The following is a 253,078-nucleotide window of genomic DNA, read 5'->3' on the forward strand; positions in this document are numbered from 1 at the left end:
TCGACTTTACCAAGACTCTGGTTCCTTTGGATTTTACTTTCTTTCTACGGCTGTATATTATGTTAACTCTATGATCAAGACATGTAATTCTGGAAAGCAGTGCACTGTGCTCTGTACCAACAGGGTATTTATGGCATTCCTCTTGTGAACTGTGGCCAAATATCCAAAACATGGAAAATAAGGATACATGAAGCTACAGCGACTCTCATCACAACCCAATGAGTCTATTTCCAAGACAGGATACAAAATAACATTTAACCTACTGTGGATTTCCTAGGTGATCAGCTGGTGTTAGAGGACACACTAACACATACTTTTAGATACTTTACAGCAGTAAGACAAAGAAGCCAAGAAAGGGGCCAACTTTACCATAGCAGGTAAAGCCGCCGCCTACAGTGCCAGCATCCCAATTGGGTGCCAGTTCAAGTCCCAGCCGCTCCACTTCCAATCCATCTCTCTGCTATGGCCTGGGAAAGCAGTGGAAGATGGCCCAAGTGCTTGGGCCCTGCACCCATGTGGGAGACCTGGAAGAAGCTCCTGGCTTCAGATGGGCCCAGCTCCAGCTGTTGTGGCCAACTGAGGAATGAACCAATAGAACTGGAAGACTTCTATCTCTGCCTCTGCCTCTCTGTAACTCTGCCTTTCAAATAAATGAATAAACAAAATTTTTTTTAAAAGAATCCAATAAAAAAGATTAGGCAAAAAGTAAGTATAAAGAAAAATGAATAAAATGACCCATAACATGAAAACATGTTCAATGAGACAAACACAAGCAGTCATTTTTTCACAAATCAGATTAACAAAACTAAGTTTGGTTGGAAGATTATGAGGATAAAGCACTCATACATTTATTATTCATAACATATATCCTGGGAGTATAAATTCCTACCATATTTTTTGGACAACAACCCTATTAAAAGGGACTCAGCATACATTCTTATATTCACTGCAAAGAATTTACACTCTGAATATACCTGAGAAAGTATGTATGGTTTGCATTTATTAATTTTCACAGTAGTAATTTTTAATATATCAAAATATGAGAAATAATAAACATTAGGAGCACACTCATAGCATAGAATATTACTGAAGCACTTCGACAACATGTTATGTAAATATTCCCAATGATATGGTACAACACCTCTGCATAAACTGATACAGATGCAATTTAATATATATTGAATACATGTGGACCAAGGTGTGTATGTATGTGGTCAGTACCTGCAGGAAGAACATACATAAACCAACCGTGGTTACCTTTAGAGGAAAGGGGCAAAGTAAGTCTTTGCATTTTATCCCATTCCGCTCCATCTGTTTCTAACTGGGGAACATTCTGCTTGCCCCAGCTTGAAGAATGTGGCCAGACTGAGATCCTGAGTTTGTTTCATGAACCACTGGAATTCAACATTTGTAAGATATTCTTCAGCAGAACATACAGGCTGATGGCTCTCAGCTGTGACAATACACTGGCATTAACCCGGGATGCCTTACAAAAAGAAAACACTGGTCTCTAGGTCCAATCCCCAAAGACTCTGACTTAATTATATGGGGTGCAGACTCACTTGGGAATTGTAAAAGCTCTCCAGGTGATACTAACACACAGCCAGTGCTGAGAACCACCAGAACAGATCACTTAAATGATTCTCGAATGACAAATATGACCCAAGTAAAGAGGGCTGTGTGCCAAGCAAGAATCCAGCATTTGAGATCCCAGGCAGTGTCACCAATGACCCCTGCCCCACTGGAAAATTGAGGCCCACAGGAAGGACAAAGAGATCCGTCACACTGCTCTGCTGTGTGACTCTGTGGCCTTGGGACTACAGTAGGTCCCGACCACAGACTCGGAGATCTGTCTGTGTATTTCCTCATGCTCTGCTTTAAAAGAATAAATGCTCAACAACGCCCTCCCTGACTAGCCTTCACAAACTTAGCTGGGACGGCTACTGCCACAGAGTGCAGATGAAAAAACCCATAGTGTTGTTCTGGAAAATTTCTTACTTGCTGTATTCTCAATGTCTCATTTCTTGGCAATATTGTTCTTTTGTGTTTGTTTGTTTGCTCTGTTTTGTTTTTTGACAGGCAGAGTGGACAGTGAGAGAGAGAAACAGAGAGAAAGGTCTTCCTTTGCTGTTGGTTCACCCTCCAGTGGCCGCTGCGGCTGGTGCGCTGCGGCCGGCGCATCGCGCTGATCCGAAGCCAGGAGCCAGGTGCTTCTCCTGGTCTCCCATGGGGTGCAGGGCCCAAGCACTTGGGCCATCCTCCACTGCACACCCTGGCCATAGCAGAGAGCTGGACTGGAAGAGCAGCAACTGGGACAGAATCCGGCACCCCGACCGGGACTAGAACCCGGTGTGCCGGTGCCGCAGGTGGAGGATTAGCCTATTGAGCCCCAGCGCTGGCCGGCAATATTGTTCTAGAGGGTGAAAAATATGTAAGTACTTTTGAAGAATCAATTTAGCAAGTAAGTTTCTCTTAGAATTCCTATGACTGAGTTTCCCAGTAAGCCAGATAACAGCCTCATAAAATACAGTTTTACAATACAGAAGCTGACCAAAACGAAGGTAAAAATGGCCAACTACCCCTCCAAAAAAGCTATAAAACTTAAATATTCACAAAACTTATAAAAGCTTTACAAAATAGCTGCTCTTATCTAGGCAGAGTGTCTGTGGATTAAATGATCTGTACTAAGTAAAGACTTGTTCTTGAGCACAGAACATACACACACACCCCTATCTGTCCGTCTCTCTCAGGAAGAGCCCAGCATTAACGTACTCGGGGCAGCTGTCAGTTTTCAAAAGGTACCATGTAATTAATATAGTAAAATGAGCTCACCTTGAGGGTTTAGTTGATAAGTTTTCAGTTATTATTAAATTCTTTAAAAGTATTATTGAAGAGTTAGCCACCATATATTTTTATTTTATTACAAGATATTTTAAAATCTGGGCAGTTATAATTGCGACAGAAAACCAGCTTCATACCAAAAATACAATTTCAATTACTTTATCAAGCAAATAAAAAGAATCTTCATTTATTTGCTATTTCCAGAAGCTAATGTACAGTAGAAATTTAACTTTGTGGATGACAGAGATGTAATTAAGCATTCATACAAATGATATGTATTGAATGTTTAGAAACAAAAGTAAAAATAAATAGCAACGATAAAACTTTGGAAAAAATAATGTACATTTTAGTTGTGGAAAATATGTTTCTTAATTATATACACATAGTCATACTTAATAAAATTGCACAAAACATGGGACCAATAAAGCATAACATTTTATAGCATGTAATACTATAATCCTAGGCAGTTGTTCCTTAACTCCAGGATATAAAACACATAAGTCCGTAATATAATAAAAGGTATGTAGTACTGTTTGAGAAAGACTGTCTTCCTCAACACACATTAACCTGTAGTAATCCTACAAAAGGCTGTACAGGAAATTTCACAAAAAGAAATATTAAATAATTCTCATGCCCACTTCATGCTGACTAAACAGCCAAAAATGGGCTTCAAAGTAAACCTGGTGGTCATTTAATATTTTCAATTCTTTTTATATACTAAAGATCATTTTTTTGTTCTATAAAAACACTTTGTGTTTAATCATGATTAGCAATTTCAGCACAAGAAAAATCCTGGCAAAATGGAGTCAGTTCACACTTATTGTATTTTCCCGAATAAAATACTTCCGGAGGTAAGAATTTATAGAAAAGAAACACTTAATGCTCAATTTGCTTGTAACCAGAGTCTTATCAGGAGTGCTATTACATTATTTAAAAACCCCAGTTAAACTCCGTTATAAGAAAATCAAAGGTAGCATTTCCATTTGTACTATGGCACAGCCCTCGGTTCAGAGAAAAATACACTCTGGGGAACCAGAAAAAATTGCACAAAGCGTAGAGGCAACCTGAAAAGCTCTTGGTGAAAAACAATTAAGTACTCTAGGGCAATAAAAAAATATGTGCTGACTTAATTACAAATATTTACATTCAAAACAGAATCATGAGTTTAGCTATTCAGCCACTCAATACCAACATTTCATAGTATTTCAGAAAGTAGGATGTGTCCACAGCATATGTGACCACTTTAAATGCATAGAATACAGTCTGTTATCTATCATATCTATAAAACAAAGCTGTTTAAATGTTCAAAGCTGTACAACCAAAAGAATTGAGCAAATATGTTTATTATCTCACATAAATTATACTTTTAAGTACTACTGATCTCACTCATTTGTTCAACCACTTGTCCTAAAATCTCATCGACCACATCAACATCGTAATTCACTTGCTGAAGATCAAGGTCAGGCACAATCATAGCCAGCAGCTGTCCTACATTAACGCGAAGAGATCGAAGTTTGAGGCTGCAAATACAAAGATTAAACTTATTAGGTAAGCATTACAATACAACCTATAGTCATGAAGAGCTTACAAATTAAAAGTGAAAACATTAAAATCAAATCTCTGTAGAATCCTAAGATTCAATGAAATGAAAAGCAAAAGTTCCCCCTAGAGAACTGGGGCTAACAACAATTCATTATATCCATTGGATGCTAGCCTAAACCCAAGTATAATGTTTCATAAAACCATTGGCTGTTTGGTTCCTATCAGACTTTCAATTTGTAGACTGATGAGAACATGGACCAACAAAATACATCAAATAGAAGACATTATTTACAATTTAAAATATTGTTATACCTGAAAAACATTAATGATGTGCTATTGAGAACACTGATCTAAAAACAAGGCAGCTGTTTGAATTTCAGCTTCCCTTTGAGAAAAACAAATTAAAACATACCCTGAAACATGTTCTATGAGGTAATTCATAGTCTTAGGAAGAAAAAAGATTCCATGCCCAAAAAAGCTTATGGTTTCCATTTTCAGAAACACTGGTCAAGGGGCTGGTTCTGGCATAGTGGGTAAAGCTGCACTGGCATCCCATATGGGCTCGGACTTGTGTCCTGACTGCTCCACTTCCAACCCAGCTCCCTGTTTAAGCTCCTAGGAAAGCAGTGGAAAACGGCCCAAGTCCTTGGGCCCCTGCACCCACATGGGAGACCCAGATGAAGCTCTTGGCTTTGGCCTGGCTCAGGCCCAACTGTTGCAGGCATTTGGGGGAGTGAACCAGCGGTCGAAGATCTCTCTCTCTCTCCCTATCTAACTCTGACTTTCAAATAAAAAATAATAAATCTTTTAAAAAAAAATAAGCAACACTTGACAAGACTTCTTTGGATTCCTTGGTATCAAAGCTTACAAGCACTGCTTTATTTCCAAGAACAGTTTTTTTTTTTTTTTTTGACAGACAGAGTGGACAGTGAGAGAGAGACAGAGAGAAAGGTCTTCCTTTTGCCGTTGGTTCACCCTCCAATGGCCGCCGCGGGTGGCGCGCTGCGGCCAGCGCACCACGCTGATCTGATGGCAGGAGCCAGGTACTTATCCTGGTCTCCCATGGGGTGCAGGGCCCAAGGACTTGGGCCATCCTCCACTGCACTCCCTGGCCCAAGAACAGTTTTAATGAAATCCTATTAATACTTAAGCTGGGGGGGGGGGGTGGCGGCACTGTGGTGTAGGGGATTAAGCTGCCATCTGCAAGGCCCATATGAGCACCAGATCGAGTTCCCCACTGCTCCACTTCAATCCATCTCTCTGCTAACGCCCCTAGGAAAGGAGTGGAAGATGATCCCAAGTGATTGGGCCCCTGTCCAATGTGAGAGATCTGGATAGAGCTCCTGGCTACTGACTTCAGTCTGACCCAGCCCCAGCCATTGTGGTCATTTAGAGAGTGAACCAGCTGACTGAAGCTCTCTCTATGTCTCTTCTTTCTCTTTCTCTCTCACTCTCACTCTTTCAAGTAAATAAAGCTTTAAAAATAAGGGGAAAAAATTTACACTAAAAGGCTAATAGTTAATGTCAACTGAGGATGGCAGATGGCATTTCTAAACAGTAGTATCTTATAGATCTCAAAGTAACATCATTTAGCAGGTCAGAGCTGCACAACTTAATGACGATTTCTAAATGACAAACCAACACCATCACCAACACTGCCATCCTCTGCCTGTCCCACCATTTAGGGACGAGCTTTATGACAGCAGCTGAGATGTTTGCTTCCCCTCCTGGAGTGCCTAAATCCGAGCCCCAGACCCGCTCATTACAAGTCCCTGCTAATCTGCACCCCGAGGCAGCAGGCGGTTCCTTGCTGCCCACCTGTCGAGACCAGGGCTGAGTTCGAGGCTCCTGACTTCAGCCTGCCGGAGCCCCAGATGCTATAGGCGTTTGGAAAGTAAATCAATAGGTGTCTCTGTCTCTCTGCTTTTCAAGTAAGTAAAAAATAAAGAAACCAAAAGTAAAAACAAAATCAAACTAAAACTAGCCTCAAACCTGTTATCCCATCTTACTGAAATAGTAATCATTCACACTCCTGCACTATGGCAATTTGTAGTAATTTTGATGTAAGGAGGGTATACAGCAAAATAAGAACAGAAACCATAAAGATATCCAGCCCAGTACAAAAGAAAAGGAAAAACCCACCCACCTGGAGAAGTGTGTTTCAAGTTCCTTTCTTCTACTTAAGACCAAATTCACCCCATTCTTTAAGATCTACCTCAAACTTTCTAGACCTCGTTGATAAAAAGCTTTGTTTCTTCTAAATCCCTGTGTTGTCAGGACTTGAAATACATGCACAGTTTTTCATAATATCCATGTTCTATTAATTTTTTAAAGCCCTCTCATATCTCTCTTGTGGAATGTTGGAGTCACAGTAGACAAGATTTTTTCCATAGAATAGTCTTTATCTGGGGCCAGGGCTGTGGCATAGCAGTTAAAGCTGCCACCTGCAGTGCGGCCGGCGCTGTGGCACAGCAGCTTAAAGCCCTGGCCTGAAGTGCCGGCAACACATACGGACGCTGGCTGGAGTCCCGGCTGCTCTTCTTCCGATCCAGCTCTCTGCTATGGCCTGGGAAAGCAGTAGAAGATGGCCCAAGTGTTTGGGCTCATGCACCCACCCAGAAGAAACTCCTGGCTCTTGGCTTTAGATCAGCCCAGCTCTGGCCATTGCGGCCATCTGAGGAGTGAACCAGTGGATGGAAGCCCCCCCTACCCCCCAAAGTAACTCTGCCTTTCAAATAAATAAATAAATCTTTTTTTTTTTTAATAGTCTTTATCTGATGTGTGCTAATAGATATAGCTCACCATAATAACAAGCCTAGCAAAAAGCCTCAGGTAGTATTACCTTTCCCCATCCGTGTAATTTACAGACTGGTCAATGTTACTTGAAGTTGAAACATCTGTTCCCATTGGTTGATTAGTAGATTTTAGCTGATCGATTTCAGTTTTGAGTTCTTCACACTGTGAACGAATTTGTGACTTTTCCATTTCCAGTAATTCAACCTGTCAAAAATTTATAAATTTTAAAACAAATATTGTAAAATACTACCAAAGTACAAACTTAAGCTAAGAAATGGAGGGAGGGGCCAGCACTGTGAAGCACTGGGTTAATCCTCTGCCTGCAGCGCCAGCATCCTGGTTCTAGTCTCGGTTGCTCCTCTTCCAGTCCAACTCTGCTGTGGCCTGAGAAAGCAGTGGAGGATGGCCCAAGTGCCTGGGCCCCTGCACCCGCATGGGAGACCAGGAAGAGGCACCTGGCTCCTGGCTTCAGATTGGCGGAGCTCTGGCCGTTGCGGCCATCTGGGGAGTGAACCAACAGAAGGAAGACCTTTCTGTCTCTCTCTCACACTGTCTATAACTCTACCTGTCAAATAAAATCTTTAAAAAAAAGAAATGGAGGGAACCTGCTTGACAAAAATTACTGACTACTACATTAAATACACACACACACACACACACTTCAGACTTCTACAAAAAAAAACTTCATGTTTGGTTTTACTTCTATCTCTTTTTATATTGAGAGAATCCAAAATATTAATTATCATTAGACCAGAAATAACTGAAATCTACATTCTGAAAAAATACTAATGCCTAAACCATGTTGACGTCACCGTGGTATTCATTTCTCACACAATATTAAGCTAGCACCGTGAGCTTATACTGATTTTTATGTACCTAAGCCAACCCATTAAAATGAGTGTGAATGAGTATTATGTCAACAGTATCTCTACCTTAATGTGGTTTCCAAATCCTTTTCCGTATGGAAGCTCTTTCAAACATCACATTAAAAACAATACCTAAAGTAGATTAAAAAGACACTACCTGATTTTGAAGTGAGGGCATATATAGAAGCCACTGCTGATCTCCTATGCCTCTCTCCTTTCTCAGCGAAAGAACAGACTACATTTCCCAGGAGGCTAAATTCTGACAGTAACTTCCAGGAACCTAACCCCATTTTTTTTCCTGTAGCTTGGAATAGGGGCATGACGAGCTATCTGAGATCACACGGCAGGTAGAAATGCAAAACCACAATGCAAGAGCCGGTGTCTCTGATGACAATGGAGTTGCTCCTTTATCTGGGGGTATTATGAGATGAGCATCCAAAGCTAATCCTAACACAGGGCACATCTATAAAATGCAGATACCACCATTTACCTGAGAGCATTATTGTAAAGTGTTTTCACAATGGAAGCAAAGTCTTACTGGGGAAGACACTGGCTTTTGAAGAAATTGTTTATTGTACAGCAATGTCTTGTGCACTACAGGACGGTCACCATAACTGTTCCAGCAATACACATCCCCCCAAAGACTCTAAGATCCAAAAATGCCTGCCCCCAGGAGAGGACCAGTGGAACAACAGATGCTTGATAAACACACTGGAAGTAATGTCATCTAGTGTTTGGTAATTCTTTAAAGGTGAAACGGTCCTGGACCCTGACACATCGGACGGCATAACTTACCTCGCTTTTAAACCGGTCTCTCTCAATACTGCACTTGTCCAGCTGTCTAAATACATCATCAAGTTGCACAGCCATCTCGTCCATTTCACTTTTATTCTCACTACTCGAACAGTGACTGCATTCAGCCTTGACATGTTGCAGAACACTACACTGCTTTTTCAGCCTTTCGATTTCTTCCAAGGCTTGCTGATAGTGAGACATCACATGGTCTGGGCTTTCGGACTTGCCATTAATACTTTCAAGTAAAAACACAGCATCTGTCTCAGTAGACTGATGGCAAGTCTCCTTCTTCACATATTTGTCACTCATTTCTAGGATCTTCTCTTGCAGCGCTTTGATCTGGTCAGTGAACATCTGGCACTGTCTTTTGTAAGTTTCCCTCTCTTGGGTGACTAGAAGCAGCTCGTTTCTCAGTTCATGCAGCTGGCAGCCAGCATCCTCTGCCGATGGAGCCAAAGCTTCCTGGGTCTCTTGTGCCTTAGCTTCAGCTTCTACACAGGAGGGGGCTACTGTCGTGTCGTTTCTGACCCCTATCTCGTGTTCAACACTCTCCTCCTTCTTAACAACTAAACTCGGAACTTCGGTCTGGGTGGCTGCAGTGGTTCCCTGGTCGCATCTGGATGATGAGCTGCTCGTTGAACTGGTCGGCCCACAAAGTTCAGCACCACACACGAGCTCAATGTCCATGAGACTCTGTTCAGTGTGGCTCTGTTCTGCCTTCACTTCGACATCATGGTCTACGGCGGGTTTGGGAGTGCTGTTTTCTTCCAAGATGATGACATCTTCATCATCATCATCAGCCTTAGGAGCTGAATTCTCAAATGCTTGATTACTCAATCTTCGATTCTTAACATTCAAAATTGAGGAGCGAATAGGAAGTCTCCGTTTCAAGCTGGAAAAAAATTGCAGTTGAAATATAAGCATATAAAAATATGGACAAAACAGATGGCCTTGAAGTAATCAATCAAAATAAATGCATGATCATGGCAGTTTTACAACTATCTTGACTTTCTAAGAAACATCCAAGCCTTTTTATTTTAAGAGTACATTGTGGGGCCAGCGCTGTGGCACAGCACGTAAAGCTCCTGCCTGCAGTGCCAGCATCCAACATGGGCACCGGTTTGAGTCCCAGCTGCTCCACTTCTGATCCAGCTCTGTGCTATGGCCAGGGAAAGCAGGGGAAAGCAGCAGAAGATGGCCAAAGATCTTGGAGCCCTGTACCCACGTGGGAGACCCAGAAAAAGCTCCTGGCTCTTGGCTTCAGATAGGCTCAGCTCCAGCTGTTGCAGCCACCTGGGGAGTGAACCAGCAGATTCTAGATCTTTCTCTCTGCCTCTCTGTAACTCTGCTTTTCAAATAAATAAATAAATTTTTTTAAAAAAAAGTACATTGGTACAATACAGACCACTAATTTAATTTTGAAAGTCAGAGTTGTAGACAGACATGGGGATAGAGACAGAGATCTTCTGGGGCCGGCGCTGTGACTCAGCGGGTTAACGTCCTGGCCCGAAGCACCAGCATCCCATACGGGCGCCGGTTTGAGACCCAGCTGCTGCACTTCCGATCTAGCTCTCTGCTATGGCCTGGGAAAGCAGTGGAAGATGGCCCAAGTGCTTGGGCCCCTGCAACTACGTGGGAGACCCGAAAGAAGCTCCTAGCTCCTGGCTTCGGATCAGCACAGCTCCAGCCATTGCAGCCAATGGGAGAGTGAACCATCGAATGGAAGACCTCCTCCCCACCCCCACACTCTCTGCCTCCCCTCTCTCTGTGTAACTCTGACTTTCAAATAAATAAATAAATCTAGGGGGGAAAAAAAGAGAGACAGAGATCTTCCATCCCCTGGTTTACTCCCCAGGTGGCCAAAATGGCCAGTGTTGGGCCAGGAAGAAGCCAGGAGCCTCATCTTGGTCTCCCACATGCATGGCAGGGGCCCAAACACTTGGGCCACCTTCCACTGCTTTTCCCAGACTATTAGCAGGGAGTGGATCTGAAGTGGAGCAGCTGGGACATGAAACAGCACCCATATGGGATAGGCCAGCATTGAAGGAAGTGGCATTACCCCATCTGCCACAAGACTGGCCCCTACTGTCTTTTACAGTGAGGAAACACTCAACTACTGGATGTCTGTGAATGATAGACCTGCGTACTGGGTCCTGCCAATCATCACTTCATCTGCTATCCTCCCAGCATTTCCACGTACGCGTGCCCTAAACAGAAGCCTCTTCTTCACACTCCTGAGCGCAAGGAACGGCACTGCGCTCTTCCTCTGCCTATCCTGATTTGGATCAACGCTGAGTGAGCAAGAGGAGGCCATAAAGCAAACGAGCACCCCCATCCTTTCACACGAAACAATGTTCTCTGAATTTAAAAAATCACCTCACTTCCTCATCCATGTGGTTTCCTGTAACATGTTCACCAATGGATTTGGAGAGACATTTGATGTTTGTTATTTGGGGCGTATTATGTTAGAGTTGGCAGAGCTCTGGAAGACTTCCCTCTTCTTGGGCTTACCATCATATATGGACCAGACACAGGGGACACAACAAATATAAACATCATTCCATGTGTACCTTCTGATTCCTAGACTTTTGCAGGCAATCTGGTCTTTCTCTCTGAAAAAAGAGAATTGTTTCCCCTTGTGTTCCATCATTATGATGTGCCTGGAAGTGGATCTTTGCCAAGATAGTATGTTCTGTATTTAGTAGAAATGAAGTTTTTCTTGTGTTCTAGCCCCCCGCCCCCCACTGCCCCGTCTGAGTTCCCATTCTCCAACTCCCTTACTGTTGGTCTCCTGTTCAGATACTGTCTCTTCTCCTTTCTCCAACTGTCTGTCCTTTTGTTCTAAGAGACTTACTTATTGTACACCTGCCATACCACATTTCCAATAAATTTCACACTTGTTTCTTTTACTTCCTTTGTTGTGACACGACATTTTGCAAAGGCTCTTCCCTTGGGATCCCAGTGAGAGAGGGAAGAAGCAGAGGGTGGATTTCTCACCACTGAGTTATTCAAACAGTCTCGAGTTCTTTCTGATTTCAAAACGACAGCTCCTATCTACCTTCAGCAGCAAAAACAGCGTTCCAGGAAGTGAATTTACCCTCTTCTGACAGAGAAAGAGAAGCGCCAGGTGGCAGGGTCTGCAGGTCTCAGGAAAACACCTAGGGGAACTACTGCTCTTCCTTAAGCTTCCTGCTCACACTCTGCCCTTGCACCCTCAGCAGGACCCAATGCAGCCAAGTGAAGACTCTCAAGATCTGGGGAGTTCATCAGTTTGCGTCTCCTCAGGTTTCCACCCTCCTCCAGCAGGCTTAGGTTTCAGCTCCCCTGGGCTGCTGGATCAGCACCTCTTGTTAATCTTCTCTGTCCTATTAAATTGGTCATTGCCCTATCACCTCTCTTACCAGGCTACTTTCAATTTATTGTACGACTTTTACCATAGATTTAGGCTGACAGAAATTCTCTTCTTCTATTTTGATGTCAGGTAATTTTTTAAAAGATTTGTTTTTTTTGTTTTGTTTTTGACAGGCAGAGTGGATAGTGAGAGAGAGAGAGAGAGACAGAGAGAAAGGTCTTCCTTTTTTTTGCCGTTGGTTCACCCTCCAATGGCCACTGCGGCCGGCGCATCTCGCTGATCCGAAGCCAGGAGCCAGGTGCTTCTCCTGGTCTCCCATGAGGGTGCAGGGCCCAAGCACTTGGGCCATCCTCCACTGCCTTCCTGGGCCATAGCAGAGAGCTGACCTGGAAGAGGGGCAACTGGGACAGAATCCGGTGCCCAACCGGGACTAGAACCCGGTGTGCCGGCGCCGCAAGGCGGAGGATTAGCCTGTTAAGCCACGGCGCCGGCCTAAAAGATTTATTTGTTTATTTGAAAGGCAAAGTGAAAGAGAAAGCAAGACATCTTCCATCTACTGGTTCACTCTCCAAATGCCCACAACAGCCAAGGCTGGCTAGGCTGAAGCCAGGAGCCAGAAACTCCATTTAGGTCTCCCACACGGATGGTAGGAACCCAGGTACTTGGGCTATCATCTGGTGGCTCCCAGGCAAATTAGCAGGAAGCTAGATAGGAAGCATGGAGCAGCTGAGATTCAAACCAGGCACTCTGACACGGGATGCAGGCATCTCAAGTAACTCTCACTACACCACAACATTCACCCTCAATTTTTCAAGTCTAAATCTTCTGTCAGTAAATTACATAACTATCTTTATAAAGAAAAGTCATAATATTAACTAAAAAAAAAGTCATGTAAATTCTAAGTTAAGTAGCAATCCACGTCCCTAGAACAGGCTATTTTAGAAACAATTTGATTTCATCTATATATGCATTAAGGGAGTTGGTTATTTCTATTCTTCCATGAGGTCAAAAGTCTCTCTGATAACTTAGTGAGGGCAATAAAACCTCTGAGAAATTCTATCTCAGGGATCTTTCAATGTTTTCTTTTCGGTAACAAACCACTAGGTGTAGTTAGCCTGGTGTGCTGGTTCCCAGAGAGCTTCCCAATTTTGTTCTCTTTCACTTGTGTCCATTCTACTAACTTTGTATGGGCCACCCAGGCCAGATCCAACTTCCAGAACTTCAAGAACCAAACTACAGACCACTCATCTGGGGCCAGTGTTGCAGCATAGCAGGTTAAGCTGCCACCTGTGACACTGGCATCCTATATGGGTACCATTTGGGGAATGAAACAGCAAATGGAAGCTTTCTCTCTAACTCAACTTTCAAATCAAATATATCAATAAACAAAAAGACCACTCCTCCAGAAGCTACTCTTGACCATTCTAGTCAAGATGGCTATCTGTTCAATTAATGTACCACTTGGAACTTCTTTTCTCCCTTCCTGCTCCATGTACTCATCCAAATGTAACAAATACCTCCAGCATGCCTGACTCAGTCACACTAAGAACTCCTAGGTCACATCTGACATTACAGTGTTGTGTAATTAAATGTTTTATATCTTCCTTTACTTAGATATGATCATCTTAAAATCAAAAATTTTCAAACTGCATCTAAGTTCAAAGAGATGAAAATTTGATCAAACTTCACAATGAATATAATTTTTCCTTAATTTAAATAGATGACAGAAATGTGGTGGGAAAAGTTAAGACAATAAAAGCAAACTAATTTCCTATGAAGACTTCTTAGTTATGTCAGTTACAGTTTCTGAGAACTTTCTTATGGCCATGGAAGTGTCAAGGAAAGGTGGTATTTCAAATTGCCCATATGGGAAAAATTGGAAGCATTCCCACTAAGATCTAGACCAGACAAGGATGCCTACCTTCACCATTGCTGTTCAATATAGTCCTGGAAGTTTTAGCCAAGGCCATTAGGCAAGAAAAAGAAATCAAAGGGATACAAATTGGAAAAGAGAAAGTCAAACTATTCCTATCTGCAGATGACATGATTCTATATATAGGGGAAGCAAAAGACTCTACTAAGAGACTGTTGGATCTCATAAAAGAGTTTGATAAAGTGGCAGGATATAAAAGTAACACACAAAAATCAATAACCTTTGTACACAGACAATATCACGACTGAGAAAAAACTCCTAAGATCAATCCCATTCACAACAGCTACAAAAAATACTTAAGAATAAATTTAACCAAGGAAGTCATAGATCTCTACAGTGAAAATTACAAACATCAAAGAAAGAAATAGAAGAAGACATAAAAAATGGAAAAATCTTCCATGTTCGTGAACTGGAATAATTAATATCAACAAAATTTCCATACTACCAAAAGCAGATTCAATGTGATCCTAATCAAAATAATGACATTCTTTTCAGATCTTAAAAAAAAAAAAAATGATGCTAAAATTCATATGGAAACACAAGAGATCCCAAACATGTAAAGCAATCTTATACAACAAATACAAAGCTGGAGGCATCACAATACCTGATTTCAAGACATACTAAAAGGCAGTTATCATGAAAACAGCCTAGTATTGGCAAAATAATAGACATATAGACCAATGGAACAGAACAGAAACTCCAGAAATCAACCCTTGCATCTACAACCAACTAATCTTTGACAAGGGAGCTAAAATCAATCCCCGAAGCAAGGACAAATGGTGCTGGGAATCCTGGATCTCCACATGCAGAAGTATGAAGCAAGACTCCTATCTTACACCTTACACAAAAATCTACTCAAAATGGATCAAGGACCTAAAGTTATGACCTAATACTACCAAATTACTGGAGAACATTGGGGAAACTGCAAGACATCGGCATAGGCAAAGACTTTTTGGAAAAGACCCCAGAAGCACAGGCAATCAAAGTCAAAATTGACAAACGGGATCACATCAAGCTGAGAAGCTTCTGAGCTACAAAAGTTAAACACTCAGCAAAATGAAGGGGCAACTGACAGAATGGAAGAAATTATTTACAAACTATGCAACTGATAAAGGATTAATATCCAGAATCTATAGGGGCCGGCGCCGTGGCTCACTTGGTTGATCCTCCGCCTGCAGCACCCGCATCACATATGGGCACCGGGTTCAAGTCCCGGTTGCTCCTCTTCTAGTCCAGCTCTCTGCCGTGGCCCAGGAGGGCAGTGGAGGATGGCCCAAGTGCTTGGGGCCCTGCACCCACATGGGAGACCAGGAGGAGGAAGCACCTGGCTCCTAGCTTCAGATCAGTGTAGCGCCGGCCATAGCAGCCATTTGGGGAATGAGCCAACGGAAGGAAGACCTTTCTCTCTGTCTCTCTCGCTATAACTCTACCTGTCAAATGAAAAAAAAAAAAAAAAAAAAAAATCCAGAATTTATAAAGAGCTCAAGAAACTCTGCAATAACAAAACAAATAATCCAGTTAAGAAATGGGCAATGGACTAGAACAGCCTTTTTTTTTTTTTTTTTTTTTTAAAGGGAAAGGGTTTATTGGGGGAAACCCAACAGACCAGAGAGAAGGGGTGAAGAAGGAAAAAGAGAGAAAGAAGGAGAGCATAAAAGAGAGATCAAGAGACAAAAAGAAAGAGACAGAGAGATCAGGAGACAGAGATAAAGAGAGAGCCACGAATTCAGGAACAGGTCCTTTTTTAAAACTTTGCCAGGGTGGCGAGGGGAGCAGGGAAGTAGGAGCAGCAATTCCCATTAAGATGGGGGTGGGGCTGATACCAGTGGTTGGGCCATGTGGCCAGCTAGCTTCCAGCAATGGCGGTGGGGGCTAGAGCCTAGGACAGCATCAGGGTGTAGATCGTGCCATAGATAAGTGTGCCATTTTACTAACATTCCTCCCTTTTGTTTTTTATAAAGCAGGAGTTGTATGGGATTACATTAGTCCCAAAAAGTCCAGGAGGGGTAGAGGGACGATGATCTGTCTTTAGAGCTACTTCCTGCTGACATGGGGTGACAAGGTACTCTGATGGCACGGGTAGATGTCTCAAGCCGCTGTCTCCTGGGCGGGGAACTGAGTATATGCCTGTAGCAACATTTGATTAACCATCTGGTTGCTGAAGGCCTTGGTTTAGAACACTCATTTTTCAAAGAGGATTCAAATGACCAACAGACACATGAAAAAATGTTCAGGATCACTAGCCATCAGGGAAATGCGTACCAAAACCACAATGAGGTTTCACTTCACCCAAATCGAAATGGTTCTCACAGAGAAATCATCAAACAATAAATGCTGGCAAGGATGTAGGGAAAAGGGTCCCCCAATCCACTGTTGGTGGGAATGTAAACTGGTGCAGCCATTGTGGAAGACAGTATGGAGATACCGCAGAAATCTAAATATGGACCTACCATATGACCCAGCAATCCCACTCCTGGGAATTTGCCAAAACAAAATGAAATCAGCGTATGAAAGAATGATCTATAATCCCATGCTTCCTGCCACTCAGTTCACAATAGCCAAGATAGGGAATCAATCCAGATGTCCATGAACTGATGACTGGATAAAGAATTTACGTTTATATACACTATGGATATTGCTCAGAGGGAGGGAGGGAGGGAGGGAGGGAGGGAGGGAGGGAGGGAGGGAGGGAGGGAAGGAGGGAAGGAGGGAAGGAGGGAAGGAGGGAAGGAAGGAAGGAAGGAAGGAAGGAAGGAAGGAAGGAAGGAAGGAAGGAAGGAACCTTGTCTTTTGCAACAAAATGGCTGCAACTGGAAATCATTATACTTAATGAAATGAGCCAGTCCCAAGAAGACAATTACCGCATGTTCTCTCTGATCTGTGGTAACTAATAGAGTACTTAAAGGTAATGGATAAGAGTGAATTTGACATTTTGAGATGCAATGATTTGACAGCCCTTGTCTCAACTGTCCAGGAACAGCGCTTTTTCTCTTCATACATCTGTTGAACTCTACTTAGTGTAAGGTTAATCTTATGGGTATAAAGTAAACTGAAAATCGATCTTTGTAAAAACAGGAGTGGAAATAGGAGAGGGAGAGGAAAGAAGGGTGGGAGCAAGGGTGGTAGGGAAGGTAGGGTAGGAAGTGTCGCTATGGTAGGAAGTATCACTATGTTTCTGAATCTGTATAAATGAAATACATGAAATGTGTATACTTTAAATAAAATAAAAAATAAAAGAAATAAAATTGCCCATATGGAAAAATGTATCTTAGCCACTGACCTGTTGCTCTCAGGTTCAGACAGGGGTGAAACACGATGATTATTTATAAGCCTTGTTGTGTAAGAATTTGTCGCTTCTGAAAGATGCCCCCTTGGAACACTTTCCTTTGCAGGAGAAAAGCTTCGACTTGAAATTGGCGTTGTCCGAAACAACAGTTCAGTATTGATCTGCTGTGAGTGGGGATGGGAGGAAGAAAACATTTTAAAGGAATTATTTTATTGTGACATGCCCAAAAGCACAAGGTATAATCTCCCCTCTCCCCCTTTTCCCAGAGGCATCAAGAACTCTACTAAACATGTCAATTCTTTGTGTTATACCAGGGATTCAAAGAGGGCAAGAGCCAAATCCAGCCTGCAAGTGAGCCAGATTAGTTTTACATTTTAAACAGCATGAACAAAATAAAAGTAAAGAATATGCAGGGGCGGGTGCTGTGCTGTGGCAAGTTAAACTGCTGCTTGTGGTACTGGCATCCCATACAGGAGCCGGTTCGAGTTCCAGGTGCTCCACTTCTGGATCAGAAGCGGGGCAGCTGGGACTTCAACTGGTGCCCATATGGGATGCCGGCACTGCAGGCATTGGCTTAACCCACTAAGCCAGCGCTGTGGCATTGCAGGTAAAGCCACCACCTGCAGTGCCAGCATCCCGTATGGGTGCTGGTTTGAGACCCAGCTGCCCACTTCTATTCCAGCTCACTGCTATGGCCCCTGCAACCGTGTGGGAGACCTGTAAGAAGCTCTTGGCTCTTGGCTTCAGATCAGTACAGCTCTGGCCTTTGCGGCCATCTGGGGGAGTGATTCAGCAGATGGAGGACCCCCCCCCCCCCTTATCTCTCTCTCTCTCTGAGATGCCAGCGCCACAGGCAGAGGATTAACCTACTGCGCCACAGTGCCAGCCCCAGCCAAAGCTCTTGACCACCACTGGGTACTAAGAAATGGGAAAGTGAGGCGAGGAGTCCAAGGGAAAGAAAAACACGGTGGCTGGCATCCACGTTATTCCATAAACATGGCACCAACATGTTCTGACTGCTTCCTTAACTGCCTAACTAATAGACTCTTAAAAGACCTTGTGCCTCTCCTCAGAAGCTGTCCAACGAAACGGCACAACTGAACAGTCGGAACGCGGCTGCTGGATTCAGGATATTGGGACTGGAAAGAGGAGAACGTGAGCTGCAGTACGTAAGTCCTAGCTCTACAACTCAGCTTTGTCTAAAATGAGAACCACCGAATGGAAAACACATCTACAAACTGTAAGGCTTCATTACCCGAGAGATCACTTCCGGTTGTCTGATTCTGAATTTTTCCTTGTTGCTTTAAAAGAAAGATAAAACACAAACATATTTACAACTTATCTCATTATTTCTCCAACCCATTTCCCAATGACATCCCTGCCATCTCACTACCACATTACTTAGACATACTTACTGAAGTATGCTTAAATGTCATTATAATTGGTGGCCAGCTCCTATACAGGGGAATAGTTAGCCACCTTTTATTTCAGTTGACACCCTCAGACTGACCTAAAGCTTTCCATCCCCAAAGCCATGGGTCACAGACATCTGAACTGGAATGTCACATGGGTTTCTGTACTTCTAATACTGCTGCTGGACTTAATCGAGGAACAGTGAGTGCCCTGCCAATAAAGCCACAGAAATGTCCTTGATGAGCATGGCCTTCCCATGCCATGTCAGCGCATTCTCCCAGCTGACTACCATTACCCAGCCCATCTTCCCAACGTTCCCACTCTTCCCATTCACATATTCGGTTCAGTGAAGCGGACAGAAGGCACTGTTTTCTGCACACGCTTATCCTGCTTATCCCTCTGGGGCTGTGACAGAAGGAGCATCTTCATGAAGCTTCCTGGTCCGTTGCCCTGGTCAGAAGCACTCTCTCCCTAGGAGCCTCCTGACGTTACTTGATGTATCTTCTATGTGTTCATCTACATCGAACTGTTAGCACACTCATCACGTCTTCTCTGCAAAGACCATCAGCTTGCAAGGGGAACATTCACTTAGGATTCACCCCCCTGGGCATGGCATGGCTCAACAGAAAACTGCTCTGACGGGGACAGAGTACCTCACAGAGAGGACAGCAGTAAACAGCAGCTGTCCACAGCACAAACGCAATACTCTGCACTCCACAGTGTCATCTTTTTCAGTCACTCTAGCTTTGTCTTGGGAGAGACATTAACTAGGGCTGCAGACTCGTCACTTTTCAGGACTTGGGCATTCTTCACCACCACACATGAACATGATACTCACTTCTTTTTGTAGGTTTTTTCGTAAGTGGGATGTACCAAATCCTCATCTTCAGGTTCTTCTGGAACGTCACAATTTCTGGTCAGAAAAATCACATGGCAATAACACGTCACCAGCGCCTATTCAAATGTCTTAAATAGCACATTCTGCCTTTCCAAAAAGGGTACTACCAACTATATGGTACCTGAACTGTGGGTCAGGGTTATTGGAGCAATACCATTTTTCTGGAAGCTGATCAATCCCATCTGGTAATTTTCGCCACTTTAGACAGGAATCACATTGAACCCATGTCTGATCAGGACTTTTCCTATTAAAAAAAAAAAAATTAAGCATGAAAATTTGGATTCCTAAGTATTTCATTAAATTTTCCATATTGTTTCTACCAAAAAATGCCTGATATTTAACTGATTTCATGAAAATTCTATGACATAACTATGTTTGTTGTATAGCAATTCATAATTTTAAAAATAACTATTTTGGGAACCAGCACTGTGGCACTGTGGGTAAAGCCACCGCCTGAAGTGCCAGCATCCCATTTGGGCACTGGTTCAAGTTCTGGCTTCTCCACTTCCCATCCAGCTCTCTGCTATGGCCTGGGAAAGTAGTGAAGGACGGCCCAAGACCTGGGGCCCCTGAACCAGCGTGGGAGACTCAGAGGAAGCTCCTGGCTCCTGACTATACAGATGGGCACAGCTCTGGACATTGAGGCCACCTGCGTAGTAAACCAGCAGATGGAAGACCTCTCTTTCTCTTTGTCTCTGCCTCTCCATAACTTTGCCTTTCAAATAAATAAAAATAAATCTTAAAAAAAATACTTTGGATATCTTCTAGAGATTAAAGTTTGTAGGCCAATTTGAACAAAGTGATTTAAATATCTCACTTAACAGCATACTGTTAAATTTTATTTAATATAATGAAAAGTTAAAAATGTTTCCAAATGCATTGACTTGAAATTTATATTAAGTCACCAACTGCAATGTCAAATGTGCAATACACTTTATTATAGCACAACAAAACCCCTCAGAACAAGTTGAAAACTATTACACTATTACTCCTCTAGTATGCTTTAACAAAAACTAGGAGGAAAAGAAAGCTGGGCATCAGAAATGGAAAGATAGGTGGCAGCCTATTAATGGCTGTTCTGTACAGTGATCTGCCCTTAAGGAGACCCAACAGGCCAGTCCACTACAGTGGCTATCAATGTGGTAAGCCTGGGCTTCAGCAGAAGTCAGCTTGTGAAGAGCCCTGGCAGCTCTGCCAGCCAAGAGTTGGATCACTGGTAATAGACCTGCCCTGGAGTCGAAGGATGCCCAGGTCAGAGCCACAGATCTTACTGGCTCTAAGCCAAAAAGCCCTTCACTCAGCCCAACTTCCAAAGTGACCACTGCAGCTGAGGGGACGGCCAAGTAGGGTCAGCAACATTGCAGACAGAACTGTAAATTTCCTGCTCTCCTCCCAGGCCAGCTAGGTAATGGAAGTCAACAGGGTGCCTTCCCCAAGGAGGTTCACACCTCCCTTAGGATGTACCCTATGTGAAGAGATAGGTCTGGGCCTCTTAACTTATAAGGCCTAAAGCCCACCAGATTATTATCAAGCCCCTTCTGTCAGGTTCTATTTGCCTCTCAATCAGAAAACTTAGTTGTAGCTTAGATAGCAGCTTTCTTAGGTCCTCTAATAATGAGTCTGTCCTTTGTTCTAGACCCTGTCTAGCCCACTTGGGTCTCATTCCTTTGTAATCATAGCCTCTACTCTAACATCAGTGGCTCTGCTACCAACCTGTGTGTACTGATGGTCCCCCCCCCACTTAATTTGCATGATTATTCAAAATTTCTCTACAGACAAACCCCTCTACCTGCAAAAGTTGAGTGGCCTTTCTCTCAGTCTTGGCTAGGATCAGATTTAAACCACATCCATCAAACAATTCTCACAAGGGTCCAGAGACCCCCCTCATTTCCTGTCCTCTATGAAATCCTTTCATTACCTGGTTAATCCACTCTTAGGATCATCCGTTGCTATTCTCACCCTGACTTGTATACCACAGTGTCTGTTTAAGTGTTTACAGCAGGTGATAATGGAATGAACCAAGGCCTTCAGCAACCAGGCAGTCAACCAGATGCCTCTCCATCCATACATGCCTGTCTCTGCGGAGCCCCAAGATACCCCCAGCAGGCCCCCGTAGACGACATCCCCAGTCAGCAGGAAGTAGCCAGAGAGACTCATCATCGCCCCCTTTCCTATCATCAAAAGGTCGGGATGGCAGTTTTGGGATCCGCGAGGAGGGAAGGCCTACACTTCCGGGGAAGAAAGTCCAGGTCCCTGCGGGTGCCTAAAGGTCAACCAATGAGGATCAGACCCGCCTCAACCTTTAACCCCCATGCCTTGAATCTATAAAAGGAGCCCTCCCAATCTCTGATGTGTGACTTCCCCAGCCTCCGCTCTGTTGGGACCGGGGAACCTCGCCTGGGAGCGGAACCCCAATAAAAGCCTGTGAATTTAAAAAAAAAAAAAAAAAAATTTAACAAAAAATAAATTAAAAATTTTAAAAAGAATTTAAGTATATTAGTTTTATATTTGATTATTTTGCCTTCTTCTCGTTCTGTATAAATGTATTTTTACTTATTTGAAAGAAACAGAAACAAAAATCTTTCATCCACTGCTTCATTCCCCTAATTCCTCCAACAGTCAGGGCTAGGCCTGGCCAGGCCAAGAATCTGTGACGTCACACCTGGTGTCCGACATGGGTTGCAAGGACTCAAGTACTTGAGCCATCACCCACTACTTCCTAAGGTACGTATTAGCCGGAATGGAAAAGCTGGAATGGAAGCTGGAATGCACAGCTGAGCCAGAACTCGAATTCGGGTACTCCAATATGGGACGTGGATGTCAAAGAAGCAGCTTACTAAACACCTACCGCAATACCTTTTAAATCTGGTTATAAAAAATTAAAAAATCTGGTTTTACACACTTACATTTATGTAAAACTTCAAAACAATCCTGAAATTGATAAAGTTAACCCCTTATTTCAGATTATGACAACTAATTTTTTAAATCCTAGCAGAAATTTACAGCTTTATATAGGGATACTTGTAGAAATACAAACACACAGTAAGAAGTGGGCAGTATAGTCACTGCTTGGGACTCGACATACCATATTAAGAGTGCAAAAGATCGGGTCCTGCTGGGTCTCTCCCCAAATGGACGCAATGGTCAGAGCTGGGCCAACCTCCACTGCTTTCCCACCATCTCCCCTTCTTTTTTTTTTTAAAGATTTATTTATTTATTTACTTGAAAGTCAGAGTTACACAGAGAGAGGAGAGGCAGAGAGAGAGAGAGAGGTCTTCCATTCACTGGTTCACTCCCCAATTGGCCGCAACAGCCAGAGCTGTGCAGATCCCAAGCCAGGAGCCAAGGTCTTCTTCCAGGTCTCCCACATGGGTGCAGGGCCCAAGGACTTGGGCCATCTTCTACTGCTTTCCTAGGCCATAGCAGAGAGCTGAATCAGTAGAGGAGCAGCCGGGACTCGAATTGGTATCCATATGGGATGCCGACTCTGCAGGTGGCGGCTTTACCCACTATGCCACAGCGCCGGCCCCCATCTCCACTTCTAATCTAGCTTCCTTCTAATGCACACCCCAGGATGCATCAAGTGTTTGAGCCTCTGCTACCCACATGGGAGCCTAGAAGGAGTTCTTGGCTCCTGGTTACATCCTAGTGCAGTCCCGGCTACTGTGAACCAGTGGATGGAAGATATCTCTCTCTGTCACCCTATGTTAAAAATAAACTAGCTTAGGGCCAGCGCCGTGGCTTAACAGGCTAATCCTCCTGCCATCGGATCAGCACGGTGCGCCGGCTGCGGCGGCCATTGGAGGGTGAACCAACGGCAAAAAGGAAGACCTTTCTCTCTGTTTCTCACTGTCCACTCTGCCTGTCAAAAAAAAAAAAAAAAAAAAAAAACTTTTTTAAAAAATACAGTGAGAAATTTATGCACTGAACTTCATTCTTTCTTGTTTTTCATTATCTGTCTTGGATACCTTTCTGTATAAGTACACATGGATTTGCTCACTCATTCATTTACAGGAAGTCAGTGTACTACATGTGTCACTAAGTATTTGCCCAGCATCAGGTTGCTTAATTCTCACAAGCCTAGGAGTTAAGTGTCTCTAATACTCCAACTTTATCATGAGAAAATGGAAGCTTACAGGAAGCCAAGTGGAAGGCTCAATGTCATAGCTACTTAATCAGCAGAGAGAGAATTCAAACTCAAGTTTGGCTTTAGACTGTGATTCTAATAATTACACTCAGTGTTTTTCAAATTGTGAGACGTAATCCATTAGTGGACTATAATATTAACGTTATGGGTCAAGATTAGCGTTTTTCAAATGAAAGGGTACCAACCTGTATCAGACAAATGGGTAAATACTGTTCCACGAACGTGTACAGGCACTCATGTGTATTTCATCTATCTTGTGCTGTGCTAATGTTGCAGAATGTCTTACTGTGAGAAGTTAGAATTGTAAGTTTGTTCAAAATTGTACAAATGCCACATCTTGGTATCAGTGAGTTGGTTTTTTTTAAATATACTTACTGTATATCCTCAACTGGCAAGTTTAGAGGGTACTCTGCATTCTTCTTCACTTTCATCTCATTCCAGTAATCATTCAGTTTTTCTCCCAGCGCTGCTATTGTAAGTCTTAAAGAAGCAAATTATAAAATCAATTCAAGTATGATACAAAGTAAAATCTATTCAAACAAAAGGAAAAACATAAACAATCTAGAAATAACCATGTGGACACTGTAAGGAAAAGAATCATCAGCTTGTGAATGGAATGCCAATTATCTACAAGGACCGCTCTGTGTTGGGTGGTGTTGAGAAACCATGTAATAGAGCAACCACAGGGAGAACCAGCAGCCTTTTACATTTCAACACCAAAACCAATAAGCTTACAACCTTCAATTCAAATTACAGCTCAAACTTCTGCGGTATAGAAGTAAACAAAGTATCAACAACAGGTATGCTTCAAACAGATACTGTCCCACAATTAAGACATCTTTTTCTTTTCTTTTCTTTTCTTTTTTTGGACAGGCAGAGTGACGGAAATTTTCTATCTGCTGGATCACTCCCTAAATGGTCGAAAAAGCCAGGACTGGGTCAGGCCAAAGTCAAAGGCCCAGAGCTCCATGTTTGTCTCTCATGTGGGTGCTGGGGTCCAAGCAGCTAGGCCATCGTCTGCTGCCATCCCAAGGTACCAGAGAAGGAAGCTAGATCAGAAGCGGAGCAGCAGAGACTCAAACCAGCACTCACATGTGATGCCAGTGTAGCTAACCCATGCACCACAATGCCAGCCCCAAGACTTCCACTTTCTGGGGTGAGCATTTGGTTCAGTGGTTAGGATGTCGCTTGGGGCCATGGCATCCCATATTGGAATGCCTAGGTTCAAGCCCTGGCTCTGCTTCCAGTCTGGCTTCCTGCTAATGCACAAGTACTGGAGCCCCTGGCACCACATGGAAGACCCAGACTGCATTCTGGGCTACTGGCTCTGGCCTGGACCAGCCGGCATGTATGTACCTGGGGAGTGAACCAGCGGATGGAAGCTCTCTGTCTTTCAAGTAAAGTAAAAATGAAACCATGTGCATAGAATACAAGATACAGGCAGTATAACCTCTGCATTTAAAACAAAGCTTTCAAAAAGCAAGATTGTCACATTTTATACTCTGGCAGATTACTACTAGACATGACTATTAACTTGTAATTTATCTCTACTTTTCCTCCTGTTTACTTTTTATCTTTAAATTGTTATTTGGGAGGTATAAAGACACAGAGCAACAGCCACAATGGGGGAGGGAACACATTGATTAACTGATTGAGCCAACAGCCAGGGCTAGACTGAGGTCAAAGCCAGGAGCTGGGAACTCAAGCCAATTCACTGGAGCCATCACCACTGCCACCCAGGGTCTGCATTGCATTTGCAAGAAACTGGAGCTAGAAGCCAGAACAGTATCAAACCAAGTACTCTGATATGTGACACAGGCACCTTAGCCAGGGCCTTCACCTTGAGGTCAACCTCCTGCCCTCCTCCTGTAGTTACTGTAGTTTTTCTTCCCCAGGAATGCCCACCGTCCTATCATATGTAAATGCCCAAACAAGAACAATCTTCCCTCCCAAACTTTCTTTCCCTTCGTATCACCTTTTGATTCACTGCATCTCTTTTCTCAAACCTCAATTCCTTAATCTAGGGGAACATACACACTGCTCTTGAGACCACGCCCGCAAGAGGGAACTGCAAGGTCACAGGGTATGCACTGACGTTCAGCCTTACTCAACAATCTAATATAGTTCCCAAAAATGTTCAATTTCTCCACCAACCAGCGATGTGCAAGCGTGCCAACCACTTTATCTTGCCAACATTTGCCATGCCCTTTCCATGTGGATGTTTCCATTTTCGTCCATCATGATCAAAATTTTTATAGCCTGCCTTAAAAACTCACTTAGTAAAGGTCATGGAAATAGTTTTATTTTCCTTTTCAGTTTTCATTTAGGATGAAAAGACATCTCAGGTTGATTTTTACCCCACAGGCAGGAGTTTAGGTCCATTTTGCTCACATATACTCAACTGATTTAGCATTTTTGAAAGGATGATCATTTTCATACTACACTGCACTATAGCCTTTGAGATAATCAGGTAACTTTATGTATAAAAAATTAATGATACGGGGGCCAACGCTGTGGCAAAGGGGTTAAGCCGTTGCTTGTGATGCCACCATCCCATGAAGGCATCAGTTAATATCCTGGCTGCTCCACCTCTGATCTAGCTCCCTGCTAATGTGCTTTGGACAGCAACAGAAGATGGCCCCAATACTTGGGCTCCCACAAGAAACGTGGGAGACCTGGAAGAAATGCAGGCTTTGGTTTGGCCCAGCCTTGGTGGGTTGCAGCCATCTGGGGATCGAACCAGCAGACAGAAAGAACTGTATTTTGCTCTTTCTATAATCTGCCTTTCAAATAAATAAAATAAATCTTTTATTTATTATTTATTATTTTTTTTTTTTTATTTTTGACAGGCAGAGTGGACAGTGAGAGAGAGACAGAGAGAAAGGTCTTCCTTTTGCCGTTGGTTCACCCTCCAATGGCCGCCGCGGTAGGCACGCTGTGGCCGGCGCACCACGCTGATTCGATGGCAGGAGCCAGGTGCTTCTCCTGGTCTCCCATGGGGTGCAGGGCCCAAGGACTTGGGCCATCCTCCACTGCACTCCCTAGCCACAGCAGAGAGCTGGCCTGGAAGAGGGGCAACCGGGACAGGATCGGTGCCCCGACCGGGACTAGAACCCGGTGTGCCGGCGCCGAAAGGCGGAGGATTAGCCTAGTGAGCCACGGCGCTGGCCCAAATAAAATAAATCTTAAAAAAAAAATCGTATATATTGGCCGGCGCCATGGCTCACTAGGCTAATCCTCTGCCTTGCGGCGCCGGCACACCAGGTTCTAGTCCCGGTCAGGGCGCCAGATTCTGTCCTGGTTGCCCCTCTTCCAGGCCAGCTCTCTGCTGTGGCCCGGGAGTGCAGTGGAGGATGGCCCAGTGGAGGGGCCCGCAGCGGCCATTGGAGAGTGAACCAACGGCAAAACGAAGACCTTTCTCTCTGTCTCTCTCTCACACTGTCCATTCTGCCTGTCAAAAAAAAAATAAATAAAATCATATATATTAAAATCATATATATATTATATATAATATATATATATTAAAATCATATATATTAAAAGCATATGGTTCAGTAGATTAAGCAGCAGCTTCCAATACACCAGCAACCCATATTGGAGTGTGATTCAAGCCCCAGCTGTTCCAGTATCTGATCCAGCTTGCTGCTAACGTGCCTGGAAAAGTAGCAGAGGATGGGCCATCGTTGGGCCTCAGCCACCCATGAAGTAGACTCAGATGAAATTCCTAGCTCCTGACTTCTGTCTGCCCAGTCCCAGCTAGTGTGGCCATTTGTAGAGTGAACCAGAGGTTCTTTTTCTGTCCTTTCCCACCACCTAATCACTCTGCCTTTCAAATAAAATTTTTTAAAAGATTTATCTGAAACTCAGAGCAATGGAGAGGGATGGAGAGACAGAGAGAGATCATCCATCCACTGGCTTGCTCCCCAAAAGACTGCAACAGCTGGAACTAAGCCAGCCTGAAGCCAAGAACCAGGAGCTTATTCCACGTCTCCCACGTGGGTGCAGGAGCCAAAGCACTTGTACAATCCCCGCTGCTTCCCTAGGCCATAGCAGAGAGCTGGATCGGAAGTGGGGCAGCTGGGATTTGAACGGGCGCCCATATGGGATGCCAGTACTCCGGGCATTGGCTTATTAACCCACTATAGCAGTGCTGTGGCATTACAGGTAAAGCCGTCACCTGCAGTGCCAGCGTGCCATATGGGTGCCTGTTTGAGTCCCAGCTGCTCCACTTCCAATCCAGCTCACTGCTATGGCCTGGGAAAGCAGTAGAAAATGGCCGAAGTCCCTTGGCCCCTGCACCTGCATGGGAGACCCAGAAGAAGCTCCAGGCTCTCAGCTTCAGATTGGCCCAGTTCCGGCCATTTGTGGCCACTTGGGGAGTTAATTCGCAGATGGGAGATCGCTCTCTCTGTCCCTCTCTTTTCAACTGAAAAATAAATAAATAAATAAATCTTAACCACAAAAATGATGCTTGCTAACTTCTTGTAAACACTGTTTCAAGATTTTCGTCTTTCTTTAGATCACAAATGGGTATGGAAATTGATCAAGTGTTTTTCTGTATCAATGAAGAAAACCAGAATTTTGTGTTTATTAACGTCAATGTGATGAATCACACTGATTTTTGAACACTAAAAACGCTTACATTATCTTGAACTACAGCCTACTTGGCTCTAACGCTAGTTTCCTTTTTATGTGTCACTGGATATTTCTATTATTTTAATTAAGATTTTTATGAAAAATTGACAATTTTTTTTTCTTGTAATATACTTACTATTTTCAAGGTTATGTGGCCTCATAAGACCTTTAAAAGAGTTTGTGGGGCCAGCGCTGTGATATAGCGGGTAAAGCTGGCGTTGCCCAAATGGGCACAGGTTTGTATCCAGGCTGCTCCACTTCCCATCATGCTCCCTGCTAATGACCTGGGAAAAGGAGAAGATGGCCCAAGCATTTGGGCCCCTGCTACCCACAGAGACCCAGATGAAGCTCCTGGCTCCTGGCTCCGGCCTGGTCCAGCCCTGGCAGTTTAGGCCATCTGGGGAATGAACCAGCAAACTGAATATCTCTGTCTCTCCCTCTCTAAAACTCTGACATTTAAATAAATCTTAAAAAAAAAAAAAAAAAAAGATGTAAAATACTGGCTCTTCCACTTCCAATCCGGCTTCCTGCGAATGCATCCTGAGAGAGACAGCAAACGACGGCTTAAGTGCTTGGGCCCCTATCAACTGTGTGGGAGACCTAAATGGAGGTTTGGACTCCTGGCTTTGGCCTGGCCCAGCCGTGGCTGTTATGGGCATCCAGGGAATAAATCAGCAAATCTGTTTATTGCTCTAACTTTCAAACAGATGAAAATAAACATTAAAAAATAAAAATTAATTCAATTGCAAAGGGCTGTGTCCAATATCATCCAAAGTGATGAAACATTGTTCAAGCTATCCCTCTTATGTTTCTGTGTCTGTAGGATCTGTAGTAATGATCTCCATTTCACTTATGTTATAGATAATTTGTCCTCCTTTTTTCCTTAATCAGCCCTGCAAGATGCTTATAGATTTTACTAATCTTATTAAAAAATAAACTTTCAAATTTTTGTTTGCTTCAATTTCCAATTTATTGTCTCTTGGGTTGAAATCCAGCCCAGTACTCTATTGCGATTGTTCGGAAGCGGCCCATGGCCTCCCTGGGAGATCCAGCTGTGCCATCACTCCACAGTCTGCACACCAGCACCCTGCCTCCAGCTCCACTGGCCCACAGCCTCCAACAGAGCACTTCCCACAGATCAGCTCCAGCCACTAAACCCTCTGGCAATGGCAGGCAGCATATTCAGGGCAGCACTGGCCACACCTTCTAATTACCTGCATAGATGACTGACTTTTTTTGAATGCTTACTTTGGAAATGAAACTCTTTCTAAGCTAAAGTTCTTGAGATCTTGTGGATAATTTTATACTTAACTGAAAAATTATCACTACACTGCAGAACTTTAAGAAAATGAGTGCATGACGGGTTTACACAGGAAACACTTTTAACCATCCTTTCCTCTTCCCAGAAGTGAGTCTAGTTCATCAGAAGTAGTATATTTTACCATTTTTACTGACCAGGTTCTTCTGAGATTCGCAGAAAATGAAGCAAATTCCTGCTTTTTTTGGCTTTGCTAATCCATTTCCTACAAGTCTCAATCAATACCTGTACTCTCTGGTACATACCTGTACTCATTGGTGTAATCAAAATCTTGTTTATTGTGAGTTGGCTTAAGGAAATTACACTCTATAATTCCAACTACTCCAACACCCATGTTGTTTGCCTGAAATTAAAAAATAAATAAATAAATCAGCATTTGAACATAAGACATGACACTCAAGGAAATGATTTTTTTTTTTTTTTTTTTTGACAGGTAGAGTTATAGACAGTGTGAGAGAGAGAGACAGAGAGAAAGGTCTTCCTTCCATTGGTTCACTCCCCAAATGGCTGCTACGGCCGGAACTGCATTGAACCGAAGCCAGGAGCCAGGTGCTTCCTCCCAGTTTCCCATGCGGGTGCAGGGGCCCAAGCACTTGGGCCATCTTCCACTGCCTTCCGGGGCCACAGCAGAGAGCTGGACAGGAAGAGGAGCAACTGGGACTAGAACCCGGCACCCATATGGGATGTCGGTGATGCAGGCAGAGGATTAACGAAGTGAGCCTTGGCGCCGGCACCCGGGAAATGACTCTTTTTTTTTTTTTTGACAGGCAGAGTGGATAGTGAGAGACAGAGACAGAGAGGAAGGTCTTCCTTTTTGCCATTGGTTCACCCTCCAATGGCCACTGCGGCCAGCGCATCTCACTGATCCAAAGGCAGGAGCCAGGTGCTTCTCCTGGTCTCCCATGTGGGTGCAGGGCCCAAGGACTTGGGCCATCCTCCACTGCACTCCCAGGCCATAGCAGAGAGCTGGCCTGGAAGAGGAGCAACCAGGATAGAATCCGGCGCCCCAACCGGGACTAGAACCCGGTGTGCCGGTGCCGCAAGGCAGAGGATTAGCCTGTTAAGCCACGGCACCGGCCGGAAATGACTCTTAGAGATTATAATTTGTATAATTTATTTTCCTGTATGTTTATTTCATTTCACAAAATTTAGACTGAAAACAACACTTTCTGGTAGGTGATTTATTTTTCTGGGAGTTAATCTCTAAATATACTAGTGCCTCATCCAAAATCACTTTCCCTTGACAAGGATGCATTTAGACAAGGGGAAAAAGACCTACAGTAGGAAACAATTTCTTCAAGAGCAGCCATCATGAAGAATTTATTTCAGCATCGGCAGCCCCTACTACAGGCTGAGACGTAAGAGTCCATAAGTTACCAGACAAGAGCTGAGACCGTTCACCCAGGCTCCAGTCCAGCTGTCCGGGCAGAGAAAACACTGAACTAGAAGCACGAGTCATATTCTGACTACCTACACATGATTAGCAAGTGTGATTCTGCTCAGGACTGCACAGCTCTAACTGCAGGCTGAAAAAGCACATCTAATCTGCATCCTGCCCACCTGTGGTTCCTCTTCTCACAACCTGAAAACCACAGCAGAACCAAGACCTCCTCAGTCTGTTCATCGGGCCACACTTTCAGCCTCATCTCCCATTCTGCTCCCTGCCCTCTGCTCTCCATTAACAACATGGGCTGGCCACAGCAAACTGACTTCCTTTATGTGTGCAGATGTCCGCACTGCCTGGAAAGCCCTGGACACAGTTTCTAACAAAGCGAGGTTAACGGAGACATCTCAACCACCACTTTCTACAAGAAGCCCCTTCAGCCACTCCAAGGATACTCCATAGTCCCCTCACCAAACTGAGCTCTGAATGCTACCATCTTCGTGTGCTGAACATAGAGTAGGGTGAATCATACTGCCTGGTATTTACTTAATACAATGATTACTGAATCCACAGAACGCTATTCCATCATCAATGCTTGTAAAGACAAACACTGTCAGCTTTAACAGCCTTTTACAAGGTCAAGACTAAAACACGTATTTAACTGGGTTGGAAAAATGGTCTACGTGTCTCAGCTACATCAGATTCGTAAATAATAAAAGGGAAAAAGTCATTTATGTTACGTAGCAGAAACACTGTTTTGTTTCTTCTGTCTCTAAAAGCTCTAGAGAAATAAGGCCCATTACCAAACATGCATTTCAAATTATCGATGAAATTTATGAATTTTAACAGCACATTATAGATATCCTGGCAGAAATTAGTATTTTAACTATAAAAGAATATTAATATTTTGAATAAATGCCACTGGTATCATATAGCATGCTGATAGATTTAATTTAATTTCTGATTGAAATTAGTGGTTTCAATGAGGAGGCTAGCAAAGTTCATTTACTTGCACAAAAATGCTATACTCTGGGCTTATGCCATGTAACAGATGTGAAGCAGTTACAACATCTGTTGGATGGTATTCACAATAAATCCAGTCTGTAGAGACCACATCATTCTAAAAAGAATTTAAAATGAAACACAATGAATGGAAAATAGAAATAGAAAACCAAAGAACTAAAATATAAAAATAGACCTAGCCTTAAAACCTTTTAACAAAGCTGACTTTCATAATTCTGAATTTCTTAAAAAAATGTAAAATCACTCTCTGAAAAGGCCTCTTTCTGCAAAGTAGAGGACGGGGACAGATTGCCATGGTAGGCCATGTTCATCATCCTAAAGTGAATTCCACCACAGTGGAAATTATGTAGGTCAGTTCTGACACACACAGGAACGAACTCCAGAAAAGCATGCCACCTCTACCAGATACTGTCTTCAGATCGCTCAAGTCAGCACTAATGAAATCCCATTTCATGTCAGTGTGAAACGACCACAGGATCCATATCCAAAGGCAGTCAAAGAGCCCGTGCTTCATTTCCATGCTCACTGTCACAGGCTGCTTAACCTCTCTCCTTCCTTATATAAAATGGGGACTAAAATAAAAATATCCTGCTCCCCTCATAAGATCAGTCAAGATCAAATGAGAAAAATTAGTACAAAAGTTCAAATGCCACACTAACGTTAATTTGAAAGACTGACATTTTAAAGTTATAGACAGAAAACATAGTAAAATTATTTTCCATGACCCAGTAACATTCTAACTTTTGTAAAAAAAAATATGAATTTTCTCAAATATAAAGCTTACCCTCAACTGACATCCAACTTTTTCATAAGCTTTGATGAGTCTATTTCTGTGATACATCATTATTCCATAATGATCTTTATTTCTGCAGTTGAATCCAAAAGTAATTCTCACTGTTTTAGTCTCAAAATGTTAAGGAAAAGTATGAACACAATATCTCACTCCTTTCAAATCAACCTTTCTATGTCAATAAATCCAAAAGTCCATAAAGAAGGGCAAAGCTGAGAGGGGGAAGACTCTGTATCAGGAGAAAAGGGGACAGGGCCAAGTGGAACATGCCTGACTGACATAGACCTACACACGGCACCGCACAGAGAAAAAAGGATACTAAAAATTTGGGCCGGTAAACATCACGTTCGATGTAGGCAAGACTCTTCGAAACGAGCTGCGTCTTCACTTTCTGTCCACGTAAGATGATCTGCATTCTTGGCTTTAGATACAAGATACTGCAGTAAGCCTGCAGAAAAAACAGAACAACATCTGTCCTTTCTAATTAATTATCTACAGATTTGCTCAACACCACCCAGATGTGGACCTAAACAGAAGATTATCATCATGCCTTAATAAAAGAACTTTAACTTTTCAGTGATTCTGATTTATTTTTTATCAAAAATCAACTTAATATACTATCATCAGTAAAAATGATTTGCAGAAACAATCTACTGATCTATAGAAATGCAGACATTATCACTGAGAGAAAAAAGTGATGAAAACCGCATGTATGAGGGCCAGTGCTAGTCCCAGCTGCTCCTCTTCCAATCCAGCCCTCTGCTTGGCCTGGGAGAGCAGAGGAAGAAGGCATAAGCACTTAGGCCCCTCCACCCACGTGGGAGAAGCTCCTGGCTCCTAGCCTTGGAACAGCCCATCTCCAACCACTGCAGACGTTAGGGGAGTGAACCAGCAGATGGAAGACCTTTTTGTCTGTCTCTCTTTCTCACTACCTATAATTCTACCTCTCAAATAAATAAATAAAACCTTAAAAAAAAAAATGCATGTATCGAGGGTGGTTGTGGCTATGTGCAATAGCAGCATCCCACATGGGTTCCGGTTCAAGTCCCGGCTATGCCACTTCCAATCCAGCTCCCTGCTAATGTGCCTGGGAAAGCAGGGGAAGATGGCCCAAGTGCTTGGGCCCTTGCACCCACATGAGAGACCCAGACATAGCTCCAGGTTCCTGGCTCTGGCCTAGCCAATCCCCAGCCATTGTAGCCATTTGGAGAATAAACCAGCAGATGGAATATCTGTCTGTCTCCCTCCCTCGCTCTGTAACTTTGCCTTTTAAATAAATAAATTTTTTTAAAAAGTATGGTATGATCTCATTTTAATTTAAAAAAAAATGTGTGTATACACACATATACAGACAAAGGGACTATTTCTGATTTTTCTATCAAGTACATATGTTGCTATCAGAATTTATTTATTTATTATCTTTACTTGAAAGGCAGATTTACAGAGAGAGAGAGGAAGAAACACAGAGACAGGAGGAAGTGAGGTGGGAAGGCCTGGGCCAGGCTGAAGCCAGGAGCCTGGAAATCCTTCCTGGTCTCCCACACAGGTGCAGTGGCCCAAGCACTCGAGCCATCTTCCATTGCTTTCCCATGTGTATTAGCATGGAGCTGGTTGGAAGTAGAGCAGCCAGGACTTGAACCGGCACTCATATGGAATGCCAGCGTTGTAGGTGGTGGCTCAACCTGCTGTACCACAAAGCTAGCCTCCTTTCTATCACGATTCAAAAAGCAAAATTAATGGTTTTTAGCAAAAAATCATGAGCAAGGGACTGGTGCTATGGCATAGTAGGCTAAGCCTTTGCCTGCAATGCTGGTATCCCATATGGGCACCGGTTCTGTCCTAGCTACTCCCCTTTCAATCCAGCTCTCTGATACGGCCTGGGAAAGCAGTAGAAGACAGTCTAAGATCTTAGGCCCCTGCAACCAAGTGGAAGGCCTGGAAGAAGCTCTTGTCTCCTGGCTTCGGATAGGCCCAACTCTGGCCATTGCGGCCATTTGGGGAATGAACCAGCAGATGGAAGACCTTTCTCTCTGTCTCTCCCTCTATAGCTCTACCATTCAAATAAATAATAAAATATTTTTTAAAATAATAATCAGCAAGATTTAATAAAATTAGTGAGTAATATATACACTTGAATAGGGAAAAAGAATTCTACATAAGGGGGCCAGCGCTGTGGCACAGCAGGTAAAGCACCGCCTGTAATGCCAGCATCCCATAAGGGTGCTGGTTCGAGTCCTGGCTGCTCCTCTTCTGATCTAGCTCTCTGCTATGTCCTGGGAAAGCAGAAGATGGCCCAAGTGCTTGGTTCCCTGCACCCATGTAGGAGACCAGGAAGAAGCTCCTGACTTCAGATCAGCCCAGCTCTGGCTATTGTGGCCATTTGGGGAGTAAACCAGTAGACAGAAGACCTCTCTCTCTGCCTCTGCCTCTCTCTCTGTAACTCTGCCTTTCAAAGAAAATCAATAACTTTTTAAAAAGTAAATAGAAAAGAATTCCACATAATGCACCAATATCAAAGCCCAGGAGACAAACATAATGTATTTTTCAAAACTGCGCTGTAACAATCAGTGCTCATCAAGATACTTCTATGTCTTTAATTCTTAATGTATGAACGTTGAACTACTTTAGAAATTTTACTGAACTCTGTATTTTAAAATATTTTTTAAAGATTTATTTATTTATTTGAAAGTCAGAGTTACACAGAGAGGGGAGGCAGAGAGAGGCAAGAGAGAGAGAGAGAGAGACAGAGAGAGAGAGGTCTTCCATCTGATGGTTCACTCCCCAACTGGCCGCAACGGCCGGAGCTGCGCCACCCTGAAGCCAGGAGCCAGGTGCTTCTCCTGGTCTCCCATGTGGGTGCAGGGCCCAAGGACTTGGGCCATCCTCCACTGCACTCCTGGGCCATAGCAGAGAGCTGGCCTGGAAGAGGGGCAACCGGGATAGAATCCGGCGCCCCAACCGGGACTAGAACCCGGTATGCCGGCGCCGCAAGGCGGAGGATTAGCCTGTTAAGCCACGGCGCCGGCCAATTTCTTTAATCTTAAACACATATACCTATGTCTAAGGTTAATTCTTAGAGATAATTACCACAAAGTTGAATTAATGAACATTATAATCTATAATTTATTGCTTTAGAAAAACAATTAATATACATTAGGCATGTACTGATGGATCATAAACATTTTTTAAAGATTCTGAATTTGGTGTTTTCTGAATGAATTGATAACTATGGCCAACATACGGATACACTGATTCCAACATTACCAATTCAAATAATCTAAGCACATACTAGGAATACAAGCACTGACAGACCTAATGACCTTGCAATTAACAAAAAGAATTTTCTAAGGAAATATAACAAGTGAGCTAATGAAAAGTTTAGTATTTTGGCTTCTGTCTCAGATGTTTTCATTCAGAGATCACTGGCAGCCTTCATAACGTAAGCAGATACCACAAACTCTAACAGTTCCGGTGTTCGGTTTCCTCACTTGCACAGAGCGGAGCACCTACCCTCAGGGAGTAGTCACTTTCGGGGGCGATCTGGTCCATCCTTTCTTGCTTCTTGTACCCCTTCCTCCCAGTTGTCTCATCTAAGTCCTCAGGAATTCGGATGTCATATTTGTCTTTGTCAAAATCAAACTCTGTTGCATTTTTGTAGCTATAAAAACAATTTTCAGATAGAACCAAAATTTTACTTTGCAGCAATATAAGCAAATACTCCAGGTTGCTTACAAACAAAACAAAATACATGAACATGGCAGATGTCATGAGGGGGAAGGAGCAAAAGAGGAGGGAAAAAAGAGAATTCAAGAAGATGCCAAGAAACTGTTATCATTCATATCTTCCCGGGGGTGGGGGATATAAATGGTACAGCCACGCTGGGCAACAGTCTGGCAGTTCATTACAGTAAAACTGCCAACTACCCTAACAGAGCAATTACACTTCCGTCCATTTACCTTAGAAAAATGAAGGCTGTATTCGTACCAACACTTGCACATGACTGTTTACACCTTTTTTTTTTTTGGAATGAGGGCCCATGCATACAAAGCAATGCTACTCAGCAAATAACAACCACTGATACACACAAGAACCCAGATGAATCCTCAGAGAAGTATGAGTGAAAAAAGCCAATCCCCAAAGGTTTCGTACTGTATTCCACTTACATAACATTCTTAAAATGATAAATTTAGGAGCTGGCTCTGTGGCGCAGCGGGTTAATGCCCTGGCCTGAAGTGCCAGCATCCCATATGGGCACTGGTTCTAGTCCCGGCTGCTCTTCTTCTGATCTAACTCTCTGCTATGGCATAGGATAGCAGAAGAAGATGGCCCAAGTCCTTGGGCCCCTGCACCTGCGTGGGAGACCCGCAGGAAGCTCCTGGCTTCAGATCAGTGCAGCTCCGGCCGTTGCAGTCATCTGGGGAGTGAACCAGCAGATGGAAGACCTCTCTCTCTCTCTCTCTCTCTCTCTCTCTCTCTCTGTCTTTACCTCTCTCTGTAACTCTGCCTTTCAAATAAATAAAATAAATCTTTAAAAAAAAATGACAAATGTATAGATTTGGAGAACAGATTAGAAATTGCCAGGGATTAAGAAGGTAGAAGGTAGATGTGGCTACAGAAGGGCAACATCAGGGGAATTCTCTTAGTGACGAAAAGTGCCCTGTATCTTGACGGTATCAACGTCAAGAACTTGTCAATATCAATAAACTATTTTATAGCTCTTATAAGATATTATCATCAGGAAAGGCCGGGTAAAAGGTGCATGACATCTCAGGATTACTTGTTACAATTCCAGGCAAGTCTATAATTATCTTAAAAACTTTTATCTAAAAATTATAAAAAACCCTACAGAAGGATGGACCAAAAGAAAATAAAAGGGTAGGTGTTTGGTGCAGTAGTTAAGTCACCACCACACACATTCTCTACTGGAGTGCCTGGCTCAAGTCCAGCTACTCCACTTGCAAACCATCTTCTTGCTAATGCACACACTGGGAGGCAGCAGGTGATGGGTCAAGAACTTGGGTCGCTGCCACCCATGGGGGAGACTTGGATTGAGTTTTGGGCTCCTAGTTTTAGCCTGACCCATGCCCAGCTTTTGCAGGCATTTGAGGAGGGAACCAAATTTCTATCTCTGCCTTTCAAATAAAAATGAAAACAAACTTTTCTAAAATAAAGAAAACAGCAATCTTAGGCTAACCACTACTTGTTGCTTTATTCTTCAGTCTATCTTAGATCTCTCAATATTACACATTAACCCTAAATTTTAAAACTTTTATTTGCAATGGATTTTATACTCACAAGGATAATGAACTATAAATTTTTAGAAACAAAAATTTTACCTATATTACTTTTCTTAATAGGTACTAAATCCTCCTTTACAAAGGGAAAATGGACAAGGATTACTCTTTAACTTTCACTAGCTGGACTTTTTTTTTTTTTTTTTTTAAAGATTTTTATTTATTTGAGAGGTAGAGTTACAGAGAAGGGGAGAGAGAAAGAGAAAGGTCTTCCATCCTGTGGTGCACTCCCCAAATGGCCGCAACAGCCAGAGCTGGGCTGATCCGAAGCCAGGAGCTACTTTCAGGTCTCCCGTGTTGGTACAGGGGCCCAAGCACTTGGACCATCTTCTACTGCTTTTCCAGCACACAGCAGAGAGCTGGATCGGAATAGGAACAGCCAGACACGAATGGTGCCTCAAGCAGAAGCTTAGCCTACCACGCCATAGCGCTGGACCCTTTCTTTCATTTTTTTGAGAAGAAGGTAGGATAATAGAATAGAAAGCTAATGGAGACTGATTGGCAGAGACAGGGAATTTACTGCAGCAATATCAAAATATCTCAAAACGAAGTCAGAGTGGATTCTGTGAAATATCCCCTGGAAAAGTCAAATCATGAACTACGTCCAAAAAAGAGTACCTTTCCAGGTATCTACTCTGTATGAGAGACATTTATAAGGAAACCATTTCCCAAATGGCCAACAACCAGTTGAAGTGGACAAGTGTACATTTACCTTCTAAGATTCCAAATGATGATCCTCGTCCCCTTCTTACCCATAATAGCATCAAGTTCTGCCAGTAACTTCTGTTCCGTAGAAAATAGAGAATGTTCCAGAATTGCAGCAAGGCTTGCTTTTGATTCTGCTAAATTAATCATCTGTCGTATATCCTAAGTTAAGACTGAGATCAGCAATGTATTTTTAAATTACAGTATGGAAATCACTTTAATAAACAAGTAACAAAAAAGCCATTTCCTAAATTATTTTATAAGCTTTAAAATGGCACTTTGATCTTATAAATGAACACCAAGCAGGATTAAAAAATAAGTAAGTTTACTATTATTCCAAACTAATTTAATGTCTTCTAATACTTCAATCTGTTTATAAGGAAGGCATTTTCTTACAGCTACCTGGTTTTTCTTTTCTTTTTTTTTTTTTAACAGGCAGAGTGGACAGTGAGAGAGAGAGCGAGAGGTCTTCCTTTTTGCTGTTGGTTCACCCTCCAATGGCCACCGCGGCTGGCGCGCTGCGGCTGGCGCACCGCGCTGATCCGATGGCAGGAGCCAGGTGCTTTATCCTGGTCTCCCATGGGGTGCAGGGCCCAAGGACTTGGGCCATCCTCCACTGCACTCCCTGGCCACAGCAGAGAGCTGGCCTGGAAGAGGGGCAACCGGGACAGAATCCGGTGCCCCGACCGGGACTAGAACCCGGTATGCTGGCGCCGCTAGGTAGAGGATTAGCCTAGTGAGCCGCGGCGCCGGCTTAAGCTACCTGGTTTTTCAAGGTCATTAGTTAGCAATATTTTCAAGCCAAACTACCCATGTCTTACTGGTCCACAGTGAGTCTGAAATAAAGAGGACAGTCTTAGGAAGCCTAACAAAATGCAACCACTTCATGCTGAGGATTTCCATGGCACAATTCTGACAGAGAAGAGAAAGGGACAAACCCTTACTTGGCCGCTGGTGTAATGTAAAGGCAGTAGACAGACACGAGCTGAACAGCTATGATTAAAACCCACAAGTCTGGAGGAAGGCAAAAGGACAGAGTGAGAATATTTCATCGGTTTCTCCACAGCTTCTGTTTCAAAAACAAAAGGATATGGTGCTTGTTGAATGCCACTATCGGGACAACAACATGTTCTGCTTTTATGACTTCCAAGTAGGTCTGAGACAAGAAGCCCACGCTCATGCTTTCTCCATTTTTGGTAAAAACGATTGCATCTTTACCCAAACGCATAGAACCTGACTTGAAGCCATTCCCATACAATCCAACTGGGACATGACCATTCATGGTGACTTTGTCACTGAAGCCAAAGCTAAAAAGAACAGAAAGATTTAAAACATAAACAACGATCTTCCTCAATGTTTTTATAAAAAACACAAATATAATAGCAAGTACATGCAACCACTGTAATGCTATATACTCTCAGGCAAATTACTTTAATCTGTTTGGATGTGATCCCTCCTCTCTGAAATGAAGAAAACCAAATCTACCATCCAAGGTGTAAAGATTATAGGTATTACCACAGGAGCTCATCACCTGGCACTCTCTGATTAAACAGGCAATTATAATCTGAGCCCCTGGGCCCGGAGATCGCACCCATGAATCTCTTCCTCTCGGTATGAATCATGCTCTTGTTAGCAAGCCTACCATGGTATGATTAATGAAGGGCTCAATGTGATTCGCTGGCAGCACAAGGCGTATTTAAGGGACAGAGAGTTGTCCGATTCTCACTTCTCCCTCTACCCTGCACCTGTACTCTGTATGTTGGGCACATCTGGACTCCTACTGATGCCATGTTCTCTGAAACAAGGCTTTACTCTTTTACGCTGCGTCCTCACTCCCTCAAAATGCCAGGTTTTATGAGAAATACTGGTTCAAACCAATGTGTATTACGTGTAAGTAACGGATACCGATGTGCTACAACTTGACCGCAATGGCAGAACTCTAGGAGCAGGTACTGAGAACGTGGAGACTGCCTAAAGCTATGACGGCAGAACAAGATGGAAGACTCTTAAAGAATAGATCAGATAGCGGTCACGGCATTTGATGTTTAAGACTAAAAACAAAGGACGGTATGTATGACACGTGAAACCATTCAAGCAAAGACTTCAAGAAGCACACCACATTTTTACATACCTCAGCATTTTATGTAATTTATCTGAAGTCATACCATTCCCATTATCAGTGAATGTCAAGCATATACGCTCATTTATCACTGTTTTGTCAATCCATATCTGTTTGGCATTCACATCAGGATCGTAAGCATTATCTGGGAAACAAAAGTTGTGAGAAATTCTCATTTCACATTTTAAGTAAGATCAATTAGTTCAGAACAATCCTGTAAGAAGGAACTGAATACCACATTTTAAGATAACTTTGAAAGCAGCAACTCTGGAACTCCTAAGAAAACATGAAATTACGCTGGATCCTGCATCTGAATTACTCATTGGCTAGTACAGAATTAATCCTTCCCAAAGCCCTTTATGTTAAGTAGAGAGCAAAAGCTGGTACCTACTACACTGAAGAGTGTAAAGGAAGAAAACTCAAGGCACTTACAGAGATGACTCAGAGGGATTAGCCTGGCTGTCACGACGGAACCTGGGATTCTCTACTAGCACCAGTTGACATGAAGGTACACACAACTGTCATTCAATAAAGGGAAGGTACCATCATTTTCTACTAAGCAATATGCACAGACAGAAGATAAGACTGCTAAACAAATTTCAAATGGTGGCCCTTGAGTTTCACTGAAGTTTCTTGAGAGCTTTACAATTCTGTGTCTGTAAACTCATCCCTTTAACATCCCGTCTACCGTACTGGCTAGAGTAGCAATAGAATAGGCAAGTATGAAGGATACATTTAAAAACATAAAATAAGGGCAGGTGTCATGTCATAGCAGACTGGGCCACTGCTCAGGACAACACATCCCATACTGGAGTGCCTATTCCAGTCCTGGCTCTTCTACTTCCAGTCCAGCTCTCTGCAAATGCGCACTCTCAAAGGGGCAGATGATGGTTCAAGTACTCGAGTCCCTGCTTCCCAAGTGGGAGGCCTAGATGGAGTTCTTGGCTCCTGGCTTCAGCCTGGCCCAACCTGACTATTACAGGCATTTGGGGAGTGAGCCAGGGGATGGAAGATTCTCTCTCTCTCTCCCACTCTGTCACTCAACCTTGAGTCTGGCCCAGCCCTGGCTGTTGCAGGCATTTGAGAGTGAATCAGCAGGCAGGAGCTCTCTCAAATAAATTTAAAGAACAATATTCAATATAACACGACCTTGATCATCCCATTGGCTGGAGAAATAACTTACTATAAGTAAAATACAAAATTAACACTTCTAACACCAGAAAAATTAATCCATTCTGTATGTTACTCAAACTTTTTCACTAAATGTAATTCTTATTTTTTACTTTTATAACCAGAATAAAAATACTTTCAATATCATTTATGATCATAGCAAATTAAATCCTAAATATTATGAAATACTTGGATAACTTATGGGAGAAGGTTGAGAATTTAATAATATAAGCCTTAATAGCTTTTATGGCAGGTCACCTTTACCACTAGTATTACCTTTTTTTTTTTTTTTTTTGACAGGCAGAGTGGACAGTGAGAGAGACAGAGACAGAGAGAAAGGTCTTCCTTTGCCGTTGGTTCACCCCCCAGTGGCCGCTGCGGCCGGCGCATCTCGCTGATCCAAAGCCAGGAGCCAGGTGCTTATCCTGGTCTCCCATGCGGGTGCAGGGCCCAAAGACTTGGGCCATCCTCCACTGCACTCCCGGGCCACAGTAGAGAGCTGGACTGGAAGAGGGGCAACTGGGACAGAATCCGGCACCCCAACTGGGACTAGAACCCAGTGTGCCGGCGCCGCAGGTGGAGGATTAGTCTATTGAGCGGTGGTGCCGGCCATAGTATTATCATTAAAGATACATTTTTAAAGTGCATTTGTATATTATTTTTCAATAAATAGCTTTAAAACTATAATCACAAACCACAGATCATGAAATGTCAGTTTACATACCTATTAATTCAGCAACTGCACTGAATGGCCAAGTGTGACTAGTAGAGTTTGTATGTAAAAACTTCGGACAAAGCTAAAACAAAATAAAGATTCAAATAAGTTAATTTGAGGCTTACTTTTGAGAACAGAAACTAATATAATCTTTTGTTCCCATGAAAAACAACACTGAAACCAAACAAAAATGACTTAGCTAGTGGTTGCAAGGTATATCTGGAAGATAAAACCTAAATGATTTCTGGAAAATATGGCTGAGAACCAACTAGATAGCTCATACATTAAGACTCTTTTCAAAAACCATCTTAAAATGATCCTGCCAAGGCCCTAGAATCCCAGAAACAGCATTTTCTAATCTGCGCACTTTGAGCCACAATCTTGTCTAGGGGGCGTTTTCTCCTTAGTGTATTAGGTCTAATCAGTTTAACTTTGCTTGGTCAGCAGGCTTTTCTGGTGTCTCTTCGAGAGTCAGTATTTGACGTCTCAACTTGATTACAGCACTTACTCAAAGCTCGCTACAGTTGAACATGCAGGGCAGTGTCATGGTATGCACCTGAAGACTCTGAACAGCAACAAGTAATAGTTTCCATGTAACAAACCATCTTGCTAGAGTCTTATCTCCGATTTTTCTCACAACAGTCTAAAAGAATATGCCAATCAATCATATCATAGGGAACACTCCAAATTCCTGATGACTGCAGACATCAAATGTATAGTATATACATGGTTTTAAAAGGATGAGGCTTGAGGGGCCGGCTCTGTGGCGTAGCAGGTTAAAGCCCTGGCCTGAAGCACTGGCATCCTATATGGGCACCGGTTCTAGTCCTGGCTGCTCCTCTTCCAATCCAGCTCTTTGCTATGGCCTGGGAAAGCAGGGAAGATGGCTCAAAGTCCTTGGGCCCCTGGCACCCACATAGGAGACCCGGAGGAAGCTCCTGGCTCCATATCAGCACAGCTCCAGCCGTTTTGGCCATCTGGGGAGTGAAGGAGCAGATGGAAGACCTCTCTGTCTCTACCTCTCTCTGTAACTCTTTCAAATAAATAAAATAAATCTTAAAAAAAAAAAGGGGGGGGGGATGAGACTTGAAACAGATTAGATTATCAATGAAGGCAACTGCATTTATAAAGCTCAGCTGCTGCCAACAGGGGCCAGGACAGGTCTTCTTTTCCTCTGCTTCCCCACATGTGCTGTTTAGTCCTCAACTCTGTTTATCACCAGGTTCACGTATTACACATGTGATAAACGGTGTCTTACAGAAGGCTGTCCTTCAATTTAAAGTACATGGGATTCTCACTTTCTATGCCATGCATTGGATAATACAGCGTAACACATTCACAAAATAAGGATACGTAACTCAGTCATCCTAAAGCATACATCAGTTTTAAATGAAAAATCAATTTCTAGATCTTCATCCTGCACAATAAGCTTTTTCTCAAATGTAGCATCTACCTGATAAAATGCCAGCAGTCCCAATCAGAAAGATCTCCCTGCCCCACTGCCGCCCCTTGCACGATCTCTGTTTATAAAATGGCACATTCCTTGCGCATTCTACGTCTTACTATAGAGCAAGCCATGGAGTGTAAAACCTCTGGCTACCAGAAGAGAAGATGACTTGTCACCACCACAAATCCTACAGCTCTGTCTCTGCTGCATTTTATGTATTTGTTAGGGGTGAAGTCTGGAGCTAGAAATGGGGTGTTTTGGTCCACGCTGTGACAGCCATAATTTAGATGTAAGGTACAATGTGGTGATGCAAACGCCCACTACTCACTGAATGACTTCAGCCCCTACGCTGATGCCAAACCGACAAGGCACACAATCTCGGTGTAACATTTCCCTGAGAGCAAATTGAAAAGGGCATCAGTAAGAAACAACAACAAATGCTAAAGGGTGGCTTTTTGGTTATTTAAACATAAGCAATTATCTTTAACCATCCTTAACCTCACTCTTTAGAACATGACCTTAGCCAGAAAGAGAAACTACTCTTGAACAGACGAGGCACCCGCTAGAGCAGAGCACGGAGCAGGTGAACTGATGTGTGAGCCTGGCCAAGGGCCTACCCTCTGTGCCTGCCTCAGGTTTTGCCATCTCTAACTGAGGATGACTGACAGCATCCGCTCAATAGGTTGCTAAGAAAATTACAAGACAATATTTTTAAGTGTTCACAAGCATGCCTGGAACAAGTAAGCATTGTAAGTATGAGTTCATATAAAGACAAGGAAATATGTGAGGGCCTCAGGTAAAGGAACTAAAACCAAAATACAATTTGAAAATGAGAATTTAGAGTAGGGTTTAGAGTAGGGGTACTTAACTGGATATACAAAGATCTTGGTTTTAATGTGACTCAGGGAGAGAAGATTCAGCAGAAGAGAAGCAGGTATTTGACTGGAAGTAACAAGTCCTCCACTCCAATACAAGAGTAGACTACACTTTGGCTAGGGAAAATCTGCCTAACAGGAATCATATCTGTTTCAGTTTGGATTCTAGGTTCCCATCCTGTCCTCCCAAATCCCAAAGAAACTATAACATGAAAAAGTGTAAAAAGAATCAGACAGCCTCAACCAGACAGCACAGGATTCCCTTAAGTAATTATTTGGGAAATATTTGAGTATACAATCCAAAATAATCAAACATTTAAAGAAATAATCCACCAAGAGAAAATATTAGCAGACCATATGTAGTAGTTTTAGAGACTACTCCTGGAGAACATCGACCACCACCCTGTAAAACACACTTAAAGTAACATTTTAAAATAATTTACAGAGGCGGTGCTAAGGTGCAACGGGTTAAGCTGCTGTCTAGAGCACCAGCATCCCCTATGGGCACCAGTTGGAGTCTCGGCTGCTCCACTTCCCATCCAGCTCCACGCTAATGTGCCTGGGAAGGCAGAAGATGACCCAAATCCTGTACCCACATGGGAGACCCGGAAGAAGCTTTGGGCTCCTGGCTTCAGCCTGGCCTACTGTGGCCATCTGGGGAGTGAGCCAGGGATGGAAGATCTCAATCTCTCCCTCCCTCTCTCTCTCTCTGCAATTCTGACTTTCAAATAGAAATAGATGTTTTCTAAAAATAACAATTTAACAAACACAAATGAATGCAAGACTATAGAGTTGAAATAGATTCTTAAAGAATCAACAGAACTTTTAGAATCAGCAATGAGTCACAAAACTTTTAAATTTACATATAAAACTTTTAAAACATGGAAGCTTAAATGTTTGGACTGTTTACTTCTGGTCTCGCCTAAAACTCTCCAAAATGAAAATTAAAAAGTCATAAACCAGGGCCAGCGCTGTGGTGTAGCAGGTAAAGCTTCTGTCTGCAGTGCCGGCATCCCATATGGGCGCCAGTTCGAGTGCCGGCTGCTCCACTTCCAATCGAGCTCTCTGCTATGGCCTGGGAAAGCAGTAGAAGATGGCTCAAGTCCTTGGGCCCCTGCACCGACATGGACGACCTGGAAGAAGCTCTTGGCTCCTGATTGGTGCAGCTTTGGCTGTTGCGGCCAATTGGGGAATGAACCAGTGGATGGAAAACCTCTCTCTCTCTGCCTCTCCTTCTCTATGTAACTCTAACTTTCAAATAAATAAATTAATTAATTTTTTAAAAAAGTCATAAACCAGAGCCGGCACCGTGTACAGTAGGCTAAGCCTCTGCCTGTGGCACCAGCATCCCATATGGGCACCGGTTTGAGTCCCAGTTGCTCCTCTTCTGATCCAGTTCTCTGCCTATGTTCTGGAAAAGCAGTGGAAGATGTTCCAAGTCCCTGGGCCCCTGCACCCACATGTGAGACCTGGAAGAAGCTCCTGGCTCCTGGCTTCAGATTGGCCCAGCTCTAGCTGTTGTGGCCATTTGGGGAGTGAACCAGCTGATTGAAGACCTTTCTCTCTCTTTTCCTCTCTCTGTCTATAACTCTACCCCCCAAATAAATAAATAAAATCATTAGTGATACCTGACGTAATAGCCTGGAAGGAATTAATTAAATCCAGTCTTTTTTTTTTTGACAGGCAGAGTGGACAGTGAGAGAGACAGAGACAGAGAGAAAGGTCGTCCTTTTTTCCATTGGTTCACTCTCCAATGGCCACTGCGGCTGGCGCGCTGCGGCCAGTGCACCGCGCTGATCCGAAGCCAGGAGCCAGGTGCTTCTCCTGGTCTCCCATGCGGGTGCAGGGCCCAAGCACTTGGGCCATCGTCCTCTGCACTCCCGGGCCACAGCAGAGAGCTGGACTGGAAGAGCAGCAACCGGAACAGAATCCGGCGTCCTGACCGGGACTAGAACCGGTGTGCTGGCGCCACAGGCGGAGGATTAGCCTATTGAGCCACAGCGCCGGCCTAAATCCAGTCTTAAGGTGACTGGAAAAAAAAAAAGGTGATGGAAAGCCAAACAAGAACCAAGCCGGGATCCTTGACAGAACTCGGATTTAAATAAGATAGGTTCAAAGTCTTCAAAAGAACACAGAATAGATTCCCCAGACCCTCCTTTCATGCCAAGCAGCCTTGAAATTGAGCAATCCCATAAAGTCTGGAGACCTGTCCTCTGAGGAAACTGATGATCGCAGGCCGTGGACTCCAGGGACAACTGGAGACAGAGGGGTTAAAAGCAAGTCAGTAGGCAGAGGCTATGCATAACTCTTGCGTGCACGGTAAAGTGATTTTTCACAAGAGTGCCAAGATCACTGAATGTGGGGAGGGCGTGTTTTTAACAAGCAGCCATCTGCAAAAGGGCCAAACTGGACCTCCACCTTAAGAAACAAACAAGAACTAACTCAAAATTGATCAAGCATGTAAACGTAGAGCTAAAGCTGGGAAGAAACCTGAGCCATTCTTGAGCCCCAGCTGACTGACGCTTCCTCTGAAGTACCTGGCATGGCCCCACTTTTCAGTTCCTGGTCACCTTTAAGGGGACTAAAGGAGGGTTTCGGCTCAGGTAGCCACCATCACGGCGGTGGGCCTGGTTATCCCCAGGGTAGCCACTGTACACATTCACAAGTTCATTAATGGGTGCAAGAAAAAAAAGCTGCCCATTTTCATTAACAGTGGCATTTGATGGAAAGAGCTATGTGTGTCCCTGGAGTTAATCATCATCGTGTGGGGTAGCACTGCCGCGCAATGGGTTAAAGCCCTGGCCTGAAGCACTGGCATCCCACATGGGCTCCGGTTCTAAGTCCCAGCTGCTCCTCTTTGATCCAGCTCTCTGCTATGGCCTGAGAAAGCAAGTCCTTGGGCCCCTGCACCCAGGTGGGAGACCCAGAAGAAGTTCCTGGCTACTGGCTTCGGACTGGCGCAGCTCCAGCCATTGCAGCCATCTGGGGAGTGAACCATCGGATAGAAGACCTCTCTGTCTCTACCTCTCTCTCTGTAACTCTTTCAAATAAATAAAATAAATTTTTAAAAAATATTTTTAAAAATCATCATTGTGTGACAAAGTGTTTAGAGAACACTGATTAAGGAAACATTTTCCTGATTGATGAAAAAAAAACTCAGTTATGGTTATGGTCATCTACCGCTGCTAGAAGGTGCAATGTATTACGCAATATACAGAATGTTACACAGTATTTAGTAAAAATTAAACTGGAAAAAAAAACTGTAAAACAGAGGAAAATGAGAAAAGCTTCATGCCATCAGATCAGAAGATGATATTTTGGATACAATAAAAGTGAATATAAAGTAGACCATGTCAGTTTAAAACTCTATCATGGGGGCCGGCACTGTAGCATAGTGGGTAAAGCTGCCACCTGCGGTGCTGGCATGCTATATGGGTGCTGGTTTAAGTCCTGGCTGCTCCACTTCCAATCCAGCGCTCTGCTGGCCTGGGAAAACAGTAGAAGATGGCCCAAGTCCTTGGGACCCTACACCCACATGGGAGACCCATAAGAAGCTTCTGTCTCCTGGCTTCAGATTGGTGCAGCTCCGGCTGTTGCGGCCATTTGGGGAGTGACCCATCGGATGGAGGACCTCTGTCTCTCTCTGTCTCTCTCTCTCTGCCTCTCCTTCTCTCTGTGTATAACTCTTTCAAATAAATAATAAATCTTTAAAAAAGAAAAACTCCATCAGTACAGCAGGTTAAGCTGCTGGCAGTGTTGCCAGTATCCCATGAGCACCAGTTCAAAGTCCTGGCTGCTCCACTTCTGATCCAGCTCCCTGCCAATGCACCTGGGAAAGCAATGGAAGGTGGACCAAGTGCTTGGTCCCTTGCAACCACGTGGGAGACCTGAATGGTGTTCTAAGTTCCTGGCTTTTGCCATGCCCAGCCCCAGCCATAGAGGGCATTTGAGGAATGAACCAGCAGATGGAAGATCTCTCCCTGTTGCTCCCTCTCTCTTTATGACTCTGCCTTTCAAGTAAAAATAAGTAAATCTTAAAAAAAGAATAACAACAATGAAAATCTGTACCATGATCATGGACAAGTAACTGGCATTGTGGTTATTAAGCCACTGCTTGGGATACCCGCCTCATACTAGGAGTGGCGGCATTTGAACCCGGCTCCACTCTCAATTTTAGCCTTCTTGTAATGTTCACCTAGGAGACAGCAGGTGATGGCTCACATGCTTGAGTCCCTACCACCCACATGGAGACCTGGATTAAGTTCCTGGCCCCAGTCCCAGCCCCCAGCTATTGCAGGGACTTAGAGAATGAACCAGCAGATCTGTTTCACTGCCTTTCAAATAAGCAAAATAAATAAATAAATAAAAATTAAAAGCCCACATCACAGGACACAATCAGCAAAATGAAAAGGGAACCTAGAGAATGGGAGAAAATATTTGCAAATTGAGTATCTGCTGGGGTGGGCTCTGAGGCAGAGAAGGGTACTACCACTTACACTCCCATATCTTACATTCGAATGCTGCTGCTTCCAATCCAGCAGGTGATGGGTGAAATCTTTGGGTTCTGGCTACCTATGTGGGAGATCTGGATGGAGTTCCTGGCTCCTGGCTTAGATCTGGCACAGCCCTGGCTGTTGCAGGTATTTGGGGAGCAAATCATTGGATGGAAGAGCTCTCACTTTGCCCTTCAAAGAAATAAAATTAACCTTTAAAAAATCTGATATGTGGCTAACATCTAGAATATATAAAGAATTTCTTCAACAACTAAAAACAAAACAACCATATTAAAAAGAAGACCAGGGGACTGGCGCTGTGGCATAGCGGGTAAAGCTGCTGCCTGCAGTGCCAGCATCCCCTGTGGGCACTGGTTTGAGTCCCGGCTGCTCCACTTCCAATCCAGCTCTCAGCTATGACCCGGGAAAGCAGCAGAAGATGGCCCAGGTCCTAGGGCCCCTGCACCCTGCACCCAGAGGAGGCTCCTGTCTCCTGACTTCTGATCGGCCCAGCTCCAGCCATTGCAGCCATTTGGGGAGTGAACCAGTGGATGGAAGACTTCTCTCTCTCTGTCTCTGCCTCTCTGTAACTCTGACTTTCAAGTAAAATAAATCTTAAAAAAAAAGGGGGGGCAAAGGTCTTAAGTAGGCATTTTTCGAAGAAACTATACAAATAGCCACAAGCACATGAAAAGATGTCCGACACCACTTATCATCAGGAAAATACAAATCAAACCATGAGGAGATAACAACTGACTCATTGACTACTGTCAAAAACAAAACCGCCGCCTATGACACAGGCATTGGATTGTACATGGGCGCCAGTTCACGACAGGATTGCTCCACTTCCCATTCAGCTCCCTGCTAATGTGCATGGGAAAACCGCAGAAGATGGCCCAAGTGCTTGGGCCTCTGCACCCACATGCAGATAGAAGATCTCTACTTCCCTCCCTCCATCTCATAAGTCTACCTTTCAAGTAAATAAATAAATCTTTAAAAAATAATAAAACACAAAATAACAAGCATTGGCAAGGATGTAGAAAAACTGGAACTCTTGGGCTTTGTGGGGTGAAAGCTGTCAGTATCAAAAAGGGAATCATCTGTGATGAAATGGAACCAGGGAAAGCCATGAGTGGAAGGGCCTCACTATCACAGAAGACTGCCAGAACTACAGCCTTTGACAAGGGCCACCACAATTTTGCACACAAAAAAGTATTCCATGAGGACATCTGCCCAGGAACTGCCTGACCTTGGGTTGCTATCACCCACAATTTACGTAATCCTCCTTGTTTTACTCCTTTAATTTTTTTTTTTTTTTTTTTAATTTGAGAGGCAGATAGCCAGAGACAGAGAGAAAGGGACAGCTCTCATCCACTGGTCCACTCCCCAAACACCTGTAATAGCCAGGACTGGGCCAGGATGAATCTGGGAGCCAGAAACTCAATCCAGATCTCCCATATGATTGGTGGGAACCTAACTATTTGAGCCATCACAGCTGCCTTCCAAGGACTGGATTAGCAATAAACTGGAGTCAGGAGTTGGAGCCAAGTACCAAATTCATGAGGGACGCAGACATCTGAACTGCTAGGCCAAATGCCAACTACCCCTTATTCTGCCTTTACAGCCCTGGTCTGGCTCTGCCTCCTCGAACTTGTCCGTGTGCACTATGGCACATGATTTCCTATGGCAGTGCGCTGCTATTCCTGATTAACCATTTCAGAGAGCCAATCTGTTGTTATCTAAGTTGACAAGTTGGAAGGAATGTAAAATAGTGAAGCTGCTATGGAAAACTGTGCAGCAGCGCCTCAAAAAATTAAACAGGAAGTGTAGCAGCAGGGGATCAAACCAGCGCCTATATGGGAAACTAGCATCACGGGTCGCTGCTTCACCTGCTACGCTGTAACGCTGGTCCCAGAATTATTGTTTCTGTACCAACAACCAATTCTCTTTGGATGCCAGCAAGTATCCAATGATTCAATTCCATTTTAACAGTCCCTGGAATTAGTTCAGACTCCTAAGCCAAGGTCTCAGTCCCATAAGAATACCCCAATTCTGGGAACAGCAGTTGTGATACAGCAAGCTTTAGCCCCCATCTGCAATGCGGGGTCGGGGTACTCTCCTTCCCATCCGGCTCCCTGCTACTCCCTGCTAATGTATCTGGGAAAGCACCAGAAGATGGCTCAAGTAATTGGGCCCCTGCCATCCACATGGGAGACCCAAATGGAGATCCTGGCTCCTGGCTTTGGCCTGTTCCAGTCCCAGCTGCTGCAGACATTTGGGGAGTATCCTAGCAAATAGAAGATATTCATTCTCTTTCTCTCTCCCCCCTCCCCATCATTCTCCTGTTTGAATAAATACATAAATCTCTGAAAAATAAAAAAGAATGCCCCCACTTCTGATGCCAATTTCAAGTCCAGGCCTCCAGTACCCCTGACAAACCAACTACAAACTGGAGGTTCACACAATTCCCTCCTCACGTTTTGTAATTCACTACAACGGCTCACTAAACTCAAGGAAACATTTGTTTAGGTGTTTAGGTCTGCTGGCCTACTCTTCAGGATATCACAAAGGATACTGATAAACAGCTAGATGCAGAGGTTCAACAGGGCAAGTTGTGGGGAAGGGGCCTGGAGCTTCCACGCTCTCTACGGCTACACCACCCTCCTAGCACCCTCATGAATTCTCCAATCCCAAATCTCTTGTGAACCCCATCATTCAGGATTTGTATAGAGGCTCCACTATGAAGGCCTGGTTGATTAATCATTGGCTGATGGTGACTGGGCTCAATCTTCAGTCTTCCTCACCTTCCTGGAGGTGAGAGGAAGAGGTTAAAGCCGAAATTTCCAACCTGCTAGATTATATAATTGGTGTCTCTGGCAACCAACCTCCATCATGAAGCTGTACAAGAAGCTACCATGATCTGCCTGGGACACCCACATCCCAAGTCCAAGTGCCTGGGTTTGAGTCCCAATTCTACTCCTGCTCCAGCTTCCTGCTCGTGCACACCCTGGGAGGCAGGAGGCAGCAGGCATCGATGGCTCAGGAGGCTGGGTACCTGTTACCCAAAAGGGGCATTCAGACTGAGTTCCCAGTCCCTGGCTTCAGCCTGGCCCAGCCCCTGGCTGTTGCAGGCATTTGGGGAGTGCATCAGCAGGTGGGGCAGTGCTCTCAGCCTTTCAAATTAAAAAGCAAAGGTCAGGTTGAAAATGGGCTCTTGATAAACAACAAAAGATGCTCCTCTCCCCCTTATCACGCAGGAAATTCTAAGGGTTTCAGGACCAAGAACAAATACACATTTCTTACTATATCATAGCTTTAGACATAGAATGGATTATTCAACCTTCAACAAGGAAAGAAATTCTAAAACATGCCACAATAGGATGAATTCTGAATACATTTAGGTAACTGAAATAAGCCAGTCACAAAAAGGCAGAGACTGTACCAGAATGCTTCAAAAGGTTCATAGATGGGGCCAGCGCTCTAGCGCAGTGGGTTAAAGCCTTGGCTTGAAGCGCCAGTTCACAGAAGAAAAAAAGATTATTTCGATAAAAAAAAATTTGAGATCCATGCATGCATAAGTCTTTTCATAGTATTCATTTTCCATGAATTTTTTGTAGACCCCTTTTACCATTCCATCGCTAGGAGGAACCCACAGCCGTCAAATCGACAGAAAGTAGAAGAGCATTCGCCAGGGGCTGAGAGAGGGAGGACAGAGGAGTTTTGGTTTTGCAGGTGGAAGAGCTCGAGACTGGTTGCACAACACAGTGTGAATGAACTCAACAGTACTGAGCACTTGAAAATAGTTAAGATGGCCAATGTCTTGTTGTGCATTTTACCACACAAATAACCAAACCAAGCAAACCAACAAGTCAGCAGACTGCACAATGTGACGCAATGACATAGCTCCTTCCTCACTGATTATCCATCAGCAAAGCCCTCAGGGCTCTCAAACAGCTGCCAGACACTGGTGGAGTCTGTAAGCAGAAGGCTAGCCATCTCTACACAGCTGAGGACGTCTCAAATCAGAAACCAAACACAGACAACACTGTGAGGAAAACACAACTTCAAAAAATATTATGGTAATATACTTAACCAATGTAAGACCCAACATTTTGTCCAAGGAGATTTTAAAAAGTTAGAGAATGAGACCATGCATACAAATAAAAATCTAAGAAAAAGTGGAGGAAATCTAAGAAAGGAAGAAAGAAGAAAACAGGAAACAAAAGAGAACAGAGAAACGGAAGGAAATTTGTAAAAAAAAAAATTTCCATATCTGAAGGACTTAAATGTCTATGTTAAGTGCCCAGTACAATGCATTGACTTTTTTTTTTTTTTGGACAGGCAGAGTGGATAGGAGAGAGACAGAGAGAAAGGTCTTCCTTTTTGCCATTGGTTCACCCTCCAATGGCCACTGCGGCCGGCGCATCGCACTGATCCGAAGCCAGGAGCCAGGTGCTTCTCCTGGTCTCCCATGTGGGTGCAGGACCCAAGGACTTGGGCCATCCTCCACTGCACTCCCGGGCCACAGCAGAGAGCTGGCCTGGAAGAGGGGCAACCGGGACAGAATCCGGCGCTCCAACCGGGACTAGAACCCGGTGTGCCAGCGCCGCAAGGCGGAGGATTAGCCTGCTAAGCCACGGCGCCGGCCATGCATTGACTTTATTAAACAATAAAGAACATCTTTAAAATTCTTAAGAAAAATTAATTTCTAATTTGGAAGTCAAATTCTAAGGGGGCCAGTGCTACTTCAGCTCCATCTCCAGGCCCAGCTGCTCCACTTCTGATCCGGTGCCCTGCTAAGGAGCTTGGGGCAGCAGAAGATGGCCCCTGCCACCCATGTGCAAGAGCGAGATGGAGTTCTCAGCTCCTGGCTCCACTGGGGCACCCTCACCTCTGGCCACTTGAGGACGGAAGATGTGTCACTCTGCCTTTCAAATTAATAAATAAATAAAATTCTGGTGGGTGAGGAGTGGGGAGAGGAAATGACAACAGTAGAAAAACACCATTTTCAAGAAGTAACATAAAAACATCTTCCTCTCCTGCATCCAGTACTCAGGAAGCTCCATCTGCTTTCGGCAGGGTGGACGTGCTCCACCACTGACAGCAACAGAAACAGCAAACACCACTGGGGGCCTGAACAGGCCCTCCCTGGGTATTTGCTCATTGAATTTTTCAAACAATCCTCTGAGGTGCCTAAGATTATCTGCATCACTCAGCCTCAAAACTCAGGCATAACGAGGCTAAGTGACTTGTCCACGGTCACACATCCAGTTTTTAGTCAGGATTTGAACCCAGGAGGGAGGGGACCAGAGCCCTACCGTCAAGTTACTAAGCTAATGTGCCTACCAAGGGAGTCCAAACGAGCAAAATGTGGGACGGGGATATGATCAGGTAGGAAGACATAAATGAGCCCATGTGTGTGAAAGGGGCCTAAGGAAAACAAACCTGCAGAAAGCAACGTGGCCACTTCCCAGACAGCCCAGCGTTCACACTACAAAATCCTCCCCACACAGCAAGAACCTCGTATTTATAGGTGATACCAGCCTTCCTCCAAGGAAAATGCCCAAGGAGAATCCTCTCTGGCCAGCAGCAAGCAGGTTACCGAGTCTAACAGCACTGAGTAATAAAACTGTCGTAGGAATTTTCATCTATCTCACACCCCGGAAGCCCTGTGTCCAGAAGAGGGTGAAGGAAGGAGAAAGGGCAGGGAGAACTAGAGCCCGTTCCCTCTGATCTAGACCACGCTCAGCGCTCCCCTGTGCTCGCCTGGCCTGGCAGGTGTATTCTCGCTGAGCCCAGTCCGAATGTTCTGAAGGATGCACTAAGCCTTGCTACCTTGTTTACCACTACTTTGTCTCATGTCCCAAATTCCTTTCTTCCAGGAAGACAAGAACCGACAGCTATTTCCACTCAGAGGGACACACAAAAGGGGGGAGAAATTTCCACAGAAATAGGATAGGGAAGCCACCAAATCACAAGCAACCCAATGGCTCCCGACTAACTCCCTATTGCCAAGATACTGGGTGTGTCTAAACCCATCTGTGCCAAGATACTGGGTGTGTCTAAACCCATCTGGAAAAGATCTTCCAGTTCTCTGACAGCCTGGATGAACCAGTGACCAGTACTGAGGAAAAGTAAGCAAACAAAACATAAACCAATTATTAACCTCAGGGAAAACAGAACACTGTATAGGCAAGACAACGAAATCCTGGTACAGCGGGTGCCTCATTCATGACTCAAGGTACGGGTAACAACAAGCCACATGCTAACTGAACCCAAAACAGTGACAGAACTACGGGAAGGACAAGATGGAGTGGAAATCTGGATTTCTGGAAGAAAAAAATCCACAATAAAAAATGGTATAAGCATTTTACTGAGAAATACGGGGGTGGGAGGAGCAAACATTTGGAAAAGCTGTTGTCACTCTGCATTTCATCTGGGATCTCTCAACCTCCTAGAACACACTTTAAAACCTGAATACATTAAGGTTCACCTTTTGTGCCTTAAGTTCTATGGCTTTTGATAAATGCATAAGATTATAAATTTTAGGCCTCTTCCTAATACAAGCATTTCCGAGCTATGAATTGTCCATGGCTATGTTCCAATAAAACTTTCTGGAGACTGAAGTTTGTATTCATATAATTTTCATGTCATGAAAGATTCTTTGACTTCTTCCCAACCATTTATGAATGCATAAATAAATCATTTTTAGCTCACAGGCCATACAAAAACAGGTGCTAGGCTGGATTAGGCCCACGAGCTGTAGTGTGCCAACTTTTGCCTCCAGCAGAAGCAAACAGGCAGTGGAGCATTGTCCAGAAGCTGCAGATGGCAGACTTCTGTCCGTGAGGCTCCAAATGGCCCACATTACCTACAAAGGAAAGATCTAGCACGCGCTCAGCTGCTACACCCAGACAGGTGGCTAACAATAATGGGCCCTCAACACTGTGCTGACCTCCACCTCTGCTCTTTCTCCTCTCAATCTTTTTACTAAAGGATTTACTTATTGGAGCCAGCGCTGTGGCAGTGGGTAAAGCCACTGCCTGCGGTGCAGACATCCCATATGGGCACTGGTTCCAGTCCCAGCTGCTCCACTTTTTTTTTTAAAGATGTATTTATGTATTTGAAAGAGTTACACAGAGAGAGAAGGGGAGGCAGAGAGAGAGAGAGGTCTTCTATCTGCTGGTTCACTTCCCAGTTGGCCTCAATGGGTGGAGCTGTGCCAATCCAAAGCCAGGAGCCAGGAGCTTCTTCAGGGTCTCCCACGCAGGTGCAGGGGCCCAAGGACCTGGGCCATCTTCTACTGCTTTCCCAGGCCATAGCAGAAAGCCAGATCGAAAGTGGAACAGCCAGGACTCGAACCAGTGCCCACATGGGATGCCGGCACTGTAGGTTGAGGCTTTACCCGCTAAGCCACATGGCTGGTCCCTGCTCCACTTCTGATCCAGCTCTCTGCTATGGCCTGGGAAAGAAGCAGACGATGGCCCAAGTCTTTGGGCCCCTGCACCCGTGCGGGAGACCCAGAAGCTGCAGGCTCCCAGTTTTGGATCTGCCCAGCTGTAGCCATTGCAGCTACTGGAGAAGTGAAGCAGCGGATGGAAGACCTCACTTTCTCTCTCTGTCCCTGCCTCTCTGAGATTCTGCCTTTAAAATAAATAAATCTTAAAAAATATATATTTATGTATTTATTTGAAAGTCAGAGTGACAGAGACAGAGAAATTTCCCAAGCTCTGCTTTACTCCCCAAATGGCCATGATGGCGAGGACTGGCTCAGGCTGGCCCAGGCTGAAACCAGGAGCCTGGAACTCCATCTGGGTCTCACACATGGGTGGCAAGGATCTAGGTACTGTGGGATCCTCCACTGCTTTCCCACGTGCATTAGTAGGGGCTCATAAAGGATGCCAGCATCACAGACCACAGGTCAACACAGCCCCCTAATCTCAATCTTGGAAGAACAGACCTTCCAGCGTGGGAGGGGCCAGGGAAGGAAGAAGAGCATCGGAGAGCAGAAACAGTTAAGAAACCAAGTCGCCCCTTTTCCCCATTAGAGGTTTCTGGACCAGAACTTGACCCAAGCGGGGAGGAAGGAGGGGCTAGGGTTTAAAGGGAATAGATTTAAACTAAATGAGGCCAGACTGTCTAATACCTGAGGCTAACTGTAAAGTATCAGCACCAGTCCTGATTCACACAGGGGAGTGAATAATGGACAAATAATGTTTAAAGCCAATGGCAAGGAAAAGCAGCTCTCCATATTCAAACTACTGAAGACTATTATACCAGTGAATAAACCAGTTATGTAACCAAAGGACCTCTATCCAGAACATGTAAAGAGCTCCTAAGTCAACAGATTCCCCCTCCCGAGGAAAAGGAAATAGAAAAACAGACAAAGGATCTGAGCAGGCCATTCCAGGAAATAAAACATACATGGGAGGAGAGCAGGAGTTGTGGCACAGAGCTAAGCCGGGGCTTGCCACATCCGAATCCCGCACTGTAGCGCCTGGCTCCAATCCCGGCTACTCCGCGCAGGTCCAGCTCCCTGCTAATGCATCCTGGGAGGCACAGGTGATGGCTCAAGTTCTTGGGACCCTGACACCCCCGTGAGAGGCCTGGATTGAGTTCCTGGCCCCTGCCTGTTGTGGGCATTTGCAGAGTGAAATAGGAATGCAAGACATCTCTCTCTCTCTCTGTCCCCTGCTTTGCATAGCAAGTAGAAACCCCTCCCCCCAAAAAATGTAAACTAAATAAGAATAACAGAGGCTGAAAGTGCTCAGCTGAGCAGTAGGGAACGCAGGTGACACCAGGTATCACTGCTCGCGCGTCGGACTGCAAGCGGCCACAATGCCAGGCGTTGCTAAGAGCTGGGCTGAATGAATGAAGTCACAGAACAATGCACCATTTCAGAACGGGCAGCGTTTACCACTCGGACGTTCAACTGAACGACCCAGGGGTGGCCACTCTCTGGGCCGAAGCCAAGACCTCCGGCGAGAAGGTCCATCTTTGCATATGAACACCCACCGCGCCCACAGCGCAGAAAACTTTCTCCGGACAATCAGGTGGGGAAGCCACGCCCCCAGCCCGAGGACCGGAGACTCCGAGTCGCACCGGGTGACCGTTCCCCTCGACTTAGGACGCAGGGCTCCAGACGGCCCGGACCGGAGGCGAAGCCGGGCACGGAGCGCGCGGCGGCCGGGCGGCGCCGGCTGCAGGAGGCGCCCTGGCAAGGCCCGGCCCGGCCCGTGGGCAGCCCGGGCCCCCGGGTCCCCGGGCCGCCGCCAGCTCGCAGTGCCGCTCCCGGCCCGGCCGGCGGGCAGAGCAGGGTCAGGGGCACCAGGCGCGCGCGGCCGAGGCGGCGCCCTCGGACGACAGCTGCGAGGCGGCCGCCGGAGGAGGGGCCGGGGCCCCGGCCCGCCTCCGAAGCCGCGGGAGCAAAACAGAAACCCCACACGGAGGGCGACGGAACGCAGCCCGGCCGCGCCGCCCCGGCCCTGCCCGGCCCGCCGACGGCAGCGAGATGGCCGCCCCCTCCCCGGCTCCGGCCGCCGCGCGGGGCCCGCGAGTCGCCACCGCCCACTGCCGGCCCCCCCTCGCTTGCCCGCCTGCCCGCCCTCCTGGGACACGGCCCGCTCCACCCCTTGCGGCTGCTCACCGCGCTGAGGCGGATCCCGCTGGGTGGCTGCGCCGCCATCTTGAGCGAGCTACAAAGCCAGGACCGGCCTCCGCCGCAACCCGACTGGGAGGCGGCGGGGCAACTGCGGGGGTCGCTTTTTGCGGCCACGCCCACTTCCGGGGGCGGAGCTCTGGGGCCCCGCCCCCTCACTTCCGCCTCCAGTCGCGAGGAGCCGGGTTAGAGCGCAGCTCTGCGGGAGCCTGACTGGGAGCTCGGGACCCTGCAGGGCTAGGGCGCATGCGTGGGGCGCGGGGGGCGCGAGCTGGGCACGGCGCGTGGGTGGGCTTCCAGACTGCAGGCCTCGAGGGCTGGGGCCTTGCTCCGGGCGCTGTGTGGCTTCGACGCGCTTGACCTCGCAGGCTGCAGCAAAGCCGTCGGCGGCCCTCGGTCTGGTTAGGAGTCGCGGCCTCGGTAGCGAAATGCAGGCGGGGATGAGGTGGGTTTGCCCCGACAATGAGCGATCTTCCTGCGGGTGGTCCCGGGCACAGAGTAAGTGAGGCGGCGACCGGCAGATGCTGCAGGCGGAGGAAGCAGCCAGAGGGTCTCAAAAATCCCTTAGAAAACAGAATTCGCCCCAGGCCCCTGCACCGGGAGGACTTTGTGCACACACCAGGCAGTGTTTCCGATATGCGACTAGTAAGTGCCCAGATGCTTCTGGGTTAATAGATGAGCGAGGGGTGTTGTTGGAAAGCACTGCGTGCTCTTGTCACGTTTGCACTGACCTCGGTAAATAACGGAAACCACCAGAGTGCCAGTTCGAACCGTTCCTGAGGCTCTCGGCTAGGAAACCCCCAGGTTTCCCCCGGCTCTTTCTTTGTTTAATTGAAAGGCTGGGGGACCGACAACCGGAATAACTACAACGGCCCCCCTGGGCCAGGCACAAGCCGGGAGCTGGCGACTCAGTCCAAGTCTCTCGGGTGGGCGGCAGTGACCCAAGCACTGGAGCATCGCCTGCTCCTCCAGGGTGTGCGTTAGCCGGAAGCTGGGGCCTGCCTGTTAAGCCCTGTGCCGACACCCACCCCTTCTCCAGCTTGTAAGATTGCATTGTTATGTGCGGGGCTCTCAGGGCAGCTGTGTATGGAGAGCCCACCCCTGGCCAGCTAAGAGTGCAGTGGTTAGCACACCCCACCCTTGTCAGGCCGTGGTGACGGCGCACTGGTGAGGTAGATGAATCATGTGAGTCTGAACTTTGTGCAAAAGGAGAACTTCAATTTAATATAGTTGCAGGGTCCAACTTCCCCATTTGTTAGCCGTGGGGCACCAGCAAGTCCCTTTATCTCTCCCAAGTGCCTGTATTGTCTGTAGGGAGGGAGGCAGCAATGCCATTATTGTTAGTAAAATGGGCAGTCTTATCTGTGGTGCGATCCACACCCTGACAGCATCCTAGGCTCTAGCCCCCAACACCATTACTGGAGGCCAGGTGGCTTCGTGGCCCAACCCCTGGTGTCACGCTCCACCCCCATCCTAATGGGATTCGCTGTTCCTGCTTCCCTGCCTCCCCCCCCACCCCGGGGAATTTTAAAAGGACCCTCCATCTCCTGACCTCTGTCTCTTACGCTCACCTTCTCCCTCTTTTCCTTCTTCACCCCCTCCCTCCAGTCTGTCAGCTTTCCCCCAATAAACTCTTTCCCTTACTCTGGTGTTTGATATGTTTTGTAGCGGCCTTACAATTATCCTATATCTGACCAGCACCATGGCTCACTAGGCTAATCCTCCACCTGCGGCGCCGGCACACCCAGTTCTAGTCCTGGCCGGGGCGCCGGATTCTGTCCCGGTTGCCCCTCTTCCAGGCCAGCTTTCTGCTGTGGCCCGGGAGTGCAGTGGAGGATGGCCCAAGTCCTTGGGCCCTGCACCCGCGTGGGAGACCAGGAGAAGCACCTGGCTCCTGGCTTTGGATCAGCATGATGCGCCGGCCGCAGCGGCCATTAGAGGGTGAACCAACGGCAAAAAGGAAGACCTTTCTCTCTGTCTCTCTCTCTCACTGTCCACTCTGCCTGTCAAAAAAAAAAAAACATCCTATATCTGGGGCTGGCACTGTGCTGTAGCGGGTAAAGCTGCCACCTGCAGTCCGGCATCCCATATGGGCACAGCTTCGAGTCACAGCTGCTCCACTAACGATTCAGCTCTCTGCTATGGCCTGGGAAAGCAGAAGATGACCCAAGTCCTTGAGCCCCTACACCTGCCTGGGAGACCCGAAAGAAGCTCCTGGCTTCAGATCGGCACAGCTCCAGCCATTTTGCCCATCTGGGTAGTGAACCAGCGGATGGAAGACCTCTCTCTGTCTCTCTCTGTCTCTCTGCCTCCCTTCTCTCTCTGTGTAACTCTTTCAAGTAAACAAATAAAATCTTGAAAGAAAAAAAAAAAAAGTATCCCATATCTGGTTCCAGTCCCGCTGTTTGGATCCAGCTCCCTGCTAGTGTGCCTGCAAGGCAGCAGAAGATGACCCCAAGTACTGGGGGAAGGTTTATCTAAAGAAATAAATTTTAAACCAGCATAGAGGGAAATCTCCAAAGAACGCAGGGAAGCATTCCAGGGAAAAGCAACTGCAGTGACCTAAACGTTTGGGAAGGAAGTAGGCAGAAAACGGAGGGGTCGTTGATGGGTCGATGCATCTGTTTCACAACCTATTGTCTAGCACGGTATATCTTCAGATTTTCCTGAGGTTGAGAGGATTCTGGAAAGATAATGTGGTGGTGTAGTTTCGCAGTCTTCCAGATACGCGGTTTCATGAATCTCTCTGCAGAAACCACATGGGTAAGGAGATAGGGATCAGAAAAGAACTGGAGCCCTGCTGATGTGCCTGGGGAAGCAGCCAGGGATGGTCCAAGTCTGTGGGCCACTGCACCGTGTGGGAGAACCGGATCAAGCCACTGGCTCCTGGCTTAGGCCTGGGCCAGCTCTGACCACTGTGGCCATTAGGGAGTGAACCACTGGATGGAGGATCCCTCTCTCTCTGTCTCCCTGTAACCCTGCCTTCCAAGTAAATCAATCAATCTTTTTTTTAAAGATTGATTCATTTATTTATTTATTATTTATTTACTTGAAAGTCAGAGTTACACAGAGAGAGAAGGAAAGCCAGAGAGAGAGAGAGAGAGAGAGAGAGAATCTTCCATCTGCTGGTTCACTCCCCAATGGGCCACAATGGCCAGAGATGTCAGCACAAAGCCAGGAGCTTCTTTCGGGTCTCCCACGCAGGTACAGGGGCCCAAGGACTTGAGCCATCTTCTAATGGTTTCCCAGGCCACAGCAGAGAGCTGGATCAGAAGTGAAGCATCCGGGACTTGAACTGGCGCCCATATGGGGTGCAGGCACTGCAAGCAGCAGCTTTACCCACTATGCCACAGCACTGGCCCCAAATAAATAAATCTTAAAGACAAAAACAGATGGAAGATCTGGCCTGGCCCATTCCTGCCTTTGCTGCCATTTGGGAAGTGAGCCAGTGACTGGAAGCTCTGTCTTCTCTCTTAATCTCTGTCAATATGCCTTTCAAGAAAATGAAAATAAGTAAACATTTAAAAAAATATATCCAGGGAAATACATCATCACACCCTCCCCCAGGGTTCCCTCTAAAACTCCCCTCGTGGCTGCAACCCAACATTGCTATTATGGCAAAAAAAAAATCTCATGTGGCTACTGACTGGGAACCCTCCCCACCTGACCTATAGCCTGTTATAGTATCAGTATAGCATATGAAAGAGTTATCTGTACTCCCATGTCTATTGCAGCTCAATTCATGATAGCTAAGATATGGAATCAACCCAGATGGCCGTCAACTGATTACTCAATAAAGAAATTGGGGTATTTATGGTATGGAATACTACTCAGCCATAAAAAAGAATGAAATCCTGTCTTTTGCAACAAAATGGATGCAACTGGAAAACATCACACTTAGTGAAATAAGCCAGTCCCAGAAAGACAGATACCCTATGTTTTCCTTGATGTGTGGTAACTAACAGAGTACCTAAAGTGTAATGTATAGGAGTGAAATTGACATTGTGAGATTTGGTGATTGTTTACAGCCCTGTGTCTTCAGTTGAGGAGTGGTGTTTTTTTTCTTCTTACTATCTGTTGAACTCTTTACTTAGTATAGGGTTAATCTTGTGAGTACAAAGTAAACTGAAAGTGGATCATTGTAAAAATTAAGAGAGGGAATAAGAGAGGAAGGAAGAGAAAGTGATTATGCGTGGGAGGGTAGGGTGGGAAAATATCACTGTGTTCCTAAATCTGTATATATGAAATACATGAAATTTGTTTACCTTAAAAAATCTTAAATAGGCCGGCGCCGTGGCTCAACAGGCTAATCCTCCGCCTTGCGGCGCCGGCACACCGGGTTCTAGTCCCGGTCGGGGCACCGATCCTGTCCCGGTTGCCCCTCTTCCAGGCCAGCTCTCTGCTGTGGCCAGGGAGTGCAGTGGAGGATGGCCCAAGTGTTTGGGCTCTGCACCCCATGGGAGACCAGGAGAAGCACCTGGCTCCTGCCATCGGAACAGCGCGGTGCGCCGGCCGCAGCGCGCTACCGCGGCGGCCATTGGAGGGTGAACCAACGGCAAAGGAAGACCTTTCTCTCTGTCTCTCTCTCTCTCACTGTCCACTCTGCCTGTCTAAAAAAAAAAAAAAATTAAAAAAAAAAAATCTTAAATAAATGAATTTTAAAAATTTATATCATGGGGGCCAGCACTGTGGCGCAGTGGGTTATCGCCCTGGCCTGAAGTGCTGGCATCCCATATGGACACCGATTCGAGACCCTGCTGCTCCACTTCCTGTCCAGCTCTCTGCTATGGCCTGGGAAAGCAATAGAAGATGGCCCAACTACTTGGGCCCCTGCACCCACGTGGGATACAGGGAAGAAGCTCCTGGCTCCTGGCTTTGAACCAGCACAGCTCCAGCCATTGCGGCCATCTAGGGAGTGAACCATCGGATGGAAGACCTCTCTCTCTCTCTCTCTCTCTCTCTCTGCCTCTCCTCTCTCTGTGTAACTCTGACTTTCAATAAATAAATAAATCTTTAATAAAATATATATATATATATATATATATATATATATATATATATATTTCCTTGGGCCAGTGCTGTGGCACAGTAGGTTAATCCTCTGCCTGTGGTGCTGAAATCCCATATGGGTGCTGGTTCTAGCCCTGGCTGCTCCTCTTCCCATCCAGCTCTCTGCTATGGCCTGGGAAAGCAGTAGAAGATGGCCCAAGTCCTTGGATCCCTGCACCTGCATGGGAGACTGGAAGAGGCTCCTGGCTTCTGGTTTTGGTTCGGTGTAGCTCTGGCTGTTGTGGCCATTTGGGGAGTGAACCAGCGGATGGAAGACCTTTCTCTCTGTCTCTCCCTCTCATTGTCTGTAACGCTACCTCTCAAATAAATAAATAAAAATTTTAAATATATATATATCATGATAATAAAATTACCTTGGGGGGCACTCCCACTCCTATCATGCATCTGATGCCATGGCATGTCTGATATTTCCTAAGAAGGCCAGAAAATAGACAGTCACCAAATTTCCGGAAATCTCTGCCTTTTCCTGGAAAACTCCACCCCAAGCACTGCCCCCAGATCACAGGAAGGGATGACCTCTGTTCTTTGGGAGTGCTTCTCTCCCTCAAGTGTGCCTGTATTCCATGTTGAGTGTGTACGTTTGCTTTGCTAATAAATCTTATTCCTTTACATTTATGTCTTGGCCTCATCCTCAAATTTTGTCTTGCATGAAGACAAAAAACCTATGGGATGCCCCCATCCCATAGCAGAAACACATGGAGCAATTAGAACAGCAAAAGCCAGTTTCATGGATATCTAAACAAACCATCATCACCAACCCAAAGTAGGATCAGGTGGAACAAGACGTGGACAACAGCAAGACCTGGAAGGCTTGGGCATCTATGTGGGTGGAAGGGAGCGAATGGGTCCGATGGATGTGAGAACTCAGCATGACACTCAAGAATGTCTGCTGAAGAACAGCAGCTGAGACAGCGCCTTCCACGACAAAGGAGAACAAGCCTGTCGCCGAGTGAGGGGCCTGGAGCAAGCTGCCCACTGGGATTCTCAAAAGTAAGCCACCCAGAGTGCCTTTCCAGTACAAAGCTGTTGCCCAGAACACCAGCAGTCCACATTGCTGGAGTGCGATTCGAGTCTCCCAGATCTACTTCAGCTCCTTGCTAATGCACTTGGGAAGCTCAAGAGCTTTGGGCCCTTGCACCCATTTGGGAGACCCGATAGAAGCTCCTGGCTCTTGGCTTCAGTCTGGCCTGGCCCAGAAAGTAGACCAGCTGATGAAAGATCTCTCTCTCTCTCTCTCTCTCTGTAACTCTGCCACTCAAAAAAATAAAATAAATTAAAAAACAAACAAACAAACAAAGACTGGAGCCAACACTGTGGCATAGCGAGTAAAGCTGGTGTCTGCAGTGCCTGCACCAGTTCCCATGTGAGCGCTGGTTCAAGTTCCAGCTGCTCCACTTCTGATCCAGCTCTCTGCTACGACCTTGGAAAACAGTGGAAGATGGCCCATGTCCTTGGGTCCCTGAACCCAGGTGAAATTTCGACTTGGAAGAAGCTCTGGGCTCAAAGCTTTGGATTAGCCCAGCTCAGGCTGTGGCAGCCATTTGAGGAGTGAACCAGCAGATGGAAGACTTCCCTCTCTCTCTCTCTCTGCCTCTACCTCTCTGTAATTCTGCCTTTCAAATCAATAAATGAACCTTTAAAAAAAAATAAGACTAGGGGCTGGCAATGTGGTGCAGAGGGTTAATGCCCTGGCCTGAAGTGCCAACATCCCATATGGGCACCAGTTTGAGTCCCGGCAGCTCCACTTCCACCCAGCTCTCTGCTATGGCCTGGGAAAGCTGTAGCAGATGGCCCAAGTCCCTGGGCCCCTGCACCCATGTGAGAGACCCGGAAGAAGCTCCTGGCTCCTGGCTTTGGATCGGTACAGCTCTGGCCATTGCGGCCAATTGGGGAGTGAACCATCAGATGGAAGACCTCTCTCTCTCTTTCTCTCTCTCTATCTATCTATCTCTCTCTGCCTCTCCTCTCTCTGTGTAACTCTTTCAAATAAATAAATAAATCTTTAAAAAAAAAAAGACTAAATAGGGACACTCAAAAATTGTGCAATAAGGGGCCAGTGGTGTGGCCTAGCAGATTAATCTGCCACCTGCAGCACTGGCACCCGAAATGGGTACCAGTTTGAATCCTGGTTGCTCCAGATCCAATGCAGCTCCCTGGGAAAATACACCTGGGAAAGCAGCGGAAGACTGCCCAAGTGCTTGGGCTCCTGCACACACGAGGGAGATCTGCTTGAAACTCTTGACTCCTGGTTTTGGCTTGGCCCAGCCCTGGCCTTTGCAGCCATTTGGGTATGAACCAGTGGATGGAAGATTTTTCTGTCTCTCTAACTCTGCCTCTTCTCTGTAACTTCACTTTTCAAATAAATGTTTCCTTTTTTTAAAAGATTTATTTATTATTTATTTGAAAGTCAGAGTTACACAGAGAGAAGGAAAGGCAGGGAGAGAGAGAGAGAGAGAGAGAGAGAGAGAGAGAGAGAGAAAGAGGTCTTCCATCCGTTGGTTGACTCCCCAGTTGGCCACAACTGGCCAGAGCTGAAGCCAAAAGCCAGGAGCTTCTTCCAGGTTTCTCACGGGGGTGCAGGAGCCCAAGTACTTGGGCTATGTTCTACTGCTTTCCCAGGCCATAGCAGAGAGCATGATTGGAAGTGGAGCAACCAGTACTTCAGCGCCCATATGGGATGCCAGCACTGCAGGTGGCAGCTTTTCCCACTACACCACAGTGCTAGCCCCATAAGTAAATGTTTCAAAAAAATTAGGTAATAGAACTCAAGAAAATGTTAGAAATAGAAAAATCATACCAGTATTGGAAACCAAACTAGAGGGAACTCAAGAGCCAATCAACACAACAGATAGAGCCTTAAGAAATATGGAAGATGAAAAAGAAATTTAAAATAAAACTATGGTGGCCGGCGCCGTGGCTCAATAGGCTAATCCTCTGCCTGTGGCGCCGGCACACCGGGTGCTAGTCCTGGTTGCTCCTCTTCCAATCCGGCTCTCTGCTGTGGCCCGGGAGTGCAGTGGAGGATGGCCCAAGTGCTTGGGCCCTACACCCACATGGGAGACCAGGAGGAGCACCTGGCTCCTGGCTTCGGATCAGCGTGGTGCACCGGCCGCAGTGCACCGGCCACGGTGGTCACTGGAGGGTGAACCAACGGAAAAGGAAGACCTTTCTCTCTGTTTCTCTCTCTCACTGTCCACTCTGCCTGTCAAAAAAAAAATAAATAAATAAAAAATAAAACTATGGCAATAGATGAAAGAATTCTGAGAGAAAGTGACAAATATAGGAAAAAGACAAATAGGAAAAAGGAAAAATATATATACATATATATAATAGGAGTCCTTGTGTTAAGGATGAAATGGCGGTGGAGAAAAGATTACCTTGGTTCCTTGTCTCACATGAAAGAAGAATTTCCACGTGGACAAGGCAGAGAGGAATGGGAGATTTGTTTAAGTCAGAACCTCCTGGTGCAGTGGCCAGGAAGGGGGCTCCAAGAGCGACAAAACTGGAGGAGGCTGGTGTGGGGGAGGGGCGAGGGGAGCTTTTAAGCACGATTTTGGGGAAAAAACTGCCAATCAGCTAACACTCAGTTACTAGGCGGGGACAAAACCCATCAAAAGACCTGATTTGTAATCTTATTTGCCGTTTGGCTAGCTCACGATAAAAGAAAAGAGCCATTGGAAGGGTGGGGTAGGCTATTTGGGGAGTGAGCCAGCAGATGGAATACCTATCTCTCTCTCCCTTCCTCTTTCTGTAACTCTGCCTCTCAAATAAATAATTTTTTCAAAAAGCTTACATGGAAAAATAAGGAACAGTAGCCAAAAATATTCTGAAAAAGAAGGGTAATAAGTAGAACTAATGTGAGCATGTATAAAGTATCTCTAAATAGTGAAAATAAATCATTGGTACCAGTGCCGGAATGGACAGAAGAGCAACGGAACAAGACAAAAAGGCCAGCAGTGGACACAAATGCACGGAAAAAGAGCTGTGTGACAAAGAGGCACACTTCAAATCAACAAGTGCAAAGAGAACTGTTTATTCCATAAATGGTGCGGGGTGATTGGGTAACAACTGGAAAAACAAGTCTCAGACCTCAGATTGTAACCATGACAAATGCGACTTCCCTTCCCTACTCTTCACATTTTAACTAACAAATGCTTCAATTAACTAACAAAAGCTAACAATCGGTCTTATCCAGTGACTGCTCTTGGGACTTACCCTGTTTGCCTAAGAATTTCAGGGCCTAGGGTCTTCTCTTCCTGCTGCTCCCCCACCAGGCTCCCCAACCACTTTCTTTTCCCCTTTCAAGTTCATCCTGCAAATTGGAGTAAAGAGCTTTTTTGAGCCCGTGGAGTCCTCCTTCCTCCGTGCACCCACTCTAATAAACAAACCTCTCCCTGAATGGACTCCCCTCTCCGCTGTATCGCCTGCCCAGCCTTCCTTCAGCAGCTGGGGCCTGATTTTGGTACAGTGACAATCTCTCTCAGCAAACTAATTTCCGAGCAGATCAAAGGTAAGAAGTGAGGGGCCTGCGTTGTGGCACAACACGTTTACCCCTGCTGCCATAAGGATGCTGGCCGAGTCCTGGCTGCTCCACTTACTTCCAGCTCCCTGCTACTGCAGCAGAAGCCTGCACCCACCTGGGAGACCCAGGCTTTGGTCTGGCCTCGTCCCGGCCATTGTGGACATTTGGGGAATAGACCAGTGGATGAAAACTCTCTCTCTCTCTCCCTCTCCCTCTCTCTGTAACTCTGCCTTTCAAATAAATAAGTAAATAAATCTTAAAAAAAAAAAAAAAAAATAGGGGCCAGCAGGTTAAGCTGCTGCCTGACACCAGAATCCCACATAGGAGCCAGGTTGTGTCTTGGCCGTTCAACTTCAGATCTAGGCAGAAGCTTACCCTACTATGCCACAGCGCTGGCCCTGGGGACTCTTTATTTGTATCTTTTGTCCATTTTCCAATTTGTGTGGGAGTTCCTTGCATACTGGAGAAATTAGCCTGTGATGCCGGCATCCATATGGGTGTCGGTTGGTGTCCCAGCTGCCCGATCCAGCTCTCTGCTGTGCCCTGGGAAAGCAGTGGAGGATGCCCCAAGTACTTGTGAAGCGCGCCAACGTGACCGAGAGAAAGACAGCGTGTCGGACTTGGCGAGGAACCCCCTGGATTTCGGCAAGAGGGCCCCTCGGTGTTTTGTGTGCTGTTCGGTTCTGTGAGGGTGAGCACAGAACCCCCTCCTACGCCCCTTTCCTTGTCCTTGTCCTCGGTCTAAGTGACCCCAGGTTAGGCACACACCGCCCAGAAGCGTACATCGCTTCTCGGCTCCTCCTTTTACTTTCGGTTTGCCTGGCTAGCTCAGTCGGTAGAGCATGAGACTCTTAATCTCAGGGTCCTGGGTTCGAGCCCCACCTTGGGCGCCAGATGTTGCAGTTGATTTCTCAACAATGTTGCAGTGGATTACTTTCTGAGAGGAGCAGCGTGGTGGGGGCAGGAGATGCGGCGTCAACACACAGACCCCGGGAGTCCGGTGAAAGCGGGCTTGAGGCGAGCAGCCCGCAGACCCGTTTATTGCAGTTGGAACCACATCTTATATAGCCAATACCAGCCAATCTGGTCAAGAGGCGGTCTATGCCCCAACCTGTTGCCAGGCAGTTTCAAATCCATCCAATCACAGCCTGTTGCCAGGCAGTTTCCAAAGCCATCCAATCACAGCCTGTTGCCAGGCAGGCTCCGTTGCCAGGTGGGTTTCAAAGCCATTCCTGAGTAACTGACACTCGCTTGCCAGTGGCCACCTTGGCATGGCCTTCTCATTCCACCACAGACAGGCATACAGGTTAAAACTGATTAGGTTTGTGAGCTGGAAGACCACGCCTTCACCACACCACTGTATGACCTCATGCCCCTACCTGGCCACATGTGGGTGCCCACCAGCCAATCAGGTTAATTAACCACTCCCCTTTGAGAATGGGTGTGTCCGGTCCTCCCTTCTTTCCTTCCTCCCTGGCCCTGGCTTCTTGCCAGGAGGGGGCTGGCTGCAGCCCTGTGCCTCCAGGGCACGTGGACTTTGGGCCACCCACCCTAGGCTTCCTGGCCTAGATGCTCTTCCACATAGCTGGTTCCTGGTGCTCAGTATGAACCCAGATTTACCCCTCTCTCTTAGATAAAGCTCTCACTCTCCTATGCATCTTTCGCACTAAATAAAAGCCTAAAATGTACCCTGCTGCCTCGTTCAGTTTTGCTGGTATTTAGAATTCTTCTCTATTAGGCAAGAACCCACTTGGGCTTATTATTATTGGGGATTTATTAATAAGCATATGGTGATATCGTATGGCACCCCAAATTCCAGTAACATGTGGCACCCCAGATGGGACTTCTGGGGAACTCTAAGGGGCCACATTTTGATGTAATTTTAAGGTTTCAATTCTGATATCACCTGGGCCCTTGCACCTGCCTGGGAGACCTGGAAGAAGCTCCTGGCTCCTGGTTTTGAATTAGCACAGCTCCAGCCATTGTGGCCATCCAGGGAGTGAACCAGCAGACTCTCTCTCTGTCTCTGTCTCTTCTCTCTCTCTCTGCCTCTTTGTAACTCTGCCTTTCAAACAAATAAATAAATCTTTAAAAAAAGACAAATAGAGGCCGGCGCTGCGGCTCACTAGGCTAATCCTCCGCCTTGCGGCACCGGCACACCGGGTTCTAGTCCCGGTCGGGGCACCGATCTGTCCCGGTTGCCCCGCTTCCAGGCCAGCTCTCTGCTGTGGCCAGGGAGTGCAGTGGAGGATGGCCCAAGTGCTTGGGCCCTGCACCCCATGGGAGACCAGGAGAAGCCCCTGGCTCCTGCCATCGGATCAGCGCGGTGCGCCGGCCGCAGCGCGCTACTGTGGCGGCCATTGGAGGGTGAACCAACGGCAAAAGGAAGACCTTTCTCTCTGTCTCTCTCTCACTGTCCACTCTGCCTGTCAAAAAAAAAAAAAAAAAGACAAATAGAAAAATTAGGAATAATAGTTTCTTTGGATCTTAGCTTACAGTGTTATAGCTTAGCTCCATCCAAGACTCTAGGAAAAGCAGTTGATCCCCAGGTGCTGTGTAAGCATTCAGGGGGTCGGCACTCATTTTACCCGAATCATCCAGGGGTTTCATCCTTCTGGTTTACCCTCCAATGCCAATCGTTGAACTGACTGGTGTAGGTCAGAGCACCCAGGGTCATACATCCTGAGAGTAATTTTGAAATTGTTTTGCAAATTCTAGTGGGTCTTGGATTGGATCAGGAATTTTTGAGACAATGCTTCCAATTCTGTGTTTTGAGATTTATTTAATTTCCTTTTAAAGGCAGAGTTACAGAGAGAGGGAAAGGCAGAGAGATATCTTCCACCTGCTGGTTTGCTCTCCAAATGGCCACAATGACCAGAGCTGGGCAAGGCTGAAGCGAGGAGCACTAGGACCATCTTCCACTGCTTTCCCAGGCCATAGCAGAGAGCTGGATCAGAAGTGGAGCATCTGGGTCTCGAACCGGCACCCATATGGGATGCTGGCACTGCAGGCGGCGGCTTTACCCACTACGCCACAGCGCCGGCCCCTATATTTGTCTTGAAAAGACCTTTAAACTACACTTTAAACTTTAAAATCCTCCACAACACTTTGAAAATCATAAAAGTGATACTCTTCTAAATCCTGGCTTCATAAAAGGGCTTGATGAAAAACTAACTACCCTCAAAAAAAGGCATTAAGGTACCCGGGTGTCTCTTCCCACAGGCAGTCTAGCGACTGGTGCTGCCCCAGACTATAACTAATAAGGAAGAAAATCCAAAGTCATTAGCTTGCAATCAAAACAGCTAAGTTCCAGTGAGATCCCAGGAGATGAACACATCAAACATCAAGGTCTGAACCCTGGAGATTGGGTCCATTTGAAAAGACATCAGTTGAAGGACTCCCTACAGTCTCCACGGAAAGTCTATCAAACACTTCTTACTGTAGTAGGCAGGACGAGCTGAAGGAACCAGCCCCTCCCGCAGGCTCCCCTGCACTGCCGCCCTGCCTGCGTTCCCCAGCACCCCCCCTTCTGTGCAGTGGAAAACTGAAGCTTCGTGGTTTTGCAGCTTAGAACTGGCATCGGCTAAAAGATCCCAAGGTGCTGCCAGTTGGGTCAGGGCAATGACCTTTAGCTCATCATAAAGTCATAATAAGAATTACTATGCCAACACTCCCACTCCTAACGTGCACCTGGCACTGTGACATGTCCAAGATTTCCAAAAATGGGCAAAGAACTTTGAATGTTCAATTAAGCCCTGCCTAGACACCACCTCCTAATGCCTCCAGTGTGCACCTGACTTGACCCTTGAACCTTTTTTTTTTTAAGATTTATTTTACTTATTTGAAAGGCAGAGTTAGATTGAGAGAGAGAGGGAGAGAGACATAGAGATTTTCCATCTGCTGATTCACTCCCCAAATGGCCAAAATGGCAAAGGCTGAGCTAGACCAGTGCCAGGAGCCAGGAGCTTCATCTGGGTCTCCCACATGGGTGCAGGGCTCAGTCACTTGAGCCATCTTCTGTTGCTTTCCCAGGCACCTTAGCGGGGAGCTAGATCAGAAGTGGAGCAACTGGGACTTGAAGCAGCGCCCCTATGGGATGCTGATGTCGCAAGTGGCTGCTTTACCTGCTATTCCATAACGCCGCTGTGGACTTCTGAAGCCATGACTAATATTTGTCTTTTGCAACAGATGGCCCAAAGAGATTAACTCTGATTATTGCAAAAGTTGCTTAGCTTTTGACCTATATATAGTTACATTATATCTCCACTGACCCTTACCTTACCTACTACGTGTTCTTACTTGGTTATCGAATTAGAATTGTGTTTAAACTTTCCCATACCATCATGCTTAGGATATCTCCCTGTCTGGCAGAGACACAACCTTTATTCCTCCCCGTGATGTGATCCCAATGGAAATGACCGCTAATGAGGTCTACTATGAAGTCTGACCATAGGTCAAGAAGGCAAACACATATTGTCTGTTGTCTGTTCCTACTGCTGCCATAACAGATGACCACAAGTTCAGTGGCTTAAAACGACAGCTGTAGATTCTATACCAGTTCTGGAGGGCAGGAGTCTGGAAGGAGAGTCCCTGGTCTGAAACCAAGTTGTCTGCAGGCTTTGAGAGCTTTAGGATGGAGCTTCTGTGCCCTTCAGACCTCTAGGACTGCATTCCTTGCATTCCGTGGCGCGGTGCGTGGCCCCACCTCCACTTGCCCAGCCAGCCACTGTTTGCTCAAAGGGTTTAATAGCTTTCTGTGACTACACCGCCCTGTGACTGTCTTATAAGGATACTTGTGATCACACCTGGGGCTGGCTTATCTGGATGAGGGTAATCGCCTCATCTCAGAATCCTGTAATTAGGGGCTGGCACGGTGGTACAGCAGGTTAAACTTCTGTCTGCAGTGCTGGCATCCCACATGCACGCTGCTCCACTTCTGATCCGGCTCCCTGCTAACGCGCCTGAGAAAGCAGTGGAGGATGGCCCACGTGCTTGGTCCCCTGCCACCCATGTGGGAGACCCGAATGAAGCTCCTGACTCCTGGTTCTGGCCTGGCTCAGACCTGGTCATTGTGGCCACTTGGGGAGTGAACCAGCAGATAGAAGATCTCTCTCTCTCTGTCTCTCCCTCTTTCACTGTAACTCTTTCAAATAAATTAATCTTTAAAAAACGAAAAAATTCCTATAATTAGTCATACCTACGAAGTCCCTTTGTCCTACTTAAAGAAACATTCATTTCCCAAATTCCAGGGATTAGCTTTGGGGACACTACTCAGCCTATTAAGTGGAAAGCATGGGAGGCCACTGGTGTGCACCAGGCTCTTGCGCTTGGTGAAATGGAGTCACTCGTGCTAGAGTTTCATGTCCCCAAGCCAAAACTAAGTTGTCCGACCTGCTGAGAAGTCTGGAGAGAGATGACAGCCAGGTGCCCCCAGAAGGCCAGTGTTAGCTGGCATGGTCAGGAAGTCCTTAGCAGAATAACCGAACCGATGCTAATCTGCTTTCTGTATTTTCTGTTTCCTCCTTTTTCTAAAGTTACTTCACTAAAACCCACTGCTCTGCCACACCCAGGGGCGTGCCTCTGTATTTTTAGATGAGACACTGCCTTAGTCATAGATCACAAATCCAAGTCAACTAGAGCATTAAAGTCAATTTATTAACATTTTGTCTTTTGACAAGACTACCAAACTCTTGGCTCAAACTGCTGTCCGCTGAAACCCAGCAGTGCACCCTCTCTCTCACTCTGGTGTGAAATCAGCCATCCCGGAGGTCTGGGGCTTCCTGCTGGGCAGTGGCGTGTTGTGTCCACGGTCCTCCCTGCTGCCAGTCCTTGGTCCTTGTCTCTAGCTCTTTTCAAACAGCAGAGATTTTTTTTTTTTTTTTTTTTTTTGACAGGCAGAGTGGACAGTGAGAGAGAGACAGAGAGAAAGGTCTTCCTTTTGCCGTTGGTTCACCCTCCAATGGCCGCCACGGTAGCGCGCTGCGGCCGGCGCACTGCACTGATCCAATGGCAGGAGCCAGGTGCTTCTCCTGGTCTCCCATGGGGTGCAGGGCCCAAGGACTTGGGCCATCCTCCACTGCACTCCTGGGCCACAGCAGAGAGCTGGCCTGGAAGAGGAGCAACTGGGACAGAACCGGCGCCCCGACCGGGACTAGAACCCGGTGTGCCGGCGCTGCAAGGTGGAGGATTAGCCTAGTGAGCTGCAGCGCCGGCCGAGATTTTTTTAAAATGCATATTTTTCATAGAGAAAATACCCCATGAATTTAGTGTTATCCCTTTTTTGAGGGGTGAGGGACCCCCAAATTGGGTCTTTTGTCAGCTTAGCATCACAGAGTGACTGATGACACAGAATCTGGGCAGCAGCTGCTCCAGTGTTGTTGAGCAGGAGCTGGGTTCCCCGATCAACTCTTCAACCCTCTGAGGGCTGCGGCCCCACAGGCAGGGGACAACTGCTAGGAAGGGGGGCAATACGCTCCAAAGTGGGAGGAACACCCATGGATTTTCTGGAAAAGGGGTTGCATAATGCTCGGAGTCCGGAAGCCACCGTCTTTTTGTTCCTCGATGTTCCCCTCTGCGGGTTGTCATGGTGATTGTCAACCCTCACTGTGCAGGTGGGAGTGACTTTAGCAAGGACATCAGATGCTAATGAGCTTGAGGTCGGCTTGAGGTCGCTTGGCGGCCATCTTGGATCTTAACAATCCAAACCAGTTGGCTGAGGAGGAACTTTTGCTCAAAGTTATCCTGTTCTCGAAGGGAAATAGTGTTGGGGTCGGTGTAGAAACCTAAGGAAGCTGTGTTATTGCTTTACATAACAATAGTGATACTACCAGTTCCCAGCAAACTCAATATGGACTTTGCCCCCACTGAGTCTCATAAGTACACTCAAGCTTGTCTGACTTGAGCATCACGGGTGAGTGGAGCAGTTGAAACAGAAAGCCCTGTCCGTCTCCAGCTCACGTTCACGATCGCTCAGTATTTACTTGACCTGCGATGTACTGTTTCCCACACTGAGAACTGTGGCTCTGGAGGATGCTAGGGATGATAGAGTAGCACATAATTATTCACTAGTTTAGTCCACTTTCTATCCAAAACATTCTTTAAAAAAAGGTTTATTGGCAGGCGCCGCAGCTCACTAGGCTAATCCTCTGCCTGCGGCGCTGGCACCCCAGGTTCTAATCCCGGTTGGGGCGCCAGATTCTGTCCCGGTTGCTCCTCTTCCAGACCAGCTCTCTGCTGTGGCCCAGGAGGGCAGTGGAGGATGGCCCAGGTCCTTGGGCCCTGTACCCGCATGGGAGACCAGGAGGAAGCACCTGGCTCCTGGCTTCGGATCGGCACAGCGTGTCGGCTGCAATGCGCCAGCCGTAGCGGACATTGGGGGGTGAACCAACAGAAAAAGGAAGACCTTTCTCTCTGTCTCTCTCACTGTCTAACTCTGCCTGTCAACAAAATAATAAATAAATAAATAAAATTTTAAAAAGATTTATTTATTTATTTAGAAGAGTTACAATGAGAGGGAGAGAGAGAGAGAGAGCGCGCGAGAGTGAGCTTCCATCCGCTGGCTCACTCCCCACATGGCTGCAATGACCAGCACCGGGCCAGGCCAAAGCCAGGAGCCAGGAATCTAGCATTTGAGTAGGGAGCAGGATTGGAAGTGGAGTAGCCAGGACAGGAACCGGTGCCCAAATGGGATGCCGGCGCCGCAGATGGCGACTTACCCTACTACACCGCAGGGCTGACCTCATAAAACATTCTTAAAATAGCAACACCAACATAACCAATAAGATTACTGAACTTTTTTGCACATGCTTTTTCTTTTTTTTTTTTTTTTAAAGATTTATTTATTTTACTTGAAAGTCAGAGTTACATAGAGAGAGAAGGAGAGGCAGAGAGAAAGGTCTTCCATCTGCTGGTTCTCTCCCCAGATGGCTGCAACGGCCAAAGCTGTGCCAATCTGAATCCAGGAGCCAGGAACGTTTTCCAGGTCGCCCATATGGGTGCAAGGGCCCAAGGGCCTGGGCCATCTTCTACTGCTTTCCCAGGCCCTAGCAGAGAGCTGGATCGGAAGCGGAGCAGCCGGGTCTTGAACCAGTGCCCATATGGGATGGCAGCACTGCAGGCGGTGGCTTCACCAGCTATTTCAGAGCACCAGCCCCTGCACATGCTTTTTCTCCACTTCTCCACACCCTCAACCCTTCCCACGCTCCACTCCGCCTTTTTTTTTTTTTTTTTGAATAGTGGTATGTGTTACTGCTCCAAATTAGTTCTGGACTGCTCTCTGCTCCAAACCAATACAAGTTGATGCAGGGAAACAGAATTACTAGGGGAAGGCAAATTTCTTTATCCCAACTATGTTCTTCCCGAATTGCAATCTAGTAAGAGGACTTTTTTTTATTTTTGTTTTCCTTTGTTTTTGTAACAGGACTTTTTTTTTTTTTTTAAAGATTCATTTATTTCAAAGACAGAGTTACAGAGTTACAGAGAGAGGTAGAGACAGAGAGAGAGGTCTTCCATCTGCTGGTTCACTCCCCAGATGGCCATAACGGCCAGAGCTGAGCTGATCCAAAGCCAGGAGCCAGGAGCTTCCTCTGGGTCTCCCACGTGGGTGCAGGGGCCCAAGTAGTTGGGCCATCTTCTATTGCTTTCCCAGGCCATAACAGAGAGCTGGATCAGAAGAGGAGCAGCCGAGACTAGAACCTGCGCCCATATGGGATGCCAGCTCTTCACACCAGGGCTGTAACCCACTGCACCACAGTGCTGGCCTCGTAACAGGACTTTTAAAAGGAGCAGGCCTCAGGCCAGGCCATAATGATTGGCACTTAGGTAAGATCCCTGTTGGAATCAGAAAAGGGGAAGTCCCTTTAAGAGTAGACAAGTGGGTTCAGTGCTGTGGTATAGCGGGTAAAGCTGCCGCCTGCAGCGCTGGCATCCCATATGGGTACCGGTTCAAGTCCCGGCTGCTCCACTTCCGATCCATCTCTCTGTTGTGGCCTGGGAAAGCAGTAGAAGATGGCCCAAGTGCTTGGGCCCCTACACCCATGTGGGAGACCCAGAAGAAGCTCCTGGCTCCTGGCTTCCGATCGTCTGGCTTTTGTGGTCATCTGGGGAGTAAACCATTGGATGGAAGACTTCTCTCTCTCTCTCTCTTTTTTTTTTTTTTTGACAGGCACAGTGGACAGTGAGAGAGAGAGAGACAGAGAGAAAGGTCTACCTTTTTTGCCGTTGGTTCACCCTCCAATGGCCGCCACTGCTGGTGCGCTGCGGCTGGCACACCGCGCTGATCCGAAGGCAGGAGCCAGGTGCTTCTCCTGGGGTGCAGGGCCCAAGCACTTGGGCCATCGTCCTCTGCACTCCCGGGCCACAGCAGAGACCTGGCCTGGAAGAGGGGCAACCGGGACAGAATCCGGCGCCCCGACCGGGACTAGAACCCGGTGTGCCGGCGCCGCAAGGTGGAGGATTAGCTTAGTGAGCCGCGGCACCGGCCCGGAAGACCTCTCTCTTTCTCTCTGCCTCTACCTCTCTGTAACTCTGCCTTTCAAATAAATAAATCTCAAAAAAAAAAAAAAAAAAAAAAAGTCAATGTGATTTGCAGATACAACTCCAAGAACATAATTACATTCCCTTCCTCCCTGCCTCCCCCAAATAGGAAAATCTTAGAAAAAAAAGGAAAAGTGGGGCTGGCACTGTGGCGAGAGGGTAAAGCTGCCGCCTGCAGTGCAGGCATCCCACTGCAAATAAATAAATAAACCTGAAAAGAAGGGAAAGGAAGACGTAGTGGGTGTGGTTACACACCTAGTGCTGCTTCCACACTGCAGGGCACGCAGCCATGCATCCTTTACACCACTCATTTTGGCTTCTTTCCGCACGTACAATATTTCATGATATGTGCCTGTGCACTTTCATTTTTATCCAGGGCCTTGTCCCCACAGAGGTACTATTGTAGTACCGTGTATAGATGAGAACAGGGTTCACTCACATGTGAGTGTGGGCTGCCCCACACGGGGAAATACCAGCCACGCGTGGGCCAGTGTCAGCCACGAGAGAGAGAAAAAAAGAAAGAAGGACCTCAAGTGTGGTCCCTGGCAAAGAGACATTCTCAGCCTCTTTTATGAGGTAGGGGTGGTGCCTCAATTGGATAAACAAACAGGGTAGGGTCTTAGTATTTGAACAGTACTCTGGGATTTTTTTTTAACTTTTAAAAAAACCTTAGCTTCTTCTTTTTTTCTTTCTTCTTTTTTTTTTTTTTTTAAGATTTATTTAAGGCAGAGTTACAGGCAGAGGCACAGGCAGAGACACACACACAGAGAGAGAGAGAGAGAGAGAGAGAGAGAGAAGTTTGAGACACACACACGCAGAGAGAGAGAGAGAGAGAGAGAGAGAGAGAGAGAAAGTTTTCTATTCGCTGGTTCACTCCCCAAAAGGCTGAAACAGCCGGAGCAGAGCTGTGCTGATCCAAAGTCAGGAGCCAGGAGCCTCCTCCAAGTCTCCCACACGGCCACAGGGACCCAAGCACTTGGGCTGTCTTCCACTGCTTTCCCAAGTCACAAGCAGAGAGCTGGATCAGAAAAGGAGCAGCCAGGACATGAACCAGTGCCTACATGGGACAATGGCACTGCAGGTGGAGGCCAGCCTACTGTGCCACAGCCCGGCCCTCCATGTGAGTTTTTGAATGAGTTTATTTGGTTCAAAAACTCACTGCACCACAACACCCTCCCCAGTTCCAGCTCTTTCTATTCCTAATCTTACCTGTGCATATTACACAAATCCTGGAGACTAGTAAAAATCACTTGGCCATTCTTTGGAAGAGAACTGGCCCCCTCTCTGTGTGGCCTCCTGGGTGCCGTGGCTTTGGGAGGAACTGGTTTTTGCCCAAGTCCTAACTGGGTGGGGCAGCCTGGGAAACCCTCTCCACCAGGGCTGCAGAGTGGTTTCACTTTCTGAGAACAGAAACTGAAGGGCAGTTTCACTTTCCCAGTCCTGCAGTTGGCAGCGTGGAGCTCTACAGGGAGACAAGCCCCAGGGCCCCTGGCACCCTCGGATGGGATAACAGAAACTGATGCACACAGAGTGGGGTGCTGTGCCAGGCCCCCGCGCTCAGGACCAGCTCACCCACACCCATGCACACAGGCTGCACTCCCCGTGCTCCGTGGGTCCCTAACTCTCAGCCCATGGGTACTGTGGCCGCCCGTGGTGAGTGCCACCTCTCCCAACACACTGCCTGCCCTCAGGGTGGTGGTCCCTAGGTCCGTGGGTGACACATGGCACTGCTCCCCTGGAGGGAGAGTCACAGACATCGGGTGCAGCTCATCCTGGGGGTGCCTGGAGGAAACAGCAGTGCCGATTTTTTTCATATTTTTACTTTTTTTTTTTTTTTTTTCAGATTCCACTTCCTGTTAAAATACACAATTCACATTGGGTCCAGGCAAATGGATGTAACACCCGGGCTTAGAGAGACACACTAAACTTTACTGACGACGCACGGTCAAAACGGTCACAGAGCCGCGTGGTGCTCGCTGGTTGCTGTCACTGTCAGAGGCACTTCCCACCCGCATTCCCACCTGAGAGGTGAGAAGACCGAGGCATGGCGATGTCCCCAGGCTGGTATGCGCGGAGGCTGAGTCCAACCCAGCAAGTCACCTTCAGCTCAAAGAGCAGGACAAGTCCCTGGGCCAGAGGACACTTTTAGGTGCAAAGCCAGGGGACAGTCAGTAGGCGGTGAGATGTTAGAACTGACATGGCTGAGTAGTTTTCAAATCTGTGTCACCAGGGTGATGAAAGGCCTCAAATCTTCTATAACCAAGTTGCTCATTTTTGTTCTAAAGGTGTTTTTTTTTTTTTTTTTTTGACAGGCAGAGTGGATAGTGAGAGAGAGAGAGAGAGAAAGGTCTTCCTTTTGCCGTTGGTTCACCCTCCAATGGCTGCTGCGGCCGGTGCATTGTGCTGATCCAAAGCCAGGAGCCAGGTGCTTTTCCTGGTCTCCCATGTTTGGGTGCAGGGCCCAAGGACTTGGGCCATCCTCCACTGCCTTCCCCAGCCATAGCAGAGAGCTGGCCCGGAAGAGGGGCAACCGGGATAGAATCCGGCGCCCCAACCGGGACTAGAACCCGGAGTGCCAGCACCGCAAGGCGGAGGATTAGCCTGTTAAGCCACGGCGCTGGCCAGATCATATGGTCTTTTAAGCTTCAAAAGTCAAAATTCATTTGCTATGAAAACTAATAGGTATTCCCTATATAATATAATAGTATAATCCTTGAAAAAATTTTAAAGTGATAAGTATGGTCCAATTCCCCATAAAACTTAAGTTAGCTTTCTTACTGGAGTTTTGTTTTCTTTCTTCTATAAGTCATAAAAAGTAGAGGTTTTTATCTAATGCATTTTAGTAACCTGGAAGAACTAGCTGCAAGGATGCTTTGGCTTATAATGATGGTCTCTTGCTCTCTTGGGTTTGGAGGATGTAATTATAATATTTACCTATTTGTATTTTTCTTTGTTCAGAGTATTGGCTATTTTCATACAATTGTTTGGAAATTTATCTTTCAATAATTGGAAAGAAGATAATTTTTTGCACATTAAATTTGTTACTTGAAAAAAAAAAAAAAAGCCAGGGGACAGTCAGTAGTCGGTGAGAGGCGTGGCTAGAAGGGGGTGGGGGGTGGGGGGTAGGGGAGTGGGCGGAGCTGGCCTCAGGGAGCAAGCTTCATGCATCCCTGGTACCCAGGCTGAGTGGGAGGTGGAAGGGGCGTGGATCCAGGCGAGCCCATCGGAGCCTGTGCTGACCTAGCCAAGGACTTTTTGGGGATGGGGTCTAAGCCATCTGCCAGGGAGGGCTCGAGCAGGCATCCTAGCAGCTTTGTGGTGTTTCTACAGGAAGTTATCCTGCATTAAAAAAATTATTTATTTATTTGAAAGTCAGAGTTAGCGAGAGAGAGAGAGAGAAAATCTTCCATCTGCTGGTTCACTCCCCAGATGGCTGCAAGGGCCAGGGCTGGGCCAGGCTGAAGCCAGGAGCTTCTTCTGGGTCTCCCACATGGTGGCAGGGTCCCAAGCACTTGGGCCATCCTCTGCTGCTTTCCTAGGCCATTAGCAGGGAGCTGGACCAAAAGTGGAGCTGCTGGGATTCAAACTGGCGCCCATATGGGATGCCAGCATTGCAGGTGGCAGCTTTACCTGTTAGGCCACAATGCCAGGCCCCTTATCCTGCATTTTACAGCTCCTTAAAGAAAACAGCAAGTAGTTAGGAGATTATTCCAGGTCACAAAGAGGGACAGTTCACAGCTCTCATGTTGAAGTGAAAAAGCCAAGTGATTATTCCAAGTACCAAAATGAAGAGAAGCCTTGTGTGTTTGTGTTTGAGCCCAGGACTGAACTCTGCCTTACAGCTTTCCATTTGGAGAACACCAGAGGGCCTGGCCTCCCTCATCATCCTGGCTACACGGCTTCCCATCCAGCTCCCTACTAATGCACCTGGGAAAGCAGCAGAAGATGGCCCAAGTGCTTGGGCCCCTGCACCCACATGGGAGACTCGGATGGAACCCTGGCTCCTGGCTATTGCAGCCATTTGGGGGAGTGAACCAGTGGATAGATCTCTTTCTTTGTTTCTAGAATCAGCTATGGTTGTGTCTGCAGGGATACAAAGGTAAGTGATCCAGACGTTACTGCGCGTGGAGGTTTACCCAACACTGTGCATGTGTGGGAGTTTTAGGCGAATATAAGCCTTGCCCAGGGTACCCAGGGAGACACAAAGGAACTCTCATCTGGGAGTGTCTGCTACTGGTGAGCTTCACTTTTTTTTTTTTTTTTTTTTGGTAAGATTTATTTGTTTGAAAGGCAAAGTTAGAAATCTGCTATCCTGGTTCAGTCTCCAAATGGCTGGAGCTGGGGCTGAACCAGGCAGAAGCCAGGAGCCAGACTCCATGTGGGTCTCCCACGTGGGTAGCAGAGGCCTAGGCACTTGGGCCTTCTGCCACTGCCTTTCCCGGGCCATTGGTAGGAAGCTGGATTGGCAGTGGAGCAGCTGGGACTCGAACCAGCACTCATATGGGATGCCGGCATTGCAGGCAGCAGCTTGACCCATCGCACCACAACACCAAACCCAGAATATGAGGCCTTTAAATAAATGGGCACATGTGGCCAGCAGTGTGGTGAAGCACATAAAGCCGCTGCTGGCCGGCGCCATGGCTCACTAGGCTAATCCTCTGCCTGTGGCGCCGGCACACCGGGTTCTAGTCCCATTCGGGGTGCCGGATTCTGTCCTGGTTGCCCCTCTTCTGGTCCAGCTCTCTGCTGTGGCCCAGAAGTGCAGTGGAGGATGGCCCAAGTGCTTGGGCCCTGCACCCCATGGGAGACCAGGAGAAGCACCTGGCTCCTGGCTTTGGATCAGCGCGGTGCGCCGGCCGCAGCAGCCATTGGGGGGTGAACCAATGGAAAAAGAAGACCTTTCTCTCTGTCTCTCTCTCTCACTGTCCACTCTGTCAAAAAAAAAAAAAAAAAAAAAAAAAAAAAAAAAAAAGCCGCAGCCTGCGACCCTGGCATCCCATACGAGCGCAGGTTCATGTCCTGCCTGCTCCACTTCCAATCCAGCTCCCTGCTAATGGCCTGGGAAAGCAGTGGAAGGTGGCCCAAGGGTTTAATGCCCCTGCTACCCAGGTGAGAGACCCGAATGAAGTTCCTGGCTTCGGCCTGGCTCAGCACCGGCTGTTGTAGCCATCTGGGGAGTAAACCAGCAGATGGAGTATCAGTCTCTGTCGTTCCCTCTAACTCTTCCAAAATAAATAAATCTAAAAAAAAAAAAAAAAAAGGTAATGAAAGGGCACAGAGCCTATCAGAGCTTTGACAGCATTCACAGTTTCTGTCTGGATTCCAAGCAGGAGCCACACTGGCTCTGGGCTAACCTGTATCTGTGTTTTCTCAACCAGGAACTAGTTCACATTCTAAGACTTCAAAATAATAAAGAAGCCACTGGGTGCTAAGGCCTGGATCTGTTGTATTCCACACATTCAGACCATCTGCAATGAACAGCACATGACCATCTGTACATGAGACCCCTTATCAAATGTGGTGTTTGCCAGTTTCAGCAACAGTTTACTTAAAAATCCTTTTTTTAAAATCTTTTTTTAAAAATTTATTTATTTGAAAGGCAGAGTGGTGGGGGGAGAGAAACGAGAGAGAGAGAGAGAGAGAGAAAGGAATATTTTCAATATACTGGCTTACTTCTCAGATGGCTGCAATGGCCAGGGCTGGGCCAAGCCAAAGCCAGGAGCCAGGAGCTTTATTATCTGGGTCTCCCACAAGGCAGGCCATGAGCAGGGACTTAGACGTGGAGCAGCCAGGACACGAACCCATGGCCATATGGGTTGCTGGTGCTGCAGGTGGTGGCTTTACCCACTATACCACAATGCCAGCCCCCAAATCCTGTGATTCTTTTCTGATGCATGTTTGTAGCTATGTTACCAACAGAGGCAAAATTTGGCTTGGCTTGAAAAATCAGTTTCTAGCTCTGGGGGACAGAGAGACAGGGCGATGGAGAGGAGGTAACATCTGTCTCTGTGCCTCCCTCTACCTCTGCCTTTCAAACAAATATGCACATTAGCAGGGAGCTGAATGGGAAGTGGAGCCATCCTGTCGTGAACTGGCGCCCGTGTACAATCCAATGCCTGTGTCATAGGCGGCGGTTTTGTTTTTGACAGCAGTCAGTGAGTCAGTTGTTATCTCCTCGTGGTTTGATTTGTGTTTTCCTGATGATAAGTGGTGTCGGACATCTTTTCATGTGCTTGTGGCTATTTGTATACTTTCTTCGAAAAATGTCTACTTAACACCTTTGCCCTTTTTTTTTTTTTTTTAGAAAAAAGATTTATTTATTTTACTTGAAAGTCAGAGTTACAGAGAGGCAGAGACAGAGAGAGAGAGAAGTCTTCCATCCACTGGTTCACTCCCCAAATGGCTGCAACGGTCGGTGCTGGGCCGATCTGAAATCAGGAGACAGCAGCCTCCTGCAGGTGCAGGGTGCAGGGGCCCTAGGACCTGGGCCATCTTCTACTGCTTTCCCAGGCCCTAGCAGAGAGCCGGATCGGAAGTGGTGCAGCTGGGACTTGAACCGGTGCCCATTTAGGATGCCGGCACTGCGGGTGGCGGCTTTACCCGCTATGCCACAGCGCCTGCCCCCAATGTAGTTTTTATATTTATTTTAAGACTTATTGGGTGGGCTGGGCTAAGCCCAAACGAGGAGCCAGGAGCTCCATCCCTGTCTCTCACATTTCCTGTGGCCATCCTCCTTGATGTTCGCTATCACAGCTTGAATGACAGGGATCTCAGAGCATAAGCAATGACCAAGAACTTACAATTCTATGCTTTGATATTTTAAATTTTAGTGACCAAAACTTGCACACCAAAGGGACATCACTTCAGCAAGTACCTGTACTACAATCCACAGAATCTAGTGGTGTTTTACGCCCTTATGTAAGCCACTGAGTGGTCCTGCAGCCCCGGAATGCTACCCACACAACTGCACAACTTGTAAGTATCAAGGTGCTTCAAGAAACTTTGCATCGGTCACCTTCCAGCAACCCTGTGCACAGTGGGGGTGGGCCTGGGAGAGCGCATCAGGGCAGACTGCATCCTCTCTGGCCGGGGATGGATGGGAAACACCCAGGAGATGGGAGCAGGGCAGGCTTGGGAGGCGAATGGGGCTCACGCACGCAGGGTGGCAAAGGCCCGCCTGGGAGCAGTGGCTGCAGCCAGGCTGCTAAATGGGGTAGCTGGCAGAAGGCAACAGGGCGCGCAGCATGGGCAGGGAGGCTGCCACGCCCAAGAATCCCGCTCCTGGGAGGGTTAGGGGAACACACGGCCAGGCCTGCCATGTGGCAAGGAGCGGACAGCGGCAGAGGGGAGTGCGGAGGGGCGGCCCTGGCTGCTGTGTTTCCCGACACTGGGATCCCCACGACGTGGCTGATGGCTCTGTACTCAACAGAGCGCGCTCAGGAGGTGGCTGGTGTACCGCTCACGTCACAGCAGCCGAACGCTATTGATGCTGCGCTTCTGCGTGGTTCCACAGTGCGGACGCTGACCTCCACGGACAAGAGTGGGGCACGGGCAATTCTTCTCAGAACATAAAATGCTTTGGTTTGAAGATGCAGAACCAAAATAAAATGCTTGAAAAGACGTTTGTGCGAAAGGTGAAAAATAATTATCTTTAATAAGCTTACACTGTGCGAGAAATCTCCTGAGAAAGGTCCCATCTCTGCTTCAGCAAAGGGAGTGGCTCCTGTGTCTCGTGCTCTGCCTCACGTCACAGCTTTTGTGCCACTGCTGGGTGATATATTAATTTTATTTCCATTACATACATTGAGGAGGACACACAGAATCAGACCCAAATATATTACAAGGCATTCCGGGGTGTGCGTGTTTTGTGGCTGAACAGAAAGGGACTGGAAGGAACTTGCAGCCGTGGAGTGGACTTGATGGAAAGTCTTTTCTCCTTTAGGACGTGTCCTGGTTGGCGCCCTTCTAATGTCAACATTCCGGATATTCCAAGAAATCGCACTCCACACATTCTTCCAGCTGCTGTAGGAGCCTCGGGCTGTCCGTGACTGGGAACTCCAAGGCCGGGGCCCCTGGGGCATCGGCAGGCAGCTGACTTTGGGTCTTAAAGGCCGAGCTGAGCGTGGTGAAGAAGGGCGTCAGCTCCCTGATGCTGGAGACCGAGTGCTGGCGCAGCAGGGGGAGCTCGCCCTTGGCCATGGCCTCGGCACCGCCCGTTTCCTGCAAACCCAAGGGAAGCACACCAGTGAGAGGGGTGTGATGACGCCCAGGCCTGCAGCCAAGCCCACGGGGCCGTTCCCTTCACCAGTGACTGGCAGGTGCCCCAGCGCCTGGCCGCCGCCACCACGGAGTCCACCCTGAGCCCAACCCAGCCCGGCCGCCGCTGCCCATGGGTGTCCACCCTGAGCTCAGCCCAGCCGCCGCCGCCCACGGAGTCCACCCTGAGCCCAGCCCAGCCTGGCTGCCGCCGCCCACGGTGTCCACCCTGAGCCCAGCCCGGCCGCCGCCGCCCACGGAGTCCACCCTGAGCCCAGCCCAGCCTGGCTGCCGCCGCCCACGGTGTCCACCCTGAGCCCAGCCCCCACTGCTTCTGTTTAGACTCTAAGTCGCTGCAGCCCTGGGGTGAAGGGCCGCAGGGCGGCTGTGTCAGCCAGGCAGCTTTGCCTCTTGGCACCGCGATGAGAAAGTCTGTGTGACACAGACATGAGCGGACACAGCAGTGTTTATAACCACCGTGGGCTCTGAAACCAAGGATGACTCCCGAAAATGCTTCGTGGTCAGTGAAATCAGGCGACGAACAAAGCTCGTTACTCACCGCCCAGCCCTTCTCTCCCTCTGCCGTGGACATGGCCTTGATTTACTGTTATGTATGTATGTATGTATGTATGTTAAAGATCTATCTTATTTATTTGAAAGGGAGAATTACAGTGAGGGAGAAACATATAGAGAATGAATACAATCTTTATTTTATTATTATTATTTTTTATTTGAGAGGTAGAGTTGTAGACAGTGAGAGAGAGAGAGACAGAGAGAAAGGTCTTCCTTCCGTTGGTTCACACCCCAAATGGCCGCTACGGCCAGCGCTGCGCCGATCTGAAGCCAGGAGCCAGGTGCTTCTCCTGGTCTCCCATGTGGGTGCAGGGCCCAAGCACTTGGGTCATCCTCCACTGCACTCCCGGGCCATAGCAGAGAGCTGGACTGGAAGAGGAACCACCGGGACAGAATCCGGCGCCCATATGGGATGCTGGCGCCGCAGGAGGAGGATTAACTAAGTGAGCCACGGTGCTGGCCCTTTATTATTTTTTTTTAGATTTTTTATTTATTTGAAAGTCAGAGTTACGGAGAGGCAGAGGCAGAGAGAGAGGTTTTTCTGTCTACTGGTTCACTCCCCACATGGCTGCAATGGTTGGAGCTGAGCCAGGAGCTCGGAGCCACTTCCGGGTCTGCCATGTGCGTGGCAGGGGCCCAAGCACTTGGGGCATTCTCTGTGGCTTTTCCCAGGCCCTTGGCAGGGAGCTGGATTGGAAAGTAGAGCAGCCAGGACACGGAGTGGTGCCCATAGGGGTGCTGGTGTCACAGGCAGCGGCTTTGCCCGCTACGCCACAGCGCTGGCCCCTGAACACAATTTCTAAAAAGGAGAACACTTACCCCATATTTCAATCTGAGAAGTTCTAGAATCCGGACAGTGTGCGGTTTGCACTCCTGCTGACTCTCTTCCAGTTCTGACAGGAAGGCGGAGCTCTCTGTGTCCACTTCTGGGACAAATGCCCACCTGTAACTGGAGAGAAGAAAGCCAAGGTCAGGTGTGCCGGCCCAGGGACCACCTACGGGTGTTTCCAACGGTTCCATGAAGACCCCATGATACCCACAGCGCGTGTGTAACACCACGGCTGCTCCTCCACGCAGTGTGTGGATTCCTACTACTGACTGCTGGATATTTTACCCCAAGGAGCCCTGCTCCCTGCGGCCGCCCCTCCCCCTCTGCCCCTGGGATCTGGGCCACCGGGCACTCCTTTCTGTGCTCCATGGAATTCCTTCTTCAGGACGTGCGGCGTGAACGGGACCCTGCCCATGTTCCTCTGGGACCAGCTTCCTTCTCCCGTGTCGCACTTGCAGGCTTCGTCCATGTGTAGCAGGCACCGACACGTCAGTTCTTTCTTTCCTTTTCAGGATTTACTTATTTGAAAGGCAGAGTGATGGAGAAAGACAGATTGAGAGCTTCCATTTGCTGCTTCACTCCCCAAATGCTCACGGCAGCTGGGGCTGGGCCAGCCTGAAGCCAGGAGCCAGGAACTCCATCCGGGTCTCCCAAGAGAGGGCAGGGATTCCAGCACTGGAGCCGCCTCTGCTGCCCGCCCAGACACATTAGCATGGAGCGGAACTGGAACAGATGCTTCCACATGGGATGCTGGGATGCAAACAGCGGCTCAACCTGCGGCGCCACAACGCCGGTCCCAATGCTGCATTTCTGTTCATGGCTGAGCGAGATTTCATTGCATGGCTATGGCACACGCTACTTGTGAGTTCATCAGGTGGCCACGGGGTTGCCGTCACCCCTTGCCTATCACAGATAACGCTGCTGTGTCATTTGTGTCCGTAAGAGCCTGCTTTAGGAACAGATGTCCTTTTGTGGAGCAGTTTTGGTCACAGCACAACTCAGCTCCCACAGACGCCAGCCCCACACGTACACCGCCGGCCCCGCTGCACTGACACGCCACCCCCCCCCCCAGGGTCCACAGATGTCACGAGGGCTCGCTCGGGGTGGTCGAGCGTGCGGTGACCACAGTGTCTTACACAGCGGTGTCACTGCCCTCACGATCCCGTGTTGCAGCCACAGCTTTTCTAGAATGTCAGAGAACGGGAGCGATACGCAGTGTGGCCTCTTTTGATTGGCTTCTTTCACGCAGTTATGTGCACTTGGGAACCCAATGACTTCCTTCCGGGCGGAGTGGAGGGACATGAAATGTGGACACTCTGTGTTGGGGCCACAGGAAACGCATGCCTGAATCAGAGGCCACATGCTCCAAACACAGGCATCCACATTCAACTAAAAACAGACCAAAAAAAAAACAAAACCAAAAACCGCACACACAGGCAGTGAGGCGCAGCTGTGGGAGACCCGGACTGTATACGCATTGAAGCTGCAAAGCCAGCTAAGCGCACGCGCCCGCTTCCCACGACAGGCACATCCGTGGATGCCGCTGTGAGGCCAGGGCACGGAGCCACGGACCTCGCGGGTCACTGGAGACGGGCTCGTGGGGCCCGTGGCTCCTCGTGTACCTCCCGTGGACGAGCACGCGAATGCGCTCATTAGCAAAGAGAAGCCACCGCAGACTTACATTTGAAATAACGGCATCTTGTCGGGCGGGAAGGAAAGCGCGGTGTCCAGGAACTTGCAGGCTGATAAATACAAGAGCAGTTCACTCGGGGGCACCTCCCCCGCGGCCGGCCCGTTGCCATCGGTGGCTGACGCTTTTACTCTGTTTACTTTGTTGCTGTTTCTATAAATTTACAAAGAAATCCCTGTTAGAAATCCATCCGCATCTGCTATGGCCCATTTGCCTAGGAAGCAGCATGAGAAGGATTTTTTTTTTAAGAAGTTTCTGGGACAGCTGGTGCCACGGCCAGGAAGCTGCCGTCAGCACTAGGCAGCCGCCCACTGTGAAGCCAAGTCCGCTAGTCGTGGCTGGCCTGGGACTCGGGCACGGGCTCTGGGCTAACTCACCGTGAGGACTCATCCTCCTTCAGGTTGTCTTCGAGCTGTATGAATGTCTGAATCTTAAAAAGAAAATGTGCGTTCCAGTTACTATTTGAGACACCGGAAATGTCCCCAAAAGTGTACAGCCACGCAACACTAGCAAACACTAGCAAACGCTATGGATTAGCTGGAGTAAGTGACAGGCAAGAGGTCAAGTTGATCTAAGAGGAAACATTCTTTATGTAGGTTGGTCTTGTGACACAGCAGGTTAAGCTGATGCTAATGACGCTGGCATCACATACAGGAGTTCTGGTTTGAGTCTGGGCTGCTCTGCTTCTGATCCAGCTCCCTGCTAATGCACCTGGGAAAGCAGTCGAGGATGGACCGAGCACATGGATCCCTGCCACCCCGAGTTCCTGGGTGGATGGATGTTCCTGGCCGCTGGCTTCAGCCTGGCCCTGGCCCAGCCCTGGCTGTTGCAGCCACTGGGAAATGGACCACTAGATGCAAGATCGATCACCATCTCTGCCTTTCAAATAAATCAATCAATCCTAGGGCTGGCACTGTGGCATAGTGGGCTAAACCCCGGTGCAGGCATCCCATATCGGTGATGGTTCAAGTCTTGGCTGCTCCACTTCTGATCCAGCCCCCTGCTAATGTGCCTGGGAAAGCAGTAGAGGATGGCCCAAGTGCTTGGCCCCTGCACCCGCGTGGGAGACCTGGAAGAAGCTCCTGGCTTTGGATCAGCTCAGCTCCAGCCATTGTGGCCATCTGAGTAGTGAACCAGTGAATGGAAGACCTCTTTCTGTCTGTCTTTACCTTTCTCTGTAACTCTTTCAATTAAAGAAATCTTTCCAAATAAATAAATAAATAAATAAATCTTATTGTTTATTTAACCAGGAGCTGGCTATGTGCTAGCAACTTGATTGAAAACAGCTTCTAGATAAAGCAGACTCATAGCGGACATCATGTCGTGTGTTAATGAAAATGCATTTTAAAAAGCTCCAAGAGGGGCCAGTACAGTGGTATGATGGCCTAAACTTCCACTGCGGCACTGGCATCCCAAACGGGCACCTGATCTAGTCCCAGCTGCTCCACTTCCTATCCAGCTCTCTGCTGTGGCCTGGGAAAGCAGTAGAAGATGGTCCAAGTCCTTGGGCTTCTGCACCCACGTGGGAGACCTGGAAGAAGCTCCTGGCTTCTGGCTTCAGATTGGCCTAGCTCTAGCCATTGCAGCCATTTGGGGAGTGAACCAGAGGATGGAAGACCTCTCTCTCTGTCTGTCCCTCTGTCTGCAACTCTACCTCTCAAATAAATAAGTAAAAATCTTTTTTTTTAAAAAATTATCAGTCTGTAGCTTTCTTATGTTTTTTTTTAAGTTTTATTTATTTATTTGAAAGTCAGAGTTACACAGAGAGAGGAGAGACAGAGACAGAGAGAGAGAGAGAGAGAGAGAGAGAAAGAGAGAGAGACAGACAGAAAGGTCTTCCATCCAATGGTTAACTCCCCAGCAGGCCGCAACGGCCAGAGCTGCACTGATCCAAAGCCAGGAGCCAGGAGCTTCTTCCAGGTCTCCCCTGTGGGTGCAGGGGCAGAAAGACTTGGGCCATCTTCCACTGCTTTCCCAGGCCACAACAGAGAGCTGGATCGGAAGTGGAGCAGCCGGGACTAGAACTGGCGCCCATATGGGATGCCAGCGCTTCAGGCCAGGGCTTTAACCCGCTGTGCCACAGCGCTGCCCCCCCCCTTTTTAAAGAAGAAAGCTCCAAGAGGAAAGCCCTTGCACTCACCAGCTCAGAGACCATGATTGGCCACAGTGAAGTCAAATGCTGAGGAGATATTCTTAGCAGCAAAACTCTGAAAAAAAGAAACATCTGAGCAGCAGCTGTGGACGTCTGTCCCACTCTGAGATTGTCTGTCAGGCGTTCTAAGGAAAGAAGATTTTAAACAAGTCACACAGATATGCAGGGTTGGGGGGGCTCATTAACCAGAGAAGAAAAATAAAACTGCAACAGCTTTGACGTGTGTGCGCGCGTGTGTGTGTGCATGTGTGTACTTTCTTCCTGCTCTGACATTTTGAAGACAGCTCAGCATTAAGGGCGAGCGTTGGGAGAACGCTGTCCCCACACAGGCGGGCAGCCGCAGCTCTGTGCTATGGATGACAGCAGTTGGTGGCCACGGCTCAAGGGACAGCGCTCAGCACAGCTGGGAGGAATGGCAGGGAGCCCTGACCCCGCTCATTCCCCTTCTAAGGACGTGAACTATCGGACCCCAAGGCCGCGGACAGTCCCTGGGGAGGGCCGGGCTCCGCAGCTCCTGCAGCTCGGCTGGCAGACAGCTCCATGGCCGGGAGGGGGAGCAGAAAATACAACAGATTTACTCAGTCAGGCTGAGATTTCATGGCCGGCACAGAACCTTTAATTCCTGCAGCTGGACAAAGCCGCAGGCCAAACTCTCTGGCGCCTGACACCCTCTTTCTCCACTGAAGTAACTGTAGAACGTGACTTTGTCTTTTCCTCACAGCTTCCAGTCTCCTAGGAATGCAGCAAATGCTACAGCAAACAGCTGAGCGGTGGCTCAGGTTTGCTGCACACCTAGAGATGGACCCCTCCATCTCAGCGAGCCTCCTAGAGACGGACCCCTCTATCTCGGCGAGCCTCCTAGAGACGGACCCCTCCATCTCAGCGAGCCTCCTAGAGACGGACCCCTCCATCTCGGCGAGCCTCCTAGAGACGGACCCCTCCATCTCGGCGAGCCTCCTAGAGACGGACCCCTCCATCTCGGCGAGCCTCCTAGAGACGGACCCCTCCATCTCGGCGAGCCTCGGTGGGCTTTTACCACTCGCCTGTGGAAGGGACTCTGCGAAGTCAAGGCTCATGCACTGCTGAGACACCTGTAACCCAAGCGGTTTGTACCCTGGTTCCGGGCAAGATAGGGTCAGCGTATTATATCCTAGTCCTTTCTTCTTCTTCTTAAAGATTTATTTATTTATTTTTTATTTGAGTTACAGAGAGAAAAGGAGAGAACGCGCTTCCGTCTGCTGGTTCACTCCCCAAATGGCCGCAACAGCCAGGGCTGGGTAGGACTGAGCCAGGCTGAAGCCAGGGGCCAGGAGCCTGGAGCCCGGAGCCCATGCCCAATAGCAGGGATCTGGATGTGGAACGGAGCGGCCGGCTCTTGAACTGGCGTCCACATGGGATGCTGGCCACAACGCCGGCACCAGATGACATTTTTGGCTCCTGGTTTTGGCTGTTGCTGGCATTTTGGGTGTAAACCAGAGGATGCAAGATCTCTGTTTGCCTTTCAAAAATAAATGATCCCTTTTAAAAAAACCCAACAAAGTAGAGGGTACATAATACATATACAGAAATTCCTCTTTCCCTACGAGCTCCCAAAATAATCTATTCGTGTCAGCATTATGCTGCCTTTATTATATATGAATAAACTTGTCATTATAGCATAATCATACAAATATTAGCATTTATGTAATCACACAATTATTAGTATTGCTAATAATTATGATGTCAATGATAATAATATCAACACACAGCAATCAGCGGGTCAGCTGTGGTGCTGTTGGTTAAGCCACTGGTTGGGAGGCCCACATCTTGTATCAGTATGTCTGGTTCAAGTCCTGGCTATTCAGGATCCAGCTCCTGCTAATGAGTCTGCGAGGGACCACAGGATGGCTCCAGTTCTCTGGTTCCTGCCACCCACAGGGGAGACCCACTGGAGTTTCTGGCTCCCGGCTCCTGGCTCCAGCCTGGCCCAGCCATGGCTGCTGCGAGCATTTGGGGAGTAAATCAGTGGCTGGAAAGGCTCTACCTTTCTGCTTTTCGAAAAAAGACTTCACAGACCCGTTTAACCCAAACAGTGGCCTTTACTGCGTACGATGACACCTTGATGAACCTCCCTATCCCCAAAGGATTTAGAGCATGACCCCAGTATTTGCAAAATGTTTCATTACATCAGCCTTAAATAACAAAATTCTTCAAGAACTATCAATTTTATTTGATTCCACTTTGGCTATGAATCTTAAGAAACATCTATTTCTTTTTGGGCGCCGGTTCAAACCCCGGCTGCTCCACTTCCAGTCCAGCTCTCTGCTAGGGCCTGGGAAGGCAGTGGAGGATGGCCCTAGTCCTTGGGTCCCTGCATTTGGGTGAGAGACCAGAAGAAGCTCCAGGCTCTGGCTTCAGATCTGCCCAGCTCTGGCTGTTGTAGCCATTTGGAGAGTGAACCAGCAGATGGAAGCTCGCTCTCTCTCTCTCTCTCTCTCTCCCTCTTTCTGCTTCTGTCTCTCTGTAATTCTGCCTTTCAAATAAAATAAATAAATCTTACAGAAAAAAGGGACTTAAAAAAAAAGAAATCACGTTCAATATCTACGGTAGTTCATTTTCAGTGCAAAAAATACAATGGATACATAAAAGAGAAAAAACAACACGAGCAAAAAATTAGGCCTTTTCCAACATCTACACCGTTCACTGGCCTCTGCTGAGAGCGTGGACTGAGGCAGTGTTGGTTACAGATCTAAGCAGCATGGATGCAGCAAGAACCAGCAGGAGCCCCAGTGAAGGGATCAGTATCCTCACTGCACCACACTATCAGACTTTATCATTTTCAAATTTTTATTTTATTTATTCATTTTTAAAGTTATTTTATTTATTTGAAAGGCAGAGTTACAGACAGAGAGAGGAGAGGTCTTCCATCTGCTGGTTCGCTCCCCAAAATGGCCATAATGGCCAGGGCTGGGCCAGGCTGAGCTAGGAGCCAGGAGCTTCTTCCTGGTCTCCCATGTGGCTGAAGGGGCCCAAGCACTTGGGCCATCTTCCACTGCTTTCCCAGGCTGTAGCAGAGAGCTGGATCAGAAGTGGAACCAAGGACCATGGATGCCGGTACTGTAGGTGGCGGCTTAACCTGCTACACCATAGCACCGGCACCTACATTTTTAATTTTTAAATTATTTATTTTCATCTATTTGAAAGGCAGAACAAGAGCAAGGCGCGCGAGAGAATCTTCCATCTCATTGTTCAGTCCCCAGATGATTGCAACAGCCAGGGCTGGGCCAGGCTAAGGCCGGGAGCCTGATGCTGTATCCAGGTCTCCCGGGGGGGGGGTGGGGTGGGGGGAAGACCCAAACACTTGTGCCAGGGTCAGGGTGCGTTGGCAGGAAGTTGGACTGGAAGCAGAGCAGCCGGAACTCAAGCCAGGCAGTCAAGGATATGGCCTGTGGCGTCCCAGGGGTCTGCTTAACCTGTGGAGCACCAGTGCCTGCCCTACTGCAAGACTTCTACAATCTACCTAATAAGAATTAATAGCATAGTAACTGACTCATAAAATAAAGCTTCAGATTCAGCGACTGAGCTGGGAAGTTGCTGTGTGTAACAGGCCCCTGCACAGCACGCGCTGCAGTACCTGACCACTGTGTGCTGCGGCCCCTCTGCTCACTGCCCACTGAGCCGCGTGGGGGAGGGGTGGAGTGGGGTGTGCCTGGGGAGGGACCGTCACTGTGGTTGGAATGCTTTCCCCTTAGTTTGCAATTTAATGGCCAGATGATGCTGGGAGGTGGGGCTTTGATGAGGTGATTAGGAAGTTCTGCCCCCTTGGTGCGTTGGTGCTGCTCCACCAGGGCAAGTTCAGCCTCTGCCCTCCCCCGTGGGAATACAGGCAGACGGCTCTCCCCAGACGCCAGCCTGCACCAGCCCGTCAGCGGAGGGTTCCCCTGCACCAGCCCGTCAGCGGAGGGTTCCCCTGCACCAGCCCGTCAGCGGAGGGTTCCCCTGCGCCAGCCCGTCAGCGGTGGGTTCCCCGCCTCCAGAGCTGTGAGCTGATCACTCTCAGTTGGTGTGGAGCCGCCCGGGCGCAGGCACCTGCAGGCCCAGTGGGCAGCCGACGCAGGCGGCCGTCTCACCTTGGATCAGGGGCAGGTAAAGGTGGTACTGGTCCAGCTCTCCACTGAAGACAGCAAACGCCTGGCGCTTGAGCAGCATGGCCTTCTGCTCCAGACTCGAGAACAGTTTCAGAGAACTGCTCTGCATGTCTAGGACAAACACAGCGGAGAGGCCCCACTCAGAGAGGCCACAGCCAGAGCCAGGGACAGGACACTCAGATGGTGGTACGCGTGCCCTCCCTGCCCAGGAACCATGAGCTCAGTGCAGGGAGCGGGGTGTCATCAGTGCTCCTGGTTCTTTCACCATGGGGTTAGGAAAGCGCTCCGGAAAACCCACCAGCTCACGGCGTCTACACCGTGGTGCGGGACAATGGGTTGTGGAGGCACTCAGGCTCATGGGCGCCCCCATGTGGTCTCCAGCAGTAAAGCGCAAGCAGTACTGTGCGCAGCTTAAGAGAGCCGCACAGGCTTCCCCAGTGTGACTGCGTGGGAGCAACACAGAACTTACTCATTAAATCCTTAAACACTGTTTTCTCATGAGTCAGGAGATGGTCAATAATGGACTTCCAACTGGTTATTAAAAAAAATCAAAGTTAGTTACACGTGCAACAGACAAGTCTAGCAGCACCAAGGAAAGGACACACCCCTCTACGCGCTCCTAGAAACTGCCTGCGGAGACTTCAGCGACACAGAAATTCCTTGTTGTGTAAGGAAGAGGCAAGGCCAAGCAGGGAGGACCCTCCCCCAGGAAGAGGCTGCGTTGATGGACAGAGGCGGGGGCAGAGCAGCCCAAGCCCAGCGCTGAGCTGTCTCTTCCCCATCGACAGTTCGGGCCAACGTGGAGAAGCTGCAGGTGGCAGGACACATGTTCAGGCCACGGGAAGAGCCTCCCCGGGTTTCCGCCTTTCCCCTGAAGCGACGGGTCACAGGCGAGCCCAGGACAGGCGAGCCCAGGACAGGCGAGCCTAGTATTTGGGTCAATGTTACGTAAACCCAAACCCTGCTCCGCTTGGGGCCTGAGGGTGCATTCTACAGGACAGCGTTTCTTACTGAATGCAAGACGTATCCATCTGAAAGAAAGCGGGGTCCAAGAACAGGTCCAGGACCTCCTTCTTCCACGCTCGCTTCGTGTAGGCGTAGCCGCTCAGGGAGCTCAGCAGCTGCGCGCTGGCCCGGAAGCTGGGGGCGTTGTAGGTGCTAAACGGGGCGAAGCAAAGGGTCATGGTCAAAGACTGGCCACGAGAACCTGCTCTCCTGCACCGCATGGGCCGACGGGCAAGGCGGTACCTGTGGTTGCGCAAGTAAGGGAACACGTAGTACAGCAGGCGGGAGATGAGCGGCACGGCCTTCTCCTTCTCGTCACTCCTGTAAACCATGTCCAGGAGAGAGGCCAGAACCTGGGACGGAGATGGGAAGAAAGCAGAGAGCTTCGCAAGACAGGGGCACCCTGGAAACCCTTGGCTCCCGCGCTCCCATGGTGGGGGTGGGGGTGCAGCCCCTGGGCACCTGCACGAGAGTGCATGTTTCTGAGAGGGGCTCCGAGCCGGAGCCGGGGGCGGGGGCACTCACCTCTGCCAGGAGGGACAGGGCCTGCACGCTGTACACCGACGGGGCGGACGCAGACACCATGGCGGAGGCTGCAGCGGCACCTGCTGACAGGAGAGGCATCCACGTCTCACCGTGATGGGTGGCCGCTGTTCACTGCCTGCCCCCGCTTCTGTTCCCGTGACCACCCCTGCAGCTCAGACACCCCCATGGATGACACCCGGGCCTGGGCCCCTTGACCTCTGCTCACTCGCTCTTTCTTTTTTAAAAGATTTATTTATTTGGAAGTCAGAGTTACACAGAGAGAAGGAGAGGCAGAGAGAGAGAGAGAGAGGTCTTCCATTCACTGGTTCACTCCCTAGATGGCCACAACGGCTACAGCCAGGCTGATCCAAACCAGGAGCCAGGAGCTTCCTCCAAGGATTTGGGCCATCTTCTACTGTGTTCCCAGGCCACAGCTGAGAGCTGGATTGGAAGTGGACCAGCTGGGACTTGAACCGGCACCCATATGAGATGCCAGCACTGCAGGTGGTGGCTTTACCTGCTACACCACAGTGCTAGTGCTCTCTGCTTTTTCAAAATCCTCTGCTCCAACCTGGTACCAACTGCCACCATCACCCCTGATCTCACCAGCCTGCAAATCCCCCACAGCCCAAACCTCCATTCCCAGCTCTGACTGCCACTTGTCCCTTTTCCTGACTCCTCAGGGTGGCCTTCCATCCCTCGTGCCTGCCACCTGCACCACCAGCCCCTCGGCAGGCCTTGGCATCTCTGCCTCCCTCCCGTGGCCTGCTCTCTACCTGGCAAAATCCCCTGGCTCCTCTCAAGCAACCCCCCCAGGGAAACCCAACACCAGCTAACCCAGCCACCTGCTTGTGCACTTCTGCGCAGCTCCGTGTTCTGGAGCAGACCACACAACGATGCGACTGCTTTCCCTCATGACCAGGAATCCTGCAAGAGGCCCAGTGCTACCAGACAACCCCAGCAGGTGCTTCTGAGTGGCATGCTGCCTTTTTCTTTTTTTAAAGATTTATTTATTTACTTGAGAGGCATAATTATAGACACAGAGAGGGAGAGACAGAGAGAAAGGTCTCCCATCTGCTGGTTCACTCCCCAAATGGCCGCAACAGCTGGAGCCGGGCCCATCTGAAGCCAGGAGCCAGGAGCTTCTTCCATGTCTCCCACGCAGGTGCAGGAGTCCAAGGACTTGGGCCATCTTCTACTGCCTTCCCAGGCCATAGCAGAGAGCTAGATTGGAAGTGGAGCAGCCAAGACTCGAACTGGCACCCAACTGGGAAGCCGGTGTCACAGGTGGATGCTCAACCTACCATGCCACAGGGCTAGCCCCCAGCATGCTGCCTCTTCCTCCCCAGCTGGGAGTCTTTCAGGCCCTCCTGCGCTACACATCAGTACCTCAGCGTATCACACGCCTCATTCAGTGAGATCTGGGCCCCCATTCTGCCACTGGGAGCTCGGGGTTAATAGCTCTCTGCACCGTCTCCTGTATTATCAGTCGTGTCCCTGGCTCCTCTCCAAGAGCAGTGACCGCATTTCTGCTGTCAGCCCTGGACCTAAGGCCATCGAAGACTTGGCTTCCTAATTATCCGTTCTCTCTTGTATTGATTTTTCCTTCTGCTCTGTGGTTCCATCACCATGCGAACAGCCTGGACATGGAATCATCTCTGTGAATCTTGGGGGATGGGCTCCAGGCCTGCTGCGAACACCACCACTCACAAGGGCTCACGGCCCTTACAGAAAATGGTGTAGTTTATTATTATTATTTTTTAAAGATTTATTTATTTACTTGAAATGCATAGTTACAGAGAGGCAGAGGCAGAGAGAGAGAGAAAGAGAGAGAGAGTGAGTTTTCCATCTGCTGGTTTACTCCCCAGATAGCCACAATGGCCAGAGCTATACTGATCCAAAGCCAGGAGCCAAGAGCTTCTTCCGGGTCTCCTATGCGGGTACAGGGGCCCAGGGACTTGGGTCATCTTCCATTGCTTTCCCAGGCCACAGCAGACAGCTGGATCACAAGTGGAGCATGAGGCCAGTGCTGTGGTGCAGCAGGTTAAAGTCCTGGCCTGTAGCACCAGCATCCTATATGGCTGCCAGATTGAGTCCCGGCTGCTCCACTTCTGATCCAGCTCTCTGCTATGGCCTGGGGAAGCAGTGGAAGATGGTCCAAGTCCTTGGGCCCCTGCACCCACATGGGAGACCCAGGAAGATACTCCTGGCTCCTGGCTTCGGATCAGCTCGCTCCGGCCATTGAGGCCATTTGGGGACTGAACCAGCAGATGGAAGACCTCTCTCTCTCTGTGTCTACCTCTCTCTGTACTTCCATCTTTCAAATAAACAAAATAAATCTTTAAAAAAAAAAAAAAAAAGGAAGTGGAGCAGCTGGGACTCAAACCGGTGCCCATATGGGATGCCAGCACTGCAGGCAGCAGCTTTACCCACTATGCCACAGTTCCAGCCTCAGTGGTATAGTTTTTGTATAGAACCCAAACGCAGTCTCCAGTATACTTTATCTCTAGATCACTTAAAATACCTAATACCATGTAAATGCTGTGGGTTGTACAGGTAGAAGGACTACAAGGAAAGAGTCTGCACATGTTTAGGGCAGGTGCAGTATTTTTAAAACATATTTTAGGGTCCAGCGCTTTGGCGCAGTGGGTTAAAGCCCTGGCCTGGAGCTCCAGCATCCCATATGGGTGCCAGTTCGAGTCCTGGCTGCCCCTCTTCCAATCCAGCTCTCTGCTACGGCCTGGGAAAGCAGTAGAAGATGGCCCAAGTTGTTGGGCCCTGCACCTACGTGGGAGACCTGGAAGAAGCTCCTGGCTCCTGGCTTCAGATCAGTGCAGCTCCGGCCATCACAGCCATCTGGGGAGTGAACCAGCGGATGGAATCCTCTCTCTCTTTGCCTCTCCTCTCTGTGTAACTTTGACTTTCAAATAAATAAATAAATCTCTAAAAAAAAAAAAAAAAAAAAAAAAGCTGAAGGGCTCACTCAGCCCACTAACCGCGGGCACATCGAGTCAGCTCTCCCCTCCCCTCCCCCTGCAGGCCACGCCCATCGCCCAGAGCTACTCTGTCCCTAGGTTTGCACAATGCCACCCACTTCCCCACAGAGCAGCTCCCCAGCTCTGCCCGCCGCAGATCTGTCCTCAGACCTGCCTTTCGGGTACACATGCCCCTGGGGACAGTCTCCGCTCCTACGTTCCACTGCCACTCGGCAAGTGGATGGCTCGTTGCTTCTTCCCTGAGAGCCTCCTGACCACTTTGCTCCACAGCCCTGACCAACAGTAAGGCTGGGCTGTGCTTGAAGCCCCCTCCTTTATAAAATGCTCTCACCCTCTTGCCTGGGGTCTAAAGTGAGCAACAGAGCCTAAGGACTGACCATAACTTGAAGATTTACTGTTTGCTTTTGGCAAGGCTGGCGGAGGCCTGGACTCCTTCTAAATCTCCCACATGGGTGGCAGGGACCCAAGCACTTGGCCAGCATCGGCTGCCTCCCAGGTGCGCAGTCACAGGAAGCTGGATCAGAGGTTCTCCCCGATGAGATGCAGGTGCCCCCAGGGGCATTTTAAACCACTGTGCCAAATGCCTGCCCCGGATTGACTAAGTTTTCTTTCCACACAAACACAAATAAACCTTCAGAACATGGGAGGGCTGCAAAAGTTTGGAAAAATGCAATCAAAAGGTAAGTTAATTTTGGTGCAGAAAAATTCTGAAAACCACACCTAGTTTTTTCAGGATATACATCTCCATGAGCCACTATAGGTGGTGGCTTTATCTGCTAAGCCACCATGCTGGCCCCTACTCTGACTGTCAAATAGATAAATAAATAAAATATAAACAAAAAATTCCACTTAATTTCCATGTTTTGAGGGTCCTGTGTGCATTTCCACTGTCTCTATCCACTCAGGCTTCTATCGCTGAGTCCCTGGCCATGACCCTGGGAGCTGACCTGCGGGACCCCTGCTGTGCCCAGTAAAGGTTTAAGATGCTGGGGTGTCCCCGGGACATCATCAGTGAAGTCCTTTGTTTATCATGCAAACAACTTAGGTTGTAAGAAGTAAGCGCAGGTCATTTAGCTACAGCTGGATGTTATACAAAGAAAGTTACGTGGACAAGTGTTGTGGTACTGCTACAGGTGAAATGGCAGCCGGAGAAAAGATTACCTCGGTTCTTTGTCTCACGTGGAAGAAGAATTTCCAAGTGGACAAGGCAGAGGGAAGGCATTTAAAAGTATTTGAAAGCGAGGTTTACTGGAGTCAGAGACCTCCAGCCAGAGAGGCGCGGAGGGGGCTCCAAGAGAGGCAAAACCGAAGGGGCTGGTGGGAGTCAGGTTTTTAGGAGCCACTTTGGAGGAAAAAAAAACTTGACAAGGAGGTTGACATTCATTTACAAAGCCGGGACAAAACCATCAAAAGACCTGATTTGCAATTTTTCGCCCTGTCTGGCTAGCCATCAGGAGGGCGGGGTAGGTACTTAGTTTGACAGTGAACAGGGAGCTGGGAGCTCAGGGTAAGACTGGAGATTGCTAAGGAGGGAGGGCAAGCACCTTTGATCTGGCTCAAGTTCTGGGGGAGAAAGCATTTTGCATCCTCAGTTTCCACCCGGACCACCCGACAGCCTGGTAACCTGCCGGCTCCTCACTGTAGCGCAGTTCAGCTGCTCCTTGGGACCCCTGTGACCCACATGCGTGGGAGTGCTGCTTTGAGTCCTGGCTACTCTGCTCCTCCTGCAGCTTTCTGCTGGCGGGCACCCCGGGAGGCAGCAGGTGACGGCCCAGACGCTGGGGCCCGGAGCTCACAGCATCGCTTGGGAGACTGAGAGGAGGCTGGAGTGCAGGGCTTCCGCCCGAGCTGCAGCAGGGCAGTGAGCCTCTCTCTCTTGCTCTTTCACACACATAAAAATAAAGAAATAAAACTTAAAGAAAAATATGCCTTGAAGAATTTGGCTAAATATAAAAATAAAAATAAAAATAAAAATAAAAATAAAAAAGTGTTATACAAAGAAATTTGCGGGCCGGTGCCGTGGCTCACTAGGCTAATCCTTCACCTGCAGTGCTGGCACTCCAGGTTCTAGTCCTGGTCGGAGCGCTGGATTCTGTCCTGGTTGCCCCTCTTCCAGTCCGGCTCTCTGCTGTGGCCCCAGGAAGGCAGTGGAGGATGGCCCAGGTCCTTGGGCCCTGCACCCGCATAGGAGACCAGGAGGAAGCACCTGGCTCATGGCCTTGGATCGGCACAGCGCGCTGGCCGTAGCAACCATTTAGGGAGTGAACCAATGGAAGGAAGACCTTTCTCTCTGTCTCTCTCTCCCACTGTCTAACTCCGCCTGTCTGCTGTAAAAAAAAAAAAAAGAAATTTGCCGGTGAATTAACACAGACCTAAGAAAGCAGTTGGCTTGTTCCTGTGCTTAAACTGCATTATTGTTGTTTATTTTTACTTTCCAACACCTCCCCTCTCCCAGCTTTACTGAGGCATCACTGACAATTTAAAGTGGTACTGAAGGGGCCGGCGCAGCATCATAGTGGGCTAGAGCCTCTGCCTGCAGCGCCAGCATCCCATATGGACGCTGGTTCGAGTCCTGGCTGCTCCTCTTCCAATCCAGCTCTCTGCTGTGGCCTGGGAAAGCAGTGGAGGATGGCCCAAGCACTCGGGCCCCTGCACCCTCGTGGGAGACCTGGAAGAAGCTCCTGGCTCCTGACTTCAGATCAGCTCAGCTCAGCCCGTTGCAACCACTTGGGGAGTGAATCAGCGGATGGAAGACCTCTCTCTCTGTCTCTCCCTCTCATGGTCTATAATTCCAGGTCTCAAATAAATAAATAAAAATATTTAAATAAAAGGTAGTGAAATAACCATACAATCAAGCATGTCCATCACCTCAAATGGCTGCCACTTTCTTGCTCCCTTTTTTGGGGGAGCAGTGCGGTGGGAACACGTAGATCCTCAGGAAAAGCCAGCAGGCCTGGCAGGCCAGCTGTGGCTGGGGCCCCTGCACCCACCGTACAGATCTTCCTCCGTGTCAGACTCCTCCAGCGCCACCTGAGGCTGGGCCTTGACCTCCAGGCTCCTGCTCAGCCAGCTGGTTTGCTCCAAGGAAGAGCCCGCGATGGTCCCCACGGCCTCTAGGACTTTCTGGGTGATCTCCTGAGAGCCGCCAGACAAAGAGGAAGGGAGGTCAGTTAAGGGAAAGCAGCGTCAGCGCCTCAAACAGCACCGCCCGATGGGGCAGAACACGGGCCCCAGACAGCACCATGATGGAACAGAACGCGGGCCCAGACAGCACATGATGGGACAGACCACGGGCCCCAGACAGCACCACCCGACGGGACAGACCGCGGGCCCCAGACAGCACTGCCCGATGGGACAGAACGCGGGCCCCAGACAGCACCACGACAGGACAGACATGGGCCCCAGACAGCACCACCCGATGGGACAGAACGCGGGCCCCAGACAGCACCACCCGACGGGACAGAACGCGGGCCCCAGACAGTACCGCCCGACGGGACAAAAAACGGGCCCCAGACAGTACTGCCTGACTGGACAGAACGTGGGCCCCAGACAGCACCGCCCGACGGAACAGGACGCAGGCCCCAGACAGCACTTGATGGGACAGAACACGGGCCCCAGACAGCACCACCCGACGGGACAGAACACGGGCCCCAGACAGCACCGCCTGACGGGACAGAACGCGGGCCCCAGACAGCACCACGACAGGACAGAACACGGGCCCCAGACAGCACCGCCCAACGGGACAGACCACGGGCCCCAGACAGCACCACGACGGGACAGAACACGGGCCCCAGACAGCACCACCCGACGGGACAGAACGCGGGCCCCAGACAGCACCACGACTGGACAGAACACGGGCCCCAGACAGCACCGCCTGACGGGACAGAACGCGGGCCCCAGACAGCACCATCCGATGGGACAGACCACGGGCCCCAGACAGCACCACGACGGGACAGAACGCGGGCCCCAGACAGCACCACCTGACAGGACAGAACGCGGGCCAGAGAGATACAGAGAAAGAGTGAGAGAGAGCTTCCACCTGCTGTTTCACTCTCCAAACACCTGCAAAGGCCAGGGCTAGGCTGGTGCTGGTGCTGGTGCTGGTGCTGGGAGCTGGGAACCCGGAACCCAATTGCTTGGGCCATCAGCAGCCTCCCAGGGTCTGCACTAGCAGCAAGCAGGGGGCAGGTACAGATGCCATGCGTTTAATAGCATCTCACTGTCAGGGCAAACACTCTGCCCCCAAGCGCGGGACGTCTTTTAGCAGAGATCTGAGAGGTGCTCTGGTGTGTGGCAGCCCAAGTCCTTGATGGAACAAGGTCTGTCATTGTCATCTGTTGGCTGCAGCCAACGGATCAGCTTGGAGATCAGCTGGGACCCCCTTGAAACTTCCCCAGCCCCAAGGCCACTCCATAAATCCACCCTGCCCCATGACTGGGGGTACAGATGTAGGCCTTACTCCAGCGCCCCTTGCTTTGGCCACACAAATAAAGCCTGTCTTCATGCAATGGATTGTTGGGGCAGGCATTTGGCCTAGTGGTTGCGTGGCTGGTTAAAATACCTGCATCCCATACTGAGTGCCTGGGCTTAAGTCCTGGCTGTGCCGTCTTCTCTGTGGTGCCATCTGTGCCTTGGACACCATCTTAGGCCCTGGCCCCTGTCTCCACGTTGCACAGTGAGCTTCGGTCCTAAGCCCCATGGCCCAACCACCAGTGTCAGCTCCACCCCTATCCTAATGGCATTTGCTACTCCTATTTCCCTGCCCATCCTGCGGCAAAGGTTTAACAGGACCCAAACACGTGGTCTCTCTTGATCTTGCTCTCTTAGGCTCTCTTACCCTCTCGTCCTCTCCCCTAGACCTGCTGGGCTTCTGCCACTCGACAATAAACCTTCCTCTAGCTCTGGCGTTTGGTGTTCTGTGGCGGCCTTCCACAGGCTCTGGATCCCAAGCACTGCTTCTTGCTAATGCACATGATTGCAAGCAGCAGTAATGGCTCAAGTGGTTGTGTTCCTGCCGCCCACACAGGAGGCCTGGGTTGTGTTCCTGGCTCAGGCTCTGGCTCTGGCCCAACCCCGGCAGTTGTGGGCATCTGGGGAGTGAACCAGCAGATGGGAGCTGTCTCTCATTAATCAATCAATCAAAACGGGTGCTCTGTGTGCATCCAGTGACAGACCTACCTTGTTAAGTCAGTCCCTGGCTGCCTCCCTGACAGTGGCTATCACAAAGACACCACCAGAACCTCAGCCTCACAGGGACCACCATGGCCGTATCTGAAAAGTGCTTCTGCTAAGACATCTGCCCAAGAAGTGTCTGCTCGACCTGTGCCCCAGGTGTTAATCATTGTGGCCAAAAGTTACGGTTTCAAAAATATCTCATGTAATCTTCCTCGTTTGTGTGTGTGTTTAAGTTGCATTTTATTTATTTGGAAGGAAGAGTTACAGAAAGAAGGAGAGACAGAGAGACCGAGGTCTTCCATCCATTGGTTCACTCTGCAAATGGCTCCAAGGACCAGGGCTGGGTCAAATTGAAGCCAGGAGCCAGGAGTCTTTTCCTGGTCTTCCACATGGGTGCAGGGGCCCACGCACTTGGGCTGTCCTCTCAGGCCTTTAGCAAGGAGCTAGATCAGAAGTGGAGCAGATGCCGGCACTGAGGTGTGTCGGGCTCTATGGGTGCCAGTTTGGGACCTGGCTGCTCCACTTCTGATCCAGCTCTCTGCTGTGGCCTGGGAAATCTGTGGAAGACAGCCCACTTCTTGGGACCCTGCACCCTCGTGGGAAGACCTGGAGGAGGCTCCTGGTTCCTGGCTTCGGATCGGCACAGCTCTGGCAGCTGCGGCCAACTGGGGAGTGAACCAGTAGATGGAAGACCTCTCTCTCTCTCCTTGCCTCTCTTTCTTTCTGTGTATAACTCTGCTTTTCAAACAAATAAATAAATAAATACACCTTTAAAAAAAAAAGTGGAATAGAAGGTGGTGGCTTAATTGCTATGCTGCAACATGGCCCCAACCTGTTTTTTTTTTTTTTTTTAAAGATTTATTTATTTATTTGAATGGCAGAGTTACAGACATAGAGGTAGAGACACAAAGATCTTCCATTTGCGGGTCACTCCCCAAATGGCCACCCCAATGGACACCCATGTGTCTCCCATATGGGTGCAGGGGCCCAAGGACTTGAGCCATCTTCTGCTGCTTTCCCAGGCACATCAGCAGGGAGCTGGATCAGAAGTGGAGCAGCACCTACAACTAGGGTGCAATGCAGGTGGCGACTTAGTCCCCTGGACCACAATGCTGGCCTGTCTTTGCCTTTAGAGACTTCTCCTGGGTGGGCATTTGGCCTCCAGTCCAGACGTGAGTGAAGACTCCCTCGTTCCACACCAGCGTGCCCAGGCTGGACTCCCCGCTCTGGCCCGACTCCAGCTCCCTGCTAATGTGCACTTTGGGAGGCAGTGGCAATGTCTCAGGTGACTGGGTTCCTGCCACCCTCGTGGGAGACCCGGATAGAATTCCAGACTCTTGGCTTTGGCCTGGCCCAGCCCTGGTGTTTGCAGGCACCTGGGGAGTGAACTAGCAGATGGGAGCTCTGTGTCTGAGTGTACATGTCCAATAAAAAAAAAAAAAAAAAGAGGAAGAGAGACATTTAAACAAGACAAGAGCACCTCCCCTTGCCTCACCCTCTTTCAAAAGCTCAGAGGTTACCACGGCAAGTGCATCCCCGCTGCGGTGCTCTGCTAACGTCAATAAACACCATTCTTCTTCAGAGACTGACAGCAGGTAAAACACTCCCAACCAGGGCAGCACGCTGATAGTAAAGCTGCACACTGCATTCAGCAGGCGCACACTGCATTCAGCAGGCACACACTGTATTCAGCAGGTACAGACTGTATTCAGCAGGTACACACTGTATTCAGCAGGCGCACACTGTATTCAGTAGGTATACACTGTATTCAGCAGGTGCACACTGTATTCAGCAGGTGCACACTGTATTCAGCAGGCGCACACTGTATTCAGCAGGTGCACACTGTATTTAGCAGGTGCACACTGTATTCAGCAGGCGCACACTGTATTTAGCAGGTGCACACTGTATTCAGCAGTGCACTGTATTCAGCAGGCGCACACTGTATTCAGCAGGCGCACACTGCATTCAGCAGGCGCACACTGTATTCAGCAGGCGCACACTGTATTCAGCAGGTATACACTGTATTCAGCAGGTACACACTGTATTCAGCAGGTGCACACTGTATTCAGTAGGTGCACACTGTATTCAGCAGGCGCACACTGTATTCAGTAGGTATACACTGTATTCAGCAGGTGCACACTGTATTCAGTAGGTATACACTGTATTCAGCAGGTGCACACTGTATTCAGCAGGTGCACACTGTATTCAGTAGGTATACACTGTATTCAGCAGGTGCACACTGTATTCAGCAGGTGCACACTGTATTCAGTAGGTATACACTGTATTCAGCAGGTGCACACTGTATTCAGCAGGCGCACACTGTATTCAGCAGGCGCACACTGCATTCAGCAGGCGCACACTGTATTCAGCAGGCGCACACTGTATTAGCAGCTTGAGTTTCTGGTTTTTCTAGGACCATGGGTCCCAGCTGATGTTAAATAAAAACCACAGAAGACCCCTGTTTTGGACTGAGCTCTAACAGGGCCCCGGCAGGCCAGGCTGACAACCACAGTGGGGTCACTCGCGCTCTGGTTTCCATGTCCCCACGCTGAAACTAAGGTGCTGAGCACATGGGGGTGGAGTGAGCCATACACTATCATAGCATCCTCAGCAAAGCGTCTGGGCATCGTGGGATGAAGGTGGCACCTGGGAGCCTGCTTCCCAGGCTGCATTACCGAGTACCCCAGCTAGGAGGAGCTGTAACCCTGGCCTGACTGCAAGGCAAGGCTCACAGCTTGGCAGATGGGTCTAGAAGCCAGCAAGAGCCCTGCACCGTGGGAAGTAGGTGTGTCTGGGCTGGGCCATGGGGACCCAGGCAGGGTGCCACGTGCCAGACGGAGGAACCACCAGGAAAAGGGGCACTGAGGGCATCGGGGGTGTGGGTGGGACGCCGGGAAACAGCTCTTGGGTCTCCCTCCCCTTTGCCGGCACACAGCCCCTGCAGTCCCCAGAGGCTCCTCGTGGCAGGGAGGCCTTAGAATGCAAGGCCAAGGCAGGACAGAGTTGGGTCTTTCTGTCCGGCCGCCAGCTCAGGAGGGAGGGGCCCGAGGGTGAAGGGGCTCCCCAGTACTGAGCTTCCACAAACCCCTGACGGCCAGAGAACACGTGGAGGTTCCCAGAGGGTGCGCTGTGGGGAGAGCAGGCAGGCTCCTGTCCCGCCCCGTCCCAGCCCCTACATCTCTGCTTCTGTGTCCCTGTGATGCCCTTGACAATGAAGCGGCAAATGCATTTCCCTGAGTTCTGCGAGTTGCTCCAGCAAGTGACCTGAACCCTGATTTGTGAGAGGGGACCATGGGAACCCGACCTGACAGTGGGGTCAGAGGCTCAGGTCACAGGGGCCTATCTCCAGAAAGTCACACTGTGGCTGGGGCTTGCGATGCGGTGAGGCTGTGATGGCTGTGTCCACATCAAACACATACAGACTCATTTTCCTTGTCCTTAAGCTCTCAGCAGTACAGTGGAACAACTGCTGATGCCGTGTCAGGTGTTGTAAGCAATGCAGACAAGATTCACCATGTACAGGACAATGGGTACCGGTTCTGCACAAACACTGCTATTGCACAGAAGGGATTTGACTATCTGGATTTTGTTACCTGTGAGGGTCCTGGACTTAGAACCAAGGGCTTTGCTGGTTTTTTTTTTGGACAGGCAGAGTTAGATAGTGAGAGAGAGAGAGCGAGAGAGAGAGAAAGGTCTTCCTTCCATTGGTTCACCCCCTAATGGTCGTTATGACCAGCGCTCTGCGCTGATCTGAAGCCAGGAGCCAGGTGCTTCCTCCTGGTCTCCCATGCAGGTGCGGGGCCCAAAGACTTGGGCCATCCTCCACTGCCTTCCCGGGCCACAGCAGAGAGCTGGCCTGGAAGAGAAGCAACCGGGACAGATTCTGGTGCCCCACTGGAACTAGAACCCGGGGTGCTGGCGCCGCAGGCGGAGGATTAGCCTAGTGAGCTGCAGCACCGGCCTAGGGCTTTGCTGTTTAAATGGAAGCCTGGCGGGGGGCAACACTGGCACGGTGAGCTAACCACCACCTGCAATGCCAGCATCCTGTATCTGGGCACTGGTTCAGGTGCCGCTGCTGCACGTCTAATCCAGCTCCCTGCTAATGCACCTGGGAAGGCAACAGAAGATGGCCCAAGTGCCTGGGCCCCTGTCCCCATGTGAGAGAACCAGATGGAGTTCTGGGTTCCAGGCTTTGGCCTGGACCAGCCCTGGGTGTTATGGCCATTTGTGGAGCAAACCAGTGGATAAAGACCTCTCTCGATCCCTCTGCCTTAATAAAACTTAAAAAAAAAAAAAAAAAAAAAAGCCTCTGACAAAAAGTCACTGACTCAACCAGTGTTTACCATGGCGCAAAATCGTGGTTTCCTGACTCCCTCCTGGCCCCTGTATCTGGCAGTCGGCCTTCCGCTCTGAGGCTGTGCTCGGATCCCGCCCAAGGTTTGCTCTCTACAGCGATGGCCCCGCCCCCTCCCGGGGATGGAGCGGCTCCCAGAACGGCGACGCTGTGCTGGACGTGTCGTCCTACAGACCTGCAGGTCCTTTTGGTCCTTCTTGCTGTCCAGGTTGGGGGTCCTGGTGACGAAGTCGTTCAGCATGCTGTAGAGAGACAATCAGCTCTACATCAGAACCGTGGCCAGAGCAAACTGCCCCGGGAGAGGACACGTCAGGGCGGACGTGGTACCTGAGGAGCAGAAAGCATCCGGGTGGCGCCAGATTCAGCTGCACCGACTCCTTCAGCACGGCCAGCAGCGAGCCGAAGCTCTCCTGCAGGGCTGGTGTGGGCAGCCTGTGAACAACAGACAGAACACACCCAGGCATGAACGAACAGGCCCGGACAGAGGGGAAAACAGCTCATCTGACCGACCTGCTGCTTCCAAGACAACACACATGAGCTCAGCGGCTGGGGCCCTGGAACCTGCAATCCTGCTGGGGGCAGGTGACACGGTCCTGGCTTCCTTGGGCCTGAAACTACACGGCCGGCTTCGAGATCCTGGGATCCCCTGGTGCTAACGTTCTACCTCCCCAATGTCGCAGGGCCAGCCTTCTCTGAGAAGGTCGCAAGGCGCTGGGTTGGGGGACACGGACCAGGAGACTGATCTGCCCCCCAGCAGCCCCCAGGAGAGGACTCCCCGGGTGAGGATGCTAAGGTCCTGCTACAAAGCCAGGTGGCCCCACACAGGCTGCTGATGCTCAGAGGCAGCTGGGGGCCCCCGGCTCCCCAGGTCCTGGTCCCCAACTCACTGTGTCTACTGCTAAAGGCAGCCGGCCAGAAGCTAACCTGCGGCTGCACAGAGAGCAGACTCCGCCTGAGCCACCGTAACGCCTTTGCAGGTGTCACCGTTCACCTCTGTCTGCCGTGGAGGGAGGTGAGAGCCGCAGTGATGCTTGTGGGTGGAGGGTGACAGCGGGACCGAACTTAACCCCTGGCCCAGGGGCCCCCGGGTTAGGACCCTTCATTCAGCTCTTGGCAACTTCAGCTGAGCTGAATGTGAGCAACTAGAGTGTTACAGTGTGAGCCAAGGACATCCCAGAGTTGTTCACCGTGCAACTCCTGGTGGCGACGTGGGGTAGAGGCTCCCCTGAGAAGTGGCCTACAGCCCCCTCACCCCCATGTACTGCAGCAGAGCAAAGGCCTGAGAGCTGTGGCTGGGTCACTGCCGGGCCCTAGGGCCCGGCGGACGCCTAGTGACGCTTCCTCTGTGTCCCTGGAAGAACATCCGGGGAGTCCCCTCCCCAGAGCCTCCTTTTATCAGGGCTGCTCATCGGGGACTGGGTTTGGGAGGGCTAAGCAGAAGCCACCCAGTGGGAGAACACGGCCCAGCCATCACTTCTCCAGCACCTTCCTATCTGAGGGCGTTGTGTCTTCCTTTGTTGTTTTGTTTTTGTTTTTCTTACCAACTGAATGTGGACCTGAGTCTTTTAAAGTTGCACTGTGGCAGAGCAGGCTGCCTGCAGTGCCTATATCCCATGAGAGTCCCGGATGCTCCACTTCTGATCCAGCTCCCTGCCAGTGGCCTGGGAAAGCAGTAGAAGATGGCCCAAGTGCTTGGGCCCCTGCACCTGCGTGGGAGACCTGGATGGAATTTCTGATTCCTGGCTTGGGATCAGCCCAGCTCCGGCCATTGTGGCCATCTGGGAAGTGAACCAGCAGATGGAAGACCTCTCTTTCTTTCTGCTTTTCTGTAATGCTGCCTTTCAAATAAATCAATTTAAAAAATTTAAAAAAAAAGAAAGAAAAAGTTGCAGAGGCCTTGCCTAAGGCTTTGCTGACTTCAAGGAGTCCCCTGGACTCAGCATGTGGATCTCAAAATGTTAAACGAGATCCTTGGGGGAGGAAGAGTAAAGACGCTCGGGCCAGGCCGCCCCAGGCCTTGGGAGGACGTGAAGACACCGTGAGCTCTGTTCTGCCCTCGGGCTCACCAGGCGGCCGGACAGGAAGCCAGGGCCTCTGCGCCTGGGCCACGTTTCCCAGGGCGCTGCGTTACCTTTGGATGAGAGCGTAGCAGAACTGCAACACGGCGATGTCCGCCAGCGCTGACTTCTGGAAACGAAAGCACAGCCGATTACTCCAGGGTGGCCGCAAGCACAGCCACAGAGAATTCACACCAAAATGCACCAGAACCAGCCTGACACAGCCAAGCTTTGCTTCCCAAAAAAGTTACCTGTTTATTTGAATAGGTAGGTTTGTTTATTTAGAAGATTTATGTATTTGAATAGTTACAGAGGAGGATAGGACGGGAGGGAGAGGAAGGGAGGGAGGGATTTATTTGTTTGACAGGCAGAGCGACAGAGAGAGAAGGACAGAGAGGTCTCTAGTTCACTCCCAAATGGCCACAACAGCCAGGGCTGGGCCAGGCCAAGGTCAGACTGTTCCCAACGTGGCCACGGCAAGAGGGCCAGGCATCAGGCACGGACCTCTGGTGGGAGCTCAAGTTCGACCTGAGACAGGCTCAGAGTCATGAGCTCAAACTGGCCAAGGACCTGATTGCTCCCCCAGTGCGGTACGTCCCAGCTCCACCCTCTGGGCCGAGCCACTTCAGTGTTTCTGTAGCGGTGAAAGGCAACAGGACAACAACGGCCTCGGGAGAGCCTGGGCCGGCCCTCCAACGGGGGCTGCGGCATCGCCCTGTCCTTGCCTCTGCTTCCTAATCCCGAGTCTCTAATCTGTGCAGCTGTGTGTGCATATATATATATAATATATATATATATATTTAAAGATTTATTATTTATATGGAAGGCAAAATTACAGAGAGGCAGAGAGAGAGAGGGAGAGCGAGAAAGAGATCTTCCATCTGCTGGTTCACTCCCCAGATGGCTACAATGGCCGGAGCTGTGCCAATCCGAAGCCAGAAGCCTCTTCAGAGTCTCCCATGTGGGTGTAGGGCCCAAGGACTTGGGCCATCTTCTACTGCTTTCCCAGGCCATAGCAGAGCAGCTGGGTCTTGAACCGGCACCCATATGGGATGCCGGCATTGTAGTCCACGGCTTTAACCCACTGCACCACATCACCGGTCCCATATATATATACTTAAAAAAGCTTTATTTATTTGAAAGGGTGTGTGTATGGCGGGGGAGAGAGCTGTCTTCCATCTGCTAGTTCACTCCTCAAATGTCTGGAAGGCCAAGGCTATGCCAGGATGAAGCCAGGAGCCTGGAACTCCATCCAGGCCTCCCACGTGGGTAGCAGGGGCCCAAGCACCCAGGCCATCTTCTGCTGTTTTCCCAGGCTCATGTAGAAAAATGTGGATTTTTGTGGCCACTTGGGGAGTGAAATGGCAAACGGAAGATGTCTCCCCCCTCTCTCTGTAATTCTGCCTTTCAAATAAAATACAATAAAATTTTTTTGGATCTCTCTCCATTTCAAGACTGAGTATGTATCTCATTTTGTTTATCTGTTCATCTGCTGGATGTCCTGGGATACTTCTAAGTTATATTAAATAAATAATATAAATAAATAATTATAAATAAATTATAAAATAAATTATAAATAATGCAGCTAACAGCACTGGTGTACAAATATCTCTTCAAGACCCTGCTTTCAATTTGTGCTGGAAAGAATGTTAGAAGGCAACTATTTCAAGGCCGAAATAAATCCCTGCTTCCAGCAAATTAAGAGCAAGACAGCTCCTTGCACTTTTCTACAAAAAGGTTTGCTTTGGTAAAAACAAAAAGCTCCAAGGGAAAAAATATTAAACCCCAAAGTGCGTGCTGTTTTGAATCCACTGTGCAGAGCTGAGAAAGATCTGTACAGGACCCAAGCCCTCGCCTGCACCATAGAAACCGAGCAGAACCAGGCGGGGTGTTGGGGCTCAGCACCATCACCCCGAAGCGTCCCGAAGCGTCACAGGAGCCGGAGCCAATGCCTTCCCTCTCAGTGAGCCGCCTGAGCTGTGTCCTCTCGCTCTGCTTTGTTAAGTCGTCCTGGTCAGGCTCCCCTGAGCCCTCTGCAACCAGGCCTTGGCCTTGGGCTTAAGAACGGCGGCTCTCGGTATGATGACTCGGTGAGCCTGGCACAGACACGAGCACGCGTTCCAGTGCCACGGAGTCGGATCGCAGCAAGGACAGAGCCTGCCGGGAAAGCACGGGGCCGCCCTTGTTCCCGCAAACACCTGTGGACAGGGCCTTGACCTCTGCTTTCTTTTTCTAGGGGTATCACTTTTTGTTTTTTTTAAGATTTAATTTACTTGAAAGTCAGAGTTACGGAGAGAGAGGGAGAGACAGAAGAGAGAGAGAGAAAGAGAGAGGTCTTCCATCCACTGGTTCACTCCCCAGATGGCCACAACTGCTGGGCTGGGCTAGGTCAAAGCCAGGAGTTTCACCAGGGTCTCCCCTGTGGGTGCAGGGCCCAGGCACTTGGGCCATCTCCACTGCTTTCTCAGGCACATTAGCAGGGAGCCGGATCAGAAACGGAGCAGTCGGGACACGAACTGGCACCCGCATGGGATGGCAGTGTTGTGGGCGGTGGGCTTAACCAGCTGCGCCACAATGCTGACCCCAAGACACTTCTTTTTAAAAAGCTTATAAATGGTGAATTTTTGGCCTGCGGTTGAGACATCTGTGTCCCACACCTGAGAGCCTGGGTTCAATGCCCAGATCTGCTCCTGCCTCTGGGTCCCTGCTACAGACATGGGAGACTTGGATTGGGTCACTGGCTCTAGGCTTTGCCCTCCCTCCCCCCCCCCCCCCCAGGCTGGTATGGGCATTTGGGGGAGTGAACCAGCAGATGGGAGCTCCATCAAATAATAAGACAAAAACAAAAACAAGAAAAAGCTCACAGTTAGAAATACGCCCATCTGTGTGACCTTGTGACTCAGGAATGTCTCTCTCAAGAACCCCGGAGCAGCCCTTGCAATAGGCAGCTCCCTGTGTCCCAGCCCCTGCGGGAGCCAACCTTGAGCAGAAGCACCTGGCAAATCCACACAGCCTGGCAGCGGCGATCGGCCGGCCCCTGACCCGCTTCTTGGGGTCATTTCCCGCCTCCTGCTTTGGCTCGGCCCCTGTTTTTCCTGCCAACTTCTTTGTTCTCCTGAGCTCCCTGCCTTGCCCACTGCCAGTTCCCAGGCGCTGTCTGCACCTGGGCTGGAGGCTGGCTCCATACTCTGTGGCTGCGAGGAGAGGAGACAGCCTCCGACAGTGGGCAGGAAAGGGGCAGTGGCCAGCTGAGAGCAGACGGCTGGCCGGGGCACAGGCCGCGGACGGAGTGGTACACCTGCTCGCCCTCACTGCCCAGGCCTTCCTCCCAGCCCCGGCGTGCAGGAAGAGGGGTGGCAGGGCTGCCACCTCCCCAGGCCCTCACCTCGTCCCCTTTGCTCTGCGGCGGCCTCTTCACCACCTCCTTCACCAGGTGCAGCAGCGTGTCCGTCTGCAGAGTGCTGAGTGCGCGGATCAGGTCCACGAGCGTCAGCTGCGAGGCACTGGCCACCGGGATGATCTGCCAAGGGGTGGGGGGACACTGACCGCTCACAGAGAGAAGGCAGAACAAGGCCGACCCACAGAAGTGTTCTATGATAGCTGCTCTTGGAGAAAGAACTTTGTTTTCATTAAAGAAAAATGTGGGAGGGAGGGAGGGTATGGTAGGAAGCTCTTCAAACTACACGTGAAATACATGGAATTTGTTCCCTTTTTATAAATAAATTAAAAAAACTGGCTCATTGCCTGAAGGAAGCAATGGACAATCTGACTGTAAAGAATTCTCAGTGGTGCACAAATGTATCGATTTAACTTTTTAGGTTCCTCTTGAGAGTGATGTCCAGAATATGTTCCAGTCCTAGGAGAGGCTGACTCTTACCAGACACGACAGGAAGCCGAGGCTGCCTGGCTCAGAGACGGCAGGCTCTGCAGTTGGCAAAGGTGAACCCTGAGCCGAATCAGCAAAGCTGTTCCGGTGCTCTGCTCCCTTCCCTACTGCCCAGCTCGCGGGCACGCCACGCCAGCAGGAGGCATGGGGTAACAACCCACTTCAGGAGAGTACTTTCTCAGCTGTTTTAAGGATGCAGACCACATGCCACTCCGAGTGGCAATGTTCCTGGACTTAGGTCCTCGCTCTGCCACCTGTCCATCCCGTGACCTTGCATGGGTCACTTGCCCTCTCTGAGTCTTGGGTACTTCAACTGGAAAATGAGATTTTAAAATCTACCACTTGGTGCGGTTGAATCTGTAGAATCCTGAGTACAGGACATGGGAATAAATATCTAACTGATGTTTTCATTAAAAAATTTTTTTGAGACACAGAGAGATGGTGGGGGGAGGTGGGAGGGAGTGTGAGAGTGAGCAAGTGGGGGAGCCACTGGGTCAATCCCCCGAATGTCTGGGACAGCCACAGGGGCCAACACCGGGAGCCAGGGATCCCTTTCAGGCCTCCTGCTGCTCGAGGTGCCCGGTCTGCGTTGCAGGAAGCTGGAGTCAGGCGCAGAGGCAGGACACGGGAGTCTTCAGTGCTGGGCCCAAGGCCTGCCCCCATCTCAACCTTTGAAACAAATTCTTCCTAGTGGACGGTGGGAGGGACCCCAGGGACGGGAACAGAGCGAGCTGGCCCTTAGCTACAGAATCGCGTTCAGTGTCCAGCACACATCAGGAACGGAAGGTGCTGTGGACCATGCGGCAGTAACACTGGCGTCCTGGGACTTACGGAAGCACCTTTGGGAGAGATGTGCTCCGTCTGAAGGAGACAGGGAGAAGGAGACAGAGACCAGGTACACGCAAGCTGGCCGTGGCAGGGAGGCCCGGGCCCGGGAGGCCGCAGAACGCCGTTGTTGTGCACACACACACACAGGCACAGGCCTGACGGCTCCCATTTTCTCCCGTCACGGCCAAGTGCAACCCGCAGACACGAAGGCGGAACCCCACCAGGAAGCGGCCCACCATGGCTTTCCAAGGAGGACCACGAACGGCCTCTCGGGCCAGGGGGTGCGCTCCTGGCTGGTTTCCTCTCTTCAAATGCACGTGTTCCCAGCACTCTCAAGGCCACGGTAAGCACAAGTATTACATGTTAGGACACGGGAGGGAGAGGTGGGCTCCCCTGGCCGTAATCCTTGTTGTTCTGAGACACGGCTTGGAGTTTCGGTGAAACTGATTCAACCATTTCCCCGTGGGCCTCTGAGGTCACCTCTGCTGCCCACGCCCCTTGGGCGTGTCTCTAATGGCTCCTCCCACTCGACCTTTGCCCTCACCTTACTGTGTCGCGGGGCTTTCTTTCTGCTCCACACTGTGGCAACCGCAGCCATCAGCTGCACCCCGAGGTGGGCCGTCAGGGGGTTTAAGAAGTCCAGAATTTTTTGTCTTATGGTCTAGAAAACAGAAAAACAAAGTTACTGCAGAGTGACATGAGGGCTCTCACGTCCCGCCTGGGTACACGTGGCCACCATGTGGTGCAGGCCGAGAGCGGACACCTGTCCTGTTGGTACCTAGCGCTTCCTGGCTGGAGGACCCTGGGGCGCAGGAGGAACCGGAGCCCCGCCTTGGAGGAGCTGGGTGTGTGCGATGGGCACGTGGTGCCACGTCAAGGTGCAGCTGCTCAGGAAGATCTGGGGAAGGGCTGGCCGGAAGCCCCGCAATGCTTGGAGACCGAGTCAGGGCCATTTCTGCGGGGAGACCACTCAGCCTCGGCTGCCCACAAGCACCAGCGAACCAAGTCTTTGCTCACAAGAAACCTAGAACACGGCTTGGACCTCATTCCCCATGCTCCTTTTCGCTGCTCGTGGATTTTTTTTTTTTTTTTTTTTTGACAGGCAGAGTGGACAGTGAGAGAGAGAGAGAGAGAAAGGTCTTCCTTTTTGCCGTTGGTTCACCCTCCAATGGCCGCTGCGGCCAGCGCATCGCGCTGATCCGAAGCCAGGAGCCAGGTGCTTCTTTTGGTTTCCCATGCGGGTGCAGGGCCCAAGGACTTGGGCCATCCTCCACTGCCTTCCCGGGCCATAGCAGAGAGCTGGCCTGGAAGAGGGGCAACCGGGATAGAATCCGGCACCCCAACCAGGACTAGAACCCGGTGTGCTGGCGCCGCAAGGTGGAGGATTAGCCTGTTAAGCCACGGCACCGGTCATGCTCGTGGATTTTTTTCAGTTCCTGAGACCTGCCCACGGTGCTCCTTGTGCAAATCTGGCGCCCGTCCCCACCTGAAACACCTGCCCAGTTAAATCCTCCCCACCTGGGGTCCAGCTCAGCCCGCTGCCGACTCCCGGCAACAGTCAGGTTCCCTGGTGGGCCGCACATGGCCAGAGCAGCCTGCACTGTCAGCCTGCACATGCAAACAGGGCCCAGTGCACTGCGGCACACAGCGGCTGAGTGAACGGATCGCTGAGTGCCTGCTATGTCCCCCTGGCCGTGCTGATCTCCCATCAGAGCCTGGCACTGGGCAATGGGGTGGGGGAAAGGGGCCCATCCCCCTGTGCCAGTGCCGTGTGCTGGGACCTGCAGGCTAACTAAGCCTCTTTCTTTAATAAGGTTCGCCTTCCTCAGGTACTTCATTGTGTAACAGAAGCCTGATGAATTCGTTCTCCATCAGCCCATGGAGTAGGGCGACCACAGAGCCTGTATACAGGGAGGAAACTGAGCATGAGAGGCTGTGAGTTTCTGAATTTTTGTTTTTAAAGATTTATTTGAAAGGCAGAGTGACAGAGGAAGCAGAAAAGAGACGGAGAGGGAGAGACATCTTTCCTTCAGTGGTTAACTCTCCAAATGGCCACAATGGTCGGGGCTGGGCCTGGCCAAAGCCAGGATCCAGGAACTCCATCCTGATCTCCAACATGGGTGGCAGGGGCCCAAGCACTTGGGCCATCTTTCTCTGCCTTCCCAGGTGCATTGGCAGGAAGCTGGATCGAAGTGGAGCAGCCACGACTTGCTCTGGGATGCTGGTGCTGCAAGCCGAGGCTTACCCGCCGTGCCGCGACACTGGCCCCTGGACCTTTTCCTAAAGCAGGTTCCTGTAGCAGCTTCAAACTCAGGATTCCCTCCCAGGGCACCGTGGGGACCAGCGGTAGGTTCTGGAGGCCATCTGTGCTTCACAGCGCAGGACAACAGGGCCACCAGGAGCTGTGGGTGAGCCCTGAGGCCACGCCTGGCACCAAGGACCCTCCACGGATGCAGCAGTTTTGGGCTGATGGTTCAGCACAAAACCCCAGAGCCGCTCTGATGTGCCGCCCTGAACACAAGACAAGCTGGTTAGGCAGAAATGCCATAGAGCAGGAGAGGGAGCACGTTATCTGCAGAGGGCCATTTGGTTCTATCATCTGCGGGCCATATAGAGCCATAACTTAAAAATCAGCCTGTTGTAGACTTGGATTTTGTTTCCTGCCTGAGATTGCCTTGCCAGGGGTCTGACCAAATGATGTCACGGCCTCACACGGCCTGTGGGCCAGACCTTCCCCACCCTGTGGAGACTCAGGTGAGGACTCTACCTGTCCCTACCTCCAAGGCTACAAAAAAGAAAGGAAGAAAAAAGTAAGAAAAGAGCCCAGACCCACTCACATCCTTATGTTCAATGTACAGGGAGCTCAATCCTCAGAAACAAACTGGAGGGGCAGGCGCTGTGGCGCAGCGGGTGAAGCCACGGCCTGCAGTGCTGGCATCCCATGTGGGTGCTGGTCCGAGTCCCGGCTGCTCCACTTCCGATCCAGCTCTCTGCTATGGCCTGGGATGGCAGTAGGAAATGGCCCAAGTCCTTGGACCCTGTGCCCGTGTGGAAGACCCAGAAGAAGCTCCTGGCTTGTGGCTTCAGATCAGAATAGCTCTGGCTGTTGAGACCATCTGGGGAGTGAACCAGGAGATGGAAGACCTCTCTCTCTCTGTCTCTCTCTCTGCCTCTGCCTCTCTGTAACTCTGCCTTCCAAATAAATAAATCTTAAAAACAAACAAACAAACAAACAAAAAAACCAAACCGGAGACTTGTGTTTCTGACTTCCACCTTGGGTTTCCTGGAGTGCACCCGATTGTGGATGCACACATTCCCATGCAGGGACAACGGAAGACAGAGTAAGGAGAAAGGCCACTCACTTTGGTGGTTTTAAAGTAGACGGAGGAGGAGCCCTTCGCGCCCCCCAGGATGTCGACAGGTCTCTTCTGAGCCTCCTCTTTCCTGAGAACGGTCCAGAGCAGGGCCATGGTGTTAACCACCCGGGGTAGCTCTTCCAAGATGGCGTTCCTGGCATTTCTCAAGTTGGTGGGGTCACCGATAGCCATGGCCTAAAGATGAAAACGAACACGTGAGCCTCGGCTACAGCTGGTGGGGTTGTGTCTGAGCTGCGGGATTCTCTCCCTGGAGAGCCACACATGAGGCTACGGGAAGCACTGTGCTTCCCTGTGCATTTCAACCCTGGCCTGCTTGCAGGGAGAGGCAGCCGGAGTCTGGGGCTCCGCGCTGCACATGCTTTCTGTCATTCGACAAAGAACTGGATGTACTCTAAGCTTAATCATAGATGGCGTGGAGCAACTAGCCGCTATGATGGCTTCCGTCTCCAATTTCATGAACACCAGGACAAGTGAAAACACGTTGCAGAGATGAACACGGGCAGCTTCACACGCCATCCCACACAGTTACATGGGGCAAGGCAGAAGTGCCCGAGGAGCTCAAGCAAGAACAAAACCACATTTGTGTTATTTGCATGCATTTACATACACATTTGCATAACACACCCATCCGCACCACACACTCGCTCCGCACATTCTCGATGCCTGCATATATTTACAATCTGCATATGCATTATCATCATTTGCATACACACATTACTCACAAATGTTACATGCATACTTTACTTATTTGAAGCAGTCATAACCCAATGAAGGCAAACAAAAAATACGAAAATTGTTTCGAATTCACAAAAGAATGTACCTTTTTGTTTTGGTTGGGTTGTTCCAGAAGACAAAAGTGGCTAATGGTTGTCAGGCCTTCCAGAAGAGTGAGTGGATAATCTGGAGAAATGTTCTCCCTCTTGGAGGTTGTGCTGTGGTGAGGACATGAGAAACCGGCTGAGGAAGTTTTGAAAATCAGGCCACAAAGTTTTAATCTTCCCTATAAACATGGCATCAGTCAGATGTCACCATCTTAAATAAACGCACGCTCTCATCATGAAATACTGTTATGACAATGACAGATGGAGCAGGCGCAGCTGGCCAAGGGGCTGAGATGTCCACGTCCCATATTGGAGTGCCTGGGTGTGAGTCCCAGCTCCGCTCCTGACTCCAAGCTTCCTGCCAAAGCAGATCCTAGGAGGCAGCAGTGACGGTTCCAGTCACTGGGTTCCTGCCGCCTACGTAGGAGACTTGGATGGCATTCCCTGCTCCTGGCTTTGGTCCTGGCCTAGGCCCAGCTGCTGTGCACAGTTGGGGCGTGAACCAGCAGATGGCGCTCGCTCATTCTGTCTTGTCTCCCTGACTCTGAAATGAGTTTTTAAATAAACAACAGGCACCTCTTGTGCTATTTTACTTTCGTAATGTCACCTTGGAAAAACGGTTTCGGGTGTTGTAGAATGTCTATGAAGGTGACTCACATTTTTAAGCAGAATTAACAGAGTAGCGGATTTTCCCTGCAATACTGAGAAAGCCTGGGTAGCTGCACGGTGCTAAAAATAAAGCAACCGAACTGGAAGTCCCCTGATGCTAGAGAGGCTGCCGACCAGACTGAAGTCACCTCCCATCAGCACCCGAGGCAAAACGGGTCAACGTACCTGACGGACAGCTTCACAGACTCGCTCTCGTACTGCTTGACCAGCTCGTCCAAGTTTTTGCAAATCTGGACAACAAAGGGAGTCACCGTCCAGCCCAGGGACTTTCCAAAGTACGGCAAGGAGTGCGTGACCAAGCTCACCCAGGCCGGGTGCATGCCGTAGCCGTAGGCGGGCTGCAGGCCCCTCACTACCGCAGACACCAGCAGGCCCTGCGAGGTGAGGGGGTGCGGCTGCACGTACTGCACGGCGCTGATGGCCTGCTGGAAGTTGAGGGTCCTCTGCCACTCCCGGGCCAGCGCCGGCTGGTTTTCGGCCTCCTCTTGCACCTGACCCAAGTGGTGTTCCAAGACGATCAGCACCTGTAGGAGCTTCAGCAGCTCGATCTGCAGAGGGTGCTCGCTCCAGATCTGGTCCTGACCCAGGTTGATGAGGCTCTCCTCGAAGACGCTGTCCTCCAGCAGGGCCCTGCCCCGGTCGGCGGTGGCCAGGCCGTAGCGCTTCTGGCTTGTGTACATGGACGCCGACAGCGAGAGCAGCACAAACTCCTGGACCTTGCACCTCTGCAGCAGGCTGTGGATGAACTCCACGTTCTTCCCCTCCGCGGACTTGGCCACGGAGACCAGCTGGGTCATGATGCGGATCAGCACCTCCACGCTCTTGACCTGCACGTCTCGGTTGCCCAGGATGTCCCGGTGGGAGACCTTCAAGTAGCACGGGTAGTAGGCGCGCAGGAAGCTCAGGCAGAGGTAGGTGAGGAGCTCAATGAGCAGGGAGTGGGGGCACACGTTGGGGGGCTGGCTCTGGAGCTTTCCATAGAAGCTCTGGCCGATGAGGGCCTCCTGGTGGCGAGCCAGGAGGTTGGAGATGAGATTGAGGTGCGCAGTGGAGCTGGTGTCCATGCTGGTGCTGGACACGGCCTCGGTGAACTCCTTCGGGTTGGTTTTGAGCACGGCCTCCAGCACGGAGAAGGCGTACAGGACCCGGCGCGAGTCGTAGGGCTGCAGGTAGAGCAGGATGTGCTTGAACAAGGCCTCCAGCCGCTCCTGCCTCTCCCGCTGCTGCTTCAGCAGCCGGGACGTGGTGAGGGCCTGCAGCTCCACGTCGGCCTCCTCGTCGCTCGACAGCGACTCCGAAGCCTGGGTCTTGTCCGAGTCCGCCCGGGTCAGGCTCAGCCCGGCGCCGGCCTTGAAGCTTTCTGAGTGGAAGGCCGCCAGCAAGGACGGGCGCTTGGGGTACACCCTGCCTGCCATGGGGAGGGCCACACAGCAGTTCTCGTCCGGGCTCAGCTCCTGCGGCTCGTGGGAGGGGGAGGAGAAGGAGGATGTGTTCTCGCTGTCCGTGTGGCCGGAGCTGGTGTCCGCGGACTCGGTGTGCTCGCTGCTGTCCCCAGCACCGTGGGCTGTCTCGTCAGGGAGGTCCACGTAGTAGGGCAGGTCCTCCTCGCTCACTTCACTCCGTGGCGGGCCCTGCTCTGGTTCCTTCTCCACTTCGGCCCAGATGGCCTCGCGGTCGACCGTGGTGAACTGGCTCAGGGGCAGGTGTTCCTCCGAGCTGCCTTCCGGAAGCTCAGGAGCGCCACACGCCTGCTTGCAGGGGGGTTTCTTCCTGTTGAACCAGCGATGCAAGTCCTCTGGAAATGACAGAAGCACAAACGGCTTTAGCACCCAAGGGTGGCTGTGGCGAACAGCTCTGGGACAGTCAAGTCAGACAGCACAGACAGGAAGTTCAATGCGAACAAAATTCCCACACGAAGCCACAGCCCCGGAGTCCGGATCACATTACGGGCAGAAGGCTGACAACGGAAGGGGCGAATCTAGCTACTCCGTCATAGGAAATTTACGTATTACAGCTTTCGGGGGAGAGCAGGTAAAAACCAGGGATCTAAGATGTTGTCCCCGGAAGTGATCGGGCGCCAACGTCCTGTGCCGGGGCAAACTGGGAAGCAGAGCGCAGAGTGCAGACAGGAGACGCGACGCATCAGGGACGTGCCTGCAGCAGGCTGCTGATGGGAGTGAGCTGCAGGGGCCATCGGGCTGAAGGGGAGACGGGGCTGCAGAGTGGTGGGCACGGGACGAGCCCGAGTCGGGGCAGTGTCTGCAGCACAGAGCCAGGAGACAGCCGGCCAGGGCGCCTGCCCAGCCAATCCCCACCCGCTCCCACCCCCAGGCCGTTCAGCCTGCAGTAGGGGGACTTCCTCATGCTTGGACTTCCTCCTTCCAGTTTTTAAGATAAATGTGCTAGTAATCCTGTAAGCAGCCAACATTTGAAGTATTTAAATCTCTTCTGCAAGGTTTGTTTATTTGAAAGGCAGAGTGACAGGGAGGGGAAGAGACAGGGAGTGAGCGATCTTGCATCAGTTGGTTCACTCCCCAGGTGGCCCCAACAGCCAGGGCTACGCCAGGCTGAGGTTAGAAGCCTAGAATTCCATCTGCAGAGGCCCAAGCACTTGGGCCAGCATCTGCTGCTTTCCCAGGCGCATTAACGGGGAGATGAATCAGACGCAGAGCAGCCGGGACTTGGATCGGCTCTCTGATGAGGGATGCTGGGTTTGCAAGTGGTGGTTTAGTCCACTGAGCCACAATGCTGGCCTTTGAGTCTCAAAAAAAAAAAAAAGGATCCCAACACAAAAAAATGATAAACGTTTAAGGAGACGGAAACACTAACTCGCCTGATGTGGTCACTGCACATCGTATCCATGGACTGAATTCTCACACTGTACCCCATAAATAGTACAATTGCTATATGTCAGTTAAACATTTTTACAAATCAGTGAAAGACAAAGGTCTTTGGTGTTGCCAAACATTTCAGTTCTGCAGGTTTCAACCAATCTACGCCCTGAGCATTGCACAGGACCAGGACAGAACATCGGAAATGTAGAAGCTCCACGGAGCGCACCGCCAAGTCCTGAACCTAGGTTTCTAGACGATGGCAGAGGCGGGGGGAGGTGAGCGCTCACGTCCAGCTTCCTCCAGGGACAGATGGTGGGAGCGAAGCCTTCTCTCCCACCTGGAGGTCGGCAGAAGGTACCCAGGAGGGAAGCAGCAAGGAGGTGCTGGGAGACTTTGAAAGCCCAAGCAAAGGAATGCTAAGAGACCTAGCTGCCTTGAATGGCTGTCAACCTTTTAAGAAGGTGCTGAGTTTATACTTCCGTAAGTCTTGCTTTCCTGCAACATGGACTAACAAGTGCCTGCTCTCGGAGAAGGCAGCCAGCTTCCCCTCCCAAAGGGAAGGAGAGCTCACAGGGTCAGCAAGGAAGCGCACACAGAGGCGGGGCTGTTTCATATACCTGCTTTCCTAAACGCTGGGCTTTTTAAAAAACAATTAAATATTTATTTATTTATTTGAGAGGTGTGGGGGGGAGAGAGATATTGATTTCCATCTGCTGGTTCACATCCCAAATGCCTCCAACAACCAGGGCCGGGCCAGGCCAGGCCAGGCTGAAGCCAAGAGCCAGGAACTCCATCTAGGTCTCCCCTGTGGGTGGCAGGAACCCAACCACTTGAGCTGCCCCCTGCTGCCTCAGCAGAAGTTGGAATGAGGGGCACTGAACCCAGGCACGCTGATACGGGATGCAGGTGTCTTAACTGCGGGTTCGAACACCTGCCCCTGGGCTACTTCTCTAGGTAAGAGAAGACTGAGACAGCACAGAGTAACCCACCTAAACAAACTAACTCAAAGTTTAAACCCCACCTAGAAAACTGTTCTCAAGCTATGCTGGGTTAGTGCACCTGGCACAAGCTATGCTGGGTTAGTGCACCTGGCACGTTTACGTAGTTTTCCTTTTCCTTCCCTGTGATCCCCTACATTCTCTTGTGCTACAGATGCCTTCTGGAAATTCTCTGAATAGAAGGTTTCCTTCTTTTGCATTTCTGCTACTGTGAGGAACAGGACTTTGTAGCTGGAATGAACCTCAGAGCAGCAGAAGAGAAACCATTAAGCTCGCAGCTGAACCTTCACAAATGCAGGGGTCTTCAACGAGTCTGTGGAACTGGGTATTGCGGAAAAAATGTATTTCTGCACCAAAATAAACTTACCTTATCTGTTTAAAACTATTTATTGATTGATTTGAAAGGCAGAGTTACAGAGACACAAGGAGAGACTGAGAGAGAGAAATTTCCCATCAGCTGGTTCACTCCCCAGATGGCCACAACAGCCAGGTCTGGGCCAGGCTGAAGTCGGGAGTCTGGAACTCCATCCTGGTCTCTCACCTGGGTGGCAGGGGCACAGGCACAGCGGCCACCGTCCACTGCCTTCCTGGGTGCACGCGCAGGGAGCTGGATCAGCACAGCAGCTGGGACTTGTCTCAGCACCCTGATACGGCAGACCCAGGCAAGGCAAGCAGCAGCGAACCCCGCTGCACCACAGCGCCGGCCCTGGCTTAGCGTTTTATTGCACAGTACTATTCCAAAAATTTGTTTTTCAATAACAAAATGATCTAGTTTTCTGGTGACAGCAGCAAACTCACCACCTGGTATTTCTAGGTGCTAGTTCACCGGGTCCTTACATTTCCAAAGTCCCTTCAGGTTCCCAAAGTCCTTTCTCGCTGTTTGTGTCTACTCAGTACGGAAGCCCAAGTCCCTCCACGCAGCTGCGTCCAGCCACTGTTTTCCCCCTCCCGCACCCAGGGCCCCGTGCGGGCTGCTCACCAGCCGAGTTCTCCTGCTTGAGGCACTGGATGGACGTTCGCTGCGTTTTGGGCTGGAGCAGGAGCAGGAGCACGGGTTCGAGGATGCGCGCCACGTCCCCGAGGGAAAGGGCGCGCACCAGCCAGCCCTGGGCTGCCGCGCTGATGGCACCGTCCGTGCAGGCCAGGCTGTCCAGCACCACGAACAAGGACCTGCGGGCGGGAACGCTGCACTGAGCCCGTGGTGTCATCACACAGACGCCCCGGGGCAGCTGCACCCAAGCTCTGACGACAGATCCCAGCAGGCAAGGACCAGGGCTTCGCAACCTTGGTTTCAGGTCGGAAACACCAGGGGGCGCTTTAAAACCCCAATGCTCAGATCTCTACCAAAATGTGTTCACCTGGGGGTGGGCTCCTTGCTGCACGCCTGTCCTCCCACCTAGCGCTTCAGAGACCCAAACAGCACGGAGGACAGTGTTCCTGCGTACAGTCTACACCTGAGGCAAGCGGTCGGCCACGTGACACGTGTGCACACCCAGGGCAGCTGCCAGACCTGGCCAGGGGAGGCCCCTGCATCTCCTGCCCACGGCCCGAGTCGGGGGCAGGGTCTGAAGCAAGCTGGCTTGCTCACTCCCCGAGCAAGTGAAGAAAACTCCTGCCACGTATCCACACGTGTCCAGCCACAGACGTCACGTGCAGGGGTCACCTCCCCCCACCCCAGCTCCACACGCTGAGCAAGAACCCTGCCGAACTTCCTTCGCGGGAGGGGAACTCTAACGACGACAGCGGCGGCCTCACCTATCGAAGGAGCGATTGTGAGACGTCACTCGGCTGCCCTGGATCTCGCGTGTCAGGTGCCAGATGACGGAAAATCTAAACAGGGCTTCCAGGCGCGTCCCCTGAGCCGGAAAGAGACGAGAGCACAGAGCGTAAGAACAGAGGCAGCGACGGCGACAGCAGCGAGGATGCCACGGTTACTGGTCTGACGTCAGCAGCGGGAAAGGGACAACCCGCACCCGCTCCCTTTTCTCTACCACTTTATCACAGATGCACGGGGAGTAAAGTGTGCGTTCAGGACCTGGCATCGGGGCCGGGCTCGTGGCACGGTGGCAACGCTGGCATCCCAGTTCAGAGCGCCGGTTCGAGTCCCCGATGCTTTGCCTGTGAGCTGGCTCCTGGATGACCCATCAAGAAGGCAGCAGATGATGGCTCAATTGCTTGGGCTGCTGCCACCCATGTGGGAGATGCTGCGGGAGCTCCGGCCCCTGGCTTCGATGTGGCCCAGTCCCGGCCACTGTGGCCATGCATTTGGGGAGTGCAGCAGCAGATGGAAGCAGTGGAGCAGCCAGGACTCGAACCAGCGCCCATATGGGATGCGGGCACTGCAGGCGGTGGCTCTACCCGCTAGACCACAGCTCCGGCCCCTGCTGCACTTCTGATTCAGCTCTCTGCTATGGCCTGGGAAAGCAGTGGAAGATGGTCCAAGTCCTTGGGCCCCTGCACCCATGTGGGAGACTCGCAAGGAGCTCCTGGCTCCTGGCCTCAGATGGACGCAGCTCCGGCCGTTGCGGCTATCTAAGGAGTGAACCATCTGATGGAAGGACCGCCCCCCGCCCCGTAACTCTGCCTTCAAATAAATAAATAAATATTTAAAAAAATTACTTACACAGACTTTGGGCAGATTTCCCTTGCAAACCTTGACCTTGGGACTGCACAGCAGCCTCCAGCCCCGACACTCTGGAGCACCCCCGCTCACCAATCAGGATGCCCAGAGCCCCAGACTTCAGCAGGTGCTTCATAAAGCTTACAGAAAACTACCACGAAGAACCTCTGTGCAGGCTGCAATTTTTGGGGGTCCCAAATCCACTTAGCTTTCCATGCCATTTTTCATCCAAGTGTGTCTCGCGCAGGTACGGCAGTGGGCTGCTCCGGCAGCGAAGGCCGGCTGGGGGCTGCGTCACGGCCGGAAGCACTCACCTTGTCGGGGTCCAGGAGGGCGTGGCAGATGATGTCCTCGCAGATGTTGGCGGTGGGGGCCAGGCAGTGCAGCCGGTAGAACAGCTCCACACAGGTGATGTGGTGCTCCTGGGTCTCCTTGTTCAGCTGATTCCAGAGCACGCGAGCCACCCTCTGGGATGAGAACAAGGAAGCGGAGTCCCCGCGTCAACACAGCAGCACGCACACACGTGCCCTCGCGTCAGTCCAGTTCCAACCCGGATGAGCTGGCTCTGACTTCCATCGCTGTGAGAGCATCCTAGGTTCCCAGACACCCATCGGCATCATATATGACACACAGAATGGAGCAGAACCCAGCCGAGGCCCCCAGCACCGCAGCGCCCAGGCTGTCCATGAAGGCTTCCCACCAGCTGAGGGCACCATGGCCCTGACCCCCAACTTCACCTTCAGGGAGGCAGTCAGCAGGAGACTGCATCCGAGGGAGGGAGGGGAGCAGCCTCAGCCTCCGCCGGCCCTGGGGACCCACCGTGAGCATGGGGGTCTGCGGTGGCCGCTGGGCCAGCGTTGTGGCATAGCGGGTTAAGCCGCTGCCTGCAGTTACACTGGCATTCCATATGAGCACTGGTTTGAATCCCTGCTTCTCCACTTCTGATCCAGCTTCCTGCTAATGTGTGTGAGAAAGCTGCAGAAGATGGCTTGAGTGCTTGGGCCCCTGCCACCTGCGTGGAAGACTCGGATGGAGTTCCATGCTCCTGGCTTCTGCCTGGCCCAGCCCTGGCTGTTGTGGCCATCTGGGGAGTGAACAGCTGAGGATGGAAGACCTCTGTCTCTCCTTCTCTTCCTGTAATTCTGCCTTTGTTTTTTTTTGGTTACACAATTTTTTAAAATAGTAACTCTGCCTTTCAATTAAAGAAATTCTTTTAAAAAAGTACATGTAAGAAAACTGATGCACATACAGAAAGAGGCAGACAACAGAAGCTGTGAGGGCAACCAGATGTCAGATTTAGCAGGCAAACAAATCAGAGCAGCCACTACAAGCATGTTCAAGTATCTAAGAAATCATGGTTAAAGAAGTAAAGAAGGGGATAGTGACAGTCTTGTCAAAAGGTACCAGTGCGTAGGCCAGATGTTTTTTAAAAGAACCAAATGGAAATGCTAGAGTTGACAGAAGAATAACTTATCAAAAAACTTCACTGGAGCAGGCTCAACAGTGTATTTCAATTAGCAAAAGGATCAGAAAAGAAACTTGATCAATAGAAATTAAGAAATCTGTTTGAAGGGTTGGCGTTGTGGCTTAGCAGGTACAGCTGCCTTCTGCGACACCAGCATCCCATATGGGCGCTGGTTTGATTCCCGGCTGCTCCACTTCTGATCCAGCTCCTTGCTGATGGCCTGAAAAGCAGCAGAAGATGGCCCAAGTGCTTGTGTCCTTGTATCCATGTGAGAGACCTGGAAGAAACTCCTGGCTCCTGGCTTCGGCCTGGCCCAGCCCTGGCTGTTGCAGCCATCTGGGGAGTGAACTAGTGGATGGAAGACCTCTCTCTCTATATATATAGATATCTATATCTTCCTCTCTCTCTGACTCTCAAAATAAATAAATAAGTCCCCCCCAAAAATCTACTTGAATAGAGAGAAAAAAGAAATAAAATGAACAGAGCCTTAGAGAAACACGGGACACCATTGCTTCGCCAGCACACAGCTAACAGGAGAGCCAGGAGAGACGAGGAAGGGGCAGAAACAATATAAGAAAGAATCTGAAAAATCCCCAAATTTGTGAAAAACATTAATGTACACATCTAAGAAGCTCAATAAACTCCAAGTGGGATAAAAATAAAGAAATACAGAGCCAGTTATACCCTATTAGAATATGAAAAAAAAAATAGAATAAAAAAAATCTTGAAAGTAGCACAAGAAAAACAAGTCCTCTTTTACAGGGGAACCCCCAAATGATTAACAGTGGCTCCTGAGCCAAGACAGTGGGGGCCGAGGCATCGGGTGACACACTCCAGTGTACGTTCACCCATTGACCTGTGAGTTTGTTACGGGGTGTCCAACGAGTGCTCATTTACTATTCTTATATATAAGAATTACAGTTATGATTAGATTGCACACACTGGTTCTCCTATTCAGAGTGCTGAAGGAAAACAACGATCAGCCGGAAATCCCATGTCTAGCAAAACTACCTTTCAAAAATGAAGGTGACATAAAGACATCCCCAGATAAACAAAAATGCAGAATTTGTTGCTACAGAACCCATCTAAGAGGAGGTTCTTTCAGGTGCATATAAGAAAGAAACAGCCTCAGTGAAAATAATTATGTCACGACAGGAGTGCGGATTTCCTCTCCTTTCTTTAACACTTGTGTAAAGCGACAGGGACCCTATGTCTTGCTGGGCCTACAACACACAGAAACCAACTTGACAGTCACAGCACATCCAAAATGTACTGGAGCACAGAAAAGACGCCAGCCGGTGACGCCGACAGAGAGGGCCGGGGACGCCCCAACAGGCGAACAGAGCAGACTCTGCCTACTTGGTATCCTTTCTTCTCCCAGCTCCTCTAAAAGACAAAGCCATACCTATTGGTAATTACGGCAGTGCATATGGCTGGGTCTGTAATACACACCAGTGTCACCCGTGTAACAAGAAGAGCACAGAAAGTACGGGAACACAGCACGGCAGGAGCCCTGTTTCTGTCTCCCTGGACCAAGTCTGCATAAAACTGAAGATTCCCTGAGACGCACAGGAAACTCTAGAGCAGCCATCAAGAAAATAACTCAAAAATATACTGATTTTGAATGTTTTTGTTGTTGTTGTTAAGATTTTATTTATTTATTTGAGAGGTAGAGTTACAGACAGTGAGAGGGAGAGGCAGAGAGAGAGGTCTCCCATCTGCTGGTTCACTCCACAAATGGCCACAATGGCCATTTTATTTATTTAAGATTTATTTTATTTATTTGAAAGAGAGAGTTACAGAGAGAGGTGGAGACAGAGAGAGAGAGAGAGAGGTCCTCCATCCCATGGTTCACTCCCCAGATGGCCACAACAGCCAGAGCTGCGCCGATCCAAAGCCAGGAGACAGAAGCTTCTTCTGGGTCTCCCACGTGGGTGCAGGAGCCCAAGGGCTTGGGCCATCTTCTACTGCTTTTCCAGGCTACAGCAGAGAGGTGGGTGGGAAAAGGAGCAACCGGGACCAGAACCGGTGCCCATATGAGATGCCGGCACTTCAGCCAGGGCGTTAACCCGCTGTGCCACAGAGCCTGTCCCCATTTTATTTATTTGAAAGAAAGTTACAGAGAGAGAGGTAGAGCCAGAAAGAGAGGTCTTGCATCCAGTGGTTCACTCCCCCAAATGACCACAATCATCAGAGCTAAGCTGACCCGAAGCTAGGAGCCAGGAGCTTCTTCCAGGTCTTCCACACAGGTGTAGGAGCCCAAGGTCTTGGGCCATTTTCTACTGCTTTCCCAGGCCACAGTAGAGAGCTGGATTGGAAGTGGAGCAGCTGGGACTCAAATTGGTGCCTACATGGGATTCCAGCACTGTGGGTGGTGGCTTTAACCCACTGTGCCACAGTGCCAGCCCTAAAATGCATACATATTAAAAGGTGAATCATAGGGTGTGAATCATAACTCTATAAAGCTGTTATTAAAAAGAGAGTTCATCTCAGTTAAATGCCGTTTTTGAGATGCGTTCATTCAGATATGAGTAGGGAAAAAGCCAGCCGGCTTGAAAGTCTTACAGAGGGGCCAGTGCTGTGGCACAGTGGGTAAAGATGCCACTCGCAGTGCCGGCATTCCACATGGGCGCCAGTTTAAATCCCAGCTGCTTCACTTCCAATCCAGCTCTCTGCTATGGCCTGGGAAAGCAGCAGAGGATGGCCCAAGTCCTTGGGTCCCTGCACCTGCATAGGAGACTGGGAAGAAGCTCCTGGTTCCTAGCTTTGGATCTGTTCAGCTCCAGCTGTTGTTGCCATTTGGGGAGTGAACCAGTGGATAGAGGATTCTGTCTCTCTCTCTCTGCCCCTCTCTCTCTCTCTTTTTTTTTTTAAAGGTCTTTTTATTTATTTGAAAGTCAAAGTTACACAGAGAGAGGAGAGGCAGAGAGAGAGAGAGGTCTTCCATCTGATGGTTCACTCCCCAGATGGCTGTAACAGCCAGAGCTGTGCTGAACCGAAGCCAGGAGCCAGGAGCTTCTTACGGGTCTCCCACATGGGTGCAGGGGCCCAAGGACTTGGACCTTCTTCTACAGCTTTCCCAGGCCATAGCAGAGAGCTGGGTCGGAAGAGGAGCAGCTGGGACTAGAACCGGCGCCCATATGGGAGGCCAGCGCTTCAGGCCAGGGCGTTAACTCACTGCACCACAGCGCCGGCCCCTCTGCCTTTCAAATAAGTAAATAAATCTTTTTTTTTTTTTTAAGTCTTACAGAGAGCTGCTGCAAGCTCTACAACACTTTGGAATTCAATGACTCCTTCACACACACAGTTCTACAACGTCTAATAAACCCCTTAGGGTCTCACTTTTCAGGGTATGTGCCGCCCCCTCCACTTGCTGGCAGGGCACGTTCCATCCACAGGTCCTGGGGGGTAAGCAAATCCCTGTCTGCAGCAAACGGCCTCTCCTCCCCTTCACCCATCTCTGCCACGGGCTGGACCAGCAGACGGTATCCAACCCAAGGGGGCCTCACCAGCAGACTGTTTTACAACCTTGACCTTTAGTAGAGAATTATAAGAGCTCCAGGTGCCACTAGCTCTGGGAACCAAACTTGAGGGTCATGAGGCAGATGGAAGGTCAAGGGCCACGGAAAGCTGGCTGGTTGGCAGGGAGATGTGCGGAGCGAGTTCCTGGCGCGGGGAGCAGCTTCCCGTCTGTCTGGGGAGGCCCCAGCTTTACTCCACGCCTGCCGCGCCCTTCCTCTTTATCGAAAGCTTCACAGTGGCTTCCAGTCTCTTGCAGTGAAATGGGCTCTACGATGTATTTCTTTAAACGATTTTCTTATTTTGTCCCCAAGAAAGATGGACAGCATTTGCTTGCCGTCTTCAGCAATAATCTTTCTTAAGTCTGACAAGTCCTAAGAGTCCCTGGAGGCTAAGCCCTCCTACCTCTACCACATCCTTTAATCTGACAAACTGGAGCATGGGTTCTTTCTCCTAACACTCAGGTGAATACAGGGCCGTTACACGTGAAGTCGAATCAGCCCAGATCTAGGTACGAACATTCACTGAGTACCTGCTGCCGCGTCAGAGGTTGTGCATGGGGCTGGTGTTGTGGTGCAGCGGGTGTAGCCACTGCCCGCGACACCGGCATCCCATGTGAGCACCAGTCCCAAGTCCCAGCTGCTCCACTTCTAACCCAGCTCCCTGCTAATGCTCCTGGGAAAGGACCAGAAGATGGCCCAAGTGCTTGGACCCTGCACCCACGTGGGAGGCCCGGATGGGTATTCAGGCTCGCGGCTTCAGCCTGGCCCAGACCTGGTCACTGTGGCCATTTGGGGAGTACACCAGCAGACAGAAGACCTCTGTCTTTCACTCCCTCTCTCTGTTACTTTGATTTTCAAATAAATAAATTAACCTCTACAAAAAGAAAAGAAAAAATGGGCCAGAATTTGCGGCATCCCAAATTAAGCCACTGCCTGGGATGCCAGCATCCCATATGGGTGCCGGTTCGAGTCCTGGCTGCTCCATTTCCGATTCAGCTCTCTGTGAATGCTCCTGGGAGAGGGGCAGAAGATGGCCCAAGTGCTTGGGCCCCTGCACCCATGCAGGAGACCTGGATGGAGATTCAGGGTCTTGGTTTCAGCCTGGCCCAGCCCTAGCCATTGCAGCCATTTGGGGAGTGAATCAGCAGAAGGAAACTCTCTATGTCCCTCTTAAACGAATAAACAAACAAACAAACTAAAAAACCAACCCAAGAAGCTGTGCAGCAGCCTGGGACACGAGGCGGTCTCCGTCTCAGGCAAGCTGTGGGTGCCACCAGGACAGCCCTATTCATGGCCAGTGGCCACCCCTGGGGAACACCTCTCTTGAGAGCAGGGAGTACCTGATAGAAGTCCGTTTTTTCTGCAATAACTTTCAGTATCCCTGGCGCGATGGGAGGCACGGTCACCATCTGCAGCTTGCCAAAAAATGGGTTGTGTCCGGAGCTCCGGGAGCGCTTCATCTTGTCTTCAATGACGAGCGCGAGGGACTGCGAGTGGTTGATCACTTCCAGCAGCGTGGAGATGGCCACGTTCTGGAGGCAGCAGTCGTTCACACAGCAGGCAATCGTCATGAGGGACTTGAGCCAGGCTGGGAAACTGGGGTCGCCGGCTCCTGCAGCCAGGGACAAGCGAGAGCGCGTGAGTGGCAGTGGGTCTGCCGAGGCACCACGGGAGGAGGGCAGCATGCTGACCTTCGGGGGGGAGGTGCTTCTGTGGAAATGAGGTCTGCACGGATGTTGTCCAGTTAGGATGAGCTCTAATCCACTGTGACTGGCGTCCTTGCAAGAGGAAAATGCCATGGCAAGACGGAGACACCCGGGGAGACTCTGCCCTGTGAGGACGCGGGCAGAGTCTGGAGGGAAGCAGCTGCCAGCCACGGGAGGCCACGGGCTGCCGGCCACCAGCAGGAGCTGGGAGAGGCAAGGAGGGCTCTGCCCAGAGCCACAGAGGGAGCGGGGCCGGGCAGCCCTTGGGACTCGGGCCTCCGGAACTGTGAGGGAAGACATTTCTGAAGTCTTCAACCTCCCTGTTTGTGGGGGCGTTGCTATGGCAGCCCAGCAAACCAACCAATAAACCTGCAACAACTGGTGCCATGAAACAGCCTAAGAACCACCTACATTAACACCTCTGATGAGGGCGCTTCAACAAGTGCATGCAAAAATGCAATTAAAAGACAGGCTTATTTTGGTGCAAAAAAAGTTTGAAATCTACACATGCTAGGCATTCTCCATGAGCTTTTGGAAGGTTTCTTGGATGTGCTGGGTTTCTGAGGGGCTGCGCTAGCTCCCCAAGGTACCCTTGGGGCTGGCAGGTTGCGGTGCTGAGGCACTGACATCCATACCGGAGTGCTGTCTCAAGTCCTGGTTTCTCTGCTTCTGATCCACCTCCCTGCTCAATGTACCTGGGAAGGCAGTGCCCATGTGGAAGATCAGGGTGGAGTTCCTGGCTCCTGGCTTTGGCCTGGCCCAGACCTGGCTGTTGTGGCCATTTAAGGAGTGAGCCAGAGTACAGAAGATCTCTCTCTCTCTGTCTCTGTCTCTCCCTCTGCACTCTGCCTTTTAAATAAATAAATAAATCTTTCAAAAAGATACAGACCCAGAGAGCAAAAGTAAATGAATAAAACAAAAACACAATCCTGGTCCTTACCAACTTGCTACAGAGTGAGACAGAAGTCAAAAATGTTTACAACTCATTGACAAACAGGGATGGAAGCCGACGTGGCAGGCATAGGCTGAGCACCTTTATCAGAACGCTGGGCGTCTGGGAGCTTCCCAAGGCAGGGGTGTTTGCACAGGCTTCACAGGCTGGGCAACCTCACCCCGGAAATCCTCACCCCGAAATGCTCTGAAGTCTGAGCTTGCGGGCACAGCTCCAGATCCTCTGTGGCCTCAGCAAGCGGATGGCCAGAGGGGGACCGGCTCCAGGGGAAGGGCCACCCGCTCACCTGGGAGCTGGAAGAGCGTCTCGTAGAGCTGCTCCATCTCCTCCTGGGACAGGTAGACAGGGAAGGTGGCACAGTCGAGCAGCAGGTGGCAGGCAGCCGCAAAGGCCTCCCTGCACTCCTCCCTGGAGCCGCCCAGCTCAATCACCGCCTGCTCCACGTCCCAGTCTCCCTCCTTCTTCCTGCTCGGGCTGCTGGGCAGAGTTGGGGGCGACTCGGAACTCCTCGTCTTGAACGGAGACCCCCGCACTGTGAACAGGTCCGAGAGCATCTGCTTGAACTGGGGCACGGTGATGGGCTTGGCCTCCCAGGAGTTCTTCCTGCCGGGGTTGCCGGCCGCCGGGCGCGGGGTCCCACCCTTCTCCCGCTTCCCCGCTGGCTCCTCGGGCCGGCTTTCCTCCCCGGACGCTGTCAGCTGCACTCCAAAGATGTTCTTGCTGGCAAAGTTGGCGATCAGCTCCTGGATGCAGAGAATCGTCTTCTGCATGCTCCCGCCCTTCTTCCAGACGTCGTCTCGGTCGGGAGACACCTGAGGGACCCTCAGGTGCTCGGACAGCTCCGGCGACGAGGCGCTGAGCCCGATCCCGCTGTCCTCAGATTTCAGTGGGGGGAACGACGCATCTTCATCCCTGGCAATCACTGCCTTTGTTTCTAAAATTACTTCGTTTTCGCCTTTTACTGGACTCTGAAAAAAAGAAAAAGGAAAAGGAAACCACTATTAACATTGTGCTGAGCATCGAATTCTTTAGGAATTCGAGGACCTGCTGAAAGTCAGGAATGCACTTCAAAGCCATTTTTCAGAACTGTAGCCCTTTACAGCAAGAGAATCCATGGAAAGATATCACAACAGTAAGGAGGCAGGCAAAGAAGGGGAGTGGGGCCCCAAGAACAGGCGGAGGGGCCGCACGCCCTGGGGCAAGGCTGGGTTTGACATTCCAGGTTCAAAGGTTGTCTGGGGTGAGCGTTTAGCCTAGCAGTTAAGACGCAAGTGTTCCACGTTGGAGTTGCTGGGTTTGATACCTGGCTCTGGCCCTGGACTCCAGCTTCCTGCCAAGGGAGATCTCGGGAGACAGTGAGGATGGCTCAAGTGACTGGGTTCCTACTACCCATGTGGGAGACCTGGACTGAGTTCCTGGCCTCCGCTTCAGACTGCGCAGCCCTGGCTATTGTGGGCATTTGCAGGGTCGGAGGGGGACATCAGTCAGCGGGATGGGAGCCCACTCTCTCTCTGTGTTGCTCTCTGCATCTCTCAAATAAAAAAAAAAAATCAAAAGCAAAGTAGGTTGCTTATAACTTGTTTCCAACTAACTAAAAGACATGAATGAGCATCTGGCACTGTGGTGTAGCAGTTAAAGCCTCCACCTGCAGAGCTGGCATCCCATATGGGCACCGGTTCAAGTCCTGGCTGCTCCACTTCCCATCCAGCTCCCTGCTATGGCCTGGGAAAGCAGCGAAGATGGGCCAAGCGCTTAGGTCCCTGCCCCCTTGTAGGAGACCTGAAAGAAGATCCTGGCTCCTGATTGGCTCAACCTCTGCCATTGTGGCTATTTGGGGGTGTGAACCAGCAGATGGAAGACTTCTCTCTCTGTCTGTCTCTCTCTCTAACTCTGTCTCTCAAATAAATATATAAATCTTTAGGCCGGCGCTGCGGCTCACTAGGCTAATCCTCCGTCTGTGGCGCCGGGTAGTACCCCGGGTTCTAATCCTGGTCAGGGCGCCGGTTCTGTCCCGGTTGCTCCTCTTCCAGTCCAGCTCTCTGCTGTGGCCTGGGAAGGCAGTGGAGGATGGCCCAAGTGCTTGGGCCCTGCACCTGCATGGAGACCAGGAGAAGCACCTGGCTCCTGGCTTCCGATCGGCGCAGCACACCGGCCGTGGAGGCCATTTGGGGGGTGAGCCAACGGAAGGAAGACCTTTCTCTCTGTCTCTCTACTCTGCCTGTCAAAAAAAAAAATCTTTAAAAAAAACCCCATGAATGAGGAAACTGAGCTAATGGTCAAATAAAGGCATGAAACCCTAAGATGAAGCTGAAAAAAGTATCTGTTCAGCAATATATATTAACATATATAGACACACATATACACATAAATACATATATATGCAGACACATGTTCACTCACATGTATATATGCAGACACGTGTTCACTCACATGCATATATATGCAGACATGTGTTCACACACATATATGCACACGTGTTCACTCACATGTATATACATGCAGACACATGTTCACTCACACACATATATGCAGACACGTGTTCACTCACATGTATATACATGCAGACACACGTTCACTCACACACATATATATGCAGACGCGTGTTCACTCACATGTATATACATGCAGACACATGTTCACTCACATGTATATAGACACGTGTTCACTCACATGTATATATGCACACATGTTCACTCACATGTATATATATACATGCAGACACGTGTTCACTCACATATATATATATGCAGACACGTGTTCACTCACATGTATACCTACACCTGTCCACACACATGCAGGCGTGCACACAGTAGCTTTTCCAGCGTGGTGCCACTTCAACCTTCAATGGACTGATTCACCGCTTGTCTCTGTCTAAACTAAACACCAGCTGAGCTTCCCTAACCTGGAACTGAGGCTTTCCGAGCACTGCCGGGATCATCCCGCACATGTGCTAAACCACTGTATCTTTGGCCTACGCGTGTAAGAGACAGTGATCTTTGTTAAGATGTGGATCCTGTCCTTGAGACACCGCATGTGTATGCAAACATTCCAAAACCTGAAAAACAAACTAACAAACAAAAAGCCCGAAACCTGAAGCGCTTCCGGTCTCAGGCACCTCAGAGAAGGCAGGGGTGCTCGGCCCAGGCTCCTCTGAATGTGAACCCTCGGCAGCTGCCCAGGTGCTCCTGGGGAGGGAGGTGGCTGGGTGTCTGTGCTCGTGTGTGTGGACCACGTATGCTAGCGCTGTGCCCTACGTTGTTTTCAGGACATTTTCTTCCACTAGCTAGAGCAGCTACAGAAGACAGAGATGAGCCCAAGCTCATAACTGCGGTCGCCATCCGCAAGTGGTCTGTGTGCTGAGCCCCAATTCCCATCCAGTCAACCTGCCCGCCACTGCCCTGACCTGATTTCAAGGGCAAAATTTCCAAATCCCTAAATAAAGTAGAAAACAGAACCAATCCGAAGATAATGGGCATCAAACTGTGAGATGATTACTGTCTTTGTGGAAGGCAATCTGGCAACATCGCTGACCAGTTTTTAGAAAAAGATTTTAAAAATTTATTTTAAAGTCAGCGATGGAGAGAAAGTGGGGTGTGGAGGGAGACAGAGACCTTCCATCCTCTGGCTCACTCCCCAGGTTCCTGCAACAGCCAGGCTGGGCTAGGCTGAAGCCGGGGGCCAGGAGCTCCATCTGGGTCTCTCACATGGGCCATGCTCCACTGCTCTCCCAGGCGCATCAGCAGGGAGCTGGACAGGGACGTGAACCAGCACTGTGATGCCAGTGTTGCAAGCAGGGGCTTCCCTGGATGCGCCACAACGCTGGCCCCGGCCATAGGCTGCTCCAGTCCAGCAGAGCTCTTCCCGCCCTCAGGGCACATACCGAGCTGCCGCTGGTGAACTCCGCGTCCAGGTAGGAAGGCGGCATCTGCACCTTGCTGAGCACCTTGAAGCACGTCTTCAAGGCGTGCGTGAGTTCAGGTAAGCTCAAGGCCCCCGTCTCCTCGGCGAGAGGCCGCACCAGGCAGCCAAGCACCTGCGGGAGGTACTGGGTTTGCACCTCAGAGTAAAGTTCCTGTGAAACAAGCACAGGTTTAATTTAACTCCCACGCTGTCCACTTACAGTCTGGGCAAATTCAGGAAATTTAGGAAATTCAGTTTTTTAGAGCTTAGGTTTCATATTAAATCCCAAATCAGAAAACAAATAATATTTTCTTTTTATCTAGATCAAGCAGGCCACTCTTCCACTCCTTTCTTTCTAATGGAGAAAGAAATAATAAAACTGCCGCACACATTTCAAACTGCAGAAATTGGCTTCCTTTGTGACAATTAGCCACCTGTGCGATTTTAGTTAGGAAATATATTTACAGTCACCCCTAAATAAATAGCTGGAGAACAGGATGATGGCCAGTTCAACAGCTGGTGTACTTGACGTCAGCTCGGCCCACGTACATGGGGCTCAAAAACTGTAAGCTCTTCTAAACAAGACGTTGAAAACAGCAGGAGGGCGGTGTCTGGCCCCGCAGTCAAGCTGCCAGCCGGGATGCCTGGGTCTCAATCTGAGTGCTTGGGATGGAGTCCCAGCTCCGCTCCCAGTCCCAGCCTCCTGCGGATGTGCAGGTGAGGGCTCCAGGGGTTAGATCCCTGCCACCCACGTAGGAGACCTGAGTTAAGCTCTCGGCTCCCAGCTTCGGCCTAGCCTCGCCCTGGCTATTGGGCAATGAGCTGGCAGATAGCAGTTCCATCTGTTTGTCTGTCTTCCTGCCTCTCATAGTAAAAAGAAAATTATGTGGGCCGGCGCTACGGCTCATTTAGCTAATCCTCCACCTGCGGCGCCGGCACCCAGGGTTCTAGTCCTGGTCGGGGTGCCAGATTCTGTCCCGGTTGCCCCTCTTCCAGGCCAGCTCTCTGCTGTGGCCCGGGAAGGCAGTGGAGGATGGCCCAAGTGCTTGGGCCCTGCACCCGCATGGGAGACCAGGAGAAGCACCTGGCTCCTGGCTTCAAGCGGCCATTTGGGGGGTTGAACCAACAGAAGGAAGACCTCTGTCTCTCTCTCTCTCACTAACTCTGCCTGTCAAAAAAAATTTATGCGAATAAGAGGCTACATCTAAATACAGTTTACAAGCTGAAACAAACATGCGGGTTTCTCAGTAAATCTGGGCTTTCCGGGCAGGCCGATGACAGTGCACAGGCGTCATCCCATCTCAGCAGAGCACCTACCAAGGGAATCACGTCCAACAGGAACACGAGGAGGCTGCAGAGCTCGGAGACCGTGGGGGGCGGGCCGGCGCTCCTCCAGGCAGGGTCCCTCTGCTTCTCTGGCCTGCAGCCATCACAGGAGAAAACAAGTGAGTCCTTGCTCCTGACGCACCTGTCAGCGCTTCCTGTGCTTCCAGTGGTCACTCCACTTCCAAGAGAGTCAAAGATGGCTTCTGCCGCTCTAAGAGCTGAGTGTCGGCAGCTACAGCCACAGAGCACAGAGCAGGGGCGACACTCGCAGGTGTCTGTGACCTGCCTGTCTCCAGCGTGGGCTCTGTCAGTTCAGACGTGTGCAGTCCCGTGCCCGTGCAGGACGTCATGCCCAGCAGACCTGCAGCACAGGTACAGTCCTGGTCCCCAGCCCCAAGCCCAAGGCAAAAGTCCCAGGGCAGGAGCAGGGGCTTGAGAACACCACAGGCCAAGTGGCACCTGGCTGGGGGCACCTGACACACACAGGCCCTCCTGGGACTCCCAGGGGCTCAGCAGGACCTGGGCTGATTACAGTTCGCTGGCTTCTACAGCGCAGCCTAACTTACATATGAAGCCCAGTGCTAGCAGCTTATCCCTTACTGACGTCTGACACTCCCCTCAACGAGCAGGTGCCTGGAGAAGTGGGTGCCGTGGCCTTCGGGACCCATCGTGTGTTCTGCACCCAGAGTCACCCAGCCACAGATCAGGCGGAACTGCCTGTAGTGGACACCTTCAGGCCTTTGCTCCGGACACGACACCCTAAGTAACACGGTGTCAGCAGGATCTGCGCAGCACGCCTGTGCTTTAGGCACTGCAGCTTAAAGCTCGCAGGGGAATGTGGGTAGGCTCTGCGGTGTCCCAGGGGTGTCCTGGAAGCCACTCCCCACGGCTGCCGAGGGGTGGCTGCATGTACTGACTTTCAGAGCGGAGTAACTGAGGATCCACCTCGCTGCTATCGGCTAGCCCATGCCGAGGTCTTTCTCTGCCCTGTAAGTCAGCGCTGATGATCACAGTTTATCTTGGAGAATTCCTTCGAAGAACCGCACCCTAGCGGTGTTAGCTATCTCGGGGTGTCTACTCAAAACACCCTGTGTACAGAGGACAGATGACAACATTGCCACTGTACTGCAGGCAACAAGGACAATACTGAAACCTGTTTATTCACTCGGGAGACCACAGCACTCAGTGGACGGTCGGTGCCCCCAGACAGCTCACTGCAAAACGTTACTGCTGCAGGACTCGGACAGAGCGGGCCCTGTCACTTGGGGAGGCACATCTGTTATGGACGCACGTAACGGCATGGCAGGGACACCCAGGACAGTGATGGCCTCTGGGGGGAAAGCAGCACCAAGGGCTGGGGGGGGGGGTGGGGAGGAGCTGGCTGCACCCAGGTAGCAGCATTTTACTAAGAAAATAACCAGGGGCCAGCACTGTGGTGTAGTGGGTGAAGCCCCTGCTTGCAGGGCTAGCATCCCACATGGGCACTGGTTTGAGTCCCGGCTGCTCCACTTCTGATCCAGCTCTCTGCTGTGGCCTGGGGAAGCAGTAAAAGATGGCCCAAGTGCTTGAGCCCCTGCACCCATGTGGGAGACCCAGAGGAAACTCCTGGCTCCTGGCTTCAGATTGGCACAGCTCCAGTCATTGCGGCCATCTTGGGAGGGAACCAGCAGATGGAAGACCTCTCTCTCTGCCTTTGCCTCTCTGTAACTCTGCCTTTCAAATAAATACATAAATATTATTTTAAGAAAGAAAATAACCAGGGTGGGTGCTTGGCCTAGTAGTGGAGACACCGGTTAGGATGCCCTCATGACTCCTGGACAATTCCCAGCTCTGCTCCTGACTCCAGCTCCCTGCTAACGCACACCCTGGGAGGCAGCAGTGACGGCTCAGCTAACTGGGTCCCTGCCACCCACCTGGGAGACCTGGGTTGACCCCCAGCTCCTGGCTTTGGTCTGGCCCAGCCCACACTGGCCGTTGTGGACATTTAGATAACAAACCAGCAGATGGAAAATTCCATCCCACTCCCCCAAATTAAAAAAAAAAAAAGGGCTTCTTAAAAAAAGTGTCAGTAAAGCTCATTATGGTATCTTAAAGCATCAATGGACTACACTAATTCCAACAGGAAGGTAAGAAGATAGAGGATTTCCAGAACATTCTCCAGGCAGAGCCACAACACTAAGCTGCTTTATACAGATCAGGCCGGGAGAACGGTGCCAAGAAAGAGGATTTGATGAACATGACTGGGAAATGCAGAGGATTTTCTCAAGTTAGACTTCAATAAATAAGGTGGCTTTGGAATTGCGTGGCAAAGAGGATGGGACCCTTCCTGTTGGAGGCGTTTCCTGGCCCATCAGGATCTCAGGGGAGTTCCTCCCAATGCCGTTTCGGTTGAACTTTGCAGCACAGGCAGGAGCGCCCAGCCCCAGCTCCTGGTACGCGGCCTGACCTCGCTGGGCAGCGCTGGAACTGTGACCCCCTCTCGCCCTTCCTTCCAGACTCCTCGGGCCCAAAGGGCACGCGCACCTGAAGCAGTCCTCGAAGCACCGGGTCATGTAATCCCAGAGAAAGTCTGTGCTTAGGGAGGTGATCAGCAGATTCACCGTCTTCACAATCTCAGACGCGTTTTTGTTTTCCTTGATTGTGCTGTCAAAGGAGGAGAGAGAAATACATTTATGGGAAGTCCCGCATTGTGAGAACTGTGTCTGAGAAACTTCACTAAGGGGCCCGCGTCGTGGAGCACCAGCCAATGCTGCCTGGGATGCCGGCACCCCATCCCGAAGCGCCAGTTCGAGTCCCGGCTGCCCCGCTTCCAATCGAGCTCCCTGATAACGCACCTGGGAAGGCAGCCAATGAGGGTCCAAGTTCTTGGGCCCCTGCTACCCACACTGGTGACCTGGATGGAGTTCCTGGCTCCTGGTTTTGGTTTGGCTCAGACCCAGCTATTGCGGTCACGTGGGCAGTGAACCAGCAAATGAAAGATCTCTTTCTTTCTGTCTCTCTGTAACTCTACCTTTCAGATAAATAAGTCTTTTTTTGTTTGTTTTTGTTTTTGACAGGCAGAGTGGACAGTGAGAGAGAGAGAGAGAGAGAGAGAGAGAGACAGAGAGAAAGGTCTTCCTTTTGCCGTTGGTTCACCTTCCAATGGCTGCCACGGCCAGCGCGCTGTGGCTGGCACACTGCGCTGATCCGAAGGCAGGAGCCAGGTGCTTCTCCTGGTCTCCCATGTGGGTGCAGGGCCCAAGCACTTGGGCCATCCTCCACTGCACTCCCTGGCCACAGCAGAGAGCTGGCCTGGAAGAGGGGCAACCGGGACAGAATCCGGCACCCTGACTGGGACTAGAACCCAGCGTGCCGGTGCCGCAAGGCGGAGGATTAGCCTGTTGAGCCATGGCGCCGGCCAATAAGTCTTTTTTTAAAAAGGAAAAAAATTGTGACTCATTTTCCCACTTACAACTCAGTTCTAGGTAGGCTAACTGATAAAGATATTATGTTTATATAGTTCGCTTATTATCATAAGCAATTTTTTGTTAAAGATTTATTTATTTATTTGAAAGGCAGAGTTACAAAGGGGCAGAGACAGAGAGAGAGGTTTTCCTCCCGCTGGTTCACTCTCCAGATGGCCACAATGGCTGGAGCTGCACCTATCCGAAGCCAGGAGCCAGGAGCTTCTTCCAGTTCTCCCACTTGGGTGCAGGGGCCCAAGGACTTTCCCAGGCCATAACAGAGAGCTGGATCAGAAGAGGAGCAACCAGGACTCGAACCAGTGCCCATTTGGGATGCTGACACTGCAGGAGGCAGCTTTACCTGCTATGCCGTAGTGCTGACCCCATAAACAATATTTATTGACTGATACATCGCTTATGAGCTGTTATAGGGGCCAGCACTATGGTGTAGTGGGTTAAGCCACTGCCTGTGGCTCTGGCATCCCATATGGGTGTTGGTTCAAGTCTTGGCTTCTCCACTTCCAATCCAGTTCCCTCTGCTGTGCCTGGGAAAGTAGTGGAAGACAGCCCAAGTACTTGGGCCCCTGACACCTACGTGGGAGACATGGATAGCTCCTGGCTCTTGGCTTTGGTCTGGCCCAGCCCTGGCCGCTGCAGTCATTTGGGGAGTGAACCAGCAGATGGAAGACCTCTCTGTCTGCCTCTGCCTGTCCCTCTCTGTGATGATAAATAAATAAATAAATCTTAAAAAGAGTTGCTATAAAAAGAATCTGAAACAGAAAACGGATTTTGCTCCAATCGTAGGTAACTAGATACTCTATTGATGGAATAACATGGTGCAACCGTTCATCAGGGGAAGTTTTAACGATACACGTGTTTTCCACGGCTCAGGAAGTTCATTCTCGGAATGTATCCTACAGAAATCCTCGTATGGGGACATGGAGACGGACGCACTGCTGCAAGGCCATTAAAAAACCCGAAGACATGGAGACAGCCCCAAGCTGATCAGTGCGAGTAGGTCAGGGTATGAATGATAAATTCTGAACGCGGAATGCAAGTGTGGCAACCGCAGTACTGGCTAGGAGGAAGGCGCAGAGCCGCGCACGGCGCGGAGGGCAGCAGGCAACCACGCCGTCTGCGTATTCCTGCGCTCCGTGAGAGCCTGGGAAGAGGCGCCAGTGTTTTATGTTTTCCTCTGAAGGGGGCAGGACTGAGCGTGGTATCCTTTTTCTCGACACCTTTGAGTCCAAGTAAACGGGTGTGCGTACTTTCATACTCAGGAAAGCAATAAACCACTCATTGCGGGAGACAAATGCAAGCTCTGAGGACTCTCTAGATACCTGCAATGAATAAATCAGAAAATTCTTAGAACCGATTGCAGCATACCCAGCGCAACTTCAGGCAGAGTAAAGCAAAAAGGAGAGGCTGTATTACCTTAGCACAAATCAAACAAGCCACAGAGTTTATAGTAACTGCACATTTTTTTTTGACAGGCAGAGTTAGACAGTGAGAGAGAGTGAGAGAGAAAGGTCTTCCTTCCGTTGGTTCACCCCCCAAATGGCTGTTAAAACCAGCACGCCGCACCGATCCGAAGCCAGGAGCCAGGTGCTTCCTCCTGGTCTCCCATGGGGTGCAGGGCCCAAGCACTTGGGCCATCCTCCACTGCCTTCCCGGGCCATAGCAGAGAGCTGGCCTGGAAGAGGAACAACCGGGACAGAACCGGCGCCCTGACCGGGACTAGGACCCGGGGTGCCGGCGCTGCAGGTGGAGGATTAGCCTAGTGAGCTGCGGCACCAGCAGTAACTGCATGTTTAAGCCAAGGAACCTACTGCTCCCAAACACCACTCATGTCTCCAGGGCCCTGGGCAGGCATCTTGTCTTGGTGCCCCCCTCCCGCCCCATCTCCTGCAGACTCCCACGCCTGGCTCCATGTCCTGAACTCGTTCCTCTCCCACCATCCCTCTTCTCTCCTCCTCTAACTCACCACTGGGTGCACGAGGTCAAGCTGCCTTAGCTGAGGGAATTTCACACTCACACATCCCAGGCTGGGGGAAGACACTGGATCCAGCTCCTTTTAAGCTCCGCCTGGTCCGCAGCGGGGAACAGTCGATTCATGTTGATTGACTCAAGAGCACAGGCTAGGGTAGCTCCCTGTACCTACCTAATTTGTGGGGACCACGTGCCCCATACCCAGCCTAGTGGATGCCCGAGACTCTGGATGGACCGAGCCCCACGGATGCTGTTTTTTCTTACGCACACATCCTTAGGATAAAGTGTGATTTATGAACTAGGCACAGTAACAGATCAGCAGTAACTGACAATAAAATAGAACAAATGTAAGAATTCACTGTAAAAACTGTGGGCTGGGCTGGCGCCGTGGCTCACTTGGTTAATCCTCCACCTGTGGCGCTGGTATCCCATATAGGCATCGGGTTCTAGTCCCGGTTGCTCCTCTTCCACTCCAGCTCTCTGCTGTAGCCCGGGAAGGCAGTGGAGGATGGCCCAAGTGATTGGGCCTTGCACCCGCATGGGAGACCAGGAGGAAGCACCTGGCTCCTGGCTTTGGATTGGCACAGCACTGGCCGTAGCGGCCATTTGGGGGGTGAACCAACAGAAGGAAGACCTTTCTCTCTATCTGTCTCTCTCACTGTCTAACTCTACCTGTCAAATAAGTAAAAAACAAAACCAAAAAACTGTGGGCTGCCTGTTTCTAGAATTTTCTATCTAATATCTGTGGCTTGTACCTGAAACTACAGAAAGTGAAGCCACAGATAAGGCGGGGAGACTCCTGGCTGCTAATGGGTGGCTCTACCTGCTGCTTTGTCTAGGACAGCACAAGTGACAGCAAACAGAGGGGAAAAGACGGAGGGCACTCGGGGCGAGGAGAATGTGAGGCTGGGGTCAGAGCCTTACCTGATCAGCGAATTTCCACTCTGAGTGTAGCTGAGCTGGAGGTCGGAGCCCAGGGCGTCTCTGCAGTACGAGTAAAAAGCCCTGATGACTTCGAGAAACAAGCTCTCAACCACCTGAGGCCCTGAAGTTAAACAGGGAACAGTCAGGGAAAGACGTGGCCCTTCAAAGAGTTCGTGGAAAAACCGGAACCAAGAGGTAAATTCTTTAACTCTGAAATCAAGCATAGCCTTTCCACAACACATATTTCCCATGAATTTTTGGAAGATCCCTTGTATCCGTGGATTCCTTTTTTTTTTTTTTTTGCACCAAAATAAACTTCTCTTTTAATTGCATTTTCCTTGAGGTTTTTGAAGTAGGCTTGTTTAATAGAAACACATACGGAGTAATGGTATCTACAGGCATGGTACACGGTTCACAGCCTGGAGAAACTTAACCTTAGTGGTGACAAGGACGCCCTCAGCTGGGGGAGCAACACGAAGACAGCCAACGTGTCCGTACGTGCTGGACACGGTTCTACACCGTTCACACCTATGCAACCCCTCATTCCTCACCACAGCTGTGGGCACAGGTGGCACCGCTGTCCCCAGATCACACAAAGGGGACGGAGGCACAGAGTCTGCCACCCGCCCGAGCACCCAGGAACCGGGCTGGCATGATGGTAGAGGACCCTCGCTGCTCACTGGGCAGTGGACTTCCCACACAGGGCGCGGGAAACACGATCCAGGCTGAGCAAGGGAAGCTGGGTCAAGGACTCTGCGTGGAAAGCACAAGAGCTTCCCTTTCACCAAATCCAGGGGCGGGGTGTGGACAGTCACCTGCGTGGTGAGCCCACGTGTGCTTCACCTGCCACATCACAACGTCAAGTGCTCCTTACAAATCGCAGGCGGCTCAGCCGCCTTGGTTCCAGGAGAAATGAGCTGTGATTGAAGCCAGGAGCAGACAGAGCGGGGCCACCTGCGCCCTTGTGCTGCGCGGTCCTCTCCTCTGCCTCTTCCACGCGTGAGGATGTTCACCCTGTGCAGCGAACGCCCCCTAGAGCCCGAGCTGGCGGCAGCATCTGTGCGGCTGGCTATGGTGCAGGGCTCCGGCATGAAGCCCCATCTCGGAGGTGCTGTGAACACTGCCTTCTTTGGATGCTTCCCCATGGTGCACAGTGTGCTCCCAACACACGTACACAGCTCGATTCACTTTTTAGACAGAATCACGGCTGCTCGGCACTGCAGTTAAGCCATGAGAGAAAACAGAAAAATCTCTGTGTCATCGCCCCTGGAGGCAGGCAGGCGGGGGAGGGGCGCAGAGTCTGACCCGGGCACAGACACCTGCAGGCAGCCGTGCTCAGGGGAACACAGGATTCCTACTTGGACTTCGGGTACTGCTGCACACAGCTTGGCATGCAAGTTCCTCTTTGCTAAATGAGGAAGCGGGAAGGATCTTCCACGTGGCTTGTCTGACAGCGCTCAGATCAGCAGCAGCTGGGTCCCCATAAGGACAGTTTAGGCTCCTGGTGGCCTTGGGCCCTGCATCGGTGACATGGGTATTGTGTGTGCAGACATACATCACGTGATATGTGCCGAACACTCAGCACACGGTAACCGCTCAGCCGCTGTGATTGCTTTAAAGCAGTGAAAACACTCAGGGACCTCCCATCCAACCTGACTGGAGGGAAGCCCATTACCCCCTGCTGCACCCCAGGGCCTCGCTGCTCCCTGCCACACAGCAGGTGCTCCAGAGTGGTGCAGAATGAGTAAGTGCAGGGCCTCTGTGCTGAGGCCAGGAGGAGGCAAGCACTTCACCCGTATCCCAGCCCCTTGTTCCCTGTTCCCTGCGGGAGGTGAGCAGCCTTGAGCGCTGGAGCCGTGTGCCCCAGCCTGCAATGCAACAGAGAGGGGACCTTCTCCCTGTGATGGGCTCAGGAGACCGTAAGATCGCTGACTGAGCTCACAGGCAATGCGGATCAAGAAATTGCTTCTCAATGATTATGTATTTGGGGCTGGTGCTGTGGTGCAGCAAGTTGAGCCAAGGCCTACAGTGCTGGCATCCCATATGGGTGCTGGCTTGAGTCCCGGCTGCTCCACTTCCGAACCAGCTCCCTGCTGATGGCCTGGGAAAGCAGGAGAAGATGGCCCAGGCCCCTGGGCCCTGGCACTCACATGGGAGACCTGGAGGAAGCTCCTGGCTCCTGGCTTTGGCCTGGCTCAGCCCTGGCCACTGCAGCCATTTTGGGAATAGAACAGAGGATGGAAGCTCGCTCTCTCTCTCTCTCTCTCTCTCTCTCTCTCTGTCTCTCCTTCTCTCTAGAACCCTTTCAAGTAAATAAATAAATCTTTTCTAAAAAAGCCAACAACTACCTCTAGATCTCCCATGTTGCTGGCAGGGCTCAAGCACTCCGGCCATCCTCTGCTGCTTTCTCAGGTGCATTATCAAGGAGATGAATCAGAAGTGGAGCAGCCGGGACTTGAACTGGTGCCCATAGGATAGGACAGCACTGCAGGCAGCGGCTTAACCCGCTACGCCATGAGGCTAACCCTAGAAAATGCTGTTGAAAAGCATGGGAGAGATGCTCACTTTTCTTCTTTTTGAAAGATTTGAAAGGCAGAGTTGGGGGCTTGGGGGAGAGAGAGAGAGAGAGAGAGAGAGAGAGATCTTCCATCCACTGGTTCTCTCTCCAAATGCCCACAACAGCCAGGGCTGGGCTAGGTCAAAGTCAGGAGCCAGGAGCTTCTTCTGGATCTCCCTGTGGATGCAGGGGCCCAAGCACTTAGGCCATCTTCCATTGCTTTCCCAGGCCATAGCAGAGAGCTGTATCGGAAGTGGAGCAGCCAGGACTTGAACCAGCATCCATGTGTGATGCTGGCATTGCGGGAGGCAGCTTTACTGGCTACACCACGCCAGCCCCCAGGAAGCTCGCTTTTCTCAACTGATGCTCATAGGACCAGAGTGTAACCAGAGTCTAGCTCAAGCCCCTTTCGTCTTACAGAGGAAACATTTTCACTGTATGTAGTGACAAGAAGGGGCTCGCGTGGGGTCGCGGGGTAAGAGACAGGGGTGCGTAAGAATCCAACGGGGGCTCACCTGCAGTGTGCCCCTGGAGGAGGGGACATACGCAGATGGGCACGGCAGGAGCTTGGCGGGATTCTCCCCCAGAGCCTGAACCGTGGCGCCCAGAGAGAACTGACTCCACGGGCCGAGTCAGGCTCAGCGCAGTCGTGTCCCCCTCGCTTTCATGCCCAGACGGTGGCCCCGGGAGCGGGGCTGCCCCTCACCTATCTCTGGCTTGTCCAGCAGGCTGAGCAGGATGCGGAAGGGCTGCAGGCAGGCGTGGTGGCGCTCCTCGACGCTGGCGTCCACCAGCTTCTGGTGCAGCGTCTCGGCCAGACTCTGTTTTTAAAGACAGCCACACGGCAGGAGGTCGCATGCAGCACAGGGTGACCCTTTGGGTTGGTCTAACTGCTCAGTGCTCTGGGACAGCAGGAACACCCGTCACCAGCACCTCAGCTTGTGGCGACTCACCAAACCCGGCAGCGGGGCCACACCGATGCCTCCTGTGAGGCCTCACAGAGAAACCCCCTGCAGGCCGGGCTCAGGAACGCCCTCCCCGGGGTCAGCCTCCCAGCCACGCCCTTTACCTCGACCAACAGGTCCTTGGAGTATTTTTCAAAAAAATAAGAGGACTGGTCTTCATAGGAGTCCGAGATTTCAGATTCTGGCACGATGGTTTTTCCTTTGATGTCTGAACCTACAAAGCAACGAACACCACGAGCTGCACAGATCCACACTTTCAGAGAACATCATATTGTGCAAGAGTCTCGTGCTACAGTACTTAACCAATACAGCTCCTTGGGGCCGGCGCTGTGGTATAGCGGGTTAAGCTGCCGCCCATGACACCAGCATCCTATACGGGTGCCAGTTTGAGTCCCGGCTGCCCCACCTCTGATCCAGCTTCTTGCTCATGTGCCTGGGAAGGCAGCAGAAGATGGCCCAAGTGCTGGGGCTCCTTCTACCCATGTGGGAAACCCAGTTAAAACTCCTGGCTTGAGGCCGGGGCTGTGGTGTAGCGGGTAAAGCCGTAGCCTGCAGTGCTGGCATCCCCTAAGGGCACCGGTTCGAGACCCGGCTGCTCTACTTCCGATCCAGCTCTCTTCTATGGCCTGAGAAAGCAGTAGGAGATGGCCCAAGGCCTTGGGTCTTTGCACCGTGTGGGAGACCTGGAAGAAGCTCCTGGCTCCTGGCTTTGGTAGGTGCAGCTCCGGCCACTGTGGCCAATTGGGGAGTGAACCAGCGGATGGAAGAGCCTCTCTCTCTTTCTCTGCCTCTCCTTCTCTTTGTGTGTAACTCTGACTTTCAAATAAATAAATAAATCTTAAAAACAAACAAGCAAAAAAAAAAAAAAAACAAACAAAAAAAAAAACAACAACACACAACTCCTGGCTCCTGGCTTTGGCCTGGTCCAGACCTGACCATCACAGCCATTTGGGGAGTGAACCAGTGGATGAAAAATCTCTCTTTGTCTATCTCTCTCCTCTCTAAATCTGACATTCAAATAAATAAATTATTTTTTTAAAAAATTTATTTGACAGAGTTAGACAGTGAGAGAGACAGATAGAGAGAAAGGTCTTCCTTCCATTGGTTCAACCCCCAAATGGCTGCTATGGCCAGAGCTATGCCGATCCGAAGCCAGGAGCCAGGTGCCTCCTCCTAGTCTCCTATGTGGGTGCAGGGCCCAATCACTTGGGCCATCCTCCACTGCCTTCCCGGGCCACAGCAGAGAGCTGGGCTGGAAGAGGAGCAACCGGGACTAGAACCCGGCACCCATATAGGATGCTGGCACCACAGGTGGAGGATTAACCAAGTGAGCCACAGCGCCGGCCTCAGTAAATTATTTTTTAAATGCAGCTCCTTAGATCGAGGAAGACTGAACCCCATTTTCTTCTGTCTTCTGTCTAGGCAGAATTCCACTCAATGCACATCCATTGAATTTGTCCCAAGAATGCAACCAAATTGTCTTTTACAAGGATAATTATGAGTAGGTAACAGAATGGGGACTGTTTTTTTTTTTTTTTGACAGGCAGAGTGGACAGTGAGAGAGAGACAGAGAGAAAGGTCTTCCTTTTCCATTGGTTCACCCTCCAATGGCCGCCGCGGTAGGTGCGCTGCGGCCGGCGCACCGCGCTGATCCGATGGCAGGAGCCAGGTGCTTCTCCTAGTCTCCCATGGGGTGCAGGGCCCAAGCACTTGGGCCATCCTCCACTGTACTCCTTGGCCACAGCAGAGAGCTGGCCTGGAAGAGGGGCAACCGGGACAGGATCGGTGCCCCAACCGGGACTAGAACCCGGTGTGCCGGCGCCGCAAGGCGGAGGATTAGCCTAGTGAGCCGCGGCGCCGGCCCAGAATGGGGACTGTTTTTAAAAACCATCTATTGTGTGCGTGTGTGTGTGTGTGCACGTGCACCCTCACTGGGAGCCTGGGTAAGTTTGTGAGGTTGTTCGAGGCAGAGTGTGTGGGGCTTTGGGACACGGTGAGGTGAGGGCCAGGCTCCTCTGTCTACACAGCATGCAAGTCCCATTCGGAACAGAGCTGCACATCTGACACCATCAGCCTCTGGATAAAACCCCGGAACCTCCTCAATATGCGTAGCAAGCCATCACGCGACGGCTGTTGAGAGTTTTGTAACAGGAAGGCCGAGGGGGGCGCCCGGAGGCTGGCGTGGCCAGATCTGCACCCTGAGGGTTAAGAACAGCTATGGTGTCCTTTCTCCAACCTGTCTCGGGCACACAAATGTGAGAATTCATAAAAAATTCCTCCAAAACTCTGCCCTCTCTGCTCTGTGATTTTTCGGATTCTGTCCCTTCTGGGGACAAGAGCTCTGCCTGTGAGTGTGCAGGCTGACCACAGAAACACACAACACAGGGTCCTCCCGCCCTCCTCACGCCCCCCAACACTCCCGTCCTACAGAGCCCTCCCCTCACCCGCTCATGTCCCATTCGCTCTCATCCCAGGAAGCTTCTCCACAGCCAGGCTTCCACCTGAGTAAGGTTTAGCTACAATGTCTAGGTGGCATTTCATGCTCTTTTAAAAAGAAGTTTAGGGCCGGTGCCGCGGCTCACTAGGCTAATCCTCCGCCTTGCGGCGCCGGCACACCGGGTTCTAGTCCCGGTTGGGACACCGATCCTGTCCCGGTTGCCCCTCTTCCAGGCCAGCTCTCTGCTGTGGCCAGGGAGTACAGTGGAGGATGGCCCAAGTGCTTGGGCCCTGCACCCCATGGGAGACCAGGATAGGCACCTGGCTCCTGCCATCGGATCAGCGCGGTGCGCCGGCCGCAGCGCGCTACTGCGGCGGCCATTGGAGGGTGAACCAACGGCAAAAGGAGACCTTTCTCTCTGTCTCTCTCTCTCACTGTCCACTCTGCCTGTCAAAAATAAAAAAAATAAAAAAAAAAAGGAAGTTTAGTTATGTGAAAGGCAGAACTTCTATCTGCTCGTTCACTTCCCAAAGGATGGCCACAGCCATGGCTGGGCCAGGTGAAAGCCAGGAGCTCCAGCCAGGTCTCCGCTGTGGGCGGCCTGAGCCATCACCTGCTGTCCCCCAGGTGCATCAGCAGGAAGCTGGATCAGAAGCCCAGGCAGGCTTCGATCCTGGGCACTCCGGTATGGGACGCGGCGTCCCAAGGGTGGCTTAACCCGCCATGTCACTCTCGTGCTCTTAAAACGGAACTAAAAAAAAAAAATCCCACTTCCCATTTCCCTTTAAAAACAAGCCACGCGCCATGGGAGTGGGAGGCCTCAGCTGACCGCTGCTGCGCTACTCGTGTGGTTTCTTTCTGCATTTCACCAATCAGAAACACAGCCCCCAGGTGGGAACCGGGGACGGGCGCCCGCGACGCGGTACCGAGGAGCCAGGCGTAGAGCCTCCTGTTGAGAGACATGTCCCTCCTCAGCAGGGTCTGGGTGGCGGCCGAGAGCATGCGGACCACGTCGGACCGCAGCAGGGGGACGGCTCTCTCGCTGGGATCCTGTGCGGGAGACAGAGAAAGCTTACTGCAAGGCGCAACGCCCTCAGCCGCCCACAAAGCCTCATCCCAAGACACAGTTCTCCGCACGGCAGCTGTGGACAGAAGCTACTGGGTATCTGCGTGGAAACGGCGTCCTCAGGAAAACCAACAAGACGCTGTCAGGGGCTGAAAGTGCGGGACAATCCACACACAGCTGAACTCTGCGTGGGACAGAGATCCACGCCCCACCCCCAGCCCCCCACTCTGCAGACAACAGCAGTGACACCCCACACCCCACTCTGTAGACAACAGCTGTGACACCCCACCCCCCACTCTGCATACAACAGCAGTGACACCCCACACCCCACTCTGTAGACAACAGCTGTGACACCCACCCCAAGCCCCCCACTCTGCAGACAACAGCCTTGACACCCCACCCCCCACTCTGCAGACAACAGCAGTGACACCCCACCCCCAGCCCCCCACTCTGCAGACAACAGCTGTGACACCCCACCCCCAGCCCCCCACTCTGCAGACAACAGCGGTGACACCCCACCCCCAGCCCCCCACTCTGCAGACAACAGCGGTGACACCCCACCCCCAGCCCCCGACTCTGCAGACCACAGCTGTGACACCCCAGCCCCCGACTCTGCAGACAACAGCTGTGACATCCCACCCCCCACTCTGCAGACAACAGCTGTGACACCCCACCCCCCACTCTGTAGACAACAGCTGTGACACCCCACCCCCCACTCTGCAGACAACAGCAGTGACACCCCACCTCCAGCCCCCCCCTGCAGACAACAGCGGTGACACCCCACGCCCCACTCTGCAGACAACAGCTGTGACACCCCACACCCCACTCTGCAGACAACAGCTGTGACACCCCACACCCCACTCTGCAGACAACAGCTGTGACACCCCACCCCCCACTCTGCAGACAACAGCTGTGACACCCCACACCCCACTCTGTAGACAACAGCGGTGACACCCCACCCCCCACTCTGCAGACCACAGCAGTGACACCCCACCCCCAGCCCCCCACTCTGCAGACAACAGCAGTGACACCCCACCCCCAGCCCCCCACTCTGCAGACAACAGCAGTGACACCCCAGCCCCAGGAGGGGGCCACGACTTACCAGACAGGTATAGAATGGGAAGAAAAACAGGACGATCTCCAGATTGTTTCTCTGCACGAGAACATTTGAGTCCAGCAGCGATGCACATAAAGACTTCACCTGCATACGACACATGGCAGAAACGGTTCATTTCACAGACGTGTGACGTCATTACAGGCTACTGTCTAAGGCTTAAATACACACACACTGAGAGAGAGAGAATGCATATGAATCTTCCATCTACTGTTCACTCCCCAGATGGTTTTAACAGCCAGGGCTGGGCCAGGCCGAAGCCAGGAGCCAGGAACTCCATCTGAGTCTCCCACATGGTGGCAGGGGCCCAAGCCCTCGGACCATCTTTTGCCGCTTTCCCAGGTGCATTAGCAGGGAGCTGGATCAGAAGTGGAACAGCGGGGACTTGAACTGGCGCCCTGATACGGAATGCTGGCACTGCAGGCAGCAGCTTAACTGTCTACGCCACAATGCTGGCTCCCAGACTTACTCTTTAGTCGTGAGAATGCAAGGAAGGCTTCCTGGGAGGGTAGGTGCCACCACATTAAGACCAAGTGGGAGAGAACAGGAGTTTGCAGGTCGCAGAAGGCGCAGCCTCACTTTAGTCATGGGCGGGGGCGCTGCATGGCCTTGGGAAGACGTGGCCCTCACCTCTGAGCTGCAGGGGTCTCGGCCACGTGGCTGGCTTCTCAGACTTCCACATCTACAACCCCAGAGAGGATCCACCAGGAAGCCTGGGTTAAACTAAAACTCTGAGGGAATCCAAATCAACTCAATCCACGCTGCCATCTCCCAAGTACAGGTGCGTCACAGCAGAGAGAACGCAGGAGAGCAGACGGAGGGCTCCTTCACTGGGCCAGAGCAAAGAAACCGTGTGGCCAAACAGAGCTCTGCACTGGCCGTGGCCGAGAGGAGAGCGCGCTGGGGGCAGCTGTGCGGGAGTGCAGAGGGCCTGTGTGGGTGGTGGGCTGGGACAGACTGCCAGAATGCTGTGCCTGGCCTCGGGTGCCAAATACTGATAAGGATGAGATGGACACGGGCGACGCTGTGCAAAGCAAACCTCCGGGGCCGGTGCTGTGGTACAGCAGGTGAGGCTGCTGCTTCTGACGCCAGCCGGCCACAGTGCAGCAGCGGTACGAGTCCCGGCTGCTTGGCTTCCCACCGCTCCCTGCTAATAATGCGCCAGGGAAAGCAGTGGGTGATGCCCCCAGAACCGGGGCCCCTGCCACCCACGTGGGAGACCTGTATGAAGCTCCTGGATCCTGGCTTTGGCTTGGTCCAGCTCCACCTGTTGAGGTCATTTAAGGAATGAACTAGCAGATGGAAGCTCTCTGTCTTTTCCTTTCAAATAAATACAATCTTAAAAAAGGAGAAAAGCAAATCTTTTAGTGAGACAGGAGTAGAACGTGTTGGAGAGAAAATGACGTCTGTGGCCAAGGGCAAGGCCTGGGTATCTGAAGCAGGATTATGAAATGGAGAGAAAGAGAGAGGTGATGTCAACAGGGCTGGGAGGCAGGAAACGCATTTATGGGGGTCTCCGATGTTTCCGTCCCCATGCAGAGGCTCTTCCTTCTTAATCCCCAGGCAGATCTGCATCTTCACTTTGCAAGGAGAGATGGATTCACAGAGGCAAATACTGGGCACACGTTGTCCTACGAACACCAGTGCACATTTGAAATGCCACGAGTGGGTCCACCACCAGGTGGCGACAGACCTCAAGCCATTAAAACAAGAGGGCGGGTTGGGGAAAGAACCACAGCTTGAGTTAGGGTCCCGACATCCTTGCCAGGGAAGGGCCTGGAGACCGACATCCGGGAACCCTGACTACACAGGGCTGAGAGCCAGGGGAGGGGCCGTGTGAGCAGTGTGCCGGGGGCACAGGGGTGACAAGGGCAGGTGGAGGAAGTGGGATTCCAGCTACCGCAGCGTTCTGTGCGTGCAAGGGCTGAGAGCCCCTCTGAGCCCTCCGTGGGTGCCCAAACGTCTGTGCTGAACCACTCCTGCCCACCCCCGTCACATTATGCTGCCTCCCCGCACATCCTGGGCGTGCCCTCGCTCCCCCCATGCCCACCTGCGCCCCCAGGAGGGGTGGAGCACTCACCGTGAGCTGGAAGTCCGTGCCCAGCATGTACTTCTGCTCCTTGCCAGGCAAGTCCCTGCTGATGTGGCCCACCATGAAGAGCGAGGCAGGCAGGCGGACAGCTGGGCTGGCCAGCACGCTCCCCCATAGGGCTGCGTAGAACACCTCCCTGCCCACGACCAGTGACAGCTTCAGCAGCAGGGCGTCGGTCCTGTGGGGAGACAGCAGAGTGACCGGTGCGTCCCCGGCTCCCTAGGGGTCATCCTGCCTCGGGAGCTCACCGTCCTCCCCGTCGCTGTGACCTGCTGCCATCGCTTGCCCTTCTGGGCTGTCCATGTGCCGTGTGTCATGGGCGATACCAATGTGCTGAAGCAAACGTGTCTCTTAGAGGTGCTATGTTTGACAGCCCTGCCACAGTGGCACAGACGCCACCTCTGCCCCCACCTGGCCACGGTCACTGTGGTGCTCAGGACAGGACGATGAAAAGGGCACGAGCAGACAGGCCACTTTACACGAAAGCTTAAGGGCTGGGGCTGGCACTGTGGTGTAGCAGGTAAAGCCACTGCCTGCAGTGCCGGCATCCCACATGGGCGCTGGTTCAAGTCTTGGCTGCTCCACTTCTGATCCAGTTCTCTGCTATGGCCTGGGAAAGCAGCAGAAGATGGCCCAAGTCCTTGGGCCCCTGCACCCATGTGGGAGACCCGGAAGAAGCTCCAGGCTCCTGGCTTTGGATCGGCTCAGCTCCAGCCATTGCAGCCATCTGGGGAGTGAACCAGCGGATGGAAGGCCTCTCTCTATCCCTCTGTGCCCTTGCCTCTCTGTAACTCTGCCTTTCAAATAAATAAATAAACCTTAAACAAAAAAAGCTATAAGGGCTCAATCACATGTCACAAAAACAAGAAAAATGGGGTTGGCGTTTGGCTCAGTGGCTAAGATGCCGACATCCCCTCATTAGTGTCTGGGTTTGGTCGTGGCTCTGGCTTGGCTCCAGCTTCCTGCTAATACAGACCTGGAGAGGCAGCAGCAGGTCCTGGCTCAGTGGCTGGGACCCTGCCGACTGGACTGAACCCTTGCCTCCCAGCTTCGGCCTGCCAGCCCTGGCTGTTGAGGGCATCTGGGGAGTAACTCAGCAGGCGAGAGCTCTGTGTCCCTCGGCCTCTCCCAACAAGTGGTTGATGGAAGCAGAGATGGAGGTACCTGCCACCTGAGCACGGCCCCAAATGTGCCAAGTAACATCTGAGTTTAGAAACACGGGGGTAAAACCCACCCAGGCCTCACATCATCTTGCCAGTGCCATGAGCCCTGGGGCGGTGCTTTCCTTCACCCTGCCCACAGCACCTCTGCACGCCAGCTCTGCTCTGTGAGCCTCGTGTGCTGAGGTCTGATCTAATGCCCCCTTAACTTGATCTGGGTCTCCCATGACACCCAGTCAGCACCTTTGCAGCAGCAGCAGGGTGTTGTGGGGTCAGGCCTTGTTTTCCCAGACTCTGCCCTGCTCCAGGTGCACCTGCTGCTGAGGGAGGGGCCTTGCCAGCCAACCAAGAAACTACCTGTGGGCCGGGTGGGCACACCTGCCAACAACACAGCACAGACGTTCCCTAATGAATGACCTGACACATGCTGTCAGAATTCTGGTTCCTTCTCATGCTCCTTATTTGTAAAGAAAACGGGGGAAAAGTGACAGGACTAGTCCAGTGTGACACGGGGTGCACCCCAGCAGCTGGATGTCTGGATCCTGGCCGTGGTGCCTTCTGGCTGGGCGACTTAGGACAAGTTGAACCTCTGCGCTGAGACAGGCAGAGCCTCTGGTTTGTGGAGATGCAGTGAGAACGAAGAGAGACTCTGTGGAAAGATCCTGATGCTCAGGGCACGCTGCCTGTGTGCCAGGCCCCAGCTGCCCCACCCTGAGCATGGGGGTGTGTCTGGAAATCCATCAGATGAGTGCCACCATCGCCTGCACCCCCAGGCATCTTCGGAGCACTTTGCAACAATCAGTTTAGTGGATACAACAATAAAAAAAAAAAAAAAACAAAAAACAAAAACAAAACCATGGATTTATTTATTTGAAAGGCAAAGTGACAGAGAGAGAGCAGGAGAGAGAGATCTGGCTACGATAGCTGGGGTTGGGCCAGGCGGAAGCCAGGAGCCACGAGCTCCATCTGGATCTTCCGTGTGGGCGGCAGGAACTCAAGCACTTGGGCCATCAGCTGATGCTTCCCAGGTGCACTGGCAGGGAGCTGGATCAGAAGCAGCACAGCCGGGACTCGAACCAGCACAGTTATGGGATGCAGGTCTACCAAGCAGCAGCCTGAACACCCGTCCCGAGTCTGAAGCTTTCTGTCTCATAAAATATTCATAAGAAACGATGTCTGCTCCGATTGTTTTAGGAAGATAAAATCAACAGAAGGGTTGACCACCAAACGTTTCGGGAGGCACGCAGGGTGGTTTGGTGGCTGGAGCTATTGATTGGTTAAAAGCTGAGCAGACAGCTCTGAGAACATCGCCGTGGAGGCCCTGTGCGGCACAGAGGCACTGCCGGCAGCTGCAGCCACGGAGTCTGGCCGGATGGGTCACCACGTCCCCGGCTCAGCAAGGTCCCGGGCGACCGAGAGACCAGATCTTCAGCAGCGATCCGTGTGGGAAGGCCCTGGAGCCACCCTCTGTGGCCTCCTGTATGAGACCACGTGCAGAGAGACCATGGGAGACACTGACATCACTGCAGGTCCGCAGAGCATGCCCGGCTGACCCCAGGCCGCTGGTGACGCGCCACCGTCAGAGCGCCCGGCCAGCGTGTGCATGTCACTCTTTCTTTTTAAAGATTTGTTTTAATGATTTATTTACTTATTCGAAAGGCGGAGTTACAGAGAGAGATCTTCCAACCGCTGGTTCACTCCCCAAATGCCTGCAATGTCTGGAGCTGGGCTCATCTGAAGGCAGGAGCCAGGAGCTTCTTCTGGGTCTCCCACGCGGGTGCAGGATTCCAAGGACTTGGGCCATCCTCTACTGCTTTCCCAGGCCATAGCAGAGAGCTGGATCGGAAGTGGAGCAGTCAAGAAGCAAAACGGTGCCCCTACAGGATGTTGGCACTGCAGGCGGCAGCTTTTCCACAGCATTGACCCCATCACCTTTCTTTCTTTTTTTTTTTTTTTGACAGGCAGAGTTAGACAGAGAGAGAGACAGAGAGAAAGGTCTTCCTTTTCCGTTGGTTCACCCCTCAATGGCCACTGTGGCCGGCACACCGCGCCGATCCGAAGCCAGGAGCCAGGTGCTTCTCCTGGTCTCCCATGGGGTGCAGGGCCCAAGCACTTGGGCCATCCTCCACTGCACTCCCGGGCCACAGCAGAGAGCTGAACTGGAAGAGGGGCAACCGGGACAGAATCCAGCGCCCCGACTGGGACTAGAACCCGGGGTGCCGGCGCCACAGGCGGAGGATTAGCCTCGTGAGCCGCGGCGCCGGCCCCCCATCACCTTTCTGATACTCGGGGGACACCGGCTGGTTCTCTGTAAAGAAATGCCTGCTTTATTCTCTAAGGCTCATTTTATTCTTAAAAAAAAATTAACACGTACCAGCAACTTCACAGATGTCCACAGCAGAGGAAACAGCAATTACGACAAACCCTTGCTATGAAAGAGCAAGATGACTCCTGGAGTAACTTTGTACTAAATGAGAGAATTACTTAGGGGCTGGTGCTACGACGTAGGGGGTAAAGCTGCTGCCCGTGACACCAGCACCTCATACGGGCACTGGTTCAAGTCCTGGCTGCTCCACTTCTGATCTAGCACTCTGCTAATGCGTCCGGGAAAGAAGCACAATTTGACCCAAGTGCTTGGGCCCCTGCACCCACGTGGGAGACCCAGATGAAGCTCCTGGCTCTGGCCTGCCCAGCCCCGGTCTCTGGAGTGAACCGGCCGACAGAAGCTCACTCTCTGTCCCTGTCTCTCTCTGGAACTCTTTCAACTAAATCTTTTAAAATAAAAAAGAACTTTTAATTTAAAACCTATCAACGACAACAACAACCAAAGAAACCCCAATAACCCTTCGGGCCCCAAGCCCCTGTTGTTCCCGCCCTCCCTCACCTGCTGTGGCCGCTCGTCTCTGCACTTCTCAGGCACTGACCTGCTCCTCTCTCCACTCAGCTGAATGACAGTGAGTGACGACAGTGAGTGACCCAAGCATTTCACAACCCTGTCTCGGCTGCCACCTGCCGGGCGGGCGGCTGGGGAGGGCGGGGCTGTCGGAGGAGCACAGCTTTGCTGCGGTCACCTGGAACTGGACGGGCAGGGCAGGGACAGCGGTGCCTGGCACAAGCCGCAGGTCACAGAGTGCTGGGGGAGGAGCGGCAGAGCTCGTCACCTCGGTGCCTCGAGCCACCTGGGGACGCGGCCATGCTGTTTCCAACTACTTCAATCGGGGCTTCTCCGTCCTGACGCTGCGACATTCGGGGTGGGCTACATGGGGTCAGCTGCTCGCACCCTAGCCTCTGACCCCTGCCCCCAGCTGCACCAAGTACAAATGTCTCGATACTGCCAAGCAGTCCAGGGCAACATCAGCCCTGGGGAGAACCACGGCTTTAAATTTGCATTTTCATTTGTTTCAAAGGCGGAAAGACAGTGTGAGAGAGACAGACAGACACACACACACCTATGACAGACACAGAGGGGTCCCATCATTAACGTTCATTCCCCTGGATGCCCGTAATAGCTGGGGCTGGACCAGCCTGAAGCCAGGAGGCAGGAACTTCATCTGGGTCTCCCATGTGAGTGGCAGGAACCCCGAGTCATCGCCTGCTGCCTCCCAAGGTACAAGGTACACATTAGTAGGAAGCTGGAATCAGAAGCAGAGGCAGGACTCCAACCCACACACTCCAACAGGGAACGCGGGCTGTCCCAGGTAGCATCTAAAATACAACGCCTTTGGGGCCAGTGCTGTGGTATAGCAAGTAAAGCCGCTGCCTGCAGTGCCAGCATCCCATATGGGTGTCAGTTTGAGTTCTGGTTGTTCCATTTCCAATCCAGCTCCCTGCTAACGTGCCTGGGAAAGCAGCGGAAAACGGCCCAAGTCCTTGGGTCCCTGCATCCGGGTGAGAGGCTTGGAAAAAGTTCCTGGTTCCTGGCTTTGGATTGGCCCAGCTCTGGACTTTGTGGTGCTCTGGGGAGTGAATCAGCAGACGGATTCTCTCTCTGCCTTTGTCTCTCTGTAACTCTGCCTTTCAAATAAATAAATAAATCTTAAGAAAAAAATACAATGCCAAGCACCCACCCCGGAAGCACTGATTTAAGTGGAAATTTCCAGTGAGCCAATCCTTAGTTTCTCAAAACCCATTTAAAACATTCACTTCCCCTCATCTCATTTGAAAGTTGAGTGTTTTCCTCCTGCTATTCTTGTTACTACAGCAAAACATAGCCAAGTGGCCGTCTCACGGGCACTGCATGAAAGGGTTTCTGGCCAGTGGTGGAGACTTGGCAGGCCTCGAAGGGTTAGGAAGTCAGGGTGAATGACACGGCCTAACACTGGCCAAAACGTCCATCCCTCCCGGCTAGCTAACAAGCACCGCAGGGACAGTCTGCCCACGTCGGGTTCCTGAGTCACTGCTGAGTCCGCTGGCCTCCGCTGAACGCGTCCCTTTGCAATTTCTGCCTGCCCGGCCATCGTGACCTCCACCCCCACCCCCCACCCCGTCTCTGCGCAATCTTCATTCCATTCCCAAGTGCTTCCGGGAGCCAAGAGTTACCAAACTGTCTCAGACTGAAATGGACACAGCCTCAAACCCAACCTTGTGCTGTCACTTCCATGACTGCGCTTGCCAAGCCCAGCCAGGGGTCACACGACCTTCGACCAGCACCCAGCGTGGGACGCGGAGAGCCTCTGGGTGCCGCGGGCACTGCTTGCTCTTCCGTCGCAGCTCCCATCTGCTCAGTGATTCACGCAGCTTCACTCAGCACGTGGCTCAACGGCGAGAATCCACAACATTAGGGAAGAATCATCCCTGTTAAGCAACTCGAGCAACTGTTCCAATGAACCCTCATTTATCAAGCAGGAAAACAAATAAAAACAGTCCAACTGGTGTGATTCACACTTAGAGATTTAAGAGACTACAATAAATATTGGAACTGTGCTCATTTGTCATCTGAGGTGACTGGAATCAGCTCACGGAAAACGTGGAACGAACAGGCAGTGTGCTCTGAGGGTGCTGGGGTGCGGCAGCATACGCAGCCACTTGGGACATCCAATGCCGTGCTGCAGCGTGGGCTCGAGTCCTGGCTGCTCTGCTTCCAACCCAGCTTCCTGCTCATGTGCCTGGGAGGCAGCAGCTGAGGGCCCAGGTACTTGGGTTTTTGCTACTCCCATGGGAGACCCAGACGGAATTCTGGGCTCCTGGCTTTGGTCTGGCCCAGCCCTCGCTGTTGCAGGCACCTGGGGAGTGAATCAGTGGATGCAAGATCTTCCTCTGTCACTCTGCCTTTCGAAAAAGGGTAATACACATTTTCTATGAACTTTTGAGGACAACCTCTTTCTTAGAAACTGTTTATATTTATCTCCTTGAAATACAAAGTGAGAGAGAAAGAGAAAGAGAGAGAGAGAGAGAGAGAGAGAGAGAGAGAGAGAGAGAGAGATTGTCCATCCATTGCTTCACTCCTGAAATGCCCTTAACAAGCCAGGGCTGGGTTAGGCTGACACCAGGAGCCAAGAACTCCATTGGGTCTCTCACATGGGTAGAAGGGATCTAAGCACTTGAGCTACCATCTGCTGTCTCCCAGGGCGCATTAGCAGGAGTCTGGATAAGAAGTAGAGCAGCGATGGCACTGTGGCACAGTGGGTAAAGCCACTGTCTGCAGTGCTGGCAACCCATATGGGCGCTGGTTCAAGTCCCAGCTGCTCCACTTCTGATCCAGCTCTCTGCTATGGCCTGGGAAAGCAGTAGAAGATGGCCCAAGTCCTTGGGCCCCTGCACCCCCATGGGAGATCTGGAGAAGCCATTGCAGCCATCTGGGGAGTGAACCAGCAGATGGAAGACCTCTCTCTCTTTCTCTTTCTCTCTGCCTCTCTGTAAGCAGCCGGGATTTGAACCAACCCTCTAAAACAGGATGCAAGTGTCCCAAGAGGTGGCTTACTCTGCTGCACAACAGCACCCTCTCTACAATCCCCGACACACGTGTAAATGCACACACAGAACATGAACACAGCAGGACCTCTAGAAAGAGGTGGGATGAAGAGGCAGGGGCCACGGGTCTGGCACCTGGAGCACCCGTGATCTCTACACACTGCTGTGTGATCTCTATACACAGTGAGCTGTCAGGCTCAGGTGGGAAGACAGGCTGTGCCTCCTACGGAAGCAGCCACACAGCTGGGCAGGGAGACACAGGGCCAACACCTGGTCTACAGGAGAGCCCCAGACAGCTGGGTGCAGGTCTACAGGAGAGCCTGAGACAGCTGGGTGCAGGCTTCCAGTTGCTTTTGTCAAATCCCAGTGCACACGCTCACGAATGGCACCCTGGGTCTCCGGCCACACCCCTCCAGCCACGGTGATTACGTGGTTTCTTCAGGTGCAGGGGAGCATCCCGAGCCGCCTTGGGGCAGCTGACTCTCCCCGGTCGTCACCAACACAGGCGTGGGTGGTGCTGGGGTCTCCTCAGGGGGACGTGCAGGCGGGGTGCTGTGTAAGCCGGGGGAAGCTGGGGCAGAGTCACTATCATTGCGCGTGGGCTCGTACGATGCCCAGAGGTGGGTCCCGGCGGCGCCTCGGAGACTGGGGAACGCACCGGAAGTGAGTTCATGCTTTAGGATCCAACAGAAAACACAGCACTGGGGATACGCAGTCATCTGGAATGGCCTTTTTCCTGGTCCCAAGTGGTGACCAAAAAGACCCCCAAATCACGTAAAATACCGGGCATGAGATCTTATGTGCTAGGGCTTCCGATGTCCTCCCAGGGGCTGTGAGATGGGGCAGGGCTGCTGCTTCATGGCCTCGCCTGTCCACACCCTGCCCGCCTGGGAGCCGGGCTGGGTGCTTTACTTGGAAGCTGAAACAGGGGCTGCTTTGGCGTCTGACACATGCGGGGCTGGGGAGCCCCCTTACCCGCCCACCTACCTGTAGCCACACAGAAGCTCGATGAGAGGCACGGTGCGAGGGCCCAGTATGGCCCAGTACGGCCCAGTGTGACCGCCGCGGAAGGAGGTGTGCATGCATGTCCTCGTTCCGTAAACCACAACGGTGTGGACAACTCTGCGGCAGGCAGGGTGTGACGGGGACCCTGGGCCTCCCTCCCCGGCCTGCTCCGTGTCTCTGGGTGCAGGGCCTCAGTCCTCCAGCCCTTTGGGGGTGATGCAGCAAGGTTCCTGGGACAGCACTGTGCTCCAACAGGCGGCGGCCACCAGAGAGACAGGAGACGCCACCCCTGCCCCCTGCACCTCCCTCCTCCGCGTGTCCCAGCACTTTCTTCTGTTGTGCAAGTGGCCCTTGCCAGCCGCAGGGACCAAGAATGCTCAGAGAGAGATGTGTCTGTGTTAAACATGCATGGCTCCGCCCTGTGCCTCTACTCCCTAACCTCCAACCTCTAACAGCTATCGCCAGGGCACTTGTGCTGCACGAGGCTGGCAGTCAGCCGTCCAGGGGAGGACGTGCCCGGGTAATCTGTAAACACTGCAGCATCTTACATAAGGGACCCGAGCATCCATGGGGGGCCTGGAACCAGCCCCCTGCAGGTATCAAGGGACAGCTGCAGTGGCACACACACGGGCCAGATGGGCACAAGCCGTTGGCACCGGGCAAGCCGCCACTCACCTGTCATAGATCTCGGAGCCCTCCTCCAGGCCGGGCAGCAGGCCCACGAGGAAGGCCTGCAGACTGGGCAGCAGCAGCTTCTGCAGCGGAAGGAAGTACCTCTCGTACAGGCCCAGCAGCACGGGCCGCACCGACATCGCCGCATGCGCCAGGAGTGGGAACAGGCCACAGCTTGGAGAACAAAGAAAGGGGCGGGGGGAGAAGCAAGACACGGTGTCAGATGCTCCAGATGACAAGCCAGCGGAGCAAGGCTGTTCTCCCAGTGATGGAGATGCCAGACATGACATGGCCACAACACACTAGGGCGGGCAGCCAAGCTGCATGCACGCCAGGATCTCCGGTAAAATGCACGGAGATCCCCCAGCAGGTGCACCGGGGCCATCTCCTGGTGACAACTTTAGGGCTGAGGCACCTGTGTGCCCCCAAGCTTGTTTTGCTTGTTCACCATTTCCCAACCTTGTGAACTGAAACGTGAATTACTCAGGCAATAAAAAGTACCACGGGAGGGAAGCAACCATACCTGTAAAGGAACAAGTCCTTGGCCAGCCATCTGGTCCCCACAATTTTAAAGATAATCTCGTAGGTTTCCAGGGCTTTTAAGTGCACACCGCTGGGCAGAGCAGGATGCAGGCACTGGGCTAGTCTCTTGCTGATTAAGAGCCGACGCGGCAGCAAGGAATACTTCAGGTTACTCTGCAGGGCCTGGAGAACCAACGAGAGGCGACACTCATGAGGCAGGTGGCGGCGAGACAGCATGGCAGGAGCACGACCAGTCCTGGAGTGGCCGTGAGCGACACGTGGGGCCAGGGGCCAGGGCCAGGGCCAGCACGTGGAGGGCCTGGGGGGGCCGTGAACCAGGCTCTGGGCCACAGGTGCCTGGGGAAGCCCCCAGCAATGGTGGTAGCAGAGAAACCTTGTCACTACTGGGCCAGGTTCTTAGTCACAGCTGGGAAGCCACACACAGGTGAGGGTTATGTGCTTCTCTCTCAGGAGCTGAAGCCAACACAGGCTGCGCCGGGTCAGGCACCCTCCTGCCCTACAAAGACTCTACTCTGTGTGCGTGGAAAGCCCTGGGTCCTTGCTCAGGGAGGGGAGGCAGTATACAGTGTCCCCTCCTTCTTACAGCTCAGCCTTGCAGCCAGGCGGCTCCGAGTTGGGGGTCACGAAGAAGACACAGACCGGGAGGTGGGGAGGAGCAGGCTTCCAGGCTGTGACTCCTGGCATCTCCCTGGCTCGGGGATCGTGCTGGGAGTGACCCCTGGTCCACACGAGGAAACGCCACTGCCCCGTGGACTGGAGCAGGGGACGCTGAGCGGGTCTTCTGCAGGCAGGACCTTGACTCCTCTCTGCTAAGGCAGCGGTGGGTTTTGGTTGTACCCCACGCATATGGTCAAGTGTGGAACCAGATCGATGCTGCTTGTCCTCGCATAGAGCGCCAGGGCTGGGAGGTCCCTAACGAAGGCAGAACAATGCACGCGATGGCTCCTGCCTGCTTCGTCTACCCCGTGTGCTTGCAACTGCACGGAACCATCTGTGGTTCCCAGAAAGCCCTTCCCGTCCACCCAGTGGACTCTTCCTTGTGGGCAGCAGGGGGCCGGCAGGCAGGCGCCTCCTCTCCACCACCCCATCCCCCAGTACTTTGCATGGTGCCTAAAACCACCTGCCTTCCTGCCCGGGCCTCAGAATCGCCAGTCCCTGCTGGGCCATACGTCTTAACGGCCCTCACTGTTCTCTTCTTTAAAAATCAGGGAAAACGGTCCTCCCTTAGGACACACTCTCAGTTTAGGTCAGAGGTCGAGGGCCGAGAGGGAAGAAAATGAGCTCTCAGATGCCATAAAAACCACATTAGGAAAAAATCAGATACAACCAGAGGTCATCAAGAAATTCCTTCAATTATTTATGAGGTGTCTGGTTCCCTTCACAGAGGACAGCCAACAAAATCACCTGCGAAATGTGCTTACGTCCAAAAAAAGAACTGAGGAGGCCACTTAAATCACACACCGTAACAGATTGAGAACAAGCCGGTCGAAGCAGCCCGTAGGAGGCGAACGTGGGCGGTGGGCAGCAAACGGCACGTTTCACCGTGGGCGCCTCCAGACCCAGGCACAGGCAGGCCGCACAGCAGGTGCCCAGCACCCGGCCGGCCCTGAGGACACAGCTCTTGGGAGAACCGGGTTGTAGGCGCTCTGGTGGCTTTGCGATGACGCAGTGCAGGCTGAGCATCCCCCAGGTAAAGAGCCAAATCCAGAAGGCGCCGAAACCCAAGTCATTTTGGGTTTTGGGTGAAGTCTATGCAAATATTCCAGAATCTGAAGAATTCAGCAGCCTGAAGCGCTCCCGGCCCACGCATTTTGGGTAAGGGATGCTTGACCGTCATAGGCTCTGCCAGGGTCCGGGAGTAGCAGAGCTCACAGCCGCCTTTGCCTGCAACAGCTATTTCTGTTTATTCCTCTTTTTAAGTCACTGCTGGGACTTCCGCCATCTGAGGAAGGGGCACCAGGGGTGCCAGTGCTTGGTTCCTCAGTCTACGCACACAGTAGGACGCCATTATTCTGGCCTTTTGAACCCAGGCACGGCACCATGACTTGCTGTGGCCAACGAGATGAGTGAATTACGAGTCACTTCTGCACAGGCTTTGAGAGTCAGCTCACAGCTCATCGGGTTCTCTTTGCCCTGCCTTGGAGATCACGGTGACACGGGCTGAGATGAAGCCCCTGCCACCCTGGGTCCCTGAGACACTACAGAGCAGGAACCATGTGCTGACCCAGGGAGCTGGGAGCAAACCTGCTGTAAAGGTGGCCGAGACTGGGGGTCGTCCGCTACCTCGTTAACCTCCCTGTCCTGTCCTGACCCACCTCTTCTCACCTGAACGCCATGACAGAAGCCCCACTTACGAGCGGGGGATACGTTCCAAGACCCCCGCGGATGCCAGAGACCAGGATGAGTGCCGAGCCCTACACTTGCTCTGTTTGGTCCTCTGCATACGTGTCTGTAATAATGTTTAATTGATGGCGCCAGCATTGTGGCACAGTGGGTTAGCCTTAGCTGCTGCCTGGGATGCTGGCATCCCATATCAGAGTGCTGGTTCGAGTCCTGGCTGCTCCGCTTCCAATCCAGCTCCCTGCTAAAGTGCCTAGGAAAGCAGTGGATGACGGCTCAAGTACTATCAGTTTGGAGTTCCAGGTTCCTGGCTTCGGCCTGGCCCAGCCTCAGCCATTGCATTCATTTGGGGGAGTGAACCAGCAGATGGTTTTTTTTTTTTTTTTGTAAAGATTTATTTATCTCATTTGAAACACACTGCTACAGACAGGCAGAGAGAGAGAGAGAGAGAGAGAGAGAGAGAGAGAAGTCTTCCATCTGCTGGTTCACTCCCCAGATGGCTGCAATGGCTGGAGCTGAGTCAATCCAAAGCCAGGAGCCAGGAGCTTTTTCTAGGTCTCTCGTGCAGGTGCAGGGGCCAAGCACTTAGGCCATCTTCCACTGTTTTCCCAGGCCATAGCAGAGAGCTGGATCGGAAGTGGAGCAGCTGGGACTAGAACCGGCATCCAAATGGGATGCTGGCACTGCAGGCAGTGGCTTTACCCGCAACTCCACTGTGTCAGCCCTGGAAGATCCTTTTCTTTCTTCTGTTACTCTGACTTTCAAATAACGTAAAATCTTCAAAAATAATGAACTAGAACACTTATAAAATTGTAAGGGAAGCTACGTGAGTGCGGTCTCTCCTTCCTGTGAGGCTGACGTGTAATAAAGGATGACACGGGCCCCGTGGTGCAGGGCTGAACCACCAGACAGGCTGCTCTGACATGAGCACTGTGCCACTGTGGCAGATGAGCTGATCCCCCAGACGCCACCCAGTGACGGGACACACTGGGACAGGGTGGGGTGGAGGGACTGCAGCCAGACGCTGCACAACTTAAAATGGATATGGGCCGGTGCTGTGCCATAGTGGTAAAGCCACTGCCTGCAGTGCTGGCATCCCATATGGGCACTGGTTCCAGTCCCAGCTGCTCCACTTCCAATCCAGCTTTCTGCTACGGCCTGGGAAAGCAGTAGAAGATGGCCCAAGTCCTTGGGCCCCTGCATCTGGTGTGGGAAACCTGAAGGAAGCTTCTGGCTCCTGGCTTCGGATCAGCGCAGCCCCGGCTGTTGCAGCCAATTGCGGGGTGAACCAGCAGATGGAAGACCTCTCTCTCTCACTCTCTCTCTCTCTCTCTCTGCCTCTCCTCTCTCTAACTGTGACTTTGAAATAAATAAATAAATCTTTAAAAAAATCGAATTGATGAGTTGACTATTTCTAGGCGTTTTCATGGAATATTTCCAGAGCATGGCTGACCATGGTGACTGAAACCACAGACAGCCAGACCGTGGGGAAGGGGGCACTGCTATGAATGAACCACACTGTTCGTTTCAGAGGCGGGGGGCTGGCTGCTGTGGTTTTTCTCACAGGACTCAGTTCCCCAGTTTTTAAAGTTAAACAGACACAGAGCACACACCAGAACCTCAGCTGTGTCCAGCACACGCGGAATGAGCCTGCTCCCTGTACCCTGGCCACGCCGATTGACATGGGTGAAGCACCTCTGAGACAGGGAATTGGCGCCCACTGAAGGACAGGTACGTTTCAAATAAATCAATAAATCTTAAAAAAAAAAAAAAAAAAAGAAAACAAGTGCAGCAAGAATGGAAGCACAAGTGTCCACCGTGACGAGTGGATGAGAACCCTGGCACCTGTCACAGCCGAGCACCGTCCACTGCGAGAAGGGAAGATCCTGCCATTCCTGCCACGTGCACGGAGCTGGAGACACGAGGTGCAGGGAAACACGCGGGCACCGAAACACAGACACGCACCCTGGGAACCTGCAAACGCCGACCTCATGCAAGGGCAGAGTGCGTGGTGGTGACCAGGGGCTGGGGAGGGGAGGGGGTGCGAGAGTGGGAGAGGCTGGTCAGGAGAAATCCGTTCTGGTGACCTCGGGGAAGGACAGTGCCCTGTACAGTTCAAGAATGAGCTACGGCATACAATGGTGGATGTTTTCACCACCAAAAAAATGATAAGCGTTTGAGCATGGAGATAAGCCTGCCTGTGTGTACGCCCCGTGTGTGCATGTCGAGACACCACGCGGTGCCCCATTGATGTGTACAGTTAGGACGTGTCAATTAAAAACCAAATAGAATGCAGCAAGAGCAAAAGACATGAACAGAAAAGTGAGAAGATGCTTACCCTGCCTGATAAGAAAAAGGCAAATCAGAGCCACACTCCTCACCCATCAGGTGGACAAGTGTGACCAACACATCCAGGTCCAGGTGTGGCACACAGAGACCCAGAGATCACGAGCAGAGTTAGTCAAACTCAGAGGTCAGGATCTGGCCAGATAGAACTCGCCAGACCGCTCCTGGGAGCTGTGATGACAGTGAACCCCACAGCATCACAACACAGCTGACACAGTGCCCAGGGCGCAGTGGCTGGGAGTGTTCTCAACTGCCACAGAGCCTGCTTCAAAACTGAGGCTAAGGGGCCGGCGCGGTGGCGCAGTGTTAAAGCCTCCGTCTGAAGCACTGGCATCCCATATGTGAGCTGGTTTGAGTTCCGGCTGTTCCATTTCCAATCCAGCTCCCTGCTAATGTACCTGGGAAAGCAGCAAAGGATGGTCCAAGTGCTTGGGCCCCTGCACCCATGTGGGAGACCTGGAAGAAGCTCCTGGCTTCAGATTGGCTCAGCTCTGGCCATTGCAACCATTTAGGGAGTGAACCAACAGATGGAAGACCTCTTTCTCTGTCTGTTTCTACCTCTCTCTCTAACTCTGTTTTTCAAATAAATAAAATGAATCTTTCTTACTAGTGCATCTAATTACTATCCTTGTTTGCCTACATGATAGTGAAGACGTTGCTTAATTAAACAGCTGGGTTTCAGTTGCTTCTTGTGAAATGCACTGGGGTTGCCTCCATCTGCAACTCCTGTGGTTACTTTTCAGTTAGTCATTAGGAGAAGCGTGTGGGTCACCTTCTCTGTGCCCAGCCTGTGCTGACTTCTTAGGAGTGGAGCTGCCCCTGTTCTTAGGAACCTGCAGCTCGAGAGAGCTTGCCCAACTAGCAGGTAGTGGGCCTGGGAGTCCAGGCTGTGGCCCCCAAGCTCAAATGCATTAAAAAAAAAATTTTTTTTAAGACAGAGTTACAGAGAGAGGTCCTCCATCCGCTAGCCCACTCCCCAGATGGCCACAACGGCTGGAGCTGTGCCAATCTGAAGCCAGGAGCCAGGAGCTTCTTCCAGGTCTCCCTTGTGGGTGCAGGGGCCCAAGGACTTGGGCCATCCTCCACTGCTTTCCCAGGACACAACAGAGAGCTGGACTAGATTGAAAGTGGAGCAGCTGGGACTAGAACCGGTGTCCATAAGGGATGCCGGTGCTTTTGGCCTTGGCTTTGACCCGCTGTGCCACAGCGCTGGCCCCAATAAAATGAATCTTAAAAAAAAAAAAAAAAAAAAAAGAACTGAAGCTGAACAACAAAGAGAGATGAAGACAGAGATGAGACTGGGAAGGAAAACATTACACTGCTGTAGATGCGGAGGAGAGATTAACTGCAGACGCCGCACGTGGTAAGAACGAACAGATGCTGAGCTGAGGAAGAAACACGTGAATCCTAAGAGGCACAGTTACAGCGCCGCCATTGTGGCACAGATTAAAGGGAAAATATTGTTTTTGAATGACAACGAAAACTCTCTAAAGAGCCATTCTGCACATCAGAAGACTGGAGGTCGGAATTACCCTTCAATGGATAGGAAGCGCCATGGCCAAGTCTGCTTCCCAGGCACACCAGCAGCTGGAGTCCCGGCTGCTCCACTTCCCACCCAGCTCCCTGCTAATGTGCCTGGAAAGCTGCAGACGACGGCTCAAAAACCGGAGTCCCTGCCACCCACTTGGGAGACCAGGATGGAGCTCCTGGCTCCTGGTTTTGGGATGGGCCAGACCAGGCTGTGGTGGCCACAGATGGAAGACCTTCTCTTTCTTTGATGTTCTTTCAAATGAATGAGTGAATTTAAGAGACGAGACATGGAAGAAACAAATGTGTACCACGGCAGCCTCTCTGGTCTGTGGCTTCTCAGCCTGAGGTTTCCCTTACCTGCAGTCAACTCCAGTCCAAAATTATGAAATGGAAGATTCCGGAAATAAACAATTCATAAATTTTAAGTTGCAATGTCTCTCTCTGTTCTGTTCTGTCTTGCCCCTAAGGTGTGAATCACCCCTCGCCACCCCCACCCCCACTCCCCACGTTAGTCACCCAGCAGCTGTCTGGGATCAGATCGGCTGTGCCCCGGTGTGGCCGTCCTTAACAGAAGGCCCAGAGCAAGAGCTGTGATGCTGGGAACCTGGACATCCTGAAAGGCGCTGCCCGGAGTGAAAAGGCGAAAGCTCTCAGCTTCACAAGGAAGCACGGTGAGCCAAGGCTGCGACTGGTCCTGAGAACAAGGCATTATCTGAGAAATTGTGAAGAAGGAAGAAGAACTGTGCGCTGGTGTTGCTGTTGCGCCTCAGACTGCAGAAGCTGTAGCCAGGGTGTGAGGACGGTGCTCTGCTTAGATGGAAAAGGCACTGCATTTGTATGGACGTACAGGCGGAGACAAGCGGCCGGATATACCCAGACACAGCTCAGGATGCCCCACGGTGCGGCGCCTCCGCGTCCAGGGTGGGCCTCGGACGCCATCCCCTGAATGAGAGGGGACCCCTGCACTGAGCGGCAGATGGCTCCAACTGCATGACATTCCGGAAAAGGCCAAACCATGGAGCCGGCGAAGACAGCAGCAGCTGCCTGGGGCCGTGGGGAGGAAGAGAGGGGGCGGCTGAGCACACAGGGTCTTCAGGCAGGGACACTGCTCTGAGACACCACAGCGGCCAGCCCATTTGTCTGAGTCCACAGCCGGTCAAGGGTGAACGCCACCGTATGTGATGGGCTCCACACACACAGTGATAGGGCCAGGCAGGTTCAGCCATGCGTGTGAGGAGCAGGGGACACAGGACAGCTCCACCCTCCTTCCAACCTAGAAACAAAACCAAACCACCACCTTCCGGGCAAGCGGAAGTGCCAAGCAATGTGCCCATAGCAGGCTAGACGAAGGACCTCGCCTACCTCCTGATGGTGCTCCTTCTGCTCTCTTCCACCTCGTGCAGGAGCTGTGGTGGGGCCAGTGGGGAAGGAGGAAGAGCCAGTCCCCTCGTTCGGGGGTGAAGCCCACCAGGGAAGGCGGCATGCTGGCTCCTTGCTGTCAGACCCCCAGCACACTGCTCTCTCCGGGGTGAACACCGGCCACGAGAGCAACAGCAGGAAACACCACCCCGAATACGGCCCCTGGACACAGACAAGACAGCAGGTGCAGGCCCCTGGACACAGACAAGACAGCGGGTGCAGGCCCCTGGACACAGACAAGACAGCGGGTGCAGGAGGTCTGCTCTCATGCTCCGGTCTCCTTCGGAAGGCACTTTCCAGCCTCCCCCGCCCTTCTCCCCTGACCAGCCTCACATGACAGAGGTCCTGCCCCACACTCAGAGAGCGGGACTGTCACCCAGGCACACCAGGAAGAATCTGAACAAGCCAGCCTCACAGATGCCCCGAGCCTCGCCATCAGACCACACCCCCGTCTGTCTCTTGGCTAGGATGCCCTCCTGAGACGTCACTTGGGAGGCCCGCATCTCATCTCCGAGTGTCGGTTCTGACTTCCTGCTGACACACACCCTGGCAGAAAGCAGGTGACGGCTCAAGTACTTGGGTCCCTGCTACCCAGATGGGAGACCTGGATGGAGTTCCTGGCTCCTGGCTTCAGCCTGGCCCAGCCTTAGCAGCTGCTGGCATTTGGTTAGGGAGGGAGCTTTGCCTCTTTCTCTCTGGATCTGTAGCTTTCAAATAAAATAAAATAAAATAAAATAAAATAAAATAAAATAAAATAAAATAAAATGGAGAATGAGAATCATCTGGTGACGGATTCCCTCTCCCTGCTGCTAACAGCCCGGCCCCACGCAGGCGCCTTTCTCTGCCTGGCCCTCTGGTTCAGAAGCCCCTGCCATGCAGGGCCGGCAGGGCGCTGTTGCATCCTCCCCGCCAGGTGAGACCAGGCTCGGTGCCTGCGGCTCCTGCTACCTTCTCGGCGTTGTCTGCAGCAGCCCTGCAGGTTCCAATGCTGAGCGCTGCACACTGCGGGTGAGAATGGAAAATGGTGTCACCACCGTGGAGGGCAATGCGGTGGCTCCTCAGAAAGCCGGACACTGGGCCGGCATCTGGCACAGCGGGTTAAGCTGCCCCCTGTGATGCCAACAGCCTACTCGGTGGAGGGCAATGCGGTGGCTCTTCAGAAAGCCGGACACTGGGCCGGCATCTGGCACAGCGGGTTAAGCTGCCCCCTGTGATGCCAACAGCCTACTCGGCGGTCGCTGCTCTGCTTTCCATCCAGCTCCCTGCAAGTGCACCTTGGAGGGCAGCAGAGGACGGCCCAGATCCTCAGACCACTGTACCCATGTAGGAGACTGGCATGGAGTTCCAGGCTCCTGGTGTCAGTCTGGCCCAGCCCTCGTCATTGTGACCACGTTGGGGGTGAACCAGCAGACAGAAGACCTCTCTCTAATTCTACCTTTCAAATTGATATAGTGAATCTTCAAAAAAAAAAAAAAAAAGTCAGGCTTTTTTTTGCTTATCAAATTAACATGTGGCCCAGCCACCCCACTTCTGGGTGCGCACCTGGAAGAATGGCAAGCAGGAACGTGAACAGATCCTTGCACACGCGTGCTCATAGCAGCGTTACCCATGACAGCCAACATGGGGGAGCAGCCAAGTGTCTGTGCACAGACACCACGGGGCACACTCGGCCGTGAGAAGGAAGGGGCTGGGACACACGGCACAGCAGGGATGAACCTTGAGGACAGGATGCTGGATGAAGTGAGCCAGATGTGAATGGCACGTGTCACTAGGTCCACCAAGTCCCCGAGGAATCAGACACTCGGAGGCAGGACAGGTGGGGGACAGGGTAGGAGTTAGTGATTAATAGGAACGAAGTTTCAGCTTGGGAAGATAAAAACATAACTCTAGAGATGGATGGGGTGATCACTGTAGAATGGGAATCTAAGTAATGCACTTAAAATGGTAAATTTTGGGGCTGGCATTGAGGCGTGGTGTGTAAGCCACCACATGTGATGCCAGCATCCCATATGGGCACTGGTTCGAGTCCCTGCTGCTCCACTTCCGATCCTGCTGCCTTCTTACTGTGGCTGGGAAAGCAGCAGAGGATGGCCCAAGTCCCTGGGCCCCTGCTCCAACTGGGACACCTGGAGGAAGCTCCTGGCTCCTGGCTTCCGTCTGGCCCAGTCTTGGCCATTGTGACCATCTGGGGAGTGAACCAGCAAATAGAAGGTCTCTCTCTCTCTATCTTTCTCTGTCTCTCCCTCTCTGTGTAATTCTGCCTTTCAAATAAATACAATAAATCTTTTAAAAAATGGCGCATTATATGTGTGCTCTATCAAAAAAGTGATGCTGCATTTTATGGCAATGGCTGCTGCTGGCTGAGGCTGCAAGAACCATGAACCTGAGTGGCTCTTCCTGGCCTGGAGACTCTTCTGCTCCCAACCGGAGACAACAGGATGCGTCCCCAACAAACCCTAGACAGCCCGGCACGCCGTCCAGCCGCTCCTGACGTGAGGCTTCCAGTCTTGTCTTTTTTTTTTTTTGACAGGCAGAGTGGACAGTGAGAGAGAGAGAGACAGAGAGAAAGGTCTTCCGTTTCCGTTGGTTCACCCCCCAATGGCCGCTACGGCTGGCGCACTGCACTGATCCGAAGCCAGGAGCCAGGTGCTTCTCCTGGTCTCCCATGCGGGTGCAGGGCCCAAGGACCTGGGCCATCCTCCACTGCACTCCCGGGCCACAGCAGAGAGCTGGACAGGAAGAGGGGCAACCGGGACAGAATCCAGCGCCCTGACCGGGACTAGAACCCGGGGTGTCGGCGCCACAGGTGGAGGATTAGTCTAGTGAGCTATGGCGGCACCGGGGCTTCCAGTCTTTAAACAGCATAATCACCCCCTTCCGCTGCTCACAACCCTGTTCCCTCTCGGGGGTGTGGGCATGTGTTTTCCTGCCCAGGAACCGGAGCCTGGAGCTCTGGTGGATTCTGTCTTACTTGATCACAGCATCTTCACCCCTCTGCCCAAGGTCCCCCAGCTCCCACCCGGACACACAGTCAACTTCACGACCCTCTGACCCCTGCTGCCAAACTCAGATGGGACGCAGCTGGATGCTGAGCAGGACGCCCCCTGGTGGCTGCCTCCCCCATGCATGCCCTGGGTGGGGGTTGGGGGACACTCCAGGGGCCCCAGACCTCTCTTCCAGGTGTGCAGATTTTTCTCCTTTGGGCTAAAACAGGCCACACGTAAGAAACCAGTCTCTCTCTCCCCCAAACCTCCCTCGTCTTTATCCCTCTACCCTCGCCTGCCTCTCTCCTTTGCAGGCTTCCTCTGGGAGCTGGGTGATGGCTCCCAGGGCCCTTACACAGCTGGTGAGACCCACACTGGCTGCCTCCTAAGCCTGATACGCGTCATTTATGCTCACACACAGCTATAGACCACACATCTCAGAAACAGATGAACTGGGAAGAAAACACAGCCATGCTTTGGAAATCCTGTCCTTAAAGTGCTGTACAAAGAGGGAAAATGACCATTAAACAGGACATGAGGCTTTGTTTTTTATTCCACCTAGGAACCGTACTGCTCCACAGGCATTTCTCGAGCTGTAATTACGACACAACAGCAACTCTGCCGACCCCGTTAGATTCACAGGCTCAGCAGGCCGGCCGCAAAGTGAAGGCATCAGATCCGAGTACAGGATGCCTGCATCCCAGCATCGTAACTAGAGAGCAGGTGTCTCACTTTGCTCCGCCCCAGAAAACGCTGGTGTTTCCCTCCGTCTCTTTCCCAGGGCCCAGTCTGCCAGGCTGAAGCTCTCCAGGGCTCTCTGCGTGACTGAGGCCGGCTCTGTGTGGGGAAACAGGCTGGGCAGCCGCAGAAGGCTGGGCCTGGACTCCAAACGCAATTTAATGCACTAAGAGGGTAGCTTTTATGCTAGGTGCACTTTAGCACAATTTAAAAAATGTTTAAAAAGGCAATTTAGTAATATGGGGGACTAGGTGTTCAGCTTGGTGGCTGAGACACTCCTATTCCATATCAGAGTGTCTGGGCTCAATGACTTGCCCTGGCTCCTGGCTCCAGCTTCATGCCGGTGTAGACCTTGGAAGGCACTGGTGATGGCTCATGGCTCAAGTCACTGGCTCCCTGCCATCCTTGTGGGAGACCTGAGTGGAGTTTCTGGGTCCCGACTTCAGCTCTGGCCTTTGTAGGTATTGAGGATTGAACCAGTGGATTGTTCACTACCTCTCAAATAAACTTAAAAAATTATATATATATATGGGTGGGAAGGGGGAAGAGTTATGTTTGATTTTAAAAAATAGCTTATTTGACCTGTGCAGAGTTTGTAAATGTTCCCCCTGGGGCCAGTGCAATGGCGTAGCAGGTAAAGCCTCCTTCCAGGCCGCACTGGTTTCACCGCCACGTTCCCTTCAAGTGTACGGCACGAGCAAGCCAGACGGCCCGGCCTTACCAAGGGACACCTCCAGTGCCCTCCGGGACAAAAGCAGGGTGGGGCGATGAGACTGGCCAGGACGTCCTGCGTTACAGGGGGCTCAAGAGTGACAGGAGGGCAGAGCTGGGCAGAGGCACAGGAGCCAAGCCCGAGGGCCATCTCAGCCCACGGAGGCTTCCCAGGTAACAGTGAGGTCGCCTCTGTTCAGCCAGGTGAGGGACACAGCTCCAGTCTGTGTACCCGGGGAGCTTCCTTCACAAGGCCAGCTGCTGGGATGCCACTGTCACCGTCCTCACTCAGAGTCGCCTGAGCTCCATCAGAGCCCTGCCCCCAGTCGCTCACCTGGCAGCCTGGGGCCCCCGCACTCAGCAATCCCACCATGCGCTAAGTGCTGGCAGGGACAAGGGTGCTTAGGTTCATGCGACCTTCCACATCCATTAGAGAGATGACTAGAATACAGATTTTCTCACAATTACCCTGCTTGGTTTGCATCAGCAGTGTAGGCTGGCTACAGCAAAGTTCATGACCACTTTCTGAGCCTGGGCAGCAGCACACCTATGCTGGGGGCACGCTACCAGAGGCGGTCACAGTAGGGCAGATGGCTGAGGCAAAGGGTGCAGGTCAGGCCCGGGGGACAGTGCACCGCACGGCCCCGGCTTGTGGCTGCTCACTGAGGAAAGACCCGGCCGAGGCCCAAGGCTGGGCCCAGCAGCTTGTCTGTTTCAGAAACACACTTTTGTACTTTTGTCAGTTTGCCCAGAGTCGGCTCTTTGGCTAGGGTGGGGAACGTCCAGGCCGTGGTGGTCTGGCCCTGCCAAGGCAACTGCAGGATTCGAAATCCAGTAACTCTACAGAGGGCCGCTTTTTCAGGTGATGATTTTGTGTGGCCCATGAACAGTGTTATAAATATCCAAATGGGGGCCGGTGCTGTGGCAGAGTGGGTAAAGCCTCTGCCTGCAGCGCCAGCATCCCTTGTGGGTACCGGTTTGAATCCCAGTTGCTCCACTTTCGATCTGGCTCTCTGCTATGGCCTGGGAGAGCAGTGGAGGATGGCCCAAATCCTTGGGCTCCTGGACCCACATGGGAGACCTGGAAGAAGTTCCTGGTGGCTGCCTTCAGATCAGCCCAGCTCTGGCTGTTGTGGCCACTTCGGAAGTAAACCAGCGGATGGAAGACCTCTCTCTCTCTCTCTCTCTCTGCCTCTGGCTCTGCCTCTCTGTAACTCTTGACTTTCAAATAAACAATCTTAAAAAAAAAATCCAAATGGCCCTTGGTAGGAAAAATGTTCCCCAGCCCTGATCTATCGGTAGGCAGTATGTGGCTGGCCAATGTCACAAGAGCTCAGAGTCGATGGAGCAGAGTGGGGACACAGCACAGGCTCTGCACCAGCCGCCCAGCCTGAGTCAGGGCCCCACCTCCCCAGCTGTCCAGCCAGGCTCAGGTCACTGGACTGTCCTGGGGCTCTGTCTTCTCTCGCAGAGGCTGGCAGTGTGGGACCCAAGAAGGAGCTGAGGCACACAGGGCACTTACCCCATTTCTCCTGCCCCATGTGGCAGGGGTAACACTGAGTGTGCACACACACACCACACACGTACACCCCAAATATGCATGCACACCCACATGCATACATACAACACACATGCACATCCACACATAAGCACACACACATGCACACCCACATGCAGACCCACATGCATAAACATACCATCCACACATGCATGTACATACCCAAATGTGTACACAAACATACCTGACATAAGCACATACCTGACATGAGCACATATACAACACATATCACATATGTACCCCACACATACATACACACATACAACATGCATGTGCACACACTCCACCTGTGCACACACACATGTACGTACCATCATCCAGACATGCATGCACGCACAGTGTACATGTACACACATGCCGTACACACGTAACAGGGTCCTTCATGCATGAAGGGCATTCTCAACCTCTTTGTGAAGATGCTGGATCAGAAACTACTTCTTAAATCTCACCACGACAGACACGGCTACCCCACAATGTGAGCCCCAGCACACGTGCAAATATGCTTCATTTCCCCTTCTCAGCATCACTTGGCCTCGCCAGCAACACCTCGGCTCCAGCTTCCCACACAGGAGTTTCAGGTGGCTGGGATGCTCTCTGGTGCTTGCCCTGCTTCCAGACCTCCCAGCCAGTGTGCAGCTTCACTGGGGTCTCTCCACGTGGCTGCAGGGGCCCACGTGGCCCATCTGCTGCTGCTTTCCCAGGTGCATTAGCAGGGAGCCAGATAGGAAGTGGAGCAGCCGCGACTCTAACCGGTGCCCAGATGGGATGCCGGCGCTGCAGGCAGAGGCTTCACCTGGTACACAAGGGACACCCCACCTGGGGCCTGGGAGCTAATGGGCCCAGGAGGGACCAGAAATGGTGGCAGGAGGCCAAGCCCACAGAGTCCCATGGAAAACCCAGGAAGAAGGGAAGAGGTGGGGCCTTTGGAGCACAGGTGAGCCTTGAAGCGCACATGCTGTGGAGAACTCAAGGACTCAGTCCACCGTCACAGACCAGAGCCATTTAACAGTCCCGGTGCTGTTAGAAATATAAATGACAGGCATCTGGAAGTGTTATCTTTCTGCTTTTTAAACATAGTTGTGTCCATAAACACATAATATATTTAACAAGCAAACAACACGGCTGACTCGGAAAACGACTTGCTAAAGTCAGAGCTGATAGAGAAGAAAGAAACCGCTCAGGAAGGGAGTCTCACGGCCGTCGCAAGCAGGCTGGGAGAACCCAGCAGTCTTTACCGTTATACCCGGGAGCTGGGCTGGCCCGCTGGCTCGGGACTGTGTGGCCAGAATGGCCCGCTGGCTCGGGACTGTGTGGCCAGGGCTGGCCTGCTGGCTCGGGACTGTGTGGCCAGGGCTGGCCCGCTGGCTCGGGACTAGTGTGTCTCCTCTTCCTGCCCATTGCCGCCGCCCACAGATCACCCGAGTGGCCCTTCCAGAAAAGGTTCAGAACACATGCCTGGAACCTGGGACATTTCTCAGAGTGCTCTGGTTCCCTCCTGCCCCCCGGGGTTCTCCCGCACGTCAGCCACCCGCCACGCCAACCCCCGCAGCAGGTGACAGGCACAGGGTGCAAGGGCACCAGGGAATGTCACTCGAATCCTCAGGCTGGGATGCCCAGCACTCAGCTCTCCATGGCCACCTGGCTGCTCAGTGACGGGATCTGATCCCTGGCTCCCTCGTTCCTGAAACGAGCCGCCTGCAGCAAGTGCAGAGGGGCTAACGCCTGGCTTCCTCCTGACAATCTTGAGCCCCAAGCTAACAGATCTTTCCAGAAGGTGGGCGGTCCTGAAGTTCTGTGGCAGGACGCTCAGAACAGCAGCAGCGTGCTGTGGCTGCCGCAGGAGGCTGGAAGAACATGTGCTCCCCAGAAACACATCGGAGGGGCTGTGCTGAGGACAAAACGTCTGCAGTGTGGACACGGAAAATCCTTGGCAGCTCCTCTGAGCAGCCTCGATCATGGGCAGCAGCCGTCCTGGCACAGGCGGCCGGGGCAGGGGCAGCACAGGGCAGTCGGCATTTTTTTTAAAATATTTATTTGATAGGCAGAGTTCCACAGACAGACAAAGAGACCTTCCGTCCACTGGTTCATTCTCCAAATGACCACAATGGCAGGGGTTGGGCCAGGCTGAAGCCAGGAGCTCCCTCTAGGTCTCCCACATGAGTGCAGGGGCCCAAGTGCTTGGAGCATCTTCCGTTGCTCTCCCAGGTGCATCAGCAGGGAGATGGATCGGGAAGCGGAGCAGTCAGGACTTGAACCACGGCTCGTACGGGATGCTGGGTTTGCAGGTGGTGGCCTTACTTGCTACGCCATGACACCGGCCCCGCATTCTGCATCTTCTAAGGACACAGATACCTGGGCTGTGAACAGACAAGCGTGTCCGCAAGAGCCCACAGCGGAAACACGCTCAGCCCGATGGACTGAGGGCGGCCCGGCCGCGGGCTGGGGTAGGACACTCGGCATAGGGATAGCTCGGTCAGCCAGACGGGTGGACATGAAGGTTACACCACCTCACAGGACCCAGAGTCTAGGCGGGAGTTCTCAGCTGCAGCGAATCTCCCCCTAGGGCACACCTGGCAATGCCTGGGGCCACTTCTGTCACAACAGGGGGTGGGGAACGGGTGCTACTGGCGTGTGGTAGACGAGGCCAGAGGCCAGGAGGCGGATCAACACCCACCCCAGCCCAGGCTGTCCAGTGTGCTGAGTGGACGAGGGTTCAGCAGAACATGTTGCTGACCTGGTTTACACAGCAGCTCACTGACAGCCCCAAGGGATCCCAGCGTTTTCCTGACCATTGGCCTGTCTTTTCCTGCCGTGATCTCGAGACTGGCCATAGGTTCAGGCACTGAGCTCTCAAGAGCAGCATACAAAAGTGTGCGCCTTTCATGTCCTTTGTGTTAGAGGAAATCCGTTCCAGAAGCCAGCCTGCAGCTTCCGGCCGCGTCTCCCGGGGCACAGAGGTCGTGTACCCGCACTGCCCTCACCTAACTCACTCCCTGCCTAGGAAACAATGAGAGCTTCCGTCCTAGAACAATAACCTTTCCCGCTGGGGCCTGACCTAACCTCCAGTGTCACTGGGGTTCTCCTGGCAAGAAACAAGGGGTGCACGGCGGAAGGGGGAACCACACGTCCGCCCTGGCTCAGAACAGGGGTGTCTGCCCGGGACCCCAGGAGCTCCAGCTCCAGGCTCCTGCCCGCATTCCACCACATCTGAGCTCCATTATCCTCCAGGACTCTAACTCCCAAGGGTGGCCCAGGCGTGGGGAGGTGGGCCAGGTGTGACAATCACCATGAGCACACGGGTGAAGGAGAAAGCAACTCCGCCCCTTAAGCATGGATCAGGCCATGGAATGAGACGTTTCCTGCACTACAAAGACACAGATGCTAAGGCTGCCCCCTACACCCTGAGGTCCACATGTTGGAGGTGGCCTGTAAGGCATGTGAGAGGTCGGGCATGTGAGAGATGGGGCCTGGTGACAGGGCACTGTGAACACTGCCCTTGGAGGGGGTCAATGGGATGCTCAGGGGACTCCAGGGTTGTCACAGAAAGAGCTGGAGCGGCCCTCTGTGGTCCCCAGCTCCCTCCCTTGCCACATGACCACTCACAGACGCACTTCTGCCACTTGCCAAGAGCCCTCATCAAAGCCAAGTAGAGGTCAGCATCGTATCCTTGAAGCCCAGAACCATGAACTAAACAAACTCTTTTTCTTTGTAAGTTTTCCCCCTTTGGGCATTTTGCTACAGCAACACAAACCATCTACTACAGCAGATATCCAAGTTGGTAACTAAGCAGTAAATGATCCTTAAGGAGACACACTGGGTGGCGATAACAGTGAAACCCTAGAGGCCCTTGCACAGGAACCGGTGTGCGCCAGCTGGGAGCCGGGCCTGGGACTGTCCACCCAAGTCCCACCCACTCTGCTGCTGTGGTCGGGGTTGGCGCTGGGCCATGCTGCTCTTTTAGTCTCCTGGGAGGTCTGAGTAGAAGCGACGGGTGCCATCGAGGCCCCCTGGGCATCCACCTGCCCTGCTCTCTTCCTGTGGGGTGGGCTGCTGTGGGTGCGGGGATGCTGAAAGCTAGGGGCCAGGCTTGGGTCACATGGGGGCTGCTGAGTTTTTGGATTTCTTTGCCACTGCAGCTAACATTACTGTAACTAATACACTGATAGCATCACTATTATTCACCGGTTTTGGGAAATGTTAGAAAAATACCAGGAAAACCCCCACACATTTGGTATTGGGTGATGGTATACCTGTGCACCTGATGAAACTCTAACAGAGCAAGCAGATCAAACACAGAAATGAATGCACTCAGATGTGCAGTTTCCAAATGCCACACGCTGACAAGCAATTAAAACACACAGGCAAACAATCCCATTTACAAGAGCAAAACCACAAGTACAAACCACAGCCTACACTGAAGGGCAGGAGGACTCGGGGAAGAAGAGTAAATTCTTGGGGACTTCAGTGAAAAATTTTAAGTCAACGGAGAGAACTACTGCATTTTTTTTTTAAGATTTATTTATTTATTTGATAGTAAGAGTTACACAGTGAGAGAAGGAGAGGCAGAGAGAAAGAGAGAGAGAGAGAGGTCCTCTATCCTCCAGTTCACTCCCCAGTTGGCCGCAACAGCCGGTGATGTGCCAATCCGAAGCAGGAAGCCAGGAGCCTCCTCCAGGTCTCCCACACAGGTGCAGGGGTCCAAGGACTTGAGTTGTCTTCTACTGCTTTCCCAGGCCACAGCAGAGAGCTGGATCAGAAGTGGAGCAGCCAGGACTAGAACCGGTGCCCATATGGGACGCCGACACTGCAGGCGGCGGCTTTACCTGCTATGTCACAGCGCAAGCCCCCTACTGCACTTCTATGTGGACAGGCCCCACTGGATAAAGATGCCACTTCTAGAATAATCTGTAACTGTTACCTAAAAACAATACAGAGTCACAGAGAGAGAGGGAGAGGCAGAGAGAGATCTTCCATCTGCTGGTTCACTCCCCATAACAGCCAGGGTGGGGTAAGGCCAAAGCCTGGAGCCAGGAGGTTCTTCCAGGTCTCCCATGTGGGTAGCAGGATCTCAAGCACTTTGGTCACCTTCTGCTGCTTTTCTCAGGCCATTAGCAAGCAGGGAGCTGGATCAGAAATGGAGCAGCCGGGAATCGAACCGGTGCTTGTATGGGATGTAGGCATTACAGGCAGTGGCTTTACCCGATACACCACTGTGCCAGCAGTTTTTTTTTTTTTTTTAACTTTACAAATGATTCCACAGTTCCCAAACTGGGAGTGTGGGAGAAGCACGTAAGCACAGGAGTGATGGGCTAGGGTAGAGAGCGGACCTTCTAGGTAAAGGCACAGGGAGAACCCCCAGGCAGCAGGTGGCGGCTCCGGCTCCACCGCAGACAGAGCCTCGGAACAGAGTCAAGTGCAGCATAGACACTGATACAGAGAATCCACGGCCGGCAGTTGTCTGGGCAAACACACCCACCTGCACAAAGATGTTTATTACAATCTTATTGAGAATCGTGAGAAACTGGAAATAAATTAGGGCAACAAGCGAGCACTTTTAGATCTTGTCCACTCCTATACAGTCCTCTGTCCCTACCCCATGCACACATGTGTGTAAACTGTTCAGCCTGCCGCCTTCTCATTTTCCCATGAGTATTTTTTCATGCCAGTCACCGCAAGTCTGTTTCATTCAAATGGCTGCGTATGTCAACGTACTCTTGCACCGTGAAGTCCTGCCACCCTCCTGCAGCTAGCAGAGTGAAGGCTCCCGTAGTTATCTCTGTGATGTACGTCAAAGGGATTCACGCAGGTTTGAAAGCATCAGGCAGTAACTTGCTATCCATCTGTCATCCAGGAAGTGCAGAAGCCACAGCGAGACACCACTGCACTCATACCAAAAATGGCTGAAGCTAAAAAGACTGACCGCGTGAAGGTCTGTGACAATGCAGCCTGGAGCGCTCGTGCATGCCAGCAGAAACGTCAAATGATGCCCACCATGTCGGAAAGCAGGTTGGCAGTTTCTTTAAAAATTAAACACATACCTCCTGGAAGCCACGTAGGTATCCATTAAGGAAATGGATAAACAAAATGTGTATATGCATAGAACCTTACCCAGCATTAAAGAGGAGTAATTAGGATGACTCTTTTTTTTTTTTTTTGACAGGCAGAGTGGATAGTGAGAGAGAGAGACAGAGAGAAAGGGCTTCCTTTTTGCCGTTGGTTCACCCTCCAATGGCCGCTGCCGCCGGCGCATCGCGCTGATCCGAAGCCAGGAGCCAGGTGCTTCTCCTGGTCTCCCATGCGGGTGCAGGGCCCAAGGACCTGGGCCATCCTCCACTGCCTTCCCGGGCCATAGCAGAGAGCTGGCCTGGAAGAGGGGCAACCAGGATAGAATCCGGCGCCCCAACCGGGACTAGAACCCGGTGTGCCGGCGCCGCAAGGTGGAGGATTAGCCTGTTAAGCCACAGCGCCGGCCAGGATGACTCTTAAAATAGCTTTGCTGAATGAAGACAGATCAGATGGGGGGGAAAAAAAGTGCACGATTCTATTTATCCAGAATTTTAGAAAATGAAAACCAACCTACAGTGGCAGGAAGTACATCAGCAGGTGTCTGGAGTCGGGGTTCAAGGAAACTTCTGGGGTGAACAGTCATGAAGGCCGTCTTCACAGGAATATAAACTCAACAAATCCACTTACATGCAGTTTAAAACGGGGCTCAAAGACCACTTGGACTTCTCTGTGTTGCGGCACAGTGGGTTAAGCCGCTTACTGGAATGCCTGCATTCCATAGCCGAGTGCCGGTTCAAGTCCCAGCTACTCCGCTTCCAACGCAGCTCTGTGCTGACGCACCTAGGAAGCAGACGATGGCTCAAGTACATGAGTCCCTGCCACCCACGTGGCAGACCCATGCAGGGGACCAAGATGGAGATCCTGGCTCCTGGTTTTGGCCTGGCCCCCGCTATTGCGGCCATTGAGGGAGGGAACCAGTGGATGGAAGATCCCTCTCTCTCTCTGTTTCCTTGTCCTTCAAATATCTAATTAAGTAAATCTTTTTCACAAAGAGTTCAGAAGCTACTTAACAGCTTAAGAACAAATACATCAATAAAGGGACTGTGTAGATTTGGCTTGAATGCTGGTAGTCACAGTAAAACAGCTGTCTTTTTTTTTTTTTTTTAAAAAAAAGCCAAGTTCGCTGTGGCGTAGTGTGGGTCCTGCATTGCTGGCATCCCATATGTATGCCAGTTCTAGTCCAGGCTGCTCCACTCCCGATCCAGCTCCCTGCTAATGTACCTGGGAAAGCAAGGAAGGGTGGTCCATGCTTGGGGCCCTGCCCCTAGATGGGAGACTGGGAGACCCAAAAGAAGCTCCCGGCTCCTGGCTTCAGCCTGGCCAGCTCTGGCTGTTGTGGCCTTTTGGGGAGTGAACCAGTGCATGGAAGACCTCTCTCTCTCTCTCTCTCTCTCTCTCTCTCTCTCTCTCTCTGCCTCTCCCTCTATCTGTAACTCTGACTCTGAAAAAATATAAATAAATCTTCAAAAGATAAAACAACAGCTGAGTTGACCTCCATTCCTTATGTGTCAGCCTGCCTGGGCCATAACAAAACATGGCAGAGTGGGGCCTTAACCAATAGACACCCACTTCTTCCGATGGCCGGTTCTGTTCTTGTCCTGTTGACCGCCAGCCGCCTTGTACTGGTCTCTTGTGGGGGGTGGGAACGTCCCCCTGCTCCTCTCCCAAGGCCAACGGTCCTGACAGATTAGAGTCCCAGCCTTACGCCCTCATTTCACCTCCATACCCTTATAAAGACCCTATCTCCAGAGCAGTCATCACTGGGGGATTAGGTTTTATGGGACAGGACTGTGCCCATGGTGCCTTCCATATTCACGCTGGTAGAGTTCCCAGCTTACACGGCAGGATTTATACACGGTGAGTGGATCGCAAGCCCATGCCCTTGTCCATCAGCTCGGCTCTGCCAGGGCGGCCTTTGTGCTTGGATCCCTGGAGCCTGGACTGCTCCCGTCCCCCATGCAGACTGGGAGCAAGCAGGGCCCACATTTGCTTGGACTTGAACGCAAAACAGGGTATCCTGGCTACAATGGCGGCTGAGCACAGGGGACTCTCCTGGGCAGTCGCTCTTCCCTAAAAGGCCACCTCAGCTAACGTGAGTGAGCAGATCGCCAGAGGCCGCCAGAGCAGCCTTGTCAGTGAGGCCCCTTCCGGAGTAACCTGGGGTAGAGCGTGAAGCCACACATCCGTCCCAAGCCCCAGCGCATTACCCACGATGGAACAGCAGCAAGTGTGAAGCCACACATCCATCCCAAGCCCCAGCGCATCGCCCACGACGGGACAGCGGGGAAGGATGTGGACGCCTCTGCCGCACGCACGCTGGAAATGGGAGCGAGGCCTGACGCTCCGGGAGCTGCGGCTCCTGAGCCCTGGTGCTCCCGCACCAGCCACTCTGGGGGCACGCGGCTGCCAACAGCAACCTCTCCACACGGTCTCTTCTCAGCCGGCAACTCACGCCCACATCCTCCCACAGGACACCGAGGCTCAAGGTCATGGCCACGGGCGGGCAGGAGGGCCTCAGAAGGTAACTGGAAAACCACTAAGATGACAGCTCCAGACACAGGCTCCGCCCTGCAAGGTTGGGGTCCCACCAGGGGGGCGGCCGCACGGAGCCAGGTATCTTGCAGGAGCACACGTCTATGGCTGCTCCCTTCTCCCAGGTCTGGCACCACTCACAGCTGGCAGCAGCGGGAGGAGGGCAGGGGATGGAATACTGGAAGGTCCCACATAGCAGATGGAAGGATGCCCCACAATGCGGCCCCCTGCGCTAGGGTTCTGGATGTGCAGCTGGAGGGTGCAGACCACCGGCAGGGCTGCCCTGACTGGGAAGCCCCCCGCCCAGGGGCACTTCACTACCCCTATCACAGCAGGGTCCCCCAACACACCCTGGGCAGTGAGAAAGAGCTACTTTGTGTGAGGCGCCACAGAATGACCTGAGCTTCTTAAATTTCTTTGAAAATTTATCTATTTTCATTTTATTAGCAAGCGAGAGAGAAAATCTCCCATCAGCTGGTTCAGTAGCTGGGACTCAAGCCAGGCCAATGCCAGGGGCCCAGAAGGCAATCCGGCTCTCCTGCATGGGTGGCAGGGACCCAAGTACTGGAGCCATCACCTGCTGCCTCCCAGGGTGCACGTAACCAGGAGGCATGAATCGAGAGTGGAGCGAGGCCTTGAATCTAAAGGCACTCTGACACGGGATGGGGCTGCGCCAAACGCCTGCCCCCGAACGAGCTTGTAAAAAGCTGCTGTGTAGGGAGACCACCGCACTTCTCACCAGAGCCTGTCTGGGCTGACCTGTGTCCCCCCTCAAATCCCCATGTGGAAGCCCTCGCCGCCCCCTAGTCCCTCAGAATGCGCTCACACCTGGAGACAGGGTCTTTTTTTTTTTTTTTTTTTTTTGGACAGGCAGAGTGGACAGTGAGAGAGAGAGACAGAGAGAAAGGTCTTCCTTTACCGTTGGTTCACCCCCCAATGGCCGCTGCGGCCGACGCACCGCGCTGATCCGAAGCCAGGAGCCAGGTGCTTCTCCTAGTCTCCCATGGGGTGCAGGGCCCAAGGACCTGGGCCATCCTCCACTGCACTCCTGGGCCACAGCAGAGAGCTGGACTAGAAGAGGAGCGACCTGGACAGAATCCGGCGCCCCAACAGGGACTAGAACCCGGGGTGCCGGCGCCACAGGTGGAGGATTAGTTTAGTGAGCCGTGGCGCCGGCCGAGATGATCTTAAGGAGCCGTTCAGAAGAACGATGCCTTTAGCATGGATCCCAGTCCAGTTGGGAGCAGTCTCCTCATATCAGAGGACCCTTGGACACAGACACAGAGATACAAATGTGGGAGAACATGGGGAGGCGCCACCAGAAAGCCACAGAGAGGCCTCGGAGGAAGAGAAACCAAGTCTGCTGACCCTTGGTCTGGGCTTCCTCCTGCTCACTCGGCACTGACTCTGATCACAGCCCTCTTGCTCACGCAGCCCCGACTCTGACGGGCCACATAAGCACGCTCTGCTTAGAAGGAGAGATGGGGCTGGTATTGGATTAAACTTTTCATTTTGGGGGGCTGGTGATGTGGTGTAGATGGTAAAGCGCTGCCCACAGCACCAACATCCTATATGGTGCCGGCTCGTGTCCCGGCTGCTCCACTTGTGATCCAGCTCCCTGCTAATGTGCTTGGGAAAGCAGTGGGAGATGGCTCAAGTGCTTGGGCTCCTGCACCCACATTGGGAAATCTGGAAGGAACTCCTGGCTCCTGGCTTCAGTCTGGCTCAGCGCTGGCTTTTGCGGCCATTTCAGGGAGTGAACCAGCAGATGCAAGAATGAGCTATCTGCCTCTGCTTCTCTGCGACTCTGCTGAATGAATGAATGAATGAATCCTTAAGAGAGAAGATGTAGGGCCCCGCACTGTGGTGTAGTAGGCTAAGACTCTGCCGGCAGCACCATATGGGCACCAGTTTGTGTCCAGGCGTTCGCCTTCCAATCCAGCTCTCTGCTATGGCCTGCGAAACCAGTGGAGGAGGGCCCAAGTGACTGGGTCCCTGCACCCGCATGGCATTGGAGACCTGGAAGAAGCACCTGGCTCCTGGTTTCGGATCAGCCCAGCTCTGGCTGTGGCGGTCATTTGGGGAGTGAACAGCAGATGGAAGACCTCTCTCTGTCTCTCTTTCCCTCTCTCTGTCTGTAACTCTACTTCTCAAATAAATAATACTTTAAAATGTAAACTTAATTTTTTTTTTCATTTTTAACTGACAAATAAAAATGATATGTTTGTAGTGTACAGCATATTTGAAATACACACACTATGGAATGGTTAAATTTAATAATTATATATATATTAAACATTTATTTACCTGAGAGGCAGAGTTATAGGAGTGGGGGGCGGTGGAGGAGAGGGAAAGGGAGAGAGAGAGAGAGAGAGAGAGAGAGAGAGAGAGAGAGAGGGAGAGGGAGGGAGGGAGAGGGAAAGGGAGAGGGAGAGAGAGAGAGCGAGAGCGAGAGAGAGAGAAAAATACCAGCTGGTTCACTCCCTCAATGGCCACAACAGCTGGTGCTGGGCCAGGCTGTAGCCAGAAGCCAGAAACTCCATTTGGGTCTCCCTTGTGGGTGTCAGGGGCCCAAGCACTTGGGACCATGCTCTGCTACTTTCCCAGGTGCATTGGCAGGGAACTGGATCAGAAATGCATCAGCCAGGACTTGAATCAGTGCTCATCTGGGATGCTGGTGGCGCAGGTGTAACCCACGGTACCACAATATGGTCCCCTGAATCAAATAATTAACCTACAAATCATCTCACGCACCCATCGCTTTTGAGGAGGGAGCATTTCAAATCCACTCTCTCAGCGAGTTTCACGACACAGTGCACAGTTATTAACTGGGGTCACCGTGCTGTGTGGCAGATCTTTTGCGCTTGCCCCTTAACCGGAAATTCTGCATCCAGTGACAGCGAGCCGCCACCTGCACGTTGGCAGCCACCGTTCCACTCCTGACTTCCATGACCTCAAAGGCTCCGGCTTCCCCAGGGGACTGAGACCAAACAGCTTCTGTCTTTCTGCCCCTGGATTCTTGCACGTAACAAAGTGCCCTGCAGGCCCGCCTGTGCCGTCCCAAACGACATTCCCTTCCTTTCCAAGGCTGAACGGCTCTCCATGTGTATATTTTGCTGATAAAAACCGATCTAAAACTAATCAGGAAAAAGCAGTGGTGTGACGTCTCAGATAAACAATTAAGCAAAAGTTACCCCATGCATGCTGATGTATCAAAAACCTACCAAAGATAAATTCTCAAATACAAAGAAATTCTAAAAATGATATGGAAGTTGGGCAGATCTGTAAAATGGTACAGGGAGAACCGTGTAAGGAGGGACCTCTCATTCGTAAAAGGCGCGGAGTTGGAGGCCTCCCCTCTGCCTCCAGGGTTGATGCTGTGTGTCCTCTGGAGGTCCGCCTGAAACCCCCTTGGGTCCATGAGCATCCCGACCATCTGCACTGTTTTCTCTCTAACTCACGGGATTCCTGCAAGAAGGGGCCCCAAAGCCACCAGAGCACCACCAGGCCTGCAGCAAAGCCAGAGCTCACGTGGGCTCCGGCCAGGTGTGGCTGCACGCGGCGGCAGCCAGGCTCAGAGCCATCAGGCCCGGCTAACCCTGACGGGGACTGCTCCCTGCAGCACGGTCCTGACCCTTCACGAAGGGCCACCCCCACAACAAGGCTCCACGTGCTTTCACCCCGGCCCTGTGCCTGCGGGCAGCCAGAGGGATTCTTCTCTCTGGCAGGGCCCAGGTCTCTCCACTCTAAGTCTCCCCGGAAGGAGGCCCAGTGGCTTCCCCTCTCCCTGTGACCCGGTCCCCCACCTCTCCTCCCTCATCTCCTGGCTCTCTGTCCACTCCCAGCATGCCTGTCCCCTCACTGTGCCATGGACACAGGCCCACGTTCCAGACGCCTCCTGGCCAGCTCACTTGCTCGCAGCATCCGTGCCTGTGCAGGATGGTCCAGCTATCAGAGCCGCCTCTGTCTGAAACAGCCACCTCCTCCTCCTCCCCCGCTGCCCCACTTCCTGGGCTTCCTCTTCTCCACATCTGCGGTCACATTGCTACTACCTGCATCTGCCAACAAGCTCCACCTCTGGTCCGTGAGAACAGGCACTGTGTGTTTGGTGCCAGTTCCCCGGTGCACAGTGAATCTTGCTTCCCCCACTGTATGAGCTTCTAGAGTTGCCATCACCAAGTGCCACACCCTGGGAGGCGGCAGTGACAGCTCAAGCAATCGGTTCCTGCCACCCGCAGGGAGACCTGGATGGAGTTCCGGGTTCCCACCTTTGGCCCTGGCCCAGCCCTGGCTGCTGAGCCAATTGGAGAGTGAATCTGTTGGTGGAAGGTGGATCTCCCTCTCCTCTCTCTCTCTCTGGAGGCCTGAAGCCCAAAATGAACGTGTCTACACAGTGGGCTCCTTCTGCGGCACAGAACTGGCTGCTGGCGGTGGCTGTCCACCTTGGGTGTTCCTTGGCTCAAGGTGCACCCTCCCCATCTCTGCCTGCACACACACATGGCGCCTTCTCTCCGAGCAGGTCTGCGTCTGTGTCCAAATGTCCCCTTTAACATGGACACCGGCCGTGCTGGATCAACGCCATCTCCCTGACTCCTTTTTGCTTGATGCCCTCCTCTCTCCTTATTAGGTCACATTCGGAGGCCCTAGGGGTTAGGACATGAATGTCTCCTTTTAATTAAAGGCCATAGTTCAACCCCTAAGAACCACATGGTGGCCACGGGACACTGGGCCAGTCAGGAAACACTCAACAGTAAGACAGGGCTGCTGACCGGACAACCTCACATGGGTAAAGTCAGGGTCCTTGGCAGTGAAGAGCCATGGCCCTTTCCCCATATGTGAGCTGTGCAGACACTGACATGAGAGGCTGGGAGGGGCCGGCACTGTGGTGTTGTGGAAAAAGCTGCCACCTGCAGTGCTGGCATCCCACATGGGTGCTGGTTCGAGTCCCAGCTGCTCCACTTCCAATCCAGCTTTAGCTGTGGCCTGGGAATACAGTAGAAGATGGCCTAAGTGCTTGGGCCTCTGCACTCAAGTAGGGGACCTGGAAGAAGCTCCTGGCTTTTGGGTCAGTGCAGCTCTGGCCATTGTGGCCAGAACTCACTCACTCTCTCTCTCTCTCTCTCTCTCTCTCTCTGTGCCTCTCTGTAACTCTGCCTTTCAAATAAATAAGTAAATAAATTGCTAAAAAAAAAAAAAAAAAAAAAAAAAAGGAAGAGAAAAGAAAAAGAATGGTCAGGAAGCCCTGCTCAGGAGCCTGAGCTCAGGGCCCAGCCCGACTGGGTCTGAGCCTTCCCTCTGCCGTTGACTGGCCGTGAACTTGCACAAGGTGCTTAACCCAAGACCAATCTCAAGACATGCTGTAGGTATTACACAATGAGTCATGGCCAGTCCTCGGCACACAGCAGGCACTCTGAATGTCAGCTGTCGTGGGCGGGGCTGAGGGAGGCACTGGCAGAGTCACCCCCCTTCCCACAGATACCAGCAGATTCTGCAAGGTGGCTGCTCTAACTCGCTGCCCAATCATAGCAACTGGCAACAAGCAGCACAGCCAGGAGACAGTGGGGAGCTCCTTGGATAACACCGCAACAAATGGTTGTCCTTGTCATCTTTCACCCAGCCCAGCCTGCACAGGGGGCTCGAGCCAGTGAGCAGATCTCGTCAGGGGAGAAAGCATTTGGATTCTCCCCTTCCTGCAGCGTGGCAGGGAATGAATGACAGAGGAAGACTCGTTTTGCATCATGTGTTCCTGGAAAGCCCCGACCTGGCTGAAGATGGGTGTTGGTGGACAGCAGGATAATCAGGCAGGGATGGTGGCCCTGGCGAGCCTGCTTAACTGCCAGTGCTGCAAGGGCCTGCCCAGGCCTACTCCCAGGCCAGGCCGCTGGGCACTGCTGGCTTTGCCCACACTGTGTGCGTGTGTATATGTGTGTGTGTGTGTGTGTCTCATGCATGTGTCTCCTTCATCATCAGGGTAAGAAACAGAAACTATGCCAGCAACAGGCTGTACTTGGGATCCACGCACTTCCGATCGATGCACCGACCACCCAGCGCCCCACACTGACGCAGCACCACAGCGGACGCAGGGCCAGGAAAACCGCAGCAGGAGGGGGCAAGAGTCTGCGCCAGGAAGGGCATCGGCTGTGCCATGTGTGAACAAATTCCCATTCCATGTTCTCATCTGGAAACCAGGGTGAAGTGTCAGGTAACATACAAAGAGCTTCAAAGCGTGTCACCAAGTGAGTGGTGGCTACAGCAGGTGTCGGCAGGCTGACGGATGGGGCTCGCGCTTCTGTCCCATTTTGTGTCAGGGAGACCAGCAGCTGCCCGGTCCTTGCCCCAGGCCTCCTGAGCACCACATCTTGTACCACAAATCCCACAACACACGGACCTGAACGCTGGGGCTTCAGCTCTTGGGATGTCAGTGACCATGCTAAACTGCACGCTTCAAGATGGCTAGGATGGCAAGTCTCATTCTACTACAATTTAAGGAGAAAGAACAATGACAGGTCAGGGACTTGTTCAAAACACAGCTACCGGGGAACAAAGAGTCTGGGGACCTTGAACTTGGTCTACTGCTTCCCCAAAGCCCGCTCTGTGCAATGAAGAGTTCCACCTGGAGTGGGCATGGGGGTGCATGGCATCCGGCACCTCCCACCCACTCCAACCCCTCTCCTCTCCTCCCCCTGTAGGGTGGTGCCTAGGGGTCAGCCTTGGGCCTCATCACACGGGGCCCCTTTGCTGGATCTGACACAACCAGCCACCCGCTTGCTCTCCCTGCTCTCTGGACCTCCCTGTGCCTGCCCAGTCCCTTGGGCTGGTTCCTCCCTTTTCTTCTCACTGTTGGGAGCCCCAGGCCACAGTCCTGGGCCTCCTCTTGTCTGTCTACACTCACTCCCGTCTCAGGACTGTCAACACACATGCCTCCTGCTAACTCCCCCTGGGGGGAGGTCCATCCGCCACGCAAGTCCAGCCTCAGACCTCAGTGCCCGTGGATGCGACATGGGGGCGTCTCTGACAGATGGGAACGTCCCGCAGTGAACCCTGAGCCACCTGCCCGCCTGGGGACCCACGGCACCACGGCCTCCCCATCTCGTCCTTCTGGCTCTTGGGCCAAGCACCTGGAGGCACACCTGACTCTCCCCTTTTCTCTCCTCCTTCTCTCCTATCCCGTGTCTGATATGTGAGTGGATTCATGGGCACACTGTCACAGAGCATCTGGAACCCAAGCACTACTGCACTGGCCACTGGCACCACAGCCTGTCCTGCCTGTCCTCCGCCCGCTCTCCCCGCCCAGCACAGTGGCTGGACTGTGGCTCACGCCCTGGGGGAAGTCAGGCCACACCACTCTGCTCGACTCCCCCAGCCCAGCAGCACTGTCAGGACCTCAGCTTAAAAGAGGCTACCAGGGGCCGGTGCTGTGGCCTAGCAGGTTAAGCTACCGCCTGCAGTGCTGGCGTCCCATGTGGGTGCCTGTTTGAGTCCCAGCTGCTCCACTTGTGATCCAGATCCCTGCTAACGCACCTGGGAGGGCAATGGAAGATGGTCCAAGTGCCTGGGCCCCTGCACCCACACGGGAGACCCACCCAAAGCTCCTGGCTTCAGACTGGCCTAGCTCTGGCCACTGCAGTAGTCTGGGAGTGAACCAGTAGATGCAAGATCTCTCTGTCTCTCCCTCTCTCTCTGTAATTCTGCCTCACAAATAAATACATAAATCTTTTAAAAAACAAAAACAAAAAACAACCAACCTATGGAACCTGAGTCCCAGGCCTGACGGCGCCCCTCCAGCTTCACCTCCTTGTCCCCATCTTGCCTGCTTCACGCGCCCTAGTCTACCACACGCCTGGCCCTGGGTCAGACGGCAGCTTCTCAGCAGGGGGCTCCCAGGTGACGTCATCTCATAAGCAGCACTCCCGTCCACTCACGGCCCCTCCCTTCTCGCCTGCACCCACGACACTCAGCCTTGAGTTCTGTTGACTGTGCTTCTCCTCCATCCCCACTGGACAGTGTGCAGGGTCATGTCGGTTTTGTCCTCTGATGACCCCGATACCTAGAAAGAATGCTGCTGGGGCCAGCGTTGTGGTGCTGTAACAGGCTAAGCTGTGGCCCGCAATGCTGGCATCTCATGGGGATGCTGGTTAGAGTCCCAGCTGCTCCACTTCCAATCCAGCTCCCTGTTAATATGCCTGGGAAGGCAGCAGGAGATGGCCCAAGTGCTTGGGCCCTTGTACAGGGAGACCCAGCTCTGGCCGTTGTGGCCATCTGGGGAGTGAACCAGTAGATGGAAGATCTCTCTCTTTCACTCTCTCTCTCTCTGTCTCCCCTTTTCTCTGTAACTCTGCCTTTCAAATAAATAAATAAATAAGATATTTTAAAAATTGTATTCATCATTTTTATGATTTTGCCTACCTCAAAAAGCCTATGTTTTAAAACAAGTCAAAAGACATCTTAAATTCACAGGTTAGAAAAGGCAAACTTGGGGCCGGCGCTGTGGCACAGCGAGTAAAGCTGCCGCCTGCTGTGCTGGCATCCCATATGGGTGCTGGTTCAAGTCCTGGCTGCTTCACTTCCGATCCAGCTCTCTGTTGTGGCCTGGGAAAGCAGTAGAAGATGGCCCAAGTCCTTGGACCCTTGCACCCACATGGGAGACCTGGAAGAAGCTCCTGGCTCCTGGCTTTGGATCGGCGCAGCTCCGGCCATTGTGGCCAATTGGAGAGTGAACCAGTGGATGGAAGACCTCTCAAATCTCTCTGCCTCTCTTTCTCTCTCTGTGTAACTCTGCCTTTCAAATAAATAAATAAACAAATCTTAAAAAAAAAAAAAAAAGACAAACTCCCCATTGTGATCCACAGATTAGGGCAATTCCTATCAAAGCCCAAGTTGGATTTTTTTTTTTAATTTTTTTTTTTTTTTTTTTTTTTTGACAGGCAGAGTGGACAGTGAGAGAGAGACAGAGAGAAAGGTCTTCCTTTTGCCGTTGGTTCACCCTCCAATGGCCGCCGCGGTAGCGCGCTGCGGCCGGCGCACCGCGCTGTTCCGATGGCAGGAGCCAGGTACTTATCCTGGTCTCCCCTGGGATGCAGAGCCCAAACACTTGGGCCATCCTCCACTGCACTCCCTGGCCACAGCAGAGAGCTGGCCTGGAAGAGGGGCAACCGGGACAGGATCGGTGCCCCGACCGGAACTAGAACCCGGTGTGCCGGCGCCGCTAGGCGGAGGATTAGCCTATTGAGCCACGGCGCCGGCCTGGATTTTTTTTTTAATAGAAATTGATGTGGGTCCTAAAATTCACAAGACTTGCAAGAGACCTTCAATAACCAAAATAATTATGAAAAAAAAAAATCCAACAAATTTGGAGGTTTCCAACTTCTTGATGTCAAAACTTACTACAGAGTTACAGTAATCAAAATAGTGTGGTACTAGCAAAAGGACAGACATAGAGATCAATGGAAAAGAAACAGGTCCACATATAAACCTAGGCATTTATGGTCAATTGATATCAGTGACGGTTCCAAGACCATTCAATGGGAAAAGAGCAGTTTCTTTAGCATATGGTGCTGGGACAGCTGGATTTCCACAAAGGAATGGAGCTGGAGCCCTCCCTCACACCACGTGAAAAATCCACTCAAAATGGATCAAAGTCCCAATGCAAGAGCTAAAACTATAACACTCTTAGAAGGAAACACAGGGGAAATCTTGATTTTAGGTTTGGCGGTGGTTTCTTATATATGATACCAACAGCACAAGCAGTAGAGAAAAAGATAAAGTGACCATCAAGATAAAAAGCCCGCACACAAAAGGACACCTTCCAGAAAGCAAAAGGCAGGCTGGCACTGTGGCGCAGCGGGTTAAGCCAATGCCGAGGATGCCAGCTCCCATATCAAGCGCTGGTTTGAGTCCAGTTGCTTTCATTCCAATCCAGCTCCCTGCTAATGCACTTAGGAAAGCATCAGAAGATGGCCCAAGTAAGTGCCCGGGCCCCTGCACCCACGTGGGAGACCCAGAGTTCCTGTCTCCTGGCTTTGAACAGGCCCAGCCCCAGCCCTTGTGGCCATTTGGGAGTGAACCAGAGGACAGGAGACCTCTCTCTCTGTAACTCTGCCTTTCAAATAAATAAATAAATCTCTAACAAATAAACAACAAAAAAGCAAACAACTCAGTTTAAAAGTGGGCAGAGTATTTGAAACTGCTTCCAAATGATATACATATTGCCAATAAACTCATGAGAAGGTCTCCAATGTACTAGCCACTACAGAAATGCAAATCAAACCCACACTGAGGTACCATTTCATACCCCTTAGTACAGCTTTTCAAAAACAACGAGGGGCAGGTGCTGTGGTATAAGGGGTTAAGCCTGTGATGCTGGCATCCCATACAGGCGCCAGTTTGAGTCCTGGCTGCTCCACTTCTGATCCAGCTCCTTGCTAATGTGCCTGGGAAAGCAGTGGAAGATGGTCTAAGTGCTTGGGCCCCAGCATCCATATGGGAGACCTGGAAGAAGCTCCTGACTCCTGGCTTCAGCCTGGCTCAGCCCCAGCTGTTGTGGCCATTTGGGGAAATGAATCAGAGCCTGGAAGATCTCTCTCTCTCTCCCTCTCCCTACCTCTGTAACTCTGCCTTTCAAATAAGTAAAATAAATCTTAAATTTTTTTTTTTGAAAAACACTGAAAACAAATGCTGGTGAGAGTGCAGAGAAAACGGAGACCCCAGGCACTGCTGGCCGGTGTGCAGAGTGACCCCACCACTGAGGACAACAGGCTGAGGCTTCCCCCTAGTAGGTCACGGGGTTTTCATGAGACCCAGTGATTCCACTCCTGAGCGCGTACCCGAGAGAGCGGCGGACTGGTGTTGAAACAGCACCCTGCACACGATGTTGACAGCATTTCTGTTCATAACAGCCGCACAACGGAAACCTGCAGGTGCAGCAGCTGACGTGGGGGTGAGGAAACGTGACTTATCCATACCACGGAGCATCACCCAGCCACACGGAGGAAGAAAGCTCTGCGGCACGGTACCACACCGAGGAGCCTTGAGGACAGTCAGCCAGACACAAAGGACACGCAGTGCAGGATCCCACTCACGTGAGATGTCCAGAGACAAGGGGCTGGGCAAGGGAAGGTGGTGGGGGTGCTGCTTAATGGGGGCGGGGTTTCCTTTTGGGGTGACTAGACAGTGATGGCCACACCACACTGGGGACGCACTAGAAGTGCTTTAACCACACACTTTAAAACAGATGGTGCCTTTTACGCCTATAAAGAATGAAGACAAAAAATGACAAAGACTCTGCCCCTTCACCAAAACCGGGCTGTACTTAGACTGCAGGTGAACATCCAGAACCCGACTACGCCTCCCTCCCCTCAACGGCAACCTGAGGGCTGCATCCAGGACCCACGAGCTCTCACGCTCTGCCTTCCTGTCTGAAAGGCAGCCCCGAGGCGGACAGAGCTGTCCACCCCAGGCAGCACCCAGCCACCACATGTACATGTCGTACACAAGCTCTCGTGGCCACAAGCTGTAACCACCCCCTATCTCACCTGGGCCTGACAGCCATGTGCCAGGGCTGGGCGGCTGCCTGGGCAGTGTGCTGGGGTGAACCTGCTCACCCTGTTCACTCACCCCTGCTCCTCGGACGGGGGAAATGGAGACAGTCCCTGTCTTCGGTGAGGTTTGCTGGCGTCCCCTGGTGTGTCTGCCCTGGAGCTGAGAGCAGCAGAGTCTAGGTGGGCCTCTCCCAGCTCCTGCCTGACTTGTGGTCCTCAAACTTAAGTCTTGGCCTGACAGCAGCAGAGCCAAGCAGAGCCTCTTTGAGCCCAGATCTCCTCCAGCTACACACCAGGGCGGTGAAGAGTTACCGTGGCACCCTCCTGGGCAGGACGGGGAAACACAATGGTCCACCCACAGGTCATCCAGAGTGCGAGATCAAGTTCAAGATCAAGTCTGGTCTTCCCAGACCTTGCCCTCATCTAAGCACACACACAGTCACACATACTCACTCTTAGACACACACACTCACACTCACACCCACACACTTAAGTTCTGGGTAGATTCCAGTATTTACTTCACCCTTTATTCTTCTTGGAGTTGCCAGTTAGCAGTAAAAAGGTCAAAAAAAGTAAACCAAAGAAAATGTAGTAAAAGAAACCAAAACAAACCAACCACAAACCCCAACCTGTACATAATGAAAACCTCTGAATAACTATGCGATCATTTTAAATTTTTCTTGTCTACACATAAATATCGTTGAGAAAAACACTGTCCAACTATGAAAAATGGAATTAAAAAATGTTTATTTTGGTACAAAAAATTTTTAAAAAAGATTTATTTTATTTAGAGAGAGAGGGAGGAACAGAGAAAGAGATCTTCTATCTGTTGGTTCACTCCCCAGGTGGTCACAGCAAAACTCTACCCAGGTCTCCCATGTGGGTGCAGGGACCCAAGTACTTAGGCCATACTCTGCTGCTCTCCCAGGTGCAACAGCAGGGAGCCTGACTGGAGACAGCAGCCAGGACTCAAACAAGTGCTCTGATCCGAGTGGTGGCTTAACCCGCTGCACCACCATGCCAGACCCTGGTATAAAATTTTTTAAATCCAGGCATATACGGGGTCTTTAACAAGTTCACAGAAGATGTGTATTATGAAAACACAAGGGGGCAGGTGGTCAGCTTCGTGGTTAAGATGCCCGTATCCCACACTGCCACACTCGGGTTTGGTTCCTGGTCTGGCTCCTGAGTCCAGCTTCCTCCTGACGCAGACCCTGGGAGGCCGCAGTGACGGCTCAAGTAACTGGTTTCTGCCATGCACATGGGGAGCACAGACTGAGTCCCTGGCTTCTGTCTTTGGCCCTGGCCCAGGCCTGGCTGTTTCGGGGGACTAAATCAGCAGATGACAGTTCTCTGTCTCTCAAATAAATAAATACAAATAAAAAAATAACGTAAGCATTTCAAAAAATTTTTTCACCAAAATAAACGTATCTTTTAATTCCATTTTGCCACAGATTTTTTGAAGTATGCTTGTACTTCGACACTACGTATACTCCTACGCTCAGAAAAGTCTGGAAGGAGTTAGACAGACTCACAGGTAACCGTGGGACAGCATCGTGGTGGCTTCTCTTTCGTGTATTTTCTGATCGCAATAATCACCACGAATTCCTTGTAATAAGACAATTATGTCCCCACCTGTCAGCTCTGCTCACGGTGTCCGCTCCACGTACCTTGTTGAGCTTGCCAAGGGAAGATATGAGATCGGCCCATTCGCTCGAGGACTCAAAATTCCTCAGAGCCTTTTCAATCCCCGAAGCATAATTTCTGTATCTGTAATCGTTTAACAGCTCCTGCTCTTCCGGATCCATCTTACATTCTTACAGTGAAGAGAGTATCTAGAAGCCAACAAAAAGTAAATCAGGCCACTCTTCAAGGACACAAGTGGTCCCCAAGCCACAGCTACAGAAGACCCGAGGCCCCAAGCACTGCCGTGCACAAACACCTGGCGGGCCAATTCAAACATTTGGCAAGGTCTCTGGGCCTGGTGCTAGGGCACGTGACAGACAAACAGCTCCAGCCTCACGGGACCGAGGGACAAGTGTAGGGGGGTGGAGACGGGCCAGAACGCTGGGGTTCGCTGACCTGGCGTGGCGGCTACAGTGGGGCGGCCCCTCTACCGCAAGGCATTCACACAACCCATGGAGAAGACCGTGACCCCAGCGGCCCCTTCAGCAACTCAATCCCCCATGACTTGACCAGCAGACTGGAAACAGTCCACAAGCAAAAGCAGGCAAAAGGAAAATAGAACGCTACAAAAACAAGGACGTAAGGGTAGGGGTCCGACGGCAGGGCTGTTCACTGTGAGCGGACACTATTAGGTCATGGGGAGGAACGGAGTGCTGACACGTGCAACCACATAGATGAGGGACAGGACACAGCAGTGACACGTGTCACCACACAGAGGGACAGGACACAGCACTGACACGCATCACCACACGGAAGACTCAGCGGAACACACACTGACACGCATCACCAAACGGAGGACAGAGGAGAACACACGCTGACACGTGCCACCACACGCAGGACCGAGGGGAACGCACGCTGACATGCGTCACCACACGCAGGACCGAGGGGAACACACGCTGACACGCGTCACCACACGCAAGACCAAGGGGAACACACGCTGACACGTGTCACCACACGGAGGACTCGGGAACACACGCTGACGCGCGTCACCACAAACAAGACCGAGGGGAACACACACTGACGCGCGTCACCACAAACAAGACCGAGGGGAACACACGCTGACGTGCGTCACCACATGCAAGACCAAGGGGGAACACACGCTGACACGTGTCACCACACGGAGGACTCAGGAACACACGCTGACGCGCGTCACCACACCCAGGACCGAGGGGAACACACGCTGACGCGCGTCACCACATGCAAGACCAAGGGGAACACACGCTGACGCGTGTCACCACACGGAGGACTCGGGAACACACGCTGACGCGCGTCACCACACGCAGGACCGAGGGGAACACACGCTGACGTGCGTCACCACATGCAAGACCAAGGGGAACACACGCTGACGCGTGTCACCACACGGAGGACTCGGGAACACACGCTGACGCGCGTCACCACACGCAGGACTGAGGGGAACACACGCTGACGCGCGTCACCACATGCAAGACCAAGGGGAACACACGCTGACGCGTGTCACCACACGGAGGACTCGGGAACACACGCTGACACGCGTCACCACAAACAAGACCGAGGGGAACACACGCTGACACGTGTCACCACACGGAGGACTTGGGAACACACGCTGACGCGCGTCACCACAAACAAGACCGAGGGGAACACACGCTGACGTGCGTCACCACACGCAAGACCAAGGGGAACACACGCTGACGCGTGTCACCACACGAAGGACTCGGGAACACACGCTGACGCGCGTCACCACAAACAAGACCGAGGGGAACACACACTGACGTGCGTCACCACATGCAAGACCAAGGGGGAACACACGCTGACACGTGTCACCACACGGAGGACTCGGGAACACACGCTGACGCGTGTCACCACAAACAAGACCGAGGGGAACACACGCTGACGTGCGTCACCACATGCAAGACCAAGGGGGAACACACGCTGACACGTGTCACCACACGGAGGACTTGGGAACACATGCTGACGCGCGTCACCACAAACAAGACCGAGGGGAACACACGCTGACGTGCGTCACCACACGCAAGACCAAGGGGAACACACGCTGACGCGTGTCACCACACGGAAGACTCGGGAACACACGCTGACGCGCGTCACCACAAACAAGACCGAGGGGAACACACGCTGACGTGCGTCACCACATGCAAGACCAAGGGGGAACACACGCTGACACGTGTCACCACACGGAGGACTCGGGAACACACGCTGACGCGCGTCACCACACGCAGAACTGAGGGGAACACACGCTGACGCGCGTTACCACATGCAAGACCAAGGGGAACACACGCTGACGCGTGTCACCACACAGAGGACTCGGGAACACACGCTGACCGAGGGGAACACACGCTGACGCGCGTCACCACAAACAAGACCGAGGGGAACACACGCTGACACGTGTCACCACACGGAGGACTTGGGAACACACGCTGACGCGCGTCACCACAAACAAGACCGAGGGGAACACACGCTGACGTGCGTCACCACACGCAAGACCAAGGGGAGATGTGTTACAGTTGGATCACGCTGATGGTTGTGCGCATTTGTAAATTTACTAAAAAATGAATTATATACTTGCTTGAATGAATTTTATAGACTGTAAAGTATAATTGAATTAAGCTTTTTAAAAAAACAAAACCAGGGGTCAGTGTTGCGGTGCAGGGGGTTAAGCTGCCTGCAGTGCCAGCATCCCATATTGGAGCACCAGGTGTAGTCCCGGCTGCCCCACTTCCCATCCAGCTCCCTGCAAATGCGCCTGGGAAAGCAGTGGATGATGGCCCAAAGTATCTGGGTCCCTGTCACCTACATGGGACCTGGGTGGAGTTCCTGGCTGTTGAGGTGTTTAGGGGAGTAAACCAGTGGGTGCAAGATCTTTCTGTCACTCTGCCTTTCAAATATATACATAAATCTTTAAAAATGAATAAAAAACAAAACTGGGGCAAGTATTTGGGATGCCTGCATCCCATACCGGAGGGCCTGGGTTCAAGTGTCAGCTCAGCTTGAAATCCGGCTTCCTACTAACGCTCACCCTGCGTGTCAGCAGGCGACGGCTCTCACCCCCATGGGAGACCCAGACTGAGTTTCTAGCCCCTGGCTTCGCCGGCTCAGCCCCAGCAGTTGCAGGCACGTGGGTGGGGAACCAGTGGATGGGACTCTCTCTGCCTCTCAAATGAATAAACAGTCACCAAACTAAACCCCCGGTTCTACCTGTTCAGGTGCTCCTTCTCCACCTTGCGATCCACAGGACCTTGCATTCTAGACTTTTCCTTCGTCACCTGCCACATCCAACGCACACGTTCTGGGCTCTTCTTTCCAAACACCTACTGACTCAGTGGCGCCCCATGCTGCTCAGCCGCTGTGCAAGCCACAGCGCAGCTCCGGCCACTGCGGCCATCTGTGCAGTGAACCAGCGATGGAAGACCTCTCTCTGTCTCTACCTCTCCCTGTAACTCTATCTTTCAAATAAATAAATCTTTAAAAAAAAAAAAAAGATAAAAAACATAAAGCTTATCACTGCCACGTTTAACAGTGTCTCTGCTAAGCTTCCAATAAACCCAACGTCCCCGCTCCTCTGCCTATAAGGCCCAGTGACTTCTCAAGCCCCAAGACGGTCTCTTGCAGCCTCTGCTCACGCCGTGCCTCTCTGCAGAAATACACCGTACTATGCACACACTCCCACAAAGAAAGGCTGCCTCCTCACTCCTGCAAAGGCCTGTAGGAACAGCCACCGTGCTTTTTAAAAAACTATTAAGGAAAGGAAGGTAACGAGAGGGGGTAGTCTATTGTGCTAAGTAAAGACTAAGCAGTTGGTACGTTCAAACCATCCACAAGAATTCCAGAATTTCCAGGAAATTCACAAGTCTGGAATCGAGCACTTGGGACGCACTGCTCGCACAGTCTTTCCCCTCTGATAAGTGTCGAGGTGCTAGGGAGAAGACATGAGTAAGTCAGGGTTCCTACTCTCCAGCTCATGGCCTCATAAAAGAGGAAACAGCCAAGCACACGATTTCGATTTAACGAGGCACACGCAGTGACAGAGGGAGGGCTGAAGTCGCAGCGTCTGACGCTGGCAGGAACAAAGAGGAAGTCCAGCTACCAGCAGGGGAGTCCTCCCAGGCCGCAGGTGTGGGCGGCCAGGGGAACCAGGAAGAGGCTGCCCCAGCGATAAGGTGTGTGCTTAGGAGGTGGGGTGCTGGAGGCAGGCAGGACGTCAGCCAGGTGAGAGCAGGAAACGTGGGCAGCCCAGGACGCGGCCAGTCTGACAAAGAAAGTACTGTGTGGCCAACAGCACAGGTGCAATGTCTGGAAGCAATCGATCAAGCAAGCTCCTTTATTTCAAAACACGGGGCCCTTGGTGCGATAGTGCCCACGCCTTCCGTGTGAGCTTGCGACATCCGTCAGTAGGTAGGCATTTATCTCATGCAACACCCAAGAGGCCAGGGAGAGCCCCGGGATGGGGACATGGGGGTCAGGGCATACAGCTGGCAGACCCAGGACAGTGGCTCTGGTCAGTGATAGCACCGGGCCTCCCCTGGTGGTATAACTAATAGTTCAGTCCTAGGGCTGGTGCTGTGTAGTGGGTAAAGCGGCCGCCTGCAGTGCTGGCATCCCATACGGGCACCGGTTCGAGTCCCGGCTGCTCCACTTCCCATCCAGCTCCCTGCTAACGCACCTAGGAAGGCAGCAGAAGATGGCTCAGTGCCTGGGCCCCCGCACCCACGTGGGATACAAGGATGAAGCTCCTGGCTCCTGGCTTTGGCCTGGCCCAGCTCTGGCTGTTGCAGCCATTTGGGGAGTGAACCAGTGGACGGAAGCTCACTCTCTCCCTGTCTCTCTCTAACTCTACCTTGCAAATAATAATAAAAAATATTTTCAACAACATATTTAAAAAAAAAAAAAAAGAGTTCAGCCGGTATAGACCTTGGGCCAGTGGATACCTTTTGTGTGAGAGGTCCAGTGTTCCAGGGAGGCTGACGGTCACAGCCTACAATCAGATTGTGAAAAGTTGTCATACAAGCCGGTGCGCCTACTTCCAGAGGTGGAAAGAAGGTCGGCGGGAAACCTCTCACCGGATCCATTCTACCCAGGAAACAAGGGCGCAAATGAAAAAGCCGGCTGCCAGCTAACCACGGAAACTGCCTGTGAACACGCTGGCCGCTCGGCCGCGAGCGAGAACAGCTCACCGCAGGTAATGACCCTTGCTCGGCCCACGCTCGCCCATGGACTTCACGGACTCCAGGACACAGTAAATCTCGAATTTGGGTTTTCCGAGTGCTCATTAAATTGTGGGAGAGAAGAAAAATAATAATAATAAAAAATCCTACCCAGGCCACCCCGTCCCGCGGTGCCGGCAGCACCTGCAGGAATCCCCGCGGGTGGCCGCCGGGAACCCGCACCCCGGCTCCGATCGCCTCTTCCCGCACAGGTCGGGGACCCCGCGGAAGCAAAGGCCGAGAGGGCAGGGCGGGCGGTGACCCCCTTGACCTCCACCTGCCGGCCCCAGGCCGCGCCCGCACCGCCTCCTCGGCCCGCAGCCGGCCCGGTCCGGGGGCCCCTTCCGCGCTGCCCTCCGTGGGTCCCCGGCCGGAGCCCCCACGCCCACGCGCGGCCTGGAGGGGCCGGCCCCGCACTGCAGCAGCGCGCGCCGCGGGCCCGGCCCCGCAGCCACCTGCATCCCGCGCCGCCCGGAAAGGACCCCGGCCCCGCCTCGCCGCTCGCGGGCCCCGCGGGCAGGAGACGCCCCGGCTCGGCGGCCGAGGCAGTGGGCGCCGGGCAGGGCGACTTACCGGCGGCGGAGGCGGCGGCGGCGGGCGCGCCCACGTGCGGCGCGGAGGACCCCGCCGGGCTGCGGGAGACGCCGAGGGCCGGGGCCGCAGAGCAAACGCCGCGCCCGAGCCCCAGCAGCCGCGGCTCCGGGGGGCGGGGACTCGGCGCTGGGGCGTGGCCTCCGGGGGTGGGGCCGGCTGGGAGGCGGAGGCTTGACGCACGGGGGCGGGACCTGGGTGCGCGAGGCGGGGCCTCGCCGCTCGGGGGCGGAGCCAAGACCGAGGCCGGGGGTGGGCGGGGCCAAAGGCGGGGTCGCAGCGCGCGCGCGCGCGAACGCGTTCCGGCACCCCCGCCGCGGCCACGTCGGGAGAGCCCGAGTGGGGACTTCCGCGACGTGGGCGTCGTCGCCTCGCGCCTGGGCTGCTGAGGGAAGGGCCTCGTGCAGGTGGGCGGGATGGCGTCCTCTCCTCAGCGGCGGCTCCCCTGACAGACGGCGATGACGGGCGACCCGGGGCCGTGGCCTGCGCCAGGTCATCCACTCGTGCTTTGGGTCCCGGACAGTGGACCCGTGGAGCCCGAGCGCCCCAGCCGTCGGGGAGGGCGGGGGAGCCTCCTCCCCGCGCTCGGGGCCGCCGCCCCTCAGTCTTGCGGGCGCTGCGCGGCGGGGAAGAGGGGGTCTTTCCCCCCGTTTTTCCCCGGCCTGAGCTCGTGATGTGGGCTCTGGCGTGGGACGGCCAGCGTGCTGTCAGCGCGGGCGTCCCTGTCACCCAGAGTCCCCGAGTGGGGGGGGGCCCACGGCCGCAGGGCCAGGCGCACCTGGCGCCCACCTGCGCACTGCCCGGGGGGCTCCCAGCCAACCCAGGCGGGGTCCTTGAGGGGTCCTGGGGGGTTTCCGGAGCTGCTTCACGAAGGCTAGGCAGTGCGTGGATGAGCCTGGAGGACAGTAGTGCGGAACGCTGTGTATGCGTGATTCTGGGGGAAAGGCACCCAGCTGGTATCAGATGACGCCGACAATATCTTAATAGTTTGGGTTGCCGCACCTCTGGCCCCGCCCTGCTGCTGATTCTGATTCCATCCGCATTGGACATAGACCAAGTGCCCTAGAAGCAAAGTCTCTAAGTGGCCAAATTTTAAGAATGATTGCAAAACAGAAGCAGAGGGAAACTAAAAGGATGGAGCCACATTTAGCAGGGGAATAAAAAAAATTCATGAAAGTTGAGTTTTTAATGTAGATACATTAAATGCTACTTTTGCAAAAAAAAAAAAAAAACAGTTTGGCAAACAGGTACTTTTCGTTTTAGTTCTTCAAATCCTTGCCACACTTCCTGCTCTGAACTAAGAGATGACAGAACTGCTTTATATTCACCGTTGAAGAGAGCGAGAACAGCCTGCCTCCAAGCCACCGTGTGTAAGTTTGTGCCAACACATTTGTATTTTTAAACTGTGCCTGGAAAGAACTCCAGCTGTATGGGGGAGGGGTAAACTTGAAATTGATGGGGTTACCTATTGTAAGTTGTTAAAAGAATGACTCAATTTATAATCAAGGTTGACAGTAAATGTGCAACGTTAACATTTGAATATTCGTACAAGAAATGTTTTCTTAGGTCGAGTTGTCTTTTCCCACTTAGAAGTCTGCTTAGCTGGCCACGGTCCTCTGTGTAAGACATGTAAAGGGAATGGATTCCTTGTATAATAATATCCAGGCTGGCGCCACGGCTCACTAGGCTAGTCCTCCGCCTGTGGCGCTGGCACCCTGGGTTCTAGTCCCTGTTGGGGCGCCGGATTCTATCCCGGTTGCTCCTCTTCCAGGCCAGCTCTCTGCTGTGGCCCGGGAGTACAGTGGAGGATGGCCCAAGTGCTTGGGCTCTGCACCCCATGGGAGACCAGGAGGAAGCACCTGGCTCCTGGCTTCGGATTGGCACAGCACACCGGCCATAGCGGCCACTTGGGGAGTGAACCAATGGAAAAGGAAGACCTTTCTCTCTGTCTCTCTCTCTCTCACTGTCTAACTCTGCCTGTCAATAATAATAATAATAATAATATCCAGATGAATTAGGTCATTTCCAATTAAATTTAAATCAGAACTTTGATCCTCTCCCTTTTGGACAGGAAAGAAAGGATTATCCCCAGAGCGCCGGCTCAGACTGCCTGACCCAAGTAAATACTTCCTGCGTCGTTGCCATACAGATCCTGGTGATCCTCGAAGCCAGTTTCTTCTGTGAACTAGCTCTCACAGCCTGCGCCTGGATAATAACGATGGCCTCCCCATCGGTCTGCCCTCTGCTCTCCCTGGGTCTCTCTTGGTGCCGGGGAAGTCTTTGCCCTTCCATGTTTGACGCCGTGCCCACTTTGCAGCTGAGTCGCAGTAACAAGGGAACCTTTGTCGCACCTGTCACTATCTCCTGTTACATCTCCATGTGACACCACTCCTCAGATCCCTAGTCTGTCACACAGCTTGCTGCAGTTCAGTGGGTAAAGGAAAACTCCAGGGCTGGGTCCAAAGCGGATAGTGGGTGTGGGTTGAACACCCCGGCCTCAGCCTAGAGACGTGGATCACAGAAAAGCCGCGCGGGTGGGCCCGCTGGCTCCGTCTGGCACCTGAAAGAGCGTGTTGCACGAGAGAATCCATCGAGATATGCCTCTTCTCAACTTTCATTTTTCTCTACGGGAAAATGTATACAGGATGATTTGGGGGTCTGATAGCCGTATAGCTTACAAATCATTTAGGTCAAATGTGTCTCCTCCCTGACTTCTACACCGAAAGAGGTGCCCATGGTTCATAGAGGCGTGAAAGTGCAGCTGGCTGTGCCTGGTACTAGCTCCCAAGGAGCTTGGCAGTCAGGCAGTCCTTGCTCTGACCCTGGCTCTTGACTCTCAGCTGGGTGATCTTGGGTGACTTAATTAACCTCTGAAAAACGACACAGATCCTTACCTTAAAGGCCTATTGGAAGAGTTACGTAAAATCACGCCAGGGCTGTATTAGAACATGACCCCTCTATGGCCTTGTATGCCATGGGTTCATTTTTTTAAAAAAGATTTTATTTATTTATTTGAGAGGAAGAGTTACAGACAATGAAAGGTAGAGACAGAGAGAGGTCTTCCTTCCATTGGTTCACCTCCAAATGGCCGCAATGGCCGGAGCTGCGCCGATCCGAAGCCAGGAGCCAGGTGCTTCTTCCAGGTCTTCCACATGGGTGCAGGGGCCCAAGCACTTGGGTCATCTTCCACTGCTTTCCCAGGCCACAGCAGAGAGCTGGATTGGAAGAGGAGCAGCTGGGACTAGAACTGGCACCCATATGGGGTGCCGGCACTGCAGGCGGAGGATTAACCTATTGTGCCATGGTGCCGGCCAATCATGGGTTTATAATTCATGACATTGTTTTCCTTTCAAGTCCAAGCTCAATCATTTTTTTAAATTTCCTTCATAGCATACCACGGAACATTTTCTTGCACTTTTATTAGTTAGGCTCCTTTTGATTGCAAATAATCACTCAATTCAACCTAGCTCAAGAGAAAGTGAAATTTATTTTAAGGTATCACAGCATCTCATAGAACCAAGGGTTTCAGGAATGACCCAAGGCCGCTGTAGAGAGGGGGCTTCTGTTGGGCCACGGAGTAAATGCTCCTCTGGCTAAGGCCCAGCTCCCTCTGCTCGTTAGACCCACGGTGACACCCAGGCACTCACAGTAACAGCTCCGATCCGGTCTAGCTGGCCTTGCTTTTAAAGGAAGGTTGGAAAAAAAAATTAAAAAATTAAAAAGGAAGGTTGGAACAGTCAACAGAAGCCAGCAGGGCAGTCACCTGTGGTGCTGCAGTTCAAACACGACAGAGCAGGAGATGCCACCTGGGGAGTGGGTGCTGGTCTAGGGGCTGCCACAGCACTTCTCTTGAGAAACATCGACCACTGGTTGCCAAGGGTTGTCCAAGTGGGCTCCATGCCTCCAAAAGCATCAAGGTGATCGGTTAGAGATAAATGAGAGGGAAGGAACACAAAATACGTACAAGGGGCTGGCTGGCTTCCTTCTGCATTTTCCTGTCTGTGTCTTTGGCAGGCACAGCCTGGAAGAGCTGTGTGGTTCCTGTGCCTGTCATCAGCAGGACGCTGGGGGTTGGGTGCAGAGGGAGGACCAAGTATGAGTGAGGTGCAGGAAATACTCTGAAGCCATCAACATGTTGTCAGAGCCAGAAAAACCACTAGGATGTCTCAGGAGCCGTGTCCCCGGGTGAGTGCTGGCGCAGGTTTGATTTCGTCAGTGATGTAGAAATGTCCTAAGGAGGGGAAAGGCAGTCAGGGTGGAATTCAGATGCTGTCTCAAGTGGTAAGAAAGTGAGTGAGGGTTGTGATAGTTACACTGACACTCGAGGTGCTGCCATGAGAAGTCAGAGCTGGGAACAATCAACTCCTGTGCCTTGTGTGAAGCCAGACATATCGGAGGACCCCTCTACTAAATGGGACCTTGAGCATTCTGTACCTGTCTGACTCCCTAAGGGAAACCAGCAGTACTCCTTATGGCCACTGTGCTGATGTCTGATAGGATGTGGTACTCATGGATAAGCAAAAGGGGCGAGAGCAGTGGTGCTGTGGGTTAAGCTTCCACCTGCCATGCTGGCATCCCGTCGGGAAGCCTAGGTCAGAGTACGCTTGACTCTGCTTCCAGTCCAGCCTCTGCTGACGTGCCTGGAAAAGCAGTGGAGGAAGACCCAAGTACTTGGTCCCTGCCACCCGTGTGGGAGACTCAGATAGAGTTCCTGGTTCCTGGCTTTGGTCTGACCCAGCTCCAGGTGTTATGGGAATGTGGGGAGTGAATCAGTGGATGGAAGAGCTCTCTCTCTTTCTCTGTGTTGCTCTGCTTTTCACACAAATAAATAAATCTTGGGAAAAAAAAAAGACAAAAGATAAGCCAAATGACAACACTGCTGTTGCCCATGGTGAACAACCTATCATAAACTTGGTAACTGTGGAAAACTTGTTTGTTTCCTTCTTTTGTATTTTTTTCCACTGTGCTCTTGTTGAATTTTTGTTGTTGCTTGGTGAGACATTCCTTCTGAAGTCTTGACTCCCTTGCAAATCAATTTCTTCTCTTTCACAAGATCTTTTGGTTGCCATCTTTTTCCTACGGGGTATAACTGGAACCCAGGAAGCTTGGTTGCAAAACGCATCCCATTTAGAAGCAATCAACTTAAAGTCCCCCGTTGTCATGGAGACTGTCAACGGAAGAAGTGCCTTGGGCTGCAGCTCGGAAGGGGCTGACTAGGTGGAGGAGAAGACGTTTGTGTGTATCCGAGCCAAGAGATGCTCTGCACACAGATGCCGAAGTGTGAACAGGATGAAAGGGTGACAGGGCAACGGCACAAACAACCCGGGAAGGATCGCAGGATACAGAATGCGGCCAAAGACCCAGGGTGGACAAAACCACGGCCTGGTGAAGAAGATGCCTCTCCTGAGTCCGTCAGGCTACGCTGCCTCATAAGAACAAGAACTGAGAGCTTAGCACGTAGCAGGCCACTGGTGTGGACTGAGGTCTTGCTCTCAGCCCGAGACCCAACCCAGACACAGCCACGTGTGCTCGAGTCCCCTGTCTCCAAGCTAACGCTAAGTTGTTTGTCTGAGCTTTTGAGAAATAAGGAGACAGAGATAACAGTTCAATCCCCAGATAACCCAGTGTTAGCTGGTATGATAACGTGGCCTAGGCTTTCACCTTTGCAAGGAAAGACTTTGAGTGCTCAGTCTGCTTTTTGTACTGATTCTGCTCTCTCGCCCTGTTCCGTCTGCACCACCAGCCTCCTCTGCTCCACTCGCTGGAACACTCACCCTGTTTTATAGGAGGCGTTGCCCGATCCTAGAATTGAAAATAAGTCCATTAACATCTTTGAATGTGTTGCAAATTCATCTTTTGACCGAACCCATAAAAATATACTCAAATACCACCAAGTGGAATGAGATAGAAAGGAGGGCCTCAGGGCTTAGGAGACAGCAGATAAATCGTCATGCTTATAGAATCAACAAAGTAGAAACCACAGGATGTGGCAGGAAAACGCCCGGGACCTCACTCATTGTCAACACCACTCACTGGACCACTGGGCCTCTGAGTGCCCCTTGCCCTGGGCCAGCAGCACCTGGGAGCTTCTCGGAAATGCAGGTTCTAGGCCCATTCCCAGTTTTAGCAGAATCCTACGTTTTGGGTGACCCCGATGCCCACTAACACGCAAGAGTACGCTCTCTCTCTTGGGCTGAAGAGTTAGGGCCTAGCAGAGTCGTTCAGTTCCAGATACTTCCAGGGATGCCAATGGACACTCCTGCTCAAGAAGAGAAACAGGATCCAATGACAATGCCAGAGTTCACTAGGTCATCCCACCAACATTTATTTAGCATCACGCTGCAAAGCGGACGCTCACCAGCTCTGCACAATTTTGTCACAGACTAGCTGGCCTTGAGGCTCAGTGGCATCTGGAGGCAGGAGGGCCAGGTAGACGGGGGTCTCAACCCCTTCCTCCACAGTCCTGGAGCTGTGGTCCCCAGCCACGTCTGCCTCCACCCACCCAGGGCAGCACGCGTTCAGCAGAATCCTGTCGGCTTTTCTCTTCTCCCCCAGGCGCCGGGCCAGGATTCTCGACAAGACTGTGACCCCCAGCTTGGACACCCCATAAGCTGAGTGGGGCCAGCCTTCCTTCTCATGCACTTCGTTTTTTGTGTCTTCCACGAACTTGTTCATGAGGTCCACCAGGTCCCCCTCCGTGAGCGTCTCGCATCGGAACTTCTCCTGCAGGTCTTCGCTGCAGTTTTCAAGAGCCTGTAAACCCTGCAAACTACTGACATTCACCACTCGCCCTGGAAAATAGCAGAAAGAGGAAGCGTGTCACAGGGAAGCACCAAGCATACATGTGAAGTCTTGGTGTAGCGTTCGTTGCTGGAGAAAAAAATGACTCTAGGAAGAATAAAATCTGTGCACCCTGGGTTTTTAACATTTATTTGGCCCCTGTTCTCCCAAGGGGAAGAAGAATGCACCTCTGTGAGGGGGGCTCCCTTCTGCTGTGACTTCCCATGGGGTGAGTGGGCTGCAGGTCTGTAGTGAGTGGATCCACCAGGCAGCAGATCCCCTTCCAAACATACACACTCCAGGTGCTGATGAACCTACTCTCTGAGGGACAATGTCTCCCACTGAAGATTGAAGCTCTCCATTTCCTGGGTTTGCAGAGCATCCTGTGGCTGTGAGCGGCCACTCCTATCCCTGCCTGTCAATTCCAAGGTCAAGCAATCCCTGGGAATGACCCTTGCCTGTCCTTAGTGATGGGCACATGGAGTGGGTCAATTCTCCATCCTGGGTTGACTTCATTGTTTTTTAGTTCGAAGTTAATGTATTAGTATTTATTAAATTAATGTATGAATTAATATTCATGTTGCTAATAATTTATAGCTATTAAAAACACAATTGGGGCCATAAAAATATACACAGGCCAAAAACTATACAATAATTTCCCCAAACCATTAAATATGTGATTGACAAATTTTTTCCCAGCATCAAAAAACACCAAAATACCTATTTTGGTAGGGTCCTTTTTTTTTTTTTTTTTTTAAGATTTATTTATTTGAAAGAGTTACAGAGAGAAAGGGGGAGAGAGAGACAGAGAGATCAATTTTTTTTTTTATTTTGACAGGTAGAGTTATAGATAGTGAGAGAGAGACAGAGAAAGGTCTTCCTTCCATTGGTTCACTCCCCTAATGGCCCCCACGGCTGGCGCTGCGCCGATCCGAAGCCAGGAGCTGGGTGATTCCTCCTGGTCTCCCATGCGGGTGCAGGGACCCAAGCACCTGGGCCATCCTCCGCTGCCCTCCCGGGCCATAGCAGAGAGCTGGACTGGAAGAGGAGCAACCGGGGACTATCACCCGGCGCCCCAACCGAGGCTAGAACCCGAGGTGCCAGTGCCACAGGCGGAGGATTAGCCAAGTGAGCCATGGCGCCGGCCAAGATCGATTTTTCATCTGCTAAATTACTCCCTGAATGGCCACAAAGGCCAGGGCTGGGCCAGGCCAAAGCCAGGAGTCAGGAGCTTCATCCAAATCTCCCACATGGGTGCATAAACCCAAGTATTTGCACCCTCTTTTGCTGTTTTCCTAGGCCATTAGCAGGGTGCTGGATCAGAAACAAACCAGCACCCTGGTTTGCCGGCATTGTAGGTGGTGGTTTAACCCACTATGCCAAAATGCTGGCCTCAGTAGGTTCTTTTCTTGCATAGTATCCCAAACCCAATAGGATCACTGAATTTTTTAAAAAATGTTATTTATGAGAGAGATTGAGAGAGAGAGAGAGAGAGCGAGCTCCCATCTGCTGGTTTATTCCCCAGATACCTGCAATGGGAGCCAGGAGCTCAATCCAGATCTTCCGCATGGGTGGCAGGAACCCAAGGACTTGAGCCATTACCACGGCCTCCACAACTTGTATTAGCAGGAAGCTGGAGTCGGGCGGAGGAGGGAGTTAAACCCAGATGCTTCAATGTGAGATGCTGGTGTCTCAGCCGCCAGGCCAAATCTGGCCTGGGATCACCGGGTTTCGTTACGTTTTCTGAATAGCACTCATCCCTGCAACCCCTTTAGGCGGAGGCCACACATTCTATGGGACACCTCGTGGGCCCCGGTCCCCTGTGGAGGCACCCTCACTCTGTCCCTGAAAACCAGCCCCTCGCTTACCCCAGGTACTGAGACCTCTCCGTATTTCTTTCTTTGCTTTTCTCTCTCTCACTTTCGATGCTACTATGAGGGTACTTCCAAAAGTACATGGAAAATGGACTTAGAAAAGATAAATTTGTTTTGGTACAAAAAATTTTTAAATCCATGCAGCATCATTTTCTTGGAATGTGCAAGATCTTTCTGAGGAGATCCCTCACATGTATTTCCTTCTTAACTTTTAATTTTGAAAATTAGAAAAATCCAAAGAAGTTGCAAGAATAGTTCCATAAATGCCCATACCACTTACCTAAGTTTACCCTCAGGGTGAACATTTTGACCCCCTGCACCCTCTTTCCCTGTGCCTCAGTTGTAGACACTCATACAGCTTCCACCTTCAGTACTTTAGTATATACATGCCAACCAGGGCATTCCCCTGCACAGTCAGTCATGGCCACACTCAGGATGGTGATAACTATCCAACACTATGATCTAAAAATAGAGTCCCCATTCAGCTGTCTCTAGTTGTCCCAATAATGTTCCTTTACCATTTGCATTTCAGTTTATTTTAATCTAGAGGAGTTGACAGTGACTTTTTTTTTTTTTTTTTTAAAGAGGCTAGAGAATTATTTGGTAGTACTTTCCCCAGTTTGGATTGGTCTGGTTTTCTCATGATTAGATTCACTCTGATATTTTAGCCAGGAATACCACATCAGCTTTCATTACCTTCCAAACACCTTGATTCTCAACCCCTGGGCTGTGCTCAGGAATGAAACATCAAAGGGAAAGGTTACAGGAGCTACTCTATGCTTCCAAGGAAATGCTGCTAAGGGAGGGAGGTGTGCTCTGCGACCTGAGGCACTTCTCCGGGGAGGGGTCCAATGAGCCCTGGGAAGGGCTGCACCCACCCCACCAGCACCAGCAACTCGTGCTGAGGTTCCGGGGGACTCCACCATGCCCGAAACACCTGCAGGCTCATCCTAGAAAGAGTGGGCAACTAGCTCCCCCTAGTGGCTTCACAGTTGCTTAACCTAGGAGTATTTACCCCGATTTGAACAAATAAGCAAGCCAAAGGGCTTTCTGTAATGTTTAGTTTTATAATTTTCTTTTATAATTTTGTTTCATAATTTACTAATTTGATTTTAAGATTTATTTACTTGAAAGAGTTACAGATAGAGGGAGACATACACACACACACACACACAGAGAGAGAGAGAGAGAAAGAACTAAAGAGAGAGAGAGAGAGAGAGAGCTGCCATCCGCCTGTTCACTCCCCAGAAGGCCACAATGGCGGGAGCTGGGCCAGGCTGAATCCAGGAGCCAGGAGCTTCTTTCAGTTCTCCCATGTGGGTGCACGGGTCCAAGGACTTCGACCATTTTTCATGCTTTTCTCAGGCCATTAGCAAGGAGCTGAATTGGAACTGGAGCAGCCGGCGCTCAAACCCACGCTCATATGGGATGCTGGCATTGCAGGCAACGTCTTTACTGCTACACCAGGATGCCGGCCCCTCTGTACTGTTTTAAGGGTAGATGAAGAATGGCTTTTAAATCAGTTTTGTGTGTGGACAAAAATGATTTCCCACAAATCAAAAGGCGATGGTGGTCAGCATTTCGACCCTCTGGCCACATGTATTTCCAAGGTTGTAAAAGAGACTCCTGCTGTGAGAAAGGATGCTACAGGGAACTGATTAAAGAGAGTCATTCACCTGTTCTTGGTTAATCTCTAGGCTTCACCCTCCAGAGTCTTCCAGAATCTTTCAGAATGGCTTGGTGTCCGATCCTGCTCTCGTTCTTACCTCACTAGAACAGATCTTCCTAATTGGATTGAGTGGTGAAGTCAGAAGCCTGGCTGCTGTTCCCAGATCTATTACTACCCATCCCTGTTCGCTTCCCTCTCCGTAAGGGGCAGGGACACAAGGTTTCTTCCATACCCTGCAGCTCTCAAATTCTGTGATTCTAAAGTTTAGCAGGGAGAGGACCCCCTGATACTTGGTAAAAGACATACAATTGAATGGCATACAATTGAATACCAGGCAGCCATGAAAAAGAGTATGAGAAAGTTTTCTGTTGTAGTCTGGAATGAGCTCCAGATTCAGGCAGGGAAAAAAGTCAGGTGTCAACCACTGTAGGGAGTGTTACCTTCTGTGTAAACAAGCCTTTACAACGCGCACTTATATTTGCTTAGACTTGCACTTAAAAACTCTATCCTGGGGCCATGGTGCAGTAGGTTAATCATCTGCCTGCTGGGCCACATCCCAAATGGGCGCAGGTTCTAGTCCCAGCTGCTCCACTTCCTATCCAGCTCTCTGCTATGGCCTGGGAAGGCAGTGGAAGTTGGCCTGAGTGCTTGGGCCCCTGTACCCATGTGGGAGACCTGGAAGAAGATCCTGGCTCCTGGCTTTGGATTGGCTCAGCTCCAGCTGTTGGGGCCATTTTGGGAGTGAACCAGCGGATGGAAGACCTTTTCCTCTGTCTCTCCTTCTCACCGTCTATAACTCTACCTCTCAAATAAATAAATAAAATCCTAAAAAACAAACAAACTGTATCCTCTGGTCCTGGGCACTCACCAACTCCAGGCAGCTGGACTGAAGCTTCCTTGGCCAGCACCTGCAACTCTACCTGCAGGCGCTCTACAATCCTACCCCCACTAAGAGACAAGCACAGAGAATGCCCTGTGGGGGTTGGGAGTGAGTGAGAGGGAGGGGAAGCAGGGGTTCAGGTGCAACCTTCACCATATGTCTACTTAGATTTCAATGTCTTTTTATAACCAGGGGCCAGCATTGTGTGCAGTGGTTAATCTGCTGCTTGCAATTCTGGCATCCCATATTAAAGTGCCAGTTCGAGTCCTGGCTGCTCCATTTCCGATCCAGATCTCTGCTAATATGCCTGGGAAGGCAGCAGAGGATGGCCCAGGCACTTGGGTCCCTTCCATCAATTGACTAGGATGGGATTCCTGGCTCCTGGCTTCAGCCTGTCCTAGCCCATGCTATTGTGGCCATTTGGGGAGAGAACCAGTGGATGGAGGATCTCTCTTTCTCTCTTTGCCTTTCAAATAAAACAATAAATAAAATCTTAATTTTTTTTGTATCACGAGGTAATCCTTACTCAAAATGTTAAATTAAGAAAAGCTCAATTCTCCTAAGAACCACAGAGTTCTTCCCAAGACACACAGTTAATGTCTTGGGGAAGAAAAATGCCTAGAAAATCAGGCCTTCATGCCACCCCACTGCACAGTGGCGCAGTGGTCATCCTGCACTCCCGGTCCTTTGTTAGGCATTGTCCCCCTCCCTGTACTCTGACTCCATGGATGGCATGCCCCCATGTCTAACGCTCCCCGTTGCCTACCCCGCACCCATCATTACACTTGGGAAATAGCAGGCACTATATTTTGTGGGGAAAGTAATATAAAGTGTTTATCACCTCACCCCTGTCAGAATGGCTAAAATAGGGCAGACAGAAAGGAACAAATGCTGGCAAGGATGTGGAGAAAAGGGAATCTTTAGGGGCTGGCGCTGTGGCACGGTGGGTTAAAGCCCCAGCCTGCAGTGCTGGCACCCCATATGGGTGCTGGTCCGAGTCTGGCCTGCTCCTCTTCTGAGCCAGCTCTCTGCTATGGCCTGGGAAGGCGGTAGAAGATGGCCTGAGTGCTTTGGCTCCTGTTCCCACATGGGAGACCTGGAAGAAGCTCCTGGCTCCTGGCTTTGGATCAGATCACTCATTTGAGGAGTGAACCATTGGATGGAAGATCTCTCTCTCTCTCTGTCTCTTTCTCTGCCTCTCCTTCTCTCTCTCTCTGTAACTGACTTTCAAATAAATAAACTAATTCTTTAAAAAAAAAAGAAAAAGAAAAGGGAACTTTATACACTGTTAGTGGGTATATAAATTAGTGCAGCCACTGTGGAAAAAAGTACGGAGATTAATTTCAAAACTAGAAATAAACTTGCCATATGATGCAGCAATCACACTACCACATACCCAAAAGATATGAACACGTTGTATCAAAGAGATACTTGCACCACCACCTTTATAGCAGCACTGTTCACAATAGTCAAATTTTGGAACCAAGGTGTCCATCATCAGATGAGTGGCTAAAGAAGATGTGGAATATATTCAGCTTTGAAAAAGAATGAAATTCTACCATTTCTAACAAAGTGCCTGCAAGTGGAGGACCCCATGTTGAGTGAAGTAAGCTAGACACAGAAAGACAAATATTGCAAGTTCTCCCTTATATGTGGGAGCTAAAATTTTTTTTAAAAATGAAATCCCTTATACCTAAATACAATAGCATGTCTAGTATTTAAAAAAAGAAAATTATCAGTATGGACAAGATATTTCCTAATAAAGACAACTTCTTTTGCATTTTCTGAATCAGTTTAATGAAGTTTAGCCCAAGAAGGAAGACAGGGAATGTCTTTTTTTTTTTTTTAAAGATTATTTATTTATTTAAAGCCAGAGTTTACAGAGAGAGAGAGAGATATGAGAGAAAAAGAGAGAGATAGAGAGAGAGAGAGAGAGAGAGAGAGAGAGATGTCTTCCATCTGCTTGTTCACTCCCAGATGGCTGGGCCAGGTTGAAGCCAGGAGCCAGGAGCTTACTCCAGGTCTCCCACGTAGGTGGCGGGGACCCAAACACTTGGGCCATCTTCTACTGCTTTTCCCAGGCTACCAGCAGGGAGCTGGATTGGAAACAGAGCAGCCAGGACATGAACTGTCACCTGCATGGGATGCTGGCATTGTAGTTGGTGGCTTTAACCATCATGACACAATGCCAACCCCAGGGAGTATCTTAATGCTCGGAGAGATACGATCCTGGGACTGGCATTGTGGTGTGGTGAGTTAAGCCGCTGTTTGCAATGCCAGCATCCCATATTGGAGCATGGGTTTGAGCTGTGCTGCTCTGCTTTTGATCCAGCTTCCCGCTAGTGCACCTGGGAAGCAGTGGAAGATGACGCAAGTGCTTGGGTTCCTGCCACCCATGTGGGAGATCTGGATGGAGTTCCAGGCTCTTGGTTTTGGTCTTGCTCAGCCCGGGCTAAGTTGGCCACTTGAGAAGTGAACCTGCAGAGAGAAGATTGATTTTTCTCTCTCTTTCTGTCACTCTGCCTTTCAAATAAACAATTTTTTTTTTTAAAGAAGAGATACTATCCCCCAAGCCCCCAGGTGGACCAGGTGTGATCAGAGGCAAGGGTCTTTGTGAACTTGAAACATCTTGTCATTCTAGGGCGGGGTTCATGGTAGATTCTAAGAGCTTTGAGATACAGCCCACATGCCTTTGCAACCTGAAGCTAAGATGCTCAAGTGAAGAGTCAGACACTGTAAGAGAAGGACGCTGTCTACTTTTCCCCCTACAGACAACAGGCACCCCTGGGTGACTCCTGCAGGCAGCCCTGACCAGGGAGTCTGAGGCTGACCCCTTCCTGACACTCCGCTCACTGGGCTTACCATGAGGTTTCATGATCGGCAGCAACTCGGTGCAGACGTTTCTCGTGGCAAAGAAGTTTGTCTTCACTGTCAGCTCCGCTTGGACATCAAAAGGTGTCGGGTCATCAGCTTTCAAAAGGAGAAAGAAGCAACGAGACCATCATACAATTTTCCCGAAAGTCATATGACACAGTGGATCCTATAGGATAGCAATCCCAGGAGACACAGGTAACAGCGAAGCAACTTTTACATCACCAAGTTGATGGTCCTCAGATCTGGGTGTGTATCAGTCACCTGCAGGGCTTGGTGACGCTCAGCGTCCCAGGTCTCACCTACAAAGGTTCTGATGGAGAATATCTGGGGTGGAGCTCCAGAATCTGCAGCTCTAACAAGTTCCCAGTTGATGCAACAGCAGCTGGTCTCCAGCCATACTTAGAGAACTCCTGGCTTTGACCACTGCTCAAACTTGATGGAGCATAGAAGGTAGGAGAGCACTTCAGCAAGTCCAGGGGCTCAGCAGTTAAGACACTGTGGGATGATGCTTGCATCCCGAATCAGTGGATGCTCATGTGCACCCTGGGGGCCAGATGATGGCTCAAGTCACTGAGCTCCTGCCACCCACATGGGAGACCTGGACTGAGCCCCCAGCCCCTGACTTTGGCCCACTCAGCTCCAGCTATTGCGAGCATTGGGGGAGATCACTGTTGGACTTTAAATGACTTCTAAAGTTCATGAAGATGGAATGAAAAATGTTTATCGCAGTGGGAAAACATTGTGAAATGCACGCAAAAGAGGAGGGTCTTCTGAAACTTCGTGGAAAATGCCTATCATGAAAACTGCAAGAATTTCAGTGTTTTGCACCAAAATAAGCCTTTCTTTCCTTTCCCCACGAACGTTTCCAAGTCCCTGTGTACCTGGGGATTCTGTGAAAACGCAGATTTGGAGTCAGCCCGTTGGGCGCCCGAGATTCTGCACTGCCAACCAACGTCCAGGCTCGCAGGTGCTGCTGGCCCCCCGCCCACATTTTGGGGGGCGACAGATCCCAGTTCACCCAGGTCCCTCATGGAGGGTAATTATCCCTAGCTAAGGTTGTCTGAGTGGGGGGGTGTCAGCTCCGCCCTGTGCCCCGCCCCGCCCAGCCCCCGGAAGCCCGCAGGCCGAGTTACAGGTGCTGCGCTGGGAGCCCCGCGCTCGCGGCGCCGCGCTGGTGAGCGCCCAGGGCGGCGGACCGAGGCCTCCCCAGGCTGGAAGCGAAGTGGTCCCGTTGATTTCTTGTATAGGGCTGAGGTCAGGAACTTACTTAACCGAGTACTGGTTGCAACCTGTAAGCTCCTTGATTCTTCTTCGCCCCCGAAATAAGCATGTTTGCGACCCAACGGCAGCCGCCCAGGACAAGGGACCCGAGGCTCTCTTCCCTTCTGCCGGAGACCAGCGAATCTCGCCGCTGAGCGGAGTTTGAAAGGCACTGGTGTGCACTTGAGCGCGCTCGTTGCCCGTGCGCGGCAGATGCCCCCCGCCTGCCATGATGCGCCCTTGTTCCAGCGAAAGCGAAAGCTCCAGGCGGGGCTGGATTCTCGCAACGGACAGAAAACCTCGACGAGCTGAGCAGGGCGTGGGCCCCTCCCAGGAGCCGCTTCTCTTGCAAACTACAGCGACTGACAGTTCCGGGAGGGCCCGGGGCGGCGCACAGGCCCGCACAGGCCCGCGGGCGGGGCGCGCGGTGTCCCGCGCCGGGGCTCGCCCTGCGCTCTGCGAACCACGGGAAAGCGAAAACCCGCCGGGAGAGGCGGGAGCTGAGCGCATCCCGAGGGGCCTCCCTCCCCGATCTCTCTAGCGGGCCGCTGGGGGCGCCTGCTGTTCGCTGCCCCGCACGCTCGAGGCGTCCCAGGGACCCCCTCGTCCTCCCAGCCCCTCACCTACTCTGGAAGGCGATGGCCGCGTTGTTGACCAGCACATTGAGGCCCCCGTACTCCCGGCGCAGGAAGTCGCGCAGGGCGCGGATGCTCTGCAGGTCCGTGATGTCCAGCTGGTGGAAGCGCGGGCTCAGGCCCTCGGCCTGCAGCTGCTGCACGGCCGCCCGGCCCCGCGCCTCGTCCCGCGCCGTGAGCACCACGTCCCCCGAGAAGAGCCGGCACAGGTCGCGCGTGATGGCGAAGCCGACGCCCTTGTTGGCGCCGGTCACCAGCGCCACGCGGCTGCAGGACGACATGGCTGGGCGCTCGGGACACCTGTGCAAGAGGGCGAACCCCGGGGGCGCGCACTGCGCGGAGAGCCGCAGACTGCCGGCCGATCGAAGCCGCGCGGAACTCAGTTCTGGGATCCAGCCGGGCAACTTCTGGAGAGCAAGGCCCCTGGCCTGGGTCCCTCCCCTCCGAGGAGGGGCTGTCCGCTCCCTAAGCTTTCGTAACGCCCCGGCTCCCGGGGCTGCTCCCTCCCAGCGCTGCGCTCTTGTGGATCCCGGCTCCGAGTGTGGCGACTGCCTGAGAAGCGAGCTTCGCGCCCAGCAAAAGCGGACGGGGATGGGTCAGCAGGGGCCGCAATGCACTGCGGGGCGGACTGCAGGAACTGTCTGGGAGGACCCCGAAGAGGGAGTAACAAGGGCTGAGTCATCTTCTTGGACCTGCGCCCGCCGTCGGCCGCGAGGTGCCAGTGTTGGCGATGGAGTCACTTAACCTCTCTTTGCTTGTCGAAGGGCAACTCAGCAGAGAGGATAGCAAGGAGATGTGCTGGGAGTGGCTTTTGGTGGCTCTGTGGGTCCCAGCCTGTCCCCATGTGGCAGAGAATGTTGACCGTGTGCCAAACCCGTTATGGGAATCATTTACTTAATCCCAACATAGCTCCTGCGGGTGCCGAAAGGGTCTGCGTTTAGGCTTGTCCGGGGAGGCTACCCACTGGTGTTGAGCGATCTTTATGGATCCACAACCACGTGGGAGCCACCAACAAGATCCAGCTGAGGATGGATTCTCACGGGTGTGGTCAGGTGGCCGGCCACCCAGTTAGAACTCCATCGACCGTGTTCAGTGCGCTTGCTCAGTGAGTGTGAGGTCTGGCAGAAAGGCGACCTCATCATGGCTTGGCTTTTCCCAAGCAGAGCCGCCCGGCACTGCCTGAGACTCTGGGGCCCCCAGTCCCCATCTCGGTCAAGGCAGCACTGATAATTTGGAGCCTGTTTTAATCCTGTTCAGAATTTCTGTGTCTTAAATGAGATTAATGTTTTTCAAGAAATTTGTGGATTGCATCCAAGTTGTGGATTTTGTTACACAGTTATTCATAATATGCCTTTATTATCCTTTTCGTACTGATGGTGATTCTACATCTCTCATTCCTGTATGGGTAATTGTGTCTTTCATTCCTCCCTACCCAGGGTTATATATTTTTACAAAATTTTTCTCATGGAATCGTTTTTCTGACTCATTGACCTTTCATTCCCTCCATTTTGCTGTGGTTATATCGATTTGTGTTCTGATCTTAACTTGACTTCTTTTGGAAGTCTTACTTGCAAAATAGCCATTTGCAGAGCAGGAAAAGGAGTTGATTCGGGAATTGGGACTCTTGAGTGGTTGAATCAGAGACCTATTTGGGTGTGACCCATTTGGGAGCTGGCCAGCCTCCCCCAGGACCCCCTGGCAGCGTCCATCAGGAAAGAGGAAGCGTGGGACGGGCCAGAGCTCCACAGGAAGGACACCAGGTGGCCTGGAGGAAGGCAGGTCTCCCAGGGCGGTGCGGGACTAGGGTGTAATGGAGGCAAAGCACCAAAGACTGGAGTGCAGAGGGGGCCAGGGCTCGCAGGGGCGCCGCCGTAGCCCCTTTCTTGTTATGACTGAATACTTGGGGCTGTGATTACGAGGATTATTTACCCACAGTTCTCAGGGTCCAAGAGCACTGTGTGTGCCTCGTGCTGCAACATACAGTGGTGGTGGGAGGGTAGAAGTGGGGAGGTAGGAGCACAAGAGAGAGACAGGTGTCAGCTCACCTGTAATAACCTGTGCTCGCCACAATTAACCCACTCTTGTGGGACCCACCTTACTCCCTTAGGTAATTAACTAGATAGCTCTCTGATTACCCCTCCCTCCCCCCCTCCTTCCCTCCCTTCCTTCCTTTTTTTCTTTTAAAGGCAGAGTTACAGAGAGGCAGAGGCAGAGAGACAGAGGTCTTCTATCCACTGGTTCACTCCCTAATTAGCCGCAACGGCCCAAGCTGGGCCGATCTGAAGTCAGGAGCTAGGAGCTTCCTCCGGGTCTCCCACATGGGTGCAGGGGCCCAAGCACTTGGGCCATCTTCGACTGCTTCCCCAGGCCATAGCAGAGAGCTGGATCAGAAGAGGAACAGCCAGGACTTGAACCGGTACCCATATGGGATGCCGGCACTGCAGGCGGTGGCTTTACCCACTATGCCACAGCGCCGGCCCCGCGCAATGCTTCTTAAATGGACTTTGCTCCCACGTAGCAAGGCTATCCTCCCTCCACTTCCTGAATCATTGGGGTCAGAACCAAAGCCTTCGCCCCAGTGTATGCTCAGGGTCCCTATCTTTTACAAGCCCCTGTCATCTGGGAGAGTGACTGTCAGCTCTGTTCCTGCATCTACCTCCATCCATAAACAGCTGAGCACCTGTTGGGTCCCAGGCATGCTTAGGAGGGGACAGTGGGGAGTAGGGGCACTTCCTTCCTTCATGGAGCTGCTCCCAGCTCTGCTACATACTCCCTGTGCCTCAGTTTACTCGTCTGTAAAATGGGGCTACTTATACACTTACACTTGCCATAAGGATTGAATGAATCAACATCATGCAAGTGCTTAGAGCAGAACCAAGAGACGGTAAAGTATGAAACCATAGGAGTATGCGCCGTAATTATGTTCTGTAAAGGGAGACTGACAGCTGTCCAAAATGAATACATGTGTTTACAGCCACTTCTTGACGTCTTCCTGGTTAACAGGCGCTGTGCTAGGCACGGTTGTGACTGCCAGTGTTTGCTTGCTAAAGGCAGGGAGCAATGGGGGTGGAGCTGGGAGAGGGGAAAACCTCACCTCCAAGGAAACGCCCTGGACTCTGCCAGGCTGTGAGCAGGATGATGTTGCCGAGGGCAGGCCCAGGCAGGAATGGGCTCAGACTTCCTGGAAGCAAGACTGAAGTCAGGTTCCTGAGTGACATGAAGAGGTTGCAGACTGGTGACAGGACTCCCCACCTGCTCTTCTCCATCCCTGCTTCCTTCTTGCTGGCCCTGCCCACGGGTGGATCAGCACACGGCTGAGAGTCAGGACGCTGGCGCTGTGAGTGGCCAGGAGAAGGCACCACCCCACAGTGCCCCAGCCCCACCTTCCTTGCCCATGTGCTCTGTGCCCCAGAGCTGGGGACGGGGCTGCTGCAGGTCCAGGCAGGACAAGCAGGACATTCTCGAGGTCACCTGTGTGGTTGCCCTTCAGGTGCCCTGGACTTAGTTCCTGGCCTCTATATTCTGGGTGACTCAGCAGACAAAGGGAGATGCTGATTGTGAACATGGTTGACTTGGAGGAAGCCAGTCTCCCTGCAAATGGGTCTGGCACCATGAAGGTGTGGTGTCTGAACATGGGCGCTGTGTGCAGGTAAAGAGACAGGCGTGCTGGTGCGAGGTGGAGCAGGGGCCCTGGCAGCTGGGGATCCTTGCACCCCACAGGCTGGGAAGCACCTGAGCTGTGACATCTGGGTCCCTCGGCCCTCAGCCTGTCCTTGGGGCCCTCAGCCCTTCTTCTAAAGCCTGTGTGTGTGCGTGTGTGTGTTTAACCTCTCAGCTTGGAAAAGTGTTGTCAGGCTTGGGAAAACGGCCATTCCTTTCTGGCGAGTGTAACTCAGTGTATCCGGTTGGAGAGCAATGAGGCCTTGCCTATTGAAACTAAAGCTGTGTGCCTCCTGCTGGGAAAATCCATCCTGCAGATTACTCCCCTGTGTGTCAGGTGACAGCGGAACAAGGATGTGCTTCGAAAGGGGCTCCTTCGCAGGTTGTCAGAAATTATTGCCCAAGCTAATAAAGATTGTAAACTTTCAGGTGAAGATTTACAACTTAGTTTGACATCATTAAAACACTGCTAAGTTTCTGTGGACCTCAGTGATTCTTTTGGCCCTGAGTTTGCATCTGCAGGAGCTGCGCGTGCTGCCCGACACTGCCCTCTTGTGGTCTCGCGGGCACTGCACTTCATGTCAGGTGCATCCGTTCCCTGGAATGTGCCATATCAAAGCATCACAAAGTGTGTTGCCCCAAAAGGCAGAGCTCCATCCTCTCAGGGTTCTGGAAGCCACAAGCCCGAGGTCCAAGGGTGGCAGGGCCCTGCTCTCTCTCCAAGCTCTGACCCAGGATCCTCCCTTGCCTCCTCCAGTGGCTGGGGCCTGCGTGTGTCCCTGGTGGGCCTTGGACGTGGCAGCAGAACTCCAAGCTGTGCCTCTGTCCTCACACAGCCTCTTCTCTACGGAGGATCCATGTGTCCTCTTCCCTTCCTGTAAGGACACTCGTCGTGGGATTTGGGGCCCTCGCTAACCCAGCAGGACCTCAGTGATTCTATTACATCTGCAAAGGCCCCGTTATCCCAACGTCACACCTGAGCCTGGAAGAGGACGTGAACTTGGAGGACACAAGACTGAATCCACTGCAGAGCCTCTCCTCATGGTTTCCATTGCCTCCTTCAATCGTGGTAGGAGGTGCCTGGTCCTGGCTTGTTTATCGTGGATTTTGTCTGTGTAGGTCTTGGCTGTTTGTGCTGCTATAGTAAAATACCCGAGGCTGGGGATTTATAAGCAATAGAAGTGTATTTCTCACTCTTCCAGAGGCTAGGATACCCATGATCTAGGTATCAGTCAGTTTGGTTTATTTACCTTTTGAAAAAAAAAACCAGTTTTTTATCTTGTTGATCTTCGATAATTTTGTTTCAATTTCACTTATTTCTCCTTTTTTCATGCCTTCTGTGAATTTTGGGTTTGGTTTGTTCTTTTTTATTTAAAGTCATATTTATTTGAAAGGCAGAGTGACAGAGGTGGAGGGTGGGAGAGAGACACACACATATATTGACTTTCCATCGGCTGATTCACTCCCTAAATGGCCACAATGCTGGGCTAGGCAGGAGTCAGGAAGTTTATCTGGGTCTCTCATCGATTGCTTTCCTAGGTGCAGGGAGCTGGATTGGAAGTGGAGCAGCTGGGACTCAAACTTGCACTCTGATATGGGGTGCTGACATTACAAGCAGGTAGCTTAACCTGTGGCACCACACCAATAAGCCCAGTTTGGGTTTTATACTTTCTTGAGTTGCACTGTTTTCTTATTTATCTTAAACCTTTCTATTTTGTTTTATTTTAATGTATGCATTTATGCTATAAGCTTCCTTGTTAATATTGCTTTGCTGTATCCACAGATTTTAATATGTGTGTTTTCGTAAATTCTTTATATTTCCCTTTACGTTCCTTCATTGATTCATTGGCCATGCAGGAGCGTGCTGTTCAGTGTCCAAGTATTTGTAAATTTCCTACTACTTTCATTGATTTCTAGTTTTATTCCTTTGTGATCTGAGAAGACACATGGTATTATTCCACTTTTTTTTTAGACTTTTTTTTTTTTTTTGACAGGCAGAGTGGACAGTGAGAGAGAGAGAGAGAGACAGAGAGAAAGGTCTTCCTTTTTGCCGTTGGTTCACCCTCCAATGGCCGCCGCGACTGGCGCGCTGCGCTGATCGGATGGCAGGAGCCAGGTGCTTCTCCTGGTCTCCCATGGGGTGCAGGGCCCAAGCACTTGGGCCATCCTCCACTGCACTCCTGGGCCACAGTAGAGAGCTGGACTGGAAGAGGAGCAACCGGGACAGAATCCGGCACCCCGACCAGGACTAGAACCCCGTGTGCCGGCGCCGCTAGGCGGAGGATTAGCCTGTTGAGCTACAGCACCGGCCTTTATTTCACTTTTTAAAAACTCATTGAGCCCTCCTGTTTTCCTGTGGTGCCGTGGGCTGAGATCTGAAGCAATAATGAAGATTTCTGGTGTGCTGGGATTATGCTTTTACTGTCTGTTCCGTGGTCCTGCTGATTTGTCTGTAACCTGTACTGCATCTTGGCTCCAGGTGAGAATTAGACGAACGCCTATAATAAATAACCTACAATTTCAGCAAAATGAACTGTACCAAGGAGACGGCTGCCCTGTAGATGTAACTGAGACAGATTTCTTTGAGTTCCTTCATCTCCTAAGTTTATGTGACATCACAGTGAATGAATACCCATTAGCTATTCTCATCGAAAGTTCAATCACGTATGAGCTGATGAATTTAGATTTTATTGGCAACATCCTGGTATCATGTTATATTCAAAGAAAGTTTCCAATAATCTTGGTGGTGAAAAAGAGAGATAATAGTCGCGAATACAAAAGGCCCATGGGACAGAGGTGCTCACTGTCATGTAAAGTTGAATGCTTGGGAATCCATACAGGAGCATCATGTGGGAATATTTTTTCCTTGTTGTGAAATTAAGCTGTAAATTCTGCATGGTGAGGTAACCTGACTACTCCTGGTACCCTGGCTGCTTGAGGATTTCCCTGGGCCTCTTAGAAGTTGGACTAAAGCCCATGGATATCATCTTTTACCATTTCAAATGTGCTCTTTTGATCTTTTTAAGTGGAAAATATGATCTATCAATATTTATGAATTCTTTGGGTGGAATAATGTAGCTTCTGCAGCTAATAAACTTGTAATAAAGATATTTTTATGAAAAGAAAATAAAAATGTACTGAAATTTGATTTGTGGCCTAATATGTGGTCGACCTAGAAAATGTTCCATGTGATGAGGAGAAGAATTTGAATTCTCTGTTAGTAGAATGTCCCGCAAATGTCTGTTAGGTCCATTTGCTCTGTAGTTTGGTTCAACTCTGATGTATTTTTGTCAATTTTCTATTTGGATGATCTGTCTACTGATGGCAGTGAGGTGTAAATACTCCTACTATTATTATATTGGCTTTGCCAATATATATTGGGTTAAAATATTCAGGGTTAAATTTTGATGACAGCTCAGCAATTGATAAGGAAACTCAGTTATTTTCATTGCATGAGAGTTTTAAGATAAGTTATGACAGACTTGTCACAGCAGGATCATCAGACATGAGTTTCCCAAAATCTTGAGAATATTCACATTAATACCACAGCCATACCAATAAAATTGAAGATTATTCAGCATCACTCTGTTATTTGACAACACTTAGAGTGCTATCCAATTTACCAAATACACCTAATTAGTTTACATCTTCTGAGGTTCTACAGGGGCTCAACTGAAAAAAAAATTGCAGTTAATTCTAGATCAAAAAGACTTAATTTTAAACTTTGATTTCAAGGAAGCCTGTGAACAATGTCAAAAATGGTTTAAAACATTGGATGAAAAGGGGATTATAGGTGTTTGTAAAGTAATAGTCATTCATTGATCATTAAAAAAGCATTAAAAGGAAATAGATATAAGGAAAGATTTAAGTCTTTTAAGGTTCAGCTTTCCTAAACAATCCAAAGACTTATAAAAAGAGCACAAAGCACGAGAAATGTCCTGATACAACACAAAATGTTCGATTGCAAAGCCAGTTACCAAAAGTAAGGAGATATGTGTTTGCTGTACTGTGATTGCTTCCACATATGGGAAGCCCATTTAGATAACCTGGAAGTCAAACCTTTTAAAAGGTATTTAGATTTTTTTTTTTTTTTGGACAGGCAGAGTGGACAATGAGAGAGAGAGACAGAGAGAAAGATCTTCCTTTTTCCATTGGTTCACCCGGTGCGCTGTGGCTGGCGCACCGTGCTGATCTGAAGCCAGGAGCCAGGTGCTTCTGGTCTCCCATGCGGGCGCAGGGCCCAAGCATTTGGACCATCCTCCACTGCACTCCCAGGCCACAGCAGAGAGCTGGACTGGAAGAGGAGCAACCGGGACAGAATCCAGCGCCCCGACCGGGACTAGAACCTGGGGTGCCTGTGCCACAGGTGGAGGATTAGCCAGCCAAAGGTATTTGTATTTAATTAGACACTGGGAGCATATATGAGGGATTTTCAAATGGCTCATGTGGTATATAATGAAAACCCTCTGAATTAATTTCAAACATTTCGGAATAAAATATGTTTATCTTTTAATGATTTTTTTCCATGATGGTTTGAAGTATTCTTGTTAGTCCAAGGTTATGAGTGTACCAGAACATACATAACATAAACTGGCACGTTGGATAGGGGAATGCATGAGTCTTAGAAAAAGTAACAACATGTGAAAACAGGACAACTCTAACGCACCAGGAAAAGCCAGGAGCTGCAGAAAAGATGGCTGAACCGAGGGGACGTGCACTCACTTTAGTCACAGAGATGTTTTAGATCAACAAAAGAAGAACCACACTTCCAGAAGAGTGACTGAAAGAAAAGTTCAGTAAAGAAGTGATATGAACTGCACACAACACAAGAACTCCAAATACCAAAAGAGAGAGGGAGGAACAAAGTACATGGTCAGTGCTGCTACCTTGGCTCTCTGGCTGGGAGACACCATATTGCTGAGAAAAGCGTCTGTGTGACCTAGGGAAGAACTTACATTCCACTGCTCCAGACCCAGCCTGCCAGTGCACAACCCCTGGCATAACCTGTATTCACCCCGTAGGACTGCAGCAAATTCCACCAGGGCCCTTGGTGTTGTAAGTCCTAGCATTAGTCACGTCCACAGAACATGACCTAGGATTCTATCTGCGCCACACAGTTGCAGATTTATAGATATTAGTGCCACAATCCACACCATCACTCGCGCTTGCCTGACAGGACAAGAGGACAGCCCCCACTGTGTCCCACAGCATCAGGAATGTGACTGTGGCCATCATAAACCCTAGTGTGACTGACAACCAGTTCTGGGGACTGAAGACACCTTTGGAAGCTCACATCCACGGCTGGGCCATACGACTACCTCCACAGACTCCTGCTGCAGGCTAGACAACCGTGGCACTCGTACACACGGCTGACCCTGGTTACAGCCGAAGAATTCACTCAGAGGCCACACTTCTGGGCTTACCTAGAGACAAAGCCGGAGTCACAACCCAAGTGACACGCCACATTTCACCTAGAAGGGTCTTTCCCAGTGAAATCTAACCAATAAAGAGAAGGTACTTTACACCAAATGTGCAGATACCAATGTAGGGAGATATGAAGATCAAAGAAGCATGACACATCCAAAAGCAACAAAATAGTTCTCCATTAATAGATCTGGATCCAAAAGAAATCTATAAAATGCCTAAAAAAGAATAAAAAAACAATGATCCTAAAAAATCTCAATGAGATGCAAGTGAATAGATAGGCCAGTTCAAGAAATGGGAAGGGGACTAGTGTGGCATAGTGGGTAAAGCCACTGCCTGCAATGCTGGCATCCCATATGAGCACTGGTTCATGTCCTGGCTGCTGCACTTCTGATTCAGCTCTCTGCTACTGGACTGGGAAAAGTAGTGGAAGATGACTCAAAAATATGGGTCCCTGCCATCCATGTGGGAGATCCAGATTCCTAGCTTTGGCCTGGCCCAGCATTGGCTGTTTCAGTCATCTGGGGGAGTGAATCAGCAGATGGAAGATCTCTCCCTCTCTCTCTCCCCTACTCTCTGTTACTCTTGCTCAAAATAAACAGATAAATCTTTAAAAGAAAAAGAAATGAGAAGAACGTTGCATGATATAGAAGAGAAGTTCAACAAAGAAATAGAAATTATGAGAACCAAACAGAAATTTTGGAGCTAAAAACTTTAACCAATGAAATGAAACGTAATGATTGATAGCTTCACCATCTGAATAGACCAAGCAGAAGAAAGAATTTCTGATTGTGAGGACAAGAGTTTCAAAATAATTCAGGCGGACAAAAATAAAGAGAAAATGATTAAAATGAATGGAGAAAGCCTGTGTAACATATGGGATACCCATTAAGTAAATATATATTCATCAAATCTAGGGATACCTTAAGGAGAAGAGAAGAAAAAAGGTATTGAGAACCTTCTGAATGAAGTAATAGTTGACTACTCCCAAGTCTTTAGAGGGATATGGACATCCAGCTATAGAAAACACAAAGGACCCCAACCAGAATCAACTGAAAAACTTCTCCAAGGCATGTCGTTGTACATTTTTCAAAAATTAAGAACAAGGAGAGAGTCTTGGAGACAGGAAGAAAAAAAAGATCAATTTTCATGTAGAGGAAAATCAGAGATGAACAGCAGACTTTTCAGTAGAAACCCTACAGGCCAGAAGTGAGTGGGAATATATATATACAAGGTCTTGAAAGAAAAAAAAAACTTCCAACAAAGAATATTATGTCCAGCTAAGCTGTCAAGTGAAGGAGAAATAAAGTATTTCCCAGACAAGCAAAAAATGAGAATTCATAATCATGAGGTTAGCCTTACAAGAAGAAATCCTGAAAGGAGTTTCATATTGGAAGTAAAATAATCACAGAAATCTAAGAAGTGAAATACTGCTACAATAAAAATAAGAACACACTGATTTTAAAAATCACCAATTTAGGATCAATCAGAAAGGTATTCCTTGCTCAAGGACTGGAAAAATTAGTATCATCAAATGTCTGTATTACCTAGAGCAATCTACAGATTCAATATAATCCCTGTCAAAATTCCAATGACATTGTTCATAGAATTAGAAAAAGCAATTCTAAAATCCATATGGAACCACCAAAAACCCAGAATAGCCAAAACAATACTGAGAAGAATAAGTCAATCTGGAGACGTCATAATGCCTAATTTCAAAGCATACTACAAGCTAAAGTAATTCAAACACCATGGCAGTGGCATATACACAAGCCCATAGGACAATGGGACAGTCGCCAAGTTTGATGCCCTTTGTTTCTCTCTCCGCCCTATTCTTGCTAATGTGACTGATACTTATTGAGTAAGAGGGGTGAAGGTGGACATCCTGCTCTTTTGGATCTGAGGGGACGCGCTTCCAGCTTTTCCTCATTCACTACGATGTTGACTTTGGGTTTGTCCTACATAGCCTTTATTCATTCATTTTTTTAGAAAGCCTTTATACGATCAATATAAATTTCATAGGTATAGCTTTAAGAATATAGCGGTTCTTCCCCCCCCCCATACCCGCCCTCCCACCTCACTCCCATCCCACCTCCTACTCCCTCTCCCATCCCATTCTTCACTAAGATTCATTTTAAATTATCTTTATATACAGAAGATCAACTCTATACTAAGTAAAGATGGCAACAGTTTGCACCCACACGGACACACAAAGTATAAAGTACTGTTTGAAGTCAAGTTTTACCATTAGTTCTTATAGTACAACTCATTAAGGATAGAGGTCCTACATGGGGAGTAAGTGCCCAGTGACTCCTGTTGTTTATTTAACACCATATAGACTTTAACATTTTTGGGGTATTTTCCTTCTATATACCTAATTTGTGGATTTTTAAAAATCATGCAGTAGGCCGGCGCCGCGGCTCACTAGGCTAATCCTCCGCCTTGCGGCGCCGGCACACCGGGTTCTAGTCCCGGTCGGGGCACTGGATTCTGTCCCGTTTGCCCCTCTTCCAGGCCAGCTCTCTGCTGTGGCCAGGGAGTGCAGTGGAGGATGGCCCAAGTGCTTGGGTCCTGCACCCCATGGGAGACCAGGAGAAGCACCTGGCTCCTGCCATCGGATCAGCACGGTGCGCCGGCCGCAGCGCGCCTACCGTGGCGGCCATTGGAAGGTGAACCAACAGCAAAGGAAGACCTTTCTCTCTGTCTCTCTCTCTCACTGTCCACTCTGCCTGTCAAAAAAAAAAAAATCATGCAGTAATGTTTTTTTTTTTAAAGAATTATTTTATTTATTTGAAAGACGGAGTTACAGAGAGAGGTAGATCCAGAGAGAGAGAGAGAGGTCCTCCATTCTACTGATTCACTCCCCAAATGACCACAACGGCCAAAGATGAGCTGATCTGAAGCCAGGTGCCAGGAGCCTCCTCCGGGCCCCCCACAAGGGTGTAGGGGCCCAAGGACCTGGGCCATCCTCCACTGCTTTCCCAGGCCATAGCAGAGAGCTGGATCGGAAGAGGAGCAGCCGGGACTAGAACCGGCGCCCATATGGGATGCTGGTGCTGCAGGCTGAGGCCTTAACCCACTGTGCCAGCCCCTGCAGTAATGTTATTTATGTAATGTAATTACATTATGTAATTATGTAATGAATCTTAACAGATTGCTTCCTCATACACAGAGTAACTCAAGGACTTAGAAAACTTAGAACAAACCAAACCTGGGCCAGCACTGTGTCACAGCAGGGTACGGCAGCTACTTGTGATGCCAGTGTCCTGTACTGGAGCTGCAGCGCAAGTCCTGGCTGCTCCCCTCCAAGCCAGCTCCCTGCTAATGCATCTGGGAAAGAGTGACAGCCCAGTTACTTAGGGCCCTGCCACCCACGTGGGAGACCTGGATGGAGTTCCAGGCTCCAGGCTTTGGCCCAGCCCTGCCTAGGCTGCTGCGGCCATTTGAGGAGTGAACCTGAGGACGGAAGATCACTATCTCTCGCTTTCTGTCTCTTCCTCTCTCTGTGTAACTCTGACTTTTAAATCAATCAATCAATCAATCAATCATTATTTTAATAAAACAGTAAATAAAAAGAGAACATGTCAAACCTCAAATTAATAGGAGGCAAGAAACAATAAGGATCAGAGCAGAAACAAATGAATGTGAAACTTTAAAAAGGTCAATGCAGGAGGTTAACAAAATAAAAAACCTTTTTTTTTTCCCCAAAAGGTAAACAGAAAGGGAAACAGCTGATATCTTGATCTCAGACCCCCAGCCTCTGAAGTGTGAGAGGAATACACTTCTATTGTATACAAATGCCCCGCTCTCCGGGATTTTGTTATAGCAACACAAACAGCCAAAGACTTACACAGACAGAAATTCATGACACACAAATCAGGACTAGGCACCTTTCTACCGTGATGACAATGAGTCCATGATGTCCAAGTTCACGTCCTCTTCCAGGCTCAGGTGTGACGTTGGGGTAACGGGGCCTTTGCAGATGTAGTAGAATCACTGAGGTCGTGCTGGGTTAGCGAGGGCCCCAAATCCCACGACGAGTGTCCTTACAGGAAGGGAAGAGGACACACAGATGCTCCGTAGAGAAGAGGCTGTGTGAGGACAGAGGCACAGCTTGGAGTTCTGCTGCCACGTCCAAGGCCCACCAGGGACACACGCAGGCAGCATTCACTGGAGGAGGCAAGGGAGGATCCTGGGTCAGAGCTTGGAGAGAGAGCAGGGCCTGCCACCCTTGGACCTCGGGCTTGTGGCTTCCAGAACCCTGAGAGGATGGAGCTCTGCCTTTTGGGGCAACACACTCTGTGATGCTTTGATATGGCACATTCCAGGGAACGGATGCACCTGACATGAAGTGCAGTGCCCGCGAGACCACAAGAGGGCAGTGTCGGGCAGCACGCGCAGCTCCTGCAGATGCAAACTCAGGGCCAAAAGAATCACTGAAGTCCACAGAGAAAAGCAAACAAATAGTGTTTTGATGATTGGCACACAGGTATAAATTTTTTAAAAAGATTTATTTGTTTTACTTGAAAGCCAGAGATACACAGAGAGAGAAGGAGAGGCAGAGAGAGAGGTCTTCCATCCATTGGTTCACTCCCCAGTTGGCTGCAAAGGCCAGAGCTGCGCCGATTCGAAGCCAGGAGCCAGGAACCTCCCCAGGTCTCCCACAAGAGCACAGGGGCCCAAGGACTTGGGCCAGCTTCCACTGTTATCCCAGGCCATAGCAGAGAGCTGGATGGGAAGTGGAGCAGCCAAGACTTGAACTGGCGCCCATATGGGATGCTGGCACTGCAGGCGGTGGCTTTACCCGCTATGCCACAGTGCCGGGACCACAGGTATAAATTTTAACTTTAAAACTTCACAACAATTATTGTCTTGCACAATGCTGACCTTCGCAAAAGCCTGCTGTGGGGCCCCTTTGGAAGAACACCCTTGTGCTGCTGTCACCCCACACGCAGGGAGGAGTCTGCAGAAATCCCCCTCCCCGGAAGACTCGCACAGGCCAGGTGCTCTCCAGGTGGGCTGCACCACTCTGCACCCAGCAGAAGTGTAGGCATGGCCGTGTTGACTAAGCCTCGGCAATGCTTTTCCAAGCTACGAGGTAGAAAGCAGACTTTAGAGAAGCAGTGATGGGGGCCCAAAGGGACCAAAGGGCTGAGGGCCAATGACCCACTCGTCCCAGCCTGGGTGCTTCCCAGCCTGATGGGTATGGAGGTCCCAGGGTCCCAGGCCTCCTCTCCACCTGGCACGGCCTGGCCCTTTCTGTGTCAGGCGTGAAGCCCATGGTCAGACACCTCACTTGGTTCCTGCCACACTGGCAGGCAGACCGGCTTCCTCCAAGTGTCGGGGCTGGGAAGAAGTGGGCATTCGGCCTTACCTACACCCCACACCAGAGGACCTGGGTTGGACCCCCAGGCTCTGGCTCCTGATCGCAGTGTCCTGCTAACACTGAGGCAGGAGGCAGGAGGCAGCAGGCCACGACTCAAGTGGCTGGGAGCCTACCAACAGGGGACTCTGGTGGAGTCTCTGTCTCCTGGCATTGGCCTGCAGGCATACCGGGAATTTGAAGTGACCGGGGTGGCGCTGTGGTGTAGCAGGTAAAGCCGCTGCCTCCAGTGCCTGCATCCCATATGGATTGTTTAACGTTCATAGAAAAATTTGCATTATATATTTCCCCAAAGAAACCTTTTTTAAGGAATATACACTTCATGCATTTCATAAGTCAACTTTAGGAACATGGTGGTTCTTCACACCCACACTCCCACCCCTCCTCCTCCTCCCTCTCCCATTCCCAGTCCCATTCTCCACCAAGAATCATTTTCAATTAACTTTATACATAGACGACCATATCTATATATTAAGTAAATATTTCGACAATTTGCACAAAAGAAAAAAAAAAACAAAAACCCTGTTCCTCAACAGTCTAGACAGGACTGTTCATATCTTCTACTTAATACACTAAAACAAAATAATCTTTGAGAACAAGTTTTACAGTTAACTCTCATAACACAACTCTATTTTTTAAAGCTTATTTAGTGAATGCATTTTTCATAGGTACAACCTTAGGAAGATAGTGGTTCTTTCCCCCATACCCACCCTCCCACCCCGACTCCCGTCCCACCTCCTACTCCCTCTCCCATATCCCTCTTCATTATGGTTCATGTTTAGTTTAATTTTATAAACAGAGGACCAACTCTATGCCAAGTACAGATTTCAACAGTTTGCACTCCCCCAACACACACAACATACAGAGTACAGTTTGAGAACAAGTGTTGCAGTTAATTCTCATAGTACAACTCATTAAGGATGGAGATCCTACCTGGGGAGTAAGGGCACAGTGACTTCTGTTGTTCCTTTAACAATTAACACTCTTATTCATGATGTCAGTGATCACCCGAGGCTCTTGCCGTGGGCTGCCAAGGCTATGGAAGCCTTTTATGACCACAACTCCTTCAGTATTTGGACACGGCCATAAGCAAAGTGGAAGTTCTCTCCTCTCTTCAGAGAAAAGTACATCTTTCTTTGATGGCCCCTTCTTTCCACTGGGGTCTCACAGAGATCCTTCGTGTAGGATATTTGTTGTCACAGCGTCTTGGCTTTCCATGCCTGAAATGCTCTCACAGGCCTTTTAGCCAGACTAGGAAGCCTTAAGGGTTGGTTCTGAGATCAGAGTGCTACTTAGAGTGAATGTCATTCTAGGAGTCTGCTGTGTGGACTGCTTCCCGTATTGGACATTCCCTCCTTTTTAATTCTGTCTATTATTATTATAAAGCACTTGATGTTATTTATATGATCACTTAAACCTATCTATATGTTGACTTTAACATTTAATATGATCTCTTTTTTATTTATTTATTTTATTTTTATTTATTTATTTTTAAAGAAACATTTATTGATGCACACAAATGCCTCTCTTGAGTTACTTAAGGAACTCAGTTTTCTTCTTCTTCTTTTTTTTTTGATAGGCAGAGTGGATAGTGAGAGAGACAGAGAGAAAGGTCTTCCTTTTTGCCGTTGGTTCACCTTCCAATGGCCGCTGTGGCCGATGCATCTCGCTGATCCGAAGCCAGGAGCCAGGTGCTTCTCCTGGTCTCCCATGTGGGTGCAGGGCCCAAGGACTTGGGCCATCCTCCACTGCCTTCCCGGGCCATAGCAGAGAGCTGGCCTGGAAGAGAGGCAACCGGGATAGAATCGGCGCCCCAACCAGGACTAGAACCTGGTGTGCCGGCGCTGCAAGGCGGAGGATTAGCCTATTGAGCTGCGGTGCCGGCTGAAGATGGCATTTTTCCACCGGTTTTAATGGGTTTGGAGTCCCCTGACAAGTTTTAGGCTGTACCCTTAGAAGTAAGTCTGTAGGAATCTATGCAGAACTATACAGCTTTACAGTTATAGACTACCTACTCCCTCTCTGATTCCCCCTCTTATTTTTTGCTGGGATCTTTTCTCGATTGACTTTATATACATATGATTAACTCTATGTTACATAGAATTCAACGTATTTATGAAGAAGAGAAAAGAAAAAGAAAAAAGAAACCAAAGAAAAAAAGGAAATACAAGATAGAAGATAACAATAAAAAGCTGTCCCCCGACAGTCAGGGCGAGGACTATTCAAATAACTGTTTCTGAAAGTATAATACAACTCTTTGAGGACAAAGTTCCTGCATGGGAAGTTGGTGCACAGTGACTCCTGTTGTTAATTTAACAATTAACACTCTTATGTATGACGTCAGTGATCACCTGAGACTCTTGACATGAGCATATGAGCTGCCTAGGCTGTGGAAGTCTTTTTTTTTTTTTTTTTTTTTTTTTAAGGGAAAGGTTTATTGTTGGGTGGGGAAACCCAACAGGCTGGAGGTAAAGGGAGAAGAAAGAAAGAGAGTGGGGTTGATAGAGAGATCAGGAGAGAGAGCATGTGTGCTGGAGGCAGGTCCTGTTTTACTCTTGCAGGGGGTAGGGAAGTGGGAGCAGTGAATCCTATTAGGGTTGGGGTGGAGCTGACACATGTGGTTGGGCCATTGGGCTTAGGACCAAAGCTTACTGTGCAACGTGACGATGGGGCCATAGTCTAAGATGGTGTCTGGGGCACGGTTGGCACCCTTTTGCTAACAATCTCCCCTTTTGTTTTTTTATGGAGCAAGTGTTGTATGGGATTACATCAGCTCCAAAAATCCAGGTGGGGTAGAAGGACGATAATCTGTATTTAGATCTACTTCCTGCTGACATGGAGCAGTGAGTTACTCTCCATTGGCATGGGGCGACATCTCAACCCATGATCTCTGGGTGGGGAGCGAGTATATCCCTGTAGCAGCATTTGCTTGACCGCCTGGTTGGTGAAGACTTTGGTTTCTTCCATTATCACCTGTAAACACTTAAACAGAGAAGATAGTATAAAAGCCAGGGTGAGTATAGCAGCCATTGGTCCTAGGAGTGGCATTAACAGGTAATGAGAGGACTTATAGAGGAGAGGAAATGAGGGGAGGTCTCTGGACCTTAGTGAAGACTGTTTGATGGATGTGGTTTTACGTGGCCTGGTTGGTTAACACAATAACAGCACTGGTAAGGCTTGTCTGTCCCATAGTACCACGCCTGTTAGTGAGGTATACGGCTCACGCAGGTGAGAAGACGGCCCAGCAGGTGCACAGACCCAGATGTGTATCTAGCTGCTTTAGCCAACGTTTCCCAACCTCAGGAAAAAACTTGGCTTCTGTTCCCTGATTAGGGGTGAAAGAAACAGAAACTTGATCTTCTGTAATTTTCCCCCAATTTATTGCGCAATTCTAGTACCAAAGATGGCAGTTCCAGGAATACTCTCAGAACACCAGAGAGAATGTGTGTACAGGGGTCCCAATTCTACAAGGACAAGGAGGAATAGTTGACCAGCTGGGGGATGGGGCAGGGGAAGCTATGGAGAAGCAGAGATAAAGCTCAGCTCAGATTAATAGCGTGACCTTTGATGCTAGGCAGGCTGCCAGCAGCAGCCAACAGCAGCCAACAGCTTAGGTCTTCGCTTGGCTGGTTTTGTAATACCCAGCCAGGAGGCCGTCTGGGACATCTCTGCACCTAAGGTCATTATGGAAATGGAACGCCCTGCCCAGGGCGGGGCAGAGCCTTGCCTCTCCATCTGCACACTTAGGCGGCTGTGGGCACAGGAGGTGCCTGTGCGCACTCAGCACACTCCAGACCCGCGCAGAGGGTGTAGCATTGCAGCTCAGGCTGCGAGGTCTGCGGGTGCTGTGAGCTCCCACCCAGCCATGTCGTCCTGCAGCCGCGTGGCGCTGGTGACCGGCGCCAACAAGGGTGTCGGCTTCACCATCGCGCGCGACCTGTGCCGGCTCTTCTCGGGGGACGTGGTGCTCACGGCGCGGGACGAAGCGCAGGGCCGGGCGGCCGTGCAGCAGCTGCAGGCCGAGGGCCTGAGCCCGCGCTTCCACCAGCTGGACATCACGGACCTGCAGAGCATCCGCGCCCTGCGCGACTTCCTGCGCCGGGAGTACGGGGGCCTGGACGTGCTGGTCAACAATGCGGCCATCTACATGGATTGTAGGGAAGGGGTCCCCTGAGCCTGCAGCATGGCTGGGATGCATCTTTGGGAGGATCCCGCTGTGCACCTTGGGAGACTGGGGTCTGAACAGCGCCCCTGCCCGTTCCCCCACCCCCCTGCCCCTGACAGGGCTGGGCAAGGAAAGGCTGGGAGGGTGGGGGTGGGACCTGTGGAGCTTCTGAGGACTGGGACCCCTTTCCAGTCAAAGTAATCTTGGTGTTTCACACCGGGGAGCATTTCCAGGTTTTTTTTTTCTTTCAAAATTTCTCTGTGACTGAGATTAGGACTTTTCTGAAATTTTAATTGATTTTGAAATAAATAAGAAATTATCAAAAACGATAATAGGAGATCAGCAGTATATTCTTCTTCTTCTTCTTTTTTAAAGATTTATTTGATTTATCTGAAAGAGTTACAGAGAGAGGTAGAGACAGAGAGAGAGGTCCTCCATCTGCCGGGTCACTCCCCAGATGGCCGCAACGGCTGGAGCTGCGCCGATCCGAAGCCAGGAGCCTGGAGCTTTTTCTGGGTCTCCCACACAGGTGGAGAGGCCCAAGGACCTGGGCCATCTTCTACTGCATTCCTAGGCCACAGCAGAGAGCTGGATTGGAAGTAGAGCAGCTGGGACTCGAACCGGTGCCCATATGGGATGCCGGCGCTTCAGGCCAGGGCTTTGACCCACTGTGCCACAGCGCTGGCCACAGTATTTTCGTAAATAAGTGGAGGACCGTGTCAGAGTAGGAGATTAACATCGGCCAGGCACTGTGACTAGAGGCAGACTTACTCAAGGTCGCGGGGTTTCCCATGCTCTGCTTTTCTGTCTACAGAATTCTGGTCCCTGGGGCCGGCGTGGTGGCAAGCTGCCAGTTAGCGCTCCCACTTCCAGTGCTGGAGAGGCAGTTCCAGTCCTGGCTACCCTGCTTCCCCTCCAGAATCCTGCTAATGCACTAGGGTGCAGCAGAAGATGGCTCAAGGGCTTGGGTCCCAGCAGTCTGTATGGGAGACCAGAATGGTGTTCCTGGCTTCTGGCTTTGGCTTGGTCCCAGTCTTGGTTGTTGTGGGCATCTGGGGAGTAAACCAGCAGGTGGAAGATCTTATTCCATTTAAAGTAGATGAACATTAATACATAAAATAAATTCCAAGAATTCTAACCGATGGTTATGACTGACAGAAACTGTTCTCTCTGCCCTAAAAGTACAGGATTCCACACCCTTTCATATTAGAGCAGAAGTGACTATGAAGACAAACTTTGATGGCACCCGAGATGTGTGCACGGAGCTGCTGCCTCTGATGAGGCCCAGAGGTGAGTCTCCTGGGGACCCCACGCTGTGCCCTCAGGAGGGACCCGGCCCTGCTGCCTGGGCTCTCAGCTCCATCCCTGCTGCCTGACTGCTCCAACTGCACCGGCCTGCCGCCCCCTGCCAGGGGCTGTCCTGGGTCAGGACGTCGTCCCCGCTCCTGCACTGCCCCTGCCGTCTCTGCTCTTGGCACACCTGGCGCCTTCTGGCCCTGCAGTCTTAGCTCACAGGTCTCCTGGGAGAGGCTCCTTATTTCTCCCATGCCCGTCTCATGTCACAGGCCCTGGGGGTGCCACCCTGGGCCTCTCTGCTCCCTGAGTGACCTGAGTCAGCCTGGCAGGTCCTTCCTAGCAGTCACCCGCTGCATCCCCCAGAGGACGTCTCCTCCTTAGACACCCTGAGCTCTCCCTGCCTCTCCGTCACCTCCTGATGTCCCTCGCAGGCTAAACGCATTTCCAGAGGCTGCTCCTCCACCCCTGCATCACCGTAGCCACCTACCCGATCCTGGCGGTCACCCTGCCCTGCCCCGTCCTCCACGGTCACTTCCAGGGCTGGGACTGAGCTCCCTCAGTCTACCCCGACCCGTGCATCCAGGTGGGCAGCAGCCCCCGGTGTGGCTGTGGACAGGTGCGAACCTCCCCTGGGACCTCCCTTCTCCAGCCCTTTCCTCTCCCGGCATTCTGCCCAGCTCTGACGGTCTTGCCCCTCCCCAGAGTCCAGGCCCTGAGCGTGGCTTACAGGAGCCTCCTTACCGTGACCCGGCTAACTCCAGGCTCATGGTCACTGCTCTCCAGTGGGCTTTGTTCCCAACACAGCACACGGTCACTGTCTTTGTTGTGAAGTGCTGTGACACTGACCCCAGCCACACTCCTTCCCTCTACACCGAGAGGCACCAGCCGTCACTTGCAGGAAGACTGGTATGCGAGGTGGAGAGTTGAGGACTTGCACATAGGACTTACTCAACTCCTAGCCTGTTTTCCTGATTTGTCCCTGGGGAAGTGCCTCCTAGACTCTGGTTCGCCAGGACCTCAAAGGATGGCTTTTCCAATGTCGCTGCCTCCTCTACGGATTCAGACTTGAAGGCAACAATGAAGCTCTTGTGGGCTGGCGCGGTGGCGTAGCCAGTAAATCCTCCCCCTGAGAGCCAGCATCCCATATGGGTGCCTATTGGAGTCCCAGCTGCTCCACTTCTGATCCAGCTCCCTGCTGATGGCCTGGGAAAAGCAGCAGAAAAATGGCCCAAGTACTTGGGCCCCAGCCACCCACCTGGGAGACCCAGATGAAAGTCCTGGCTCCTGGTTTTGGCTTGGCTTAGCCCTGGCCATAGTGGCCATCTGGGGAGTGGAAGTGGAAAATCTCTATCTTTCTGTCTCTCCCTATCCCTATGGGAGTGGCCAAAGTTTGGAAGACCTTTGTCTCTTTCTGTCTCTCCTTCTCTCTCTGTAACTTTGACTTTCAAATCAGTCTTTAAAAATTGGAGCTCCTTATGCCAGTACTGCACCATCCTTGCCTGTTCCCCTTAGAATACCACTGCTATGTGTTTCTCAAGAGAACATTCTCTGGTCTCAAATCCCAAGTAACTTCGGTCTTCACCAGCCATGATATGCACTCCTTTTCCATAGTGATTTTTAAAACAAATTTTATTTATTTGTTTGAGAGGTAGAGTTATAAACAGAGAGAAAGGTCTTTCATCTGCTGGTTCACTTCCCAAACAGTTGCATTGGCCAGAGCTGGGCCAATCTGAAGGCAGGAGCTAGAAGTTTCTTCTAGGCTTCCCACATGGGTGCAGGGACCCAAGGACTTGGGCCATCTTCTGCTGCTTTCCCAGGCCATAGCGGAGAGCTGGATTGAAAGAGAAGGTCCTGGGACAAAAACTGGCGCCCATATGGGATGCCGGTGCCATAGGCAGAGACTTAGCCCACAGTGCCACAGCACAGGCCCCTCATATATGTATTTCTGGTGCATTTTAGGCAGAGTGGTGAATGTGTCCAGCTTGGAGGGTCACAGAGTTCTTAAATCCTGCAGCCCGGAGCTGCAGCAGAAGTTTCGCAGTGAGACCATCACGGAGGAGGAGCTGGTGGGGCTCATGAAGAAGTTCGTGGGAGACGCGAAGAAGGGGGTGCATCTGAAGGAAGGATGGCCTAGCGCTCCATACGGAGTGACCAAGATCGGAGTCACTGTCCTGTCCAGAATCCAGGCCAGGCACCTGAGTGAGCAGAGGGGAGGGGACAAGATCCTCCTGAATGCCTGTACCCCAGGGTGGGTGAGAACCGACATGGGGGGACCCAATGCTCCCAAAAGCCCAGAAGAAGGAGCAGAGACCCCCGTGTACTTGGCCCTTTTGCCTCCAGATGCCGAGGGCCCTCATGGACAGTTTGTCAAGGACAAAAAAGTTGAACAGCTGTGAGCTCACCCCCCACTCCACCTGCTTCCTAGCCTGTCCTGATTTAACCCAAAGGACTTTGCATTGTCAGCAAATGTCTCAGCCACTGTGGGAAATCCAAACATCACTATCAACTAAGACCTGCAAATGTTCTATGACTTTGTTGGCTACTCAGTGACTAGACCGCTAATTCTGTGAATTCTCTTGAGATTCCCTCTGTGATGGGGGGGAGAGGGTGTGATTGCTGAAAATAACAAATGGAAATCAAGGGTTGAATAAATGCTTCTTCAGAAAGGTCTATATGCAGATTGTTTATGTGCTGATGAAAATCCATCCCACATGCCATGACCAGGGAGATTGCAGTAGGGAAGAGAGATTGGGCTCAAGTAGGAATTCAGGAAGCAACCTTGGGAACTGATACTCAAAGGGTTGCCTGGAAGGAGGAGGGTTGACAAAGGGTAGGGTTGGTCTTTGCTAAAGGGACCTAGCAGGATTCTTTTTGAAAGCAGACTGGGGTGATCAGATGTGCCCTGTGGGGTGGTGTGGGGTGAGGAATGTGGTCAGGTAGCCAGGGTGAGCGATCCTGGCCAGGGCTCTGCAGGGACAGAGGCCGAGGCCCCAGGCCAGTCCTTGCTGAGCAGAGGGGTCAGAAGAGCTCCAGGAACATTTGGTCAAGGAGCGAGGCTTTGTCATGGCCCAGGCAGACACCAGCCAGGCCGTGCTGTTGGTTCTCGAGGCTCCTTGGGCTCTGCTCTCATTGTCCCCATAAATGCTGAGTAAGTGCTTCCCCGGGGAGAGGCCCTGAATAATCAAAGCTGGATTGAATGGAAGCTCAGGTCGAAGGCAGAATTGCCAGGCTGTGCAAGTTAAAGAAGGGTCTGTGCAGAAAGATCTCAGTGCTGTTCTGCACGTGCATCACATGCTGGGCTGAGGGAGGCTGAAACAGGTGTCTTGGTTCAGTGGTGGAGGTGTCTGGGTGAGGTGTGTGGGGGTCCAGGATGAAGTGGAGTTCTTAATCATGCAGGTCTGTGCCTACATCTGCTATTGATGGGTTACTCATTAGCAGCTTCCTGCTAGTGCACTGGGGAAGCATGGACGGTGGAACAAGTACTTGACTTCTGCCACCCATGTGGGAGACCCAGATGGAGCTCTTGGCTAAGTCTGCCCCAGCCCCAGGTGTTGAGGACATTTGAGGAGCGAACCAGAGGATAGGAGATCTCTCTCTCTCTCTCTCTCACACACACTCTCTCCCCCTCTCTTACTGTGGCTCTCAATACATTCAAATAAAGAAATAAACAGTTTAAATAGTAAAGTAGTTTTGAAGCTAACAGACTGCTTTGTCAGATGGCCTTTTCACAAAAACACAAAGCTCTACCACCTACTGAGACCAGTGAGCAGCATCAGGGCCACAGGGACTTAGGTCAAAGGTGAGGTCACAGGCACAGTTGAAGCGGGACCCAAAACCTGTGCTAAGAAACAGGAAAGTGAAGCAAATGTGGATACAACGGTCACATGCAAACCGGGAACAGGAAATGCAAAGATCCACTGTTTAAGCAGAAACAGCTCGAGCACCTGTGGTCCTGGAAGACGTCTACGTTTAGAAAGATGAGGTCATTTCAGCAACTATTACACAACCACTACGGACCAGCCCTAGGAGGTCTCCGTCTCTCACTTCTGTCCTAAAATCACCTGCCTGCCACTCATGTGAGCGTGGGACTCAATGCTCAAGACCACGTGGCTGTCTGTTGGTCCCCCTCACACAGGAAGTTCCCACTGAGGTTATTGGTGTTTCCTGTAGTGATCCGATTTTTCTGGCATTCCCCCAGGGGGTCTTGCATGGCTCTTTGGAGAGCAGTCAGGAGACATGGCCAGGCTCTGGCAGGGCTGGTAGTAACAGGACAATTGTGAGAGGCACAGAAGCAGATGGGTTCAAGGACCCCTGCAAGGAAGAGGAAACCCCCAAGTTCCCCGCATCTGTGAGGACGGAAGCCACGCATGGGGACAGCACCGTGGTGTGCAGCGGGCAGATCGGAAGCCTGACACGGAAGGTGTATTCCTAGGAGACGGTCTCAAGGCTGCACGGATCGGCATCCTGCTTCGTTCGGTTGCAGGGTGGAGGGAAGAGCGGTTCGGCTGGGGGCCCAGATGCCAGACGTGGAGGGAAGGAGCCAGGACCACGAGCTGCCACCACTGCGTCCCCACAGGGCCCCCCAAGGACACTCATGAGGCCCCTGATACCTCACCTGTCACCAGAGAAGCAAAAGGGTCCTTGTGTTCATGCAAGAAAGAATTCAGGCGTGAGACAGAGAGCAGTGGAAAGCAACATAGCAAGGTTTACTTGGTAGGGACATCCGTAAGAACGGATGGGCACCTCTCCAGACAGGAACTGAGAGAGAGTGGGTAGTTCACATTTAGGCTGGGGTTTTTAAGGGGATGAGTCTTGCCTTCCCGCCTTTTCCCTCCCCCTCTCCTTCTTCTCCTCCCGAACAAAGGACTTGTTGGGTGTAAATACAAAAGATTCTTTTCTGAGTTTTTCCCCCTGAAGTTATCAGACAGGGGAAGCCTGGCTGGTGTCGCCCTACCTTAGAGGACGGATGGTTATCAGGCCAGGTAGAAGGGGCAGGAACCCTGGAAGGTCATCAGGATCTGGGCAGGATGTTTCAAGTGCAGATCCTGGGCTCCACCTTTAAGGTTATCGGGTAGAAGGGGAAGACTCCATGGAAGGTCGTCAGGATCCGGGCAGGACTTTAAAATGCAAGATGCTGGGTTTCTAGAACTCCGCAGTGGGTGCTGGTCTTCAGGCCTTTCTCATACACACATAGGCTCAATTTCTGACTTCCTACTTAACAGATCCCTCCTCAAGAGAAAAATACCCATAATTCTTTTATGGGGTAAGTGGGCAGAGTTCCGTCTTCTATAGCTACTTCGAAGCTGACAAGTGGGCGTCGAGGTGGAGATGGGTATTTTTCTTGCTATCTGTCCTCTGGGGCTTGAGAGTGGCCTCAGGAAGCAATGTCCTGCTTGGTCCAGAGGGTGGGTCACCTTGACTGAGGTAGGCTGGGAGCTGTGTCCTAGAAGCACCTGGAGTCAGAAAATGGCTTGTCTTCTGTTAGAGACAGAACAAACAAGGATGCTACAGCACAGGAGTCTGCAGAGAGCAGAAAGAATGTGGCCGCTGTGTTGCCAAGGAGAGGCAATGACCAGGATTTCCACGACCAGATGTGATGTTAGGCTGGATATTTTAGCCTTGTCTGACCCGGTCCTGGAGTTGTCTGGCCTTGTCTAAGAAAGCATAAACATGATTTTGTACCCCTTTAGTGTGACCCTAGTTTGGGGCACTTTCTTGGGCAGCAGGTAGCAGGGGTAGGGCCTGCCTGGTTGAAGGACTGAATTAGCAATCCCTCTGTGAGAGCCCTAGTCCTGGCAGCTTTGCAGTGGATGAAAGCTGTGCCTCGTTTGTTTGTTTTTTCCAAAGGAGGGGCTCTGCTTTGGCTTCCTGTGGAGAGCCTGGTTTAGGAACGGTGCTATTTCCCTGTATCTAGGAATCTGTTACCTGTTAGGGAAAAGTGGGACTGCTGAAGTTTGCAGAAGCAGGAATTTGCTGCATGGCCCATATCCTCTCTGGGGCTTGTTTTCTCTCCCCAGGGGTGAGGATAAGGGTTAAATAATTAACACTCTGATGGACTGGCTATGCTTTGTTTTCCTCTGGATACCCAGTAGCTAGTTTTGCTAGGAAGTTAAGCCAATGTACAAGACCAGAGCCTCAGGGTGGGAAAGGAGACAGGCTAATAAATCATTTACATTTAACCATTATGGATTATTGTGCACCCCCCTTAAGAGATAGGCCCTTTAAGTCCTCAGTGAGGATCTGTCCAGATAGATGCAGGACTATCTGAGTTAGCTGTTACTCAAAACCCTGTTTTTAGGAACTGGCAGGAAGGGCTTTCTAAGCTTAATAATATTTGGATAGACTTTTAAGGCCTGGCTGGGTGTGTGAGGCCCAGACCTATCCATGGGGTGCTGGAAGAGAATTGAAAGAGATGCAAATCTCCTTTAAGGGAGGCACCCTGTTGACTTGCATTACCTGGCTGGACTAGGAGGAGAGTTGAATAGGAGGCTGACAGAAATAGGCAACTTGGCGTTTCACTGACCCTAGGCCATGCCCTCAATAGCAGTGGCTGGAGCTGGAAGCTGGGCAGAGGCTGGGCAGAGCCAAAGGCTTTTTAGCTTGGGTCTGCGGTTCTGAACCAGGAATCCTTTGACATCCAGGGCAGTTCCGTGTCCAGTGGCCTTGCTCTTGGCAGAGCTGACAGAAGGCAGTTTCTGTCATTGACAGCTGCTTGCCCAATGCCCTGGCTCCTCATATTGGGAACAGGTGCCATTTGGGGTGGACTGGCCTCGTTGGGTCTCCTTCACAGCAGATCGCCATGTAAAGCAGCCATGGATTGGCCTGTTGCCTATCTTTACATTGCTCCTCATTCTCCTGGTCTCTAATAAAGTAGACCAAGGAGGCAGCCTCTGTGATGTCAGTCAAGAGGGTACTCAACCCAACCCTGATTTCTGAAGATTTCTTTAATGTCATCAGGGTGAACTAGAAAACTATGGTCATGGGCAAATTCTGACACTTAGTAAAAGTTAAAGTTAAAAACCAGGTTAAAACCGTGCCCATGAGGAGAACAATGATTTTTTAGGTAAGATCCACTGTGGTGACCTGTTTGCATACTTTGAGGTCATCAGTACAACTTCCTATCTTTCCCTAAATTTGGTTTAAAAGGGGCGTTCTCCCCATTTACCGTGTACACTGAAAAATCAGCCTAGCTGCAACATTATTTCATAGTTTAACCTCTCATTTTCTGGCTATGCTGTTTGGTGCCCTGTACTGTGGCCAGACATTGTTACAGAAAAGGTCAGTCCTCCCTTACATAAGGTCTGGGGATCAAACCATACATCACAGTGGAGAGTCCTGCAGAACTGTAGTGACTTCCCTTCTGGAAGAGAAAAGAGGAGAAATGAGGCAGTGAGTCGGGTCTCTCTGGTTGCTTAGCCTGACTTCCTGGGCTTTCAGATTTAACCAGTGTTTAACCAGTGCTTACTGTGTAGCCTGACCTAGAGGAGAAGTTGTGGCAGACTTCTCTGCCATCCCTTGGCTTCCGGGTACTCACTGTGTAGCCAGTGGGCTATGGGCCTGGGTTGCCAGGTTTAACTTGTATTATCGTGTAACCCTCAAGTTTAAGTTTTGGGGCTTCTGGTTTTCACCATGTAGCCTGTGGACACTAGAGCTTTCTTGGGCTCCTGGAACCGAGTTCTCTAGTATCTGCTGCATAACCATCTCCAATCGTCTCCAAGTCTTTTGGAACACTATCTCCCTTTTGGCTGGACCTCCGTTTAATCCACATTTGAACAAGCAATTCATTTGAACTAGCAATGCCTGGTTATTTAGCATTAGCTGGATGGAGACTTTGCCCGTCCCCCTTTAAAGAATCTGGCTTCTGAGCCAGAGACTGGAATAGCTAGAAAGAAAGATGTTTATAACTGAAGTTTAGCATCATTTCACATCTTGGCAACACCTTTAATTACACAGTCTGTTTGGTTATTATCTCTGCAAGATGAGAGATATATCTTTTGACATCTCCAGGGGCCCCTCTGGAGATACCAAAAGACCAGAGAATTTAGAACTTTGATTTTCAGAAAGTCTGGTAAAGGTGCCAAGAGAACCTAGAGTATGTGGTCAAAATAGAATTCCTTAACATCCTGAAATGATAGCCATTTACTTAGGGCAATTTTAACACTTTTAGACCAGATTTAATCATAATGATATTTAAAATAACTAAAACTTTTAAGACCTGATGCTTTTCATCAATCTGAACTTAACAGAGACAGTAGAGTACGCAATAGATTACTTTGGCAGAACACAAATTCTATGTCTCTTGTTGAATAAACCAGAAATAAAAACCCTGAACATAAGAATTAGTATATGAAATCACCATGTAACTTGGAACAATTTAACAGAGTCAAAAAAAGAGCTTGGAGGACCTAACTCTAGAAATGGCAGAGTAACCAATTAAACAGACACTGTTAAAAGGAGACGTTACAGTTTTTGCAAAAACAGATCAAGATTTACGATTGAGACCATTTGCAGATATTTACTAACACATTAATACACATTTTTAAAAACCTCATTGTTCTAACAGGAGATTGGACTTCAAGTTTGGGTCAGTGTAACTTTGGTATTAACACTTAACTTGTAGAAAACTCTGTAAACAATATTTTAAAATTGTAAACTTTTCTTCAACTTTTTGTGACTTGCTCACCCCTTCTGAAACTTAAACCCATAGTTACTTTTAGGTCGTCTTGAATTCTCATGTTGTTGTACCTGAGCGAGTGCAAACAGAGGAGCTCCACACATTGATAAAATTTGACGGTCCTATATTGC

At 51.0% G+C, this 253,078-nt stretch overlaps 4 protein-coding genes and 2 long non-coding RNA genes across 14 annotated transcripts; 3 read left to right on the plus strand and 3 right to left on the minus strand.

Moving 5' to 3' along the window:
* Positions 1 to 835: 835 nt before the first annotated feature.
* MORC3 (MORC family CW-type zinc finger 3) lies at positions 836 to 59,582 on the minus strand. Of its 4 annotated transcripts, none has more exons than XM_062205268.1 (17): positions 59,484 to 59,582; positions 43,032 to 43,104; positions 41,150 to 41,282; positions 40,111 to 40,325; positions 39,026 to 39,173; positions 36,530 to 36,677; positions 33,339 to 33,467; positions 33,014 to 33,133; positions 30,068 to 30,165; positions 24,245 to 24,349; positions 19,844 to 19,966; positions 19,663 to 19,737; positions 18,667 to 18,712; positions 17,406 to 17,572; positions 8,841 to 9,732; positions 7,226 to 7,383; positions 837 to 4,361 (listed from the first exon to the last, which is right to left on the minus strand). In XM_062205268.1, exons 1-17 carry the CDS (start codon positions 59,520 to 59,522, stop codon positions 4,208 to 4,210), a joined length of 2,823 nt encoding a protein of 940 aa, XP_062061252.1. In that variant the 5' UTR covers positions 59,523 to 59,582; the 3' UTR covers positions 837 to 4,207. The 4 variants fall into 4 exon arrangements, with proteins under 4 accessions (XP_062061270.1, XP_062061252.1, XP_062061243.1 ...); XM_062205259.1 differs by having other exon boundaries at positions 838 to 4,361; positions 17,406 to 17,575; XM_062205277.1 differs by lacking the exon at positions 43,032 to 43,104 and having other exon boundaries at positions 838 to 4,361; positions 17,406 to 17,575; positions 59,484 to 59,556.
* A 20,522-nt stretch (positions 59,583 to 80,104) lies between these two features.
* On the plus strand, positions 80,105 to 85,590 carry LOC133747128 (uncharacterized). Its single transcript, XR_009864278.1, has 3 exons — positions 80,105 to 80,274; positions 80,465 to 80,649; positions 85,452 to 85,590. It is a non-coding gene; the product is annotated as an uncharacterized LOC133747128 (long non-coding RNA).
* Positions 85,591 to 86,252: 662 nt separating this feature from the next.
* On the minus strand, positions 86,253 to 208,430 carry DOP1B (DOP1 leucine zipper like protein B). Of its 5 annotated transcripts, none has more exons than XM_062205328.1 (37): positions 208,356 to 208,430; positions 202,572 to 202,736; positions 167,121 to 167,302; positions 166,601 to 166,771; positions 157,839 to 158,028; positions 155,747 to 155,845; positions 154,505 to 154,628; positions 151,246 to 151,355; positions 150,883 to 150,997; positions 147,620 to 147,740; positions 143,787 to 143,906; positions 141,255 to 141,357; positions 139,918 to 140,109; positions 136,324 to 137,005; positions 134,720 to 134,991; positions 128,708 to 128,860; positions 127,529 to 127,629; positions 126,753 to 126,943; positions 122,107 to 123,736; positions 121,272 to 121,383; positions 120,437 to 120,625; positions 117,619 to 117,735; positions 115,746 to 115,880; positions 112,435 to 112,487; positions 110,631 to 110,735; positions 110,479 to 110,545; positions 103,765 to 103,909; positions 97,779 to 97,861; positions 97,497 to 97,606; positions 97,260 to 97,406; positions 96,718 to 96,779; positions 96,231 to 96,359; positions 92,110 to 92,246; positions 90,347 to 90,399; positions 89,961 to 90,122; positions 88,270 to 88,399; positions 86,253 to 86,841 (listed from the first exon to the last, which is right to left on the minus strand). In XM_062205328.1, exons 2-37 carry the CDS (start codon positions 202,707 to 202,709, stop codon positions 86,593 to 86,595), a joined length of 6,879 nt encoding a protein of 2,292 aa, XP_062061312.1. In that variant the 5' UTR covers positions 202,710 to 202,736; positions 208,356 to 208,430; the 3' UTR covers positions 86,253 to 86,592. The 5 variants fall into 5 exon arrangements, 4 of the variants coding, with proteins under 4 accessions (XP_062061312.1, XP_062061302.1, XP_062061283.1 ...); XM_062205318.1 differs by having other exon boundaries at positions 97,779 to 97,858; positions 112,435 to 112,490; XM_062205299.1 differs by having other exon boundaries at positions 112,435 to 112,490.
* A 254-nt stretch (positions 208,431 to 208,684) lies between these two features.
* LOC133769949 (uncharacterized) lies at positions 208,685 to 211,662 on the plus strand. Its single transcript, XR_009867291.1, has 3 exons — positions 208,685 to 208,780; positions 209,637 to 209,743; positions 210,445 to 211,662. It is a non-coding gene; the product is annotated as an uncharacterized LOC133769949 (long non-coding RNA).
* A 236-nt stretch (positions 211,663 to 211,898) lies between these two features.
* On the minus strand, positions 211,899 to 224,933 carry LOC133769931 (carbonyl reductase [NADPH] 3). Of its 2 annotated transcripts, XM_062205353.1 has the most exons (4): positions 224,338 to 224,933; positions 222,439 to 222,546; positions 212,137 to 212,274; positions 211,899 to 212,053 (listed from the first exon to the last, which is right to left on the minus strand). In XM_062205353.1, exons 1-4 carry the CDS (start codon positions 224,624 to 224,626, stop codon positions 211,899 to 211,901), a joined length of 690 nt encoding a protein of 229 aa, XP_062061337.1. In that variant the 5' UTR covers positions 224,627 to 224,933. The 2 variants fall into 2 exon arrangements, with proteins under 2 accessions (XP_062061337.1, XP_062061329.1); XM_062205345.1 differs by lacking the exons at positions 211,899 to 212,053; positions 212,137 to 212,274 and adding an exon at positions 214,728 to 215,164 and having other exon boundaries at positions 224,338 to 224,641.
* A 17,744-nt stretch (positions 224,934 to 242,677) lies between these two features.
* LOC133769944 (carbonyl reductase [NADPH] 1-like) lies at positions 242,678 to 246,937 on the plus strand. The gene is made up of 3 exons (XM_062205368.1): positions 242,678 to 242,966; positions 244,160 to 244,267; positions 246,233 to 246,937. The coding sequence occupies exons 1-3, from the start codon at positions 242,678 to 242,680 to the stop codon at positions 246,667 to 246,669; spliced, it is 834 nt and encodes a 277-aa protein (XP_062061352.1). The 3' UTR covers positions 246,670 to 246,937.
* Positions 246,938 to 253,078: the final 6,141 nt, after the last annotated feature.

This window comes from Lepus europaeus, chromosome 2 (assembly GCF_033115175.1).
Source record: "Lepus europaeus isolate LE1 chromosome 2, mLepTim1.pri, whole genome shotgun sequence".
NCBI classification, from domain to species: Eukaryota; Metazoa; Chordata; class Mammalia; order Lagomorpha; family Leporidae; genus Lepus; species Lepus europaeus.

Bases quoted from the DNA above. Each gene is read 5' to 3' on its own strand.
- MORC3 (XM_062205259.1), bottom strand. From the start codon at position 59,522: ATGGCGGCGCAGCCACCCAGCGGGATCCGCCTCAGCGCG. The intron at 33,134-33,338 runs GTATCCTTTTTT...TAACATTTTGAG, and splicing joins TTTACCGGCCCAAATTTTTA to ACTAAAACAGTGAGAATTAC. The intron at 4,362-7,225 runs GTAATACTACCT...TTGTATTTGCAG, and splicing joins AATTACACGGATGGGGAAAG to CCTCAAACTTCGATCTCTTC.
- DOP1B (XM_062205299.1), bottom strand. From the start codon at position 202,709: ATGGATCCGGAAGAGCAGGAGCTGTTAAACGATTACAGATACAGAAAT. The intron at 151,356-154,504 runs GTACCGCGTCGC...GTTGCTTTGTAG, and splicing joins GCTCTACGCCTGGCTCCTCG to GTTCAGACATCAAAGGAAAA. The intron at 97,607-97,778 runs GTGAGTGCCCCC...TCTCCGTCCCAG, and splicing joins CCCTGTCCCTCCTGGCAGAG to GTTCTGGCCTCTCTCCTGGA.
- LOC133769931 (XM_062205345.1), bottom strand. From the start codon at position 224,626: ATGTCGTCCTGCAGCCGCGTGGCGCTGGTGACCGGCGCCAACAAGGGC. The intron at 222,547-224,337 runs GTAGGTGAGGGG...TCCTTTTGAAAG, and splicing joins CGCGGCCATCGCCTTCCAGA to CTGATGACCCGACACCTTTT. The intron at 215,165-222,438 runs GTAAGCCCAGTG...GCTATTTTCCAG, and splicing joins GCCGATCATGAAACCTCATG to GGCGAGTGGTGAATGTCAGT.
- LOC133769944 (XM_062205368.1), top strand. From the start codon at position 242,678: ATGTCGTCCTGCAGCCGCGTGGCGCTGGTGACCGGCGCCAACAAGGGT. The intron at 242,967-244,159 runs GTAGGGAAGGGG...CTGCCCTAAAAG, and splicing joins TGCGGCCATCTACATGGATT to TACAGGATTCCACACCCTTT. The intron at 244,268-246,232 runs GTGAGTCTCCTG...GGTGCATTTTAG, and splicing joins GCCTCTGATGAGGCCCAGAG to GCAGAGTGGTGAATGTGTCC.